Here is a 288358-nt window from a genome sequence, read left to right as displayed (position 1 = left end):
TATTATTAAAACCAATAATTTCATACATGAACAAACATATAATATATTATGATAACCAATAATGTCATACATGAACAAATATATAATACAAAACGATAACCAATAATGTCATACATTAACAAACACATAATATATTATGATAACCAATTATGTCGTACATGAACAAACATATCATATATTAACAAATAATGTCATAAGTCTAATAATGTCATGCATCAAATATATGTCATACATCAAATATAAAATATCATATATACATCAAATGTATATCAAATATGTCCACTAACATAAAATCCAACATATATGTCCATTGATGCCTATACATGTGTCTATCAACTATATCTTCTCCTTCCCATGAGGGGAAGGAAACAAATCCCTAGAGGTCTTCGGTTGTTGTGTGGAGGGAGATGATGGGGATGATGGGGTCTTCCTCACACGCTCACTTGTCCTCTTGTTTAGGCTCTTCTCTAACTCGAGCTGATACAACAAAAGTAGATATGAATCAATAATTATTATACATTGAAATCAAATATATGTACACACAAAACTAATTATTTTCTTACAACCATCAAATAGTCACTCTACACATCCACCTCAAAGGCTCGCAGATGATTAGGTGTAACAAGGCCCTACAACAATTCAATAAATATAATCACTTATAAATAACATTAAAATTTTTGCTACTAACTATTATAAACAACTACTAAATCCAAAAAAATTCTTTCATACCTTAGTCAATATCTGAACTAGCCATTGCTGCAACAACTCCATGATTGATGGATTGTCGAAGATGAGGAGGAGTCTCAGATGTCAAGAGCTACATGTCATACAATACAATTTACATGTAACATGAATTATGAAACAAATATAATCAAATGAATTAAATTAACATGAAACAAATGTACCTCTACGAAGCTCATATCATGCCTAGGCTCAGAGACCCTAGTGAATGTCGATGGTCCAGTAGAGAACTGATGCACATGCATAATTTTTTTTGTCAATCCTTCATATGATTACTTAATAAATATATGTATTAATTTAAATGATTAAATTGATACATACCTCTGGACTTGTCGACGGGACAAAAAATGGGGTCAAGGGATCTCTACCAGGGCCACCAACACTCTGACCCTGAATTTTGAACAATGTCAATACATGCTAATTAATTAGTCATTCACTATACATATGAAATGTGATCAAATTTATTTATTATAATTGTAATTTACTTATGTGTCAATGCCAAATGTTTCATTCAGGAACTTATTAGTGACTAGCCCATCATCCATACTATCTCCACCATGACTACCAAATGTGCATAAGGATCCACATGATGTGCACATATGACCATGACACACAGAAGGCTCCTGCTCAACTAATGGACTCATGCAATGAATGAGGGTTTGCATCAAAGTATTAATAGTTCCTAGAGTGATGGTCTCTACATGTTCCTTTACAATTGAAGGAATGATCACATGCTCACCCTGTGGCTTGACAACAAGTGCTCTAACTACATTAGGGTCATGACATACCCCCGACCTTTCAAATGATGACCCCCCACCTCTACCTTGAGATTCTAATATATCAAAATAACTGGGGATCTCCCCAAGGACAAATTTCACAGTACAAATTCTTTAAGAAATACATTGGGACCTTATGATTATTGTAGGGAGGGGCATCAAATACCATCCAACATCTATCCCAAAAAATATTTCTAATACCATCGTGTATGCACTAATGGATGGGGAACTATTTAGTTGTCTCTCTAATAGTATTTTTTTCGCCAGGCTTTCTAAACAATGCACAAATTCTATCTTTCGGTTTTTTTTTTTTTATACATCTTGATATGATAATTTATTTGCATAATATCTTTTTTGTTCATCCCTCTTGACACGCCAAATATCCAACTAACCACTAACACAAGCTAGATGGGTCATAATGGACTCGAGGGAGGATGCTAGTTGTGCTTTCATTGGATTGGTTTGTCCACAAGCTTTCAACTTACCAATGAGTGCTTCCAATTCATTTTTCTCTCTTTCTATTTTATTTATTATGTTGCCTTGTGTGCTAGGAAGAGGTCTTCCAATTAGTACAGGTTCTGGAATTTCTTGCTCTTGTTGTGGAGGGTTTTGATTCTCATCTTGTAAAGAGTTTTCGTTTAGATTTTGTGGAGGGTTTTGGTTTTGATCTTGTTGGGGATTTGGTGGTTCATTATCTACATTTCCTGATAAGAAACCAATTGCAATCTAAATAAATAAATAAATTTTTAAAAAAAAATTTAAAAAACCTACAAAACATATAAAATAATGCAAAAACAAGAGTAAAAAACATACAATGTGATCTCAATCTCGAACTTCAGTGACGGGGAGGCATTTTGAGGAGGCGGTGGCAAAAATCTTCAATTCTTCAACTCGCATATGCATTGTGAGCTCTAAATTTTGGAAAATGAAATAAAAATGAGATGGACTACGGGTTTGCAGCCCATTTATAATTTTTTGAAGGTTTTCAAAGCGTGTACTCGCTATAGCGCATGTGTTCTTTTTAAAACTAGAAGAAAAAAATGTGTCATCTTTTTGGCCCCACAACTTGGTGCACTTACCCACTATCAGGATCATTTCGATATAGTCGTAACCTATACCATTTGACAAAAAATAGAACTAATTTGAATTAATTAAATTCACACTCAAGTATATCATCCAAAATGTCATAGTATTGATTTTTAGATTGTTGAGGATGTATGTCATTTCTAGATGAAATATTGGTGACCTCAAAGATTGCACTTATCCAAAAATCACAAGTTTTCTTCATTTTGTCTAACATTTTTATGCAAAATTTATGGCCATGGTAGTACATAGCTTTGTGGTATTTGACTTGCAATTATTCAAACATGTCAAGATTATTTGCATCGATCTACGAGTTTATATTAAACTTATGGGTCATGATTAGTAATCTTCTATGTACCTTTCTATCTCTTAAGTCATATGCTAAATCAAGTACCATTGACATAGCATTGAGATTCTCATTATGATGAACTTCTTTAAACAACTATGCAACATCGTTCCATGTTAATGAGTGACCATTTCTTTGAGATTTTTGGATCCATACCATCATCCACTCAAGATTGTTTGCAATATACAAATGTAGTGCATCCCACTCATGACCAACTATAAAGAAAACAAGTAGACTAGTTAGAAACAACATATATTGATGATGGATAAGAATTAATTAACTACAATAACATCTTATAATTACCTCTCAATCTCCTTAATCTACCTTTCACTGTTAGCTACTCCCCTTCGAATTTGTTAATAAAGTTGATATCCCAAATGCAATCTACATGGACATTTGCTACAAACTTTTGAAGATATTCACTAATGTATACCATGGTCTAGTATATCATATATCCCTCTACCATAGAACCTTCAACACATGCTCTTTGTCAAACTGAGCCATTCATAAATTTCAAGTGCCTCTCAACCATTTATATTGACCTAGTTTTCATAGGTCCACACAATTCAATCTTCTCAACTTGATGTATGAGGTAGTATTCTTGAGAATTGAAAAAAGTTAAAGGTAGACACTTTTGCATTTCACACATAAGTTGTGAAATTTTTCTCTTCCAATATTTTATATATTTTTTTATCAATTTCTTTATATGATAACCACCTAAAAGAGATTCAACACGCAAGAACATACGAGTGAGATTTCAAATAAAAATATACAATAGATTACATAAAAAGTAAAGCAAGTCATAAATATAATATATGTAAAACAAATATACGAAATAACACTTCTAACATCATGTATTTTTTAAGATTATAGATAACTTGTTTAATACTATTGTCAAACTGGTGTGGGAGGCATAGAGGTAGGAGGTACTGTAATCATGAAAAATTGATCTTTTCAATATATTATGAAATAATGCAATAGGTAGTACATGCAATTTCACAAATATATTATAAATAGAGAACATGACTTTCCTTGATGAAGGTATGCCAATCATGTGTTTTCAACCCTAGCCCAAAATCACCTTTCTTTGATACAAGACTACTTATATTTGCAACAAATCCTATAGAAAATTTTGTTTTTTTTATGACTTCTTTTAATGCATCACTTTGTTGCTCTGTTAATAACCAAGGAAGGGCAGTCATAATGAAATCTCCATTGTTATTTGATTCAATGAAATCTTTCAATGTATGATTGGATTCATGAATATTATTACAAATTTTGACTTTTTTTTCTCTATCACACCTTCCATCCAATATTTTCCATAGTGTCTCTATTACATTCTTTTCTATATGCATAGCATCAAACAAATGCACGATTGGTAGATCCTTATAGTACGATAATCTACTAAATTGAGTAAGATGACTTTTTATTCCTTTAGGAAGTTGGTCATTGATGTCTTGACGACCTTCACGAGCATCAATTACATCATTACTAAATAAAAGACAATATCAAAATACAAATTTCAAAATTTAAACTACACAATGGACATTACTTCGACGATTTCATTGATTGTATTCCTAATTCTATAGATGAGATGTCATTCTTCATGGCCTTGATGTTGTTTCTTCTTTCTTATTAAAAAGATTTTTTTTAGTAATTTGATACTTATGATTATTGTGGAGAAAGTATCTAAACTCATCGAACACCTAATTTCCTAAACTTCTTGAACGATAATATTTCATCTTTAGACCACAAACTAAACATGTGAATTTTCTCTTTATCTAAAGACCTAAAAGATCATGTATAATTGGATCATTTACAATTATCATGCGCAACATAAGTATACAAAAATGATATGTAAGCACTATAATAGACCAAAATTATGTGACCTTAACAATACAACATATTGTAAAAACGAGTTAGCCTAGGGGCATCATGTATTATCCATACAAGTATTGCATGAAATTGAAATTGTCTTTGTCCTATTGGTCTAGAGATCTTATACATAGTGAACCCATTCCATAACTTCAACAACTCGTCAATAAGGGGTTCAATATATACGTTCATATCTTTAACTTGGTACTTACCTAGTAATTGAACGAACACAAATATTAAAAAATGATTACGACCATTTTATGTTTGTACGAACATAAATAAATATAAATAGGGACGTTCGTGCCAACATAAGTGCTATAAATATTCACGCAAACATACAAAACTTACTATTTTCATTCTAAAATTGCCATTTTTTGAAAGCATATGTTCGTGCAAACATAGTGTTCACATGAACATATGTTATATGTTCGTGTGAACACTATATTATGTGAATATATATTTTTTTAAACTTTGCTATTTTCTTTTTTAAAAAGAAAAAAATAGTGTTTTCACCCTTGAGATTGGGATCAAATGATTTGCTACTGTAAATTGATAAATGTCAAATTGTGCCTCTCAGAGCAAGCTTTCCAATGAGTATAATTTTAATAGGTATTATATTCATTAAGAATTTCAAAAATGAGTTTAACTCATTATAGGTTTATTAATGATTAAACATCAACTAACTTCGACACTTAAGAAAAAATTATGAATTAGGTTAGAAAATATTTGAAAAATATCTAGGAAATAGGTTACTAAGATAACTTTCTATTAAAAAAAGAAAATTTGATTTATGATAGATTGAGTTCATGTTATCTGTGTCAAAATGAATGTATGTCTGAATTACAATTAATATCACTTCAAATCCTCATAAACTATACAATATTCAACCAAATTGAATCAAACCAAATGCATCCTCTAGGTATTGATGTCACCAATCTAACACCAAAATAATTACCTCATTATCATTTCTAGAAAAAAGGTTATGCTATTCAAAATGAGTGTCACTCTTTTAAAATATTGATTTTTCATATGTACCACTTTTCGGGGGAGAAGAAAAATTTGACTTAAATAATTTTTATTTTTTAAAATTAAAAAATATGGTTACCAAGTAGGAACAGAGTACTAGAAATCACTAGTTTACATCATCTTTAAATTATTTATAGTTTTATAGATATAGTCACTCGAATGTGAGGTTTGTTTCAAAAATATTGATTTTAGTGTCAAAATTGGTCAGAAAGTGGCACCCACTATTGTGGGATCACCCATCTCTCGCTCGACATATACTATCTGGAAACTTATGCTCAACATACATTACTTGTTCGACATGAACTAAGAAAATAACTTAAGTATATTGGCACTCATATGTCAAAACCAATATGAGATTAACAATCTTCCCGTTTGACATGAGTGGCAAAAATACTTGTCATGCATGAATATCCTTAGCTCTCAAGAATAGCTTATATAATATCCTTTTAGTATGCTTACAAAATTTCTAAAACTTCAAAATTTTGCAAAACTTAAGACTCATTAGTCATACCTCAAAATTCTATGACTCCCTTTAAGTTGATTATTCTATTCAGATTCTGAAACTAAATTCTCCTATTGAGTAGATCTATTGTGTTGGCTCTATTTCTATTTGGCCTCCCCCAAAACTTATCTCTCCTTTCATGCATTCTCCCCCTTTCTTCATTATCTCATCCTTCATTCATTCTCCCCCTTTTGACACTTATGTCATGGGTTGTACACGAATTTTGTGTTTGTCCAAGAAAGATTTATAGACCTCCATCATTATCTTTAGTGATGCATCCCAATTGTCACATGCTACCTCCAAAGATTTTATTTGTATGTCTAACTTGGTAGCAAGGGTGACTGAGCCTTCATGTGTAGAAAGATGGGAATATTTCTTCACCAATGTCTCTACATAGGCTAGTTCATTATGTAACACCTCCATGTGAGGGGTTAACATGGATTGGATGTTGATAGATGTAGCCCTAATATTTACATCTTGAGCATGTAGAGCTACTAAATGACCTTGTAATGATAATAAATTCCTGAAATGAGACTAACCTTGACTAGGAGATTATTGTAGAATGTTACCTATTTTCTCCATATCTCCCTCTAGATGGTCAATACGTCTCTACACTTCTTGTGTGATTAGGGGAACATCACACAATTTGGTGTAAAGAGAGAAAATTTGTTCCAACATCTTCTTTACACCCTCAATCTTGGTTTCTAACTCAACTTGGTGTAGTGCAATGGCACTAGATATCTATTCATCCACTTTGGTTTGAAATTTCTTCTCAAAGCATTCCAATAATTTGGCATTGGTATCTAGGTATTCATCATTAATCTTCTCTACAATATTTTCCAACTGCTCAATGATTGGCTTAGCTTCATCAGGTGCAAGGATGTTGAATGCATCAAGAAATATGTCCTTGATGTTATGAAGTTCTTGTTTCTAGCTATGTCAAATTTTTTGAGCAGTTTTTGGTGTTTCTTCCTTTCGAGAGCATCCTGCAATATGCTCATTTTCTCTATTGTGATTATTGTAAGATCATACTTTGGTAACTCAATCACCTCATCTAAGTTGACGTCACTTCATTAAGCTTAGATGTGTTAGGACTTGGCATTGATGCTTACAATGGTGTAGCTTTAGTATTTGACCTATGAAGTGCTTGACTAGGAGTAGGAGTAGTGGTGTTTGGTAAGGTAACTAGTGCTTGTATTGCTATTACTTCCTCTAGCTTTGTATTCAAGACTAAATCTTCAGTCTTATCCTTCTCCTTCTTTTTCATTTCTACTCCACCTTGTGCTTTTGGTGTAGGTGTAGGACTAGCTTCCTAGCCCATTTGGACTTGTGTCCCTTCTTTCTCAATTATTGTAATTGTTGGTACTGAAACATTTTATATGTTAGTGTTGACATGTGAGGATAGTGTGTCCTTCCTTTGATATACTACAATAGACATTGTAGGTTGCACCTCTATAGATTGAGAGGGGGCAATGGATAATGCTTGTGTTTTCTTCATTGTAGATTCTAATTCTGCCTTCTCAATCTCATCCACACTCACCAACATAGGATGACTACATAATTGTCCCTTGGTTGTGGAATCAATCAGTATCTTTTGTATATCCTCCTCTATTAGGGGATTGATGTTTTGAATGGTGGTTTCATACACATCCTTAACCTTTACTATATCTATTTGAACACTGGCACTCGACATGTGTGTACTTCTGGTACATTTTGGTCTAGCTATTGATCTTCTTCAACTGTTGCCTTTGTAGTGCCTTCTCCATGTGCTTCCATTATAGATTCATCATTGGTTTCTTCAACTACCTCTTCCTTTGCTTTGTCTTCACCTATTTCTTAGGAGCTTGCTCAATCGCCTTTTGAGTTGTCAGCCCATAGATCACCTTCCATATTTGTGTGCTTTGTTGAATAGCAACTTCAATTTTGTTCTGTAGAATTTCAAAGGCTTGATATTTTGGAGCAAATCTTCCCTTATACTTGTTAATTGCCTTTGTCATTTTAGATTTGTGCAAGTCTGGCATCACTCTTGCAAGTGTAGTCTCTCTAATATTTCTCTCAGTTGTGAGACTATATTGCCACCTTTGCTCAACTCTAGCTTTTAGGATCTTAGTAAAGAGTTGGCAATCTCAATTGGTGTCTTCTTAAAAATTGACATCTTGGCATATATAGATTCTTCTACTTTATTCTTTTTTATCTTCCCAAGTGTATCAAAATCAACATGTGTAAATCCACTTAAATCAACATTATTCTTAATATTTTCACACAAGTTGTCCAAATTAGAAGAGGGACTATGACTCACCACTTTGAATTGGTTGTTGTCATCTGACTATGTCCTCTCCTCATCTAATTTAGCTGGGGCAATATACTTCCTTCTTTTCTTCTTCTTAGGTTCATCTCCTTGTGTAGTTGTACAAGCTCTCTTGCCTTTAGGCTTTTGAACCTCCTGAGTCTTCTTGGCAGTAGCTCTTGTGCTAGCCCTGGTAATAGGTTCTGTAGGCTTTGGTTTCACAACCCTTTTTGGTTTTCTTGTTACCTACTTCTTTTCTTTTATCTTCTTTTATTCTGTGGCAATAGGTGCTTCATTGGCTTCTTCTCCCTTGGCTCCTTCATCAACTTTTTCTTCTTCTTCTCCTTGGTCCTCACCTTGACCCTATGTGAGAGAAAGTGGTGCTTGGATAGGTGTATCTTCATCATCTTCATTATCTTCTTCTTTATCTCCTTCTACCCCTTCACCAAATTGTTCTTTGAGCTTCTTCACAAGCTTATTCTTCTTCCCCATCACATAAGTTGTCTTTAACTCCATGGGTATCTTTGACTTTGCTACATCATAGTTTCCAAAAGTAGTAGCATCCTTATCTACTTCTTCTGCCAATAAAATAGTGATGATTGCAGATTTATCAACATTAATTTCATAAGGAAATGGTTTGAGCCATCTCACCCTTACAACAACAACTTGAAAATAAGTAAAATCAACATCAACTAGAAAACAAACATCATTGAAATGCTTCTCAACTAGAGACACTAGAATCCTAAGTCTTTGTTTCATTGACTTCTTAAAGTCTTCAAAATAGCTAGTCATCAAAGTCTCAAAATTATCTCCAAGTTGCTTTATAAATTCACCAATCTACATTGCAACTAATCTATTAGTTTACCAAGATACTTTCTCAAATAAGGGAAGAGTGCTCTGCACATAGAAAAATATACAAACAAGTATTGAACCAAAATTTGCATTGTACACTTTTGGTTTTCCTTATGGCTCCCAAGTTTTCATATAACTACTAGAGATGTAAGTCCAAAAGGTCATAAGAATGGTCTTTCTCCACTATCTTGTAAACCAAATCAACAACCATATATGGTACATTGTTTAACCTATTGGATTGAAAGAACTTATGTGCAATAATTCTCACTACAAATGTAATTAGGGGATCAAAAATTGTGTATATGGTCATCCCTCTTTTGTTCCATAGTGCCCTTGTATTCTTCTCAATTACCTCTTTTGCATCACTCCTCATTGTCTTAGGTCTCTCTAGGGTTGGATACCTTGTCACTCTATGAATGATCCCTTTTGTGATTTTTATAGGGCCATCTTCCATTCATATAGAATTGTCATGACTTCTATGATGAACAATTGTAATCTATTCTATCTTAAACATGTTTGGAAAATCTAGGGCACGGGTTAACCCTTTTCTCTCTACAACCTTGTATTCTTCTTTTAATACTCTATTTTCACACAATTTTCTATAAACATCTCTTATCTCCATGTCTCCAATTCTTCCAACCTTACAAGTCTAGCAACACCTTACATCGTGTATCATCAAAACTTGTGGTTGTATCATAGATAACGCACCAGACAGATCTCCTTTATATGTAATGTTAGGAATTGCCCAAAAATGTGGTTGTTTAATCTCATTACTTATCAATTAAACATGCAAAATTTCCTTTCCTTCCTTATCTGCAACATCAGAAGAACTAGATGCCATAACAACTAACTAGGGTTTGCGAAAATTCAAACATTATAGCTCGATACATGATAAATACCTTAAAAAATTTGATGACTAGTGTTGAGTAGTAGTTGAATTCAGTTTGCAAATGCTTGAATCCTTTTCTCCAATTCTTCTTTAGCTCTTTGTGCTCTCTTCAATCTCAAATAATTGCAAATGAGTTGAAAATTGATCATATAGTCCTTAAATCTTCAAAATTAATGTTGAGTTCTTACATAGTTGTAAGCTTAGCTCCAATAGAAATTTTGACTCACTCAGCTTCCATATAATTCCTACCATGCTCAACAATAACAAGAAGCTCAGCCAACACTATCACCTTTGATAGCTCGACAACAACTAACTTTCACTCAGCAACCATAGTGAAACTTTTCATGCTAGATAGTAACATGAAAACTTATAGATATATTCTAAGTTCTAACCAATACTTTTAATCTTTCTTTATGCATATATGATCTTTTCAAAACTGATTCCTTGGAATTGATGTATAATTGAACTTTGAAAAATTAGTGATTTCCTAGTTGGGGATGGTGTGATCACCTGATCCATTGGATGAAGTGGTCTCATTTGAGCTTGATGTACTGCAATCTTTATTTTTCTTCCATGTCTTGTTCATCTGCACTTTGACTTCTTCAACATCAACCTTTCCTTTGCCTTTATTGAATTCACTTCTAGGTGTTTTTGACCTTATTAGATAATTTATGCTTATGTGACCAATCTTCAAACAACTAAAACATGTAGTTTGACTCAACCATCTTTTGTAGTCACTTCTAAAATGTGTTCTAATGCAAATTTCAACATGTCCATACTCTTGACAATAGTGATAACTATACTTTGTATTATAATCCCAATTGTAGGATTTGTCGGTATGGTTTACCTTGGCTTTCTTGTTTGATGACCAGTTAGGCTTTGATCTGCACTCATATGCGCTATGTCCATACTTACAGTTGTAGTAGTAACCTTCATATGTTTGTGTGCTTGATGTCTTGTTTTTACATTCATGTGCTTGATATCCTTGTTTTTTGCACTTGTGATAGTTACCCATGAATTTCTTTTTAGGGTTCTAATTGGCATTGTTGCTCCTGCAAACATTTGTTGTATGACCTATCTTTCCACAACTATGATAAGTAGGTTTATAGTTCTTACCATTTTTGCGTCTTTGTTCACCACTTTTTGTTGATTCTCCATCTTCAGTACTAGTATAACCCAATCCAGTAGTATTACTATTAGATCTAGGAGATCTCATCAATTGTTCAAAGTACTTGATGGCTTCACTTGGTTTGTTGAAATTTTTAGCAAATTCTTTTTCTCTCTTCAGATCATTTCTCATTTGTTCATTGTGCAACTTTAGTGTTGTGATTTCAATATCTTTTCCACTCAATTCATGATTGGCAATCATTATTTGATTTAATGTTTCTAGTTGCATGTAAGCAATCCTATTCACCTCTAATGTCTTTTCTTCCAATCTATTGGTCAGTATCCTTTTGTCATCTTCAATCATGAATTTTTCTTCTTCAATTTTATTTTTCTACTTGGTCACCTTACATAGAAATATTGATTGGACTTCTTGTTCTATCTTGAGATTCCTGACCTCTTCACTTCGGGCTCCATTCTTTTCTATCATTTCTACAACTGTTGCATCAAATTCACTTGTGATTCCATTTACAAAAAATTCAATAGTGTCAATCACTTTATAATGTGTGTCATTCTCTTCAAAATTTATCTCTTTCCTTCTCTTCAATGATCACTTTAACTCATCTCTTGCTTCATTCATCTGATGTAGGGAAAACTAGATTTCAATCTTCTGATTATCCATAATCTTTTCCAACTTGTATACTTCCATCTTTAAGATCTTTCCTCAAAGACGCAAAGCTTTCCTTTCTAGAGAACCAATTCTCTAATACCAATTGTTGAAAATACAATTTGGAAATTAAACTTTGAGAGGGAAAACATGGGTGAATCAGTCCTTCAAAACTTTAACCACAAATTCATTTATCGTACATCCATCTCACAATTTGCATGTAAATTGAAATAGCTAGCTAAACATATTCATCCATAGCATGAAAGCAAATAACATTCAACACATAAATGACACAAGATATTTGGTTACCCATAAACCCTCCAATGAGAAGGCAAAACCAAGGTGGGGATGACACCCACAAATCTCCACTACTGCAATAATAAAGTGTATCCAATGAAGGCTATAATGTTTGATCATAAACTATGATCTACCCTATGAAAGGTCCACCCTATTAAAGGTGTACAAGATTGTTAGATCTTACTCTATTAAAGAATTTCAACACCTTGTTAGAAGTGTATCTAATTAAAGCACTTTAACTTATAATGAAGTAAGCACCTTGTTAAAATATGTACAATAGCTAGTTATGACTACTTTGTTAAGGGATTTAAATTGATTCACCTGCTAGAATGTATCAGCAATGATCTTGTGGGTAGCACTCTGCTATTAGATAATAGATCACCTATTTCCTGATGTTTACTTGATCCTCACCAATCAGATGTATTACTTATGTCCTCTAATTCCTTTCCTATATTCTCCTCTAACTGATTCTATAATGTATCTCAATTCACAACTCCTTAGCCACCATAAATGCTCTATTTGTACATGCAAACTTCTCTCTTTACTCCTTCAACACACATACAGTGTTTAGGGTTTTTCCTCCTTAAGAATACCTAGGTGACTTAGGGTTAGGTATGAATCAATGATTGTGATTCACCCATTTTGTCACTTAAAACATCCCTTCAACTGATTGGTTGCATGAACTGCATAGGGATTTTCAATAAAGATTCATCTTTTTCATCTTAGAATCATAAAACAATCCATAAGTTAGCTCAAAAATGGTTTACATAGAAGTTTGTGTCATTACAAACAACTATGTCCAAAACTATTTACTCGACACTTGAAGTGTTTGATGCTTGACATCCACTGTCTCTTCAATGTTGTAACTTGACCTCTAAATGACTTGGGCATCTATTAATCACTTGACATCTAAATGATTTGACATCTACTATTTACTCAACACTTGAGTGACTTAGCACTTACTAGTTACTTGACACATACTGCATATCTCTTGCTTGACATATGGGTAAGTGCACCAAGTTGTGGTGCCAAAAGGGGGGTATAAGTGGACACCTTTTTCCTAAAATCAACAATTTTTTAACCTCAACAAGAATTTGAAGATAGTTATACTCAAAATTTTAAGATATGACAAAAACAAAAGTCATAGTCCTTTGAGTCTAGTTTCTAAACTACTAATTTTTTTTCAAAATGGTTTAGTTTTAGGTCCTCAAAAAAGGGGGCCACAGAAAGTGATACTATTTGTTCCAAAAAAACATAACATAGTACAAAGTGTGGCCCTCCTAAAATTTTAAATTTTCTTTTTGAAATTATTTAATCACTCTGGTCAAAAGTTACTTAACACTATGTAGTGTATCCTAGATTTTTCGGGTAATTTTATAATGTGTTCTTTTTTTTAATGAATTTTTTAACTAGACACATCCCAAAAATGTGAAATATCTGTGTGCTCCCCCTAAAAATAATTTAAAACTAATCTAAAATCAAAATTTTATTTTTCAAAGTGTGTAGAATGGAGTCTAGTTTCTAAAAAACTAAGTTGTTACGAAATTCGATAAATGAGCTAAAATCTACAACCCAATTAGTACATAGTGGTTTTAAACAAAAATGGACATACATTCAAAATAAATTATAGATGAAAGGCTTGAAATAGTTCAAATTAAAAATAAATTATATGGTTATATAGCTAACACAGAGACCTACAATGTTATGTAACCTAATTTTATTGATGCTCAACCACGAGGAAACTTGAAGGAGAGCACACAAGAAAAATTAATCATTTTTTGTATGTTTGTAGCAAAACATGTCTCAGACCAGTATACAAACTCCAAACCTTTGGGTTGGATACCCAAGGCAAAACAAAACCTTAGGCTTGGTAGAATGCAAAGCTTTAAATAGCATTTGCACCCTATATAGTGCACACACGCTAATTCAAACCTTTAAAATTTAATTCTAAATAGTGCGTATGCGCTTTATAAAATTATTTTTTTGAAAAGCATGTACGCACTATAGTGCATACACACTATAGCATGTATGTGTTGTTTAAATTTAATTCTTAATAGCGCATACACGCTTTATAAAAAAAAAATTTGAAAAGCACGTACGTGCTATAGTGCATACACACTATAGCGCGTGCACACTATAGCGCATATGTGCTTTTCAAAACTAGAAAAGGAAAAAAAGGTGTCATCTTTTTGGCACCACAACTTGGTGCACTTACCCATATAATATATGGTATTATGCTCGACATACATTACTTGTTTGGCATGAGCTAAGAAAATGACTTAAGTATATTGGCACTCATATGTCAAAACCAATATGAGATTAACACATTACAAGGTAGATAAATGAAATATTTTGACTTGTTGTCTTCACACATATTTCATTAGGCATGTGTGCAAAATAGAATAGCATTAAAATTTTCTATAAATGTTAATAGATTTTTTATGTACTCATGAAATTGAATGATTCCAAATGAACCAACTAAAAATCAAATATTGTTAAATGTGAAGACTTTGAACTACATAAATCTTTTGCATGATCCCTTAACATTCAAAGTGGGAGCTTTAAGAAAAATGAGTAGGTGTTATGATTTTTTTAGATAGTAATTTGATGAAAGTTGGAGAAATTAGAAGAAGCCTAAATGTAGTTGGATTGAAAGCCATAAAATGGTGCAGGCTTTTCTTTTAGGAGATGGATCACCTCAACACCCATAGACACAAGATATCTATTGGAAGATGGAGAATTGGCTTGGGAGATGAAGGTAGTTAGGTATTTCTAGATTCAATTGATACATTTCATCTAAACTCATCTCCAATTATGTGTCGAGAGAAATTGTTCTTAGAGATGTGACCTAGGTATTAGAGGTTACTAATGATGCTAAATGGACCAAATTAAAAGATAATCTTGCACTCTCATAATTACATAATTGGTGGGAAAATTAGTATTGCATGTTCCTCAACGTTGGGTGATTATGTTGTTGTTATGGGAAATCAACAATTGATCTTTATAACTAGTTATGCTATAAAAAGACTCAATGGAAGTAAAAAGATTAGAAAAGAGAAAGCACCTGAATCAATGCTTCTAGATCAGTTTATGAAACAAACACACAATTGCTTCTATAAATGCCATCTAGAAGAACTCCCAACCAAGCCTATCATTCTGTACAAGATCCCTTTCAAACCTTACCTCTAATACCTCCTACAGCACACAACACAATAAAAAATAAACACCCTTTTCACCAAATCTCAAGTTGGGGCTTTGTGTGGGAAACAAGCAAATCAAATCGCCATGAAATAACTCTCGAGAAAATTAGATAGCCATCAAATACCTCTTGCATGCACATAGAGCACTACCAAAAAAAATGCCATGAAATAAGGGATAATGAATCACGATTTTCTTTTTTTGATTATGAACCTGATTTGGTCAAAATTTTGACCAATTCGGGCATTAAAAAAAAAGGGTATTGAATAACTCTCTACCTGAGTTGGTCAAAAATTTAGGTCAAATTTTGACCTATAATGTGTTTAAGGGATGATTTTAATGTGTTTTTTGTTATTTTCAGCATTGGGAGCCTAGGAAAAGATGGGGAAGAAGAAATAGTGGAAAAATTCAATGTTCATAACATTATGTTTACTGGAACCGAAAATGGAGCAAGAATCAAGACTTGTCAGGTTGCTTAAATTTAAAACATCAAATATTATATTTATTTCACATATTCAAATAGGTTAAACTTCACAAACTAAACCTTAATTCCTAAAGCTTAATTCATTGAGTGGTAACAGATTGTAGAATTTAGAATTTGTTTATGTCCATCCTTTCATTCCTCATCATTCTCCCAATGGAATCTATATATTAAACGGTAACACCATGATTCAAATCAACATTATGTCTAGACTCTAGAGGCCAAACCTTCATGATGCTCAAGTTGCTAATATTTAGAATGGGAAAGGATCTACACTATGTTTCAATGAGGGGATTTTATCACGTGATACCTAGGTTCACCATGCTCCAAAGACTAAAGAGGCTGGAAATATTCTTATTCTCTTCAGCGATTCTAAATTTTTCATTAAATATCATAGTAACAATTAGATACCTTCTAAACTATAAAACATGATAATATTATAGATTATAGGCATTCGAAATCTACCAAAAGCATATACACAATACACTAATACAGTGAGGAAGAGCCATGCATACCTAAAGAATACAAGTTATGATGCATAAGCATGGATCTATGGCAAGTTTCAATGAAAAGATTTAATCATGCAATGCCTAAGTTCACCATGTTCCAAATAATAAAGAGTAGGGCATTTTTCTTATTCTCTTCAATAATTCTAAAATATATGTTAGATATCATAGTTACAAGTAAATACCTACTAAAATCAAAAACATGATAATATCATATATTATATGCATTCTAAATCTACCAAAAGCATATACTCAATACACTAACAAATTAGCTATGCACACCTAAAGAGCACAAGTTACTGTGCATAAGCCTGCAAAAATGGTTAGCAAGTCCAAATACATGATTGGTTACATGGACAGAACATAGCCGATATGGAGCCTCTTATGGTTGCAGCAGTTGTACCAAATATCCCAATCCTCAACAATCTCTAATTTAAATCTCATACTCACCATGGGGAAAAATAATTGCTTTAAGCCTAAATATTTTTGCATAGATTTTTTCAATGAAAATTTTATGTAGCTCTAAAAAATAAAAATGCTACATATAATTCCAACCAATAAACATTTGTAATCTTTGAGTTACATCAAGGTCTTGTTATGCTGAGAGGTGTTCCTATATAGTCCAAGCACAGACCAAACAACAAACTCTCATTGCCAAAAAAACTCGACAAATAAGAAAATGATAAATACAATTTTCTTTTTTTTCATTATGAACTCAATTTGGTCAAAATTTTGACCAACTCAAGCATAAAAATAAAAATAAAAAAAATTATAGCCCAATATGACTTTTGGTCAAAAAATTTGGTTGAAAGACAAGGGGAAATGTATTAGTGATATATGTGTATACATTTAAATATATATACATATGTACACACACACACAAACACATACACACATAGACACACAAACACACAGAGGAAACTCTCAATGATTTAGCTTAGCTAGGAGGAACAATCCCCTAATTGATTCAATAGGTTCTCCTTCATGTGGGGAGGGCTCAAACTTCAACTATGGTATCTTGATAATCCCTTTTTTCCATTAACCTTAATCTACACAAGATAGAAGTAGGTTAATTAGAATTTCAAAAAGAAGCTCAAAGTGAAATAAATGTTACATTTCATTGGCAGAGAGATCTCAAATCTATCAAAATATCCTCCCTCCTATAATATATATTATTCATTGATGTAGGAGCATCTTGGGTGTAAGAGCAATCTTGCATCACCCAAAAATATTTTCTTTTAAGTCTTTTCTATTTTAATAAGGACTAGTAGACAAGGTAGTTACTATTAATGGAAACTCGCTATTTTTAATAAGTTTGTCATATGAACTTGGAATGTTCTCATTTTCTAGATGAAGGTTCATTTTAGACTTATAAGCCTACCATAAAAATATCATTTCTCCAACTTAAGTATCAAAGAAGTTATTGAGGATTTTTGGTGGAAACATTTGTAAAAAAATCTTCAAGATCATCGTTGGAGGCCTTAGAGTGCTCAGATGAGGCCTAAAAGCTCGATAGAAGAGTGCTAGCACTATTTCGAGTCTGTAGATCAAGAGTTAGCATTTCCAAAAAGTGGTTATAATGCCAATCAGAGCAATGGTTCATGATTTATGGTCTTTCAAAGTTGGGCTACTCGAAATATCTAAAATAATTGTCAAAGATGTGTTTGGTTGACACTATATGTATTGTTAGGGTCTGTCGGCCCTATGTATTAAGTTTCAATGTCTAGGACCTTCCCAGGCGGCCTAAAATTGCCTATTTAAGAAAGAGTTGAACATTGTCTAGGGTGGTAGTTTGTAGCTTAGTCTTGTAGATTATTGTAATGAAGGTGCCCATGTGGGTTAGCATATTGTACTTGTGAATTCTATAATTCTGCACTTGCAGTACAAATAAGAAGTCCATATTTTGTTCTCATATTTGTTGTTGTTTCTTTGTTTCTGTTATGAGTTTATGGTTTTAAGGGGAGCACCCATCATCAAGTGGTATCAGAGCTAGAGTTCTTGAGTGTGTAGATAGATCATTGACTATGAGGCAATTCACACTAGGATTGTGGTTTGGGCTAAGTGTGTAGACAAATTGCTGATTGTAAGGTAGTTTGCAGTAGGGTTTTAGTGAAAGCACAAAAATGCCCCCATGAAGAGAGCATGGTGGAAGAGCTGTAGGTGTTGTTAGGATAAAACCACGAATAGAAATAAAAACTAAATGCAAATATAACCAATAATAGAAAATAATAGATCACACAGAAATGAACACAAGGCACCAAGATTTAATGTGGTTCACCCAATCCCTGGGCTACCTCCACCAAACTACAAGTCCAATATTATTACAATCTAGTGATTACAACTTGATTACAATCTGTAATCCCTTACAGCTCAATACCATCGTAAGAAGCAATTTCGCATCATAACATAATGAAAATACCTAACCCTAAACCCTTTTATACAAATATTTTATGCCATTTTAGGGTTACAACATTTCGTTCATATGTCAGCTACAATGTCGGCCATGACCCAAAAATTTTTGAAGCATGTACAATACTTTCCTTATCAGTCACCACAATCTAATGATCTCCCACTTGGGGACTAATCAGGCTCCACACTAAACAACAATCTCTCACTTGGAGACTGATCCTATAGTAATACCACTACCACATGAGGCTCCCAGTGGATCAAACCACCCTAGACTCTACTATTCTTTTAGTCATGTTTAGTCTAGAAGACCAATCGAAGCTAAAGAGGAGTTTAGCTTCTCCCTTGTTACAACTTTTGTCAACATATCTACTAGATTGTCATTTGTATGTATCTTCTCCAACTTTAACTGTCCATCCTCCAAAACTAACCGAATGAAATGGTACTGCAACCATATGTGTTTGGTCTTAGAATGCAGAGTTGAATTCTTTGCAAGATGAATGGCACTTTGACTATCTGTGAACAAATAATTATCCTTTTGAGGATGTCCCAATTCTTCCAAGAAGAACTGAAGCCATATCATCTCCTTGGTTGCCTCTGTAGCAGCAACATACTCTACCTCTATAGTGGATAGAGCATTAATCTTCTATAATCTAGAAACCCAGCTCATGGCTGCCCCACCAACAGTAAAGACATAACCTGTAGTACTCCACCTGGTATCAATATCCCCTTCCAAATCTGAGTCAACATAGCCCTGTAAATTAGTAGTAGAGCCCCCAAAGTGTAAACACTTATTGGATGTTCCTCTCAAGTATTTGAGAATCCACTTGACAACATTCCAATGCTCAAATCCTAGATGACTCATATACCTGCTCACGACTCCCACTGCATGTGCAATATCTGGCCTAGTGCATACCATAGCATACATCAAGCTTCCTACAACTGAAGCATAGGGTACCTTGGACATCTTATCCTCCTCTTCTTGTGTCTTGGGACACATCTCCTTAGTCAACTTCAAATGACCAGGTAAAGGTATGCTGACAGCTTTAGCATTCTCCATAGAGAAATGTTGCAAAACCTTCTCAACATAATCAGCTTGAGATAGCATCAATGTTCTGTTCTTCCTATCTCTACAAATCTTCATACCAAAGATTTGTTTTGCTGAACCAAAATCCTTCATAGCAAATGCATGTGCTAACTAGCATTTCAGTCCCTTAATATGATCCACGTTAGACCCAGCTACAAGCATATCATCAACATATAAACATAAAATAATGTAGCTATCATCATCCAACCTCTTAAAATAAACACAATAATTTGAATGACACCTGTTATAGCCATGCTCATGCATAAGCCTGTCAAATTTTAGATACCATTGCCGAGTTGCTTGCTTCAAGCCATATAAACTTTTTTTCAATTTGCACACTAAGTTCTCCTTACCTTTGACCTAAAATCCCTATGGTTGAGCCATATATATTTCTTCATCCAAATCACCATGAAGGAAGGATGTTTTAACATCCAGCTACTCTAAATGCTAATCTTCAGTAGCCACAAGACTTAAAACAGTACAGATAGAAGTCATTTTAACAACAAGAGAAAATATCTCATCAAAATAAATTCCCTTTTTCTATGAAAATCCTTTTACAACTAACCTTGCCTTAAATCTTTTCTTACCTCCTTCCTCTTCTTTCAATCAGTAAACCCACTTATTCTGTAAAGCCTTTTTACCTGTAGGTAACTTGCATAAATCCCATGTCTTATTCTTCAGCAAAAAGTCCATTTCATCTTTCATTGCAGACTCTCACTGAATCTTATTATCCACCTGCACAGCTTCATCATAACTTTCAGGTTCACCAGCATTAGAAAGTAAAATAGAATACAAAGAGGGAGAAAATATTTGTGGAGGTCTAATTTGCCTCATTGACCATCTAACATTCGCCGGTGTGTGTGGTATTTGTTGTTGTGGTTGTTGCACATCATGAGGAATGGCTAGAACATCATCTTTTTGAGTATCATCTAGCACTACATAATCATCTTCTTTCTTCTCATGTTGCTGCAACAGATCTTTGTACAACACTTTCTCATTGAATATGACATCCCGGCTTGTTACAATTTTATAATTTTCAAAATTCCAAAGCCTATAACCAAATTCATTAATGCCATATCCAACAAAAAAACATTTCTTTGGTTTAGCTTCTTGCTTGGTTCTATTTTCAAAGTCTATATGAGGAAAAGCTTCACAACCGAAGGTCTTGAGAAAAGAATAACTCACCTTCTTACTAGTCCATGCCTCCTCTGGAATACCACATCCCAAAGGAGTAGAGGGGCCTCTATTAATCAAATATGTAGTAGTATTGATAGCCTTCACCCACATGTGTAAGGGCAACCCAACATGAAACTGCATGCTCCTTGCGTACTCCATTATAGTCCCGTTCATGCATTCAGCCACTCCATTTTCCTGTGGAGTCCTTAGAACAGTTTTCTGTCTATGAATACCATTAGTGGAGCAATAATCTTCAAATTCATGACTACAATACTCACCACCATTATCAGATGTAAGACATTTTAATTTCTTACCAGACTCATTTTCAACCAAGCATTTCCATTTCTTAAAAGTTTGAAATACATAAGATTTTTGTCTAAGGAAATAAACCCATACTTTTCTAGTTGCATCATCAATAAATGTAACATAATAATGAGAGCCACCAAGGGAAGATACTTGAGCCGATCCCCATACATCTGTATGCATAAGCTCTAATTTCTCCTTTTTGTTTTCCTTCCAAGTCTTTACAAAACTCACTCTCTTTTATTTTCCAAACACACAACTTTCACAGAAATCCATATTAACACATTTTAGACCTGGTAAAACTTTCTTTGAATGAAGTACTTTCATACCTTTCTCACTCATGTGCCCAAGTCTATTGTGCTACAATGTTGTATTAGAATCTACAGTAGCTATTCATTCTCCCTTCTCAACTGCAACAATTGTTCCTGAACATTCATTTTTCTCTGAAACAATCAAAGTAGAAGGAACAATATGACCTATACAAAGATATAAGGTGTCTACTTTCACACCTTTTGCTACTACAAGGGAACCTTTTGAAACCTTCCAATTTTTATCATTAAAAGTAACTACACAACCTTCATCACCTAGTTTCCCTGCTGAAATTAAATTCCTACTCAGCCTTGGAACATGTCTTACCTCATGTAGTAGCCAATGATTCCCATTTTGAAACTTAATCTTAATTTTTCCCTTTCCAATAATTTGATAGGGTTCATTATTGCCCAAATAAACAAGCCCAAAATCCCCTTGGACATAATCAATGAAATAACCTCTATGAGGTGTAGCATGAAATGAAGCACCATAATCTAAAACCCATGAATCATCAACACTTTCTAAAGAAAAAAGCAAAGCATCCTCTTCGGATTTGTTACTTACCACATTTGCCTCCTTGTCTCCATTTGATTTATCTCCTTCATTTTTCTTTCGATTCTAGTAATCTTTCTTTTTATGACCTGGTTTCCCATAGTACCACCAGTCATTCAGTCCTCTTGATTGAGACCTCTTCCCCTTTGACTTTCCTCTTGATTTCCCACGATTTTTAGGGTTACTTCCTCTCTCAGTTGTTCTGCCCCTATTTTGTGCATTCAAAGCACTTCCTAATGTAGATCCACTTGAGGATTTCCAACGAGTTTTCTCACTCCAAAAAACACCAATCACATCATCATATTTTAGGTTACTAGATCTAGGAACATAATTACTCATTGCCATTACCAAGCCATTCCAGCTTTCAGGCAAAGAACACAAAATCAAGAGAGCCCTAATTTCTTCATCAAAATTGATACCCATAGAAGATAATTGACTAGTAATAGTATTAAACTCATTTAAGTGATTTACAACAGATCCACCTTCTGCCATTTTTATATTAAATAAATGCTTCATGAGAAATACCTTGTTTGAAGTGGAGGGCTTTTCATACAGTGTCGCTAGGGTTTTCATCAACTCTTCTATCGTATTCGCTTTTGTAATATTAAATGCTACTGATGGTGCTAGGCATAACCAAATGCTTCCAAGTACCTTTCTATTCAAAAGATCCCATTCATTATTTGACATAGATCCTTGATTCTTGGCTTTGCCTTCCAACGGCTTCCATAAATCCTTCTTATAAAGATAGTCTTCCATTTGCATCTTCCATAACTGGAAGTTCTGCCCATTAAATCTATCAACCCTTAGCTTACCCTCATCTGCCATTGCTCTCACTCAACTATGAGGGTACCACTTAACCATGAGACTTTCTTGTAGAGGATAACTGAAAGACAACCTCGCTCTGATACCACTTGTTAGGATAAAACCACAAACAGAAATAAAAACTACATGCAAATATAACCAATAACAAAAAATAATAGATCACATAGAAATGAACACAAGGCACCAAGATTTAACGTGGTTCACCTAATCCCTAGGCTACGTCCACCAAACTGCAAGTCCAATATTATTACAATCCAGTGATTACAACCTGATTACAATCTGTAATCGCTTACAGCTCAATACCACCGCAAGAAGCAATTTTGCATCACAACATAATGAAAATACCTAATGCTAAACCCTTTTATACAAGTTTTTATGCCATTTTAGGGTTACAACATGTCAGCCATATGTCAGCTACAACATTGGCTACAACCCAAACAATTTATGAAGCATGTACAATAATTTCTTGATGAATCACCACAATCTAACAGGTGTTACACTTGAGGGTTTTAGAACCCTCGAAAGACAAATGCAAGCATTGGAAGAAAAAGCACATAGAGGAATAAATCTTCATGTAAGAGATGAAAGCAACGATGAGGATGAAGTATAAGCTCTTGTAGTGAAGCTCTCAAGGTGTGATATCTTCTTGTATAGAAGCTTTGGAGGTGAAGGATCTTTGTGTATAAGATCTTGGGTTGGAGGCTCTTCTTGGTGAAGCTCTTTGGTTGTAAGCACTTCTTGTAGAAGCTCTTGGTGTGCAAACTAGTTGGAAGCTCTTATTTTGGAAGCTTTCTTTTTGGAATCTCTCTCTCATATTATAACTAACATAGGAGCATCCAGGGTGTAAGAGAAATCATGCATCACCCAAAAATATTTTATTTTCAGTCTTTTCTATTTTAATAAGGACCAGTAGACAGGGTGGTTACTATTTATGGGAACTTGCTATTTTAGTAAGTTTTTCATACGAGCTCTGAATGTTCTCATTTTCTATATTAAGGTTCATTTTAGACTTATAAGCCTACCATAAAAATCTCATTTCTCTAGCTTAAGTATCGAAGAAGTTATTAAGAATTTTCAGTGAAAACATTTGCAAAAAAATCTTAAGGCTCACCATTGGACGCCTTAGAGTGCTTGGATGAGGTCCAAAAAGTCGACAGAAGGGCACTAATGCGGTTCTGAGCCTTGAGATCAAGAGCTAGCATTTTTTTTTAGTAGTTATAATAGCCAGTTGGAGCAACGGTTCATGAGTTATGGTCTTCCGAAGTTGGTCTACCCAAAATATCTAAAATAATTGTCAAATATGTATTTGGCCGACTCTATATGTATTGTTAAGGTCAGTTGGCCCTAGGTATTAAGTTTCAATATCTAGAACCTTATCGTGCGGAATAAAATTACCTATTTAAGGAAGGCCTAAACATTGTCTAGGGTAGCTCTAGGTGGTAGTTCACAGCTTAGTCTTGCAGATTATTTTAATGAAGGTGCCTATGTGGGTTAGCATATTTTACTTGTGAATTCTATATTTTCGCATTTGTGGCACAAATAAGAAGTCCATATTTTGTTCTTGCATTTGTTGTATTTTCTTTTATTCTGTTATGAGTTTATGGTTTTAATGTGAGCACCCTTCATCATTCATCTATATGGATATTTTATAATTACCAATTTCATTACATCTAAAAGATTATCATAGAGATTATTTGGTTTAATAGGAATGGAATTAAGAAACATCGTGCAATCAATTAGAAAAGAGTTAATGATGTGACAATCAATCTTGCTGCTTCCCCAAGCTCTCCCTTGGGGTCTCCTTAGCCACACGCCCTATGCTCTTTAGAACTCTAACCAAGCAGATCTTAACCTTTCAATTGGTATACATCAATCAAGTAGAACAATCTTGCTACTAACTCTCCCTCGACACAAATAACCCAAAATGGCCATTAAACTCCCCAAATGGGTGGATAGTTATCTAGGAATATAGTTGGACTCCTTATAAGTTCCTCAAACAAAATCAACCAAGAAACCCTAATCGAGTTCCAACTCTGAAGCCCAAATGCATTCAAATGCTTGAAATAGGGCTACAAGGATTAGCCCTCCAAATGCAAAAAAACCCAACTATCTTGCAAAAGTTATTAACAAGGGGTCCAAAAAACCACCATTCCAAGTATCCTTTTCAAATTCCTTGAGGATTTTGGGGGTCTAGAGTTCCCAAATTAGTTGTATTGTATGGGCACAATTTTAGCCTTAAAACAGGGTTTTTAAGGGTTTATCTTATTGTATGATGGAAAAAGTGTTTTGCATTCGTTAGGACTTCCACTAAGGCTTCCCATTTGGTATAGGATTACTCCATAACACCTCCTAACATAATCCAATCTTAGGTTGAAGTATCAAAAACATTCAACCACTCCCATTCCACATGCTCTGCTTTGTGATCCCTAACCAAGTTACCAAGACTTTACTAGGGCATCACTTCAAATGTACCTCTTCAGAATTCTAGGGCCCCATCTCCACTATACACAATATACATGGAGTCATGTTCCAAATCCCAAAATACTATATAGATACTACAGTGGGAAGTGACCCTATGACCCCATTTGTCCAAGCAGCTTGATTTAAAACAACAGACTAATAGGAAACAAATATTTATTTCAAGTACTCTAAACCTTACAAAATGACACCTCCACAAGAAAAACTTCCAAATCTAATCCATCTACATGCCGAATCCACACAAAAGCTTAAAATTATTAAACAAAACTGGTTGCTCAGTCCATACAATGCAAAAACCAACTTCACCAACCCTTTGAATAGGTTGAGAATGGCCTCATATATGATTTCCACCTATGCTTATAACTATTTCATAAAATTATAACACCTTCTAGACAAGGTTTCTCGAAAATGCAAGAAAAGTTGTCAATGTTGTCATTGATAACATTGGCAACAATTGAGCAACTTTTACATCTTATGAAGTTAAGACCTCAAACTTGCTCCAAAAGTCATGAAACCTTTTATAATTTCCAAATAGGACTTCAAACACCTATATATGGCCTTAGAATCTCTATTTGACCATTCTACCCTTCTAGGCCTCAAAACACCTAGTTTGGCCCAGTATGCAATTAAGAGCAACTTTGACCTAATTAGGCTTTTCAAACCTAACACTCACATACTTAGGACTACATGAGTCCCTTTATTCACCTAGTGGTGTGGCTAACACCACCACAAGCCAAAATCCCCAAAGGGAGCCCTAGGTCTTCCTTAGCCCACATAGGTGCCCCTACACCAGTTACGCGGGCTTGGTTTGAAATATTTGAGACTTCATAGAATAACTATTAGAATATTTAGATAACTCAAAGGGGGGTGGGGGATGGGGCATGAATTAGTTGTCTAATTTCTAGATGTAACAATTGAACAAACAATCACTTAAACAACTTCAAATCTTATCATTCCATAACACAATCTCTACAGTCAACTTTTAGAAACATCAACTAGTTGTCCATTGTTTTAAGCATAAAATACTTGAAGAATGTAAACATTAATTAGTAAAAAACCATAGATAACATCCACACAAGTTTTATACTATGATTTAACATGGAAACTCAATTTGGAAAAAATCACTAGCAACATGTCACTAATTTTCACTATTATGAAGTGACCTATGTTAGGAACCAACCCTATTCAAGGTTATAAAACACACTATTAAATGTGACCTTGTAAAAGGATTTAATCAACCTATTAGGAGTGACCTTGTTAGTGGAATTTAGAATATTCTATTAGAATGACACCCTGTTAGGGGATTTACATATGACTATTAGGTCAATCTTGAACAAAATATTTCAAATACTATTGATAATGGTTAGAAAGTAACAACATGTTTTGATCTATTAATTAAAACTCACTTTGTATATATAGATCTTAGTTTGGCTCATAAATTGATTAACTATCTAGCCTTCATTTTCATCTTAGTTTTTGATTTGCTTGACAACCCTTCAAGAAATCACTCTCTTTCTCAACTCTTCTCAACCTTCTACTTAGATTCACTAGTCAATAACATCAAAAATTGCTCCAACTCTCTCAAACTCTTTCACACATGCATAAAATCTTTGCACATACAAAAATTTTATCCTTGCACCTCCTTAAATAGGTAATTATCATCTTTTATCACTTAAATATCACTGTAGATCTTAGGGTTTATGATTAGATCCATCACATACAATGTATCTGATCGCCATCATGTTTATCCTCTTCTTTTCTATAAACTTCACTTGGAATCCATTCCTTAGGTCATTTACCTAATCTTCTCCTAGAATTAAATTATTTGACTCATCGATCCTTATCTTCAACACACTTTCCATATTCCAAGAAATCAACTTAGTCGGCTGAAAATTATGATTTCTCATAAATTTTTAAAATATTGTTCCTCAACCAACATTGTGTTCTGACACTTGGTCATCACTGAGTTACTTTGTCACTACTAAATTTCTTGCTCGGTACATACACTATCACTCGGTCAACACTAATTTTGCTTGGCTTGTTCTTGTGCTCAATTGACATAGGCATCACTCAGCATATACTGTGAGTTTCTTAATCTTCTTCTCTATTATTTGGTCAAGCCTATGCATTTTCTATTTCTTTGATTTCTCCTTCAAGGATTTAGTGGAACTATCTTCTCTGCTAGCAACTTGATTTAAATAATCACTTTATCTTGTCAAAGTCCAACTAATTAAGTGTCCATTTATAGTTTCCTCTTCATTACTCAATCTATCCTCAAGATACCTTTTTTATGAACATCTTCTCAAGTCCTCTTCATCAATCAAATAGATATGACACTCAGATCAGATAGCAAACTATCTCACCTATAAGTTTGACATCAATGAAACATAACTATTGTTTCAATTGTAGTTTCCAATAGTAACTTTGGTTGTGAAATGAATTTTTATATCCCTAAAAAGTGAAGAGCCAAGGAAAGTTTTGATTGGGAATTACATGTCTTGGTCTATTGTAAGGATGGGTCCTTTCAAGAAAGATATCCCTCTTATTGACCTTATTGTAGGAAACTTTAGAATTAAGTGATGCAGGAGAATCCTAGGTTGCATTTATATCCTTCTTGTTACTTGTTTCCTAGTTGTTATCGAGCTCCTAGTTTTTGTTAAGGTCTTAGTTATTGCTGAGTTCTCTATTGTTATCGAGTTCTCTGTATGTGTCAAGTTCATAGGTTCTGTTGAGTTCATGGTTGATGTCAAGTTCATGTTGGTGTCAAGTACTTGTTGGTGCCGAGCTCATGTATGTGCCAAGCATTGCCAAGTGCCATTATTTGTTTTGGTCCTTCTTTTACCAAGTTGTCTTTGTCTAGTTCCAATTTTGGCTGACCTTGCATGTTAATTTCATGATTTGAATTTAATATTTTTTGAGAGATGATTTGTGTCTTGGTTATGAATTTAATGTAAGGGTTTATTTAGTTGGTAAATTGTAACAGGATGACTTGTGGTTGTGTATGTATTTAAAGGGGTCTTCGGTGGAGTCTTGGGGAGAGGAGTTTGAGAAGGAAGAGTAGAAGTAGAGTGAGAATGCAAAGATCATCATTGAAGATTAAATTTTGAATTGTAATGTTGGCCATAACCCAAAATGATTTACAATTGGGCATGTATGTTAATGATTCAAAAATCAATAGTGTTTTCACTATGCTTACTCTTGCAGGTGACTTTGGTAGTTGGGTGTGCCTTTGGCCCTAGTTTCCATCATCCTCCCTATGTCAAGTGGTATCAAAGCTCAAGGTTCATCCTTGTGGAGACTACATCATGTATAATCCTAAGTTGATTTAGTTGTGGGGTACTAAATATGAGGATTTCACCTGCAACTTGCACAAGGTACAATCTTGCAAGAACCTGATTGTAAAGATGGTTTGAGGTAGAGGAAATGCTGACAATGTCGTACTAGATACATTGAGACAAATTGTAGCCAAATTAGATGTTGTAGAGATATTCCAAAGGAGAGGAGCACATCTTGATGATGTGAGTGATGATGAAGTAGTAGCACCAAACCCTAATCCAGAACTTGAAGAAGATCAAGATGAGGCAAGATTATTGAGAGTATTGTCTAGGGAAAACTCAAAGCCTATTGTAGAAGTTGTTCCTTATGATGGGAAATTGGATACCAATGTTGCGTTGGATTGAATCTCCGATATGGAGAAGTTCTTTAAGTATGAAAACTCCTAATAATAGGAAGGCAAAAATTGTAGTCACTAGGTTGAAGGGACATGCCCTATTGTGGTAGGAGCATTTGCAAACTGATAGACAAAGGAGAGAAAAGGAGAAGATCAGGATTTGGGTGAAAATGGTCAAGAAGGTGAAGGAAAAGTTCCTTCCTACTGGTTACCAAGTTAGATTATTGAGAAATATGTGAAACTTGAGTCAAAGAGACATGACTATGAAGGAGTATACTGAGGAATTCTATAGATTAGACATTAGATTTGGACATGTGGAAGATGATATTGAGAAAATTTAAAGCTACATAAATGGATTGGGATCTTGGATTCAAGATGAGATAAGTTTTGTGAAATTGGAAAGTGTGGAGAAAGCATATCAATATGCCTTGAAAGCTAAGGAGATCTTGACAAAGAAGCATGAATAAAGACAAAGAGTTAGAGGTGGTAGATTTTAGAGAGGGAGACATAGATCTTATGGAGAAGGTGGCAAATCTGACAATTTTGTGCAAGATAAGGGAAAATCTGAATGGAAGAGTGATGACAAAGGCAAGATCGAGCGGAAAGGTGGTGATTCTTACTGAGGAGGTACTAGTTCTTACTAAGGAAGAGGTAATTCTTATTCTAGAGGTAGTTTTCATGGTAATTGTTTCAGATGTGGTAAAGAAGGGCATAGATCCTTTGAGTCTAGATCCTCTGAAAATAGGAAAGGTAACTTAAATTTTGTGTTTCAAGGAGACATTGAGGGTTCACCTAGTGGACCTAAGGTTGGAGAGAATTTGATGGTGAGAAGAACCTTATGTAATAAGGGAAGTGATGAGGAACCTGTCCTAAGGATAAGTCTTTTCAACACCAAATGTAAGATGGCTGGGAAATGTTGCAAGGTGATCATTGACAATGGAAGTTCTACAAATTTAGCATCAAAAGAATTGGTTATAAATTGGTAGTTGCAAAGGCTGAAGCATCCTAAACCCTATCATGTTCCATGGATCAAAGATGAGCATAAGATATTGGTAAGTGAGAAATGTATTGTGAAGTTCAAGATTAGACATTATTTTGATGAAGTTTTGTGTGATATTATGCCTATGGATTGTTGTCATATTTTGTTGGGTAGACCTTGGCAATATGATAGATATGTTGTACATGATGGAATATTGAGTCAATATACTCTTTGGGTGAATGGGACAAAGAAAATATTGTTTCTTTTGATTGAAAGTCCAAATGAGGTTAATTGTACTACTATGAGAATCTGCATGGTTAATGAAAAAAATTTAAAAAGGAAATGAAGAAGAATTAATTCTATTTTGCTATAATTCCCAGCAAGCCGAGTTGTACTAGTAGCATCCCAATGATAGAAAAGAATGGTAACTGAGTAACAATTAGTGATGATTGAGCAACATAAACTACTAGAAATTAAGCACCAGCAGAAATTAAAAATTTGCTGAATGAATATGAAGACATTGTTGTAGAAGATATTCTTGATGGTTTACCATCATTAAGAAGTATAACTCATTGTATGGATATGATTCCTGGAGCTATTTGTTACACAAATGTATAAGGATGTTCAAAAATTTGTAAAGAGTTGTGGAGTTTTTCAAGTTGCAAAAGGAGTAACTCAGAATACTGGTTTGTATGCACCTATTTTGTTCTAGAGAAACCTTGGAGTGATATCAGTATGGATTTTTTTCTTGGATTACCTAAGACAACAAATGGGTATGATTCTATTTTTGTTGTTGTGGATAGATTTTCTAAGATAGCTCATTTTATACCATGTAAGAAGACATTAGATGATGGGCATGTTGTCAGGATTTTCTTCAAAGAGATTGTTAGATTGCATGGATTACCAAGAATTATTATTTCTGACAAAGACAGTATGTTTTTTGGTTACTTTTGGAAGACTATGTGGAAGACTATGGGTACCAAGTTGAAGTTTAGCTCTACATTCCATCCACAAATAGATGGACAAACAGAGGTTGTGAATAGAAGCTTGGGTAATTTGCTAAGATGTTTAGTTGGAGATAAAGCACATAATTTAGAGTTGGTATTGATACAAGTTGAGTTTGCATATAATAATTATGTAATTAGGAGTACCAAGAAAACACCTTTTGAGATTGTTACTAGAATGCAACTTAGAGGAATATCTGAATTGAGGGATGTTGCTAGTGAAAAAAAGAAAAGTGTTGCAAGGGTACAATTTTCTAATTTTATGGATTCTTTGCATAAGGAAGTGAAGTTAAGATTGGAAGAAAGTAATCATAAATATAAGGAGAATGCTAATAAGTCTAGAATACATCATGTTAACATTTGAAGAAAGGTAGATTTCCTAGTGGAACATACAATAAGCTAAAGATGAAGAAGTTTTGATCTTGTAAGAATTTGAGGAAGTTTGATAGTGGTAATGCTTATGAAGTTGAGTTACCTGATGACATGGATATATCTCCTATATTTAATGTTGCTGATTTATATAAGTACCATAAGTGAGATGATGAAGTCAATGTATCAAACGATTATCCTAAGAAGCATATTGAAGAGGTTGTATAGGTATTCAATCAAAGATTTGATAAAAGTACAAGAGGAAAAGATTACTATGAGTATTTGGTGAAGTGAAAGAATAGACCAATTGAAGATGCTACATGGTTTTCTCAATCTGAGTTGGATTCAACTCAAGTTGTGACACTTGAATGATTTAGGAGAATCATTTTTTTCAACCCCTATTGTCTAATGCAAGAGCGTTCTAGGTAACATTGTTATCCTTCTTGTTTCTTGTTTCTTAGTTTTTTTCGAGCTTCTGGTTGCTACCAAGCTCTTAGTTGTTGATGAGTTCTCTTTATGTGTCAAGTTCATAGTTTCTGCCAAGTTTGTGGTTGATACCGAGTTCATGTTGGTGTTGAGTGCTTGTTGGTGCCAAGCTCATGTATGTGTCAAGCATTTTCGAGTGCCAATAGTTGTTGTGGTCCTTCTTTGACCGACTTGTTTGTGTCTATTTCTAGTTTGGGCCAACCTTGCACATTAATTTTGTGTTTTGTATTTAATATTTGTTGAGAGCCAACTTGTGGCTTGGTTATGCATTTAATGTAAGGGTTTATTTAGTTGTTAATTTGTAACAGGATGACTTGTGGTCATGCATGTATTTAAAGGGGTCTTGGGTATAGTCTTAGGGAGAGGAGTTCAAGAAGGAAGAGTAGAAGTGAGAATGCAAAGATTATCATTGAAGATCAAAGTTTGAATTGCAATGTCGGTCGTAACCTAGAAGGCCTTACATCTGGGCATGTATGTTGATGATTTGATGAATCAATAAAGTGTTTTTCTCTTCTATCTCCTTTGGTTGATGTTCTTTGTGTTGTGTTTCCGCTGTGTTTACTCTTGCAAGTGACTTTGGTAGTTGGGTGTTCCTTTGGCCCTAGTTTTCATCGTCCTCCTTGTGTCATTAAGCTAGTTTAGTGGTATTTAAGTCTATATAGAAAGCTTGGGATTTTTTTAGACAATTGATCACTAATAATGATATTATTGGTAATGAAGACATAATATATGGATACAAATTAGTGTAGTGGAATCATAAATAAAAAGATAAAACCTTGGTAGAGATCTGATAATCTACTAAAAACTATTGGCCCTCTAATGGTATTGGGTGTTTAAAGGATGTTTTTAAAGATGTCCACCTAGCTGCATGGATAAACTTATGTCATATAAATTTTCCATTCCTTAGACCCAATGCACAACTTATTCAATGCAAAGAGAAGTGCACTCTTCCCTTTCCCTTCCCAAACTATAATGCTTTCTCTTTTCTACAGTATAATTGGTTTCACAGTTCCTTTCTATTTGACACTAAAGATAAATTCTTGTACACATGTTTGGTTGATTATGATGTCATTCTCTCCCATTGTAATAATTGATAGAATTTAAATCTCAATTCTTCTTGTACAATATTTTTTATGCCAACCTATGGAGCAGACCTTGTGATCATAAGAAAATGTTTTGTCTATGATGTCTCATGTTTCATAGATTTCCTCTTCATAAGCCAACCCATGTACCTAACATTTTCTCCTCTCGTAGCTTTCTTGAAACTGTCAAGCATATTTTCTTTGATTACACCTTTTCTAGAGAGGTTTATTCATATTTTGGTATATTCTTTGAGTCAATTATCAACATTTGTGATGTTCTTTTTGGCTATCCCTATGGTTAAAAATAATTGTAATATTTTTTCCTCTATTCTATCTCTAGAAGTGCTTTGCATTATTTGGAACTATAGAAAAGCTAATGTGTTTAATGGAAGGAGTAGAGCACTTATAATATCTTTGATGAGGCTCATATATTATGCAATCGACTTACAAGTTATTGTGGTTCTGAGGATTTTTAATAATAAGTTTGAAATGCTACTTCAAGATGGCACAATGCATGTCTTCACATGGGAAATGTCCAATAAATTTACATGGGTAAGGTGGAATAAGAAAAGGTACTCTTTGAAACTACTTTCAAAAACTTTGTTCATGAACTAAAAGAGAAAAGAGACAAAGAAATAAAGGCATAAGCCCCAATGCTTCCTATAGCTCCAATTTTCCCTTATCTATATTTAGAACACATGCAAAATGGGGAAGAAATTAAATGGATAGAAGTCCCATTTGGGTGGGCAATTACATGGGTCAAAGAAGCTACTCTTCTAGGTGATGAACATTATACTAGTGAAATATTTATTTTTATTTTGTCTCCCCTTTGATTGATTCCAATTGTATATAGATTCATATCTATAATCCCTCTCTAGTATTTGTTATTAGTTAAGTGTCCTAGGTTCTCATAGATCTAGTTATAACTCTAGACACAAGTTCAATGATTTTTTTTGATCTACACTCTTATATTTTATATTGTGCATACATAATTTTTAATAGAAATTAATTATTTTTGATTGCTTTGAATAAGAGGCAAGACAACCTTCTCATGGTCATCAATGAAAGAAAATAAATTCTATTGTGGATGAGGCTAGTCTTTTAACTAATTCTTTCATGGTCCAACGAGCAATCATTGAAACTTTATGGTGTCTTTGGTAAGAGTGTGTACTATCATCATCCCCATTGGAGAGAGTGTGTACTATCATGATGAAGTATTTTACTTTGGAGGGAAGATTTAGGGTTTACTATTATTATTACCATATGCCTAGATGTCCTTAATTGTAAGAAGCAAGTAAGAAATACACAATTTTGCACCAAGGGCTCATGTTGAAGCTTTTCCATTTTCACCTAGCCCCATGTCATTACTGTTGAAGAGGCCCTACCTTCCCCGACCTCACCTTTGGCCAACCTTATGGACTCCCTGGAATCTTGTAAAAATAAGTGGATCAAATGACCCAAAACTCTATGAAATTCTTTAGATAAATCCTTAAAATTTGAGTCTCTTGTGAAGCTCCACGATAAAAAAGAAATGGCCCTCATTTTTTTGTATGGACAAATGGCTTATGTTTCATATGGTCACATGGTGGGAGTCATCTGATTCGTAGACTAATTGGGCGAAGGATAAGCTCTCTTCCTTTTCTAGCATTGTTACAGAGTATAAAGTATGTATATAAAGATCAATTTAAGCATTTTTGTTTTGTAGGGTATTTGAACATTACTGCATGGGATCTGGTTATTTTAGCTTAGCTAAACCATGGAATTAATTTTTGTAGTTATTGGTATCATGACAATGCATTTGCCTCATTGTTAAATTTATTGGTGAAGAATAATTCTATGGAATAGGTCATTTTCCAATATATTACACAAACACCTAGAACAGTTCATATTAGTCTTGTTCACCCCTCCAAGATGGATTTCAGAGATTAGCTGAGATTATGTACATGGGTTAAATCAGAACATGGGACTTTCCAAGAAATTGCGTACATGTCCACACCATGCCCATTCTGTAAATTTCAAATATTAGGGGAAAACAGAGCACAGAGAAATTTGTAGCAGACAAAAGAAAAACTCTGCTCATTCAGAAAGATCTATTACATCATGCCTCTATGAAGAGGTCTTTCTTTTCCTTTACACCCTTATTCAGACTATGTTTCAAACACCAAGTGGACTATCTTAAAAATACACTAACTAAATTATTCCCTCTCTTGCATTTAACATGCGAGACTAAAGTAGATAAAAACCAACTGTTTTAAAATCACACATTACAACAGGGAGTATCATGGCATGAAATTGTTCAAAGAAGCAGATTCTACCCGTCAGCCATAAAATTACACATCACAACAGAGAGACAACCAATTTCTGCCATCAGCAATTCTACCATCTACCCTTCCTCCAAATGACATGCAAAGAGACAACCGGTTTCCTATCCAACTTCATTTGGTGAATCAACGCTCATGTTAAAAACAATCATTGATGAAGAACTAGTTATGGTATTCATGTCACCCAATCATTTGATTCTTAGAATTTTCAATTGATGTTCAATAGTAATAAATGCTGCTGAAAGGCGGTAGCTCGTTTGGTTGAGAGTAGAGGATTGAGGCTGTGGGTTACCCCATGGTCCCGAGTTTGAAACTCTCTCTAGATTTAACTGGTGGGACCGTAGTGTGAGCCTATTGCCCTACCTGCAGAAGATTAGTGTCACCCCAGCTCGCCTATTCTAGGCTCCAACTTGGCAGTTTGTAAGACCAAGGTAAAGGCTGGTTGGGCACTGGGCTAGGTCATGGGGATACCTCTGTAGTTTTAAAAAAAAAATAGTAATAGATGCCAAAGAAGAAAATACCTTTTAATTCATTAGAGTGAGACACGTTCTTTGATTTCCATGAACCCAATGTGAAAGAAATGTTATTGCTAGGTTGCTACTGCTGTATTAACTATATTATTCCTAGATAGTCCTTTTTTTGTTACTTTGAGACTGTCTTCCACATTGCTTTGAACTGATACTATAAAGGATATTGTATCCTTAGATACTCTTGTAGTATCTACTGCTATTCGTAAGTGAAACACCATCTCGCAAAATCTTTCTCCTATCATGGTGTCTCTTATCCTCCTCATTGTGACACATGTAACCTCCCTACATAGTTCATGTCAAGGAAATAATCCTTTTGTCACTTTTATTCTATCATAGACTTCTTCAGACCATTACATCTCATGATATAAACAGTCACTTCGAATACAAAGTGCTTGATTGTTTTTTTTAATGATGTGATAGTCCCCTGTCTATCATTATTCTAGTATAACTTTGTCAAATCCTCTTGAATATTGAGTGCAATGCGTATTTCTACTATCCTAGCATTGAATTGCTTCTTTCTAAGCACTTTTATTATCCTGATTCACTTTCTACTATTTAGTTGCTATCTTTGTTTCTTGCTATACATTATTTCTGTTGTTCCTTACTCACTATTGGTATAACTCTTCTTTGTCCTCTCTACTAAATCTTTATGACAGTCCCCTAAAAGTTTCCAGTATGGTCTAAGTGTTCTCTAACTTCAATTAGTGAAGCCTCCTTTCAATTACCTTGTAGGAATAGGATATAGTGTTGTTTTTTTGGTATTTGCATGATGTGAATCTGGGTTTTATCTCTGTATTTTGTGTTTTGTTTGAGGTTGAGGAGCAAGGAAGGACAACATGACTTGTAGGCCCATAGCTATATTGTTGGTAAATTGAAACAAAATTTGGCGGTCTTTGCACGTAGATAACCTATTCAATTTTATGAATTCATGAGAGGATCCTATCAGAAATAAGAATAACTATAAAATTGTACACATTTTTCATTTCATGATAAGCATGTAGAGAATTGGTTCAATTTTCTGAACTAATAAGATAAATCCCACCAAAAAGGAGAATAGTCAAAAGAATTTATGAATTCTTCACACCTTGATAAGCATGTAGAAAACCAATTCAATTTGTTGAATTTATGACAATCCTATCAGAAAGGAAAATAATTAAAAGAGCATTGTAATTCTAAATAGCTTGATTAGGAAGGACAAAAGGTGTAGTTTATTCTATCATACGCTAGGACTAGGAGTAAATATGACTGATAAAAGAAGAGGAATACCATCTGCTTCGGTATCCTTTTGAGGGTAAGGTGAATGATTGAAAAGGCCGGGTGCTCAAATCTCTGGAGATTTAAATTTGTTAGTGGAATTCCTATAAATGGGAGGATGATATGCTATGATGCAACAAATACAATACTAGGCATATTTTATTCAAGAACAAAAATACACCTTTGATAGTCTTTCCATTTGCTATTATCTCCTGCCATACTTGTTTGAATTGCTTGTACTCTTGCTTTTACATTTTTAGCTGCTATTGCTAGAGTATTGAGTGATACATTATGGAATGTATTTTATAGCAAGATTTTTACATCTGTGGCTTAAAGATATCAAAAATCACATTTGGTTGTACCATCCTACGTATATTTATGGCCAACTCTTGTCGCAAGATATTCCCCTATTAGAGTTACCACCTGCGATTTTTCCTCTATTACATGTGAATCTCTGTATTCATTCTCACAGATGTAAGATATATGCACAAAATGACTTAGACCATCATCTCATATGTGTGTGTTTTAATTGACTTCTTGTGGACGCATAGTATACTGATGTGATCCAATTAGTCTTCTAAATCTTTTCTTTTGTTCTCCAAATTTTGTCTTAAGTCTTGTAGATGCTAATTTGCCTTTTGCCCTAATTCTATCCATAATTTTGTCCATTTGTATTTTTGGTCCTTTGATAGATGAGATATCAATTATTATTTATGGTCTCTTCCTATGGAAAACTAATCTCAATCTATCAACAGATGATTGGAACTATGTTGTTTTCATTTGGTGCTTGACAATTCTACAAATGTCATTTACATTACAACACCAGACGGATAAAATCCTACATACAACTAGGGGACTAATGATTTGAATTGATGCAAATTTAAAAAACATTACTTGTCCCATTTATGAGATACATTCTTTTCTTCTAACGAAGATGAATTATATTGCAAAACCCTTCCAACTAGGATAACAAGGCCAATTATATTTTTAGCAGATTGAGATTATGGACTAGAAAACAAGAACTATGATATATTGGTAGTGCTCCTATACAGAAGATCATGTAATATATATCCATGATATCTTCTGTTTACCAATATATAATGGGACAAACATGTATGATCAATCTCTCACTTATATTTGATATATCCTAGAAATATAGCAATTGCACTAGGTTTGTCTAAGAATTATACACAGTATTAACCAAGCTGATTCCACTGTATTGCTAATACACAGTATTAACCAAGCTAATTTATCCACTCTATTGCACACATCATTAGAAAGAACAAAATATTTTAGTGCCTCTCTCTTAGTAGTGACTGGTTAGCATTATCTACATTACAGAGAACTGAAAAGTGCTCACAATCTGAGATTTGCGTGTTGTGGAAATCTGACCTCCAAAAGAAGATTGAGCAATAAGATGAGGAAAAACATGCAAGAATCTTCCTAAAAAGAAATAAATATTATATTCTTTATTACTTGTAATGTCTTGATGTAACGTCTATACCTTCCATGGTAACATTTGGAGGTAAGCACTTCCATCTTAGATTAGAAGCAGTTTTGAATTCTACAGCAGAATAAGATTAGATACAAGAAAAACTTTCAAATGGAATGTGTGAACAAATAGGTTGCTTCACATGGTTCATACCTACCACAGATATCTACAACCTTTGGATAAATAAAGGAAGCCATGTTGTTACTCTTCTTGATTTTATTTATATTTGTTTCCGAATCGTCAATCTTCTTAGAAATAATCTCCACACTTGAATTTTATTTTAGAATATATGTTTGAACATTTATCACTCTATTGCTTATGATATTATGTACTTTCTACTATAGCTTTTATCTCATGTAGCATAGACAAATATTTCTTTTCATTTTCATCTAGTTTTGCTGAGTTGTGGTAGTTCTTTCCATTTGCTATTATCTCCTGTCATACTTGCATGAACTGCTTGTACTCTTGATTCTACATTTTTGGCATCTATTTTAAGAGTGTTCAGTTATACATTCTGGCATACATTTCCTTGTCAAATGGTTCTAGTTCAGAAAATTCTAACCAGAAGTTTGTTCTTCATTTACCCCTATGGCTTAGAGATGCCAAAGTTTGCATTTGGATTTACTTTCCTAGAAATATTTATGGAGATTTCCTGCCATAAGATATTCTCCTATTAGAGTAACTATTAAACATTCTTCCTTATGCCTTGGGAATCCTTCAATTCATTTTCACAGATTGAAGAGTTCTTTTTCACTAATTCAAGATATCATGTTATGAGAATCTCTTATGTTTGTTTCAATTGATTTCTTCTCGTGGATGCATACTTACTGAAATGATCTAAACAATTCATTTGGTTCTCCATTCTTCTCTTAAATCTTATAGATGTTGAATACCTCTTTTACCCAATTCTATCAGCAATTTTGTCCATTATTGCATTTCTAGTCCCTTGATAAATGAGTATCCAACCAAATGCAGTTTGGAGATGCTACAAGAACATGATCACCACCTTTAGTTCCTTCAACATATATTATAATAGATTATCAATATCTACTATCCATTGACGTTTGTACATATATTTTAATAGATTATCAATATCTGCTATCCATCGACATTTGTAAGTTTGTGTAGGAGCATTTTAAGCTTCATCATATACCTCTTCTCAACTATTACATTTGATAACAAAATGTGGTTTGGTATATTAAGATTTTAGAAAGCTTAAGGAATGTTATTCTTGACAGTTTGTATTGCTTAGATAGCAATAGATAGCAATAATATCACTAGTTGCATATTTTCTATAGATTTTGAAAAGAGGTGGCTGCATATTTTCTATGAAAATGATGGTATATTATTTTTTTAGGGGTTTAGAATTCAAGATAAAAGAATGTGCCTTTTTTTTATTGATAAAAGGCTAAAGCGCTCAATTATATTAAATAAATAATAGAATTACAAGTATTCTTGCTTAAAAGGAGCAATAAATTTAGATCTTCTAGAAAGACATTGTCTTTGCCTTATAACATTCACATCTTTTAATCCATGAGCTTTCCCTTTCTTTAGAAAGATCTTGCTATAAATTTTTGAATTCCAAATGCAAATTAGTTACTTTTCATCTAGGCTTTTCATTATTTTCTTGCAAATTTAAAGAGTGCAAAAAGCTGCAATACTATAAATTCTTGGTCAAGATCCTTGTTAGAGCATTAGTTAAAAATAAATAAAAGAGAAAAAAAAAATGATTCCTTTGTCTATCTTTAGCCATTATAAAAGGATCAAATATATTATTTGTTCAAAGCAAAAGTAGTAACTTAATTTTACTTTATCATTAGAATTATTAACATCCATTTAGTCATTAAAATTTCTATAAGTGGATTTGTTTAATAATTAATTAAGAGTTCTTAGTTCTTTTATAATAAGTATTTCCTCTCCACTTGCCCTTGCAATTGCTAGGGAGTCAGCATCTTTATTTCCTTCTCTGTATATGTGTTGAATTTGGATGGCCTCTAATTTGTCTATTAATTCTAGAGCCTATTCTAATTTGTAGTTGAGCTACCAATTAGGAGTTCCTCATTTTCTAATTGCATTTAAAATGATTTGAGAATCTCCCTCAATAATCAATTTTCTAATCCCCAATTCCAAACTCAGGTGTAACCTTCGATTAAGGCCTCCAACTTTGCAATGTTATTTGTAACCTTTCCTATAAATATAAGATGTTTGGCTAGCCATTCTTGATTAGCAACATGCATGATGCATCCTATCCCAACATTCTTGAGATTACCTCTTGATGCACCATCAAAGATCAATTTAGCCCACCCACTTGGTGGACTCCAATTACAATTTGTTCTTGTCTTCTTATCAACTTTAGTAGAGTACATCATGGGAGGGTTAATAAGATTTTGCCAAATTTTCATCATTTTTGCATACTAGTCATACAATTATCCTTCTTCTTTGATCAAGATTTTAAGATTGTTGTTGACATTTTCTATAATGCTAGCCTCTACTTTATTCAAGAAAGAAAGGATAGACAATTCCTCATTCATGAAGATTCTACGATTTTTTTCCTTCCAAATTTATCACATTAAAAATAGATAGGGATGCCTTCCAAAGATTGTTTTGACAAAGGGACAATCAAATAATAGATGATCTATTGTTTTGAAGTTGCTTCTACATAGTGAACATCTAGAGGGCCCTTCAAATCCCATTTTCATAAATCGATTTGCTATTAAAATACTATTTTGTATTGTTTCCCATAACAAATACATGCTTTTGGTAGGCAACCTGAATCCCAACACAAACCTAAATGAATTTCAATTGCTTCCCATCCTTGAGATTTAGTGATAAGCTCATTCTATTTTTTACTTTGTAATTCCCATCTTTGAAAGCTCCCTAGATTAGATTATCATTTCTCTTTTTATGATTTTTGTCATGCCCAAAATTATAGGGAAAAAACACAACTACAATTTTTTTTTTTTTTTTTTTTGAAAGATAACTTACGAGTTCACACAATACTAGCCACTATTATTTAATTTTTTAAACTACTCCTAAACAATTTATCAACATAATTTTATGTCCCTTATTACATAATAGGTTTATAGATGACAACTTAAAGAATGGATTAATTACAACATAATATGTACATTATTTAATGCATGTAATAGAATGCATTTTTTTTTAATGCACCAATCAATAATAAAAAGTTAACTTTAATGAGAATATTAATATATGATTATCACCATTCATAACCACATACCCCATTACCATAATACAAGACTACTAATTACGCTTGAATCTTACCACTTATTAAAATTACTGACCTTCCCAATACATTCATATTTCTTAACTTACGTCTGATCCCCACCAACCTTCCTCTTACGATCTACTTTTTTTTTTTTTTTTTTTTCCAAATTACTATGTCCACTCTACATATCCTACAAGGTTACTAATTATCACTGCATCCCTATTTTTATTTCTAACTATTTCCTAACAAACTCCCAAGCTCTAACCTTTATCCATATCTACAAAAAAAATCTTTTTAAATATCCTACACTATTTTCTAACACTACACCTTACTAAACCTACACCTACATCCCCTCACTAATTTCTTTCCCTTCTACATGCGCCCAATTTCTCCTCCTTAGTCTACATGCCTTCCCACTTCTCATGACTTCCCATCCTCCCTCAATAATTCCCTAACACCCATCCCAACGTGTTGTCCAGGCACTTAAATGGGTAATGGTGGAGGCTGCAGTAACATGGGCATGTACTTGCCTTGGATGTCAAATGGTTGGGTCACATATTGACCACAATCCTCACACTTGCATACTTCCTCAAGTGCTTGGGTTGGAATTTTAAGGCATGCCTTGATAAAGGCTTTACACATATCTTTAAACCTGCATTCATTTATAATCCCAAGGATGGGGTCCATGGACATGACATGGAAACAAAGCCTAATGATCTTCCCGAGGCAACTCTGAGCTATGCCTCGGAATGTACAGATGTACATACAGTGGGGACCAAGTAAGGTCACAAAAAGAAAAAGAATGAAAGGGTGGAATTCGACATGTAGTGGGATTCCAAACTGGACACTACTGCATATATGTACATTTTTTTCCTCCAAAACTATCTCTCTAAAGGGGATGGTGGACCCATCTCTTATTTAGAAGATTTTGAAGAATATTCTTTTGAATATTTTGTTGATCTATAATAGGCAGAGAGGAATCTCTTTTTTTTTTTCCCATAAAAAATCTAGAGAACTGAAGTGTATACTTCCAACTATCACTTGCCTTGTATGTCTACACCATGACTTTTTCTAGACTATTTTCTCTACTTAATGTATTTTTGACATGAGATTTAGTTATAGGATCAAGTTAAATGTCAATACTAACATTTTATTTAATGTATCAATGTGAATATTCTATTGAAGACTATTGGAATATTAAAATTTAAAACTTAAGGAAACCATGACATACTAATCTCTTGCAAAACAATCAATCTAAATCTTGTAAAACTCTTGGGCAAGATCATCTATGAACTCAACTTGGTACATTCTTACAATACTATAGTGATACTATGAATAAAATTACTAATTACATTTTGACAATCACTTACAAGAATAATTTGAATGAATACAAGTTTTCCCACAATATTTCATAAGGCCAATAAACATAAATCAACCTACTTTTAATCTTTCCAAAGAAACATTGAGTGCATTAGAATGTCCCCATGACCAACTTTCTTGCAACCCTTTCATTATTCCTACAATGATATTTCCAACCTTTCAATTCCATTACACACAAATGCATATTAATGAAACAATGATACAACTACACATGACCTTCCTTTCTACTATGCAATTATTCATTGAAACAATGTGAACAAGATGGAGAGAGATTCTTCAATACATGTACAATGCACAAAGAAAAGTTTTCTCCTTCAAGCAACATCTACAAGATGACCATTCCAAGCTTGTTTTCATTTCTCCCATGAGCAGAAAATCTGCAAATGCATCACAACAAAACAACAAGAACCATGGGTACTCTCCTCCCAACCATATGCATCGTGAGATTGGAATGAAACCCTATACATCACATTACAAAACTTGTACACTTCCATCCCAATGATATTTCACAATAGTTCACCAATGGAACCATGAAGATAGGATGAAGGTGTGCTTTTCAATTGGAGACTTGCCATATCAAATAATATTTGCAATAAAAAAATTTCATGCCCTTTTGAGGCTTTCATAATCATCCTCCAAATACACTACCATCAGCTGTAACTTCCTTGGAGCCCATACTCCATAAACTTCCTTTATACACCATTCTTCCCTTATCACCCCCAAAAAGATATGAATGATTATGGCATACAATGGAGCACATAGTCCAAGGTTCTTAATACATTTTCAAGCCCAACTAACTACTTCACCTTGGACTTCTCTTCACTTCCCAAAGGGTGAGTAAAGTCCTTACACCTATAAAACAACATACATAACAAAATGGAGAAACAAAGAGAAAATCAAATGCAACAACACATTTCATCTCAACCCCACAATACCACAATCTTCCCACAACATGGAACATTATTCAAACATTTACATAAATACTACATCACAATACAATACCATGAGAACTACTTGCAATATGAACTCACACTCCATGCTCATAAATGCAATATTATTATGCAAGTTTTGAAGAAAACTACTACATGGGCAAGAAGAGACCAACCTTGAATCCTTTTACAAAATGGTACTGAATGGTTGTAGAAGAGCTCCCTCCCAACCTTCCAAACCCTAAGAGTCTCTAAAGTTAGAGAGTGGGTAGACAACCCACTAATTCCCCCAAGCCCTCTTAAAAAACTCCAACTTCTCACTTAGCCAAAAAATAACCCAAACAAGAAGCCTCCCTTTTCTTATATCCTTGACCCTATCTAAAAATTGTAATCTTGACCAATTGGAAGGAATATGTGAACTCTCAATTTCGAAATTCTAAGAAAGTGAAATGTTGGGAGGGTTCCCAAGGTCATCTAGGCCTACTAAAGGTTAAATTTAGACCCCCAACCCATAGTACTATCATGAGAGCACTTATTTTTCACCAAAATAAGCCCCTGGGACCACTTTTTGATCCTTAAAAGTTATTAGGAAGTTGGAATCCCAATTTCCCTTACTAGAGACTTCTCTTAACACTCTACCATAAGGGGTTAACTTGGGTATTGCATTAGGTTAGGTTTAGGTTAGGTGACTTTTGCCCAAAACCCTAAATGACAAGTCATCAACACATGGACAACACAAGTGTCAAGTGACACATAAAAATAACACATTACATTTGTAGTGACATGTCTCTAATTATATATATACATTAAACTATTACACACCCATACAATTCATGTTTATGAAACAAAACACATTACAACAAGGTTTGAATCTTTTCCATTGATTCAACTGTGGCTATGTCATGTTCACATGGGCTTGAGCGTTAGTTCCCCATTAAACCCCATGGTTAAAATCCGGCACACTACACTCAAGCATCAATAGTCCAAGAAAATTATATAAGAAAAATATAAAAAAGTGCAATAAATCACTTTCACATTCAACATTAGGCTTTCATATTTCATCATTTCCAATTAACTTTCCCTTTTCTAATCATTTTCATATAAAACATTGAAAAACATTAAAATATCAAATCTACATATACACTTTCAATGACACACTTAAATCCACATTCCTAAACATAATACACCATGATCATTCTTATCTACTCCATATGTAAAATCAACTTACATACATCAATTTACGATTCAAATGAAAAATAGATAATTAAACTACTTCACATTAACAATAATGATATATGAATTTTAAAACCAAATACACAAGTATGCTAAAACATAAGTAATTAACATCACTTAGGAACCATGTCTGATAACCAAAGTATCACAGTTAATGTATCAAATTAGTACCATCATGGCCTATAGAACATAAGGTGGTTGGATAAGCATGTCTTAAATAACATCATATGGAATCATCACATAGTCTACAAGATCCAAAATATCAATGTCTATAAAATTTTCTAAACAACAACACATGATATCATCATGCCGTCCAAATGAGAAAAATATCACTACCCTCCAATAAAAAAATACAACATAAATAATTTACACTGGAATCTCACATAATGTTAAATTCCCCTCCATTTTAGAATCCTTCCATCTAGTGCACGTTCTTCTTGTCATACTCCCTTTTCAAATTAATTATTTATGATAATATTACTAAATCAACTCATTATTATCCTAAGATGGGGCATAACCCTAAATTTACTTAAGTCAACTAATCAAAATTCATACTAGTTATGTTCATCATTGATTCAGTAATTGTTCATAGCATCTGGGGTAGATGAGAACAACTTCAACAAACATGTCTAGCTTGCCTATTTATTTTAGTTAAACTCTAGTTCAATTTCTATCACAATTAAATCATCTACTCTCTCAAGCATCTATAAAAGTAACCTGAACTTATATTTGCTTTTAGTTATCATTCTCATATAGATAATCCATACTCACCATAGTATATCACTATAACATTTTACCACATGTAGCCTTATGAATTCTATGCACATTAATTTATCTTAACATCTAACATTATGTTATTGCATTATGGTGTTTTAATTCCTCAATGAAAGTTCCCATGAAGGTATATATAAGACCATTGTTACCAAAATATCATTTGGATTTGAACAACTATGGTTTTAATTAATGCATAAGAGGGGGGGTCTTACAATTTTCTATTCTTTAGTTTATGAAACGATTATTTTCTATTTTTTTCATTTTTTGAAAGGTTTTTTTGAGTGATTGATTTCCATTCACATTTAACTAAATGTTCTGAAGTAGTGATGATTTGATAATCAAAGATTGATTTACCCATATACCAGCTAAGGTGTTTTTGATATTTGGTGAAAGACTTAGGTTGTCAAGGGTTGGAAGACCATCCCAAGAATCTTCCTAAAACAAAGCATTTCACCTATCACCTATATTCCAAGCTAAGTTTTTTATATAAGGAGTCAACATTGCATCATAAAATTCCAGGTTATGGATCCCTTAGGGGGGTCAATGGTACAAAAGATAGATAATAGATCTGATGATGACAGATATTTCTTATATAGAATTTTTATCCTATTTACTTTCATTCTCTTGGAACATTCTCCAAACTAGTTTAGCTCCCAAAGCTTCATTTTTCCAACTTAAATTTTTAATACCTAAACCTCCTACTTCTTTATGTTTATAAAATTTCATAAACAACAACACATGAGATCATCCCATTGTCCAAATGAGAAAAATATCACTACCCTCCAATAAAAAAATACAACATAAATAATTTACACTGAAATCTCACATAATGTTGAATTCCTTGTCATTTTAGAATCCTTCCATCTAGTGCACATTCTTCTTGTCATACTCCCTTTTCAAATTAATTATTTATAATAATATTACTAAATCATCTCATTATGATCATAAGATGGGGCATAACCCTAAATTTACCTAAGTGAACTAATCAAAATTTATACTAGTTATGTAATCATTGATTCAATAATTGTTCATAGCATCTGGGGTAGATGAGAACAAATTCAACCAACATATCTAGCTCATCTATTTATTTTAGTTAAGCTCTAGTTCAATTTCTATCAGAACTAAATCATCTACTCTCTCAAGCATCCATGAAAGTAACCCAAACTTACATTTTCTTTTAGTTATCATTCCTATATAGATAATTCATACTCATCGTTGTATATCACTATAACATTTTACCACATGTAGCCTTATGAATTTTATGCACATTAATTTATCTTAACATCTAACATTATGTTATCGCATTACGATGTTCTAATTCCTCAATGAAAATTCCCTTGAAGGTATATGCAAGACCATTGTTACCAAAATATCCTTTGGATTTGAACAACTATGGTTCTATTTAATGCATAAGAGGAGGGCCCTTACAATTTTCTATTCTTTGGGTTATGAAATGATTATATTCTATTTTTTTCATTTTCTGAAAGGTTTGTTTGAGTGACTAATTTCCATTCACATTTAACTAAATGTTCTAAAGTAGTGATGGTTTGATAATCAAAGATTGATTTACCCATAGAATAGTTAAGGTGTTTTTGATATTTGGTGAAAGACTCAGGTTGTCAAGGCTTGGAAGACCATCCCAAGAATCTTCCTAAAAAGGAGCATTTCACATGTCACCTATATCCCAAGTTAAGTTTTTGCATATGAGGGGTCAACATTGCATCATAAAATTTCAGGTGCTAGATCCCTTAGGGGGGTCAATGGTACTAAAGATAGATAATGGATCTGATGATGATAGATATTTTTGATATAGAATTTTAGCCTATTTACTTTCCTTCTCTTGGAACATTCTCCAAACTAGTTTAGCCCCCAAAGCTTCATTTTTCCAACTTAGATTTTTAATATCTAAACCTTTGACTTCTTTAGGTCTACAAATGTTGTCCCATTTGATAAGAGCTTGTTTTTTCTTATCTTCTAACCCATTCCAAAAAATGTTTCTCATCTTTTTGTCTAAATTTTTTTGACCCCTTTAAGTAAAGGTAGAAATGACATTTGGTAGGTTGGAATAGTTGATAGAAGTGATTTAATTTTAGTTGCTCCTCCTACCTTGGTTAACCATTTACCTTTCTAACTTTTATTTTTTAATCTATTTTCTCTAATATAAGAAGCCAAGATTTAGTTTCCCTTAAACTTTTTTCAAGCTCATTGCTAAGTATTTGCAAGGCAAAGCACCTTTCTTGAATCCCATTCATATTTAAGAAAAAAAAAAGATTTTTCTTCATTAACTTTATGACCAAAAGCTTTCATATGTGTAGTAATGATTTGTTTGAAGTAGCTGATTCTTCCAAGGAATTATTCTCCTAGGAGGATAGTGTCATCCACAAATTGTTGATGTGGGACTCTTCTTGAGATTTCTTAATACTTCTCCTGAAGGCTTCTACCACAATAATAAATAGGAAGGAAGATATCAGATGTCCTTACCTTATTCCTCTTGAAATATTGAATAAATTTTTTGGATTTCCATTGATGAGTAGAGATACTTAAGGTGTAGCTATACAGTTGAAGATAAGATTGATCAATTGATGTGAAAAACCAAATGCTTCGATAGATTTACACATTGATCTCCAGTCTACTCTATCATATTCTTTATGTATGTCTAACTTCATGATCATACATGCTTCCTTATTAGATTGGGAAGAGTGGATCGCTTCCTCAATTATAATAATACCATCTAGAATCGGTCTATTAGAAATGCATCATGTTTTCTCTTTTGAAATGAGCCTAGTCTAAACTATTTTGAGTTTGTTAGCTAGGGCCTCAACTAAAATTTTATATATGGTATTACATAGTGCAATACAATGATAGTCTCTTGGTTCTACATGGTTGACTTTTTTAGGAACAAGAGCTAAGAAAGTATCATTAATTTCTACTAACAACAACCCTAAGTTCCTTGTGCCTTCTATTGCTTTCCATAAAATGTCTCATAATATGTCCCAATATTTCTAAAAGAAGAAAACTTGAAATCCATCTAGTCTTGGGGACTTATCTAGATCTAGGTTAAAAAGAGTTGTTTTAATTTCCTCTCTTGAGAAAGCCTTATTTAAGAATTTTTTGTCTTCATTTGATATAAATTTTGGAATGGTATTTAACATGGTTTTTTCTACTCTCAAGTTAGAATATTCATAATTGTTAAGAACATTAGTATAGTAGTCTACAAATATTTTTGATATCTATTTTGGATCTTTTGTAACATTTCCTTGCCCACCTTTAATTTTTGGTATTTTGTTAACATTTCTATTACTTATAGTACTATTATGAAAGAATTTTGTATTTCGATCCCCATCTGAGAGCCAAAGTTCTCCTGATTTCTTCTTCCAAAATATTTCTTTTTTTGCTAGTATAGAATCTTGTTTTGAGAGCAGTTCTCTTTCCTTCATGTATTTGCTATTGTCTAGTCCTTTTATGATTTTTTCATTAAGTTTTTTCAGTTCTTCTTTTCTAATTTTTCTCGATGTTTGTTCCACCTTAGTATGTTTTCCTTTAATATCTTTAATTTAGATATAAAACATAACATTTTGGATCCTTCAAAGTTCCCTTCTAACCACCATTATTTAATGAGTGTCATAAACTTCTCGTCTTGGAATCACACCCTTTTTCATTTGAATGTATTTCTAGATGGTTTTTATTGTTTTGATATTTTTAATTTGACTGGAAAGTGTTCCGATCCAACATTTGGGGGGATAAAGGATTGTACAAAATGGTCAAAATCTCTAAGATCCCCTCTAAATATAGATCTATCAAGTATTTCTAAAATTCGATAGAAATCTTTTCTTCTCTTATACCATGTGTAGAGACCATTACTATGAGCAAAATCAATCAGATTATCTTTATTGGTCCAATTTCTAAAATTCGTCATGACTTGAGTGGTTATTTCAGAGCCTCCATGTTTTTCTTCAAGACTTAAAATAGCATTGAAGTCCCCACTAATCCACTAATCTAGAATAATTCTGAAGGACTATTGTTTATAAAGGTACTTATTCCATACCATAGAGCTTTCTTATTGGTAATCGATGTGGGTCCATATACATTGATTAAAAAAAATGTAAATCCTCTTTATAACTTTCAATTCTTCCACTCATCTAGTTGTTGTTTGTTGTCCATCTACTGTATTAAATTTTCCACGGATCTCAAATAATACCAATGCCTCCTGATGCACCCTCAAACTCTATCAAAACAATTTTCCAAACCATAAGTTACCTACAAAGTTTGTCTCCTTCTGACATTCTTAGTTTTGTTTCTTGAATGAATATTATTTATGATTCAAATAAGGTTAGGTTATGTTATTTAAACAATTTTTGTTAGGGGAATCTAATCCCCTAACGTTCCATGTAGTTAATTTCATTTCTCTATGGGAAGGTGCTTCCCCTTCCCAACTTTAAGAATTTCTTAAATCATCTTTTGATTCTTTGTTTTACCAATCATTGTTCTTAACTTAGCAAGCATTTTCCTTCCTCTTTTCTTATTTTTTTAACCATGTTGAGGATCTTTTATGCCTTCTAGGTTTCATGCTAGTTCAAGTCAATCAATATTATCCTTTGTATTATTTATACTATGTTCTACTAGATCATTTTCAATTTCTTCCTCCTCTTCTCTTATTTCCTTGAAGATTTTATTGCTTAAGTTAGATTTGGTTTGGCTTTTTGTTTCATACTAATTTGGATCCAATTTTTATTGCATCCAGAATTCCTTATAATTTTCCTTTTTCCTTTTGTTGGAAGATTGGCAAGATTGTTGGAAGATTAGTTTGATGATATGTTACATTCATGACTAAGTTTGTCATTGATGTCAACATAGCATGTTTGATGTATTCTATGGTATCTGACAGAAGAACATCGAAAAGATTAAGTTGGTACCGATGACTAGTTGAGCATGATAACCACCTAAGTGTAATGATCCCATCTTTTAGCTCTCATGTTCTCCAAAGTCTAAGTAGAGGATAAGAAGAAATTAAATTAGTTTCTTATAAAGTCATTCAATTAAGATTAAAAGGTGACTTTGTATTTAGTTAATTTAATTATTAATTACAAGCGAGTAGCTTCTAGGGTATGTATTAATTATTGGAAGGACGGAAGCCTCTCATGATTTAATTAATTATTGCCAGGGAGGAATTTCTAGAGAAAGCATTAATTATTGGAAGAAGGAAGCTTCTAGCTCTTGCAATTAATTAATGTTTTAGTTCCTTCCAAAAGGATGAAGAAAAGGATAAATAGGGCTGAAAGTTTCATTGCTGATCATCAGATGATTGTGAATTGCATTGATAAGAGCTTGGATGTGTGAACCACACTCCCTTCTTTTGGCAATAGAGGATGTTCATTCTCTGTTGTAACATTCTAGACATCATTCCCTTAGGGTTTGGCCTTTGGAATACATCTCTTTGTAATTGATTGCAGCATTCTCAGCATTAATATAATTTCAGCCTTGGTCAAGGGACGAAAGAGTTGGGCATTCCTGGGTGTCCATTACAGTGGTATCAGAGCTATTTGTAGGGTATCCATTACAGTGGTATTAGAGCTATTAGTCCTGCCATCCTGTGGAGTTCTTATAGGGAATTTGGAACAACTAGATAAAGTGAAAAGAGTTTGACAAAATGTATACAAGTCCAGATCAAGAAAGTGTAATGTTCAGGATACTGAATACATTACAGGAGGGGCAGCAGATGCAACAAGAGTAGAATAGATGAATGGATATGATGTTGTAGCTTATGGCTAGATAGACGGGCATCAATATTGACAATCTGTATGCTCTGGATGTTTCTCCAGAGCAGAAGGTAGTTGATTCCTCAGGTGGGATCGAGACACGTATAGAGCCACCTAGCTATGATGTTGGTGATATGGAGTCCATCGATGTGGGCCACTTCTGTGTCAATTGAACCATCCAAAAAGGAGTTTAGCAATATACATGCAGTTATAGATGCGTGCTTTGATGATAGTACACATGTTATTGCTACTGAGGTGAGTGAGATAGTGACAGAGTCGTATTATACTATCGATCAACAAAGTGTTGATGTTCACTTCAGCGATAGTACTATGTTCAACATGGATGCCACATTGTCTTATGACAATTTGATGTTTGCAGTTGATATTGATCACTCTCCTGAGTGGAGTTGGGCTTTGTTTTCACCATCTACAAAGATTCAGTTTTGTGTTGCAGCAGTTGGGAAGAAGAGATTTCATAGATCTTCTATGGAGCCGCCTTCTGGTGACATCCAGACTTATACTTCATCAACACAAGTTTTGGGAGCTAACTTGCAGGACATGTGGTTGGTCTTAATGATGAACATTTGCAGTTTGTTTAATGTCCATATGGATATTACATATTACTTCAATTGGGATCCAGGTGGAGGTTGGAGTTCATTATGTTACTTAATTGCTTGAGGACAAGCAATTTCAAGGAGGGCGGATTTGTAATGATCCCATCTTTTAGCTCTCATGTTCTCCAAAGTCTAAGTGGAGGATAAGAAGAAATTAAATTAATTTCTTATAAAGTCATTCAATTAAAGATTAAAAGGTGACTTTGTATTTAATTAATTAAATTATTAATTACAAGGGAGTAGCTTCTAGGGTATGTATTAATTATTGGAAGGATGGAAGCCTCTCGTGATTTAATTAATTATTGCCAGGAAGGAATTTTTGGGGTATGCATTAATTATTGGAAGGAGGAAGTTTCTAGCTCTTGCAATTAATTAATGTTTTAGTTCGTTGTAGAAGGATGAAGAAAAGGATAAATAGGGCTGAAAGTCTCATTGTTGATCATCGGATGATTATGACTTGCATTTGATAAGAGCTTGGATGTGTGAATCACACTTCTTTCTTTTGGCAATAGAGGACGTTCATTCTCTGTTGTAACATTCTAGACGTCATTCCCTTAGGGATTGGCCTTTGGAATACATCTCTTTGTAATTGATTGCAGCATTCTCAGCATTAATATAATTTCAGCCTTGGTTCAGCTTTTGGGCATTCCAGGGTGCCCATTACACTGAGGTTATGGGAGATACTTTGGAGTATCTGGTACATGCAGTTAATGTTGGAAGCAGAAAGGAGAAGTCTAGAAGAAGCTACGTAAGTATTGGTGATGTTTGTTCTTAGATAGAGTTTAGAGAGGCATGTTTTGGTAAACTTGTTATGTCTCTTAGCAGAGTTGATATCTTGAGGATCAAGGTTGAAGACATGAGGAAGACATGTTGAGAATGATGTGGCTAAGCTCACTCATCATAATACTGCATGTACGAAAAGTTATTCAAGTTGAAAGGAAAAAGATTTGGGTTATCACTAAGTGTAATGTGTTCTTACTAAGGTCCTATAATAATTAATTGAGAAGAACGAACAACCGACTCAAGAATTGTTTTATAGACTTGGTATAAAGGAAGGAATTTTTCCTTTATCATAATATATGTGGATATCAAAGATGCAAATTGTGAATATTTAGAAAGCAGTAGAGGTGTGGAATGCAAAGTTGAATAGAGCAGTGTGGAAGTAAAGGAAACTTCATTGCCAAGGTTTTGCTGAGTGATTCGAGGTTTGGTATTTGGATCCGAGGTTCATGACTTGGTCTACAAGGTTTGACAGTGATTGATCTTGTTGACAAGACAAAGGAAAGAAGAAGATACCAGTAAATTACTTGTTTGAGTAGTGAGCTCTTCTTGTAGTTGAAATTGCATGTTTGGGCAGTGGGCTCTTCTTGCATACAGTGTATCACAACTCCTAACAGGGTTGGCACAACTCCTCATAGAGTTGGAATCTCCTAATAGGGATTCAATGTCTCCTAACAGGGACTCATTGTACTAAATGTTGTAATAAACTCCTAACATGGTCTATCCTCTAACAAGGAATATTTATATTAGTACATCATCTTGTGGGCATTATTCTCACCAAGGTTTTCCCTTTGATCAAGGGTTTCCCTAGTCAACATATCTGGTGTAATTGTTTATGTGCATCTTTGTATGGTTACTATTTAATTTGGTTGGCTAGTTAAGTTTTTTTAAAGAAGATAAATGTTTTAATTGTTGGATAACCGATTCACTCCCCCCCTCCCCAGTTATCTTGGCGGACTATTGTTTACAACAATTGGTATTAGAGCATCAGGTCTTTAAAGAAAAATTTTAATAGCTTTGGGAGATCCATGGTGAACATATTCAGAGAAGATAGTCCTACATATGATAAAAGAAATTTTGACACTGGAGTTATAGAAACTCTTGGTGAGTTATCCGAAGAAGACATGAAGATCAAGGAAGGTATTAATCTCATTATGAAAAGAGAAAAAGAAGGTATGGAATTTTTTTCTTGTTGGATATGTAATGAGATTCATCATTATGCATCTACATACCCTAAGAGAATAAGAAAATCTAGAAAGAATTTGGTGTCTAATGAAGATGAAAAATTTTAAGCAAGTACGAAAAGATTCTTGAAAGATTGTGATAATGAACTTCAATTGGTTAAGGAAAAGGAAGTAGTAGAAGAGATAGCTTTGGTAACTTTTGTTGATCTAGATGCTAACCATGAAAATATGGAAGTCATCATTAATGACTTGAAAAATGGGAATTAGATTGAAGAACTAGGATCTGATCCTAGAGTAGAAGAAAGAATTGAGTTGAGAACCCCTGAATAGAATGACATTGCAGAGAGAAGGAATAAGTCTATTACAGGAGTTGCAAGAGCTATGTTAGTAGAGAATGATTTATCCAAGACATTTTGGAGAGAAGCTATGAATACAACAGTCTACACTATGAATAGATTTCAAGTCGGGAAGGATACAAACAAGACACCTTATGAACTGTGGGTTGGTCACTCACCTACAGTTAAGTATTTCAGAATATTTGGGAGTAAGTGTTACATAAAGAGAGATGATGACATTGGTAAGTTTGATACTAGAAGTGATGAAGGTATGTTTCTTGGTTAATTATTGAAAAGAAAGGCTTATAGATGTTATAATAAGAGAACTAAGACTATTATGGAAAGTAAAAATGTGAGAATTGATGAGAAATTCAGAGTACAAGAGAGAATAGTAGATTATAATTCTAATGATGATGTTGTTACTAAGCCAAGGAATGATGAGGTATTTATTGAGACTAACAATGATTTGTAGAATGAAGGAGAGCAAAGGCAAGAACAAAGCTTGGAACCTTCAGTAGAGCCAAGTGTTGAGATAACAACTCCTACTTCAAGGAAGAACATGATAAAGAATCACCCATCTGAACAGATCATTGGAAGCGAAAACAAAGGTGTGATGACAAGAAGTAGAGTGAATGAAGAGCTATGCTTGATATCTCAAGTTGAGCCAAAGAATGCAGAAGAAGCATGTAAAGATGATTACTCGAAGCAAGCTATGAAAGAGGAATTGGATCAAATAGTAAAGAATGAGACATGGGAATTGGTCCCCAGACCAATAGATAAGAATGTGATAGGAACTAAATGGGTATTCAGGAACAAGATGAATGAGCAAGGAGAAGTTGTAAGAAACAAAACAAGCTTGGTATGTAAAGGTTACTCACAGCAAGAAGGAATAGATTATGAGGAGACTTATGCTCTAGTGGCTAGAATAGAAGTTGTAAGGTTATTCTTAGCCTATGAAACACAGAAGAAATTCAAAGTATATTAGATGGATGTTAAGTCATCATTTTTGAATGAACTTGAAGAAGAGGTATACATTGAGCAGCCTGAAGGATTTCCTTTGACAGATGATAAGAACATAGTAAGCAAACTAAGGAAAGCATTGTATGGATTGAAGCAAGCACCCAGAACTTGGTATGCAAGTTTGGACAAGCATTTGACAAAGCTTGGATTTAGCAAAGGTATGATAGATATTAATCTATATTAGAAAGAGTATATTAGAAAGAGATTGATGATGGTTTGATGATTTTGGTAATATTTGTTAATGATATCATATTTGGAGGAAATGATGAAGAAAGTAAAAAGTTTGCAGAAGAAATGAAGAAAGAATTTGAAATGAGTATGATAGGAGAGATGAAATATTTCCTAGGATTGCATATAGTACAAAATAAAGAAGAAATCTTTATTTTTTAGACTAACTACTTGAAGGATTTTTTGAAAAGGTTTGGTTTGGAAACATGTAAACTTGTGGTAACTAGACAAAAATTATCTACTAAGGATGAGACACCTACTGTTGAATAGAAGAACTACAGATCTATGATTGGAGGATTGCAATATCTGACTCACACAAGGCTAGATATAGAAAATATAGTTAGAATTGTTGAAAGATTCCAAGCTAATCCTAGAGAAGCACATTATGTAATAGTGAAAAGGATATTTAGATATCTGAAAGGAACACCTAAGTTTGGATTGTGGTATGACAAGTCTAAGATTTTACTCTAAGTTCTTATACTGATGCAGATTGGGAAAGTAGTATGGATGATAGAAAAAGCACCAATAAAGGAGCTTTCTTTCTTGGAGGAAGATTGGTTCTTGGTTAAGCAAGAAGCGAGATTGTACATCTCAAAGTATAGTAGAAGCAGAGTATGTTGTAGCAACAAATAATTGCAATCAAGTAATTTGGATGAAGCAGATGCTGAAGGATATAAGGATAGAAATCAATGAACCTATTATTATACATTGTGACAACACAAGCACAATAAATATGTCTAAGAATCTAGTGTTGCATTCGAGGACCAAGCACATTTCTATTAAGTATCATATGTTGAGAGAAAAATTTGCAGAAAAGCAAATCAGATTGGAGTATGTGAGCACTAAAGAGTAGATTGAAGATATATTCACTAAGCCTCTTCCTAAAGAGACTTTTGAGTATTTGTGAGGTATGCTTGGGGTTATGCCCCTTCCTACATTAGAGTAAGAAGATGCAAGAGTGCATCAATCTAGGGTAACAGAGCACCATTGTTTGTCTGGACTAGATATTGATGCTTCCTATATGGGGGAGTATCTATGATGGACAAAGTCATCTAGGACTCTTGTTGATGTTGTTTGAACAGTGCTTTTTGACACTTGAGCTGAGAAAGAATAAGTTTTTGCAGAGTTTGATGCAGAAACCTTTGACATTGATGTCAATGGGGGAGAGATTGGCATGAAAAACATTATGCTAAGAAGATGTTTGACATGAGTATGGGGAGAGTTTGGCATGAATTGGAAATAATAGTTTTGTATAGAGTACATTGAGGTATATCAATGGGGGAGTATGATTGATGAAGAGGATTTGAAGACTGTCTATCTTTTGTTGGTATTCTTGGAACTAGATGATTTTCATCTATGTTGCCATTGATGCCAAAGGGGGAGATTATTGGAAGATTGGCAAGATTGTTGGAAAATTGGTTTGATAATATCCTACATTCATGACTGAGTTTGTCATTGATGTCAACATAGCATGTTTGATATATTCTATGGTATCTGACAGAAGAACAATGAAATGATTAAGTTGGTATGGATGGCTAGTTGAGCATGATAACCACCCAATGTTATGGGAGATACTTTGGAGCATCTGGTATATGTAGTTAACGTCGGAAGTAGAAAGGAGAAGTCTAGAAGAATTTGTGTAAGTTTTGGTGATGATTGTTCTAAGATAGAGTTTACATAGGCATGTTCTGGTAAACTTGTTATATCTCTTAGCAGAGTTGATATCTTGAGGATCAAGATTGAAGACATGAAGAAGACATGTTGAGGATGACATGCCTAAGCTCACTTGTCATAATATTGCTTGTAGGGAAAGTTATTCAAGTTGAAAGGTAGAAGATTTGGGTTATCGCTAAGTGTAATGTGTTCTTAGTGAGGTCCTATAATAATTAATTGAGAAGGACTAACAACCAACTTAGGAATTGTTTTATGGACTCAATATAAAGGAAGGACATTTTCCTTTATCATAATATATGTGGATATCGAAGATGCGAATTGTGAATGTTCAGAAAGCAACAGAGAGTGTGAAATGCACAGTTGAATAGAGTAGTGTAGAAGTGAAGGAAACTTTATTGCCGAGGTTTTGCTGAGTGATTCAAGGTTTGGTGTTTGGATCTAAGGTTTGTGACCTAGTCTACAAGGTCTAAAAGTGATTGGTCTAGTTGACAAGACGAAGGAAAGAATAGAGGAAAGAAGAAGATACCAGTAAATTACTTGTTTGAGCAGTGAGCTCGTCTTGTAGTTGAAATTGCATGTTTGGGTAGTGGGCTTTTCTTGTATACATTGTACCACAACTCCTAACAGGGTTGGCACAACTCCTAATAGAGTTAGAATCTCCTAACAGGGATTCAAAGTCTCCTAATAGGGACTCCTTGTACTAAATGTTGTAACAAAATCCTAACAAGGTCTATCCTCTAACAAGGAATATTTATATTAGTACATCATCTTGCGGGCATCATTCCTACTGGGGTTTTCCCTATGATCAAGGGTTTCTCTAGTCAACATATTTGGTGTAATTGTTTATGTGCATCTTTGTATGGTTTTTGTTTACTTTCGTTTAATGTTTAAGTCTGTTTAATGAAGATAAAATGTTTTAATTGTTGGATAACTGATTCACCCCCCACCCTCTCAGTTATCTTGGTGGACTATTGTTTCTAACAATTTTCTATACCAAAAAGGTCTTTTCCTGAAATTATTTTTATTCTATTTGTTGAAATATATGATTCCACTTCCATGTGGATTCTATTCAATTCCTTCTCTTCCTTATCCTCTTGACCTTTTCTAGATTTATTTAATTCAAAGGGATCCTCCCACCTTGAGAAGTTTGCCAAAATTTGTAGGATTTCTTCTTTGTTTCTTTGTGTCTTTTCCTAAAAGTTATATGTCCTATTTGTGTGAGATTCTTTGTATGCCATGTAGTATGTACCATAATTATGGAAGGGGATCTGAATAAATTTCCCTCCTTGTCAAAAGATGCTTGATTTCTATTTTGTTTCATCTATCTTTGCTCTTGATTTATTATAGCTTCATTTAATACTTTCCCCTCCCTTGTTTACAAATTATTCTCTTTACAAGCATCTATCTTTGGAATTTATGTTTGATCTGGATGATCAAGAATTGGATTTTTAATTTTTGATACTAATTTATGAGACTCTTTTGTGTTTTTAGTAACTTCAACTTCTTCTTTTTTGTTCTAGCTGATCTATTTAGAGTTTGTGTTGTGATTATTATGGGCTTCTTCCCAAAGAGTTATTTGATCACTAGTGTCATTTTGAATTAACACAATGTCATGAGTGAGCCTTTTTTATTATATCAAATTCTTTTTTATATCCTTGATGAATAAATTATGCTTTATACATTGCTCACATTGTTGCATTATATCTAAATTTTCTTCAATGTTGATGAAATGTTTAGGGTCCTTATCAACATATTCATGACCTATGTGTGATCTAATAGTTGGAATATTTGTTGATGAAAATTCTTTAATGTAAGGTTTTTTTATAACCCAAGGGACTATCCATGAGTTCTCCTTCTTCAATTTCCTTGTCAGTATCTTCTTCCTCTGGACTTTCTTAGGATCTTCTATTTCTTATTTCTACCTTTGATTGATCCTTAAAATCTGAATTTTTCTTGCTATCATAATTAATATTTCTTATATGTATCATTGGAAAGGTTTCTCTCAAAGATGAATTTTCAGCTAAGTATCTCATATTATGATTTCGATCATTATCTACTTTAATGATGTCTTTTATATGACCTTCATATCTTGAAACTTGTAATTTGTAAATAGATATATTAGTTATTAGTTTAATAGAATTAAGATTAAATAGTTCTAACTTAAAATTGATAAACATTTTGATATTATTACTCTTATTAAAATTTGATTCTATCCTTATGAATTGATCGATTGATGTTCCAATATGCTTGATTGTGTCTATATGATTAATTTATGGAGAGACTGATCACACTTCTACCTGTGTTGGGGATAAATAATTAAGAGCTACTGATTCACTAAAATTTGGTTCCCATCTCATGAATTTAATAGAATATTCTTTGAAAAACAAAATGAAACTGAAAGGAAATCCTCCCTAATAGACCCATTTGTGTAATGAATGTAAAATAATCAATTAGAGACAAAGGACATACTTACCTAGGCACAAAAAAAATATTCCAACCATCTGATTATACTAAGATTTTTGGAGTATGCAAAAAATACTTGATTTTGACAATCTAACCAAAGTTCTTCAGTAGCTTGGTTGCTAATAATGAGAACATCTTTGGATCTATGTTCTTTGAGTTTAGCCTCTTGGATGTTAGGGTTGATAATTGAATTTCTCTTGGGGGGGGTGGGGGGGGTGGGTGGTGGGGTGGGAGGATTGTAGAAGGCAGAGGCATTCCTTATGGTGGGATAAGATATAGAATCATTGAGGATCATCAATCTTTGATGAGGAGGAATATAGGGTTTATGGTATTGACAGGGCTATTCTAAGAGGAATATTGTTAGGATCAAAAATATTTCGTGGTCTCATGGAGCTAAGTGATCGTTTACTTCTCCCATTTGCTATCATCCATCCACTCTGATATTTGCGTGTTGTTAGAATTGGTTTTAAGTATTTTGCTTTAGAAAATACCTTTTCATGTTGCTTCAATTTGAGAGATTGATCTACTTTGGATTTGTCTAGACAGCTTTTCTAGGCTTTTCATTTGAAGATCGACCATCTTCGTCTGTCATTTGTAGAATGGAGAACCGGTTTGAGATTTTCAAAAATTCCTAGTCTACATACCTAGTTTTGAAGAAGTAGGGTTTCAATATGTTATGTGCATTCACCATATATTTTTAAAATGCAGAGTTTGCACCGGATAAGAGACTAGGGCATTCTTGATTGAAGCCTTGCTGAGTATTTTTTGCAACTTTTTCTTTGTATGTGTGTCCATTATCTATTGATGTATCCAAAGTGTCGAGAAAGATACTACAAATGTGGATCTACCAATGTTACTGGACTCCATATATTTGGTAGATCAAAGAATTTGGTGCAAATTGTAGGCTTACTGTGCAAAGTGAAGTACATGCATGGAACCCACGTTGAGATAGATCATTGAGGAATTCATTGAGGATAGACAAAGCTGAATGTTGTTGGAGGTCACTGTAAGGATGTTTTTCTTATAATGGAGATTGGGTTGATTAACATGATGTTTGGATCTCTATGCCCCTGAGATCATAAGAGGGTGCAATGCTTGGGTTATTCTTCGTTCTCTAGATTTTGAAAAGAGCTCTGCACTACTTGCTAAATAAAAAATAAAGTAACTTTTTTATTGTATAATTTTTTATTTAAGATATTATTTTATATGTAGATTTTAATTTTAAAAGTGTAGATATGCTTTACTACTCTTTATATTTTATTTAAGGGTTACAAAATTACAAAATAAGATAATGCAATTATTTTTTGAATAGATTTATTTATTCAATATACCATGTTATATAGAGATTTTGATTTTTCTATTTTAGTTATGTTTTACTAATCTTTTTGTTATTTTTAAATGTAGTCCTAGATGAAGATTGTAATGTATGCATAGTGTCCACTGATACATAAAAGGTTTATTTCTTTTGACGTGAGTTGGAGGAGTTATACCTTTTGACAATGAGCTACAAATTTAATTGGGAAGGTTATTAATACCCAATAGATAAAGTTTGAGATTGTTGAAATAGTTGACTATTTATTGTGTAGCTTTCCTGAGGATTGGAAGAATGTTATAGTTAAAAAGATGGAAATAGCTTAGGGAAGGTTGTATAATGGTGAAATATTGAAAGAAAGTCTCATGACAAATTACTTGTACATATTGCTTAACAATTACATTTAATAAAAAACATTTTTTAAGGAGTGATATTCCCACCCCTTCATAAACTCTTAAGTATGGCCTTGGACATCCTTAAGAGGTATTTTTTTGTTCATTTTTTTGCTACTTTTCTTTATGAATATATGCTTTAGGAGTTAATTATGATTTATTTTTTGTTAATTAAACAAGTGCATATTATTTAGATGTGGTAAATGCAAATGTTAAAAAAAGAACTATGTTATTTGTACACAAAATATATGTCTTTTAATGGCATGTGTGTCATTAATATTTATGATGACTTTTAGTGTCCACGTGTGTTATGGTTAAATAACATCTTACAATTTGTATGGCTTCTAAGTCAAGTTTACTTTTTTATTGGTGCTCATCAAATTCTATGGCACATGCATATCAGGATGCTTTTCATTTGTAATAATTGTGTAGTTTTATGAGTAAAGGTTGTATTGACAAATATACAAGTTGTAGGTAGTATGTTTTAAGATCTAATAGTTTTGCATGGATTCTTTTTGGAAGCTAATTAAAGTTGAATGGTATTGATGCTTCTATATCATTCATGACAAATGACTTGTCAATATTCCTTAACTTTTCATTTTCTATGTTTTTAAAGATGATAAGAAATATATGTTGATGCAGGAGGATCCGAGGGTCATAACTTTTGACTCGGATGTGGATTTTGGCTGAAATTGTATAGGTAGTTGTGTGAGTAGTTTTTTGGATTGCTGATAAAGCTCAGCTTGATAGGTGACCATTTCAATATTTTTTTGGGAGCCTAAAATTTCATCTTGGCCTCCAAAATTGGTTTTTTGTGTTTTTTTCTAGTTTTTCTAGAAAGCTATTTTGTAATAAATTTAAAATCATATTTTTTGATTTCATTGATTAGTTGGCAATTCACCTTGCCTTAGTTGGGGATTTTCTTAGGAAAAAATCGAGATTTGTAGGATGAGTTTTGAAAATTACCAAAAATGGAAAAAATCTATTTTTCCCAGAAAAAATTGCCAAATATGGTAATTTTTGAAATTGTAATAAGTAGGCATTTTCTTTCATTGTAGAGGTAGAGTAGATCTAGAAAAGTTTAATGAAGAATTCTGGTATTCCGAAACTTTTGTATTTTGTCATCTTCTAATTTATTGTTTGAAGGGTTTGAGTTATATCATATGCTTGAGGAGTTAATTAAAATAATTTATTTGTTAATTTAAAAAGTGCATATATATTTATGGTATAGACAAATATAAAACAAGAACTATTTTAATTGTACTCAAATTAAATATTCTTTAATAGTATTCATTATTAAGTTTGATGACATATAGTGTCAATATGTATTAGGGTTAAATTTAGCATCTTACAATTGTTTTAGCTTTTAAGTCAAGTGTACTTTTTGATTGGTGCTCATAAAATTCTATGGAACATGCACAAGGCACTTATTTATGTGTGATAATTACACAACTTCTAGAGTGAAGTTTCTATTGACATGTATACTAATAAATTCTATGTATTATGATTGAAGATATAAAAAATTGCATGGACATTGAATGATATGGATGCTTCTACATCATGATTGTATGACTTTATGTTAAGGCTCTAGTGATGCCATTTAGTTGCATGGCAGGTTTTTCTTACAAGTAATAATGATACATTCAATTGAGTTATACAATTTTTATTTGAAGCTTGCATGGTGTGTTTGTTTATGCATCATTGTACTTCTACATCATGTTTATAGTGTCATCATTGAGTTGTATGATAAGTTTTGTTTGCAAGTAATAATCACGTGTTCAATAGATTTATACAAGTTTTATTTGAAGATTTCTTTGTGTGCTTGTTTATACATAAACATTCCTAGATATTGAATCTTATATGAATTTGAAACAAATTACTAGGTGATGTATATCATAGATGTTTCATATTGAGATTTAGTTTGTATGGGTTTCAATTGGAGGTATTTTCAAATTCATATTACATGCTTGGTACGTTTGTTCGTGCATCATAATTGTAGATGGTGTGGGAATATCTTGAATAATGTATATGAAATTATATTCCACTAATATCATTCATTTTCTAGAAAGCATGCATTGCAACCAATGCGTGAATGTATGCATTCATGTGTGTGTATTGATGGTTGTACACATGCAAGCGCACACACACACACACACACACACACACACACACACACACACACACACACATATCGATGTATATGAATGTATCAATGTTTAATATATGCCAGATAGGTAGGTAGGTATGTATGTGTAAGGAAACTTTCAACAAAAATATGATTGTTTTCACATTACCCATGATTGATCTAGAATATATATGTATTTAAGATCCACATGCAAGAGAATAGAAAAAAACTCACAAAAATGTGACACAAGATATACCTTGAGAAACTCTCATGAAAACCCCATACTCTAAAAGCATCTATCACCATGTATTATTCAACAAAAACACACATTGCAAAACAACCACGAAATGCTTCAAAGCTACAACCATCCAATCCATGTGAACAAGCATGAATCCACACATCTCATGCCATGCTTCAAACTTTCACAAATGCTTCCTTGGCTAACCTATCAAGTATCGTCTTACTTGACTTTCCTTTTCACCTTTTGCCCTTTTTTCTTGTCTCTACAACTACCCTTGTGGTTGCTTATATAGTAGCAAGTCCCACAAAACTACCAAGTGGTATTGCATAAATCATATGTTAAAACCATGTGCTACTAAACCCCTATTGAACCACATTTACTATTGGACATTTAATTATTTTTTCCAATAAACAATTACATCAAATATTATAACAATATTTTGATTAACTAAAAATAGGTTTTAAAGAACTCGAAACCTTATAAAAATATAAAATATTAAAACAATGTTATAATACAACTCATCAAGTATATCTCATGGGAATCTCTGCATGTTGCACATCCATCTACGTGCTCCTTGGTGCAACATTACATAATAGAATAAACTAATACAATATAAAAATATTATGCAATGTGTGTAACACCCATAATCTCAACAATCTCTCACTTGTATACATTGATTTAGGTCAATTCATAGCCACATAAATAAATAAGAAACAATCCCTCTTGGCACATCCACCATCATGGGTACACCAAGTGCTCCATCCTAGTACCTATAACAAAATCGAAGTATCCATCATCTCAAACATGAATGATCTCATCTCCTATTATGCCACTACCATCAAACATATATAGAAGCCATCCAAAAAGAGAGCCACTCAACCTATCACATAGGAAAATCGTAAAATCATATACTAACTAAAATGCCAAACACAAACTCCTAATCCAAAGGTAATCACATGTATTTGTAGTAGTCAGAATCCATAGCTGAAATGGCACCCACAGTAAGTGTCAACTTGTCCAACTATCTATACCATCGAAGGTATACCAAGTGAACCTCACATCATCAACATATCCAATCTCTAACTTGAAATCACAAACCTCAAGTGAAATACTTGCCACATATACATCAAGAAGGTCTAATTGCAATAGTTATTGTCAAAACTATGACCAATTCACTCACAACATCTCAAAGAAGTGAATTCATGTAGTATCAAAGACATCCACAACACAAACCAATAACCCGAAAGAACAACACTCATAACAAGTTTCCAATTCTCTCCCAACCTATCCACAAGTAACAAAGGAAAGAGATAAAGGAACAACCATACCATCTGCCACATGATATACATGAATAAAAACTAGTGATCACAAGCTCTAACCAATCCCAAGTCCAATGTACGTGAAACCAAACATCTAGGAAGATAACCAAGACTAAAGAGAAACCATGCAAATTATAACCTATATCATGTCCTTCTACACACAAATCTAGATAAAACCTCAAACAAGAAACCACAACAACACCTGAACCATGACATCTTGGTGGTTGGGGATTTCAGATGATAACTATATGGTTTAGAAAATATCTACGAAGGTGGATGGATTAGATAGCTCTTCTCATATTGATCTCACTTTGGTTGAGGATTCAGTTTTCATTTCTACGGATTCAAATATTGCCCCTATGATAGATTTGAATCATAATGTTGTTTCTCACTCGTCGCCTACTAATGTCTCTATCGACTATTGCCCCTTTGACGGCTTTGGTCATAATGTTGATGTTGTCCCTTTTTTCTACTGCTAACTCTATCTAGAACGTTGTTGCTAGTGCTTCTCCTATTGTGGGGGTTTTGGGGGTTAGAGGGGATTGGCAGAAGGCTGCTGGGAAGGTGGAGGATGGTTGAACATCAATTAAAGGAATAAAAGGAAAATCCTCCAAACCTTCATTTGATATGTCTTTACATTCTCAAAAGATTGGACCAAATGTAAATCTTGATGGTTTGTGGCTTCTTGGGTTATTTACCCTTTTGTTGGGAACTTTGGTGTGTCCCTCTTTTTTTTCTTGTGATTTTCCACAGTTGTTTTAAGATCGTCATTGATATATCTTTCTTGTCCTTTGTAAAAGGTTTTGGGTCCTTTCAAAAATTGTTTGTACTTAATCAAAACACCCAAACCATTGATATATAACTAATCATGGATATAAGCCTCTCACAAAAAGATCAAACTCATAAACCATTCCTAAACCAATGAATAACCATTCCTAATCCAATGAATATGCCCAATATAAAACCATCCCCAAACTCAACTAGCATAACAACATATGCATAAGGATATAACCAATACTAAATTATCTCTCAAATGAACCCTCTAGAACTAACTCATCATAGCTCAAGATCCATATCCATGAAAGGCACACATAAACATAATGCACTCAAGATAAATAATGAGATATACCTCTCAAGTAGTAAACCTCCAAGTAGACCAAGACTAGAAAATGAGAATTCTTATCAAGATATCCAAGTCTCCAACAAAGACTCATCTAAGAATAATCTCCTTTCAAGTCAAATCAGGTGAATGCCCTTCAGATTTCCTACTAAAACTATAAACCATCTCAATAAATACATCTCTAATCCAAGAGAAATCAACATCATCACTATCTCGAATTATCCATGAGCACTTGTAACCAATCAATCCATGCCAACTCCAAATGAAACACAACAATATAATGAAGTATCAAACAAATGGTCAATGTACTCAATACCAAGAAACTAAACCAAGATCAATGTCAAAGTTCCAACCATGACCTCAAGAACATAAACATGACAACATGATATAAACCATCTCAACCAAAGAGATAACTTGCTCCATATGAATATACCATAACATGTCAAAACTCTAAACATGTATAAAAAGTATACTATGACATAACAATAAAATCATTTGAACACTAAGGATAACATAAACAAAACCTTTACCAAGAACCACATGAGTCCTCAAGATGCAACCATCCCCACACAACATGAAGATAACCAAAAGCCCCATGATTCCTCAAGATCCAACCATCTCCACTCACCATGAAGAACCAAGTGCACCATGCAAATATCCAAGACACTTCTATAGCAACATGATCTAAGACATCTTCCAACATCTACAAATGCTAAATAAATATATCAATGTCAACAACTCTTACTAAACCATGATATTGAGTCAGCTATGACATCATAATATCCATCTCCTACATGGAGATCCTCCAGTTCTACACTCACACAACCAAAGTGTTATCATAACATCCATCTCTTACATGAAGATCCTCCAGTTCTACACTCATACAACCAAAGTGTTAGTACCAAGTGAAACCATGAAGTTGATACAAATCAAACTAAGAACTAATCATGTACTATCACCTCATTACTATCACAAGTGTTGGAAACTACAATTGGAGCAATTGTTATGTTGTCATTGATGTCAAACCATATTGGTGAGATAGTTTCTACCTAAGTAGAGTGTCATATCAAGATGACTGATGAAGAAGATTTGAGACAATGAGATAACAAGAGGACCTAGTGGAAAGGTTTAGTTATGTGAAATTATAATGGGCACTTCATCAATTAGACCTTGACAAGATAATGTATTGTTCAATCATAACACTAAGTGAAGAAGATAGTTAAGTTAAAGCCTAGAAGAGATTATTAATGAAGGACCAAATACATAAGCTAAACTAAGCTTCCAAGAAGAGAATTAAAGAACTTATAGTTGAAGTTGTGTTGTACTAGTGTTAATTGAGTGAATAGGAGAAGCCGGTAAAATATAGTGTCAACCAAGCACTAGTAAAGATAGAATACCAATAAAATTTGACTAAGAAAATTTAGTGTAAGTCGAGCACTACAATTAGTGATGACTGAGTTATCTAGTGATAACCAAGGCTGCAGAACATAGTTTTGGTCGAGTATCATCATTTGTTATTTTGTGAAGGAATTGAGACTCCTGACTAACATAGTTGAATTCTTGAAATATGTAAAGCATGTCGAAGATAAGGATTGATGAGCTAGAGCATTTAATGCAAGCGAAATCATGTTTAAGTGTTTCTAGGCATGGATTCAAGGAGAAGTTTCTAGAAGGGAAAAGAAGAAATGAAGTGATGGAAGGATTCGATGAATATGACCTAAACCTAAGATCAACAATGGTGTTTAAGTGAAAAAAGATCAAGCTATCTATTTAAGGAGGCATAAGGATTAATCTATTAGAGGTTAGAAATTGTTAATTTGTTGACTAGTGAACTTGAGCAGAAGCTTGTGAAGAAGGAGAGAAGCTGAGGTGAAAAGTGATTGCTTAAAGGATTTCCCAGTAGATCAGAGTTAGTGATGGATACATGAATGGAGTCTAGTCAATGACTTAGCAGATGAGCTACATTGTAATCTGTATTTGCAAAGTGAGTTGTATTTATCAAATCAACTTGTTACTTTCTAACCATTGTATTAGTTGAGATCCTTTAACCAAGGTTGACCTAATAGTCATTTGTAAATCCTTTAATCAAGGTGACATTCTAATGGAATGTTCTTAAGTCCTCTAACAAGGCTACTTTTAATAGGTTGGAAAAGACAACCCATATCCAAGCTATCAATGCAACATGTAATTATAAACCTCTTACAATTCTACACAACTTATAGACCCAACAACTCATTATACATATTGAAACCAGACACTGATAACCATATCATCATGAGACCAAGTTGAAATATGAACTGAGTATACAATGACATCAAACTCCAAATCTCTGAACATACAATGTCATAAATTCATAATGTTACCATAGTCAATATATATCACAAAACATTCAAATTATGCACAAGTTATGCCCTAATCTGTTGACTATTCCAAGAGTTTTTTGTTGACTATTGAAAATCGAAAATCTGACTTCATATGCTCAAAATAAAGAACATCTAACTTTTGGACTCTTAAGACTTGACAAAATGACAAAAGCACATAATCAAACATGCACCAAGTTGTAGTGCATTGAATTTGCTTTCCAACAACTCTAAGAAGTCCAAAATTCGATATCTTAAAGTGAAAGTTATGGACATCTTACCAAGACAACATTTTTACCATTTCCACTACAAATTTTTTTTGTGATAAAAATTCCAATGAAATTAATTTTGATGGTCATCACGGGATAAAACTAAATATCTTTTGCATTTTCTATTAACATAGACAAACTAGGGCATATTATCTATCAAAATTAATAGAAAACCAATTCGGATCTATTGGTGAGGTCTATTTTTCCCCATAAGGGCATTTCTGCAAACTCCCCCATAAAACTCATTTAAAAGAAACATTCAAAAAACCCTTTTGACCCACAATTTTATATGCACAAAATCTATTAACATTTCATCATAAAAATAAACCCAAAACCCTCAAATTTGTAATAAACAATCTACAAATTCTATATATTTTCCTTTCTTTCATTCTCTCAAACATTTCCATGGATTGAATCTAGGGTTACAACAACAAAACCATAACTTTGATAAAAAAATTTATACAAAAATATAGTCATTTCCATATAACCCATTATAGATCTACAATAAATATGTAATTAAAATTCACATGCCAGAGAATAGACAACATACTCACAACAATGTGACAAAAGATGTACCCTAAGAAATTCTCATTGAAGGAAAAACCTTGCCTCCAAAAACATCCATCATTGTGTATTATTTAGCAAAAATGGTGAAGGGTGCTCCCCTTAATACCATAAACCATAACAGAAAACAAAGAAACAACATCAAATGCAAGAACAATCCACAAATGCGGAATTACAAAATTCACAAGTACAATATGCTAACCCACATGGGTGGCTTCATTACAATAATATGCAAGACAAACTGCGAACTATCACTCAGAGTTGTCTTAGACAATGTTTGAGTCTTTCTTAAATAGGCAATTTTATGCCGTCCAGGAAGGTTCTAGACAATGAAACTTAATACCTAGGGCTGACAAACCTTAACAATACATATAGAGTTGGCTAAATACATCATTGGCAATTATTTTAGATTTCGAGTAGCCCAACTTCAGAAGGCCATAACTCTTGAATCGTTGCTCTGATTGGCTATTATAACCACTTTTTAGAAATGCCAGCTTCTAATCTATAGGCTTGAAATTGTGCACATGCCCTTTTATTGAGTTTCTGGACCTCATCTGAACACTCGAAGGCCTCCAACGGTGAGTTTGAAGATTTTTTTGCAAATTTTTCCACCAAAAATCCACAATAACTTCTCTAATACTTAAGCTAGAGCAATGAGATTTTTAGGGTAGGCTTATAACTCTAAAATGAACCGCATGTAGAAAATGAGAACATTTCGAGCTCGTATGACAAACTTACTAAAAATAGCAAGTTCCTATAAATAGTAACCACTCTATCTACTAGTCCTTATTAAAATAGAAAATATTGAAATGCAAATATTTTTGGGTGATGCAAAATTGTTGTTACACCTAGGATGCTTGTACATCAAAAAACATCATTGCAATGCAACCATAAAAGTCTTCAATTCCACAACCAAACAATCTATGTGAACAAGCATGAATCCACACATCCAATGTCATGCATCCAACCTCCACAAATTCCCCCTTAACTAATCTGTCAAGCCTTGTCTTGCTCAATTTTTCCTTGTCTTTTGCCTCTTTTATCTTGTCTGTACAACTACCCTTGTGGTTGCTTATATAGTAGCAAGTCCCACAAAACTACCAAGTGGTATGACATAAACCATGTGCTAAAACCATGTGTTACCGAACCCCTATTGAATCATATTTAATATTAGACATTTAATTATTTTACTAAATATTAAATAATTACATCAAATATTATCACAATATTACAATACAATTCATCAAGTATATCTCATATGAATTACTACATGTTGCACATCCATCTAGGTGCTCCTAAGGGCAACATTACATAATAAAATAAAATAATATAACAATATTATGCAATGTGTGCAACACCCATAATGTCAATAGTATATGTGTGTTAGGTAGGTATTGAGAAATGCATAGGTATGCATGTATGTATGTATGCATGCATGCGTATGTATGTATGCATGCATGCATATGTATATTTGTGTGTATGCATGAGGTATACATAGTTGGATTAATGCATATATATGTGAATGCACGTGTCTGGAACTAATGTGTGCATGCATCAATTTATGCATGCACGAGGTATGTATGGTTGGATTAAAGCATGTGTGTGTGTGTGTGTGCACGCGCGGAAATGTGTATGAAACTAATGCTTGCATGCATGCATTTATGTTTGGTATTTGCATACATAGGTAGGTAGGTAGGTAAGGGTGTATATTTATGTATGCATATATATGCATGTGTGATAAAATGTATGTATGAAGAAATGTGTATTGATGCATCATAGATTTATGCATGAATGCATGTCAATGTATATAAATGTATACATGTATGGATGAATGGATTGATGCATGGACATTTTTATGCAATGCATTGTAGATTCATGCATGGATGTATGTTAATGTATGTAGTCATACATTTAGTAATGGAAGGATGGATGTATGCATGTATCCATTACATTATGGATTTATGCATGAATGTATGTCAATGTATGTGGTATACATGTATAAATGGATGGATGGATTAATGCATGCATCCATTACATTATGGATTTATGCATGAATGTATGTCAATGTATGTGGTATACATGTATAAGTGGATGGATGGATTCATGCATGGACATAGTATTTATGCAATGCATTGTGGACTTATGCATGCATGTATGTCAATGTATATCGGTATACATCTATGAATAGATGGGCAAATTAATGCATCTATATATTACACTAGCTTATATATATACTTATATATATAATATGTCGAGAGTCATCCTTCTTGAGGCGACTATTTTAATTTAAATCTTATGGTTTTTTTTGTGTGGGTTAGATTTGAATTAAAATAGGTGCCTCGAGAAGGATGACTCTCAGCATATTATATATATAAGCTAGTAGCAGTCGTCGTGCACCATGGAAGACATTTTTGAAAAACTTTAATCTAAGTATATATTATATTAATATTAGCCTATCCATTATATGAATAATTATATTATTAATAATAAAGTGAAAATTACTATTTTTTTTTAATAATTATAATTAAATATTATTTAGGTTAGGGTTATAATTATAATATACCATATAAATAAACCCATTTCCCTCTATTTGTCTATCCCCTACTGCTAGTCTCCCTCTCTATAAAATAAAATAAAATAAAAGATGAACGTCTCTCACTCTCTCTCTCTCTCTCTCTCTCTCACACACACACACACACACACCCCTCTTTGTACTCTCCCTAGATATGTTATCCAATCACTCACTTTCCCTTTCAACCCTCCCTCATCTCACCATACACTTTTCTAACTTGTAGAATATAAAATCTAGAAAAAAAAAAAATTTAAGAAAATTGAAAAATCAAATCTGAAAAAGCAAAATGCCACTTGGCATATTTAATATTGATTTTTATCTATTTTATATTTGAGAATCTTATTTGACAATTTATCTTTTTATTTTAAAGTTTTTTGAATAAAGACATTTTCTATTTTAAATTGATTTTTTTTTAAATATTGTAACTCACATCAAATTTGTTTTCTATTTTGTCGCATTACATATTTAAATATAATTTTTATAGTTTTTGTGAATGCCAAATGGTATTTACTTTTTGTAATTGATTTTTAAAAACACCTTTAGTTTGCAACTCCCATTAAATTTCTTTTATTTTTCTATATATTAATAATTGTGATTGCCAAATGGCATTACACATTTTATTAAAAACAAATTTCATTTATAACTCCCATTAAATTTCTTTTCTATTTCTATTTGTTAACAATTATGAGTGCCAAATGGCATTACACATCTTAATTTGTTTTTAAACTGTTTTATGAATGCCAAATGGAATTTGTTATTTTAAATTGATTTTTAAAATTAAATTTGTCTTGTAACTCCCATCAAATTTTTTTTCCTTACACAAATTATTCCTTGGAATATTCCCGTGCTGGGATTTGCTTCTTCCATTGTATATGCCTCTCGGCATAATTATTGATTTATGCACGAATGTATGTCAATGTATGTTGTGTACATGTATAAATGGATGGATGGATGGATATATGTAATATATGTGTGCATGCATATGTATGGATGGATGTATCTATATATGTATGCATTACATGAATGCTTGCTTTTGTATGTGAATGTATGCCAATGTTGGTATGCATGTATGAATGGATGGATGGATGTATATGAATGTATGCATACATGCATATTATATATGTGTGAATGTATGTCAATATATGTTGTGCACATATATGAATGGGTGGATGGATTGATATATGTAATACATGTGTATGCATGCATGCATATGGATGGATGGATGTACCTCTATTTGTATGTATGATGCATTTAGTATTTGTATGCATACAAGGATGTATGCTTGTATGTATGTATTGTATGAATGAATGCATGTGTAGAATCTAAATTTGTATGCATGTATATGTGAGTATGTATATGTACGCATGGATGTACCTATGGATGTATGCATGTATGTATGAATGTTTTATGCATATATGGATGTGTATATATGCATGAGGTATGTATTGGTTGGATTAATGCATATATGTATGTATGAAACTAATGTTTGGATGCATGCATTTATGTTTGGTATGCATACATAGGTAGGTAGGTAGGTAAGCATGTACGTGTGTATCTTAGGTAGGTATAGATGCCTATATGTATGTATGTATATGTATGCATTATATGAATGCATGCATGTATAAAGATGCCTAAAGAAGAGGGGAAAGATAGAACATAAAAGATGTTTCTATTGCACTCAAGAAGAGCTAGAGACAAAATGACATTAGATCATGGAATGTTCAGCTTGGAAGGATATTCAGATCAACTGCATTGAGATGCTGAACGTGAGCACCTTCAATGACATGTATGAAGAAGAAACAATACCAAAAGTAAATAAGTTCCTAATCAAGATACACAACAGAAGATCCAAGATACAATGGAAAAACGTGTCACAGATTTTTGTTTGTGGGATTCTCATGCTTCTTTGCTTTGATAGCTATCTAGGGCAGGGGGTGTCTTATAGGGTGTTTGGCCTCATGGAGATTATTAAAAGCAATCATTCATTCAAGCTCACAGATAGGTGAAACAAATTTTCCATTCAAAAAGTCTTTAAACATACAAAACTCCAAGTGTTTGGGTTTCCTTAAATCTGCTAGTTTGTTAATTTGTCTCATTGAAAGGCTCAACTAGGCATGAAGACATTCATATGTATTGTCCCATGGTTCAATTTCATCTTAGGTAAACCTGTTTGCCTTATGGAGAGTGGGTAATCTTTTGTTATTTATGCCTTCAAGTGTTCAGATGATTTTAGAACCACTTGAAATCTTCTTTACTTGTGTTATCTGTGGCCCAAAGGCATTTGCATCACCTTAGAACCACTCTGCCTCCTCTTACTATCCTAGCACTACCCTACATATGTATGTTCCTGCGCAAATGGTATCTTCGGAGTAGGTACACAATGGACCAAGGAAAACTACATGACCGAAAGGATATATGTACACAAACTCAACAATCACCTTAAATTATATGTGCAATAGAATTTTGGTGGTATTTCACTTTGTTAAATAACAGATTAATTAAAAAAACATGGCATCAAACTTTAAACTTGCATTGATCCAACCTGGCAACCACCCCTACTTGCAAATGCACAAGTGTCTTGGTGTCCTGAAAATGAAATGGGGCTTTGACGACCCTGATGTGTACTCCTAAAGCATGTAAAAGAGTGTCAGAATCTGCATGGTTTAGCTTTTTTAAGTTGCCAATAACCGATTCTATATTGGTATCTCTTGTCCTTGCCTTCAGCTAGAAGCTAGTTTTGATGGCCAATGATTGTTTGTTAATAGTAAACTAGTCATGATATTGTTTCCATGAAATATTACCCACCCTATTGACAATTCTCACTGCTTGCTTTAAATATTGATTGGATCCAAACTGTATGCAAAAGGATAATGGAATTCAATCGTTTTGCAATGATTGTGGCAATCATTCACATTGAATGATACAGTCCATAACATGCAAGCAATTGGAATCATCAGGCAGAGGATAAATTATAAGTATTTGAGAATTGACTATAATATTGTTAAATTAAAATAGCATACATGAGGAATATATTCCGAACAACATGCATTCAGACTGATCTTAAAACATATGAATAATTTGTAAGCATGCCTTAACGAAAGCTTGAATTTGAAACAAATAGGAGCATGATGAGAGGACAGCAATGATTAATGTAATTTATTGAAGAATGTTGACATAATGAAAGAGAAACATGTTGACATGACCGCTTAGTAATTTCTCAGGTAGGCATCTTTTTGCTGGTGCCTGAAGAACAAAATTTCTGGTGCACTTATAAACAGTGAATACATAATAGTGTGTAAGCCCAGATAAGGATAAGCCTTTACCTCAAAAGTGCAGCAATTGTAGACAACAATAGATATCAGCAGTAATTGTCTTTACTTTTAGACTATGCCCATTACAACAACTTATCTCATGGAAATCATAAGCGATTTGATTATAACTGTCATTTGAATTTAGGCACAGTGGTAAAGATTTTCCTTTAGATAATTTTGGTATGGCTGAAAGTCTTGCTGCCACTTTTGATACTTTTGTTTCAATCGTGTCAAGCCTTTCATTTCTTCTGGTTTGAGATCAGGTTCTGCATGCATGCATACAAAGAAATATAATATGAAACAATGCCTGAACAAATTGAATTGTGAAAATAACATCTACCTGAATAAAAACAGCAATATCATTAAATACTAAAAAATGAGTATCAATCGTTTTTTAATATCAAACCATGTATAGCTAGCAAAAAAAACAAATGCCATGATAAAGATAAGCAATAGAATCCTGCATCACAATTTTATACATGATAGCAGATTATGATAACATTTATTTTATGCGTAGCTTAATACTCTTTAATGGTCTTCTATAATATTCAATAATACATACGGATTTGGTATCCTCTTCTTATGACTCAAACACCGATATGATATTCCCAACTAAGGTAACGTGGAGTTCACTAACATTGGGTTTCTGTTTTTCATTTGCTGCCTTATTTCCCTTCCAATGGGTATTTTATTTAATGTTTATATTCCCTTTTATAATAGCTTGTCCTTTACAATTTAATTCTCCTTTGTTCTCTACGTTATGATTCAAATATGAAAATAGGTATTTGATGCTTTTCAAAATCCCTTGCTTGGCGTTAATAATATGTGTTCTCCCAAAGAAACTGTCTTTGATGTTACCGCTTCTTATCTTTATGACTCTTGCTTTTTTTTTTGGTTTGCCAAATATATCATTTTCATTTCCTTTCCCTCCAATCTCCGTCCTTCCTCTTATCTCCTCTCATCCCAAGGATGTGGTACATATAATGGGGTCAAGTGTTGTTAGTGCTTCCCCACTCACGTGGGCCCTTGACCAAAAGGGTGGCACCCCGTCCATCGGCAATTTTAATTAAAAAATGATTGATATTTATATACATGTTAACTATATGATAGCGTTAGTGACATAATTGATTCTGATTCGCATAAATGTGATACTTGGACCCTAGTGAGTATGACCAATATTATAATTAATGATTATCTCCTTCGGCAATCTTATATATTTTGTGATAATATTTTGTTCATAATTATATTGTAATTTTTACATATTTTTTAACGTATTATCATTATTATATAATGATATTATTCAGTGTCAGAGTGGTACTGGGGTATGTCGAGATGGCAAGACGTTGGGACAAGTTTTCGGGACAAGGAAAAATGGGCCTCATTTTCAAGATGAGGGGGCGATGACAAGGGGAGGACAAGGCAGGCAGGGGTATTGTATAGTATCCATATAGAACATGAAATGCTAGTTATGAAATGATTGTTTAGTAAAACATACCAATTTAAAATACTTGAACATAGCAAAATTGCAACATGAACTAGATGTTGGAATCATTGTTGCCATTACACCAAAAGCTCAAGCTATCAATGAACATCACAATAGTCAGAGACAAGGATCCACGAGAGGCCGTCAAGCACATGTAACAAATCCATCAATCTATGCTGAAAGGTACCAACCTCCCAATAATCCCCCCCTCAGCATGACTCGAGGGATTCGAACCTGTAACCCAATGCTCTGATACCACTTGTTGGAATCACTATTGCCATTACACCAAAAGCTCAAGTTGTCAATGATGTTGGTTTCTAGGATCGCTGCAAATGTACTAACAATTGCCATTATATTGATTGTTCTCTAGATGCAGATACAAATCTCTTATAAATACAAGAGACATGTCTCTTTGATTAATCACTATTAGTTGATATATTAACAATATAAATCACAATATAATATTATATCTATAGTATAATTATAATATTATATATAATATATTATATCAATATTGTATGTTAAGATTAAATCAATCCAACTGTGGCCATAATCTTAACTCTCTCTCTTAGTTAGGGAGGATTGATATAGAATAGAGTATGCTCTTAAGTATATGAAGAGATATCATCTCAGTATGATATTGTTGGAGTGGTATATTTAAGGATATCAATACACGCATATATATATATATATATATATATATATATATATATATATATATATATATATATATATATATATAGATATATACATACATACATATATAATATACATATATACATATATATATGTATATATATTAACATATATTACATATGGAATCTACTTCAATTCACTATGAGGCTAAATTTCTCAACACTCCCTCTTTAGCAAAAAGAGAATTAAAGCAATTTTAATAAAAGATTTGAACACCACCTTAAGTGTGATCTATGATAGATTTAAGTTATGGTGTCCGATAAGATCCCACCTAAAGAACCATAACAGATTCATTTTCATGGTGTCCGTCAAAATTTGGCCCGAAAAACCATGATGAGTTGGTTATCAAGGTGTCCGAAAAAATCTGGTCCGAAGAACCATGATAACACTTGCTCCAACACATTTTGGTGTTAGGACATAGATCAACTATTGATTAGGTCGTCACCTTACAATGGTCATCTTCTGGTTGATATGTTAGTTATCATGACTTCCAAAACTCTAGGACAACTTAATGAAGTTTGTCATGATAACAAGTCTACCATTTATAAGATCGTCACCTTACAATAGTTACTTTTTATTTATATATATCAATGAAAGATCATCACCTTTCATTACATATCATATTTGAAATAGTAACCACCATGAACCCAGTCAAAGGGTGGTAAAAAGGCTTTCACCTTAATTTTCTCTCACAGAGAAGAATGCATTGCAAGCAGTTTCACTTACAACTTCTCCTCATAGAGAATATATCATTCACAAAGGATTGCACCTTAAAAATTCTTCCTCTGAACAATGATCCTAGAAAGTTAGTTCTAGTAGTTACTTCCGTAGAGGCTCTCTTCCCCCAAGGATTCTTGTCCGACTCACTCTGAATCTGATATCAATTTTATGATTTTCTGGTGATAAGTCATCACTTCCTCATGATATACATAGAAATAGGCCCATCAAAATCATGCAGTCATACACATATAATTCTAGACTTCGAGTACCAATCTTATAAGCTCCTATGTTGCTTTAGAAAAAGTGTCATACTCCCTCTTAATGTAGAAGGATACTCATAATCTCAATCATCCAAGATATTTTCTTCAAGAGCCTCACTTTATCCAGCCTGATCACAACTTCTTTTAAGCTACTCTCATAAGAGAGAGACTACAATCAGCAAATATAATGCTCAAGGATAATAAATACTTATCCTCGTAATGTAAAATTCCCACTCATTATTCCATTAACATTGTTAGTGATACTTAGTTCTCATGAGCGATAATTTTGTTCTATGCAATTCGTATCTTAAGGAATGTATTGAAGTTCTTCTTCCATGAATGATCCATCATTGCTAATAGTCCTCATATCATCATCTCCTTGGTGTGAGTATGTAAAGTTCCTTGTATACAATTGCTTCGATTCTATTTGATTTTCCAATTTCAAGAGGGTCTTTGTAGTTTCCTTGTAGAATATTTCTCATCTTTCACTTTGATATGTAGTAGGGTCTACCTTGGTTTTAAGGAGATTGTATATGTTTTATTTTTCAGAATACATCTTTCTTCTATTTGCTTCCTCTCTTTCAAGGTTGCCTCTAATGAAATGTCAGTTTCCCTCTGAATCTCAATCTCCCTCTTTTTCCTTTGCTTTATAGGTGAGGTGGGTCCTATTCAATAATTAGAATTGAACCCCTTATTAATTATTCCTTCTTACACATGGCTAGAACAGAGGTGTGTTGGGGTCACCAACTACACAATAGTAGAATTACATAGTTTGAGGGTGATATTTGGTTTCTTTTCCAGATTTGATAGTATTCTCCACGTGGAGGGTCACTTGGGAATGCTTAGGTTTGGGTGCCAATTTCATTTAGAGTGTCTTATATGGATGATCACAACCAATATTATGTACTTGATCACAAGCGGTTAAATAATGTCTCTGCAATGTCGTTGGCTCTAGGAGCCTATGTGGTTTTTAGCTGTTTTAATCGGTATGGAGTGCATGGGTTGGGATGTGATATATTGGAAAAATTCTGACACAAGTCATCCCACAATATTTCTTAATACACAATGGTGTCGTCGATAAATACTGTGTAGCCAATAGGGTATGTGTCAGGATGTATGTCGTCGGTATCGGGAAGGTTCTCATCGGTATCAGGAAGGTTGTCGCCAGTATCGAGAAGGTTCTCGTTAGTATCGGGAAGGTTCTTATTATGTAGCCGACATGTATGTGGCCGACAGACCCCTTCGGGAAGGTTCCTTGAGATGTATATATACACCCTCCGAATAATCATTGTAATCATCAAAATCATCATAAGCATAATGTAATATCTTTGGCATATGCGAATAATATAAGAAGTTCTACTATTCTGATCCATTATCTGTATACATTTTTTTTTTTACCCAGTACGGTAAACATTTGGCGCCGTTGCCCGATGAACCTGGAAGGAGGGAGGAATGAAGATTAATGCCAAATCAATTTAACAAGGATCGAAATAAGGTAAAGGGAAAATATGGAATATGTACCGCGCAAGAAAATTTAATCTTGGCACAACAAGCCGAACACAGAAGGAGGTTCTAGAGGAATTGTTGGAGGAGACTCGACAACGGGTGGAGTTGGTGGAAGAAGCAAGGGAGGAGTTTTTGAATTTGTATTCACCGACGGAAGAGAATTCAGATGGAAGAGAATCGACTTGCACGGCTTAGAGTGCCGAGAGAGCAAGAGCGTGGAGTGAACTCTTCGTCCGCGATACACTTCCAAAATGGACAGATTTGCTTAACGGAGACCCTTCTTCACCAAAAAGCACAACTGCTGGGATACAAACCATTGGTACCGGAGTGCAAACCGTTGGTATCAGGATACCAAGCGTCGGTGTCGGGATAACAAGCGTTGTTGTCGAGATACAAAGCGTTGGTGCCGGAATGGCAGGACCAAAGGAGAAGGTGCCTAAATTTGATGGTGATGGAGCAGCCGATCCTATCTGACATTGTAAAACTTGCGAAATGATTTGGAGGGCGAATGGCATAACGGATACAAACAAATGGGTTCGGCAGTTTCCGGCCACCCTACAAGGTGTTGTAATTGATTGGTTCGCCAATGCTGATCCCCAGAAATTAACCACTTGGGACAACCTTAAGGAGTTTACTGCTGAATTTCAACTGCTTCGCAATGACAATGAAATCGTAGCCGAAATATACAACACAAAACAGGGGAAAAATGAAATAGTCCAAGTCTATGCCAGGAAGTTGAAGGACTTGATCAACAAAATGGAGAACAAGCCGGCTGATGGGTTACAGAAAAGATGGTTCATTGAAGGTCTACACCCGAAGTTGCGAAAGAAGATGAAGATCGAGCCGCCATCGTCATACATTGAAGCGTACAACCGAGCAATGAACCTGGAAAGTGAGCAAAAGACGAAGAAGAAGAAGAGTAGTTCATTTGATTCAGATGGCAATGCATCTTTAGAAGAGGAGAGCAATGATGACGAAAAGGATAGCAAGAAGGTCCGCACCCTCCAAAAGGATATGATTCGGATGATGAAAGAATTCAAGAACATGCACAAGGAGACTAAGGGAAATGAGCTATGGTGCACCGAATGCAAGAAAGAAGGCCATACAAGGGATACTATCCGAAGGACCAATTTTGTAAAATTTGCCAGATTATGGGATATTCCACAAAGGAATGCCTTTTTAATCTGAAAACACGAGCTCCTCAACAAGTGTTCTTGACGCAAGAGGCTTCCGCATCAAGAGAAGCGGGAACACCAGTACGGAGGGTGCCACGTCAGGAGGATAGAGAAACAACCGACGAGGTCAAAACAACAGCAACAATAATGGCAACAGGAGTTGAATTCAGTACGATGCCAATGGGCGACCGATAGTACAATGCCGAGCATGTAATTTGTGGGGCCACTTTGCCCATGACTATACAACAGTGAACACACCAAAATTGTTATGCAGATGGTGCGGACCCAACGATCATGAAGATGCTAAGTGCCTGAAGTTAGGAGTAAATTTGATCACCGTCAAGATGAACGAAGAGGTTCTCGCCATCACATGGAAGCAAGCGAGAGTATATCTTAACCCGACGGAGGAAAACAAGAGACTAGAGGAAGAGCAGGCAGAGATCTAGAAAGCAACGTAGGCAGAGAAGGCACACCTGAAGGACACTACTAGTACCTCCACACGACACTGCGCAGAACAGAACATTGTACGGAAAATATTACAAACCGAGGTACCCATCAACATAAATAATCTGTTGCTCACTATGCCTCAACTCCGTACGACACTCACGAACACAGCTCCTGCTAAGTTACCAGCAGAGCAAGGAAGGGAGAAAGAAGGTGGCACAAGTGCAAAAGATCCGATGTTGTTAGCCCTCTCATCCGGACGCCATCCAGCAGTCGTTGAAATGGGAATTCTCGGGACTGTGTTGACGGACACGATTGCGGACGGAGGGTCCAGTGTCAATGTGTTACCAAAGGATACCTGGAAAAGGTTGGGACAACCAACATTGTGGCCACCTACATTCCAGTTGTTAACTGCCGACCAACATAGAATCAAACCATTGGGAGTCCTGACAGCACAACCAGTAACAATTGGAACACAGTCGTTCCTGTTGGACTTCGTCCTGATCCCGCTGAAGCGGAAATGATATGATGCCATTTTGGGTCGGGGGTGGCTGATACAAGCCAAAGTTAAACACGACTGAAGAAAAATACTCTATCACTTGAAAGAAAAGGGCGGAAATGCGTCATTGATCTACACACTCAAATGGTCGAGGAAGAAGCCCTGTCATTAGATTCCGAAGAAGAGGATGAAGGAAGGCAGTGTATAACTAGAGCAGGAGGGAGTCTTGCGGTTGGAAGGAGACGACGATTTGGATTCGATGAACGGTCTTTAACACTGGTAGATAGAGGACTACGAATTGTTTCAGGGTTGCAACGTGTTGACGATAGAGGAAGGACACAGCAAGGATGGATTTCCAAGGGAATTCACGGAAGTTAAAGAGGGGGATGTGCCACTCAATGAAACAGCTGCCCATGCATTCACTAAAGGGGAGCCCATAAAATACAACGAAGCCACACTGCAAACAATGAATTTGGGGGATGAAGCAGAACCAAAGAACACACTGGTGGGAGATAACTGGGATCCAATACTCAAAGCAACTATATTCAAGATATTTTTGAAATACAAAGATGTGTTTGCATGGACATATAAAGATCTGAAAGGAGTACCGCCGGAGTTGTGTACACTGCATTCCATTGGTCGAAGGTGTAGTTCTCGTATGGAAGCGACCATATTGGATGAACAAGAACTATGCAGCACGGGTTACAGAATAGATCAATCGGATGTTGGGAGCTAGTATTTTTTTCAAGATGCAGACTAGTGAATGGGTGTCGCCCATAGTAATCTCACTGAAGGACACCACCCAGATCCAAATATGCGTTGATTTCAAATGCCTTAATACAGTCATGATCAAGGATCCGTTTTCGATTCCATTTACAGATAGCATCTTGGAGGAGGTAGCCGGACTTGAGATCTACTCATTCATGGATGGATTTTCCAGATACAACCAAATTTCAATCGTAGAGGACAAACTGAAGACAACATTTGTTGTAGAAGATGGAGTGTACGCATATAACCGGATGCCGTTCGGCCTGTGCAATGTGCCCGCTACATTCCAACGGATCATATTGCACATCTTTGACAAAATGTCCATCGGAAACTTCATGGCATTCCTGGATGATTGGTCGGTATTCAACGCCAAGGACAAACATCTTGTAGCATTGGGCGAATGTATGGAGAGATGTCGACGGGCGCGCATAGCCCTAAATCTGAAGAAGTGCAGGTTTATGGTTCTGTAGTGAAGGTTGCTCGGACACATAGTCTGTAAGGAAGGATTGAAGACGGATCCGGACAAAGTAAGAGTCATATTGGATATACAGCCATCCACCAACATAACGGAGGTAAAATCTTTCCTGGGACATATAGGTTACTATAGAAGGTTCATCGAAATTTTTGCCAAGGTAGCATACCCGCTGGACAGGTTAACGTGCAAAGGAGAATTGTTCAGATGGGAGAAGGAACAGGATGAAGCATTTGAAGGGCTCAAAGTATGATTGGCTATGGCACCCATCTTGGCGTATCCGGATTGGAGCAAAGAGTTTCATGTTCATGTTGACGCGTTCAACTATGCAATTGGAGGAACCTTGGCACAGACAGGTAGCCATGGGTTGGATCACCCAATCTACTTTGCCAGTTGATTGCTATCAAAGGCCGAATAGAATTACAGTACGACCGAACGGGAAGCTTTGGGGATGGTCTACGCTATCCAGAAATTCTGTCATTACTTGCTGGCAACACTGTTTGTGTTCTATGTCAACCATCAGGTCCTGTTATATATGGTCAATAAGCCTATCATTCAGGGAAGAATCAGCCGTTGGTTACTTCTGTTGCAGGAGTTTACCTTCAAGATCATTGTACGGCCTAGGAAGAAACATGTAAGCACAGATCATCTGTCATGCCTCAAAACAAGAGAACCGGCAGACGGTGTGAATGCCGACTTCCTGATGCACAGTTGTTCCAGATTGTTGTACTGCCAAAATGGTACACAAGCATCGGGGAGTACCTGTTGACGGGACAGTTTCCAAGTAGCATGCCACCAAATGAAAGACGAAAGTTGATGTTGCGGAGCCGAACGTTTCAACTGATCAATGGGCTGTTATATAAAAAGGGACTCAACGAGATCCTACGGCGATGCGTCCTGGAGGAAGAGATCCCAAGGGTATTGAAGGAAGCACATGAAGGACCGACAAGAGGACACATAGGGCCAGACACAACCGCGCGGAAGATACTCCTAGCAGGACTATGGTGGCCAACTGTACACGACACCAGGGAGTGGGTCGTTGCATGCAATACATGTCAGCGAGCCGAGAAACCTTTGAAGAGAGACTTCATGCCTCTGAATCCCTCTCATGCCCAGGAACTCTTTGAACAATGGGGATTGGACTTCATCGGACCCCTGAAAGCGAGTAGAACCAGAAGATGTCGATACATCATCATAGCAATGGAGTACCTGACCAAATGGGTGGAGGCACGAGCACTGCCAGATAACTCGGCGATAAGCACAGCAAAATTTATTTATGAGCAAATTATTACTAGGTACGGAATTCCATTGCAATTAACAAGTGATAGGGGTGGACATTTTGTAAACCATGTTATCCAACTGCTCACCACTGAGTTCAAAATCAATCATTCATTATCGAGCCCGTACTACCCAAGGGCAAACAGATAGGCCGAGGCTACTAACAAAGTCTTGGTATCAATTATCTAAAAATCCTGCATAGTTGAAGGTGAAGATTGGGAGGAAAAATTACCCTTCGCTCTTTGGGCTTACCGCACGGCATATAAGGTGACAATGGGGCACACGCCATTTCAATTAATGTTCGGGCAGGAGGTAGTAGTACCAGCGGAATTCATGATACTGAGCCTGAGGATAGCACTAGAAAACAAGTTATGCGACATGGAAAGCTTAAGGGAGCGGTTGTATAAATTGAACAAGCTGGAGGAGAAGTGATTATTGGTGCAGTGGGCGACCGAGGTAACACAAAACAGGCATAAGGCATGGCATGATAAGCACTTGAAACTGAACAAGTTTCAACCTGGACAGTGGGTGCTGAATTACAATGGCCGGAATGAGATCAAGCTAGGCAAGTTCAAGGTTAAGTGGGTCAGACCACATCAGATCCGGGAAGTGGGCGACAATAGAGCAATCAAGTTATGGATGCTGGATGGACAAGAAGTTCTGGAAACAGTGAATGGGTGTAAGTTGAAAATTTATCGTGCGCCAGCGGAGTCGCCATTAGGAAATATCAAGGAGCAGTAGTATGAGGATATCAAACAAAAAATGAAAAAAAAAAAAGCACCATACGGTCAAGTGACCGTACGGCTTTATGAGCAGGTGACACACACTGTACGGTCTTCTCAAGTTCGACACCGCACGCCATTGAAGGTTGTATTACCGTACGATGCCCCAAGTTCTATCACCGTACGGCTCCAAGCAATGTTCATATTGTCGCATCACCATATGGCTCCAACTGTATCATCGTATGAAAGACCTTGCCATTTGTAAGTATGATTGCACAGTGAGCCGTACGGCTTCCTTCCTCATGGCAGCATTCAAGTTGAACACAGTACGACATTATTAGTGACACCATCGTATGACAGTTTATAAAATGAATAGGGCATCCACCGTACGGCATCCCCAGATGATGCACCATACGGCATGATTACTTCGTTCAAGCACCAACTATTTCAGCATACGTTGATTGAGTTGTTTTAAAAACATAATGAATAGCAGCAAAGGTACAATTGCCATACGGTGGAAGATATAATCGGCAGGGGCATTTTTATGATTGTACGGATAGGAGTTCGAAGGCAAGGCAAATACGAATCAAGTGTAAAGCCATAGCAGGGAGTTTAGCGTCTAGTAAATCTTGTGTAGAGGATTGTTGAGAGCATAAGCCAAGCAATGCATTAGGCAGGCGCCCAGTTGGATTAAGTACTAGTAGCCTGCAAATTGGAGGGGTGTACGGCATTCAAGGGTTTGTTATCACATCCAACATAGAAGGAGATTGACCAGCCGTACGACGTCCAAGGGCAACATGGATTTTGGTAGCGTTCCTTCAGCACCTATACTAAAACCGTAGTAGTAGATGAATTGAATCTCTGTCCAAGGCATCCATTCTAGGAACTGCCTGGTGGAAGGGCTGTATTCGTACGGTGTTTGCTAGTCAAGGAGCAGAGAAGCCGTATGGCATACAGGAAAGAGGGCAAAATGTTAAGTGGCTCCGGAGGGAATTTTTTTGCAGCCATATGAACAAGTAACTAACCTAACGACATTATATTCAGCAAACTGATAAAGGCATATTAGGTATGCAATCAGCCAGGAAGCAGGCTTGGAGGAAGCAACTGGATCAGGATTCAGCCATGAGCCAAGATGTGCAGGCAAGACCTTCTCAAGCACGGCCACACGGAAAGGACAAGGGCAAGCAAAGTGCCAAAGTGCAGAATCAGCCGGATGTGCAGACAACGCCACAGAATGTAGTTTTCAAAGGGTTGAATGGATTGGACTGCAGGAAATGGTGGAGTGAATTCGAATACTCACCTAGTGAAAGCAAGCATCCAAAAGGCGTAGGTGGAGTGGGCAATTCGGATGCTACTTTTCTATATCTGCGATTTTGTGGTGTGTCTTGCGTCCTATGATTGAGGCTTATGATAGGCATTCCCGGAAGAGTTCAGTTTCGTATCTAGGATATGACATAGTGGTATCATTTCAGCCAGCTGACTTTACTAGAGTATTCGGTATACTAGGAATAGTGCAAGGAGGAAAGAAGATTGATAGTAAGCCCAAAAAGATGGACAGGGAAAGGAAGTTACAGTTGGTACAGTTGGTGTGTAACGACCAGGTACAACAATAGGTGGATACCCTTATTGGCACTTCGAAGGGAAGAGGGTTGCCGAAGTCTAATATTAGAGAAGGCCATTGGAAGTGTCTTACGGATGTGGTAAAAAGTAGGCTTACAGGGTCTAGCAGGGCGTCCGACATTTCCTTTTCATTGGTCAGCATGATGAACGGACTCATGAACGGGAAAGTGTACAACTAGGCTTCTCTTTTGGCCACACGCATGGATGAGTTCATGACTTTGCAACATAAAACATTTTATATGCCGCACTAGGCCATCGGACTCTTTCTGGAGGCAACTACGAGGACGATACCCCACGAAAAGCTAGAATTCAAGCCAAGTCCAGTGGTGCCTAGCAAGCCTCCGGTAATGCAATGGAGGCATTTAGACTCACGTACAGGACAGAAGGGCGTTGGCCAGAAGAGGGCATAGCAGGAGATGGAGGAATCAGGCAACACAGATAGTAGCCGCCAGGACACATCTTGTGAGGAGGACGATTATGAGGATATGGAGGTGGAGCAGGATGAGGAAGATGATGAGGAAGTCGGGGTAATTTCAGCAACTCCACTTCGCTTTCTACGATAGTTGACAACTGTGCCAGTGACTACTACGCCATTAGTCCCGTCATTTTCAGCTCCGCATATGCACACCATGGCGGATGTTCACATTCTGGGGTTCGAATAGTTTCGGCATCCAGTGGTGATGACCCCAGTCACTCTTAATCCCAGATCGCGGATAGCAGTAGCAGGATTAGTTCCACACTAAGTTCTGGTCCAGACTTCAGTAAGCCGAAGGATAGTATCACTAGCAGGTACGCCTATGAGTACGCAACCTGCGGGATCACAACCTCAGCCAGCGATTCAGGAACCGACTATTGTACCTATAGCAGAGAGTTCGCCCCAGCCATCTCTTATAGCAAAGACGGCAACAGAGGGAGGAGTCAGTTAGGGAGGCACGCAGGAGCAAGTTTGTCTAGAGATGATTGGGACGGATGCAGTAGTCACCATAGCCAACACTTTGTTGGATGAGACGATGGATCAGGATGTTGATTTCAGTATTCCAGAAGTGGAACCCCAAGTGCCAACAATGGAAAGGATGAGCTCAGCAAGTCGAGCGAGTGAGTACTTGAGGTGACAGCTGCTTGCCCCTGTTGCCAGAGGTTCTTCCATTCAATCCCCTATGAGAGAGCACACGCAGTTGGAAGCCATTTGGTCGAGCAGCGAGGTAATCGAAGTACCGGCATCACCAGGGGTGGAGGATCAAGCAGAGAGAGTAGATGAAGGGGTGCAGGTGTCAGACCCTCTACCAGTAGCGGAGGAGAAGGATAAGGATGTTTGTTCTCGCCTTGCTGTCATCACAAAGTAGAGCAAGTCCCTAGCAGAGTTAGTGCTTACAGAGAGAAGAAGGGCAGAGGTTGGGCAAGAAGCTCGAGAGACAGCAGAGAAGGCTCGGGAGGAGATGGCAGACCGACTTCCCACCCAGTAGATTGCATGGGAAGCAGAGCGGACAGCCCTGTTAGCACAACTCGAGGGAAGTGCACGAGGGAAGCAGCAGGTAGAACAACAACTAGCAGCAATGGAGCAGCATTTAGTAGCAACACTTTAGGAGGACTCAGCGAAGAGGGCTTATGATCAGAAAGAAGCCGAGTGCCAAGAGGTTGCACTGATGCTGAAAGAAGTTGTGGAGGAGAACTCTCAGATCAGAGCTGATTTGAAGGTCTGGACAGAACAAGTGTATCAGCTTCGACGTAGCCAGTGTTCACAATCTGAGACACAGCCTTCGGGTTCATGATGTCTATGTCTATATTGTTATTATGAATAAATGTAGTTAGTTGTTTGAGTTTTTTTGTGTGGTCATCCGAAGACGACTTTTCTTTTTGGGGGGATGATGTCGTCGATAAATACTGTGTAGCCGACAGAGTATGTGTTAGGATGTATGTCGTCGGTATCGGAAAGTTTCTTATTATGTAGCTGACATGTTGTATGTGACCGACAAACCCCTTCGGGAAGGTTCCTTGAGATGTTTTTATACACCCTCTGGGTAATCATTGTAATCATCAGAATCATCATAAGCATAATGTAATATCTTTGGCGTATGCGAATAATATAAGAAGTTCTGCTATTCTGATCGTCTATTTGCATTGATTTCTTTATCCAGTACAGTAAACAAATGGCACATGTCATCCCATGATATTTCAAGTTTTGCTACTCGAAGCAATTTATGAATTTCCATCGTTTGTTGATGAGGCACTTATATCTCTATGAGCTTGAGAATAGAAATAAAAATCACACATGAAACATGGGTCAATGAGTGCTAAGTGTTCCATTTATTCTCATGAGAGATGGATTCATGTTAAATCACTACTCATGAAACATGGGTCAATGAGTTTCTCAAAATCACACAGTTAAATCCTAATAGCACTATCACAATTTGACTTGCTATGGAAATTGTCTCCTACTTATCAATTGATGAGCTTAAGGGGCTTTCTAATGAATGGTTCATAAGGCATAACACTTGGTGAAGGTTTTGCAAATGGGGTTGCAAGCTTTGGGTTTCACCATGGAGGAAACTCTGTAGTTAAGCGCACTCAAGCTAGAGTAGTACTGGGATGGGTGACCTCCCGGAAAGTCCCGGTGCTTCACCCTTGTGAGCATCACCTAGATCCAATGAGGGCTAAGTGTTCCATTTATTCTCATGAGAGATGGATTCATGTTGAATCACTACCCATGAAACATGGGTCAATAAGTTTGACTCAAAATCACACAGTTAAATCCTGATAGCACTATCACAATTTGACTTGCTGTGGAAATTATCTCCCACTTATCAAGTAATAATGTTACCTAAAAAACTTCCTGAAGGTAATTGTCCATTTCAAAGGATGCCAAGATAGTTTATATTGTATTTTCTCATGTTCATTATTTTCTTACATTTGCAGCTTGGCTCTGATACCATGTTGTTTCTAGGATCGCTGCAAATGTACTAACAATTGCCATTATATTGATTGTTCTCTAAATGTAGATCCCAATCTCTTATAAATATAAGAGTACGAGACGTGTCTCTATGATTAATCATTATTAGTTGATATATTAGCAATATAAATCACAATTAAATATATATAGTGTATATGTATAATATAATATATATCTAAAATATAATATATTTATAATATTATATATATATATATATATATAGTATAATTATGATATTGTATATATAATATATTATATCAATATTTTATGTTAAGATTAAATCACTATAGCTATAATCTTAACAAATGAATGTCACAACTGCCAGAGACAAGGATCCCCGAGAGGCCGTTAAGCACATGTCACAAATCCATCGGTCTATGTTGAATGGTACCTTCACCTAGAGGGGAAAGAGGCACCAACCTCCCAACACTAGAACCATTGAACACTCAACATAGTAACACATACCCGGTGTGGGGATGTCTCGCGGATGGGTACTTCAAGGTTTGAGAGGGGGGTGCAAGTCCCCTTGTTACACTAATATTTTTATAAAATAATATTATTATTTATTATTGAATTCTTCTTTAGGAAGGGGACATTACATCCAAGCCTGATTACTCAACCTTTTGGGCACTTTTTGAATGTGAAGCCTCCCATACACCTCATTGGTTGCAAATATTTGATTATTTATAAGGTTAATATAGATTCACTTGGGACAAAAATGAAAAATAATTAAAAATTGTCACTTTGCAGAGTAATTAGGACTATTATTTTTGAGAAGGTGATCTAAAATATTAAATTCCAAAAAGCTAGCAAAGAGAATATAAAATGGGATTGAGGCATCTCATTTGATTAATTTTGGATATTTGATATTTCTTTACAAATAGAGTTGTGAAGATTTAACAAGTTTGTTCAAGTACAACCCTAGGACAAAATCTGTAAGATAAATATTGGATTTGGTGGTTAAAAGATCCTCCTTAGCCGATACAGTAAAATCAATTCAAGGTTTCAATTGTGCACAACAGTTTGCAAGTATGATTAATGCAGGCAAGACGAATTCCTAATGTTTTGCAAAAGGTTGCCAGAAAGATAATACTATTAGTTGAATGAAGTTCTCCATTTGTTGGGCAATATACTTTGGTTGGTGTTGGCTTGAGATTGTACTGATGCCTATTATAACACTATTAGCTTGGGGATGGGATTTTCAGTATTATGAACAGCTTAATTCAGTCTATAATAGTCACCAACCATTGAAGGTCTGGATATGAAAGTTTGAGTGAATCCTGGTTGCAGCTGCTACTTCTTGAGATGCCCTAGACTTCAGCACAGAAGATGTCCTTTTGAAACACCTAGGTTCCAAGACAATTTGTGGGTCCAAAACTGCAATATAGCCAATCATTTAGTCCCAGCAGGGAATGTGAGTGCTTTACCAGTGCCAATGTATGTCATGATGAACTCATGGGCCTCATTTGAAGCTTTCAAATTTCTGGTGCCAGCTGTTCACTATCTCCAGTGATGTGGCCCGTGGGTGATAGCATACATCTGTTGAAAGGATTTATTTGCTTAAAAATTGTTAGAAATAAGATCTGTGTTATCCCTACTATAAAAACAGCATACTGTGTAAATGATTATTCTTATTTCAATTTTATTTATCGAATGATCATGATGCATTGTGAATGAAACATGAGCAAATTATTCCATTCCAAACAAAAGCTGAATCAATTGCAGCTGGAAATCCTTTCCTAAGAAACTGCAGACGAAGTGTTAAATAAGCTAACTATGTGTTATAGGTGGAAACAAGAGCAAAAATTGGATCAGCTTAGGCAAGGATCGCAATGCAACATGATCTTACAACTCTCTCGAATAATGCAACAGGAGTTAAAGAACAAAGGCACACACAAATGTTGAAGGACAATTGGGATAGTAAATATTGGACAGGAAAATATCCCTGGTATCTCAGTAAGCATATTTGTTTAGATCTTGGAACAAAGGTCACAAATGTAGTAGATTTTATTGAAAAGGAAAATTGATGATGGCAGAATTTATAACATAAACTCAGAGAATATGCTTATTAAAATAAGTATCCCCTTTGGATTAATTTTTCAACAAGTTTGCACAAATCCGTGCTTGTAATTAAAAAAAGTGGCTAGATAGTTTGACGCATGTTTGTCGTATAGGGTAAACGGATACTTATTGTACTAATAGACTAGAATGTAACACAGAACAAAGACTTTATTCATATAAGCAGAGATGCAATTCCAATTACAATGATGATTCATAAGTCATTCGGATGATGTACATATAATTCCCAAAGGAATGACTCAACCGTCATACAACCTTTCGGATACTAACTCAACCCGTCGACTACAATATAGTTTTTACTAACATAATCCCCTCCCAAAAGTAAAGTCGTCTTTAGACGACAAAAATAGAGACAACTTATACATCAAAATTCAAAATATGACACAAACTACTAATTACGTCAAGACTCGCAACAACTAAGAAGAAGAGGGATGCGTCCCTAGTGTGGTAGACGTCCCTGGTAGTGCTAGTGTGGTAGACATCCCTAGTAGTGCTGGTGTTGTAGACGTCTTTTGTGCCCTAAGCTTGTTCAGTTGTGCCCACAACTCGTGCACCTACTGCGTCTGAGCGTCCAAATTCAGTTTGGCCTGCATCTGTAGTTCTAGTGCCCTCTTCATCATGTCGGCTATTTTTCGGAGCTCTACCTCCTTTGTATCTGATTCTTTCTTCGCATCTCCCAACTAAGATACAATTGCTGCCTTCTCAACAATGAGTGTTGCGTGCTCCTTTTCCTGAGCCGCCTACTGGGTGGCCAAACTCGCTTGTATTGAGGCTAGTCTAGTACTTGTCTCCTCTTGAGCCCTTATTGCTACTACCTAATCCACCTCACTCCTATGCATAGCATAGTGCGCCTCCCGATATACCTACACTATCCCTCGCATGAGCTACTCGACTTTGTTCTCCACCACAGGCTCCTGAGTATTCCACTCTCGCCGCATTTCTGAGGTCTCTATGTTCAGCCATCCAAATGATAGTCCCATTGCAAAGGTTTGCATCAAGATGGTTTATACACATTAATCACCACATAAATCTGAATATATAATGAAAATTCAATTGAAACTTAAAAATCAATTTACTGAACAGCCCTGTTTGTTATTTGTCAAAAGATTTCATGTTTCTCCAACAGTAAAAGGAACTACTTAGAGATCCTAGACCCAAATAAGAAAAAAGAAAATAACCAAAACAATTGGCAGCTCACTCAATATAACATGTACAGATGAAGAAAAAAGGGTGGCTCAAAAGGATATCACCCATTCAAGGAAAACAGATAGCGGGTGTGTTATCTTGCATTTTGTCACCAAAAAATGTAGGTAACAGTACGAAACTTTTTCAACTTAGTTTCTCATTTCTCTGAGAAAGTTCATTATTTAATTGGCCAACATTGATCAACCAATCGACCCCAATTTGTATAATGAATCATTTTACTGAAGCTTTCCTCAAGTTTTTTTCGTTTTTCACTTTATTAAGCTTATGCTTGATTTTTTAAGCCTTCTATTGGTTCCCAAAACCGCAGATTGGAAACCCAAGAGCCTACCACTTCTCTGATAGGACTTCTCAATCAGTTCTGGCCAACGAACGGGAATACCTCTTGATTCCCCTACACTTCGGGCTCCGCTACACCCAAGTGGGTAAACCTCCACTTTAACACTAACTGTCTGGTTCAAGGCTTTTCTAGAGCGAATTTAAGCTTTTGGAGTTCTTCGGCTGGCAAGGTCCTTGAACTCAATGAAACTGAAACTAGATGTTGGATGATAGTTGAATGTTTTGTATATAGTTTGTTAATAATGAATTTGATGCTTGTAGAAAGAATATCTAGATTTTCTGACTTCAATAATAAAAAGACCAATGCCTCTGCTCATTCGAGCGATAGAGTCAACTTCAGTGAATTATCACGTACAGCTTTATAAAGTTCTTAAGCACTTATACTGCCACCAATCAAATAATCAAAATGCGATAGATCAATTATTACGCAATCTTAAATTAATCCAGATTGAATTTTAACTCCTCTAGGAGACAAACTGGACACAAATATGGAAACAATCAAATATTTCACAGTATCTATGATGATCGAATTTAAATGCTAAATGATCTTGTCCACTTATCCAATATTTAATTTGTATACAGAAATTCCAAAAAATAATTACAAAGGACAATTCGCCTGTAGTTTAAATCTCCATGCCTTTAATAATAAACAAAGACCATTTTATTTTATTAAAATAAAATAATGAAATTTTTATTACAAAATCATAATGAACCCCTTATTCCTCCATACAACAATAAAATATAAAATAATTCTCCTAAGAGAATATGGATGCTCGGATATTACAATGATGTTTTTTTTTATTCAATGATACAATCGGTATTTATATTTGATTATATAAAATGACATCTCTTTTCAACAATAAAACTCATGTCCCTTTTACTAAACAAACTAAAGATTTTGTAATTTAATTAGCAATAGACGTAGTTATATTCTCCCCCGGTTATAAATATTATTTTTAAGTTTTTCTTAATGGATGATCTTCACATGCTTCTCCATGGCTTTGCACAGGATAACACTCATGTTCTCCTATTTCATGTTGACCTGTACGACACTTCATCATCTGTATGAAATAGAGTAATATTATCTCCATGAAAGATCCCTAATGGATCTCTTCTGCTGATCTGCTGTAATTTTATTATTTTTAAATGTTTTCCCTGTTTAATAATATTTTCTTGCAGAGCTAGACAGAAGTTGCAAAAGGGTTTGAGTGTTTTATGTTTTTGATGATTTTGCAATGAGTAATAACAGAAGTACAATAACTTGAACCAGTTTTGAAAACATATTTCAAATACAGCCAAAGTAATTTCACTTCAAGCAGATTTTTAAATATAAAACCTAGTTTGTAACCGGATGAAGATTTACAATAATATCCAGATGATTACAACCAAGGATAGACCCAACCTAGAGGCGTGAAGAAGAAATATGAACCCAGAAAGAAGATACGGCTAGATTCTAGCTCTCCAATGCTGCATGTGGGAAAGAATATGGCTGCCAGGTGTTGCCGTATAGCTGCAAAGTGCCTAGACGTGGATAGAATGCCCAAATCCCAGCTGAAACTCTAATTCAATACTACGTTCCCAAGAAGAAACAATGTACAATCTCCAAGACACCTCTAACTACAACAAATCCAAACCACTATTTTGGGGGCTACATCCCAAATCGGCAAAGCAAGTGGGGTTGGCGTCCCAAGTGCTGAAAGCTCAATCAAAGGCAAATCCAAGATGTAATATGTCAATAATGAATTAGAACTTTCTCTTTACCTCCTTATAACCCACCATACTTAGCTCAAACCCTAATTATGCCTCCATGTGGCGTTGGGTTATAAAATAATATATTTCTAATTTTTAAAGTGGTCAAGTATCCAGAAATTGACCTTTTTCCCAATAGAAAGAAATCCATTCACCGAAATGCTCTGAGTCAAAAGAGAAATATTTAGAAAAGTTCAAGACCTTTCCAACTAGCTATTACACCAAGGGATACTCATCTAGATGAAGCCAAGAAACCACTTATTACTCCAAAATGGCTATAACTTAGCCTTATTTAAATTATTAAAATGCTAACTTAGGAGAATATTTAAATATATTAAAATATTTCCCAAATAGTGAACTGATAGCCCAAAACACCTCTACAAGGTGAAACTGATCTCATCACCTCCTGTGACTGATGCCAGATAATCTGAAATAACTAACAGTCTCATCCCTCAAAAATAGGGATACTACTAAAAAATAGGAATGTCTCCGAATCTCCTAAAACTGAAACCATAGAATGATCTCGTAGAGACTCAAGAATGTAACCCATCTCCACCTCCTAAAATGTAGGAAACTCCTACAATTAAGGAACTGCTCTCCTATTGCCTGAAACTCCAAATCCGAACACTGTGTATCCTGACTGAGTCCCTAAACACCACTGCCAGCATACGAGACGCTAATGATAGGCCAACTCTATTGTCTTTGATGTCCACTCTAGAAAGGGGACATGACACTCTATCGTGACGTGAATCTAGAAAATAGGCATTCTCCGGTCCTTGGCATGTTGAAGATTAAGTATTGCAAAGGCTCAAACCTCCCATCTCTGTAGAGCGTTGCCATTCTGGTGCACCAGGCACTTTAACTTCGATTTACTCTTGACTATGTCATGGAAGACACGTGACCAGGTGGTGATGAATCCTTTTGCAAAGGAGTTCAATTTCTTAATTGTATTTCTTTCTGACCTGTAATTTCCAATCTCCCGTTCAAGCAACTTGGTTCTTCATCTGTATATCTTCTTGTTCTTTTCAATGACTATTCACGATATCAAAGTTTTCATTAATGAGTACTTCACAGGAATTGGACATATTTATTTATGCCGTAAACATTTCTCCTAACCATGCCATCATCAACGTTAGGATCAAAACTGCCCGTCTAACTAATGTCTCTGATTTTGTTTGTGTCTATCTCATAACTCTGAAAAGAGTCAGCAGCATATGATTCATTGCAATTCTTATTCTCTGAAACCAACAATAGACCTCGATGTTGATGCACGCATACTAGACAATCCCTATCCAAGTCCTTTAATTATTGCAAGCTCCCGTTCACTAGTTACTCTTGAAGGTGTATGCATTCATCAAAAATAGGATGGAGAAAGAATCGTGTTGTGGATGAGAGACAAATTATACACAATCTTTCTTGGAAAGTCACTTTCCGGCACCTAATACACTTATGACTGAGGCTAATAGGCAATGCAGATCAGTATATTAACATTATCATTCTCTTTACTGAAACATAACGTGTGGAATATGTAATTATTCTTTTAATGTTATTATCATTGTATGCTTCAACATGAATTTCTGAATTCATTGTGTGTCTTTATGAGCTATCGTACACATCATATGGAACTTAGACACTGTACAATCACTAAATACCCAGTAATTTATTATCGTTGTTGTATGTCAATGGGATCTTCTTGCTATTGCTTTTACTTTCATCATATTGTATTATCTTTGGTTTATAATCATCTTCAGCAATATACTCAGAACTTGAGATGTTGATTTCTCCAACCAAGTTCATGATATGGACTTCTGATATTTTCAGCGATGACAAATGAGACTTGTATATCTGTATTAAACTTGATGGCATACCTTATTTAACTGTAGCATTATTTTTCTTTAATGAAGGCCCTAAACTTAGGGCTCCATCACCTTCAATGGCCTTTCTTGTGTTTTTTGAGTATGTGTTTAGCTGCTTTTAGTCTTTTTGTTTCGTCCACTCTCTTGCATTCGGTTTTCCCTTCAATTTGGTATGTATTAGGGCTTAATCGGACTTAGCAGTCAAAAGATATGATAATTTAAGTGCCCAAAAGGCAGACTCTCCATATGCAATTGCTTATTTAAAATATCTTGTTATATTTTGATGTTGACATTCACTTTTTTTTTTAAATATAACATAAATTGACTTTATGTTGTGTTTTTAGGTTACTTTATCACTTAAATTTATCACTTAAGTGACTATAATGCACATTATGTTATATTTTCATGTTCAGTTGCTTTTAAATTTTTCACTTAAGTGACTTTATCAACTATATAGTTTTAATCTATTTTTGAGTAATACTTTATGTTTTATTTTAAAAATCTAAGTTCACTATTATTTTTTCAATAATATATTAACTATATAGTGTAAATATTATTTTTGACCCAATTAAGTGATATTAATTCAAAAATCAATCAAACATGTGCTTAGTTGGTCATTTAAGTTGTGCAAGCTCAATAACATATCTTTTACATGTTTGATTGCAAATGCATTCTTAGAGCCGATTTTGGCTTAGAAATACATGTAATGGACTTCCTAGAGTCCACTTTACATGAAAAACTCCCCTCTACATGCAAATCACTTTACATGTAATTGCATCTTGAGAGTCCAATTTGCACTAAGAAAGCAATTTATGGACTTAGGCAAACAGATAGTTTTTTAAAGATGCAATGGGCTTCCTAGAGTTCGATTTGCATGTAAATGAACTTTTTAGCCAAAACATGTTACATGTAATGCCCTATGGAGAGAGTGATTTGGCACTTTCATACATGTAAATGCATCCTAAGTCCACGTTTTTTCCTTTCAAGGCCAAAAGTGTCCAACGCATGGCCTGCATTATATGTTTTAATTATGTAATAAAGCCTTGAGAGCCCGATTTGCACCAAATACATGTTTTTCCCTCCAAATGCTTCATTTAACCACTATTGGAGAGTGGAATTTGCACTTCCAGTCATTATGTGGATACATTTTAAACATGTAAAACCTTCTAGAGAATGTGTTTGGGCATAAAAATGCATGTAAACGCTTTTGATTCCACGTTTTTGCATCTTGAAGACAAAAACGTCTCATGTATTTGCATAGAAAGGGCACGTTTTTGGCAAAAATGCCCAGAAATCTTCATTTCTAAGCCACAAAACCATCAACAAGGACATGTTTTGGTATTTGAATGCATACACATGCATTGAGAATGCAAGTTTTTGAACTTTTCAACCAAAAACATTTCATGTTATTGCATAGGAAGAGCACGTTTTTATCCAAAAACATCCCAAGAACATGAGTTTTTCAAAAAATGTTTTGCATTTGGAGATATTGAAGATCACGTTTTTGACATCTACATGTAAAAATGCCTTATGTATTTGATATTGGAGGATCATATTTGCAAGCTTTGAAATAGTCAAAAGTTGTTTAGAGAGTTCAAATTTGGAGAAAAGTCTTTCATTTCAACTTCTCTCTCTTTCACATTTGGCTCTTTGAGCTCCAAGTATGTGAAAGATTTCAACTTTTCTCGTCTTTCTTGCTTGCTTTGTTATTTAAATGCATTATTTTTTGCTCATCTTTTTCCACTTGTTCAAAGGCTTGCCATATCTTTTGCATTTTTCCTTTAAATAAGATGAAAGCTTCTCATTTCAAATACTTGAAAATCCTCCAATTTCCAAAAACGAATTTGCATGTCCAAAAAGATCTTGAAGTTTGTCATGTTTGAGTCAATAGAAAGAGGTATGTTTTTGTTTTCTTGTTTGCTTGTTTTGTTTTCCTCTTTTGGAAGAAAGATGTGAATTCCTACCCAAGAATGCAAGTACATCTACATTCTTTCACTTTTTATGTCAACACATATTCCATCCATTTTTCTACACATGTAAGTGCATCCTCTGAACCTGATTACATGTGTACCTCAAGTAATTACTACATGAAATTACCTCTAGAGAACTCGATTTTTATAAAAGGTCACTATTTTAATACCAAAGTCGTCATTTGCACTCATCCCTATACACATAGCTTGCATTCTTGGTCATCCCAACAAAAACCCATCATTGCCCACAAGCAATCCATCCTTCTTAGTCCAACTTTAGCCCTTTTCGTCCAAATACATATGCTTCCAATTTCATTTCCAGTCATCACATGTGTTCCATGAGTATCTAATCAATACTCTGAAATCCAAACACCTTGTTCATTCATAGACCTGTCATCCATCCACACTCAAAATCTCAAAGATTTCATGGATTCAATCCCATTGAAACTTTCATGTTGCAGCAAGTCAAGATTTGCCAGAATTTCTACAAAGAATGAAGACATCTAGTAATGAGGGCATGCTTCGAATCAAAAGTAGTAATTCATTCCGTCTCCATTTTCCCAATTGTTGTCCGAGAACCTAAGTTCAAGTGGGAATGCGCCAAGCACTTCGCTTCAAAAACAAAAGAGTTAAAGTTGTTCATGGAAAGTTCTTTCAAGTTTACATCCGGACACCATCAAGAAGGTTTCCAAAGTGTCAAAGACTCTAGAATGTGCCAATCTACAAAGGAGAATTTGCGACAACTCAAACGAGAAAAAGCTTGATCACATCAAGTTTTCAAATAACAACTAGACCTTCACTAAAGAGAATGTAGCAGTGCAAAATATAGGAATCCCTGATCCCGTGATCATCACGAAGTACAAGGCTTTTGTTGTCTACAAGATTGATTCATTAAAAAATCAATTGTTTCAACATCTTCTTCATCTTTTCTTCAAGTGCAGTTTTTTCCTTTGTAGTTACAGAAGATAGATTGCATGTAATCCAATCGCATGGAAATCAAATGCATGTAATCCAATAATTCTTCTTTCCTAGTTAGATCAAGTCGAGGTTGAGTTGCTCCCACTTTTTCTTCCTTTTTCTCACTTCTTTTCCTATATATGAAGTGCCCCCTCATTGTAAAAATGATCTTTTATTGTATGCAAGAAAGCTCTAAAGGATTGTGAAAACATAACTTTGATTGTGTAGTACTATTTTGAAGAAAAGTGAATACAAAGAAACAATTGGAGCTGAAACTTTGATTGAGTACAATTCTGATAGTGCAAATAGTAAGCTTTGACTGTAATTTGCGTTTGTCTTCTTTGATTCATGTTATTGTTGTATGGTTTAAATAATTAAGCATGAAGAGTTAAAAAACAATTGGAGCTAAAGCTTTGACTAGGATTGATTGTGGGATAATAAAGACTACAAGCTTTGACTGTAGCTTATACTACCTTCTCAATTCACAAAAAATAGTTAGAATTCCCTACTTTTGGAAGTCTTTGCACCACAATAGTAGAGGTTATTCTCATAGAATAGGATTAAATAGGACTTAGAGTCAAACTAGTATGCTTTCAATCAGCCTTTGAGTTGGTGTCAATTTATCGGTATCACCATTTCTAGTAATTAGATAGAAGTGTAGTTTGAGATTTCATCTTGCCCATTACTCGCTCTGCAGGTAAGAGGATTCTTTCTTAAAAGATAAAAGGAAAGAATATTGGTAACACCCTTTCAAAATCTCTCAACTTCTTTCTTACCTTGAGTTGATCCAAGGAATAGTGAGAAGGGGGAGTCTTCCCTTAGAAGTAGGAGAGACTCTGTCTCATATGTTGTAGCTGTTCTACCTATTTTGCAATTGAATTTTAACAAACTGTCGGTTGCAAAATATCCACCCAACAAGGTGATAAGGACAAAAAGAGGGTGATGAATTTGCTACACAGAAATAAGCACAAAACAACTGCAAAAAGATAATATAAAAAAAAAATGGAACAAAGAAAATGTAGAGAAATGATATGTCAAGCCCAAAAGGCCATACTAGTTACCCTTCTAAAAGAGAAGTGCGACATGCCAATTGATTCTAGGAAAAAATAACATAAGGAATTGGCAAGAGGACCTTAAGATTTGGTAAAACTCTTAGAGGATCCAAAGGAAAATAAATTGACAAGATCTAGAACTAGGAATTTAAACATAACAATAAAGGTTGTCTTATTGGTTCTTGAGAGGAAACTCAATGAGCGGTGCCCATATAGATTATGCTGAGAAATTTAGCTTCCTAGTGAATTGAAGCCAATTCCATATGTAATATATGTTAATATATATATGTGTGTGTTGATGGATTTATGTTAATGTCATTCCAGGAATATCACATTGAGATGATCTATCTCCATATGCTTGAGAGCATAATGTGTTCCATAACAAATCCTCCCTAGCTAAGAAGAAGTGTTAAGATTATAGCTACAATCAGATTGATTTAATCGTAAGATACAATGTTGATATAATATATCATTCATATTATATTATATTATATATATATATATATATATATATATATATTACAGGCATGCAAGAGAAGGAAGAAGACAAGGCACGTAGTTAAGTAAGGCATACAAAGAAAGGGGTATATTGAAGGAAATAACATGAGTTTGATTCGATAACAACATGCAGTTAACTTCTAACAAGAAACACATCTCAAATCAATAGAAGTGACCAATTAAACCATGTAAAATAGAGAAGAGAGGAAAATCGAAACTAATCCCTTATATTGACCAATAAAGTCTAATAAATTATAGGCACTAAGTGAATCAATAATGAAACACGAACATGGGGTAAGACAGGTTGGCAGTAATAACCATGGGAGCAAAAACAAGTGGGTTGCCCAATTAAACATGTAACTGGGATTGAAGAAATTGTCACCTAGATTTAGGTGAGAGCAAGATCCTTTCAGTGATAAAATCAAAGAAGGGTATGCCGAAGCACAAGCCCATCCACATGGGACCCCGACCACAATACACAATTGCAAAATAATACACCTATAGCAATTGAATATGATGCATTAATTCTAGTTGACTTAATCATGATATTTATATATATGATAAGGCATATTATTTTGCAAACAAGGAGGATGATGTTATTATATAGAGGGAGCCTGACATGTTATTAGTGGCAACCTTGAAAGAGACGGAGAAGACTGAGGATGTTATTTAGTTAACCTTCATTGAACTCAGTCTTATTGATTGAGAGGGAGTAAACAATGTTGAGATGGATTCTCTAGTGTTCAATAAATTGTCGCAGTCAAGAGGACCATGATTCATATATCATGACCATGTGATTTTAATGGGCCTACCCCAAAAAAATCCAAACTGATCCAAATCAACACAAGGTACTATTAAAGACTGCAATTGTATCAACCCAATCTATGATAAGTCAATAACCAAGATCAAACTAGACAACAATCACATTTGAGGACTAATTGATTATTATGAAGAAAATGGTTTGGAAGTGTCATCATAACAAAAGTATGGTCTCTAGTTGTATAAGCAATTGATAGCATAATTTTAGTGATAACGAAGTATGAATTGGGAATGTTGATTCAATCAGTAAGAGTGTAAGAGTGTATGTCTACTGTTAAAATAAGATACTTATATTAACTACCACCCTAAACAAATGGAGAGAAAACAAAAGGTGCTAGGCACCGCGGGCCCATCTTTGAAAGAAAACTTACTAAAGGGAAGGGGTCATCACACTGTTAGCTCAGCTAGGAAATATGTTATCCAACTAAACAATCTTTTGTTAATAGGGATGGAAACAATCATGTTCATGCAAACATACATTTACAGATAGCTTCAGAAGAAAAAATATCGTTAAATACTTCTAGAATATATCTGACATAAATTCAAATTTGGAGGAATCTACATAGTTGGAACAATGTTCACTATCACAACATATGATAGAGGGGCTACATCAATATTATCGGGGGGATATGACCATTCAGCATAATACTTGTATCATGCATTAAGGCTATGATAGAGTTGGGGATGTTTACTATCAATCTTGAATGGCAGTTAAAGATTTTCTAGACCTATCAATCTGAAATGACTTGAACACCTCATACTGTTACTAGAACTTTTCATGTGATAAAAAGTTGTTCAATCATATAAGAGTGAGAACTCTACATTGTGGGGGGAATAATAACCAATGTTTCATTCCCACTATTTAACAAATGCTTAGACCATTTGATGGTTCAAATTGATTAAGTATGTGGGAATTTTACATTGTGGGGGGTGAGTAATTACCTTAACCAATGTTTCATTCCCATTGGAGGCATTTTTGATTTAATGTAGATATGGGCTGTCATGTATAGATAAGTACTCTTAATTTTTACATTTATCTACTCATTGTAGTCTAACTCACTATTTATAATTCTATACATATGATAAGTGTTATTTTCCTTGATCTTTTCCTTTATCTTGAAGGATGTTCTTGTAGGAAAAGAAGGCTGGTACTTTACACATGCTATCAAAATATTATGTAGACTCAATCTTATCATAGTAGCTCACAAGAAGCTGTGATATAAAATTCATTAGTTATTTGATGATCAAACTGGATAAAATAAGGCTCTTAAAGACAATATTCTTGATGATGATTAAGAGGGATTCTGACACTTCTTCAAAGCCAATATAAGAGTTTAGAAGGTTGATAATCAAAGGTAGTCTAAAAAAATACATGGTGTGATTGTATAATTTTAAATGGGCCTACCCATGTATACATCATGAGGAAGTAATAACTTGTCACCAGAAAGTCGGAAGATTGATATCAAATTCAGAGGGAGTTCGACAAACATCCTTAGACAAAGAGAGCTCTAAGGGAATAACTAAAGGACCTAACTTCCTAGGATCATTGTTCAAAGGCAGAATTTTGAGGTGCGATCCTTTGTAAGTGATATCTTCTCTATGGGGAGAAGTTCTAAGTCAAATTCCTTGTAACGCCTTCTTCTGTGTGAGAGAGAATTGAGGTGAGATGAAAGCCTTTGTACCACCCTCTGACTTGGTTCATGGTGATTACTATTTCACATATGATATGTAATGAAAGGTGACGATCTTTCATTGACATATATAAACAGAAGGTAACCATTGTAAGGTGACAATCTTATAAATTGTAGACTTGTTATCATGATAGACTTCATTAAGTTGTCCCAGAGTGCAAGAAGAAATGATAACGAATGTATCAACTAGAAGGTAACTATTGTAAGGTGACGACCTTATCAATAGTTCCTAGATACGCTACATTAACTTGTAGCACCTGAATGTGTTGGATGTCTACGAGCAAGTGTTATCAAGGTTCTTTGGGCTGGATTTTGTTGGACGCCATGATAACCAACTCATGGTTATTCGGGTTGGATTTTGCCAGACACCATGGAAATTAATTTGTTATGGTTCTTCGAACCGGATCTTGTCGACACCATAACTTAAATCTTTCATAGATCACACTTAAGGTGGTATTCGAATCTTGTACTGTAATTGCTTCAATTCTCTCTCTTGCTAAAGGAGTGTTGAGAAATTTAGCCTCACAGTGAACTGAAACCAATTCCATATGTTATATATGTTAATATATATATGTGTGTGTGTGTGTGTTGATTGATTTATGTTAATGTCATTCCAGGAATATCACATTGAGATGATATATCTCCATATGCTTGAAAGCATAATGTGTTCCATAACAAATCATCCCTAGCTAAGAGGTAGTGTTAAGATTATAGCTATAGTCAGATTGATTTAATTGTAAGATACAATGTTGATATAATATATCATATATATAATATTATAAATATATAATATATATATATATATATATATATATATATATATAATAGTTCAAGCGTGCAAGAGATCGAAGTAGACAAGCCACGTGGTAAAGTAAGGTATATGAAGAAAGGGGTATATCGAAGGAAATAACATGAGTTTGATTGGATAAAAACATGCGGTTAACTTTTGACAAGAAACACCACATCTCAAATCAACAAAACTGACCAATTAAACCATGTAAAATATAGAAGAGAGGAAAATCGAAACTAATTCCTTATCTTGACCGTTGAAGTCTAGTAAATTATAGGCACCAAGTGAATCAAGAATGAAACACGGGACCAGTTAGTAGTAATAACCATGGAAGCAAAAACAGGTGGGTCGCCTGATTAAACATGTAAGTGGGATTGAAGAAATTGTCACATGGATTTAGGTGAGAGCAAGATCTTTCAGGTGATACAATCAATGAAGGGTATGTTGAAGCACAAACCCATTTACATGGGACCCCGACCACAATACGCAATTGTAAAATAACAAACCTATAGCAATTAAATATGATGCATTAATTCCAGTTGACTTAATCATGATATTTATAAATATGAGAAGGCATATTATTTTACAAACAAGGTTGACGATGTTATATAGAGGGAACCTGACATGTTATTAGTGGAAACCTTGAAAGAGAGGGAGAAGACTAGGGATGTTATTTAGTTAACCTTTAGTGAACTCAATCTTATTGATTAAGAGGGAGTAAACAATGTTGAGATGGATTCTCTAGTGTTCAATAAATTGTCGCAATTAAGAGGATTGTGATTCATATATCGTGACCATGTGATTTTAATGGGCCTACCCCAAAAAAATCCAAACTGATCCAAATCAACACAAGGCACTATTAAAGACTGCAATTGTATCAACCCAACCTATGATAAGTCAATAACCAAGATCAAACTGGACAACAATCATATTTGAGGACTAACTGATTATTATGAAGAAAATGGTTTGGAAGTGTCATCATAAAAAAAAATATGGTCTCTAGGTTGTATAAACAATTGATAGCATAATTTTAGTGATACGGTAGTATGAATTGGGAATGTTGATTCAATCAGTAAGAGTGTAAGAGACTACGTCTACTGTCAAAATAAGATAATTATATTAACTACCACCCTAAACAAATTGAGAGGAAACAAAAGGTTTTAGGCACCGTGGGCCCATCTTTGAATGAAAATGTACTAAAGGAAAGGGGTCATCACAGTGGTAGCTCAAATAGGAAATATGTGATCCAATTGAACAATGTTTTGTTAATAGGGATGGAAACAATCATGTTCATGCATACATTTACGGATAGCCTCAGAAGAAAAAATATCGTTAAACACTTGTAGAATATATCTAACATAAATTCAAATTTGGAGGAATCTACATAGTTGGAACAATGTTCACTATACACCATATGATAGAGGGGCTGCATCAATATTATGGGGGGTATATGACCATTCACCATAATACTTGTATCATGCATGGAGGATATGATGGAGCTAGGGATGTTTGCTGTGAATCTTGAATGGCAATTACACATTTTCTAGACCTATCAATCTGAAATGACTTGAACACCTCATAGTGTTAAGAGAACTTTTCATGTGACACAAAGTTGTTCAATGATATAAGAGTGAGAACTCTACATTGTGGGGGAAATAATAACCAATGTTTCATTCCCACTATTTAACAAATGCTTAGACCATTTGATGGTTCAAATTGATTAAGTATGTGAGAATTTTATGTCGTGGGGGGTTAATAATTACCTTAACCAATGTTTCATTCCCATTGAAGGCATTTCTGATTTAATTTAGATATGGACCGTCGTGTGCAGATAAGTACTCTTAATTTTTACTTTTATCTACTCATTGTAGTCTAACTCACTATTTATACTTCTATACATACAATAAGAGTTATTTACCATGATCTTTTCGTTTATGTCTGAGGATGTTCTTGCAGGAAAAAAAGGTTGTTACTTTACACATGCTATCAAAATATTATATAGACTCAATCTTATGATAGTAGCTCGAAAGAAGTTGTGATCTAAAATTCATTACTCATCTGATGATCAGACTAGATAAAGCAATGTTCTTAAAGCAAATATTCTTGATGATGATTAAGAGGGAGTCTGACACTTCTTCAAAGGCAATATAAGAGTTTAGAAGGTTGATAATCAAAGGAAGTCTAAAAAAATACATGGTGTGACTACATGATTTTAAACAGGCTTACCCATATATACATCATGAGGAAGTAACAACTTGTCACCTGAAAGTTGGAAGATTTATATCAAATTCAGAGGGAGTTCGACAGACATCCTTAGGCCAAGAGAGCTCTAAGGGAGTAACTAAAGGACCTGACTTCCCAAGATCATTGTTCAGAGGGAGAATTTTGAGGTGCAATCCTTTGTAAATTGTATCTTCCCTATGAGGAGAAGTTCTAAGTGAAATTCCTTGTAATGCATTCTTCCCTGTGAGGGAAAATTGAGGTGATGTGAAAGCCTTTGTACCACCCTCTGACTTGGTTCATGGTGATTACTATTTCACATATGATATGTAATGAAATGCGACAAACTTTCATTGACATATATAAATAGAAGGTAACCATTGTAAGGTGGCGATCTTATAAATGGTAGACCTGTTATCATGACAGACTTCATTAAGTTGTTGTCCCAGAGTGCAGGAAGTCATGATAAGGAATGTATCAACTAGAAGGTAACCATTGTAAGGTGACGACCTTATCAATAGTTTGACCTACCTCCTAAATACGCTACATTAACTTGTAGCACCTAAATGTATTCGATGTCTAGGAGCAAGTGTTATCATGGTTCTTTGAGCCAGATTTTGCAGGACACCTTGATAACTAGCTTATCATGGTTCTTTGGGCCATATTTTGCCACACACCATGAAAATCAATTTGTTATGGTTCTTTGGACCAGATCTTGTTGGACACCATAACTGAAATCTATCATAGACCACACTTAAGGTGGTGTTCAAATCTTGTACTATAATTGCTTCAATTCTCTCTTTTGCTAAAGAGGGAGTGTTGAGAAATTTAGCCTCGTAGTGAACTTCCATATGTTATATATGTTAATGTGTGTGTGTGTGTGTGTGTGTGTGTGTGTGTGGATGGATTTATGCTAATGCCATTCCAAGAATATCACATTGAGATGATAATGTGTTAATCAGATTGATTTCATCATATGATACAATGTTGATATAATATATATAATATATATTAACTAATAATGATTAATCATTGAGAATCTCAATGATTAGCAATATAAATCACAATATAATGTATGTATTATATATAAAATATATGTATAATATATATATGATATATTATATTTATAATATTATATATATAATATATTATATCAGCATTGTATCTTACAATTAAATCAATCCAACTGTAGCTATAATCTTAACAGATTAACCTCTTATATTGAGATTCTACAATGCACAATGTATTAGACAGAAGCAATTATTAGGTCAATAGTTTCAGCCCTTTGCTCCTGATTTTAAAATTCCAGAGTGAAAATTTCAGTGTTCTGCTGCAGATATTAGTCACTAAGGATCGACATGAAGAGACATGAAGGGGTGATGTTCATTGTAATATTTTGGTTATACCTATTTATCTTGGCCAAAATTGAATAAGCAATAGCACTCCATTGTTACATTAACACTTGCAAGACTGTCCAAGGAAAAACCCAAATCACCTAATGATCACATGTGAATCTGTGAATGGATGTCAAATTTAGCATCGGCATTTTGAATGAGTTATGCATCCTAAGTACAACACTTTGGAATATGATAGTGGAAGGATAGGGTAACATGCATCTCTCATTGGTTATGAAAGCAAGGCGAAACCAATTGTAAGATTGCTCATGTAATCAGAGATATAGCATGGGGAACAACAAACATTGTAAACTGTGTGAAAAGTATACAAGTATGAGTTAAAGACATAATTGTTCAGATCGACATAATGAAGGCAGACAAGTTTGCATATTATATTCTAGACAATGCAGGTCAGTAAAAATGAATATTCAGTTGAGAGTGTGTCTGTGAATTATCTTTTCACATACAAAACCTGTATTCCACATGACAATCATAAGGTAAGTTTCCTACAAGTTGATAGCTTAGTCATCGCAGTCTGCGCTGCGTATAAGGGCTATCGATAGAATTGGGAATCTAGTTCTTCAGTCATCTAGTGATCATGAATACCATGATGAAGGCTACTAAAAGTAATTCTGTTTTCTTTTAGCTGAAGTGTCGATCCCAAGTGAGAACAATTAGATGTCACATAAAAACATGCATCCATTTACATAGACAATTACAATTATACAGCTCTCCACAACACAATTATATTTTATTTTTTTCCAATTCTACTGAAAATAAAATTATTGAAATCAAAAAAGAAAATCAAAGGAACTAGTAAATGCACCTAATACAAAGCTCAAATTTGTTGCACAGATGTCATGATCCAACTCGGACATCACTGGTCTTCTTTCACTATCTCCAGAAAGGAAATTGTTACTGAGTCTTCCAATAAACTTGTCATGTACACTGATATCATGTAACTGCTTCAAACCTGCCTCTTTGGAAGAAGAGTGGAATCCATAATTACTAAAAATTTGATGCTCAAGCTTAATAGAATTTTCTGAAGGATCGTGAAGAAGCAAATAATTTTCTTTCCGGAAATCCTTTTCATCAGGCCAGACATCTGTATCATCTTCAAGAGAGACAGTAGCAGAAGCACCAACTCGAGGCATCAGACGAGCTCTTTTAAGGTTATCAAGTTCATCTAGAAGGTATTGGCACTGATCCATTATTTTTGCTTGGCCTGAATTGGGAGTGGATTCCAAAATCATCTCCTTACTCAGCTGTACATCTAGTAAGAAAGGAAGAGGGAGCAGAGGAACTGATATAAATTGACCATCATTTTTTTCATTAGTTCTATGCTTCTTTTTCTTTTTTGAGTTCCTCAAAGAAAAATGTGGGATCCAATCAGGGGAGAGAATCTGAAGAAAATCAGGTAACTTTCTTTCCAATGAACCAAAATCTGAATATGCTCCAAAAGCCAACTTCAAAAGATCCAACGGCAAGCTCATCCACAGCCTCTTACATGAAATTTCATATCTTCATGTGTAAAGGTCAGTAGCAAAACAGAGAAGAAAAACCTAAGATTATTGATTGTTGAAAGATGCTGAAAATTTAACTAAACAGGAATTAACCCTATACAGTTGTATGTCATAATTCATGAGGCAAGAAGGACTATTTTCTAGTATGATGCAAATGCTTCTACTTTATCTCATGATGTCTAAAATTTTGGCCAAACAATAATTTCATGTACTGTTGCAAATGAAATGTTTTCAGTTAGTTTGTACTGGCACTGACCTGAGCTAGAAAGGCCATGTTAATCATAAAACTTGGTCTTATTCCTGTACTATGGTTTGCAAATGTTGGGATGATAGAGTAACATTATGAAAACATGGACAATTTGGAAAAAAGAAGGCAACATTGAGCAGAACGAGAATATTAACTATGATCAGTGAGTTTACCCCAACTTTTTAGAACAGGGGATGTGCTTCTAGGACACTGACTGCCATTTTGGAGGGACAGCTTGTGGACGACTACATAAATATAGGGAAATTTTCAAATTTATAGGGATATTTGAAATGTTCAAATGAAAACATAGATAAAGCATGCATATGTGAATTATAGAACCTTAACACATAATATTTGTCTTCAAAAATCAAAATTCATTGTCAATTCTAAATATGCATTCAGATTTCAGAACTCAACATTATTAGTCAATCATAAGCAATCCCGCTAAACTATAAGGAAATGTGTCTAATTAGTTAGTAGTTATTGGATGGATGGGAAATTTCGAAAAAAATTGCCTACAATTTTCTAACATTAATTTAAAAATGAATATAAGTATTCAACGCAACTGCAATATATTAGCAATAATATTGGTTTTAAACACAGATGATAACAACATATTTTTTTACAGCAGAATAAAACCCTGTTGCTACATACATCACACAATGTCAACACCTGGAAAACAATAATTATGCACTAAAATAGAAAGGATACATGCTACAAAGAGTTGCAAGTTGATGAACATCATCTAATGGAGAATGCGATCCAAATCCATTAGCAGGCAAGCTCGCACAATCTGTATACACAAGAAGTCATTCATCAAAAACATAAACACATTAGATTGATGTCTTAAAAGCTTGGCATAAGTATTGTCCTCCTGCTGCCACTGTTGAAGAAATACATGATACATCCTACCAGCATTGTGGTATAATTACCTAAAGACTTCAATCCACTCTGATGGCACATTTTAAGCCTATTTGCACAATTTGATGAAAATTCTCCATTAAAAGTAGAACCGGTCTTTAAATCTTGAAAAGCAGGTTAAGAATGAAATATGATCAAACTAGTATGATCTTGCCTAAACAAACAAAAACACTTCACTCAGCCAGTCGAAAGTTTAAAATATATAATGTTAAACAAGTAAGATATGAATCCACTGCTGAAGGATACAATGAAGAAAACACGGTAGCCTTCTGTGGAAGTATTTTCCCTTCTTTTGAAGTTCCACTGCCAAGTATTGCAATGTAGTTTAGAGGTTTTAAGACAATTAAAATACAGCATTCCTTTTGCACTAGAGAAGTAAAATGTGACTAATTGCCAAAGAAAAGCTACTCACAATTTTCATACAATAATGTTTCAGACTTCATAGAGTTTCCTGATTTGTTCCGTACAAGCCTTTTTGAAGCCTGATATCGTTGGGACAGGAGTTTACCTGCTCCGGTTAACTGTACAAGACTAAAACCTAAGGTAGTATCAAGTGCAGACTCTTTCGAGCAAATAGCCAATGAGGTATGTGAAGAATGATCTGTGATAATATAGAGGCCATGCATGCTGTCCTGCCATGTACTCGAGTAGGATTTCTGAAATTTTGGATATAAGAAATCTTCAGAGTGCAAATCACCTTGAATTTTCAGATCAATTGAAGTATCTTCAGAGGAAAGTTCGTTCACTGAGAACAGCTTTGAAGGAAGTTCCCATGAATATAATATCTCCGGCATATCTGTATTACATGAATCTGAAAACATATGAAGCCTAGTTTTACAAGCATTCATCTCATTTGAGGGCTTGGGCCCATAACAGAACACTCGTATATCACCTGATCTGCAAGAGGCAGCTAAAATAGCACAACCTGAAATAAGAAACATTCAGCTTAATAGGTGCCTGTTCAAAGAATTTTCTTTACGAAAGGCTTGAACAAACAATTTCAAAGAACACCTTTCCAGATTGAAATTGATAACATTACCATAAATATGAGAACATCAGATGAATAATATGTATATATCTTATTAAAATTCAATATGTTTACAAACATTTATTTGAATAGGAGTCACTTTGTACATGTGAAATCAGTGTGACTTACCAGAAAATTTAATAGTGACCCAAATTAGTACTGCTCAAAATATAATTTAAATAAGTGTAATACCTGCACCCTAACTTCTTGGGGCATCTTGAAAAAGCAAAGCAATCTTCATATGCTTACCTCAAAATTGGGACATAACAATAACCGAAGTGTGGATTTATGCCATACCTAAGCAGTGAAATTGTGTGTTTTTAATATTTATGTATAGTTGGCTTATTGTTGTTGAGCCCAACAAGTAATATTTAAGATGGTTGCTTTGGATCAAAAACATCTTTTTACAACTTCCTCCGCCTCTGGGATTTGACAGGTTCTCATTCTCTCTGCAAAGTGAACAAAAGGCATTTGCACATTTTTAATTGTAAATTTACCAATGCTATGGTGTGCGAGATTTATGCTGGCAAGGAACATATTTATGCTCAATGTTGTTATGTTAAATATTATACCCGACAATGTACTATTAATTGCTCATCTTAAGTTGTCTGTCACTCTCAGGTAGTTAATAAGTATCAGTTTGTTGACAATTGTGTTCGTATTGGCAACCATCAGGTCTTTTAGATGTATTGTGTCTCTTCAAGGATGGTGGTATGGTGTAGTAAAACTATAATCCTTGGCCTACCGTCTTTGATCTTCTCCTCTAAAACACCATACCATGGACGCCAAGAAGACAACACATCTAGCCTCCAAAGGATGCAAGATTTTGTATTTTCTTAACTAACATGATATGCATCATTACATTACTTTATATCAATTCACAAGATTAACATTCTACATTACATTGTATGAAACATGATTGCACAATTCACTAACAAGCCTACATCCTCATTGGGCTCCCTAACATCACTACTGATAGCAACATCATCTAAGCTATGCATTTACTAAATACTCTAATGATGATCATTATATTATGAACCTATTTAGTCTATGTTCATTTTAATATACTGAAGCAACTGTTCCTAGTTCATTCTTTTCCCTTAATAACAATAGATCAATATCTAACATCACTAATCACATTATAAAATTCCATAACTGTATCCATTAGCTAAACCACTGATTATAATCAATGACCATTACATGATTAAGTACTAAGCCATCATTCATAGCAATTATATTCAATCATTGAAGGAAGTAATCTAAATTTCTTTCCTTTCTAGCCATTCAATAAGAATCATTAAACAGCTAAACACATTTTCTTCCTAGATTCATGTCTTTTTCATCAACTAGTAAAACATAAGGAAACAACTTAACTTTTACAAACAACAAGATAATGAACTTTCTTTCTTCAACACTCATAGTTAAATCTGAATTACAACATATTATTTTTCCCATTTTTTCCACCTAAATCTACCCCCCTTTTACATAGCTTTGAGTCTCAATGAGATCCATGATCCCTTATTAAATCAATATGGCAGATACATCAGACTCCCTTCAAAAGCATGTGTTTACATTATTACATTTCAACATGATGCAAAGTACAAGATGGAATCCTCACGTTGCAATCTGAAAGGATCAAATGCAAAGTCTATGTATATGAACACGAGCAATATACCCAATCACATGGAACTCATAGACCCACTCCCATAAGCTAGGAGATAGATGCCAAGGGCCACACAAACACAATCAACCAAGGACATAACCAAGGGAATAAAAACCTTCTGAAAACAAGACATGAAAACAAAAATAAACAAAAAGCCAAGATAGGACTGCCAAAGGCAAAAGCAACCAAAGGTGTAAAGACTCTCGGCAATAGGGGAGGGTCCCATCTTAATGTAGATGGCTTCAAATAATACCTAACTGAAATTAACTAAGGGTGGTTCTTATTAATCAATTCCTCTTTTTTCAAGAATGATTCATACACAATAACTCCCCAATGTAACAGAAGGTATCTACTCCTACGATAATATTGGTGATTTGGAGGTAGACGTAAGAGCAACTCCAAAGACAAAGGTCTACTTTTATATTCTGTGGAATAAGTTCAAGAACCCAAAGTCTCCTACAATTATCACAAATTAGGATTCAATTAGAATAACCAGTAAGGCACAAAGTCTCTTACTAGATACCCTCAAACTTAATAAAAATACTTAAAGCTTAAGCCCAAAGTCTTCAGCTCTAAGTAACCGCAGCCACTAGTAACTATAATATTCCTTCCTCCTAAAGCACGAAGCCTTCAAGAACCTAAATCAAATGCTCAATGAATTACACAAGAGAAACTATAAACGAAATGGAAAGATCAACCAATGCAACGAAAAAAATACACCAATAAAATTGAAGATTTATAGCATAAAGTTTGAGACTCTTGCTTCTATTCAATTTCGAAAATTTGCACCAAGAAACACAAAGATTTCAAGACAACAAAAGACCTTAACATAGATTTCTTGCCAAAACAAAGGATGAAAATATACAATGGGTTCACTCCTTTCATAAGTGAAGAGTAAAGGAAATGGTGGAGAAAAAAGGGAACATGCTTAACCACATTTGACTAATTCAATGTTACAAGGCCCAAAGCACTTGCACCCTGATTTCATGAAACTACTATTGACGTAGTACAAGGCAAAAGAATTCCCAATGGAGATGTCCTAGCCCCCAGCAATAACCACACAACAGAATATAAACAATAACACAGAGATTTAGATCCAAAATAACACCAAATTCATAATAGAATCATAAGATTTTCATTCAACATGCCTGGCTATAAGGCCTTCTAGGTTACGGCCAGATACATCACCAATTACATTAACAGTTCTGCAAGACCTCGTAAAATATTAACTCCTAGCTAGCCTAGATCCACAATCTAGTAGAGAACTCCAAGAAGAATCTAAACATGTTCTCGCAAGCCACAAAGCAATCTTCTTGTTCTCCTAGCCCACACTTAGGTACTAGCTCTTCTCAACTTCACTTCTCTTAACTACTCCATCTTCTCCATGCTGCAATGAAGAATAATGACTCAAGACATCCCAAGACCCTCTACTTATACTAAACCAAGCCACAAGCCGGCATAGAAAATTACATTAAATAAACACTCATATATAAAATAAGCCCTCAAGCCACAAGTCAGCTTGGCAAAAAACATTAAATACATGAAACAACTAAATACTTAGGACAAACCCCAAGTTTGCAATGCATAAGTAGCTCATATGACAAAATAAGAACACACGCACTTCGGCATAGGTCCATGTACCATCTAGCAATCCAAATCCAATAGCACACACGCCAACTCCCTCGGATCAAAGCTTGCGGATACAATCTCCAAGTCTGCCTAGGAAAACAGGAACACACTACCAACAATCACTAAAATGGCTCTAACTCCAAACTCTATGACACACTCTCAACAAAATCCAAGCTCGATGCTCCTGCATCAGACTCCCTTTGTAGATAGAAAAGTATGTCCCATACTTTGATGCCAAAGAAGTTTTTGCAACCAACTTCATCTTCACGAAAGGCTTCCAATTCATCTCAAACAGGAGAACAAATATGCACATCAACCATCTTTGCTTCATCCATTCAAACATTAGAAATAAAAGAATCTCAACAACCCAATCAGCAGGCTCACTACCAAGGAACAAGCCGAACATAATGCTTCACCAACAATCCCTGCAACTAATCATAACCACCAATAGTGACATCCTCAAACATGAGATCCATGTCGAAAACATCATGTAACTCTAAAACCAAATCAGCAACATTTAAGCTCAAATCCACAATAAGAGAAACATGTAAATCCTCAACCATGTCAACCACAAGCAACTCCACATAAGAAACATGTGAATCAAATTAGTAGTAACATATAGATCCTCAACCACATCAGCAACAAGTGAATCCACATTAGCAACATCCATGTCATCAACAATAGAATCTCCAGCCATAGAAGCAACAATATGTGAGTCCAAAACCATATTCACATCAGCAGCAATATGGAAATCCAAATCAGCTATATTAGTAGTAACTGGTACATCTTCCATCATCTCAAAAGCAACATATGAATTCAGATCTATATCAGCAACTATATGTAAATCCTCATCCATATGTAAATTCTCATAATCAGCAATCTCATCATCCATAGTAAGATACTCTACAATTTCCATGTCAAATTTCATCCATGTTCTCATGAAAACAAACCACCTTTCCAATCTCAACAAGGTTAGTAACCTCTTCGTTAAGCTCAAGTATCTCAGCAACAACCACAAGTTGCTCTACATGTTTCATATCAGACTCCACAACTAATCAACAAAACCAACCACACATACCTCTTCAGCTTCAGTGAAGTCATCCTTTACCTCTTCGTCAATAGAAAAGTGTCTTCTTCTCTAAACAATCCTTTTAATATGCCATACAACTTTCTTTCTGATTTGTAGAGTCCAACTCTGGTAATCTCTGCAAAACTCAACTATCCTTTCCTTTATTTGATCAGCTAAATCAGCTTTCAACTGAGCAAACTTCTCTTTTATCTTCATCTCCACAACATCACAGACATTTGCAATCATCCTAGGATCCAATCTTCTCAAAGATATCTTCCAAGATCTTCACAAATCCTCTACAACAAATCTCTAATAATCAACAAACAGATCAAACCTTAGATCACCAAGATCAACCTTCCATCTTTGCAACCATTGATCCATCTTCGAGCCCTTTGCAATTGTAAGTTATAACCACATTCTTCTACCTCACAACAAAGATATCTAGGACTCCAAAAAGAACAATCCACCACAAGATTGAACTCAGCTCTGATACCACTTAATGCAATAAAAGGTAGATGAATATACATTGGAGATGTCCTAGCCCCTAGCAATAACCACACAGCAAAATATAAACAATAACACAAAGATTTAGATCCAGTATAACACCAATTTCAGAATAGAATCATAAGGTTTTCATTCAAAGGTCTGGTTACAAGGCCTTCTAGGTTACGGCCAAATACATCAGCAATTACATTAACAGTTATGCAAGACCTTGCAAGATCCAATTCCTAGCTAGCCTAGATCCACAATCTAGTAGAGAACTCTAAGAAGAATCTAAATTTGTGCTCGCAAGCCATCAAGCAACCTTCTTGTTTCCCTAGCCCACACTTAACTACTAGCTCTACTCAACTTCACTCCTCTCAACTACTCCCCATGCTACAATGAAGAATAATGACTCAAGACATCCCAAGACCCTCTACTAATACTAAACAAAGCCACAGGTTGGCCTAGCAAATTACATTAAATAAACACTCGTATATTAAATAAACCCTCAAGCCATAAGTCAGCTTGGCAACAAACATTAAATACATGAACTAACTAAATACTTAAGACAAGCCCAAAGTTTACAATGCATAACTAACTCATATAACAAAATAAGAATATGTGCCCTTTGGCATAGGTCCACGTGCCATCCAACAATCCAAATCCAAGAGCGCACACGCCAACTCCCTCAAAATGAAGCTCGTGAATAATACAATCACCAAAATGGCTCTAACTCCACGATAACTCCAAACTTTGTGCGAAGATAGGACAAGATTCTCAAATATGCCTCGACTACATCCCCAACTGCACAAACCATAGGTCAACAAAATCCGAGCTCGATACTCTTGCATTAACTATCATGTGCATATTCCCCTATATGTACAACTTGTTCAAGCTCAACATCTAATCTTCCAAAAAAGAAACACCTATATATCGAAAAGATAAGTGTCCATGAAACTTTGGAGCTATCTTCAAAGAGCATTCATAAAAGTCTCGAATTTGCAAAGAGACTTCTATACAACTGCAAGATCTGGTGCACCTATAGTCTATGCAATGACAATTGTTTTGTGAACTGTACTTGCACTTTTGGAAATTAGTTTGTTGTCTCAACAAAACTTTGTAGTTTATTAAATTGTCAATCATGTTGAAATCAAAGTCACGTCAAGTTGTAGGCAAATCAATTTTGCAAACTCTATGATAGAAACTTCTTCCTCAATCAATTCATCATCTTCAACAATTAGTCTACATGTCAGTTCCTGAAATGTTCCCTTGTTTTTTGGCTTAGAAATTTGGGAAAATTACTTTGAATTCTCTCTTCTTACAGCAATCTACAATCTCATAGTATAATTAACAATGAATAGATATTGATAACATTTCCAAGAACAGTATATAATAGTTGTTCTTTACTAATATGGCTATCTCAATATTAATCTGTCATATGTGATGTTGTCAATTCAATACTAGGGAGTGTTGTCGGTAAAAACTATATTGTAGCTGACAGGTTGACTTAGTATCCAAAAGGTTGCATAACGGTTGAGTCACCCCTTCGAGAAGTATATGTACATTGTCTGAATGAATTTATGGATCATCATTGTAATTGAAATTGCATATCTTCTTATATGAATAAAGTCTCCGTTATTTGTTACATTCCAATCTATTAATGCGACAAGTATCCATTTACCCTGTAAGGTAAACATTTGGCATCATTGCCAATCGAACTTGGTATAAAAGAGGTGTTATGAAGATTAATGGTGAATCTGCTCAATAAAGATAGAAATAAAATAAAAGACAAGGATGATATATGCACAGATAATTTTAACACAACAGGTGGAGCAAAGATAGAAGTTTCAGCTTGCTGATGGGCACCGAGGAGGTGAAGGAGCACTAACGGACAGAGTGCATTCACCTAGCAGACCGAAGATTGCCAAGGACTTGCATGAGGAAATGCGATAGAGATCATCACAAGGTACGGAATCCCAATACAATTGACAAGCGATTGTGGGGGACATTTTGTCAATCACGTCATCCGACTACTAACCATGAAATTCAAAATATACCATTCTCTATCAAGCCCATAATATCCTAGATCAAACTTACAAGCAAAAGCCACAAATAAAATCTTGGTTGCAATAATCTACAAATCTTGCGCAACTGAAGGACAAGATTGGGAGGAAAAGCTACCATCGGCATTATGGGCATACCATACCTCTTACAAAGTCACCACATGACACACTTTGTTCCAGCAGACGTATGGTCAGGAAGCCTTAGTACCAATAGAGTTCATGGTACTAAGCTTGCAAATAGCGATCGAAAACAAGTTATGAGATATGGAAGTCTTAGGGAAAGATTGTACAACCTAAATAAACTCAACGAACTGCGATTACAAGTCCAATGGGCCACCAAAGTTTCACAGTGCAGACACAAGGTATGGCACGACAACCACTTGAAACTAAATAGGTTCCAACCAAGTCAACTAGTATTAAAATACAATAGGTGTAATGAGATCAAACCAACCAAATTTAAGGTGAACTAGATCAAGCCATACAAAATTCGTGAAGTGGGAGATAACGGAGCAATAAAACTATGGACGTTGGACGGGAAGGAGGTAACAGAGGCAATAAATGGGTCGAAATTAAAAATCTACCATGAAAGAAATAAGGTACTGGAAGAGGACTCCCCGGATGAACAACTCAAAGACAGTATAAAAATATAATTAGTAGTAATATATATAAAATAAATAAATATAGTTAATTATAATAAGTATGTGCAAAAGAGAACAAGACGAAAGAGTATATTACGACACTGTATGGTTGAGAGGACACAACATTAAGATACTATACGGTCAAGTGATCATGTGAATTGACTATTATAGACATTGTAAGGTATAAGAATAGCATCCGAGAACAGAAACACCATACAGTACTATGGCATAGTGAGAAACACCATATGGTACTAGGGCATAGTGAAAACCAGGAGGAGATCGCCGTATGGAAAGACCTAAAGGGACCATCTCACCGTACATTGTACGATCCATGAGGAAGGAATACAGACTACTGTATGGCCAGTGGAAGAAAGTAATTAGAATCAAGTCCGACCACTGAAAACAACTTTTAAAACTCATTTTACCATTAATCTGCAAGCTGTAAAATTGGTGCCAAGAGGTCCTTCAACTACCCTTAAAAAATGACCAGAACACCTGATCGAGCTGTGAAAATAGGCACATTGATTCTTTGTTCTACATACTCCTACCCTGTCGAAGCTCGTCTCATGATGAATTTAGGGTCAAAAGATATTGACCATCAAAGTTGCTTACTTAGAATCACCTGCAAGAAAACATGTCAGAAAACACTAAATTGGGTTTGGAATTGGCTTTGAAAACTGGGCAAACTGACACTTGGGAGAACGAAAATTGGGGCGTCAGTTCACTGTCATGAGGAGAGTATGGATCTACGATTTGGGCTCATGAAGAATAACAGGATGCAAATGGCAATCAGTCAAAGTGGACTACTTAGAATTTACAAACTGGAAACACTGACAGAAAACATTTTTTGTAAATGGAATGGACTTGGAAAAGTGTGCAGTTGGATTTGTTAAAGCTTGCAAACTGCCACACTTTAAGTATTTTCAGAGGACAACACAGTGGTACAATCCATTCAATCTCACCTATCACGGATTAGGAGTTATAACATCACGAACAGGGGCACTGACAAATCTGCAAATGCTAATGCCAGTAAAAAGATAGAAATTCCATTTGGAATCGCATTCAAAAACATATCAAACGGATTCGTCATAAGCTGAAACTTGAAACATAACAATTCTTTGACCTCAACAATGCAACGCAAAAGGAATTTTAGCATTTCAGTGAAATGGTCAAAAGTTATAACTCATCAAATAGGGCTTCCCAGAATTCTGAACATTTCATATCAGCATGACATTGATAACTAACCAACTTTGAGGGATTCAAAACCTAGGCAAATGGACTCGAAACGACTCAAAATCTGAAACATAGGTTCTCTGGTATGGACACTAGACACTCCCAAAGCGGCAAATTATGAAACATTTCTGGGTGTGAGATATTCAGATGCAAACATGGCCTCCTGTCACTGTTTGACACTAAGGTGAAAAAACAGAATTAAGTGTTCAAAACAAAACTTCACGAACTAGCTCAAAATGACAATTTAACTTCATGGAACACTTAGACGCACTGAATTCAAGGTGTTAGAAGCATTGAACAACTCTTGGGGCTCAAAAGTATAGCCGGGTACAATCTCATCAAAAGCGTTCATGGGGCTCAATTTCTCAATGGCACTCAAAATCGGGAAGGCAATTTTGAGTCCCAACACACCGCATGGCTGTGCAGAGTGGAAATGAAAGTAGAATGACCTATCACAATGGAATAATACAAGGCCACATTTTTTAGATACACCACCGTATGACAACAGGCTAGAATTATCACTATACGACTTTGACCACAGACTGAACGGCCACAACAAATAGCAAGTCACCAAAAGAATATGCCATCACCATACAGCCTAGACAAGGGAGAGAGTTGGAAGTTGCATACGGACATTCGGCTTGTTGGACAGGATAAAGCAAATGTCATACAGTCAAAAGAAGGCAAAGGCACAAGTACAGTCAGTTGAAACTACACACCTCACACCTCAAAATGTGACATTCGAGGGTTTGAATGGGTTGGAGTGTAAGAAGTGGTGGCAGGAGACCCCAAATGACCATTTTGCGAAGGAAAGCTTACTAAGGCTACAAGTGGAATGGGCATTTGCGGATGCCAATGTTCGACATTCGTGACATCGAGGGTTTTCTCCGCACCATGCTAGAAACCTATGACCAATTTTTGCAAACAAGTTCAATTCCATATATGGGACAAAACCTCGTGATATCTTTTAAAGCAACAGATTTTGCAAGGGTGTTCGGCATACCAAGTCATGTACAAGGAGGGAGAAAAATTAACAAGCCAAAGAAATTAAGTCGAGAAGTAAAGGTGCAACTCGTAGAACTGGTATGTGGTAAACGACCTCAGCTAGAAAATGAAGCCCTAATGGATACTTCAAAGAGAAGAGGATTGAAGAAGTTCGATATACATGAAGGACATTGGCATTGCCTTATGGACATGGTAAAAAGTAGACTCACTGGATCGAGTAGGGCATCGGATATCTCATTTTTATAGGTGAGCATGATGAACAACATCATGATTGGCAGCATATATGACTGGGCATCTTTATTAGCTGAGCCCATGAATGAATTCATGACACTGCAGCACAAAATATTCTATATGCCACACTACGTCATCGGTCTATTTCTCGATGCCACAACACAGACAATATCTGTTGATAGACTAGAGATCAAGCCAGGTCCGATAGAACCAGGGGAACCTTCAATCATGCAATTGAAGCACCTTGATACTGCAAGAGGGCAAAAGGCCATCAGACAAAAGAGGCTGCAACAGGAGGTAGAGAGCTTAGAGCATGGGAACACTGATAGAGGGAGGCAGGACACATCCTCCGAAGACACTGACGACTAGGAGGTGGAGGACGAGGAGGATGATGAGGACATTGAGGTCATCACAGCACCACCACTATTATTTTTGAAGCCCCTTGCAACTACATCTCACTTTCACTTAGTCCCAATAGGCGTGCACATTCTGGGATTTGGACAGTTTAGGCAGCCTGTGGTTATGACTCCAGTCATTGTAGCAGCCAAACCAGCAGCGCGGCCAGCACCCCATCCATCACCCCGACCAGCATTAGCACCACCAAGGGTTGCTAAGCCTCTAGTCAACCGAGAGGATTTGCCAGCTATAGTCGTAGTTTTACCAAAGATAGGGGCTGAGACACATACAGCCCTAGTTATACCCGATGATGAGGTAGAAACATAGGAGGGAGTGATAGAGGTACCCATACAAGCAGAGGCAATTGAGGGTTCAAGGACACCCGAAGTTCACTTAGATGTAGTGGGATTTGATGTAGTGGTCACAATAGAGGATGCATTATTCGAAGTGAGGATGCTGCAATTGAGGACTTAAGTGAGCAGGACCTGAGTGGGTATTTAGGTAGGAGATTTAGTATCAAATCAGTAGTGCTGACACTTGTCACTATCTCACCCATAAGAGAAGTACCTGAAGTGACAGATCCTCCAACACCAGCAGAGTCATCTTACCATCGCAATAGAGCCACCGCCACCCTTACCTTTGACATGGAGTACTGCGAAGAGTATGTTTGAAGCAATAGAGGCAATGATGGCCATGGAGCACACCACACCATCGAGCCCTTCAGCAACTATAAAGGAGGATATTGAGACGTACTTAGCTAATGTGCTCGCTCGAGGTCACCGAGTAGTAGTCTCAACATAGAGACGTGCTTTGGAGGTGGTGGTATGGGAGTTAGAGCAAGTCTTGGCATTTACATGGGTTGGTTGTCCAACAGCCTTCTCAATATGTTTTGAGGTGAGAGGATGGCCAAACATAGAGACCCCAAAGATGCAACAAGAGTGGAATACTCAGGAGCCTATGGTGGAGAGCAGAGTTGGGCAACTCATGTGAGGGATAGTACATGTGTATTAGGAGGCGTACTATGCTATGCGCAGGAGTGAGGCGGACCATGTAGCAAAACTAAGGGCTTAGAAGGAGAGAACTACCAGACTGGCCTCAATAGAAGCGAGTTTGACCACCCAGCAAGCGGCTTGTGAAAAGGAGTGTGCAATACTCATTGTTGAAAAGGCAACAGTTGTATCTCTGTTGGAGGATGCAAAGAAAGAGTCAAATACAAAGGAGGTAGAGCTCCAAAAGATAGCCTACATGATGAAGAGGGCACTAGAACTACAGATGCAAGCCAAACTGAATTTGAATGCTCAGACGCAGCAGGTGCATGAGTTGCAAGCAGAACTGAACGACAGTAGGGCACAGAAGACGTCTACCACGCCAAGGACGCATCCCTCTTCTTAGTTTGTAGTAAGTATTGATGTAATTAGTAATTAGTTGTCTCTATTTTGTCGTTTGGAGATGATTTTTCTTTTTGGGGGGGATGATGTTGGTAAAAACTATATTGTAGCCGACGGGTTAAGTTAGTATCCGGAAGGTTGCATGACGGTTGAGTCACCCCTTCAAGAATTATATGTACATTGTCAGAATGGAATTATGGATCATCATTGTAATTGGAATTGCATATCTTCTTATATGAATAAAGTCTCTATCATCTGTGACATTCTAATCTATAAATACGATAAGTATTTGTTTACCCTACACGATAAATAGAGAGTTTTCTTGTTCAATTATGAATTATTCGATCAATCTCTTTCGTGCTTATTAGATATAATCTTATGGGATGCTATAAAATGAGTGTACACAGTAAATGATTCACTAGGCCAAATTGATTGCTTCTCTAATTTCTTGTGGAATGACAATATATTATTGGTTGGATGATCCCTATTTTTCAGTGTCTGATATATCTTTATCAGCATATACAAAGGCAATATGTCTAGGCCTACTTAAACCCTCTGATCTATAGGAGTCCTTTATTGATATGTTTGGTGATAATGGTGTTTCTAATGACCTTTCTTCATGCTGTTTGACTCTACTCATTTGCAGCGGCAACAATCATATGCTACCGATTACCTATTGATCTTCAATAGGAGAATCGAGAGTGCAGAACTACTCCCGTTGATTCTCGGATATCCAAGTCTTATTGCTTCCTTGGATAGTATGTTGACTACTGATGGTAACGGTGGAAGGTTGTACCAAGTATATAGGTGATGCGTTTGAGAGATATTGTTTCCTTTATATGTGTGTGTGTGTGTGTGTGTGCGTGGCTATCTTACTAAAATTGTATTCCTTTTTTAATGCAGTTAGCTTCATTCCTATTCGACGGTATGATATCTGTCGGATCTCCTGTTATGTTCCTCGTTTTTGTTTTTTCTTATATTCTTCCTTATTATTGTTCTCTAATATATCCTTTGAATAATTAATGACTGTATTCTTATACCTTATGCTGTGAATGATGTTCAGACGCACCTCTCCTTTGGTAATCGTCTTTCTAAAAGTTGCCCATGATTATCTTAATCAACGTTGGAAGCTAAATAATTTCTTCCTTTGGAGTTGTCAATATATGTTCATACCCTTTGCTTGTGCCATCATAATAATTACTAACGATATATATTTGCAAGGTTTCTTTCAATTGTTCTTCTTATTACTTAATGAATTGAGTAATGTTATATTCATTTACATCTACACATAATTCATGAGTTGTATATTTGTGCCATTTGTACTTACAATTACTCTTTGTAATCCTCAACCATGTTTTTTGTATGATCAACTACTTATTTTAATTTTATTATAATTGCACTATCACTATATTATATTCTTATATTAATAGAGTAAATTGTATTATTATATAGATCAATTTATATTTAATATATTATTGCGTAGTTAGAAAATATTATTTTTATGTTATCAATATATTAATTGATATAATATTATATTATATTATATCAATTTGAGACTAATATATTGAATGATAGTATTTTATAATGAATTAGTTTTATAATATTTATTTATTACTATTTTTATTTAATATTATTTGTTGAATTCAACTTAAATATGGGGAAAATTACAGTCCACGCTTCCTCAAATTGCTTGACCTCAAGCAATTGCTTGTTTTTTCTTTACATTTGTCTTGAAACAACAATTTCTATTTGGAATTAGAGTTGCAATATAGTTATAATATCAAATAGAAAATTATAATACTCAATTGAAAATACTAAAAATGATTCAAAAGATAGGACTTATCTTGATGTGTATTAGTACTTGCTTTCTCCTGGCTATGTATTTTCCCTATCAATGATGAGTCCTTATTAGAATCCTAATTATCCTAGGAGAGACTTTATCTCTTCCATATCTAATAGATATCCCTTTTCAGTATGCATTTGTCAGCCTTAGGGGAGACTTTATCTCACCCTAGGCCTCTATGAATACCCTTTAGGCCAATCCATTTTTTATAATCCTTAGGAGAGACTTTATCTTGTCCTAGGTCTCTACGGATATCCCTCTCTATTTAATCCTTAGGAGAGACTTTATCTCATCCTAAGGCCTCTATGAGTATCCCTTTAGGACGCACTAATCTTTGTGATCCTCAAGAGAGAATTTATCTCATCCCAGGTCACTAGGGATATCCCTTTAGGAGTATCCATCTCTTTGATCCTTAGGAGAGACTATATCTTGCCCTAAGGCCTCTATGGCTATCCCTTTAGGACTATCCATCTCTATAACCCTTGGGAGAGACTTTATCTTGCCCTAAGGCCTCTCTAGATATCCTTTTAGGACTACCCATCTCTATAATCCTTAGGAGAGACTTTATCCCTTCGTAGGCCTCTCCAAGTGTATGGTCTCTGTAGTTTCATACAAGGAAATTTTTCTGAGAAGATTTTGAGTGTAAAATATAACTGATCATCATTGATCATACAGTCTTGCGTGTTACACAGGTGCAAGGCTCCATTTACTTCCGTCATCAACCCTTGAATGGCTTGCTCCTTGTTGATCATCAAGTGTATAGAATCGATATACATTTCCGAAGAGGAAATGATTGTGTATTGACATAGCACATCTAGAAAAACCTCAGCCAAACGCTTCTAAATGCCAAAATCTCCATCTAAGACCTTAAGTTGTTGGTTGAAAGTTGTAAGGAGTTCTTTCAAACTATTAACAATTTCCCTGGTACGTCACACATCTTAAATGCATCTTGAATCACATGTACACCCTATGATTCCAAGTTATTGTCCCTATCATCAATAGTCTCGACCTTGTGCTTGAGTTGCTCAGTTTATCTGTTAGAGTCATTTGGGATCAACTCGTTGTGAGTTGTTCATCTTCTCAATTGTTTTTAGAAGTTGTTTGTTTTTCTTCTCCCATAGTTTGCCATTCCTTTTAGTAAGTAGAGTAGTTGCATCCTATGCATCATACTGATATCCCAAGCCTATTTTTTTCCCAAGTCCAACTCTAGTTAACTTGTAGTCATCAGCCTTAAGTTCTTTAGTTGGTTTATCAATAAGTACCTTAGCAATTGCATCATATTTGATCTCATGCTCATCAATCACAACTCTAGAATTTGTTTTTGCTTTCTTGTTCTTCAGAGTCTTAGCCCTGTTGAGTTACCTGAAATAAAATTCTTCAAGAGAAACTTCTTGTTACTTCCTCTTTTGAGTGATGGAACTATCTAAGATGCCAATGCAGTTGTCATGTAGTAGTCACTATCTTGAATGAAGTCTCAGATGTTGATGTAGAAGCCATAATAGTCACTGTCTCCAACTGTGCAATAGTAATGACTATAGTAGTCTAGATTGCTATTGGTACCAATCTTCTCTATGGTTTTTTGATGTATGCTAGAGCAACTGATTTGATGGGCATGGCAGGCATAATCATAGAAGGGTCCATAGGAGGAACATTTGTATCAGGCAAAGAATCAAGAGACTCCTGACAATGGTGCAAAATCTGGAAGTGCACACATCATGGAGATGTCTATGGAGCGAAATAACTCAGGGATAGGCTCCTTGTACAACTCATCCTTGCTAGATACTAGATTTATCCTCTCCAATTTTGTGACAATTACCTCAAGAGCTTTGATAGTAGAATTTCCTCCCTTAATAGTAAGCTTTGGGATAGCTTCAAACTCTTATATAGAAGCTCCATCTTTCCCTTTACCTTTGATTTCTTCTCTTTATCCAACTGGACCAATCGGATCAAAACCCTTTCCCAACTTGATTTTGATGCATTTCAAGCCTCTCCTCTTTAACCAGATGTTGGAACTAGCTACAATTGGTTAAAACTTGTCCTAGATAGACATGCTTGTCTTGACTGACCATGAAGTTGGAAAAATAGGAAAACTCTCTACATGATCTCTTTCATAGTTAAAATCTAGAACATCTCCACAATCTTCTACTCCATCAAAAATTTGTCCTAAGTTCAAGTCCACAATTTGCTTCACAGTCGACCTGTAGTAGACCATTTCCCTAAAATCAACCTCGGTGTATAGGTTGATCCAAAGATCCTCAAGGCAATGTGTAATGACCCCTATTAGGATTTGTCTTAATTTTTTACAAACTACAAAATTACTCCCTCTATATATGTACATAGGTAATTATAAAAACCTATTTATCATATTAATTATTTAAATTCATGTTATTATCCCAAATATATATATATATATATATAGATAGATAGATAGATAGATAGATAGATAGATAGATAGATAGATATACGATAGCCTTGATGTATAGATTAATTAACTTTCAATATCACCATTTAACTAACTTAAGCCACTTCCCTCATATGTGGACCCCCTATGATTTTGTCCTTCCCATAAATCTGGCCTTTCCTAAAACTTCAGGCATATGTGAGTTAGTTATGATTTTTGGTATTTAACTGCATGTCCAATATATCCTTTGTAATTATCCCATTTACCTTTTATCATCACTTTTTCCTTTCCTTCTTGGCTTTAATGCCTTTATACCCTTTTAAGGTTGCTCCCTGTAATGTCCTTACACATCTATTGCTTTTTCATAAATTCCTTCATATAATAATACTAATAATGAACTATCAAGAATGACTTGCACATTTGGTTTCATAGCAATGTTGTAATCAAGATCATGAGGATTATTCAACTATTCCATTTATTGTTGATTTTCTTCACTAATTTCAATTAGGTATGTATATTTAGTTGTAATGGTATTAATAAATATCTCATATATCTATATGAGATAATAATACTTGATTGTATATTATTTAATTGTATCTCAATCATATTAATAAGCCTTATATTATTATTACATTTTATTATTTAATATTTTTTAATCATTTTGAATCATTGGGTCCGATTTCAGGAGGGGTCATGACACAATGAACATGCACAAATTGCCTTTTCATTTTATCGTTCATGCCACAATGGTCAAATGTAATGTCCCCATTTTTGTCACTATCAAAGTTTCAGGGATTAGCCTATTATTGTGATCCTCGTAGGCTAATTATTGTTGATAGAGGCTCTTTTGAGGCAGTGGCTTGGCTTAGGAGGGCCTTATCTTCTCCACAATTCAGTAAGCTACATGTTGGTCTTCGTTTGGTTCAGATTGGACTTCGTTTGGGCTTAGCTTTGTGTACTTACTATTTGTGGTAAGTTGGGTGTTGTTAGAGATGGACCCTTTCTATTTTTGGAAAGTGCATTTGGTCACATGGAGAAATAATAGGTATGACTCTTACTTCAGACGGCACATTTAAATGACGAGTATTTTGAGAGTTATTATAATTTTAGTGGCCAGATTATAATTAATTTATTAAATGACTTATTATAAAGTTATAATTTAACTTTATAATTTCACTTAAGTTGAGAGTTATCATTGGAAAGAGCTATTTATTAATTAGTTAAGCCAAGTCAAGCGAAAGAATCTAATGCAAGCTTCTAATTAATGTTGTGTGGTGAAGCTTCTTGAGTGATGTTACATTTTGGCAACAAAAAGGGCATATGAAGGTTATAAATGCAAGCCCATTTGTTGAGAAAAACATGCTTGGATATTTTATTTTATTTTGATGCCTTTGTGGCTTTTTCTGAGTTCTGATTTTTGTGCCCTTGCTAAAGTATAAGAGTCTGAATTCTAAGTTGTTCCATTGGATCTACAGCTGAAGTATTGTAGATTCAAATCTAAGAGTTATTTTGGAATTGCTTTGCAAATAGATGCTGAGATAAAACTATTTGCTAATATCTCCTACTGTTCATACTATATCTAGGGAGAACAATAATTTTGGGAATTTGTTTGGCATTTCTATTAAAAGAAGTCAGTGATTTGCTTGAAGGCTTATGTTTCATACTATAACAGCAGTGGTCTTATTTGGGACTGTATTTTATACTGCAAGGTGGTGTGTCCATTCATATACCCACGTTACTAGCAGGAGGCTCGAATTCTTCATGACAAGTGGTTGTGTATTTAAATCTGGCCGGATATTAGGCTCTTCGTAATTATATTTGCATTTGTAATTCCAATTGCCATCACTCATGATAGCAATCAATTTTGAATTCAATAAAGGTGGATGTTAGTGAAAACAATAGTCAAGTTTCAGCATTGAAGTTCAACATAATTGGTTGCATCATGAATTATGATTTTTGTGTTCAAACTATTTTAGAATTCCATATATGTGTATTCTGAATGCATCTAGAACAAAGACTTTTCATAATATTGAGTTAGTTTGCAAAGTGTTTGTCAAAATGCCAAATTTCTTGAATTTGTCAAAGTTAGAACCAGCTGAGGGTTATTACATCAAAGAAGCTACTGGAAGTTCAAACTCCATGTTATTTGGCATTTGGAATTGTATCCAAAGAGTATTCTCCAATCTTGAGGGGGTTACGTGAAGAGATCCCCACCCCAGGCATGAGCAATGTTGGTTGATATGCCTACACAACTATGAGTTGTCTTGCTAATTCGATCAAGATGATCTTATTGGTGGGGTAGCATAGCAAGGTCTAGAGATCACCCCAAAAGTAACCAACTTTGATATATGTAAGGTTGGGGAACTATAAAAAGAGGCAACCATACTCATTCACCTTATTCCAGGCCTCATCTACCTTATTCCAGGCCTCATCTATACATGCTTCTTACAAAGCTCTTTGTCAAACAAACACATGTAGTGTCCATAGACAGCATCTTGCATCCTCTAACAATGAATGTGGTTGGGCCTCAAAGTTAGTTGTTAATAATAGTCCCACACAGGCACCAATGATCTAAACCTTTGATTGAGAGTTTGATTGAGAGGTCAGAAAAGGACCCAAGAGCAACAACCATGTACACTAGGTAAGGTTTCATGTAGAATGTGAATGTGCAAGTGCTAGTAACCGTGGATAGCTTCTCACAAAGAATGTCACTTGTCATCTCTCCCCAATATTGTGTGCTTTGATCTAATTATCAAGGAGATAGAATTGTACATCCATGGCTCAAAAGTGTTGGATTCCTTGAGGCCCCCAATTCTGCTAAGCAATGTGATGAGATCATTAATCTCTTCCTTGAAATTTGACAAGTGAACCCCCTTAGGCCATCTTGACAAGTTGGACCTTTACCTTTGTCATGTCCTTGACCACAAAAATAGGAGGTACTTTATTGATTTGGTTCATGGTCTCAAGATCCAAATTGATGGTGGTGTTCCCATCTTGATCTCTGAAAAATCTGGACAAATAATCAATGTTATTTGCACATGCCATGACAAATTTTGGCTCTACGGCAACCACATGAGTTCCTCTAATTAGAGAATTTATACCAACCTTGACTTCAATTTTCTAGACTTTGTCAATTTTTAGTTCCAGACACGAGGATATATATTTGTATAAATATTGTCAGAATGTTTCAGATGGGTTCCAGCTTCATAAGAGTTGTAATAAAGAATATAGATTTTGGGAGTTTTCAAAAAAATTCACACTTGGTCAAATTTCAGGATGCAACACTCCTATTTTGGCTTCCTAAGATCAAATTAAAGATAAAACATGGAGTCTTGAAAAGTTTCAACCCTAAAATCATGACCGACTTAACTTCATGCTTGGTCACACTCTAGAAAAACACGACTTCCCAACAAGTCAAAATTGCTCAAACTCACATCCTCAACTTGGAGACTTGAAAATTGCTACCAACTAAAACCACCTAAGACAACAACTCCTACTACTAAAGCAAAAGGAGGGGATCCCCATTTGCAATGGAGCGATGGTGTGAAAACCTCACAATGATACCCTAGTCTATGTATGATGCTCCTAACAAAAAACATGAATATGATATTTTAGGCATTTTTATTCATAATATTATTGGCAATTATGAATTTATGAGTTTCACTCTTCATTTTATATATACAAGTTTGATGTTTGAACATTAATACAAATTTGTAATGTGTGTGTGTGAGTGTGTGTATCCCATATCTGAACACATACCCATACGAGAATTGACAACTTAGCAAATATTCAAACTTTTCCTTTTGTCACAATGTAAAAGCCCCATCTCACCTTGTCCCCGTGTCCCCAAAGGCCAGGATATTTCAGGGACAGGACAACCCCATTCTGACCAGGAACACATCCTCAAATTAAAATAGACAATACAAGACAATGTAGTCTATCATGTAAAAAACCATTCTACGATGACAAAGTAGTTTTGTGTGATATTGAGGTGTATAATTTGGCGCCTCATTTTTTTTTGTCCATAATAATATGGTTATAATTATACAGTGACAATAGAGCTAGGCCATCTAGGAGTTTGGCCCAAAGTAGGCTTGATCACTCCACTAGTAATTGCCAGACATGTACACCTAAAGAAACTATATATCATCTTATAATGTAATTATTTCTCCAAATGTTCCTTGTGTGATGAAACTGTGTAATTTACTGAATGTGTAATTGTATTGCTGATGAAAAGTCGTTATGATAAGAATGCCAAAATTCCTCGTCATCAAAACCATAAGCTTGAAAATTGGAAGCAAGAAAACATCTAGAAAGAGTTGTCATATTACCTTAACCAATGAGAAAAATATAATATTATAAATATTATATTTCGCTAAAAAGAATCCACCACCTGAAATATTAACAAAATACTGTAAGCAAAATGTGGTCACCTTATTTAAAATAAAGCCTTCCTAAATTTTTGGGAAAAAGATTGTAATGGGAATAAGGCAGTAGCTCTAGATGCCACTACTCTAGAAAGATTATATTTAAGCAAGTGAAGCTAGCGAAAACAGTCATTATGTCCATCTATCACTTTCAAAACCTTCATTTTGAGCATTAGTGCTCACTCAATCCAAGAGATGAAAGCCCTCAGGACTACTTGAGATATAAGGATGGAAAATTTTGGGAATGTCAAACATAGACTGAGGGCAAAAATCTGTAGTCTTCAAGTTGGTAAGTTCAATTTATGAATCTCACATGGCCTAATGATTTCAATATAGCAGTTTGAGCTAGCAGTAGACTTTGGCACATTCCTAGTTTTAGCACAATAGTCCAATTTATCAGTCTGTTTTACCCCTTCTTTCATTCAGGACAGCAGTTGAGCTTGACAGCCAAATCCAATACCCTTCTGCTTCAAACACAACTGCAATAAAGCTTTTCCTTGGAGTGAATTAACGAGCTGCAGATCACAACACAGATCAGTACCAATTCAAGCAGTTCCAAAACATACAATGCATGCAAGGTGGTGTAACTGTAAACAAAGAGAACACTATAGCAGTATGTGACACATGAGCTTCGTGGCAGAAACTGAGGTTGAACTGTCATGTTTTAATTGCAAGAATCGCATAAGCTGTTAGTCTCCTGTTATATATGTTTCCTATAGTGTGTATAGTGTTACGAATAGTTGTATCGCACCTAACTTAACTCTTAAACAAGCTACGCAATCATAATCACACACACACACACACATATAGAGAGAGAGAGCAGAGGGGTGGTCATACTAGGTAGTAGGAGGTATATCTAAGTATCTAAATTGGCCCAGTCGATATTGTAATGAGCTCAAGCTGGCTCTCACTGACAATGCTGAATGATATGGTGATGTTCTTTGTAGTTTTATATTTCTTGCTTGTTTTTCGTATTTTGAATATAAACGTGTGTGAGAAGAAAATGCCGCTGCTATCTAAAACAATCACAATGCTTTAAATCAATGCTGCAAATTATTTTGCTATTCAATTGCTAAGATACTCAAAGAATTTACAATATATGATATATTAATTAGGAACCTGTACGTGCATTGGTGTACCCCTGGACCCAATAATGACTTGGGCTAATTAAGCTCCCCCTGAGATACCACATGACTTGACTAGGAATGATCACTGCCCAAACAAAACTGCAGAGTATCCTCCAAAAAATCCACCACTGCTGTTGGGAATGTTGTCACACTCAACAGCAGAAAACTCACATCCCTCAACGTGAGAGGTCTCTCAGCACAGATGCCGATGCTGGTGTGTAATGCCTTCAGCAAGGAATCGCCTGGGTTGGCAATTAAAACTAGGCCCGAACAGGATTCTGGCAGCCAGTAAATCGATGCCCAGCACAAGGTAAACAACACTTAGATGAAGAGATATCCAACAGTTGTATTTCATAATATGAGATGCCAACTTGCAGGAAACCATGCTTGAAAACAGAGACTTGAAAGGCAGAAGTGGCAAGAAATATATATGCCAAATTGCAGATTATCTGGGCACTTTACAACAGTAATATATAATGCCCAATAGCAGAGACCAGATTGCTAAGTAGCATCAATTATAAACTCCAAACCTCAGAACCATAATTGCCCTCCAAGAAACAACAATCACAATAAAGAAGGCTCCCAAATTCAGAATAATTAATTCAATAACTAAGAGATCAATACCAACTTACAGCCCTTAAGGTCACAGATAAAACACTATAGAAGGCGCCCAAAGCAGATATTGTAAACCCACTCAATTTGGTATACTCAGCACTGGATTGAAGGGAGTATCAATTCCAATTTGCTATACAATGACAACAAATTGGATCTCAGATCAAGAGGAATCAGTCCTCCAGATAAAAACAACTCAAAACCCTCACAAGCAATTATCAAAAATCAATAGCCAAGAGATGATTCTAATTGCTTCATGAATCTTCCTTTTATAAAGCATTGGCTTCTCCCACACACCTTTCATTAAGCTTGCGTCATCAACACCATTCAATTAGAAGCTTCCAACTAATTCTTTTAAATAAATTACTTCTAAGCACATAGCTTCACGTAGACACTTTTCACTTAAGAGACTGTACAATTACACTTCCAAATTATATCATGTAATAACATAAACGCCTTTAATAATTAAAGCCTCATAAATAACTTAATAAATATGAACTCCATGAATAACATGCTCAACCATATGCAAATGGCGACCAACTGCCAATGCCACCACTGCCAATATAGTAATCATCCAAAATAAGACTTACTATAAATAGCAAGTCCACCTAAGAGACCCTCAAAACTCACTGTCAACTCACGAGGGTCGCCATGATGAACTAACTTAGACAACTGTAGGAACCTACTAAAAAAGGGGACATCACAGTCCTCCCTCCCCAAGATTGTTTATCCTCAAGCAGTTTGGTAATAGGCCTAACTCCAACCTCCACCCAGGGCCATAGAAAAAAGCACATGACATCCTTGTCATCATCGAACCATCTCCATACCAACCACACCATTAGAACAAACAACATAATCTATAGAACAACACTCAATACTTGGACTAATGATATAGAAACCAAAGCATCATAATAAGACAACTCCGAAGGAAGTCTCACTATAACCTCTTTTACTACGCCAACCCAACCAACCTACTAAACATCAGACTTAGGTATAGACAAACTCTGCACCCAATTTATATCCTATACATGGGGATCGAATGTGAAGTTGTATGCACTCATCGCGTTATATATTGTACTAGCATTTTGAACATCCCCATCTAAATCATTAGGCTGTTGTAAAAATTCAGCCTCAATCTCATCATTATAAATCCACATGATTCAATTTGTTGTGCCCTTAGGCCTCAATGCACAAGTGTGAGCTTTAGAGCACCTTGCACCAAAAACAAGTTGTCTCCTCCTCAGATCCTCACGTGAAGCCTCATCAATCTTCGCAACTGATTTCCCCTTGTCTTTAATAGCTGGTGGGTACTCCTTGTCAATAGGTGGAGGGCTAGAAGGCTTCAAAGCCAACTTTCCTCGAGAAGATGACTCAAGATCTCTCACTTTCCTCGTAGCCTCATGTAAGGTAGCTGGGTCTAATGACTTAACCCGCCATCAAAGTTGCTCAACCAAACCCTCCATAAATAGCATCACTAGTGCAAGAGCACTAGGAGGTCAAGGTACACTAGGTTCACATGGAAGATCTTAGAAAATGGAAGACTTGAATAAAGACCATTTATGGTTACTTTGCATTGTAATAAGACCATTATAGGTCATTATTGATGCTTTTCATGGCCAATAGAGCCATTTGATGTAATAAGTCTAAAATTGTGTCGAGTCTATGAAGGCTAATTATAGGGGTTTGATGGTTTAATATATATAAGAGGATGATATGGTCATTAAAAGACCATCTTAAGGTAACAAGACCAAGTATAAAAAAACAAAGAATATTTAATTTCCATTGGCAACACAAGATAAACATAAACTAGTTAAAACATGTTGGGTGTAATGTCCCCTACTGAATGTGACCATCAGGGTCAATAGATTAGCCTATGACAAGAGCTTATGTAGGCTAATGAAGTGATTAGGGAGCTCATTTGGCAATATTTTCAGGAGTTACTATTTCTAGCAAGTCGGTGGGAATCAAGTGATATGGAAATTTCCAATGTTCGGCTTGGTGAATTTGGTTGAGCACTTTCCAATGAGCTATCATACATAGTATTCTAAGTTCAACTCTTATATGATTTTAATGCCGAAATTAATTTACTTTATTATAAAGTGATAATTAAATAAAAGACTTATCAATTAAGTCACTTTATTATAAAGTTGTTTTAAAAAGGTGTTTCCCATTTATCCCACATTGCTTATGCAAATGAAGTTGACTTCTTAGAGGACTTTATATTCTCTTGGCCGGAATAAGTTGGGGTATGCTTGGATGATATTGCTATTATGCTATTGGATTTCTAGGAAATCTAATTGTTGACCTTGGAGGACGAAATCCCTCTTTGCTAGCATTCTCTTCGCTGTTGAAAGACATAGTCAGGAGGATTACCAAATGTTTTCATTCAGGAAACACAATGGGATTTATTGGTGATTTCACACATAATTTAAGATCTTTGAAGTTCAGGTCATGCACCCATGAATAGTGTTTTCTACAGTGTGCGTAAATAGTGTTCTTGCTACAATACGCATGAAGCGTTTTTTCTAAAGTACCATGAATAGTATTTTTTGTTACAGTGCGCATGAATAGTGTTTTTGCTACAATATCGTGAACAGTGTTTTTGCTACAGGGCTGTGAATAGTGAAATTGCAACAGTGTCATGAAGTAGTTGTCATATGAATGTTGATATGCAAGTTTAGATGCTAATTGGTGAGTGGGTCTTGAAACTTGTGGAACAAGGTGGAACTACTGTAATGGGGAGTGATCCTTTCTATTGGAGGTTGGAGTTAGAAGAGGGGTGGTGGAAGCAAGAGTGTTGTCCACTCTTATGAGGAAGTTGTTTAGTGTCTTGAAATGACACTTTTGATGTGAGAAGTTGTATCTCACAGATGACTTGGAAGATTGTTGTCCTAATTGATTGGATTTTGGAGTGATCCACCTTGCTCTGCATCAATCATCCTCCTCTGCTTAGATATATCATACACCATCACTGAAAGCCTCAAGAACTCATTGATGTAAGCCTCTAAGCCAACAGTTTGCCTCAGCTGAGCTAGCTCGCTGAAATATATCTCAGGATCCTTCTTATCAAATCTCTCTATTAATAGGTCCACAAGCTCGTGATAGGAAGTAATCTGATCATATTGCAAGGGGACCAACCCATGGTAACACCAATCAAGAGCTACTCCATCAAGGTGCAGCATACAAAATATATTAGTGCCCTCAATCATAGGATGCAAAGCCAAATACAAATCCATCTTATGGACCCAAGCTCGAGCTATCACTTTACCACTACCATCAAAGTGCTCTAAAGTCGTCCTACTGACCACTTCTCGTAAATCAGTTTGCCTAGGCCTCTATCTCTCAAGTGCAGGCCTACCACGAGAATGCTCTTGATTCCGAATCAAGAATTTGTCAAAATTAAGGTTCTTCTTGATTGCTTGCGGCAAAGCATCCTACTCAGCAAAGTGTGCTACCACATCATCTACGAAGGATGCTGCCTCAGTTTCAGCACTGACAGCATCTACTTCAAATCTTAGAAAACTAGGCCTCTGTGGCCTATCATATGTACCGACCTAGCCAGTCCTGTCAATCCTATCATCAATCTTGACCAGGTCCTCTGCACTAATCCTGTCACCAGTTCTAGACATGTCATCTACCCAGGACCTGTGCAAATTGACAGAATCATCTCGAGCACCCCTCTCGCTACTCTGACCTCTAGGGAGTGCAATACACTGCATCATGTCAGAAAGTTGTTACAGCACCTCAGCAGCATGGTGTTGACCAAGCGAAAGATCCCTCAGTGTCTCCCTAGCCTCTCCATCAAAGTCAAAACCAGTGCCAGCATCTCTATAACCTGTATCGGCTCAACCTCCTGAATTACCAGGAACCCTGTCACTTTAACAACCAAACCAAATATCAGGCCGCCCATCACTCAGTGGGGATGTGCAACCTCTGCTGGTATAATGACCACCCAGAATAAATCTCTGAGCCATAATGCACTAAATAATAAATTTTTGAATCCAATTCCCTGCAGGCTAGTAGGAAACTGTTCTGATACCATTGTAATGAGCCCAAGCTGGCTCTCACTGACTATGCTGAATGATATGGTGATGTTCTTTGTAGTTTTATGTTTCTTGCTCTTTTTTAATATTTTGAATATAAATATATATGTGAAAATAAAATGCCATCACTATTTAAAACAATCACAATGCTGGAAATTAACGCTGCAAACTATTTTTCTATTCAATTGCTAAGACACTCAAAGAATTTATAATATGTGATATAATTATGCGGAACCTGTATGTGTGTCGATGAATCCCTGTTCCAGAAGACCCAATAATGACTTGGACAAATTCAACTCCCCCTGAGTTGCCATGTGACTTCACTGGGAATGATTGCTACCCAGACCAGACTGCAGTGTATCCTCCAAAAACTCTAGTATGGTTGTTGGAAATGTTGTCGCACTCAACAGAAGAAAACTCACATCCCTCAGCGTGAGAAGTCTCTCAGCACAAATGCCAATGCTGGCATGTAATGCATTCAGCAAGGAATCGCCTAGGTTGGTGATTTAAACTACGCCTGAATAGGGTTTTGACGACCAGCAAATGGATACCCAGTCATAGGGTAAACACTGCTTAAATGCAGAGATATCTGACATTTGTATTTCATAATATCAAATGCCAACTTGCAAGAAACCATGCCTCAAAACAGAGACTTAAATACACACAGTGGCAAGAAATATAATTGCAGATTATCTGGGCACTCTAAAACATTGATTTGTAATGCTCAATAACACAGATCAGATTGCTGAATAGAATCAATTATAAACTCCAAAGCCTTGAACCAAAATTGCCCTCAGAGAAACAATAATCAAAGTTAAGAAGGCTCCCAAATTCAGAATAATTAATTCAATAACTATGAGATCAATACCAACTTACAACCATTCAAGTCACAAAGAAAACAATATAGAAGGCACCCAAAGAAGATGTTGTAAACCCACTCGATTCAGTATAATTCAGCACTGGATTGAATGTACACTCAGCTTCAGCAGTATCAATTCCAATTTTCTATATAACAGCAACAGATTGGATCTCAGACCAAGAGGAATCAGTCCCCAAGAGAAAAAATGCAGCTCAAAACCCTCTCAAGCAATTATCAAAAAGCAATACACAAGAGGTGATTCTAATTGCTTCATGAAGCTTCTTTTTATAAAGCACTTGGCTTCTCCCATACACTTTTGATTAAACTCGCCTCATCAACACACCATTCAATCAGAAGCTTCCAACTAATTCTTTTAAATAAATTACTTTTGAGCGCATAGCTTCATGTAGACACTTTTTACTTAAGAGGCTTCACAATTACACTTTCTAATTTCATAAAACAGAAAAACATATGTTTGTCAGTGAGCTGCAGGGATTCAATGCCACAAATCAACTATGTAAGATCACTAGTAAGGAAAATAACATATCATATCATATACATCATCCATGTGATATCAAGTTGTAGCACCTGCTTCAGAAGCCCACTGATACTTATTACCAGTTAAAGGTCGCAATTCTGACAGCCTAAGAATCTGCAAATAAACTGGATACTGCACCATCCCATGCTCCCACTGCAAAACAAATGGAGTCATTGATTAAATAGAGAAAATGCAACACTCCACATAAAATAATTGTAAAAGGAGCAAGAAAAAAAATCATAATACTTTGAAATAGAATTTGATTACGGTAAAAGATATAAATACTATCTACCAGAATATCTGTATCTCTACAGAATTTAAGTCTCAATAAATGACAATGGCAATTATAATATGATCTCCTACTTATCAATTATAATATGATCAAAATGTTGACGCACAAATTTCTAGAAGGTAAAATGCATTTCTCATCTGTCATAATACATCATGGAATGCATCAACTGTGACTAAGAAGTCAAGGGGAAAAACAATAAGACAACCACATCAAGTTGAATTTGAACAGCTTCTTATGGCATACACACCAGAAAAAACATTAACTATCCCATTTTTAATAGAAGCTCACTTTTCCCAGAGAGATTCAAAAATACAATTTATGTGCGTAAAAACAAATTCAAACGATTTCTTATAACATAAATACTAGAGAAAATGTCATATATATCATTTTAACATAGAAGTTTACTTTTTCAAAAGCCACAAAAAAAGTTTCTTTCCTCAATTTTTTTTTTAATTATTTTAATTTTTGGGAATTACCTGTAGAATTGGTGTCAAAGGTTGACGTGAATCAAAAAGTAATAGATGTCGTTGTGTAGCAGCCGCAAATTTAAATATGTCATAGTCTGCCCTTGCGAAAGCAACAAATCTATCTTTTCTCTGGGAAAGACTGCAGTAAGAAGCTGCAGGAAAGTTCACCTTTGCTAATATAGCAGAATAATCTGAACTTTTTTCCTTTTTGAACCTGAAATCAACCAATTGAACTTCATTGCATGAAGCAACAAGTAAAATCCGTGGATGCCAACCATATTCACAACACCACCACCTTCCTTTTGGATCTTTTCTATTCTTAACACCATGTTCTGCAGTAGTCTTTCGCAGGTATTTCTTAGGTAGCTTTTCGTCAGGAAAATTATTGTTACTGCCTCCGACTTTTGTCATTTCTACTGGAAGTGACTTTCCTTTCAGCTTGACTGGACCATCAGGATCTCCTGGGCAAGAACTTAAGTCAAACAAACGCAACTCACCATTCTCTAAAATAACTGCACTCTCTTCAGGTATGTGTGGATTCCAGCAAACCTGTTTCAGAAAATAGAGAAAGATCAATTGCATTAATTTATTATCTCCAGTGACAAGACCAACAAAACTTTAATTTACCAAATTATAAGATGATTGTACAGGGTAAGAATATACAGCTCAGATTTTTAAGGCTGCCCTTTCAAACAATAAGATACCAGAAAAGGTATTAAACTTATTCCCCAAATGTCCTAATTTTCCTCATGAAATTGGCAAAAATTAAGATTACATGAAGTAGAGGTCATGACCATGTTGTGAGTTGAGAAAGATTACAGATCATAAATTTTTATCTATGAATGGGAAGGGACAAAACAAAAACAGCATAGCCTACAGGAAAAAAACGTTAAGATCAGTTGGTTTAACCATAGAGCTCTCACTGTGGAGATCTGTGTTCAAATCCCCAAAGTGAGACCAAAGTTTGAATAATTTTGAAATAAGTTGTTAGTGGTAATACTGGAGGGCTGAGGTCCCTGTCTGGCGCCTCCACCACTGGGTTAGCCAAAACAAAAACAAAGAAACAAGTAAAAGCAATCATGTCCGTTATATGAGTGGAGTACCAGAAAATAGAAAAACTTAGAATTCAATAAGTGAGATAATCCTCCAGACTGCAGCGATCGAAAGAATGGATGCAACTGCAACAGAAGAAGAGAATATAACATGATAGGAAAGTGTAACATTCATTATCAGAAATGCAGGTCTCATGGCATCAGATTCATTAATGTAAATATAAATATCTAAATTCAGCAAATAGAGCAAAGATTTTGCATAAATTCATGAATTATCTGATCTTGTTGAGTGAGCTAACTAGCTCTACCATATAGTTCTTACATATTGAAGAGTTCTAACTTCTTACTAGCCCGCCATTCATATATAATTCTTTTTCTCAGTCATCATATTACCCATCACATTTGAACACAATTTCTTCCAATGGAGAAGCATAATTAGATTTATCCATCTCAAAGACCAGAGTTTTAGCAAAAAGAAAAAGTCAACTTTCAGAACAAAATGTGTACACTAAAGTCTAAGCCAGTCAAAGTGGACATTTAATACACATATTAAGAACTGTAGAACCACAAACTAGTTGATCTATGGCCCACAATGGCACCCAGTGTATGGACATGCCTATTGAGCTAAATGTTGTATGGCACAACTGAAAACATGAATGGCAAAAGCCAAGAACTGTATCATGATAGAACTTTCTAGGGGAAGGAAATTAACAGAACATATTAAACACTTCAATGAGAACAGTTGTGCTGGATTATATTCATGATAATTATATCTATGATTCAAGAGCTTGGATATATTAAATGCCTAAGCAATCATATCGTCAATTAAACTCTGTATTCCTTCTCCTCTCTGTGTTGTGGCATGTATTGTTACAAAGAATGGTAGTATACAGCATCTTACATGAGGAGAATGAAGGAGTGATTAAGCGGTTACAAGCCTCGCTGGAGCTCTAATGAAACATTGCTTCACTGATGAGATTGTTAAATATCACTATTACCAATGATTTACCAGTGATTAACATTGTGATTGTTTATTTGTACAAAACATAATATGTTAGTCAAGATTGTTGATGTTTTGTATCTTCACTCGGATAATATATATATATATATATATATATATATATATATATATATATATATATATATATATATATATATATATATATATATATATATATATATAATATTGTAATTATATTAACGAACAGACATGTCCCATTAAGGGACATGTCTATTCTTTACTCACTTTCTTATATATATAAGAGGTCACTGCCATTTGGAAAACATATACCAAAAATATGGCAATGCAAATACATTTGTAGTAGACCTAAAACTAACATGGTATCGGAGCAAGTTCGAATCAAGGGAAAATAAGTTGATCTTATTTGCACCTGATAATCATCAATAAGATATTTTTGAATCATAAAGATAAGCAACTCCAAGAGAATGAAAACGTATGTACAGCTGCACCAATAGACGGAGAGATGGTGGATCCAAATTCTTCATTTAAATGATTTAGAAGTTTGAGAGTATCAGATTTTCATGCAAAAGGAAAGATATGGAAAATGTTGGAAGCAAATTCAATAAAGAAATGATACAGAGTTTGAAAGCTAGCAAGTTCAAATTCACAACATAGACATAAAATGACAATTATATATAGATAGATAGATAGATTGATAGATATCACCAAAGACATACAAAGACAAGAATAAAATATATAATTTATTCTGCATCCAGGCATTGAAGGCCATCATTAGTCTTGGCAAAGACTTTCCAAGCAAAGCAGGCATGATAATAAATTCCATCCTTCCAAATAGTGAATACTAAAGACCAAATGTTTTACAGGAGACAGAGGATAAATGTTCACAAGAATGAATATAATAATAATAAAAATATGTTTAAGTGCTGGAAATTTACAAAGGCCACGTCAAATGAGTCTTGCTACATCACTACTTGTGGAGGAAAACATATGTAGGAATTGACAGCAATAGGGAGTTTGGTCCACACAAATAAGGCATGCTTTACAAATGAGGTTCGAGGCATATAATCATCAGAGATGCTACTGTAACTACAACTGTTTCACACGGTGAAAGCCTAGTCTTTGAACGATAGTCTACCTAACTATAATAGTGATTGCACAAACCATTACTAGTGCAAACTATGGTTATCGTGAACAACAACGACATAAAAAAGGCATGTACTTATAATGTTGAACAGGGAACAAGGGCATTTGGCAAGACATGGGCCCCATCATGGTAAAGTATGTAAGTATATTATTGTTATAAATATGGTTATTATTATTAAATGTTATTATTGTTATATGTGTGTGTGTGTGTGTATCATAATTATTTCGTAGTTATACTGTATGAGATAGTATAATCCAAACTATATGGTGATTATATATATGTATATAAAGTAAAATATATTCTCTAAACAAAATTGTTATATAAGAGAAATTGGTTACCTTAGATTTCATATGTGCTAATAATAAGGAAATAATGTTTAAAATATAGATATATATAGAAGTTTGAATATATGCATATGTGGTCAAAATATATTTAATCTATATTTTATTGTAATGGTCTTATATATTCATTATGCAAACTATTTATTATTCTTGAGTACTATTGTAGTCTCTTTTTTAAGAGTTATGTACATAGATCTTTTCCTCCGAGAATGTTATTGCAGGAAAAAAAGGGAGATTGCAAGGGAGACTAATATTTCAGGCAACCTTGAAAGAGAGGGAGCACATAGATGATATGATTCAGTCAACCTTTGGTAATCTCAATCATATTGATTAAGAGGGAGTAAATCAAGTTGTGATGATTCTTCGTGATCAATAAATTCTAGCAAACAAGAGGGCAATGATTCATTAATATACCTCCTATGTGATTTTAATGGGCCTACCCCCTGTGTACATCATGAGGAAGTGACGACTTCCAAATGATGTCACTTGTATTTGCAGAAGTTATTGTAAGGTGACAATCTTACAATAGCTTGTATTATGAGATCAAATAAACTGAGTAAATGGTGAATGTCTTGCATCTCAACATTCTGAGAGACCATTACTCAGAGTATTTGGTGAATATCTTTGATATTCTGGGAGGCCAATACTCTTGATATCAAACCTTATTTTGAGTAATTGGTGAATATCTTATGATATTCTGGCAAGCCAATACTCGTGATGTCAAATATGATATCACACCTTATTTGAGTACTTGGTGAATATCGGATGTCGATATTCTGGGTGGCCAATACTCTTGATATCAAATGTGATATCAAAACCTTTTGAGTACTTGGTGAATATCATTGATATTCTGGGAGGCCAATACTCGTAATATCAAAATGATAGATATCATCCATGGTTACCAGGAGACCCGTCTCCCCCCTAAAAGTGGCGTCTCGGAGACCGAGACGCGTCTCGGAGACTTTTCGCGTCTCCGGAAACCTCAAAAAAGGCTGGAGACTTCATGACGAAGTCTCCTGAAGTCTCCCCGTCTCCTAATCCAAAAAGTGAAGTCTCCCCGAAGTCTCCTAATAAAATATAAATGTAAAATATAATATTAAATAATTTTATATATTTTAGCCCTCATTTAAATGTTTTTAATGCAAAAATCTAAGGTACTATATGAATTCCGTAACAACTGCTTGGTGATGTACGTCACCTACAGGAACACGATAGAAGTCTAAGACAACATATTGGAAGCTGTACAGGATTGCAGTAAAGATCCCAAATCACATAAATTTATGTGGCTGAGGAATTAGGGTGCAAAAACTGTTGTTAGTGCATTAGAAGATAGTATTACGTATGTTACAGAAATCTGATATGCAAATGCTTGATAATAGTATTATTCCTCATGAAAACCAAGCATCTATTTGCTGATAAAGACTCAGCGATAACAGTGATAGACTAGAGGTTTTATGTATGTTAACATGAATGTATTTGGTCCCATATTTCTGTTTTTTCAAGAGGATATCATGTTTCAGTTTGATGTATAAGTCGTATTTGTTATTCGTACCTGTTTATCTGCTGTTGGCAATATCCTAGTACCAATATAGGAATCTTTGTTAGTTGAATCTGTGTAACTGGAAAAAAAACACTATTACAAAATGATTTACTCCCTTTTAAACTAAGCAATCCTAACTCTTAGTTAGAAAATAGAAATCCTAAGTGTGTCTCTATGCATGCATCAATGTTGAATAATTCAATAATTTTCACAAATTTTTTGTAGCAATGCCAATTTGTCAGGTTTTAAAATCTATTTCAGTAATATACTTCTGTATTTGACCGCTTATTATTATTATAATCTTTGACAGTTTGACTCTATGAATCTATTTTAATTTTTAATGTGACAACACTAGTATTATTAATTTATTATTTACTTTAGTCTTTTAGTCTTACGGTATTACTATTTTGAAATTTTCTATTTACTTTTAGTATTAGACTCTATAAGTTTAAACTATTAAAAATTTATTTAAAAATTTAAAAATAAAAAAAAAAAATTGCCGTCTCCAAGTACCCCCGTCTCCTATTTGAAAAATTGCCGTACCGGTACCAGTACCAGTACCGGAGACCTCAAAGTCTCCCCGTCTCCCGGTGACCTTGATATCATCTAATCAAAGATATAATTTTTTGCCAAACCTAATATTACCAATGGTGTAATACATGTACTGTGTTTATCCTCCCTAGTTAAGAGGGAGTGTTGATGTTTTGTACCTTCACTCAGATAAATTGTAGCATATATATAATTAATTAATTATAATATTGTAATTATGTTAACGAACAGACATGTCCCATTACGGGACATGTCTATTCTTTACTCGCTATCTTATCCATTACGGGACATGTCTATTCTTTACTCGCTTTCTTATATATATAAGAGTTCGCTGCCATTTGGAAAACATATACCAAAAATATGGCAATGTAAATACATTTGTAGCAGACCTCTAAAACTAACAAAGATGCCTCAACATGTGTGTAGCAAGACTAAAGAGGAGTAAGCTTGTCATGTTACTACCACATGTTCTACAAGCCATAGAAGCATAAATCATTTTGGGATAAAATTGGAAAACCAAAGGACTAGAATTTTTTGAAAAAAATAAGATTTACATAAAAATGTAAAAACCTGAAAAAAAAACAGTAAAAGAAATACTTTATTTTTTAATTAAGGGGCATTTCCACATTATAGATATAATGAGAACAAAGAAAATATAAAGTTCAACTAATAGATCATACAGAATAGAATTTCATCATTTATATATTAAGAAATAATTAGAAAATATTTGCCTGTTATTAACAGTGATCAAGAGATCAATTTATACAAGAGACTGAACGATGTTTCCTTAAGAAATAATCGTAAAGAATAGAAACATTCTATTCTAAAAACATAAAACTAAATATTAGAAACATTCTAATATTTATAGAAGATTACAATAGATAACCATTATAGATACTCCACGAAGATAATAGAAATTATCTATTATCGTAATACCCTCCCTTAATAGTTAATCTATCCAGAGCACGAAGCTGTCAAAAAGTGTAAAAGGCAGATTCTGTCTGCTTAGAGTGCTTCGAACTATTCGTTATGGGCTGCAAACCAAATTGCTTAGATACGGTAGCTAAGCACTTCTGACATTCAACCTTCATGTGCCCAAACTTGTAGCAATAGTTGGATTGAATGTTTTTTTTCTCGGAGCCTTTTGAATCAGAAGCAAAGGATGTCTACTAAGAAGATTGCTGATGGTACTTTGGATAATGCTCCAAAATTTTGCAGATGAGCATAATGCTCCAAAACACACCACAAAAAAGCCATGATTTTTAGGAGAAAATCAAAAAAACCGAACACAATTTTTGCGGTGAAAAATCAATCAAAACTCAACATGATTTTTGAGGTGATAAATCAATCAAAACACAACATGATTTTTTTATGTGAAAAAACAATCAAAACCTTACATGATTTTTGAGGTGAAAAATCGATCAAAACCTGACACGATTTTTGAGGTGAAAAATCAATCAAAACCCAACATCATTTTTGAGGTGAAAAACCAATCAAAACCTAACAAACATTACAAAGCTTCATTTTTTAGGGAAAACTGTAAAACCCAACAAATAATTTTTGAGGAAAGAATTACAAATCCAAAAAGAAATCCCACACAACTTTGCAAATTACAGAGTCAAAAATTTTTTAGGGAAAATTTATAGAAACCCCAAAAAAAAATTAGGGAAACAATATGAAAACCCATCAAAAAAAAAAATTGTGCGGAAAACAATTATGGAAACCAATGTTACGGGACTCGCCGAGTCATGCCAGGACTCTGCGAGTCCGAGGCAGAGTCCATGTTTCCGAGGCAATCTGCCTCTGGACTCGGACTCGGCTGAGTCCTGGCAGAGTCCACGTGGACTCGCCGAGTCCTGGGCAAGTCCAGAGCCTAGGACTCTGATTTTTTAAATTTTTTTAAAATTTTAAATAAAAAAATTTAATTTTTTATAATTTTATTTTTTTTAAAAGATAGAGATTTCCGGAAGATGTTTTTTACAATGTATATGAATTTTGAAAATGATGTGGCATGTCAAGAATCTATTAAGGATTGAATCTTAAATCTTAAATCTTCAACTTTATATTATGTTATTCAATTTTTTCCTTCAAAAGTTTGTTATTATACTTGTATGATTTTCCGAGTCCTTGCCAAGTCCTGGCCAAGTCCGGTCGCCGAGTCCGAGTCCAAGTCGGATTTTGACTTTCCAAGTCAGAGGCGAGTCCGAGTCCCGTAACACGGATGGAAACCCACTAGAATTTTTAAGGGAGGCAAAACACAAGACTTTGCATAGTAAAGCAGCACATGCAAACAACATGCAAGTACGTGCAATCCTCAAAAAGTAGAGACCCAAAAAATTTGAAGGATGACCCAAAAGAGAGCTTGAAAAACGTAGAAAGAATATGTTGTCGATTTCTGGATTGATTGGCTCAAAATTTGAGGAACAAAAATTGAGGTACCCAGAAAAATAGATGGCAACCTAGTTGAGATTTTAGAAAACCCAGCAAGAATCAGAAGTCAATGTATTCAAATCTCTCAAAACAGAAACCCTAGTTGGATTATAGAGAGTTGGAAGCAAATATGCATGTAAGTAATTTCGAAAATAAAAGGCAAATAATTTCAACCAAGAAAGTATAATTATTTTCGAAAAAAATTCAAGTATTGGCTCTAAAACCATATTACGAAGCAATTGGAGAATATTTGCTTGTTATTAATAGTGATCAAGCGATCAATTTACACAAGAGACTAAACGATGTTTTCTTAAGAAATAATCTTAAAGAATAGAAACATTCTATTCTAGAAACATAAAACTAAATATTAGAAACATTTTAATATTTATAGAAGATTACAAAAGATAACCATTAGATACTAAACGGATATAATAGAAACTATCTATTATCGTAAAACTATATGCATATCACCTATGTTCCCCCAAGTTTCCGGTACGGGGACGGCAGGGGACGGTAGGACGGGTTTCCGGGACGGCAAATTTTTTTGGCAATTTTGGGGACGGGGGGAACAGCAAATAGGGACAGCTATATATATAGGGAAATTTTAAAATATATATTGAAATTTGCAAATATACATATCATTCATATGAGCATGTCATTTAAACATTATAGAACCATAAAATACAACATTTGAATGCCATCTAGGAAATAATATCCGATTTTAGTACCCAATTGTCAAAATGCATATCAATATCAGTGAACACTGAACAATGAACATTAACAATTGTCAATATCATAATGTATAGGCCCAAAGCTATAGGCCCAAATCAAAATCAAAATATGCCCAAAGCTATAGGCCCAATGGGTAGAGGGCTGCCATAAAGTCATAAGTACCAATGTATCATAATCATGTTCATGTTCAACATAAAAAAAACACACAGAAAAATGAAGCAGCCTGCTGCTCCTATTCTACCTCTAATGCCTTTTAGGGCATTTGGAGGGGTGGGGACAACTTGGCCGACCAAGTTGGAGGCTTTAAAAAAAAACAATTATGTTCAACTTTTTAAATTTTATGCAAACAAAAAAGAGGGACGGCCAGAAGTACCCGGTACGGAAAGGGGACATCTGGACGTCCCCTTTCCGTACCGGGTACTTCTGGCCGTCCCCCTTTTTCCCCTCAGCCGTCCCCAAGTTTCCGAGACGTCCCCTGCATTTTTTCACTTTTTGGGGACGGCTAGGGGACGTCCCATACCCATCCCCCCATCCCCAAAACGTCGGGTTTTAGGCCGGGTACGCATCCCTGGGGAACTGATTACATTGCACAAAACATACCACAGTAGCATTAAAAACAACTAGATAAAGACAATTCTCAAAATGTTAATTACAACATAGTTTATGACTATGTACAAAGTCAACCTACAAACCAAGTACAATGTTCCAAAAACTCAAATGTAGTCACTTGTCAAAATGCTAGGGGCCAATAGGCCCTACGAATGCTTCTCCTTGGAAAGTCCATGACCCTAAGTCCATCAAGAACACTACTAGAAAAGTTGGTCTCCTCGTGATTTCAAAATCTTCAAACTCAAAAACATGATGATCAGCAACATCATCAGTTTCAAGTCCAACAATCCACTCAGACTCGGGATCTATCTTGTCAAGGTCAATTGGGGAGTCATCCTCAATAAGTCTTGCCTTTTTCCATGTAGAAATGATTATCTGCCTACAAGTGAAAAACACAATAAATACAACTTCAATCAAGTGCAAGAAAATAAAATTGCAACATCCCCTTTCTAGCCAATGAAGACATAATTGGTCATTGGCCCATTTCTTAATGGTCCCGAGGGCTAACTAGGGACTGTGAGGGATCGTGAGATTATTTGGCCTACTCAAATTCACTTTTGGGACAAATAGAATTTATTTTTTTAGTAAAAGGATGTGATTTGCTTTGTCAAGCTCTTGCCAATGAGTTATTTATACATGGGGTTTTGAGCTCGATTGCAATATTATTTTAATGCTCAAAGTTAGAGTCATAAAGTGGCTAAAAAAATATTAGCACTTCATAGAGTCACTTTATTATGAATGATGAAAAATTAAATCAACTCGTTTAAGAGAAGTAATATGGACACCCTCTACAAGAAATAATATTAAAATAATGTATTTCATTTATCCTACATTGGATAGCACAGGGGATCGACTATGGGAATGACAAGCCCTACAAGCTTGTAATGTACCCATTTTTTTCAGCATCAAAGTTTCAAGATTAACCTATTATTGTGAGCCTTGTAAGCTAATTATTGTGGATAGAGGGTCTTTAGAGGAAATGGTTTGACTTGGGAAGGTCTTAGCTTGGCTTGGGAAGGTCCATATACCAATTGAGATAGAATCAAATTGGTGTTGATAAATTCAGATTGATAAAAATGAATGCATATACCAGAAAATCCCCAAAGATGCACCCAAGACCAGTAGAGTCAAACATAAATGGGTGAAGAGGAGAGGTATCCCTACAAGAACAAATTGAATGTCAATAACAAACGTAAATGAACAATTAAAACTACTAAGACCAAGTCAGCTCATGGTTGCCCAAAGTATACTCAATAGTTGAGTCAAGCAGTGGTGATCGGGCTATTCATTTGCCCACCTAAATCCTTGGCCAAGGTAGGTTAGAGGCATGCTTGCCACAAATGATCACTAGAGATCAAGGTGCTAGCTGACAGAGGGGAGGTTGATAAAGGAATTCCACAACCTTGTCTGCTGCTTAGCCGACACTAACACCAAAATGCTCAGGTGGCAGGACTATGGTGCCCCAAGCCTAACCCCAGGTTAGGGAGGGCCTTTCTCATATGAGATTGTGTGGGGATATGTTAAGGTCCTCAGTTGGGAGGTTGAGCCTAAGTCACCTGTTTACCAAATTATGAAGCTTGCACAACACGTTGATAGTTATTTTGATACATGTATGATTCCTAATCTTTGCTTGTACTTACTTTTCATGTACTTCTGAAATGCATGATCGTTTATATAGTTATTTATTAAGTTGCTATTAAGTGTAACTGTGGAAGTTAGTTACGGGAGTTGAATTAGTTTCCTCCATGTGAATTTGAAATTTACTAGTTGTTTTATCTTGTGAAATGAAATCAGTTAATAGTTTTGTTTTTCTTGAAAGAAGCAACGCATATAACTGTTTTATGTCATTCTGTTATGAAAATCAATTATTCTTAGACTATGATCTCTAAATTTCCAGCCTATGAAAAATGGTATGTTACAATGGCACACTTTTAATTGTTTTTGTACTTGGTATTATATAGCATCACAATATGTCAGTATCCCTGTTATTTCATCGACATTATCTTCAGTTCATCTCTGAATTTTTTTAATAAAATGTTGATTATGGCATTGTCAGTTGACGCGTACTATTTCAATTTTCATAACATCTTCACAAAGCATGTAGTTGCACTTGGCATTTTTTCCTTTTACAGTATATCCTGTAATTATTCCCATTAAGTATTATCTTAGTTTCGCATTTCCTGGTGTGGAGATGTACTCTGAATACATCATATTCTTATTTCATATCTTATGATATTGAGCCTTTGATCGCCAAAACTGTTATTTTGTCTTGAAACCACTGCATACCAGGTCAAAGTGTGATCATCTTTAATTCATTGCATATGAGGTCATAGCACTAATAATCTGCATGGTGCATATTTCTTGAAACCACTCCATACCAGCTCAAAGTGTGGTCATCTTTAATTCACTGCATAAGGTCATAGCACTAAATTTGCATGGTCATCTTTATATAGTGTCACAATATATTAGTATCCCTGTTATTTCATTGACATTATCTTCAGTTCATCTCTAAATTTTGTTTAAAATATTCATTATGGCATTGTCAGTTGACTCATGCTATTTCAATTTTCATAACATCTTCACAAAGCATGTAGTTGCGCTTGGCACTTTTTTCTTTTACAGTATATCCTGTAATTATTTCCATGAAATATTATCTTACTTCCCCATTTCCTGATGCAGGGATGTACACTGAATACATCATATTCTTGTTTCATATCTTATGATATTGGGCCTTCGATCGCCAAAACTGTTTCTTTTGTCTTGAAACCACTGCATACCAGGTCAAAGTGTGGTCATCTTTAATTCACTGCATACGAGATCATAGCACTAATAATTTGCATGGTGAAGTTCATAATCCAGGCGCACAGAAGATGAATTGAAGAAGTGCATACACATGTCCAAAATGTCACCCAACACATAATTCTTTACTGTGATTATCAATACAATATATTTTATAGATGTGTCATTGCATATTATTTCACTGCTTTAGAATGATATTAGTATCATGTCTGGTTTTCTATAATAAATCATCTCATAATGTCTTCATACGACCAAATTGCTTGAACCAGATATTATTGATGTATGTATTCCATCAGTCTTTGAAAAGCACTCTTTGTTGCCTTGTATTGTTTCTTTCCTTCATACTCTTTCAGCATATTTCATATTCCTTCTATTATAGTTCCTTCATTTATCTAAGACTCTTTCTCAAGCTCATTTTCTTGCAGGGGGCGTTCCCTTCCTTGGCATTCACTTCTCAGTTCATTTATATCACCAAACAATTCATGATCTAATGTCTTAGGGCCTACGTCAAATCTCTTACTTCTTTCCTTCAATTCTGCTATTCTTCTTAGCAGATTTTTTCTCTCAGACAATGAATTTAGGATCTCTACCTCACCTTCCATCTCAAGCCACCTGTTTATGGCTTCTTGCTCTAGACATTGTATTGAGCTTGCCAAAAAGCTCATCAAAAAGCCTCAATGTATTGAGCTTGCCAAAAAGCTCATCAGGATCTGGCAGAGCAACCTCAGAACCACAAGTATCCGCAAGATAAATTAAATCCACAATATGTTGGTCAATTAGCCTACTGTAAGGAAACTTTATATGATGAGATGCAAAGGGCCACAAATTGGACACACTTCCATACTCTCCCTCTACCGTCACCTTCGTTTTTAGCCTTTTCTGCATATTTCACAGCAGTTACACCCTTATCCTGTTGGGAAGCTTCTCCTTGTGTAGGGATATCAAATAAACCATCGAACCTCATACTATCAGATCTTGATCTTTTAGAGGAAGAATCATTCTCCTCAGGCACAAGATGCAATGTGTTACTCATATCAATGTGCTTCTGTCTCTAGACAGCAACACTATTATTGGACTCACCACCTTTCTTCATCAAACTTTTCTTATTTCATTTAGAGAGTTCACTCTCCAAAGTGATTTAGGGTGTTGTCTTACAAAGAATCTCATATTCTACTTTTTATCCATCTTTGCTCTCAAACTGATAGTGGAAACTCCGGTATAACCATTGAGTCGCCACCCAAAATGACTTGGGATAATTATCCTTTTTAGACAAACCTTAAGAATCTAAAATAGGGCTTTAACAAGAGTGACAGGGCACAAATCCCAATTTAAACGCAGACAGGAGCACACCTAGAAGCCCCACTCCCAACATGGAGACAGAATATTTCTTTGCAAATACCCAAATAAGGATTGATTGGGCTAATACCTCATACCACTTCCCACGTGTGAAATAAACTCTTAGTAAAGGTGGAAAAAGTAATTCAAAGTACAAGTCCCCAGTGGAGTCGCCATTTTGTTGGAATTTGATTTGACAGGATTGAACATATGAAGTTTACCACATTACTTATCTAAGGATTACCTAATTTCTATGATCAACAATTAAGATGAGTTTTTGCCAGCTGACAAGGCTACTCTGACATACCTTCTACACTTCAAGCTCTACAAGACTTGGGTAGGTTTACCCTACAGACTAGTAACAATATTTTACCATCTCTCACAAAACTAGTAAAATAAATCAGATGACATCTTATTTCTTCTATACCTATCAAAAGAAGAGGGAAGGTAGCTAGTTACCACCCTATCACAGTTTGAGAAGAAAAGCCTGAGATCTCTTTAAATTCCTTCACAAGGTAAAACATAGAGAGTTGATTATTTGAATTTTATTTGTTAATGTTTGGTAGCCTCTATCGGATAACTCTATGGATATACATGTAATTATATATAAGACATAATTCTATGTGAGATATAAACTTATTATATGTGAGAAACATATATATATATATACATACATACATACATACATACATACATACATACATATCACAATAATTAAGTTTATATAAACTAATCATTTAATAATTGAATAGACATGTCTATTCAATAACCTATGCTCAATATAAATATGAGAGGATGTTGCATATGGAAAACATATACCTCAACAAGCAATGCTTAGTACATTTGCAGCAATGATCTGAAAAACATCAACATGGTATTAGAGCCAAGTTAAGACTGCAAATGTAAATCGATAGAGAGAAAATGATGATGCAGAGAGAAGGAAATTAAGTTGCAACAATGGCCAAAGCAACGCCGATATCCTGCCTCTAACGAAGAAACGCCAAATGTAGGGCCACTGAAGGGGCAAATGTGTGTTTAGCAATTTGAGAGTTTCTCCGAGCAAAAGAGGTTATGATTAAAGGTTCATCAGAAGGGTAATCAGAGCATTACTTTTATACAATGAACTATTTTTCCTTGAAGAGATAGTCTTCTTTGGAGAAAATACCATTACATTTGCAGCCATCTACACAATATGTCCAAAGTCTGATAATTGCTTTTGAAGCCACTCGGCTAAGAACATTGCATAATCTAGAACTAAAGAAATTTGCATGTGGTTGGCTCAAAAGAGGGAATCTTCAATCATTGGATGTTACGGTTCTATACTCTTCTTGTGTTGATAGTTTTCCATCAATGGTGGGTTTGCGAAATTTATGCCGATCAAGGAAATCAAATATGTGCGAGAAATGTAAGTCACCACTAGCTAGCATATGTAACAGAAGGATCCAACGCAAAAAGCAGAAAACCTTGAATCCCATGCACAAATTAATAATAAAATAATGGGAGCCCTTTGTGATGGAGGGAATTATGCACTATATTAATAAGGTTATAGAAAGTGACTAGGGTGAGAGATTGTACCGAAGGAAAAAGACATGTGAAAGACTTGGTCGAAGGGTATTAGGGAAGGAATATAAATTATCTCCAATAAACAAGGTTTTGATTGATCACCCACCCACATAGAAGAACTATATCAATTGGCAATGATAGTCTTGAAGAAAAACTAAATAGGAGGGAGAAAGACAAGTTGCAAGTTGCATGTGGTATTTGATAGAACCAAAGGGGCAAATTCTCACTAGCAACTACTTAAGGAATTAACATGTTATTATATGCAAGTTTAAGATTTAACTTCACAAGAGCTTTGATATATATTAAAGGCAAGAAGAAAGGGAATTTACAAAGGTATTTTGAGGATTCCTGGCATCGAGTAATAAGGGTAATGTCCATTTCATATTCCTTCTTATGTTTAATACATATTCTAGAGAATAGATGTGGCAATAAATTATATAAATGTATTCAGATTATATACATTGATTCATTATGATCTTTAATAATTTGATATAATGTTTGTTAAATATGAAGAGAATCATTATGGAAGTAGGAATGGTAAAGTTTGAGTATTTTATTATCTTACTTCCTTTATTGAAAATATAAAATGAAGAGTTATATTAGAATTGTTTATGCTATTGTTAGTAATAAATGTGAGTTAAACTACTAACATTTTTATTAATGTTAACATTCTTCTTTATATTTTTATATGAGTTATTTGCCTTGATCTTTTCCTTCGAGAATGTTCTTGTAGGAAAAAGAGGGAGATTAAGATTCAGAGAGAGAAGACTGAGGATGCTATTTGATCAACTTTCAGTGAACCCAATTTTATTGATTAAGAGGGAGTAAATCATGCTGAGATGGTTTCTATAATGATCAATAAGTTGCCAAGGTCAAGAGGACTATGACCATGTGACTTTTATATGGGCCTATCCCCTGTGTACATCATGAGGAAGTGACAACTTCGAAATGATCATCACTTGTATTTGAAGAAGTTATTGTAAGGTGACGATCTTACAATAAACTTGTATTATGAGATTAAATAAATTGAGTAAATGGTGAATGTCTTGTATCTCAACATTTTGGGAGGTCATTACTCTTAGAGTACTTGGTGAATATCATTGATATTCTAGGAGGCCAATACTCTTGATATCAAATGTGATATGTAAACGTTTTGAGTAAGTGTTGAATATCATTGATATTCTAGAAGGCCAATACTCTTGATATCAAATGTGATCTCTAAACGTTTTGAGTAAGTGGCGAATATCATTAATATTTTGGGAGGCCAATACTCTTGATATCAAATGTGGTATCTAAATGATTTTGGAGTACTTGGTGAATATCGGATGTCAATATTCTGGGAGACCAATACTCTTGATATTAAATGTAATATCAAATCTTGTTTTGGAGTACTTGATGAATATCGGATGTCAATATTCTGAGAGATCAAGACTCTTGATATCAAATGTGATATCTTACCCTAAGTTTGAGTAATTGATGAATATCGTATGTTGATATTCTGGAGATCAATACTCTTGATATTGTATGCAATATTAAATTGTGGAAAACTTTTAAGATATCCTTATATTACCAATGGTGTAATATTTGTCTTGTGTTTATCCTCCCTTGCTAAGAGGGAGTGTTAATGTTTGGTAGCTTCTGTCGGATAACTCCATGGATATACATGTAATTATATATGAGACATAATTCTATGTGAGAAATAAACTTATTATATGTGAGAAATATATATATAAAACAATAATTAAGTTTATATAAACTAATGATTTAATAATTGAATAGATATGTCTATTCAATAACCTATGCTCAATATAAATATGAGAGGATGTTGCATATGGAAAACATATACCTCAATAGGCAATGCTTAGTACATTTGCAGCAACAATCTGAAAAACATCAACATTATTAAGTAAACCATGACATATCTCAATGACACACCATTTCCGACCAGTGCCTAATCCAAATTGAGAATAGAGTTAATATCATACTTCAAACATACTAACATAAAGAACAGATTTATTCTTCCACTTTGTAGACAGAATGTATCAGACAATTCCTGAATTTCTCCTAATTGTCAGATCCACTCCCATACCAGATATATTTATCAAGTAAAGCAATTACCCAACACCTTGAATTGAAAACAATGAATCAGCTAACATACATTCTAACAAATGCAACAAGATAGCTCAAAACTTGCTCAAACTATCTAGAAATATTTAGCACAAAAATGGAGAAGAAATAATTCAGTAACAGTGCTTCTGCAATTTTTTTGATATATGAAAATGTCAATACAATTGAGACATACAAATTTGATCCAAAACCTACAAAATGAACAACACTGACAACTTTTGTAAACCCTGGTTTATGACATCAATATTCAGAAAACATCAAAAATTCTATACAGGACCAACAATACTTATAGAGAAATATATTCAATTCTTCAAAATTCGGACCCTCAACTCATGGCTTGAAAATCCTTTCATAAAGAACGATTACAACAAACCTCGGGCAATGAGGTGATACACTTGTCATTCTTTGATTTGACAATAACATGATCAAGACAAGTCACAGCAAAAACCAAAATCAAATGCGTTCAGTTAGTCACATTCACTTTGTTGATGTTGACATGTTCTAACCCATGACTCTTTGCTTGGAGGAATTGGCATGATCCTGAGAAGATTTGATTCTATTTTCCTGGTTGTTAGGTTCATTATGATGACTCTTCCACAAGAGTATACAGTTGTACACACTCAGCATATTATTCTTCACTAGGCCAATCAAAACTCATGTCTTGACTTGTCATCTGTGTCTAGGGAATGTACTTGATTGCACACTGGTTAACTTCTCTCTCGAAGTTTTCATAGCATAACCATGAAGATATTAACTTGTCAATACAAGTCCTCAAGTAATCTGTATCAAGTCTCTGACAGATGTTATCCACTGCTGCATTTATTCTTGTTAATGCTACCTCCTTCCATAACTGAAAAGCTTTCACTTTCTTGTACTCACCTTGAATAGGTGGCAACAAAGTATTCTCCATTTCCTCAAAACCCTTCTGCAGCTCCAAGATTCGTGCCTCTACGTGATCTGGCAACATCTGGAAATCAGCTAGTGACTTCAAAATCAAGGCAGTAGGTTGAATCTTCTTTGGTCTCTCGTTGTGGAATCTTGAAGACAAAAATATGAAGTCCATCTTGGCAACCCTCTGGATCCACGTGTCATAGATTGGCCTGGCAATCTGCCAATCATTATCAAACTTGTTGATTGCCTCATGAAGAAGAGTATAACAACCATGTGTCCCAAGCAACCACAAACTTATATTTTCATGTAAGTAAAACAAGGTTGATTGCACAGTATTTATTTTAACCTTCTTAGATTCACTTTTATCTTGTTGGCATCCTTTTCCAGCTCATATATCCTATGATGTAGCAATCCCTTAGAATCTCCACTATCATCTTCTTCATCATTGAATCCAACATGGAAAAGAGGAGATGTAGCCACATCGCACATAGTAGGCCTCATCATCAATGGTCCTGTAGAACCAGCTGAGGTACATGACACATTTGCTCCACTTGGCAAAGAGGATTCCAATTCAACAACCTTTTCCCTGAGCAACTTCACTTGTGTTTCCAAATTGACATGCAATTTGGATTTTGCTTCATACTCCTTGAACAAGTGTTGATACCTTAATCTCACGTCATCTTTCTCCTTGGTTGCCTTCTTTGCAACACCTCGAATGAAGTTCATTTTCTCAACACTCTGGTTTGTAGCTTCATTTATAGAAGTGTCACCAACTCTTTGTAGGATGCCATTCGCCTTTCGACCACTATCTACATCAGTAATTTCCCTGGCTCTGTTTGCAAGGGTGAGAGACCATAATGACAAGGTAGCATACTCTTTACTATAGTGTGCTCCCTTCAAGACCATACTTGCCTCTGACTTGGGTCCATGTAGTCTCATGCTTTTCCTTATGGCATCAAAGGCAACAGCATCTGATAAATCCCAATCAGGTAACACTAAAACACCTGCATTGAATCAGGTAACACTAAAACACCGGCATCAAGACCATACTTGCCTCTGACTTGGGTCCATGTAGTCTCATGCTTTTCCTTATGGCATCAAAGGCAACAGCATCTGATAAATCCCAATCAGGTAACACTAAAACACCTGCATCGAATCAGGTAACACTAAAACACCAGCATCATGCATCAGTTTTATGCTTTCTTCTGGTGTGTAATTGACTAAAATCTTTGGTGCATCTCTATTTGCACCTCTCTGATAATATTCTCTTCAAAGGCATCTGGTTTCCGCAATCTCCTTTCCTCTAGCTTCTACTAATATTCTTCAATATGCCTCTGCCAAAGGAATTGTTAGAAAGGAATAAGGAATAGTTTTGATGAAATTCTCATCTCTAATAAACTCCTGGCAGGCCTCCATTCTTAGATCTCTATGTGACTTTCCTTGTATTTCTTGTTAAGTGAAATCATGCAAGGGGGCAATTGGCATAGGAGTAATCCCCTCTCATATTATGTCCTCTGGGATGACAATAAGCTCCTCCTCTTCCTTAGTCTCATAATCAGGCACCAAGGGAATTGGTGAACTATCTTTGGCCTTGTCCTTACACTTCTTTGTCATTTCCTCATTTCATGTTCCATTTCTTGCTCATTCTACGTAGGCATTGGGATTGGTGGTGGTTGTGGAGATGGTGGAGATGGTGGAGATGGTGACCTTCTACATGAATCATGAACCTCTCTAATCACTACTCTAGTTAGGGGTCTAGGAGCAGGAGCTCTCTTTTGGTGAACCATGGACTTTTCCCTTTCTTCCTTCTCCTAGCTTCTTCATCCTCTCCAGGTTCATCCTCCTCTATTTGCCTCTTGTATACATGATCCATTGGAGAGGGAGGCCTCTCTTCAAGTGGCCTAGATTCATCAACATGTTCCACAGGCTTGGCAAAAACAACCTTCACATCCATGACTTTCCTAGTTTCTCCCTCAAGGTGGCATAGACAACGTCAAATAGGTCAAATTGGAGAGCACACAATTATACTAAGAGGGGGTGCTAATCCTAAATAACTTTGATAACATAATTATCTAGACTGTTGACCGTACGAATCCAGCAAAGCATTGATATCCTTAGTAAAGGATTTAACCTATTAAATACCTTATTGTATTTACCTAATTGGCGTCCTTCTTGGAGCATTTGTTAATGTTCTAAATGACATATTTATCATTAGCACATTTACTAACTCAATTGTTTATTCATGACACGCCAATCTGGGCAACATACTCTTTGGTTTGTGTAGGGCCGACCTAGGAAGAGTCATGTCCTTTCTTAGGACATGTCTCTAGGGTGCCTTATATGTATGAGATAGGAATGTGGATAAAGGACACACGAGTACAAAGAAGTTTGTTCCTTTAGCATTCTCTAACTCATTCAAATTAGTAGCAGAATATATTATTGCAGAACTATTATCTCAGCAAGAAGGACTAGTATTCCATCTGTAATTGATCAAGACCATCTCCATCACTATAAAGGTTTTATATCAGTTTGATTTAGTAGCAGAATTTGCAAAAACTTTACATGGTATCAGAGCTGTGGTAGTCGAACCTAGGCTCTACAAATTGTCAATCAGACTTTATATATCTAGCAACATCCTTCTACCTTCAATGGCAAGAACAATTAGACCCGAGGACAGGTTTGATGGGAAAGAACACTTTGTTGCTTGGAAATTCAGAATTATGATGATTCTTGAAGACAATGATATAAAACAGTTTGTTGACTCAACATCCAAGCAACCTATTGTTAAATAAAACTATTCGGAGTAAAGGAAACAGGAAAGCCATGTAGATCATATTAGATGGGGTGAAAAATGAAATAGTACCTATGCTAATGAAACATTAGATAGCATTTCATATGATGAATGAATTATTAAATGCATATGAGGTTAACAATGCAACTAGAACCCTCACGCTAAAAAAGCAACTAAATCATATACAGATAAAGAAGGGAGAATCTATGAACTCTTACTTCCTAAGGGTGGCTAGTCTAAGAGACGAACTTGCAAGTATAGGGACCATAATTGAAGACAAGGAACTAAAATTTATGGCTATAGATGGGTTACCAAATTCATGGGAAACAATCTCACAAGGAGTAAGTGCTAAAGATAATCTTCCAGACTATAATAGACTTAAAGGAGATTGTCTGTAAGAAGAATCTAGGAAACTTAAGAAAGGAGGAACATTAAAAATTGAAGATGAAGAACTTCATGTTCTCAATATAAATTCCTATAAAGGTAAGAAGAAGCACTTCAAGAAGAAGGGTAATCGAAGAAATGACAAACCTAAGAAAAATCTATCCAAAATAAAATGCTTCAAATGTGTAAGATTTGGAGACTACAGATCTAATTGCCTTGAGAATACAAAGCAGCAAGTAAACTATACAAACATTACTAGGAAAGAAGATAACTATGATCCTAAGAATTGTGCATTGTATTCTACACTATCAAATGAAGTATGAAGCAAAGCATGGGTAATGATAGTGGATCATCTCGACACATTACAAGGTACAAAGAAACACTAGACTCTATAACTGAAGAAGTTGATGGCGAAGTTACCATCGGTGATAATTCTACTCATTCAGTCAAAAGAATTGGGAATTGCACCTTGAAATTGAAGTCAGGTAATTCTCTACATCTCAAAGGAGTACTCTATGTACATGGAATAAAAAGGAATCTAATCTTTGTTACAACACTTGAAGATGATGGACATAATGTTGCATTCATGGACCGTAAAGTAATGACCTAGTCTACGAACTCTTCATTTAAGAAATCAAAGTTGATTGGTCAAAGAAAGGGATACTTGTATGAATTAAATACAAAACTTTGTCAACCTATTCAATCCTTAATTCATGAAGCTACTAATATAAATGAACAAAACCTTATCAACTATGGAGAAGATTGAAACTGGTTTACCTAAGTTGAATAAAGATCACTCAAGCATATGCAAAGGATGTGCTTTGGATAAGAACACCAAAAGTCCATTTCATGATAGCACTAGTAAAACTAAGAATGTTTTGGAATTAATCCACTCAAATTTATGTGGACCTATGTCTATTCCATCTCTTTAAGGATTCTGGTACTATATACATTTTATAGATGACATTCTCTAGGAAAACTTGGATTTACTTCTTAAAATGTAAAGAATCAAAAGAAATCCTTAAGAGATTTAAAGAATTTAAAACCTTAACTGAAAACTTATCAGGACACAATTAAAACTCTTAGGACTGATAATGGAGTGGAATATACTTCAGATGTGTTTAATGAGTTTTGTAAAGAAATAGAAATTAAGAGGGAGTATACCGTTCCTTATAACCCACAACAAAACAGGGTAGTAGAAAGGAAGAATAGAACAATTATAGAAGCAGTAAGATCTATGATATTTGATCAAAATTAGAATATTATCTTTGAGCGAAAGCCTCTTGTACTGCTATCTATATTCAAAACAAAAGTTCTCACTCCTACCTTAGAGATAAACTCCTAAAGAAGTCTTTACTAAGGTTAAACCTAATATAAGTCATCTTAGGATTTTTGGGTGCCCAATATATATACATGTTCCAAAAGAAAAGAGAACTAAGCTAAAACCCTCTAGGAGAAAAGGTATTTTTGTTAGGTATAGTTTAACATCTAATGCATATAAGATTTTCATACCTGGTCAGAAAAACATTGAACTTAGTAGGGAGATAATATTTGAAGAAGATTTAGCATTCAAAAGAGCCCCAAGTTCTGGAGAACCCTCTCCCTTACTTAGTTCTAAAAAAAATATTGAATGTAAGTTTCAGAGGGAGAACATTGAAGAAATTGAAGATAAAATTCAAAATCTTAATCTTGACAAAACTCAAAATCCAAAGAAAAGACATCTTTGGACCATTGAGACAGTAGACGAAGCACAAGACTTCACTGCACCATCTGAAACCTTCAAAAAAAGCAAAAGACCTAAAAGATTTTCTAATTATGCAGCAAACATGAGTGATTTATCTAAATCAGAACCTACCAATGTTTCAAATGCTATTAAACATATAGCTTAGAAGGATGCTATGATGAAAGAAAACCAATCCATTATTAAGAATGATGTTTGGAAAATTGTTCCAAGACCTAAAGGAAAATCAGTTGTTTCTTCTAAGTGGATATTTAAAATTAAGCATGTTGTTGATAGTAGCACTGAAAAATATAAAGTCAGATTCATAGCCAAAGGCTTCTCTCAAAAGGAGGGAATTGATTATGAAGAAATTGTTAACCAAAATGCCTTCCCACTAAATATTTTAATTCAAATAATAACAGCCCACCAAATGGTCACATCCCATATTTAAATATTAAATATGCCGAATGGAAAATATGAAATAAGCAAAATAAAACCTTATTATATTTCTTTATTTTCCTAAGTTTATTTCCCGGCCCCGCAACTTTCTCTACCGTCAGATCTTGCACAGATCTACGGTTATCGCTTTCCCGCATTCTAACACTGCTCAAGCTTTAAACAATGCAAGGACGCAACAACATACCACATGTCCGGGGTGGGTCATTTCTCTTTTGCAACTGGTGGTTGTTGGAACTAGGTACAATTGGCAGGTTTTCATTCGCTCTTTGTTTGTGGGCTAGTTTCTTAGTGTGTTTTCCGTCCACCATCAGATCTTGCAACATCAACAATCATCGCTTTCCCGCTTTATGAAGATGCTCAAGTGTTGGACAATGCGGGAAAACGACGTGCCGACACGTGGAGGTTGGTGGGTCCTTTCTCAATCTTCACACCACAAAAGAAGCTGCCAAGATGAGTTGGCGTAGGACAAGTACCTAATTGGCTAGGGTACTAGCATGTAAATTAAAGTTGGTTGCATGTTTCAAGCCATCAGATGTAAGAGGATCTGTTGTTGGCACTTCTCTGCTTTATGAAATTGCAAGGATTTTAGAAAATGCGAGGAAGCAACGTGAGGACACATCCCGGCAGGCCCAATTGGAAGTATGCAATCATAGCTACATTGTAGTTAAGTCCACGGTTTCATAGAGTAGTTATAGTTAAGATGAAAGGGTGGTGTGGTTAAGGTAATAAGGCGGTCAACACTCAAAGACTTTATGAGGTGGCAAAAGGATAAAAGACTATTGGTCCACGTAGCTCATTCCTGTTGCTTGGCCCAGTTGACTGCTGATTCTGCTGATTTGTCGAGCCAGGAACGGGATAAGTAATGGTTTTTTTTTTTGCACAATTCGATCTCCATGATCGATCCCAACCACTCCCAAGTTATGGCCAAGCTAAAAGGTAGTCAAAGACATGTTGCCTGCCTCCTGGTTATCCATTTGAGGGGTTTTTGCATTAATAGCGTCAAATCTATCACTTCAGGGTTTCTTCCAATCAAGGTTTTAATGACTTTCGTGCCTCTGAGGATGTACCAGATCAGATCTATCATCCAGACCTCACCTAATCATCTCCTAACAATCTTAAATGCATGGATGAAGTTCTAAAACAATCTCTGAGTTATGCGTAAGCTATAAAAGCACATTTTGTAATCTTTTGAAGGGTTGATCTTTTTTCTGATTCTTTAGTATTGTATTCTATACTTGCTACTATAATTTTCTATGCTTCTGAGCCATTGTAATCCTCTGTTGTATCTCTTTTAGCCATTAATACGTTGTACAAGACTTCTTTGCCTCTGGTTAATGTTTTGTCTACATTCTGCAACTATATGATTGTATCTATTTTGGCATTTGAATGATATTGAGTGAAGTTTCTTCATATAGCTTTTTTTTGTTGTCTGATCTACATGTGGTTGTTGGATTAAGCAAGGTTTGAATCTATAATCTTTGAGATCATAATTGGTTTACTGTGCATCTATAGGCAGAGATAAAATCAAACACTCTATTTTGGTGCATCACCTTCGTAGAATAGATTAGGCAGTTTTCTTTTGTGCATTCCTTCTCCCTTTTTCTCTCCAAGTGTAGTTTAGGTGCACCCTAATAACAAAAGAAGCCGGCCTTCTCTGTAGACTCAACCTCACAGTTCAAGTCCCACAGCTTGGAGGTTGTTTCCATGTTTCACAAGGTTGTGTTTAAGTAAAAACTTCAGGCAAGGATGCAAACTTTTGTGACAATAGAAACCTTTGCTCCAATTGCCAGATACACCTCTGTAAGAGAAATCCTAGCTATTGCAACATCAAAGGAATGGAAAGTACATCCAAATGGATGTAAAAACAACATTTTTGAATGGAAAGATTACAAAAGAGGTATATTTGGAACAACCTGAAGGATTTGAAACTCATAACCCTAAAGTTGTTGTTTGCAGGCTCAAGAAAGCTCTCTATGGGCTTAAATAGGCTCCACAGGCATAGCATGAAAGAATTGATAAGTATCTCACCAGTTTAGGAATCTCAAAGAATGAAGCTGATCCAAATCTCTATTATGAAAAGGATAAAGATGATATGATAATACTAATACTATATGTTGATGATTTACTAATAATAGGTGATGATCTTATAGATCAATGCAAGAAAAATCTAATCAAAGAATTTGAAATGAAATAGTTAAGACTCCTTCATTCCTTCCTAGGACTAGAAGTATGGCAAAATTCTGACAACATCATACTTAATCAAGGAAAGTATACATTAGACATTTTGAAGAGATTTGGAATGTGGAACTGCAAGCCTATGTCTTCTCCAATGGAGGCCAATCTTCATAAACTTAAGCAAGCAGTAGTAGAATCGCCCTCCATAGATTCTACTCTTTACAGACAGATAATTGGGTCTCTTATGTACTTGGTAAGAGACTAATCTTCATAAACTTAAGAAAGCAGCAGCAGAATCATCCTCTATAGATTCTACTATTTGCAGACAAATGATTAGGTCTCTTATGTACTTGGTAAATACAAGACTTGATATTTGCTATGCTATTAATGCTTTAAGTCAGTTTATGTTTTAGCTAAAGGAGATTCACCTAGTTGCAGTCAAACACATTATGAGATACTTACAAGGCACTCTTAACCTTGGGCTCAAGTATGAGAAAGTTGAATTGGACCCACATGGGTACACAGACTCAGATTGGGCTAGAAGTGTTACTAATAGGAAAAACACTTTAGAATATTGTTTCAGTTTAGGTTCAACAATGATATCTTGGATATGTAGAAAGCCGGCATCAGTAGCACAAAGTTCCACAGAAGTTGAATACATTGCGGCAGCAATGGCCTCTTGAGAAGCAATTTGGCTTAGAAAGTTACTTGTGGGATTAATTGGTCAAGCCATGAATCCTACAATTATTCATTGTGATAATCAAAGTTTCATCAAGCTTTCTATGAATCCAGCTATTCATGACAGGTCCAAGCATATTGAAATTCCTTACCATTATGTAAGAGATATGGTAGACAAGAATACTATAAAATTAGAATACATTTGCACTGCAGATCAGACAGCAGATATTCTTACCAAACCGCTCTCACGAGTGAAGATAGATCACTTCATGAAAAGACTTGGTATGCTTGAATTATACTACATTTGTATTCTTTAAATTATTTTATTGTCAAGCTATTGATTGTTATGGGCTCCACCATTTCTATTTATTATTTATGAGGTGACAATCTTTGAGATAATGAACACTTGTATAAAAGACATTATGAGAGATGACGATCTTTGAGATAATGTGCTGAACAGTAGAGATCTACTGTCAGATTTAGATTAGTTCAAGATCACATTGTGATGTAGACATTTTCTATGCCTATGAGTCACAACTTGGATAAAGGAAGAATTTTATTATTCTTCAAAGTTTATCCTATAAACTGGTAGATCTTAACTCAGGATCATATTGTGATATAAGCCTGCCAGTACCTATAAGTCACAACTTGGATAAAGGAAGAATTTAATCATTTTCCAAATCTTATCTTGTATATTGCATTCTATGCAATCCTATTATCACAAGTAAAGTGATAAGTCATATCACAGGTATGGTAACATGACATAGTATCATGTGTTCAATGATACCACATGCTTAGAGGATTCAAATAGATATCAATCTATGCTTATTCATCGTAATTGATGTTGCTAAGATATGATTATCTCTCAATATGATTATCAAGTTAAGAGGGAGCGTTAATCCTAAATAACTCTAATAACATGATTATCTAGACTGCTGATCGTATGGATCCAACAAAGCATTAATATCCTTAGTAAAGGATTTAATCTATTAAATACTTTATTGTATTTACCTAATCGGCGTTCGGCGTCCTTCTTGGAGCATTTGTTAATGTTCTAAATGACATATTTATTGTTAGCACATTTACTAACTAAATTTTTTATTCATGAGATGCTGATCTGGGCAACATACTCTTTGGTTTGTGTAGGGCCAACCTAGAAAGAGTCATGTCCTTTCTTACGACATGTCTCTTGGGCGCCTTATATGTATGAGATAGGAATGTGGATAAAGGACACACAAGTACAAAGAAGTATGTTCCTTTAGCATTCTCTGCCTCATTCGAATTAGTAGAATACATATTATTGCAGAACTTTTATCTCAGCAAGGACTAATATTCCATCTGTAAATTGATCAAGACCATCTCTAGCACTATAAAGGTTTTATATCAGTTTGATTTAGTAGCAGAATTTGCAGAAATTTTACAGGGGAGGACGGGTGAATCAGTATGATACCAACTTTTACAATTTCAAATTTTTATCCCAACAATTGCATTAATAACATTAAATAATGAAATCAAACAATTATGCACATGAACACAATAATACAATATTTATGTGCAAACCCAATGCAGGAGAAAACCACAACAAATAATTGTTTTTATATAAACTTTGTTCTTTTACAATGTTTGGTAGGCTACGACCTACTAGAGGCTCCAACACCTAAGTTTATGAGCACCAAATCACTGAAAGCTCCAACTCCCACACTTCACAGGCTTCGACCTACTGGAAGCACCAACCCCCACTGCTTGTCTTCATGAACACCAACTCACTACACACAAACCGTTCTTCCACCTTGACAATGTTGCTAACTCAACTCATGAAGGCCACTTTCTTAGCACAACTTCTTTTCTTTAATCTGATTTTTATATCTGCTTTAGCCTTTCATATCTCAAAAATATCTTCTTTTATATCCTTATTAAAAAGAGCAGTAACTCTCCTTACTATTTTGTCTTGCACTTATAATATATATATTTGAAAATATATATGCCTGAATTACAAATCTGAATATCTTATTCACTTATTTTTAATATTTTGATATAAATATTTCTTTATTACTTCACACCTTTTTACTGCTCTTCCATTCACCTTCTACGCTTCTTTTTGCTTCATATAATCTGCCCTTTTTCTTTTACTGCATCTGTTCGCATTCATCTCTTAATTTTATAGATATTCTGAACTCATTCAGTTTTTCTCAATCTCCTCATAGGGAACTCTTTATTTATATCTTCTATTTTTGAAAATCATATCTTTTAAGATGAAAAGACTTGCCTCTTCCTTAAAATCTGATTTATTATTTTAAATAATCCTTCTTGAATTTTAATCGCACCTTTATTAAAATACTTTGCTTCTTTTTTATATCTTTACATGAACCGCTGTTAGATGTGGGTCCAACTGATGGCATCTCTGGCATATCCGAACTGTGTTTTACATTCCTGCCACGTATTCAATTTCATTCGAGCCTTGGTGGTTTTTCATGAAATGATGTTTGCTCAGAATATTATTTCCACATATTCCGATGTTCATTGACATGTTGACTGCAACGTTGAATGCTTCCTCGACTTATTCCTCAAACGCTGACCTGTCTATTAGCCTTCAGATGATCGTGTTTGTGCTTTCTTACGTATATCGATGTATTCAATCTATACCATTTCATTGTCATCTTAATTCATAATATTTGCTTTGATCGAACCTCCTCAATTTTATGGCCCTTTTTCTATTAACAAATATGATCGCAGCCGCCAAACTATAATACTGACTTATTATTATTATGATAAGTCACGATGACTTTGGTTTCTTATTATTATTTTTAATCATTGATTATCCTTCGAAGTATGAAGACTCCCATCGGTAGCGTTGTTGATGCCTATCGGTCGCGTTGTTGATGCTTATTCCCTTATCTTATTTTATCGGGCTTTCTCCAAACTATATCGAGCTGCCGTATGTATACTGTGTTGTGTTCCGTATATTGTGACGGCACATGACATACACACACACACACATATATATAGTGTTTAATATCCAAAGCCATTGCATTTGTGGTCTTTTCTGTTAAAGTCTCTTACTGCGGCAATTTCCAATAATGATGTGGTTAGACTGCATAATACCGGCTTCAATGTACTGATGCTCTCACACATCATGAAATTTATGGAACTTCTGGTTGCTATGTATCAGAGATATTATTACATCATACTGCTTCCTGCTGTTTAATCACTGGATGCATATACGAGATTACCCTGTGAAATGAGACCATTTCAATACTGTTTCTAATATCAAACTTTTCATGTTTTTAATTGTTGTCTTCATATCACCGTCTTAGAGCATCGATGACATAACTGAATATATGTGTTCCTCTTTACATCTGTATAGCTGTATGTGTCCTTTTCAAGTTAATGCCTCTGTTCTATATAGTCACTGTTGGTTATGATTGCTATTCCTGTATTCGTGTCTTTTAAATAGGTTTCCATGTATGTTTTGCTTCTGAATGTTTAATAATCAGTGTTTTAACATCTTTCGCCTTAACCATGCATTTTCTTCTTTCAATTCAATACAAGTATTTTATATATATATATATATTCTCCATGCTGCTGCAATGAATCAAAACTTTGTTTTGTCTTACTTATACTCTGACATGGCTGAAGTAGATGTTATTAATATATCGTGATTTTATATTGCTGTTGAATATTCCAGTATCACCATTGTTTATAAATCATTGCTTCTTTGTATTAGCTTACCATTTCTTTATTGATTGTCTTCTTTAAACCAAAACCTTTAAGCTTTGCTATTCTTGATGATGATGTTTGGAAACTTTCTTCATCCTCCTTTTGACATTGGTGATACAATCACTTATAATCTTGCTCATGCTTTTGATGTCAATGATAAGACTTCCAATAATCTCATTGAACCTTTGACATCAATGACAATATTTTCATCACAAATATGGTTCTCATTTTCACTGTCACCCACAGTGGCAAGTGGATCATAATTTGTATCCAATTTCTGAATCTCATCAATTAATTGTTTGTAGGCCAACCACTTGCTCCTGTTCTCATCCTGCACATCTTCATCAAATTCATTTCTGGTTATGTCCTCAAGGTAGTGAAAAAGATGAGGACAGGTCCTCAGCTTTACTCGTCATCATCATGCTTTCAACCAAGACACTGTAATTATTATAATTTCACTTAGGCAATTAGAAACAAGTAGTCTTACCACCTTACCTGGGTGTCTCTGCAATCTATGTTCCACCAAAGAGTTCACTATAGGAGCAAGTGCTGTTTGTATCCACTGAGAGCTGGACTGTTTCACCTGTTGCAAACACTGCCACTTCTTCCAAAAAGCTGAGAAGATCATCTTTTGATAGAGAAGTGTCCCAACTTTTCTCCTGCAATAGGCACCTTTTTGCCTAAGTACATCTGTCATCATGTCTTTTCTCCTTTCTTCATTCTAGCTAGCTTTCATGATTTGGTCACCGTTGAAGACATTTTCATATGTTTCAGATTTATTTTTAAAGATGGATCCAAACCAACCAAGATGCTCATGCAAGTAATGAAGATCTTCTAGTAATTCTTCATAAGACTTCATTTTTTGGATTACCCCTTCAGGATGGCAAGATACACCTGCTCGGATCTGTCCTATAGTATTATTATTATTAGCCTCTTTCAACTCATGAGACATTTAACAATCAGTTTGCTCACAGCCCTCACTCTGATGTATTCAAACCCCTTGCAGAGGCTTACTGAATCTTGTTTGCTTCTCAAAGAACATAACAATGGTGGTCCGATTTTCAATGTTGAGAATTTCAATAAACAGTTCCAATTTAAGCACACAGGCACAGAGGCCAAGGTTGCCTCCACTGAACAATACAACTCATAAAGATCAAATATTTTATTCTCAGTACTCATGTAACAGTACTAACAATGTCATTTGTAGACCTGGTAGAGGTTGGAAGAACACAATTTTCAGATTGGTAATGACAGTTCGCATACCAGGAGTATTGGAATAAACGCAGGCAGCAAAGTGAGTTGTAAGTAGGCCTGGAGGTGTCCAAGCACCCACGTTTTCAACCCAGCTAGCTCCCTTGACTATGGCATCTTAACTTGGAACTCCAGCTCTCTCCTTCCTAACTGGACGTCTCTCTTTTTACTGAAATAATGTACAGACCTGTACGTTATCCATGTTTTGGAATCTACAGATTTTTGGTGTCCACCTGAAAGCACTTTCCTTGCAAATCTTCAAATGTCCAGCTGGGTAATGAATGGTCATTCAACACAAGACAATCTTCAATGCAAATTGAGCTTCTTCTTGCTTAAGCAACATCATACAGGAATTGAAGCCAGCAGCATAAACCAGTACTGCAGATAAAGGTAAAAATAAACTCTATCACATAAATATCAGACTTCCTTCTAAATCTTCTTGACTGTATAGTTACAACAACGAAAAAGATGTTAGCCAGGAGGAGAAACGTCCTCAAAGCCCTCAATATTAAAGCCTCCAGCAATTTCTAAGTATTTAAAGCTAAGTTACTAGATTCTCTCCAGCAACACTCAAAGTCTGGTTCAATTCTGTCCAAAGTCTGGTCCTAGTCAAATTCTCCCCAAATTCTCCTAGAGAGCCACAGATTCACTGCAAATTCTGTCAGAGGAACCTGGGCAGAATTCAGAGCGAATTTTGAAGAATTTGCTGCCCAGCAGCTGAACCCGAGCTGAATTTGGTCTCCAAACAAATTGTTTTTACTTTTTTTAAGTGATTTTTTGCCTAATTTGGTTTATTCAATCCTCCGAACCCTAAAAGTGACCACTAAAAAGGCCAAAAACCACAGTTTATACGTCACTTATGCATTTGTGAGTGAAAATGAAAACTTGCTTATAAAGGAAATCCAAATTGACAATTGGTGAAGTCCAAATTGACGAAATTGAGGAATTTCTTTAAAAAACTATGATATATTCTTTGAATCCAGGGCTTAAAATCTGACTCTCAACTTTTGATCTAGCTTGGTTAGAAATCCTCTAACCAATATAAAAAAAGAATCAGATAACTGCACTTATCTTTTGATGATTCCTTTCATTCTGAAACTGTCCCTTGATATGGAAATATGTCCCATGCAAGTGTATGATGTTGTATGTATGGCTAAATGATGCAATTAATATCCTATTATATCGAAACATAGATACAGTGGTGTTTTTTCCTAGGTTGCTTTACTATTAGCAGAGTGGTGTATGGACTTATTTGTTGTTGCATACACACACACACACACACACACACACACACACATATATATATATATATATATATATTTATAAAAAAATATGTTTTGGTATGGACAAATCCAAACCCAACCCAACAAATATTTGGATGAATTTCAAACCTGAATCGTGAACCCACATCCATACCAGAATCTGAACCAGCAACTTAGATTTAAACTAAAGCAATCTTCAGCATTTTTTATTGACTATCAACAGTTCTAACAGTAGATTAATCTGTCCAAATGATTTCTTCAGTCACAGCCCCTTTCACTCCAAACCCAATCTGTCTAGCAACTAGAAGTAGAAATTAAAAATAATGAACTCACATGATCTTCAGATTTTACCTTGAAGCTCAAGAACAAATCTCAAGAACATACCTTTCAATGGCATCAAGAATGATAGCATAGAGGGTTTGCGTCCTCAATGCCCTGAAAATAATCTCCATAGCTTCTCAAATTTCATATGATATCCAAGCATGCTGAAAGAGAGCATTTCCATCTCTTTTTTTTGGTGATTTGAAGCTTCAATTGGATAAATATAGTATGTAGATATGTATGAGTGTAATGACCCTTTCCAATAGGCCACTAAACAAAACCCTAAATTTAATACACTGCTGAAGTATATTGCTGAAATAAGGAAATAATAGTGCCAATGTATTCATTCAATGAAAACCAAATGTTTTTACAAATGATAAGGCAATTTTCAGCACTGAAACATTATGACATGGCACATTACAGACAACCCTAACTGGCTGTATACAATTGAGAACTTATTACAACTACAAACTAAAATGAAGAACCTGGATTGATTAGATATTGGAGACTGACTGCTGAAGATGATATGATGAAAGTGCAACTCCACTTGAAACTCCAAACCAACAATTAAGCACAAGTGAAAGGACTGAAATATCCTTCCCACAGCTGCAATAATTCAGATGATCTTTCACACCCTCAAAATTGCGTACCAATTGAGAGTTTTCGTTCTCAATGGCCAATTGTGACTACTTGCAAAAACCCTAGGCTCCACAACGCACATAAGCAAAAATTAATAATAAATCTCGATGATAAGCAATGAGCCCTCAATGTCTATTTATTCTTTTTTCCTCGATAGGTCGGCCTCCTTTTTAATTTTTTCTCTGCTTCTTCCAGCAACCTCTAGAAGATTTTTTATTTAATATATAAAGTTACCTTGTAATATTTTTTTTTTTTAATTGATAACTTCATAATTAACTCCTCCAAAAAAATGGGACATTACAGGTCCGCCCCTCCTAAAATTGCTTGGCCTCAAGCAATCTTAATGCTGGATGCTGCAAAATCACTTCTCCCTCCCAAGTAGCATCTTCAACAGGTAAATCTTTCCACTTAACTAGATACTCTCTGATTACTCTCCTACGAAACTGCTTCTCTCTACTATCCAGGATGGATTCTGGCACTAAAATCAATTTCCCCTCATCATCCAAGGGAGGTAATACTACAGAAGGCATCACATTCTAACCCAATGCCTTTTTGAGGCATGATACGTGAAACACATTGTGCACTCTACTGTCTGTGGGAAGCTCCAACTCATAAGCCACCTCACCGACTCATTTGATGATTCTGAATGGTCCATAATAGCGTGGCTTGAGTTTCTCTGCACCACTCTTCTTGAGAGTGGACTACTTATATGGCTGTAACATGAGGTAAACCATATCATTTACCTCAAAACTATGCTCAGTCCTCTTCTTGTCTACATACTGCTTTTTCTGGTTCTGAGCTCTAGCAATGTTGTCTCTGAGAGTAGCAACTATATCCTTACTTTCCTGTAATAGTTCACTTGCACAGGGTACTTGATTGTCTCCCAACAACAAATCTAAGAAACTAGGTGCCTCATAACCGTAAAGTGCCATGAAGGGTGTCATTTGTATAGTCATATGATATGTAGTATTGTAACCATACTCACAGAGATATATCCATCTGACCCAAGCTCGCTGTTGATTTGCCACGTAATTCCTCAAATACCCTTCCACCCATTTGTTTACAATCTCTGTTTGACCATCAGTCTATGGGTGATAACTGGTACTAGGTGTAAGCTCAGTGCCACACAACCAAAATATCTCCTGCCAAAAGTGACTTATGAAGCGGCTGTCCCTGTCACTCACTACTCCGAGGCAAACCGTGTAATCTAAAAATCTCCCTGAAGAAGACCTCAACCACCTAAGTTGCTGAGTATGTAGTAGCGATAGGGAAGAAGTGAGCATATTTTGTCAGCCTATCCACCACCACATAGATACAATCGTGCCCCTGGGCCCTGGGCAAGCCCGTAATAAAATCCATAGAGATGCACTCAGGAATAGGAAGTGGCTGTAGGAGCCCTGTTGGATAAGTGTGCTCTTGTTTGTTCTGCTGGCAAACATGACACTCTCGCACATACTACAAAACATCAACCTCAAGTCCCTTCCAAGTGAACCGTTCCCGTACTAACCTATAAGTCTTGAAATACACAGGATGGCCTGCTGTAGGTGAATTATGGAATGCTCTCAAAATCAACTGCTTCACTTTCGATCTTGGGACTAAGTAAATCCTGTTCTTAAATGATCAAATTATCTATGAGAGTGTATTTGGTGTCAATTGTTGTTCCCTCCATTATAGCAGAGGCCCACGTGTCTTTGGCATATTCTGCTACAATCAAGTGTCGCCAATCCTTTGATATCTGAATCATAGAAGTGAGGTGTGGCCTACGGGATAAAGCATTTGCAACAATATTTTGTGTCCCCTTAACATATGTGATATCAAAATCATATGCCTATAACTTACTCACCCACTTCTACTGACGATCATTCAAGTCCCGCTGTCCCAAAAAGTGCCTCAAACTATTATGATCAATTTTAATACAAAATTTTCTGCCCACAAGATACTGTCTGAATTTGGCCAAGGCATGCATGATGGCCAACATCTCCTTGTCATATATACTGAATGATCTCTCAGCCCCTTTGAGTTTCCTACTCTCATAAGCTATAGGATACTTGGCCTGCATGAGTACAGCACCAACTCCCTCTCCAAAAGCATCACATTGACGCTCAAATGGCTTCGTGAAATCAGACAATGCTAATATTGGGCATGTAGTCATTATTTCCTTGAACCGCATAAAACACTCTTGTGCCTCCCGAGTCCACACAAATGCCCCTTTCTTCAGCAAATCTGTCATGGGCACTACATGTCGTGAGTAGCCACTAACAAACCTACGATAGAATCCACATAGACTAAGGAACCCTCTTAACTGTGTAAGGTTCTCTGGTGGTGGCCAATCAACAATAGCACAGATCTTGTCAGGATCCATTCGCACTCCTGCACTAATGATGTGTCCAAGATACAACAATTCTGTCATCCCCAAATCACATTTGGACTCCTTGGCATACAAGGACTCACTCTGTAAAATGCTCAATATTGTCTCCAAGTGCTCTAAATGTTCATGCCATGTCCTGCCATAGATCAAAATATCATCAAAGAACACTAGCACAAATTTCCTCAACTGATGGTGGAAGACCTTGTTCATAGTGGACTGAAAAGTGGCAGGTGCATTAGTCAAACCAAAAGGCATGACTACAAACTCGAAATGCCCATAATGACATCTGAAAGTAGTTTTTTCAATATCCTGCTCTCGAACCCTAATCTGGTGATAGCCTGATCTCAAATCAATTTTTGTGAAATAACAAGCCCCATGCAATTCGTCTATCAGCTCATCGATGCATGGGATGGGATACTTGTTCTTTATAGTTCTCTTATTCAACACCCTGTAATCAATACACATTCGTAGAGTTCCATCCTTCTTTTTTACCAAAACAACAGAAGATGCAAAAGGTGACTTACTTGGTCTGATGTGTCCCATCGCTAGCAACTCCTTGATGGTCCTCTCGATCTCATCTTTGAGTCGTTTTGGGTGCTGGTATGGTGTGATCATGACAGGCTTAGCACCTTCCTCCAGCTCAATAATGTGCTCAATACCTCTGTTTGGTGGCCTGCCTAGTGGAATCTCACTGAATACCTTCCCATACTTGATTCTCAATTTCTGAATATCTGGATGATATTCAGTCTTATGTTGCTCCCCCTAGGTAGGCATCAAGGCGCATATTGCCGCCCACTCTATATTATTATGCTTGGCTAATCTCTCCAACCGCCTAAATGAGATAGTCCTGACATCACCATTACAGATAGCCTTCAACACATGAGTCCTGCCATCCACCACGAATCGTATCTCCATATCCTCCAATCTCAAGTTAACCTACTTCAAAGAATGTAGCCATTGCATCCCAAGTACTATGTCCATGTCACCCATGTTGACCACATGATAGTTCACCTTAAACTCATAGTTGTTCAAGCACAAAGGTAGATCTCGTACCATCCTATCACAACGAAGAGTATATCCATCGACTACCTTAACTCTCAGTCCCTCGAACTCCTCAGTAATGAGTTCACGCCTCTCCACAAATCGTACATCAATGAAATTATGCGTGGCACCTGTATCCAATAGAGTAATAACCTTCTGTCCTGCCAAGACTCCCCAAAATCTAAAAGATCCCTCTCTTTGAATACTAGACAGACATGCCTCCTATAAATGTATCTCTGGAGCCTCTTTTTTCTCAACACTATCTACCTCTTGTTCACCCTTTGCCCCATCAGGATCCTTATCATGGTGCTCTGAGATGTCTGAATCTGAACCTTCGTAATAAGCCCACATCACCCGGTTAGCCTTCCCCTTAGGCCTCATAGGACAATCATGACCAAACTCATAGGGACCTTTGCAAAAGAAGCATAGCTTCTTCCTACGTAGGTCATTAAGTGTTTCCTTATCCCAAGGTGTAGCTAGCTTGCCTTTTGAGTCACTATCCTTCTCTTTACCCTTGTTGAATTCCCCTTTGTTATCTCTAAATGATGAAGAACCCTTTGAACTAAACCAATTTGATGGAGCTGCAAGTTTCATACTGCGGGCTTTCTTCATGGCTTCCTGTAATGTAGGAGGATCAAAAGCCTTTACCCACCCCTTGAGTGGTTCAGTTAATTCCTCTGTGAATAAAATGACTAGCCTCCTTTTCGAAATGTCAGGCACCATCACTGCAAGCTTCTGGAAGTCGTTGATAAATTGTTCTAAGCCTCCTGATTGTCTCAACTGGGCTAACTCCCGGAAATAAACTTCAGGATTTTTTTTATCAAACCTTTCTCTCAATCTATCCACAAACTCCTGATAAGTGGTTACCTAATTGTGTTGCAATGTGATCATGCCATGTGTCCACCAATCATGTGTTGTCCCATCTAAGTGTAAAGTGGCATACTTGAGTGCTTCAAATTCTGTCATAGTCTTCAGAGATAGGAAAGTGTCCACCTTATGAATCCAAGTATGAGCAATCATTTTTCCACTGCCATCAAATGTGGGTAATACCAACTTGTTGGTGACTTGTTGCAACTCATTGTGTTTATCTGCCTACTTCTACCTGGCAACTCTATAGTTCAGGTACCTGTCAAATGTCCATCCATCCTGTACATATTCTAGTAATGAATCCCACTCATTCCTTGCTTGTCGGAGTTCATCTACAATATCTGTTACCATAGCATCAGGTGTGCGTGCTGGAGTTTCTTCTCTGAATGTAGGAAGTGTGGGTCTGTCAGCTGTTCCAGACCATGTCCTATGTTGTGATCCTGCTATGCTCCTGTCATCCTGGTCATTATTATGATTATTTCTCATATTTTCCCCAATCAAATGTTGCATCATAACCATCATTGCCTGTGTACTTGCCTCTATTGACTATAGAAGCCTCTCCTGTTGCTGTAAAGTCTCATCATCTCGCACACTTCTAGATGGGCTTTGAGAATGTCTCTCAGCCATATTCTCAGTTATGTTGGTTCTTTTGTAAACTAAATTAAATGGTGGCTGGGTAACCCTATTAGGCTGCCAGGAAACCGCTCTGATACCACTGTAATGACCCTTTTCAATAGGCCACTAAACAAAACCCTAAATTTAATACACTGCTGAAGTATATTGCTGAAATAAGGAAATAATAGTGCCAATGTATTCATTCAATGAAAACCAAATGTTTTTACAAATGATAAGGCAATTTTCAGCACTGAAACATTATGACATGGCACATTACAGACAACCCTAACTGGCTGTATACAATTGAGAACTTATTACAACTACAAACTGAAATGAAGAATCTAGATTGATCAGATATTGGAGACTGATTACTGAAGATGATATGGTGAAAGTGCAACTCCACTTGAAACTCCAAACTAGCAATTAAGCACAAGTGAAAGGACTAAAATATCCTTCCCACAGCTGCAATAATTCAGGTGATCTTTCACACCCTCAAAATTGCATACCAATTGAGAGTTTTCATTCCCAATGGCCAATTGTGACTACTTGCAAAAAACCTAGGCTCCAAAACGCACATAAGTAAAAATCAATAATAAATCTCAATGATAGGCAATGAGCCCTCAATGTCTATTTATTCTTTTTTCCTCGATAGGTCGGCCTCCTTTTTAATTTTTTCTCCGCTTCTTCCAGCAACCTCTAGAAGATTTTTTATTTAATATATAAAGTTACCTTGTAATATATATTTTTTTAATTGATAACTTTATAATTAACTCCTCCAAAAAAAATGGGACATTACAATGAGATATGATAAAGAATATTTCTTTCACACACACACACACACACACACACACACACACATATAATAGAAAAAGTTAATATTAATAATAATAATACTGGAAATTAGATATACATATAAATATTATTATTAATACCGATCAGAAAAAATATTATTATTAACTATATTGACCAAATTGCAAATATGATACAATAAAAATATTCAAAGTTGACTGTTTGAAACAGTGGAAGGTCACAGTTATACTGCGAAGGCATTAAGGTTATAAGTGGAGACACCTCCACAAATTAAAGTGTCTCCTCATGGAGATATGTATTCTCAACCTAGTGGGACTATTCAGCCTCTGAAATCTCAATGCTTCACTAGTATTTATTGCCATGTTTGGGTCCACACCTCCACCCTCAATGCCCCTCACACCTTAGTTACCTTCCTCTCCATTCCTAGAATCCCTCCTCCTCGTATTCATTGGCATAGTGCCCCTAATCATCAGTTGCTCAAATACAAATTACTGTTCATTCTGCATATGTTGCTTTCAAGCATCACCTCAAACTGGGTTCTCTTTGTTTGATATGGATTGTACCACTGGGCTGCCTACTTAGTCGTTGAGATCTCTATACACTTTGTTTAAGAGTGATAGGTGTCTGGCAAGTTCTACACACTCGCTCTTTATTTGTTCACCTTCACTATCAATGAGAGCCCTCTCATCTGGCTACGACTATGACTGACACTTTGACTTACACTCCTCAACAGACTTGGGTTTTCCACTTGGCAATTCTTCTAGTCATTAGCATTGCTCACTTTGTTCTCTTTAACAGAAGAGATCCTTTTATTGAGCCTATTGTGACTTCTTAACCTGTTGGTATTCATATTTTGTCCTTGTTCAGCAGCAGTATCATTAATTCCTACAGGTGCATCTTCTTGTAATGTCATGTTCTTCCTCCTGATTTTGTTCTTCATATCACTCCAGTGTTTGTTGCCTTTGTTGCTCGCGGCCCTTTTCCTCTGGAAGGTCACAAAGACTGATGAAGTTATGTGTGAGTAACCTTGGAAGCCTTCCAACAAAATTATCAACTTCCTCATTCACTGTTGACATGTCTCAGATTATGCTCTCGGTGACCTCTCACTGGAGAGCCTCCTTTCAAACATGAGTATATAGGCACCTCCCACAGGTGTGCCAAGTCATGAGTCAGACCACCTTTTGTTGTCTATTCCTCTTCAGTTTCACACTCTTCTGATTCCTTTATGGGACAGTCCATAACACCACCTATCTGTGACTTATATTGCTAGGTTCGATACTAGCAACAGTCCCAGGTGTTTACTCCTGTAGGGCAATATTATCTAGCATTTAGAGTAAAGGGAAATGTTATTTATAGAACATGGAATATTAGAACATGATGATACAATTACAATGTAGTTACATAAAGATAGATCATTCATTCCGATATGTAATTTGTGTTAGTATTTCTCATTGATGATTGAGCTTATTGTGTGGTGATCATTTGTTGACTGATCCTGTTTCTGTGACAAGTGAGAGTATACTGAAAATCTACATGTGTAACCAATTCCTTGCCGAGAATGTTAATGATTCCTTGCAGAGTTAACCAACTCCTCCAGCTGCTTGTAATGAGCGTCAGATCTCTGGCTATGAGAATCATATAGCAGGGTAACTGTTGTAATGCATCAGATCTCTGGCTGAAATAATCAAACAGAGGTGTAACTATTGTAATGCAATCACTGCATTCAGAAGTATAGAATACTGCTGCAATATATCAGAGGTAACTGTTGTAACATAACTGATGTTGGAAATATATCAGATACACACCCAGTCAAATTGAATCAATCATGGAATTGCCACTTTTTTGGCACACTTGTAAACTGCAGAAAATGATTACCTCTGCATAAATGTCACTGTTATTCTGGAGCTGGTGTTTTTTTCTGGGCACTACAGTGTAAGATGCAACTGAAAATGAATGTCTAAAAAGGTGAGTATGTGACAGAACAAGGTGTTGATTAGGACTTATTTTTGTGCGAGACAAAAAGGGACTGTTTTTGGTGGTGGGTGGTGCATGAGAGAAGACAAACCATTTTTTTTCTTTTTGCATACTAGGTTTCGAACTAAGATATTGAAGTCTGTATGTGGCATCTAGCAGTTTGAAGGATTTGAAGTTTAAAAAGGAAAATTATTAAAGCAGCTTTTGATGGTGCTTTCACATGAGTTTTGCATCAAAAACAGAGATGACGTTGCATGTAGAGATTGTATGAAAAGTCAGTCTTAACCTTCCTGGTTGTGTGTGAAGGAATTTGGCGCTGTAGAAGTATGAGTGAAATAATACAAAGTAAGGCAGCATAAAGAGTTCTTGCTGTTGTATACTTGGTGCAGCTGGTTTGAGTTAAACAAATTGGAATTCTGTATTTCTGTGATCATCATGAGAATTTTAACATCTATATGCAAAACAAGAGCTAATGCTGGTGATTAATCTTTGTCTTGTGTCTGCTGTACTGGGTCGGTGCCCCTTTGAGGTTGTAGGCTCTGAAGGTCCAGGTTGGAGCCTGTGTTGTGCATTGGAGTGTAAAAGCGTTGCAGCTATTCATTGTACTGGATTGCACCTTTTTGGAGATTAGTGATACTGTGGTTTTTTACCCTGTTGGGTTTTCCACAAGATAACTTTGGTGTCCTTGTTTTGCTGTGTGACATATTTGTTGTTACTTGGGCTACTTTTTGTTTTAAAGTTTTATAATACTGATTCACCCCCTCCCCCTCTCATTATTTTTTGTTTTTCGATTTATACAATAATGAACCAAGTCCCAACGTCAACAAAATGACTACATAAAAAACAATCCTAGAATTAGTGGAGATTACCAACCACCAAGAACTACCAAACATAACGACTTCTCCAGAACAACTTATCAACATTACATAACAAGTCTACTAATACTTAATAATTACTTTGGCTAACAATATTTTTTTTAATTAGCAAAAACTGCCAACTGTAGTTGGGGTCTTAATTTATAGGTTTTTGTTAGCTTTGTTCTATAAATATTTCAAAAAATAAGTGATTACAATGTCATATTTAAAACGCAGACATCTTACCAAATAATAAAATTATTAATGCCCCAAAAGCAAGATTAGCCACTTCAGGTGCCAATATATCGATTCATTATTCAAAACCTTTTAAATTGCCTTTATGAACAAAAGCTCAAGAAATGGACAGATAAAATCTCTTCAGACCAACAGAAAAAAAACAATGTGAATTCATTAATGTCCAAAAATGACCAGAATTATGTCAATGGCATTTGAAAATTACATTTGGCTTCAACAAAGAAATACTAGGACTAGAGGACCCTAGATTACAAAAATGAGCACTGTAGATTAGTCTTACATGTGAAACTCCCAATCTGAATTTTGCAAGTGCTATATGCTCTAGTTTATGACCTCCTTCCTGTAAAGTTTGAAAAAGAACAATAAATCAAATCTATCAGATTTCCACAATTCATAAAATGTGAAGCAAGTTTCTGCATTAGATTGTGTGAATAATTTTTACATCAATGTCTCGAACCACACTATGTGATCCATCATCAGGATGCAAGAACACAAAAGGAGAAACAAATGGTGGTTAGAAGACCTAGAGCTCTAAAAAAAGACGGGGGTGGGGCGGACAACTTGGCTTAGATCACACCCAAGTTGTTTATAAGGAGGACAACTTCTTCAAAAGAAAGCTAAAGGAGGCCATTTGAAATCGATAATAATCCATCCAATCTCAATCGAGATGATGGTTGGAGTTTAAGCAATTCTTGGGAACCTTTACTTTCTTCTCTCGGAAACCTCCATTCCCAGTCTTCCCCCTTCTAGTTTTGTTGTATCCCTTGGCCTCCCGCCTTTCCTTCCGGTCCTTTGGTCTTCCTATCCTAATGGTGGCCTTCCTTTCCTTCTTTCATCCTATCTTTCTCCAATCTTACTTCGCCTTGCCCCCTTCTTGCTCTCCTTTGTGTGTCTCTAGTTTTCCTCGTTTGTGCTTTTAACACATATTCTTACATATAAGTGTAGGTTCTTCTATTCTTATGTTTCTTTATTTGTGTGCTAGTTGTTTAGTGTATTTATTCTTTGTTTATTTAAGTAGGTATTCTTTTGTTTATTTGAGTGCTAGTTTAGTTTATTGTGTTGAATTTTGCTATTTTTTATCCACACACACAAATATACATATACATGCATGCACACACACACAAGTTCTTATATATATAGTTTCTTTTTCTTGGCCCTTCTTGATTGCTAGTTTCATGCATTCTTTTATTTATATATATTTTTTGTGTATATATAATTATATATATAGATAGATAGATAGATATGTGTGTGTGTGTGTACTCTTTTTCATTTTTATTTCTAAGTTTGTTAGTTTTTATGCATTTTTATTATCTCTTTTCATATATATGTGCCGTTGTTTTCTCATTTTTTTCAAGTTCCTTATTTTTTTTATCTTTATATTCTCTCTTGTCATCCTGAGATTTATTTAATTTTGTAGCTCTCTTTTGCTTTTACTTTCCGTCTTAGTTTCCAATGTTTTTTTCTTGTTGTGATTTTGTATTATTTATATATATATATATATATATATATATCCTCTTTTTGTTTTTACTTTTTATTTCTTACTAGTTTGTTTAGGTTGTTCCTTTGTTCTTTCTTTTTATTTCTAAGATTTATTTGTTTTTCTTCTTCATCTTCTATTTTTATTTTATTTTACTTTCTTCTTATTTTTCTTTTCTTTTCTTTCCTTTATTTTTCTTTTATTTTCTTATTAGTTTGATATTATATTCCTTTCTTATTTGTTTAATTTATTTTGTTATCTTGTAGCTGAGTGGTATTATCTTGTTTTGCATGTTGACTCCCCCCTGCCCTCCTTTCATCCCCCTTCTTTTTAAAGAGCTCTAGGTCTGCTAACCACCATTTGTTTCTCTTTTTGTGTTCTGGCATCCTGATGATGGATCACGTAGTGTGATTTGAAACGTTGATGTAAAAATTACTCACACAATCTAATCCAGAAACTTGTTTCAAAAAGAACAATAAATTGGGAAGTTGCTTTATTGGACAACAGTTTCTGCTAATTCCAATGAATATACTATTGAAAAGTCATTCATAAACAACAGAATATAAATAAAATGATCTAAAGGCAGATGCAGAAACATGGAAAAACTAGAAGAAAAGTAGACTTACTTTTGTCTCTGCCCTAAACCAGTGAACAGCATAAGCTGTACGAGCTAACAACCACCCTTCTATTGAATCATCAAATGCCAGCACACTCCTTCCGATTGTGGCAAGCTAAAGAAATTGAATATCAAATCAATATCCTAAATATAGCATTTAAAAAGGACTAATATGTGATTGTAAAATTTAAAACTGAGTTGCAAAACCTTATAAATGTTCACATTGAAAGTTGAGCGATTATTCCAAGTAAAATGTTTCTCTTCTAATTATTAAAATCAGTTTAGCTGTAGAAATATTTTGAAGTTGTCTTCAAAATATTTTTCTTCACAAGGTATGTAATAAGATCTCATCTTACTTACATAGATCTAACAAGTATTTTAGAAAAGGAATACTTTGCGAAATCAATCTTATAATAAGCATGAAGTTTTTACCATCCATAAAAATGAGTGAATTGCTCCTGGAAATAATCATATTTGTTTTTTTTTTTGTAAAATATGTGGGTTGCAGGTTTAGCACAATAAAAAAGGCTATTAGATGTTACAAACGCGGGTGGGCTTAGGAGGCACAACAATTAAGAAACCTAGATTTTGAAAGAGAGAACTGGAGAAATTTCAAAAGAAATGGAAAGAGTAAGTTAAAATAAAAAAAACAGAGATAATTAAAATGAAGATGATGGTCATAACAATAATAATATAATTTTATGCATAATACAATAAATAATTAAATCTAAAACAATATGTATTATAATGAAAAATGTAAACTTAAGAAGAGGATATGAACAATGAGATGAGTGATGACAAAAAACACCCAATAAAAGGGTAAAGAAAAGACATGGGCGGGAGAAATTGACCAATAATAAAAAATAATAAGAGACCCCACAAATCAGAAACAAAAGTAAAAGGAAGATCAAGAATAAGAAAGAGAGAACTGGCAGTAAAAATGCCTCAAGAAAAAAAGCTAGGAGGAGCAGGGATAAAGAAAGCACCATTAAAAGATGGAAACAAAACAATAAGGAAGTGAAAGGCATAAAATGTCAACTGAAAATGAGAAAGTACTCAAAGTTTGGATCTCTTTGAGATTATACCTAGTTCCCAAGCAAAACTCAAGATTTGTTATCATGGAATTTTCAATCTCTCATATTTATATTTCATTATTTCAAATTTTGTAAATCAGTCCATTATTATTGGAGTTCAAAAGTCATATCAAAGTCATAGTTTAATTGTTGAAGTGAAGAATGCCTAAACATATCTTAGGTATAGCTTCACTCATGAAAGCAAGTTGTTATCCAAAAGTGAAGATTATGTTTTTCTTCACACAAGTACACATAAACTGTTCTATTGTTGAATGAAAGAAAGTTATCAAGCCAAAAGTGAAGATTATGTTTTTCTTCTCACAAGTGCGCATAAATTGTTCTATTGTTGAATTAAAGCAAGTTGTTAAGCCAAAAGTGAAGATTATGTTTTTCTTCACACACTACCACATAAATTGTTCTATGTTTTCTAAATCCCAAAGCATTGGCTTCTATGTTATCTTTAGGTTTCAAGAACGTGATCACACATTGCAAGTTGAAGGTAAACCGCAAAGTCCCATGAAATTAATACTTCAACAAGTAGGTAATTATTGCATAACTACATAGATGATTTGGAAATCTCATGTCAAGTATAAGAACCACAAAGGTTAAGTCATTAACTAAGCATTTATTTCACAAGTACAAATCGACCAACCTGGACTTATAGATTAGATAAATTACATGCCTCGACCACAAATCTGGAAATCTAGTGCACACCACTCTGTTAAACAGCACTAGAAAGAAGGAGCCCAAAACCGAAATATAGATCTTAAAGAGCTCCGCATGAAACCCTTCCCCATATGTTGCTTTGTTGCACCTCATGGATTTGACTGCCTCAAGAATAATAAAGGGAGTAAAAAGGTGGCAGTGAGGATGAGGGGTGGGGTGAAGAGACAGTTGGCCAGCAATGTCATAAAGGGTGGTGGTATGGGAAGCGAGCGAGCGCAAGTCAAGGGTAGAGTAGGTGGGGGAGGAACAAGGTATGCCACAAAAGCTTTGGGTTGTGCACAAGCATGTCGCAAAGAGATTTGCACTATCAAGCCACGAACAACTGATTCTTGTAGTGAAGAAAGCAGTGGTAAGCGAGTCAGAACTAGGTGCAGAAGGGGGAGTGAGTTGTGAAGGTCGAGCACAAGGAGTGGTGTAAAGACTTGCAATTGTCATCATACCACAGGTTCGTGGGACAAGTATTCTGGCATTTGAGGCTGAGGGGGGAGGGAGAATTGCGGTGGGGGGTGGAGAGGAGGGCTGATTCCCAGATCCCGATGGCCAAAAGGTCAAACATAAAGGAAGCTTGGCAAGAATCACAAAAGTGATCAAGGGGGAGGATTCATCTAAGATTGAGGGTGAAGAGGTCATGGTCGCTCTCAGAAAAGTGAAAGGAGGTACGGGGGCTGGCAAGCACAAACAATAGATGGAGAGAAGGGGGAGAGGGTTGTGGGCGAAGCGGACAACAAGGCTGAGGAAAGCATAATCGGCCGAAAGGAGGTGGGTAATGGTGAAGCAGCTGACAGAGGAGATGGAGGCACAAGCGAGAGTGTAGTCAACCGCACTCGCACCCACACAATGAAGCTAGCAAGTGAAGAGCTCAAAACCAAGGAAGTAGGAGAGACCATTCAAGATCACCAAGTCGGAAGACTCACAAAGCTAGAGGAGATGGCAACCATAGCAAGTGAGAGGACCATGACAGTCCTATGAGTGGCATTGAAGGCCCATGCTGGCGGTATTAGTCTCGCAAGTACAAGTCAAGTCAAACTATGGTCATAAAGGAGTTTGAATATCTCTAGTCTGTGCATTAAAGTCTCCTAGAATGATGATATCACCTAAGCTCAAAAACTTGGAGATGCATTCGCACAAGTCGAAAAAGAGGTCCCCGCCCTCTGAATTGTTAATGACATAATGAGAGGCGGCTCTGAAAAATAGAGGAAAATTGCCATAAAGATGTCTTTGTCACGGTGACCAACATGACCAATATGGATCCACAAGAATCTAGCAAAGGTGTCAGAGTGAACCACAACAGTAGTACTATAAAGGTCATCTTTGATCAAACAAGCGAGACCCCTTGAACCACGAACACTGCCCATGACCCAAGCATACTCTCCATAGACAGACAACCACTAATAATCGGTAAACCCAAGGAGAGGCCAGATCGGACTCTTGTGAATCTTCGTAAGAACCAAAATACCTAAAAAACCAATAGCATCCCGAAAGAGATCAAGTAGTGACCAAAGGCTGCCATTACCATTCAAATAGTTAACAAGAAGAGAACTAAAGGAGGGTTCTCTCTTATCCAACTGTTGCCAAGACCATTATTTGGCTATAAAAGTCAGTCTTTGTTCCCAACTGCTAGAAGGGGAATAACATATAATTATACTGCCCACTTCCCAACCTGTGTAGCCTTTGCAACCAGACCCCTAGAATGTCTCAATTCTACTAGTTGTGATTTCATGAGGTCCTCATCTAGGAAAATCTCAATGGGAAGAGGGAATAATTTCCTCTTTGCCCTAAGAACTCGTAGCCTGTGTGATGGAGAAAGGAACCGAAGGAAAAGGGTATCATTCAGTCCTAGCCAACACTTGTCCATAATGACATCTAAAATCCCAAGTTGGTCACTGAGGAAGGACTGCTCAGCTGATAAAGGATCAACAAAGAAGTGACAGAGGCCCTGGACCCTTAGGTTAAGTTCACGAGCATGTCTCCAATTTTCTTCAATAATCTGCCCCCGAACAATCTTTTCCACACCTGCAAGAGGTACAGAACCAAGATTGTTGCAAATGGAGGCTCATGATTTAGCTTGTTGGTCAGTCTCAGATTGCAAAGAAGTATGCTTAACTACGAGTTCATTATGTTTTACTTTGATGGTGTCTAATTCCCCAAGCTATTCTATGACCAAGTCAAATTGGGTTTTAAAACCCGCAATTTTAGAGGTAAAAGTGGTAGAGAAAGTGTCAATAATAGACGAATCTGAATAAGCTTGCAATTTGATAACAGCGATGGTCTCAAAGAGTGTTTGAACAGTGTCCTTTGGGCATTGATCCTCTATCTCCAAATTGAGAAGTCCGTCAAACAGCCTCTAGTAGGTCAAAGACGGCTCTTGAGCTGAAGACAAAGTAGTCTCCATGGAAAAAAACTAGTATCAACACGGGATAGAGAGATAACCATACCTCCAAGCAAAACAGAGGAGTGCACAAAGAGTGAACCGATTCAACCAGAGCACGGAAGTTGCTAGGAGACAACAAGAATGCATAGAGAAGGGAAGCCTGCACACCGTCCAAAGAGTGTTAGAGCAAACAAGCATGCATAGCAGCCAAGAAAAATGAAATGGAGAGAATCTACCTAAACGACAATTTGAATCAAACCAAGAACACATAAGAGAAGCCCAGGCGAGGGCGGAATAGGTCCAAAGCACAAACTCAAGACACAAAGTAGAAGTCCTGCATTGTCCACACACAAAGACAAGAGAAGCCAAAACACCTGTGGCAGAACACGACACCAAAACTAATCCCAACAAGAAGCCAAGAAGACAGTCATCACAAGGAGCCGAGACAAACCAAAGTTGGAGCCAAGCACCAACAAAAACGACCAAAGAGATGGGATGCGAAGTAGGCAAACAAAGAACCTCACAAGAAAAAAGCCAAAAAGCTAGAGACCCGTGCAACCAAAAGCTCGCAAAAATTTGAATGAGAGGCAGCTAGGAACACACCAAACCTGACACTAAACACCCCACACCAAGCCATGGGGGACAACAAACGGTAGGTGTAGAGGCAAAACAAATGCACACAACTGAGGAAATAACACGAAGGATGCAAAAGGAAAAGAAAACTAAGCAGCCCACACACAAATCACTTGAGCAAAATAGACGAGAGCGACATCACATGAGCAGCTTCACAGGAACAACATCGACATCACTCATAGAATTTAGAGTAGCTTTATCCTCCCTTCTTACTCATCATACAATTGTTTTGTTACAAACGTAAATGGAAGAATACTTCACTTATTAATTAGAGATCAAAAGATCAATATATACAAAGAGGAGAGTCAAATAGAACAGAAACATTCTATTCTAGACTACACCTAAATATTAGAAACATTCTAATATTTATAGAGATACAATAGTGAGCATTAAAAAGAACATAAAGATTAGTCTAATACCCCCCCTTAATGCTCAATCTATTTACTACACCAATAGATCCCCTGAATTTAACAAAATTATCAGGACCAAGGGATTTTGCGAAAATATCTGTTGGTTGCTCTGAGGTAGGGATATAGAGTAACTGAATAGATCCATCTTCTACTAACTATCAAATGTAATGGCAATGAAGCTCTATGTGCTTGGTTCGTTCATGAAACACTGGGTTCTTGGCAAGTTTGAGTACTCCCTGATTGTCTAAAAACAAAGAAGTTGGACCTACTTGAGGAATATGCATATCTACAAGCATCTGACGGAGCCAAACTGCTTCACAAGCTGCCTTGGTAGCTCCTCTATATTTTTTTTCTGCAGAGGAGAGTGCCTATGCCTGTTGCTTCTTATTGGTTTAGGTAACTGCTACAGATCCAATACTGAACACATAGCCAAAAGTAGATTTCCTGTCATCAACTGAGTCAGCCCAATTGGAATCGGTGAATCCACTGAGCTGAGGAGTAGCACTCCTTGTGTAAAGAAGACCATAATATGAAGTACCATGTACATAGCACAACACACATTTCGCTGCAATCCAATGATAAGTCTTGGGGTTCGTCATGAATTGTGAGATGTAGTTGACTGCAAAACTAAGATCAAGTCTAGTAGTAGTAAGATAGATGAGACTACCTACTAGTTGCCTGAAGAGTGTTTCATCTATAGGAGGAGAATCAGATTGTGCAGACAATTTTAGACCAATCTCCATAGGAGTGGAGGCAGGTTTGCAATCTTGCATTCGAAACTTGTCAAGCAAATTTCTGGCATACTTGGACTGAGACAAAAAAATACTATTGTCAGTCTGCCAAACCTCAATACCTAAACAATAATGAAGCAATCCGAGATCTGTCATATCAAAAGTTTTGCATAGATCCTGACTGATTTTTGAAATCAAATGTTCTGAACTCCCACTAATGATCAAATCATCCACATAGACAACAAGAAAAAGAATATCATTACCAGAGTGTTTAATATACAGATTACTGTCTAACGGGCTACGCTAAAATCCCTGAGCAACCAAGTATTGATCAATCTTTATGTACCAAGCCCAAGGAGCCTGTTTAAGACCATAGAGGGCCTTTTGGAGTCTACATACTTTTGGTTCTGAACCGGCAACCTTGAAACCTGGGGGCTGCGTCATGTAGACTTCTCCCTGTAATTCACCATTGAGAAAAGCACTCTTCACATCCATCTGATGAACTTTCCAACCATACTGAGTTGCAATGGAAAGAAGGCAAATAGTGCTCATCTTGGTTGTCGAGGCAAAAGTCTCCTCATAGTCAATGCCTTCGAACTGGGTGAATCCTCGAGCAACAAGTTTGGCTTTGTATTTGTCCAAGGTACCATCTGCATGGTACTTGACCTTATAGACCCGTTTACAGCTAATGGGTTTCTTCCAAGGAGGGAGATCTGAAAGAACCCAAGTGTGATTCTTTTGAAGACTCTGAAGCTCAGCATCCATTGCATGTTCCCATTCTAAAATTCCTTAGGCCTCTACATATGTCTGGGGCTCAGTGATACTATGGATGTTGGCCATAAGAGCAACATTAACTGTGTTGTGCTGAATGCTCTTATTTCTAGAGGTTCTACCCTCAATGAGTTCATCGAGACAAAGATCACTAATCGTTTGAGCCCACCATTTTGGCCGAAGAGTAGAGGAGCCAATATCAGATGCTGTTGGAATAGCTGGATGAGGAGTAGAAGCAGGGGTTGTATTATCTGAAGGTGGCTGAGGTAGTGTATCAGTAGCATCAAATGACTCATATAAAATAGAAGGACTGAAGTCAAAGATTGTTGAAGTCTGAATCTCGATGTCGGGAGGCAACAAAATCTATGTACCAGGCAGAAGATTTCACATGATCTGCAGGTATGCTGGCCATAAAGGCATGGTAGATAGATTCTTTCAGCTCTGAGTGTTGGGCAGCATTGGCTTGCTTTTTTATAGAGTCTGACTTCTAATGCTGCTGATACAAATGCTCATAATATGTGAATATCTCAAATGGCACAAACTTCGAGGTAAGAAAATGAAAGACCCATAAAAATCGAAGAAGTACCTAGAAGAGAGCTCGAACAACCCAAATATAATATGCTATCGAAATCTGGATCCGTTGACTCGAAAATAGAGGCACAAAAATTGAGGCACCCAAAAAAATTTGACAACCCATTCAAGATCTCGAAAAACCCATCAAGAATCTACAATCGAAAAAAAATTCCAAACCCAAAAATTAGGGTTTCGAGCAAAAAAACAGATCGGCAACAATGGAGGTTTTGAGTGTAGAAAAAAAAGGCAATTTTGTGGATAAAATGGATTAAAAGCGCAGAGTCGTCAAACAAGAATTGTAGTTGGAATCCGAGCCGTCTGAAAAACGCAGAGCCAAGGTGGTTGTAAAAAAAATGCAGTCATCTGAAAACGGCAAACAAAAAAATGACTCAGCCGAAATCCGTGATTTTTCAAGGGATTTGCTGCGATTTCCAAAAAAAAGAACACCGAGAAAATCATGATACCAAAAAATCGTGAAGACCGAATGCAAAAGTCGTGATTGGTCACAAAGTCGAGCCCCTCAGCCAGAAAAGGAGCAGTAGAAAAACACATTTTGAATTCATGGTTGGACAAAAACCTAGTTGAAAATCTCAAGGTTTTGAGATTAGAAAGCAAGGATTAGAGAATAATTTCGAAAATTGGCTCTGATAATTTCAGAAAAGAAATTATAATTTTCAAAAAAATTAAGAAATAAGCTCTGATACCATGTTACAAACATAAATGGCAGAATACTTCACTTATTAATCAGAGATCAAAAGATCTATATATACAAAGAGAAGAGTCGAATAGAATAGAAACATTCTATTCTAGACTACACCTAAATATTAGAAACATTGTAATATTTACAAAGATACAATACGATACAATAGTGAGCATTAAAAAGAAACATAAAGATTATTCTAATATGTTTTGATAGCCCTTGAGCTTTTTGTGAGGGTGTTGGAGTTTGGAGGTAGCTGGTTTCGATTCGAAGGTGGATTATTTTCCGTTTACAAGTGCATAGACTTGCATTTGGATAAGATATTCAAACATAGAAGATGAACACCTTTCGAAAGTGTGGCATCCAAATCTAGGGCATCCATTTTTGCTGGTTATTGTTCCTAAATCAATATTTTGTAACTCAAATTTTCTAGATATATTTAATATCTGTTTTAAATGTAATTTAATTCTTTGGTTATTTAAAGACTCTGAAGTAAAATTGTGTTAAACTTCAGATACAAATACCTAGAAAGAAAAGCTTAGAAACACAATAATAATGACATATATATTATCCTAGGGAAACACTCCTACTCGAGGGAACACCCAAAAATGGATCCTTTTATTGAGAGCTTAAACTCTCAGTACAATGATCTTCAGCTTGTGATTGGTAACACTTACTGCCAATCACAATGTTATACAAATACAGAATATAAAATTCTTTAAGTATCTCACAGATACTTTTGGTAATCAGAATGTTTCACTCACACAAATAGATCATACGCTAATCAATTACAGAATAACTTTGTAATATGTACTGCACTAATTACACAGAATATGAATAATTCTTCACACATTAGAATCACAAATACTTCACATCCACAGGTCTCCTTCAAATCTCAGAAAATAATCATGCACCTAAAAAATATACACCACACAGTACATACATCCTATACTCAATAAGAACCAAACAGACCATTTCTGGTAGACTACAGATGGACACACATTACATTATAATGAATCACTACTAATAAACATGTCACCACTCATTATAAACACAAGTCATATCACTTTAAAGCCCTAATTTGTTCCTAACTGTAAGGGCAAGAACTACAAGTAACCCCTAATGGATATGCACAAACTTCTCAAGAATTGGAGCAGTGTTGAGACATCCCAACAAATCTAGATAGTCCATTTCTAGGCTTCGATCCAATTACAAAATCATGTTCCAATCAATTCTATTGTTGATCGTGCGTTGCTCGAATAGAGATGCCCGGCTAAGACTGGCTATTAAAAATAGTAGAACAAGTTTTCCTACAAAAACCTTTAAAAGTTCTTAAAGTACATTGCCCCTATTTGGATTTCACCAAGCTTTGATGAGTTCCAATGGTGGAAATTCAAATTAGAAGAATTTGAATTAAAAACCCTGGCCAAAGTGAGGGTTTCAGCACAGTTTTCACAAAATGGCCAATAACTTATGCAAAACTCCACCAAATTGAATTAAACAAAAGCCAAATCTTTCCTAATTTATTCTTCTAACTATTCCAATCAATGAAATGAAAAGATCAACACTTACACCACAATGGAAAAGGTTTGAACACGGGAGCTTGCAGATAAACCAGTTATTTTATTGTTTCTTTCCAACCAAAACTTCTTCATACATGAATCCCTTCATTTGGATTCAATTTTAAATAGACCCGTCCCTTCTCAAACAACCAAAATTTGAACCTTCTAGCCATTGAGAGGGGTGGCTATTAGTTAATTTACATAGTTACACCACCCTGGGGGACGGGGGGACGGCGAAACGGGGGGACAAGTTTCCGGGACGGGGGGACAGAGGGGCCTTAATTTGGGGATGGTGGGGGGACGGTGGGGGGACGGCGGTAGGGGACAAGAGGGGTGTATATATCTATGCATATGGTATTTAAAAATGTTAGTTATGAAAATATGTATTGCAATATAGGATGTAAAGATGTAAAAGAGTGAATACTTGAAACATTGCATTGAATTGGAACATCGAACATTAAACATAAATAGTTGAATTTGCAAATAGTGAATAGTAGGATGTCCCCCATCCTCGGTGGAGGTGGTGGAATCTAGTGGCACCGCTGGGGACGGGGAGACGGAGTCCCCAAGTCTCCGGTGCGTTGAAGTCTCCGAGACGTCGGGCAAAAAGGGGGGGGACGCGTCCCCGTGTTACTATGTTAATTTATGTAAATAAAACTTGAATGTTAACAATATTGTCAAGCAACATTGTCAACATTGATACCTTCTTATAGATGTTGAATTCTAAGAGAAAATTGTTTCAAAAATTGTTCAAACCAAGTCAGGTGACTCAAAAGCACCTAAGGATTCTATATTCTACTTCATTGAAGACCCTTTGACCATTTAACCATGAGGGTTTATATATGGAACCCGTTGTAAAGGCCATATAGATTGGGTCTTTATACATGCCTATGGATCCAATAATCCTCAAAACATCTAGGACCTACCAAGACCTATTTGTTTGCATCTTCAGAGGGGTGCTCCTGCACCAATTTGTTTGACTAAAGCTGCACCCAACAACTGCTCAAGAAATCACAATTTTCACTAAGTCATGATACCTACATGACTTGCAGTTTGCACTGTGAACGAAAAGAGTTGGAAGCTGAAGAGACATTGATGGCAGTTACAAAAAGAACCAGCTAGCATCCTCCAGCAATGCCACATCCATGCAAGCATGAAAAGAAACCATATGTCATTAACACCTCAGCTCAATGCATAATGACACTTGTTGATAGACTTCATAAATGTTGGGCCATAACAGTTGCAAGGAAATACAATACTACTGCAGGACAAAAAGCCAACATACATTGCAATAACTCAAGGGAACCATAAGCATAATTTTTCAACTCTAATGAAGTGAATAGAGAGAATGAATTTTGGCAGCATACAAAATCATGAAGAGATCTCAGCTAACCAGCTCCCGATTATGCATGAAAGGAAACAAGAAACCTAGATAAAATCAACACAGTTATGATATCTCACACAGCTACCAAAACATTAAAATATTGTACCTTCAAGTTTATAATATAAACCTGAAAATCAACCATCGTTGTGGGTATTTCTGCAACATTATATTTGAAAGTGTGTTATTTTTTGCTGCAAATAAGTGTACTGTGAGATCATTTTCAGCATCTTCATCTTTTTCTTTAAACAAGTCAAAACAGAAAACAATAAACAAAAACTGGGGTGTATACAGCAGTGCTACATTCTTGTGGTTGTTTCCTGTGATAATCTACAAGCAGCTTGTAGAGGCAACAAACAGGTTACGGCAATTTGCATGAAGAAGAAACTGAGAACGATCATCCCAGTCATCAGGGTACTTTTATATCCGGATTGAGTAACAGAAAAGTTTACGAGTTATGTTTGTACTGCCCTATTGCTAGGTTGCATTTCTGAAACAAAATGTGATGTGATCTTTTATATAGATTCCAGAGTTGTAAATAACTGTCCTTGACCTTGCTGCATCTTTTAGGACTAATCGTTTTTCACTGGTCTCCCTATCCTTGTCTCTATTTCTCGTCCTCCACATTATATTCTACATCTTTATTTCACACCTCACTTGCCATTGTTTTAGCTTGGTTTTGGTAGTATACTTATCTTTTCTCCTGGTAGACTGGTTGAAAAAAGAGCTGCTTTAAATAAGTAATAAATACACCACTGAGCATACTCAAAAATGTTGATGTTATTAAATTTGGTTCAAAGGCTTATATAGAAGCTTTTTGAAAAATATTAAGTAAATTTTACTTTTATACTGACTCTAAATCATAAAACTGTTTAATTTCTTTGACATTGTAATAAATAAGAAATGGCAAAAAAGAAATCTGAAAGTTGTTCAAGGCTTCGAGCTACAAGATGATTTTTTTTCAATTTAGCGATAGATTTTGGCCTGCTGAAATAAATAGATAAACAAAAAAAACTTAACAACAAATACAAGCTCATACAAACCAAATCAGACATGTTGAAACAACTTAGAAAACCTCTTTTCAATACTTATCAACTTTGTTAGAAAATAACCCAGTGTTAATACCTTACTGAAAATTGGCAAGAAAATTGATGGTCCAAAAATTAATTTAATACAATTTGACTGTTGATTTGTTAATCACTCACTTCGAGGAGTTGCAAGAAAAAAAATCAGATCATGATATAAAGAGCCTCATAAACACAAAGATGAATTCTTCAAGAAGATATTCACGACAAATCAGAAGAAACATTAAAAATGAAGACAGAAAAAACATATACACCTGTAAAATTGGATGGTAGCTGTAAAAAATTGGATAGATGTGTCTACTATGACGTAGCTCCTCCCAATTTAAACATTTCATTTCTTTGTCATAACAAATGGATCCAATCCCACTCATATTTGCGCCAACAGGAAAGAAGAGTTGCAATGTGCCATCTCTGCACTGCCATGGAGAATTAAATATTAAATACCAAAACAAGCACATAATGTTAGAAGAGTAGGACAATAGTCTAAGCATTCCTAACACAGAAGTGATGTACACATTACCAAAAGAAATAACTTTACAGTTTGCACATTATGGAAAGCAAAATGATAGCTAAAAGACACATCACAATTTCTTATTGGAATGCCCATGAAATTTACCTTCAAACCCTGAAGAAGATTCCCACAGACAAAATTTGAATTGACAGAGACCAATTGCTGATCATTCATGTCTTCAGCGACACATTCATCAAGAGCTTCATAGGGGAAAAAGGATTCCACATTTTGACCCTGAATTCGATCCGCCTCCTAGGACATACGGAAAAAGGAATCAATTGCATTGTTCACATATTGAACATAAAGAGCTACAATTAAGAATCAACTAACAAAAGTAAAACTCCCAGTATTGCATAGAAAAATAGAAAACCGTCCAAGCTCAAAGATGATAATGGAAACTACAGCTCTCATCAAGCCCTGTGCATAATTCCATCCCATAGATAATGGTGGGAAAAACAGAAGCATGACTTTGATTGTGCTCTATTAAGCAATGACAGGAAAAATTGCTTCTCAGGGAAGGAAATTAAAACTCCTTTCTAATGGGTTTGTTCAATCATTTTTAATCCTATATCTTTAACATCTTCTAATTTGGGAGGGAAACAGCTCAGATTTTTTTGCAAATATCTGAAGATGATATACAGATGTCATTTAGAAGATATACTACAATGGGGAACTGACCCTTTCAGCCATTGTGTCATTGGTGAAAATAATTTACAAAAAAATTAAAATAGAAGTGAGTACTGAGAATAGAAAAAGAAAATACTTACATCATGATTCAAAGACGCCTTTACTTTAAGATCTGGTCTATAACCTGTAGTCAATAATTGCAAAGGTTCTCCTGCATTTTCAAATAGAAGAGGACCCACTGCAAAAGACAATCAAGAAAAGGAAACATTAAAGTAACTAAACAAATCCATCGATGAAGCGATTATACACTAAATAACATATGCCATATGTAACTAATTCTCTGAAGCATAGTTTAAAAATTTGGTATTGGCAATATCTAAGCCAGCCCAAAAAAATTTAAAATCTCGGAATCGGCGAAACTCAGCAAAAAATTCGGCAATAAATCAGCACTTTTATCAAACATTTGAAAAAAGACAATTTCCTAAAATATTCTTAAAAATGCATACATACACACCAAATTTGTAGAATATATAATGATTTGAGATATCCACCATATATTAAACAAAGTTTTTAGTGAAACAGTAATTCATAGCAACTAAAACTTAGTAGATTAACATAGTGCTAGAAGCATATGCCACAAAACAAGTACAACATCTGAATATAAATAAGTTCAATACATATAGAAGTCAAACTCCATGAAACTACAACTTCAAAATACACATTAAGTTCGAGTATCAATGAAAACTAAAAGTAGCAATCATAAATTGCATCTACGAGTAAAACTCAAAGAGACCATTGCTACTGGGTAGGTGGTGTTGAAGTAGTTGGTGTGGCAACATCCTCAACAGGTGCCCTAATAGGTGCCTCACGCTGGACAGAAGCCTCTGATGGATGATTAAGCATATGTTCCTCTTCACGTGCTGCCAAATCTACATCCCAGTCATTTGCCTCTGTCTCAAAATCAGCCAGTTGCTCATCTGTCAATAAAGGTTCAGCCACATATGCTTTTGCATCCTCACCATCAAGAGGAGCAATCCAATCTACTAAATATGGATCAATGCCATCCAAATCTAGTGTTTCATATGTAGCTTGCCCTTTCACCTTCTCATGCAAGAGAAGATTGTACCTCACATAAACCAAGTCATTCAGGCACTTTTGAGTCAACCTATTATGTTTCTTTGTGTGTATGTTCTAAAAAGTACTCCAATTTCTCTTGCAATTAGAAGCACTGCAAGGCTGCAATAAAATTTAGATGGCAAGCTATTGAAGGTTAGGCATTGTGGCACTGTAATCTTCCTGCCACAAATCTGCAAGGATTGCAAAAACCATTTCTGATGTAGTAAAACTTCCTATAAACTTCATGAGCGAAATAAATGGTATGATAAAACAAAACACATGTTCTTTTTTACCTGGCTACAAGGTGTATCTCCTATGTTTGCAATCAAGAAAAGAAAACAAAGGCCCCTCTTCCATCTTGTAGCTCTGCATCACATCAAGTATGAGGTCTCAGAGGTCCATATCAACAACCAATCTTCAAATACATGTGTCCAAGCCAATTTGAACCACTGGATCTGCTCTAAAAGTGTTGGAGAAATAAAACTTGGAGTTCAAGTAGTAGGCAACTGCATGAATATGTTGGTTGAGTTGTTGGTTCCACCTCTGATCTATGATGTTCCATATGGGTCTATATTTGGTCTCATTTGACCTATACAAGTGTTGAATGGCCTCTTTGGCCCTATACATGGCCTCATATAGAAACCCCATGAGGTTTTTATCCCCATCCACAATTTGTAAAACCTTCACCAACGGTTCTGACACCTGGACATAACAAATATACAAAAAATAGCCAATGAATATATTTCAAAATTAAATACTAAATCATCTACGAAGACTTGAAAGCATACTTAGAGGATCTCCTCCGTTGGTTTTTCAAAGCTCGCATCAAACACAATTCTCACAATCTTCTCTGCTTCAAGCTTCCCGGCATAAGGACTCTCTAACCATTTCTTATCTAGAAACATGTGCTTTAGGTCTAACAATGTCTCATATATGCTTTGCAAGTTTAGAAAATTAGTAGCAAAGCGTGTCACCCCTGCTTGTACAAGATCCTTACCACTATTGTGCTCTCTCATAAGACTCAAGACCCATGTATGATTGTAAATGTACTTCACAATATTCCTTTCATCTTCAACCACCTTTTCCACCCAGATCAGTTTCCCTAGATCCTCAAGTAGCAAAGTCAAGACAATGGGCAGCACAAGGGATCCAAAATAATGTGGGATGTCTCTCCATCAAAAGCTTATCGGTTGCCACATACGCAGCTGCATTATCAGTCACAATTTGGATGACATTAGCCAGTCCCACTTCTATTACCACCTCATCCAATATGTTGCACAAATATTCTGCATTTTTTACTTGACCAGAAGCATCAACTGGTTTTAGAAATACCGTCCCCTTGAAGCAACTATTAAGTTGATGAGTATCCTATTCTTGATATTTGTCCACCCATCAAATATAATAGTGCAGTCTTTCGATTCCCAAACTTTTCTTTGCTCTTCCACAAGTTGATGAATGTTTCTTACCTCACCATCCAACAACGGCTGACTCACCTCATAAGGAGTTGGGGGCTTGAACCCCTTACAAGACAAGGAAATCAAAGTTACCACTTGATCTCAATACGGACTACATAAAGCATTTAGGGGAATATCATTGCAGATCCAAAATCTTGTAATTGCCACCTTTATCTTCTCATGCATCTCTTTGTTCCATGCAATGCCAAGCAAGCCAGGTTTAGCACCAAGAGTGTTACGTGGAACCCAAAAATCTGACAAAGACCCAACCCCACTTCCCGATCCTCATGGCTGAGGCCAAATAGAAGAAGAAGCCTCTCCACCTATTTGTGATCCTGCAAAACTCAAAGTCCCCATTGGGGCTGCCATGGCTTCAAATGTCCTCTTTTTTGCTGCCTTATTTTGTGCATAATTTTGAAGGCTTGTCAAAGCCTCTCTTGTAGCCTCTTCCAGACATGTCTCACACGATATAATATCATTGCATGAAACCTTTACAAGATGGTATTTCAATCGGTTTATTTCTGAAGTCATATGCTTATGACAAAAGATACAATTAAGATGTCCTTTGACTTCTCCAGGGATCACATATTTCCATAATGGGTCCTCTCTGTCACTGGCCATCTTGTGAAGAAATAGGTAGACTTTGAGAGCCAAACAAAACAATAAACCAATTATAATTAGAAAGCATCTAATATTTTATAGATTTCTTCAAATATGATTATTAATCTATTAAACTATTATAAATCTATTTAGTAATATTAAATCTACTAATATATCTTATAAATCTACAAAAATTAAATTAATTATTAATTATTAATAATAAATCTATTAAAAAAAATATTGTTATTATAATCTATCAGTTTCTAAAAATGAAAATAAAATAGTATTACTTTATATTTAAAATACAGTAAATTTTGTTGTCCTGCATTTTGTCACCACAAAATGTAGGTAACAATACGAAAAAATTTCAACTTAGTTTCGCATTTCTCTGAGTTAGTTCATTAATTAATTGGATAAAATTGATCAAGCAATCAAGCCCAATTTGTTTAATGAAATCTTTTACTAAAGGTTTTCGTCAGGTCTTTTTAGTTTGTCTGTTTGTTGAGCCTATGCTTGATTTTTAAAGCTTTTATTGTCCTTTTCTTCATTTTTTAGTGTGTGTTAGATTTTGGCCTTTTGGCTTCGCTCAAATCATTGCTTTCGGCTTTGCGTTCGATTTGAACTATCTTAAGTCTTAATTGGAGTTGGCAATCAAAATATATGATCATTTTAGTGCCAAAAAGGTGGACTCTCTAGGTGCAACTACACGATTTAAAATATCATGTTATATTTTAAAGTTGACATTTACTTTTTGAAAAATATGACATAAATTCACTTTATGTTATGTTTTTTAGTTACTTTATCACTTAATGTTATATTTTTTAGTTGAGTTGCTTTTTAATTTTTTACTTAAGTGATTATTAACTATATAGTTTGATTTAATTTTTGCATTTTAATTCAAAACATCTTAGTAAATATTACTTTTTGAATGATATTTGTACATTATATATTTTTATATATAGTATAAATATTATTTATGACCCATTAAGGTAATATTTCTTCAAAAATTAAATTAACATGTGTTTACTTCATTACTTAATAAGTTGTGCATAGCATGTCTATTAACCCATTTACATAGAGATCACAATTTTGAGCTAAAAGGCATTTTTAAACACATACAACATGTCATTACATGTGTTTTAAAATGTGCAAAGAATCCCCAAGAGTGAGACTTGCATATTCAAATTTAAAATATGCAATGCCACCTAGAGAGTGTGACTGACCATTTTATAACATGTTAAAATGTGTAATGCACTCCCTAGAGTGTGATTTGCATTTGGACTCCAATAACATGTTTTTAAAATGTGTAACGCACTCCCAAGAGTGCAATTTGCATGAGAAGACTACATTACATGTTTTTAAAACATGCAATCTCTGCTCAAGAGTACGATTTTCTTTTAATACATGCATATGTCCTCATAGAACCCGATTTTGAAGATTGAAGGGAAAACTTCATGCATTTGCTCCTCAAGAACACGTTTTTGGTTGAAATCTCCAAATCCACCCATTCCAAATCAAGGAAATCTTCTACCTAGGGTCATTTTTTCATTTAAATGCATTCCCATGCATTTGGCATCCAAATCCATGAAGAAATCGTTGCATTTTATGAAGATTTGAAGCCACGTTTTTACCTAAAAACATCCATTTGAAGTTTTAAAAAATATCACGTTTTGGACCCAAGAAGAATCGTTTGGGCCTTTTGATCCATGTTGTTGCATGTTAAGATCACGTTTTTGCCCTCAAATGACAAAAATGTCTCATCTCCATCTATTCAAAGAACATGTTTTTTTCTTCAAAAATGTCCAAGAACACATTTTGGGGCAAAAACAATTTGTTATTTGATGGTTTTTTAGGACATTTTTGGCATCCATATTCTTCATTGCTCATTTCAAATTCATCATTGCAAGATTGAAGAAGTCAAAGTTTGTTTTGAGAATCTTTCAAAGTTGGAGCTTCTTTCTCCATTTTTGACTCATTAATCTTCAAGTAAACATTTTCTATCTTGTTCATTAATTTGTGCTTATCTTGCTTTTCTATTGCATATTTTAGCTTGATGTTGTACGCTTGTCTATAGAGATGCGATGAATGGTGTATTTTTCCTTTAAATATGATGAAAATTCTCATTTTCATACTTTTGGATTTTTCTCAAATTCCAAATTTGAATTTGCACTTTAAAGTAACTTGCCTCTTGGCATGTTTGCATCTAAGACCAAAGGTATGTGTTTCTTTTGTGTTTGTTTTCGTTGTTTGTTTGCTTTCTTTCTTGTTTTTCTTCTTTTGGAAGAAGTTGCAAGTTCTTTCCCAAGAACATGAGCATATTTCACTTCGCTCCAATTTCCACCATCTCGTGCAAGTGCATCATTTCATTCCATATTCACCATTACATGCCAAGGCACATTACATCCATTCCTTTTATATGCAATAACACTTCGAGAGAAATTATATGTAATTCCACTTTCCATGTCATGAAAAACTGCATCTCATTCTCCACATATAATCTCACCCTCCATCCGCATTTACACGCAATCTCATCCTTCGTTCCAAATTGCATGTTACATTTATGTGTAATTCACTTTTCATGCAACGACATCTTGAGAACCCGTTTTTAATTTTAATTAAAGGTCACTCTTTTAAAGTCAAAAAACATAATTTACACGCATTGCTATGTGTCCAACATTCTCTCCTCAAACCATTATATAAGGACTCATCCTTTACACATGTTTCCATCCTCCCAAGCTATATTTCAACCTTGCATATGTGTGCTATCTGTTTTCAAGATCATCACACTAGATCTTTGAAGTATTCTATTCATACTCCAGTCCATATTGCAGCACAAGAAATGCCCTCATTTGCAAAGTCTAAAGGAATATAAAGTAACAATTCAACAAAGAGTTAGCTCATGCGACCACATCTTAGGTTTCATCACCTCTTGATAATGTTTGTGACACAGAGATTGAACATGTTGACATGGTTGATTTCTTGCAAAGGGTTGAATCTCCTTCAACACATGAAATGAGGTGCATCAAGAAAAGTAATATTCATTTGGTATCTACTTTTCCTATGGCTGCCTTGGAATTGGAATTCGTTTTGGGTTGTGCACGGAATTTCAGTCCAAAAACCAAGACAATAAAGAATCAAGATGGAAAGGTCATCATTAGCCTTGATCTAGAGGTTATTGAACAAATCTTTAGAGTTCCTCAAAATCCGAAGTGTGTGGATTTGTCTAAAGATATGTCTTTAGAGTTGTGGAATGAAAAGAGGGTGGATTATGAAAAGTATGTAAGTACATATTGGTTAAAGGTTAGAAGAAGCAATTTTTTAAGATGGCCTAAAACCATTCATCGGTCAAATTTCAATCCAGAATGCAAGGACTTGATAGCTCTTCTCAATAGAAGATGTGACCTCAAAGATTCCAATGACTTTGAGCCTTGGATGTATAAATTCATTTTCCAAATCTTTGATAATGAAGAACCTATCTTCTACAAAGAACTTATTAGCATTGTTATTTGTGAGCAATTTCTTAATGTAGGAACCTCAACACCATTTTATATGAATTCCTATTTAGTCTACATAGCTGCATCCATGGGATCTTTCTCAAGACTTTCCACCAAAGGGGACCGTTTACAAGTTCCTATATGGGACTATTATGATCAAATCACCTTATCACAAAACAAATATCATTTCACAAGAGTCCAAGATGCCTTTGGTAATCAAGTGAGTGTCAGATGAAGCTTGGAATCGAGTTAATTAGTTTGGTGCTATCTTTCTACAATTTCCAACTTTCACTTATTTGAGGGTTGGTTATTTCAAAGGAGAACCATATACTCTGCAAGATATGCTACAGATAAGATCATATTGATGGAATTGAACAGATAGCTTATAGGAGTACAGTCTTATCAGAATTCTCAGCATAGGCCAGGTTTTGGTATCACGACAGCCAAACCCTCGATAATTGGTCAATATATGATCAATTCAATTTATAAGGCAAAGAATATGGAAGCAAAATTTCAACTTATCACATTAAAAAGGTTCAAGGCTAGGTTTTGATTTTGATTATAGTGGGATGCATTCAATGATTAAGAGGGCGTTCACTTATTTTCATCGCATGGAGGATGTGTGGATTGACCTACGCACAGAACTAAATATTATGAGAATGGATTACTATAGGCTCACTCTACAGCAAATCATCTTGGCAATATGGTTAGATAGATGTATTAATGGTTGTCATTTATGGCAACCTATATTCGGCATTTTATTTATGCACTTAGAGATAGAAAATTGTCCAAGTGTTAGACAATTTGCAGCAGCACACAGAGAAGATATAATATGTACGGTCAACTCGTTGAGAGTTAAATCATGCGCAATTAAGGAAAAATCTATGGTAGTGTCATGATGACATATGCCAATTCGCAGATGTGTACAGGTTATGATTAAAATACCAGTGCGGGTATACAAAAGTGCAAAACTGGGCATAGTAGAGAATTGGATTGTAAGGCATTAGGAATTATTTTGGTTACGAAATAATTATTAAGTTATGATGAGCCGACTATGTGAATATTATGTCAAGCGTGTGAACACATGAAGGCCAATTGAGCAGAGTTTTGTAAATATACAAGGTATAAGTAAAGATCTTAGCTTGCGAAGATAAGTGTGCTATTTGATGATAGACGAGCAAGTGTTACATGATGCGAACTATTGTACAAAGAACTTGAAAGATTTGTGAGCCTTATGTAATGTGAAATATGATGTATGATCAAAGCAAGTGCAAGTTACAGCAGTAGGCAAGTATTGTATGTATACCTATCTTGTAAAGAACTAAATTGCATAATTGCATGTTAGGGCAGTGGGCCCTTCTTGCATACATTGTATTTGCTCTACCAACTCCTAACAGGGTTGAGGCTTCTAACAAGGTCTAGTCCTCTAACAAGGACTTGAGACACTATATGTACTTCAGAGACTCCTAACAAGGTCAATATCCTTAATAGGATCCTATTGTTTAGTGAATCATCTAGTAGGTATCATCCCCACTAGGGTTTTCCCTTGGCCAGGGTTTCTCTAGTTAACAAATAATGGTGCTATGAGTTCTCTATGTGCATGGTTATATTTATTGTTCAACATTGTTGGTTTACTTTCATATGCAAGTTATAAAGTAATTAACATTATTCAGTTGTGGGCAAAAGTTTGTAGAATATAGATTCACCCCCGCAACTCCAGTATTATCTATTTCTAACAATTGGTATCAAAGCACAATTACTTTGAAGAGGCTTAACAACTTAAGTAAGATCCCAATGAATATGAAGCAGTTGAAGAAAATCCTAGAAGAAGCTCTTGAGCAGATTGACCTTCTTACTGAAGAAAGACATAACTTGAAAGATAGATATGAAGATGCAAAAGTCTACATTGGTAAACTGAAAGACAAGATTGATGATTTGAAATCTGGCAAGGAATCATTTGCGCAGACTAGTGACAATGATGAAGTAGATCTTCAGAAAGAAAATGAGATCTTGAAACATGAACTAAAAATCGTTGAACTTAAGTTGAGTCTTAAGAAAAATGGTGGTAAGAATGAACTAGAACTAAAAACTGAGAATGCAAATTTTAGATCCCAGTTAAGTCAAGTTACATCTGAACTAGATACTATCAAGATTGAACATGCTAAGTTAGAAAAGAGCAACATTATTGTGAAAGGAGAATTGACACAAGCTAAGCAACAGTTAGAGAAACTTTATTCCAATAGTGAGAAGATAGATCAACAAACATTTCACGAAAGACCTTATGACAAGATGGGACTTGAATATCTGATTGGACATTGTATTTGATCTACCAACTCCTAACAAGGTTGAAGCAACTCCTAAAAGGGTTTAGTCCTCTAACAAGGACTCGAGACACTATATGTACTTCATAGACTCCTAACAGAGTCAATATCCTTAACAAAATCCTATTGTTTAGTGAATCATCCAGTGGGTATCATCACCACCGGGGTTTTCCCCTGGCCAGGGTTTCCCTAGTAACAAATAATGGTGTTATGAGTTCTCTATGTGCATGGTTATATTTTTTGTTCAGCATTGCTGGTTTACTTTCACAAGCAAGTTATAAAGTAATTAACAATATTTAGTTGTGGACAAAAGTTTGTAGAATACTGATTCACCCCCCCCACTCAGTATTATCTATTTCTAAAAAATCATTGATCTTAACATGCTTGAGATTCCATCTAATCTTCAGATAGAGGAGGATGGTGATATTTTTGATTTTATAAGCATTGTCCTTTTCCTATTCAGTGGCGGCAGAAAGAAGGTATATCCATTTTGATAGGTTTCAATCTATCCTTGTGAATACCAACAAATGGTTGAAGATCAAAGGTCACAAGAGAGTGAATCCCAAACTTGGATTAGATTGTGGAAGTTTTGGACCGTCAGGAAGGAAATCTCAGCTGGAAATCTCAAACAAAGATGGTGCATCTTCTTCCATTGCAACGTAATTCTCAAGTTCAATTTAAAAGGTGGAAAGGGGTCTAAGTCATCTCAAGAACCCTCACAAGCACCTACGCAAGCTCAAGAATCTGACGAGGAGGAAGCTGAAGAAGAAACTAATCAAGAGAAAGGAAAGGTTATGATCATATCTCCACAACCAATAAATCAGAAAGGTCCATCTATTCAAAAAACACCTTTTCTTGATGTCGTGGATTATGACGTGGATTCATTCTAAACTATTTTCACATCTACCATCGCTACTTCAGAGGTGAATACATTGGCACTTCCTATCTCCTTAGCGGTAACTCTTATTCTCACAGCTGAACAATGTGAGAACCTCGGACATATGTTTGAGGATTTTCTGACATTCACAGAAGCTCAAGTTCCCCAACTTAATACTTCAATAACCAATTTTGAAGCATTCATGATAGAGTCTTCTCAACAAACACCTCTTGGTACAACAATACAAACTGAAGCCTGTCCAATTACTACAACAATAAAATCAGGGTCAATGCTGATTCAGATTCTGAAGATTTTGGTTCTCATACAATGAACAAGTTTGCTTTGTACAAATCCCTAGCAAAGCACTTGCAGGATTCTCTCGCCGCAAATTCCAAGGTTGTGAAATCAGCATATATCGATACAGTGAGAATAGAAGTTATATCGAAGACAATGGTGATTTCAAATCTTCCTACAATGTGTAATGCCATCATCAGATTCAAGGCACTAAAGCACAATCTTTAAGATTGTTATTTGCTTACTTTTTCATGTTTGTAGATTGAAAAGGATGTATTACATGAAAATGTGTAGTTACATGTAATACAATTTACATGTGTAATGACATGTACTCCAATAATTTCTCTTGTTAGCTAGACTAGGACAAAGTTGATTGAGTTGCTCCCACTTTTTCCTCCTCTTTCTCAACTCCTTTGTCTATATAAAGGAGTGCTCCTTCATTGTAAAATCATCTTTTATTGTATGCAAGAGAGCTTTGGAGAAATTGTGCAAGCATAACTTTGATTGTGTAGTGTTATTTTGAAAGAAAAGTGAATACAAAAAACAATTGAAGCTGAACTTTGATTAAGTGCAATTGTTACTTGTGCAAGTTGGAAGTTTTGACTGTGATTTGCATTTGTTATCTCTGATTCATATATTTTTGCATTCTTGATAATTGAGTATAAAGAATTAGGAAGCAATCAGAGCCGAAGCTTTGACTGGGAGTGGTTGTGGAGATATATAGACTAGGAGCTTTGACTGTAGCTTGTATCTCTCTCTTTATTCACAAAATAGTTAGAATTATTTACTTATGAAAGTCTTTGTGCCCCAATACTAAAGATTATTCTTGTAGCGTAGATTAAGACCGGACTTAGAGCCCAACTAGTACGCTTTCAGCTAGCCTTTGAGTTAGTGTTAGTTTATCGGTATCACTGTTTACTAATCTAGATAGAAGTGTAGTTCAAGATTTCATTTTGCCCATTACTCGCTCCGCAGGTAAGTGGATTCTTTCCTAAAAGCTAAGAGGAAAGAATATTGGTAACACCCTTTCAGATCTCTCAACTTCTTGCTTACCTTGAGTTGATCCAAAGAACAGTGAGAAGGGGGAGCTTTCCCTTTAAGGTAGGAGAAACTATGTCTCACACGCTTTGGCTGGTGTACCTATTTTGCAACTGGTTTTTACCCAAAACTGTCAATTGCAAAATCTCTACCCAACAAATTTAAATTTAAATTACTTCAAATTTAGTGTTTACTGTAGTTTAAATTCACAGTAAATACTTCAAATTTATTATATTTAAAACTTAAAGTCTTAAACAACATTACATTTAATGTAATTTAAATACTTCTTTTTTTTTAGTATTACAGTATTTTAGATGTTAATTTTTCCCATAATAGAAGAAATTAAATTTTGAACAAATGTAAAAATCTAATAATCACATTAAATCATATTCAATTTTGCATAAACTTTTACAAACAAAAAAAAAAACTTACTAGCAAGTTGGAACTAGAAGTCGTGCGTGTAGATAGTCGACTATTGAATCAAAATCCAAACGCAAAAACAAGGACCCAAAACTGGAAGTCTCACCGTCACAAGATGAAGAGGCAAGGTCATCGTCATACAAAGAATGCAGAAGCAAAGTTCATCACATGACGCAAAAGTTTGTCATCATCCAAGAATGCAGTGGTCGTCGATGGAAGAGGGCAAAAACAAAATGCAGCCATTCCAGTTGTAATGAGGGAGAAAAGTTGACACAAAAAGCATATAATAAAATGTTTCAAACTTTAACCTAATTAATTTTCATGTTGACCACGCAATCAATGAAATTTGTTGTCGGTGTTTTGTTTTTTGCATGATTTCAACCCCCAAAAATCGCGGCAAGTTTTTTGCAGTTATCGGCACCAATATATGGTGTGTTTATTTCGTTTGCAAGGTGAGCTTGCAATATATCGCGATTTTTGTGATATTTCGCAATTTTTTTAAACTGTGCTCTAAAGGGCTTACTAGAACAGATGCATGAATTTGTCCCCCAGTTCATACAGTCTCCCATTCATAAGTAAATGAAAAGCATGAGGGTGGACATTTCTAAAATTATGTCAAGAACAGTGCCAACTTATGTGTATTCTTAATTCAGCTTAAGTGTGCTTCTGAATCTGCTTTTGTGAATCCCAAGACAAATTATGAACATTTCCAAGGACAATTATTGTATGCTACAAGTCAATGCTGAAAATGTTCTTTTGAATTGCTTTTAAAATTTTCTTACTTGTGAATAATCATTTCAAAGCAAACGACTATAAACAGCAATCTCAGTTGATAAGTAGGAGATAATTTCCACGGTAAGTCAAATTATGATATTGCTATCAGGATTTAACTGTGTAATTTTGAATCAAACTCATTGACCCATGTTTCATGAGTAGTGATTCAACATGAATCCATCTCTCATGAGAATAAATGGAACACTTAGCTTTGGGTTTAACCATGGAGGAAACTTCGTAGTTAACCATGTTCAGGCTAGAGTAGTACTGGGATGCGTGACCTCCCGGAAAGTCCTGTGCTTCATCCTTGTGAGCATCACCTAGATCCAATGAGTGCTAAGTGTTCCATTTATTCTCATGAGAGATGGATTCATGTTGAATCACTACTCATGAAACATGGGTCAATGAGTTTGACTCAAAATCACACAGTTAAATCCTGATAGCAATATCATAAAGCAATCTCAGTTGTTTAAAATATATACAACGTATTATAATAGAAATAATGTGCTTTTCTATTCATTGTACAAAAGGCCTAATATGTATTAAATCCAAGCAAGACCAAATTCATAAGAAAAATATGAGATAAATGGTTCACCAAACAAAATACTCAAACGTAATCATTGCAATATAATTGTATAAAAGAAAGAATCATTACACAAGTAGAATTGGCATTTTTCATTATTTGACTATATAGCATATAGAGCAATTATGCCAGTTTTGTCTAAAACTAAGCAAGGAAATGGAGTCCAAATATCATCCAATAATAAAATCCATATTCCAAATTTCAAAATTACATTACTCGACATTCCACAAAGGCAAGAATGACAAAGAATGAAGTGGTTTATTAGACCAATGGTTTATAGCACCATTGTTCATTATATTTGTTGCTAGGTACATACTTAATATGACTACAATGAACATAGGAAAATATTCATTAGTTTGGAAGCGCTAAAAGCAAAATGAGTGTTAGTTTTCCTCATCCCTAATAAACTACAAGATGCTAGTTCTTCCACCTCAAGTTCAGGTTTGACGGTCTGTGGTTTCAAGGGCCCGGTGTTGGCTTACCCCATGTTCTAATAAAACCTAAGTTGTTGCTTCCATCTCAAGTTCAGGTTTGAGGGTTTAATTTGTGTATTCAAGGGCTTAAGCAAAATAAAAATTGGGGTTTTGGGTTCATTTGTGCAAAAACATATAAAAATAAAAAAGTATATGGATATATGCAGCAATAATCAAGTTCAAAGTACACAACACTAATAGTCAAAAAACATAGCAAAATACACCACCATAATAATGTTGTAGTTGAAGAATCAAATATAATAATGTCAAGTGTCAACAATCAGCCATCACTAATCAGATAGCATATGGGTCATCAAAAATATCACCATCCTCCATATGATGTAGTAAATGAGAACAACAAATAGTGCCGCATTGGTAGCGATACTAGCATTCTCAGTCTCATGATCACTTGGCTCATACTAACCATCAACTCCAAGTGCAGCAAGGTGGGAAACTAAATCATCCATGCTTCGCATCAATATCCCACTAACTTGTCTCCCCTTGTTTGTAAGAATTTCTTTGTGCATGAACAGCCACAAGTCTGAATGCATATAGACCAAGCCCTCCATCTTTTTGGATTTTAGTCTATTGTGCTTTGGTGAGTGGATGGAGTATGTGCTACAATTCCTCTCAGATGAAGATGAACTAGCAACCCATCAAGATATTGAAACTGTAGAATTAAAGATTTATAAACAAAATTGATATTTACATTTACCAATAAAATTCAAAGCCTATTCTAATTATAAAAAATTTAGATGAAGCAGCCAAGCAGGAAAGGAAGCAGGGGGATAAATTCAAACGACATTGCAGATGGGGATGTACAAGATGAAAAAGATGATGATGATAGATTTGTTTGATCATGTGAGAATAAAGAGTTTTTCCATGGTGGGTTGTGAAGGATTTTCTTTTGTTCAGGGTGTGGCTCCCTGTGGATACAATTCCTTCTGTGTTGGTCACATTTCATTGGTGCGACTCTACTATTCTATTTTTTTCTATGGCATGAAATGACTATGTTGAACTATGTCTAAGATAGTTATTCGCATTTTCGTTTCGTTGGACAACTAACTCTTCTAACAACCATGATTTGATGAATACTATGGTTTTTGGCTGCATGTGTTTGGTGGCATTGGGGCTCTTGGCCCCAAGATCTTCCTTTGATTTTCTTTTTGTCATGATGGTGACTTTGGTGTTTGTTTAAGGCGCTTAGATCAAGTCATTTGCAATGTTAGGGCCCCCTTCCCTATTTTTGTTATTTGCAAGCTTTCACTGCTTTCACAGCTTGGGGACAATGATTCCTTTTGACTGAATCTGATTTATGCCTTGTTTTATAGGCCTTGGCATTCAAAAACTATTATGCTCCTAGTATAAGTTTGATTTGTGCCAACTTTGGCGTCTTGGATTTGAGTGTTTGAAGGCAAGATGCTTTTCATTTGCTCATTTGGCCAGCTTCCCCTATCTAGACAAAAATCTTTTAACATCATTGATATATGGAAGAGTTTTTTCTGGGTGTGTTCAAACAGGGCCTTCTGCTTCAACACCATGGTTTTGATTATATACACCCTCATCGTTGTTTGTGGGATGTATTTTGTCTAGGAGTCTTTGTGTGGGTGTAGAGGTTGCAGTTTTTTGCTTTATTCAAGATAATGGCAGATTTATTTCTTCTTTTGCTGTGGTTGTGCATGGACGTAGGGTTGTCGTTCCATCTCCCTCAAACCCCTCAAGGACCCTTTTTGGTGGTTCATTCATAATAGAGGTGTTCTATGTTGAAAGTAGCTTTAGTAAAAGTGAAGTTCATATTACATTAAATATATGTATTGGAGAAACTCTCATACACACACACACACACACACACACACACACACACACACACATATTCGTACATATATCTAGTCCTTAGTTTATATTTCTGATATAAATCTAGTCAAATTCAGATTTAAATCTAATGAATCATCTTCAATCGGAAACTATGGTGAGTCATGTAAGATTAGAAGACAGACTTGAAGGGACCTCCAACTTTGCACCATGGAAAATACGAGTAATGATCATTCTTCGAGAAATGGAATTAGAAGGATACATAGAAGAAAACAAATCTGTACCTGAAAATGATCCGGACAAAACAACATAGAAAAGGCATAATAATAAAGCCATGAAAATCATCATAGACTCTATCAAAGATCATATACTTCCTTTGATATCAACTTATCAAGTCTCCAAACTGCCTATGAGATGTTCTCCACCATCAAAAAGACATTTGAAATTAGAAAAACAAGTACATTGCTGACATTGAAGCAACTACTATACATCAAAATGAACAATGGAGAGTCTATCACATCTTATTTTTTTAGAATCTTAGAGTTAAAAGATCAACTTGCGACTATCGGAAATCAAGTGGATGACAAAGAACTTTGTATCATAGCAATAAAAGGATTACCCTTTCCTTGGGAAACTTTTATTCATGGACTAAGCTCTCAACCTAAACAACCAAAATCTGAGCAACTCAAAGAACAAATGTACTCAAGAAAATTCAAGATTAATTTCAAGAGATATTTGCCCAAATCAAGGGGCAAGTAATTCAAGCCTTCAAGCCAATATCAACAATAAGGGAAAGAAAGGTAAATTCAAACGAAAAAGAAAAGAATTTGACAAAACGTCCGTGAAAAAAGATTGGTCAAAAGTACAATGCTTCAAATGTGACAAATTTGGCCACACTCATAAAGTTTGTCTAGAGTGAAAGAAAATTCAAGCAGCTCTAGCAGAAGTCAAAGTTGAAAAGGACGAAAAAATTGCATTTTATTTAGCCCTCTCAAGTGAACTCGGCTCCAACAAAATTATATGGATGATAGATAGTAGAGCATCTCGCCATATCACAGGTTTTAAAGACAAATTTGAAAGTTTTGAAGGATACTCCTCTAAAAAAGTAACTATTGGGGATAATCCTACATATCCGATAAAAGGAATTGGATCATGTTCTATACAACTAAAAAACGAGTATCACTCTTCAACTAAAGAATGTTTTGTATGTACCTGGCATAAAAAGAAACTTGGTCTCTATCTCTGGCCTTGGAGACAAAGGGTATGGAATCACATTCCAAGAGGATAAAGTACTATCGTGGCCCAAGAAATCCAACATTAAGAATGCAATAACCATTGGCTTCAAAAACAGAAGTTTGTACAAACTCTGTAACTTTCAAAACCTAGCTCTAAATCATGAAATCTCAAAAACTAATGAAATCTAGCATAGAAGACTTGGACATCTTCAAACTCAAAGAACCTCCCCATATCAGAGATCCAATCCAATTAGCATTGGTGTCCAATTTTCCATCATAAGAAACAACTTCTACAGCAGGCTTTGAATGTGCCCTAGACAATACTCTTAACAATCTTTCCTCATCTTGATCTTTTTCAGGTTTTAGATTAGGGTTTGATGCTATTGCTTCATCATCACTAACATCATCAAGATGTGCTCCTCTCGCCTGGGTTGTCTCCACAGCTTCTAATCTGGTTGGAATTTGTCTCAATGTATCCAATATGGAATTGTCAACATTTCCTCTGCCTCAAACTATCTTTACCATCAGGTTTCCGCAAGATCGTAACCTTCTGCAAGTTATAGGTCAAATTCTCAGATCTGCCACCCTACAACCAAATTCAAATCAAGGTTCTACACGATCCAATCTCCACAAGGATAAACCTCCAGCTCTAATACCACCTAGTGCAAGGAGGGATATGAACAGCTAGGGCCAAAGGCACACCCAACTATCCAACCACCTTGCTAAGTAATAAAACGGAAGCAAACAATGTAGAGAACAACACCAAGAAGAGAGAGAACAAAACACTTCTATTGATTCATCAAATTATCAGCATACATGCCCAACTGTAAGACCTTCTAGGTTACGGCCAGATACAAAATACAACTTCAAGATCCACAATCCAACTTGAAATTCGCACTTCCAAACACATTTTCTCTGAACTCTCTAAGCCCTCTAAGTTCTACCTCTAACCTAATAGAAAGGTCAACCTCAAAATGGTCAACTCTCATCCCTAGACAAGATCCTATCAATAAATTCACAATCCAAATTAAATACGAAATTCAACTCCAACTAAGAACCAAAACATAGACAACTCAGTCAACGAAGGACCCAAGCATCAACAAATATCATGTTCACTCGGCACATGAAGGAACACTCGGCCAACAATGGACAACTCGGCCAACACAAGACAACTCGGCCAACACTATATAACTCGACAGCAACTGGAACTCGACAGTAACTAGAACTCGGTAGTAACTACTAGAACTCGGCAGTAACTGGCAGAATGAACAAAAATGAGTAGGATTACAAGGCAACCCAGGATGCTCCTACATCACACAATGTCTTTCACTGCCCGAATTTTAATTTCAAGCTTTATTAGACATTCAAAAAGCCTTAGATAAGTCAGGGAAGGGGAAGGCTGAGAAGAGGGAGCCTCAACAGAAATCTACATGCTGGGTGAAGTAGAGACTCAACCACAGAGTCCTTCCAGGAAATATAAAGTTGGTAAAGTCACGTTGTAAGGAGAGCCCCACATAGCAAGGGTGTACAAAAAAGTCTAGGTCACCACAACACCAAAGAGCAGAGCAAAAAGACCCCTTAGAGAGCAAGCAAAAATGAAGGGAGCAGGAGCAACAAACACCAATCAACCTCCCCAATGCAAAGCACACACACGCTCATTGAGAAAGACCAAGAGGCACACACACACACACACACCCTTTCGAGGAACAGACAAACATTAACACAAGAAAAACAGCAACGCAAAGAAATTTGTGTCCACCTAAAGGAACAATCGCGTAGGAAGAAGAAATCAACGATCAAACACACAAGAAGAAGAAATAAAATTATCTATCCGCTTGAAAGAGCAACCACGTGGGAAAGCAATCATGAGCCAGCAAAACACGAGCGCACCAGACAAGATGACATGTTAGGAAACATAGAACATGGGAGGTAAAACAAATCAGTCACGTTGTATTAACACAAATCATGAAGATCGTCAAGTGAGGTATCATGCAAAAATCGTCATGTGTAGGAAATCGTTAACAATTTTTTTCATCACGTGAAGAGATATTGTATAATGGATGTCAAAATGAGGAGAGATATGGTGTTTATTAGCCGATAGGCTTTTCCATTGAGGTTGCTTGCAACCAGAATTCAACTCACGCCACTAAACCATTGCTGATAAATTATTTCAACTTCCCACTCAAAGGTTTACAGTCATGGTTTTGCCCATAGATGGTTTTGTAGCATATACCACACGACCTATCACTTCACACGTTAATTATGTGCAATCCCCAATAATAAATGGATGGATAGTGTCAGACCAGAGGTGACCATGATTTCAAGCGATATTTAGAGGACAAAGTTACTTTCAAATTGCATGATGAGTAGGGAAATCCAAGTGATTATTAAACAAGATTTTTGCTAGCTATTTGCTTTAAATACTCCAACGAATTTGAAGAAACCACAGTGTGAAGAAATTGCATTCCAATTATAAGCACAACCATACGTCCTTCCTTTTTTAATCAGCTATCCACTTTTCACGCTGACAATACAATTTCCCTTAACTACTGATATGTGTCAAACTTATTAAAAGTATCCTCTGTGATTTTGTTTACCTACACAGGTTTCCAGCAAGTAGCAGTTATATTCCCTTCACTAACCGCCCCTCAAACACAACCACCAAGCTCCTCTTCAGCACCAGACAATTCTCTGTCTATTCGGTGGAATATGACTCTTACTGTGCCCTCTATAGATCTCATGTTAGCAATGGGTAGCATGTCATGGTCTCTAGAGTACCTACTACTTGTGTATTCACTTTTAATAGACATCCCATTACGTATACGCATACACAACCAGAATTCCTATCATGAATATTGTTGTGTCTTTCTCCATTAACCAGAGGCCTGTCATAGAGATGAGTTTCGGATGCATCTAGGCACATTTAATGTTTACCAATAATATGTATTTCTATATATTTAATAGTTTGTGCAAGTTTATACATTCCACCAAACATATAGCTACTGCAATATCAGAGATTTGCTGAAGGCGGTCTGCATATAGAATACATTCAGGTAATGTTAGTATTATGTATTCATAGCCATAGATAAGTGCATGCCTTGACTATGTTATTGGGTAGCACCAATTTAATGATTTTTCCATGTCTTTCACAGATTTCTGTGTTGTATTTGGCGGGGTTGGTTTGAAAATTGCGGATATTGGAGAGGTTGGTTAGCTCTAAACCAATCTTCTTTCCATCTACCTCTGTACATGCATTCCTAAAGTTTTATTTTTTCAGCAAACAAGTAAATTAGAGTTCTTTGATAATTGTTTACCACAAACATGCTGAAAGTAGATAATATTGTTTACCACAAACAGGCTGAAAGTAGATAATATCGCAAATGTTCTGTACAATTTACATTTAAATATATATTCAATAAAATAATTGTTAATTGCATTTCATAATTTTTTTCTGTTTCTGTATTAAATATTAAATAAGACAAGATGCATCAAAATAAATGAAACATTAGAATGAAGGTGAGAACAACAGGTCATTTGTTTTTATCACTTTAAGTGTATTTGTATCACTACAATATCTTTGTAAGTTTTTTTTTTTAATATATATTGAAGAAAGCTAATAAATTACATTACATATAAAATGATTATAAGGACTAACTCAATTCTAGAAGACTATAACAGCCAGCTTGCAGACTGGAAAACCAAAATACAATCTAGGAACAATGCACAACAGCCAGCTCGTAGGCTGGAAAACCAAATCACAAACTCTAAACAGCAGCAGTACATAAAGAACATTAGGGCTGCACTTGAAACTTAATGAGTTGTTGGAGCTTTCTGGAACATTTCATCTCACTAGCATGGAGCTGTAGAAACTGATTTTTAATTTCATCCAACTATCTTTGGTACCTAGCTTGACTCTGTTGCTTAGTTTTCAACTGAGAACAAAGAAAAACCAATTCATACAAGATATCTGATTAAAATAGTAGAGTATCTATTTCCTACTATAAACATTAGAAAATGTTGCTCCACATCTACTTTTCCACATATGTAGCAGGATGCATTGTCTCATAGAGTTTGAGACCACATTCTTACAAAGACCAAGCCCAAAAATTGTTTCCCTTTAGCTTAAAACATGATAAAAGACAAAACAAAAACGATCAAATATAATATTCCATTTAACTTTAGCTCGAGGACAACTCCAAAAGATGTTTTTTCTTTTTATCTTTGCAACTGCCTTATATCTTTATAAGTTATATGAGGTTCATTTTTCCAACCACATAATTTGGTAGACAGTTAACAATATAATGTACAGTCGGTCCCCGTATGTCATTTTAGAAGACTTCAGAAATAAATATTTTTAAAATTATTACCAAAACAAAACATCTACTGCTTGCCAATATTCCAGCGTATATGCAACTCATTTACATTACTCTCCTCCCTTACATATACAACTCATTTACTTTACTCTCCTCCTTTACTTATTATTATCTTGTAATGTAAACTCTCCTATATTAGTGCCCGTTTTGTTTATCTGTTTTACTTGTTTATTGAGAGCCACACTATTTAACTCTTCTTCTTGCTTATTAAATGAGATATTAACTTCAGATAATTATTTTCCCACTTCAGTTTTTGACTAGGTGCAGTGCTTAAAGAGCTCTCATAGGTGGATGCTGGGCCTCTGATTGCATACATTTCCGAACATTTATGCTTCTCTGTTATTTGATCTTTGCTCCTCCCATTCTGAATACTCGGCAATGACATCCACCACACTTCTTCAACTCCAGCCACATAAATGTTGACCATTTTGACCCTTCTTTGTTTAACTTAGGTAATGCAGTCTGTTTTCAGATTGACATTTTTTTACTTTTTGACAATTGCAGCCAAGGCTACTGCATCTAAATGTTAATTAATTAGGAAAAAGTACACATCCCAACATATTATAAAGTAAGCATTCTCTGTAATCATAACTGTAATTTTTTTTAGTATTCTAATTTTTTTATTAATTATATAGAAAGTAGTTTAATTGTGAGAATAATATCATCTACAAACTACAATTTGATTTTCATTTGGAAGAAAATAGGAACATTAATTATTTTAATTTATTGTTCTGTTTAAAAAAATAAAAAATAATTTCTATATTTTAATCATTTTTAATTTGCCTTGTGAATTGATTAAATTAAAAAAACATACTACTTTATAGACATTATAAGTGTTTTTTTTGGTAAAAATATAAATCAAGTTTCTTTTAGATTACTTCTTCAAATAGTTAGTAGGAGAAACTATAATATTATATATTATAAGTTTTATAAGTTTCATATAATAAAAATATAAAGAAATATTATTTTACTTTATTTTATAAAATAGTTAGTATGGAAAACTAGCATAATATAAATTAAGTTTCTTTTAGATCACTTCATAAAATAGTTAGTAGGGAAAACTATAATATTAGACATTATAGTAAAAATATAAAGAAAGAATATTTTAGTTTACTTCCTAATATAGTTAGTATGGAAAACTAAAATAGCTAACATCAAAAAATCATTCTTCCTTTTCTATTTTCCCTTCTATACAAATGGAGATGGAAGTTTATTCTTTCTTTCCTATTTTGCCTCCTATTAAAGTGGAGATGACAAACATTCAACGAATATATAGAAGTGGACATATGTTTATTTTACTGCTTGAAGTATTGAAATGTACAAAAAAATATTTAATTTAAGATTTTAAATATAGAAATTTTCACCCTCCACTTGTTTCATTTAAATTTATGGAGACTTGTGTTGTAATTTTTTTTTAATGGACAATCCAATGTTCTTATACACTTACCTCTTTAATCATAGTTTTCTAGCATAAAATGACTCAACATTGCCAAAAGATAAAAAAGTGGAAATATGATTGTATTCGAATTATGTCAACACATGCAATGTAGATATAAAGCTCCTTGGAAAGAATGTGAATAATCATCATTACATCGTGACGAGTCAAGACACACATCCTTTGAACCAGCTCGAAATGATGAGAGGTTGAACATCCATAACCCAAGATGCTATCTATATGGAGAGGAAATATAGACTGCCAACCTATTACATCTCGAGCTTTGGTTCTCAATACATTGCCAAGTATGCATCCAAAGCTGAAAAAAACTGAAAGTTGTGTTCTGATGTTTTTTAGGATTTGCTTGGATTCAAATCTGGAAGACAATGTCGTCAAAGCATACCAAAAGTTCACAGTCAAAATTGTTGCTTAAAGAGACATTAGTGCACAAGAAACATGTCATATGCTACAAAAATTGCCTCTTGTTAGTTGTGATCGCCAGTTTATGTCACTGAATGTAGGGAAAGATGTTTTACACCACCTTACACAAACAATTCATGGAAGCAAGATAAAATCTAGCTACATACAATCCTACATGGAACGTCCAACTAACCTAGAACACCTTACGCTAATTGAATCAGCAAGATCCTACACATATGCTTCATTTCGCAAACAAAACAAAAGGAGAATAAGAAAAGAAATGACAATAGTACAAGTATTTCTGAAATTTTATACAATCCCAGAAAAAGACTCTGAACATTTTGAAACATTTTGTTGGAGTGAATTGCTCCTCTACAAACCCTTTCATGAGATCTGTGTGGATATAGGCGCCATTATTAGACATTGGAACCAATTGAATACAAAAACCTATAATGTTTGGCATGTTGACTGCACTAATCAGGTAAAAAATGTCCTAGAAGAGGATAGTGAGATAGATGTAAACGACTCATTGCAAATGAATAAGCCAGAATTTTTCTCCCAATTAGGGCTTGCTAATAGTTCTAACTTAAATGATCTTGACATGTTGGGAAAATGAGAATTTGACAACAACCATCCATGGGAAGACTACAATGTTCCTTTGAATTTGCACGAACATGTGATTCAATTTATACATAGAAACAAGATGGTTGGATCACTTCTTCACTTGTCCACCTCAAACTCCACCAGTAGCTACAATTTATCACATCATCAACAAATTTCACTTTCTATCATTACAAACCACTCCTCATCTAATTTCTTTGTGCAACCTTTATACATGGTCATACAAGGAACTATTGGAACCAAAAAATCACACGTTATTAGTTGCATAAGAAATGCACTACAACACTAAATGCTCAACACAATCAACCCACTCCTCATTCTTGCACCAACAGGAATTGCAGCTTTCAATATCCATGCATCAACCATACATGCAGCCCTCAAAATTCCACTTAGAGAAATGAAATCACTACAGGGACAAACATTGACAAAATTCCAAGAAGACATGAAAAATATTGAATATATTTGAATAGATGAAATGATCTTCATAGGTCCCAAACTAATACTGAAAATTGATTCCAGACTATGTGAAGGTATACCCCAAAAACAACACCTTTGCTTTGGTGGCATGTCAATGATTCTTGTAGGCGACCTTGCCCAACTTCCACCTATTATGGATAAAACTATCATGCATCACACACAAAAGCAAAAAAACTCTGACACAATTTTAATACAGTTGTAACATTGCAAACCATATTTAGACAAGAAGGTGATGATCCAATTCAAATACAATTTCGCCAAGCACTAAAAAACATGTGCAACGCAAAACCACTGCTAAATGATTGGGAGTTGTTAACGACTCACAAACAAGAGCCTCACACCAAATGAACAACTTCAATTTGACAAAGCAACACATTTGTTTGCTACAAATGAACAAGTATCACTCCACAAAAAAAAATGCTAAAAGAACTCAATGTCCCTATTGCACTTTGTATTGCAATAAATATGCATCGTAGGCTTGAGGAATCTGTAGACAATGACCAACTACCGAGAGAGGTTTTATTATATAAAGAGAGGTTTTATTATGTAAACTTCAACATGTTAAGCTTACAACAAACCTCTAGATCACAGCTAGTCTTGTTAATGGATCTGTTGGGGAGGTGAAAGATACAATGTATCCAATAGGCTCAAAACTTCCTTTGTTACCTTCATATGTTATATTAGAGCTCAATAGCTACATTGGTCCACCTTGGGATCCCAACAACCCAAAAACCATTCCAATCCAACCCATTTCCTGAGGCAACTGTACACAACTACCCCTCACCACAGCCTGGGCTATCACTATACACAAATCACAAGGCCTTACCCTAGATAGAGCTACAATTGATATAGGTAGAACTGAAAGACAAAGCCTTATCTTCACAACAATCTCCAGAGTTAAACCCATCAAAGGACTTCGTATAGAGCCTTCCTTCTCTTTTGAATGCTTTTGTAAGATGCAAAAAAAAAACATAGAATATTATTAGAAATAAAGAAGAAGCACGTCTTCACTTGATCTCGCATACCAACCCCATCTACACTGCTACATCTGCAAAAAATGGTAATGTTTAGCATTCTAATACTATTCTTGTTTCATTAATTGGTTTCTTTTCTTGTAATCCATTACTCTTTTCTACAGATTGACATTTGTTGAATTCAAAAAGATGTTCACACACAACAATAAAATAGAATAGTACAAATTCAAGTATGTCAATTAACCTTTTCAAAGCTTTTAAAAATGAAACTATTTCATAATTTTACACCATTTAATCATATGCACTTCCTCTCATCAATTAACGTCGTTTTCCTTTTAATTGCAGGTGTTTTTTCTCATTGGCGGCTCAGATTTTGTTTGTATTTACATACAAAAGAATATATTTCAAAAACTATATAGTTCAAACCAACTCTTGAATTGGGATGTCATGCATTAAATAAAACATTTCAGTTGTATAATTTTCTGAACATCCAAAGATGTTACCCATATGCATTTGCCTCAATTCTATATAACAAATAAATTGTATGCTACCAATTTTAAATCCTCCATTTGATTTTACATCTCTTTTATTTAGATTTTAGAAAGAAAAAAAATCTATTGGCGTATCCCTTGCACCTCTTTCTGGTGCAAGTGCTAGTATATTCTATGTATCATTTCAGGATTCAAAAATAAATGAGACCGATCACTGGATCTAGTTTCCCACTAACATTCTGACATGGGGCTCAAGGCCAAATTTGGGCCAAAAAATGTGAGAACAAAATGTTTCAAGCATTTTGTGCTTGGGAGAATTAACCCAAATTTGAAATGTGTATCAGGATGGTGAAAAAGATGGAGGAAAAGAGGAATTGGGTTGCTAGGATCAAGCATAACGAACATTAGATCCCGAGATCACCTGAATGGGGCCTATTAGAGCATCCAATTTACGTGTGTCTACTTTTTAGAAGGTACAATATGTATGTATGTATGCATAATTATACATGTACACTCATTAATTAAAGTATGATTTAGTTCTAAATCCAAACTATATGGCTATAAGCGAAAATGCTTAACTCTTCCATCTTGTTTGGAAAATTTACAAGAAGATACAATGTTTTGTGACAGGAAAAATTAAAAAATCATGGTAAGGAATTTTGTTTGCCACTCTTTTATTTGTCATAGCTTCTTATTTCATCGTATGTTAAGCTTCTACATATTATGAATTTCATTCTTCAAAGAATGGTTGCTATTTTCATCTTTGCAACCACCTACTATTGATCATATTATAAAATATGTTTTTGTTTCAAGATTCCATTGTGTAGAGAAAATTTTGCATCAACATTTTGGATTACACTCCATTATTTCTACTTCAGCTCTCTCATCTAGGTTATGGATCATGACCACTAAGCATATTCGAAATGCTGACATGAAAATTTCTCCACATAGTAGAATAGTGATACAAAAGCATATTGATTATGGACTAAGGAAACCTATTCTCCTGGTGCTCAAACTAGTAATTTGTGTATTTACCAACTAGCTCTTTCTTAATCAAAGGTAGTAGAGATCCTCAAAGATCATCTCTCCTTTGATTGACTTATAAATCTTTGATTTAAAAACATCATATGGAAACAAAATTGAGATCATTGGTTGATCCATCATAGTTACAACATCAAGCAAAGGGAATCATACTCAAATTATTGATTAGAAATGTTGATCCTTGCTTGATTTTAAGTTTGCTATTACCACTTAGAAATATAAATGATTCATCATGGATCAAAATATAATGGGAGATATGGATAAGAGATTGAAGGTAGCAGATACTATAAGAAATATAGAGGATAGAAATTGTACTTGGAAAACTCGTCAATATAAATGAAGAAAAAATGATGAGGATGTGATGGGAACTGTCTCGGACGATTCAAAAAAAAATTTAAAAAGAGGGTAAAGACAAGCACACTCAAGCAAAAAGCAACCACAACAAGGAGGTTAGGCACAGGAAATTGAATGATGCTTGTGAGGAGACCCTTGCTTCTAGCTCTTTGGAGTTGTTTTCTATTTTTTTAGTTGCTTTTGGGTTATGTGATGTTACTTGTTTTGTTGGGTTAAGTGCAAGCCCACCTACCTCTTTTCTGCATTTTATCTTTGAATGTTTTGCCCTAGAATATATGTTCTAAACATGTGGGATCAAGGTCCCTTCCCTACTAATCTAAGCAAAAACATTAGGCCTTTTTATTATGTATTAATGAATAGAAAGGAAAAAATTATTCCCTACTCTCTATTTTTTTCAAAGAAAATGTTCCCTCTCCTTCAGCAATCCTATGTGCTTGAGAAAAAAGAAAGCCACCTTTATATGATAAGAACTTAGAAGTAATTTGTCAAATTGTCCCTTGTTATTGAATCTACCACTAAAATAGATATAAACAATTATACAAGTATTCTTCATCGCTATAATCTCTATCTTTATTACTTGTTAAGTTGAAAGGGTTAACACAGATCAATCTTGTGGGAGATTTTGATCATGGAAAGAATAGGAAATAACTAGCTCTATGTTATTTATCTATCATGCTTAGCAAGTTAGATACTGATTTTCTGGTTGGAGATGCTATAAAGCTTAGTGATTATCTTCATTTGGATTACTAAATCGGAAGAGTGTAGCCCTTTCTCTTCCAAACAGAGTACCTTGGAGAAATGGGCATCTTGGATGTTGAAGTTAACCTACATCAAGAATGCCCTAGACACAAGCACATCTACAAATAATTTTTATAGATCAACCCTTGTTTTTCAAAGAATGTAAAAATCAGCTTGTTTGTGCTATTGTGTCCTAATTGCCTGTAATGTCTCGTATTCTATCTGACAACCCAATTTACTCCTATTACACCCATAAACTTGTGCGACGACCAACTTGCTTGTAATTGTATTAAATGAAGCCAAGGATGATGTCGTATGGTGGAAAGAGGATGGTCGTACATGGAAGGAACTGGATGGTCATTTCTGGAAGGAACTGGATGGTTGTACGTGGAAGGAACTAAACAGTCGTGTGTAGAAGGAACTAAACGGCCGTGTGTGGAAGGAACTGGATGGTCATACATGGAAGTTAATGATGAAGATATTGGACTTGGAGTGTGTAGTCGTTAATGATGTCAAGCCCTAGTACACATGGAAGTAATAGTATAAATAAGACATATGCCACTCGCACAGACGTACAAATAATTGGCAATACAAATAATTGCAATCAAGTTCAAAAATATATATTCTCAGACTAAGATGGTGCTCCAGATGTGCCAAATCCGAAGCAAAGTAATCTGGAGACGAAATAGGGTGAGGATTGACTCCCACCAAAATCGGAATAGCCAAGTAGGGAAGATCTTCCACTTTCAAAATGGAAAACAAATTAGAACTCCAACAGGAATGCGCAGTACAAAGAAATAATCCAAATTACATACTAACAAGTTCCTAAATGTCAGTCATAAATAACCCTTAGGAGAAAACTCCCAAGGGTTTACAAAATAATGCCGACACGACAAACACCTACAAATAATTAATAAAAGTTGGGCCCGTACCTTAGTAATTAAAGGTCCATTTATAATATTATTTAAATTTTGGGACCATGAACTATTAAAAGCATTTTATTAAAATTGGGGACATTACAAATCCTCACCACCAAAACTCCAAGATCCCAAACCATGCACGAACATAGATAGCTATATCTGTTGGAAACTCCATGCTTCTTCAGGATCACATGAGTGTAATTGAATTCAATTGAGATGAGTAGACCACCACCAGGCTTCCACTACACCACTCTAGTATAAAGAATGCTATGTCCAAAACCACCAAGATCCCATAGAAGGCATTCAAAAAACACATCAGTGCTCCAATCCAAAAGCTAATGGGATCATGCACGCCAATCTCCTCTAGAGTCTCATCAATCAGGTGAATCTTGGCACTTCCATGAGGATGGTCTTGGATCAGCACAAATACAATGCCTTCACTAGATGCATTGCACTCCAACCCAGTTGGCACTACCACAATACCCATGCCAGATGGCATTTCCACTATGTTATTTGGCATTGCCATGATGTCATCCACTCTGGTATAAACAATGTTATGTCCAAAACCACCGAGATCCCATGGAAGGCATTCAAAAAACACATCAGGGCTCCAATCCAAAAGCTAATGAGATCATGCACGCCAATCTCCTCTAGAGTCTCATCAGTTAGGTGAATCTTGGCACTTCCATAAGGATGGTCTTGGATCAGCACAAATACAATGCCTTCTCTAAATGCATTGCACTCCAACCCAGTTGGCACTACCACAATACCCATACCAACCAATGTTGGCACCATGCCAGATGGCATTTCCACTGTGTTATTTGGCATTGCCATGATGTCATCCAACACTTCCATCACACCCATACTATTCATCCCATGTAGGTTGATAATTCTGTCATACCAAATGGCACTACCTTTGCACCTAAACTAGTTGGTACTATGGCAGTCGATAATTCCGCCATTCCAATCAGTGTTGTACAGTTGAAGAGAAACTTTCCATAAAGATTTTGTTGCTTCACTCTAATATAAACTTTGTCGTGTCCGTAGTCACCAGGATCCCAAAGAAGTCAGTCATAAACTACATCGATGTCTAGATCCACAAGCTTCATTTAATCATCAATCTCCTTAGGAAGCTCACAGCTCATATAGATCCTATTGTTTTTATGAGGAAGCCCTTCACATGGAAAATTTGCAGTCATGCACGACTTAGGCACAACTAAAGGATAAATTCCATATTCAACCAACTGTGGTTGCTCCTGCAAGGAATCTTCCGTAGCATCTCTATGAACTTGAACAATTGCTGGTAGAGCTTGCTCATTCGGAGGATCACTAATAGGACCCGAGGTTTCATCGAATTGATCAACGAGTATTGGTTTGATGAAACTAGTGCAAGCATCTTCTTCACCTTTTTCTTCTTGAAGTTTCAAGTGCTCTCCATTTGTAGGCATAGAAACTAACTCTTGCAAACATTCATGAGACTTCATTTTCCTCGTTACTCTGACTGCTATCACCAACCTCCTTAACCTTGTGCAATTGAGATGTCATTTTTTCTTCACAGTGCTTGAATACATTATCCTTTACCTTTTTCTTCTTTAAGTTTCAGGTGCTCTCCATTTGTAGGCATAGAAACCAACTCTTGCAAACATTCATGAGTCTTTATTTTCCTTGTCACTCTGACTACTATCACCAACCTCCTTAACCTTGTGCAATTGAGATGTCATTTTTTCTTCACAGTGCTTGAATACATTATTGACCAATCTACATGTTGCCATAGAAGAGACACATTCTAGATTACAAACAGCCCATGACATAGATATGATAGGTCGGGATATTTCATCCATCTCTTCAATGCACGAAATCATAAGTTTCTCCATAGCAACTGAAACCCTGGCATCGTGACACTCCTTGATTATGACCAAGAAATAATGAAACATATCATGAATCAAGTCTTGCAACTCTAGATCTAACAGGAGGTTACCTACTTGGACACTTGCAGAATTCTCCATTATTGTAAATCTCTTACCAAGTGGATCACCACTGAAGTCATCAAGGCTCTGAAAGTTGTTAATGATCAAATGCAATATCTCTATCATGGTGTTATTATCATAGGGTGCTCTAGAAGCCAAAATCCCCAAGATCTCACTAAGACATGTTGCAACTCCCAACCTTATTTCCTTCTCATGGGGTCTCAAAAGCTTGGGTTGACTTAAGACATCCTTAATCAAAGAAAGGATCCTCAGTATAAATCTTGAAGGTAATTGGTCCACCTTACACAAAAATACTTCCAATATATCTACTGCAAAATCAACACCCTCGTTGAGCTCTTCATCAATCTTTTGTCATGCCTTTATCCACCACTTTCCATCACTGTTGGGCGCCATACATTGATCCCAATCCCAAAATCTCTCAATCATCCCAACAGGTTGGCAAGATCACTAGCTCTGATACCACTATAATGTCTTATATTCTATCCAACAACCCAATTTATTCCTATTACACCCAAAAACTTGTGCAACAACCAATTTGCTTGTAAATATATTGAATGGAGGTAAGGACGATGTTGTATGGTGGGATCTAGATGGTCGTATGGGGAAGGAACTGGATGGATGGCCGTACATGGAAGGAATTGGATGAAGATACTAGATTTGGAGTGCATCATCATTAATGATGTCAAGCCCTATTATAGATGGAAGTAATAATATAAATAAGACATTCACCACTCACAGATAATTGCCAATCGCACAAATAATTGCCAATACCAATAATTGCAATCAAGTTAAGAAATGCATATTCTCAAACAAAGATGGCGCTCCAGATGTGCCAAATCCGAAGCAAAGTAATCCAGAGACGGAATAGGGTGAGGATTGAATCCCACTGAAACTGGAATAGCCAAGTAGGGAAGATCTTCCACCTCCGAAAAGACGAACAAGTTAGAACTCCAACAGGAATTCGCAGAACAAAGAAATAATCCAAATTGCATACTTCCTATATACCAATTACAGATACACCTTCGAAGAAAACTCACAAGGGTTTACAAAATAACATCGACACAGCAAACACCTATGGATAATTAATAAATATTGCCCCCCCCCCCCCCACCCCCCCGCCCGCCAATAATTAAAGGTCCATTTATAATATTATTTAGATTTTGGGACCATGAACTATTAAAAGTATTTTAATAAAATTGGGGACATTACATTTGCTGCCCTTGATAAAACAAGGGTCAATCCCAGATGTATCTGTAAAAGAAGATTTTACCCTACAAATGAAAGGGAAGTTATCAGCCTGTACTCAGATTGAAATAGTCTTGCAGCAGATCACCTTCAAAACACACAATTGTCTCTTTTTCTACCCAAAAAAGAAAGAAGAATCTAAAATATCAACACTATGCAATCATATCTTGGCTTGCAACCACCAAAGAAGTATTAACCATTGTCACCTTTGAGTGTGCAAGACCTTCGCTTTCCAATTGGCCAGGTGGAGATTTGCCACCATATTTAGTATCAATGATACCTCATCTATTATTCACACAATCAAAAGATGAAAACTGTCTCACTCAGGCAAGCAAAACTCTACTTAAAAAATATTAAAGCCACTTCCCATTACTCTCCTTCCAAACCCTAGAACAAGACTACAAAAATCTTACCCATCATCCATTTACTATGTGCTTCCTCATAAAAGATAAAAAAGCTAATGAAGTGTGTTAAAGTTTTCATGAGCATGCATAGGTTATACATTAACCAAAACACACAATGTTCACCTAACCCAATAAGCCATGAGCTTTTAAATGATCTTTTTGTGAAGTGACTTCAAAAACGAACATATCTTTAATTGTAACAAGATTCTTGAATAAAATCATTTTCACAAGCAGACTCTAATGGAAAGCTGCTGAATCATATTTTGCAATACTGGTAAAAAAACATTATGTCTATATTTCACTAAAATTCTGACAAATATACACTCTCAAGCTTAAACAATAGACTGAATAAATTCAACTCTTACACTGAAGAGTTCTTGACAAAGTATTCACCAAAAAACTTAGACGAAACAGATATAAAAGTTAGAACCTATGAAGGAAGATATAAAATCTCACAGATTTCAGCAGAAGGGCCTGTTATGAGTTGAGGAGTAGAAAAGATAGAACCAATGCACCAAGCAGTCTTCCATTGATCAGATAATTCCATATTGCTCCTAATTGTTAAGCCAAACATGGTCAATATAATCCAATAAGAATTCTCAAACAATGAAAATAAAACACAAGCTGCAAATAGTTCCAACCAAATAAGTAATTTAAATATGTGAAAATCTATTCAGCCAGATGATGAGCCATTTTTAAGTCAACTATTCTGCAATTACAATACTCCATATTGAGTAAACAACACAATGGAAATATCACACTTAATTAGAGCATTACATAAAAATGCTGCTGTGTTATGAACAAAAATATTAAACTTAGATAGCATGTGGCATTTAAAAGTTGTTGGCTTACATGAATCACTTTCATAAATCTTTTACTCATATGTGGAACACTACTTGTCACTGAGAGGCAGGGGTGAATCAGCATAACTAAAAGCTTAACAATTCTACCACAAAACTAAGTGATTGTTTATAATTCAACTAATCATCAGTTAAAGATAAAGCAACGACAATACACACAAACATGAACACCAAAATTAGCTGGAATTTCCAAGCTGAGAAAAACCACAATGCCACATGTACTCACTAAACATGTACTCGCTGTATCCAAATATCTGATTACAAAGATTTAGGCAAGAAGCCAAGGAACTCATTGTCCCTACCATTTTAGACACACTTCCAAGGATCTTATTAATCCTCAAGAAAACAACAAAAGTGGATCTTCACAAATCAGCAATGGACACTCACTGCTTCCCAGTAATCATAACAAAAAATGGGAAAAGAATCACCTGATCTGTTTTGGTGATGTTTCTGTCTGACTCAGAAGTATTCACCTTAATTTTGCTTGTTCACACAATCTTGCCTTCACAATTTGTTTTCAAAATCTTAACGATAACCTCACATACACATACACATATCATCCTTTTCCATTCAAATATATAGAGACTTTTCCATCGGAAACATCAACAAGATCATATGTAAAAAGATAAGCATTTGTATTACAAAGTCAGCCACCTTGGGTGAAAATATTCAATGTGGCCCATGCAAAGAGATAAAGGGGACCCAAACCCATCATAAAAGATCTTCAAATAATATAATTCATCCACATGCATTGCAACTTCTTCCAAAGTCGCTCTCAAAGGCAATGTGCAGAAATGCATTAAAAACAAGTAAATAGTCGACCCCAAAACACTTCTCGAAGCATATTGGAGTAACAAGTGAATTTCAAGTTTTTGGAAGCGTATTGCTAGTTCTCTATTTGATATAATTAAAAGTCTTTAACAAGTCATATCATCACAGTACTAAAGAGTCTACGAATAAAACAGCATGTTTACGATCTGTGGTCCGTTCAGATCAACATTAAAACATCAGACCAATCAAAATTAAGTGTCTATTGCTCAAAAAAAGAATATCATGTAGTAATATTATCAATAAAAAACTCATCCCTCCATCTAGGCTGTCCATGGAAGAGGCCCTTCAGCCCATCTGAGCCTCTTGGCTCCGTCTCTGATGACAGTCTTCGGATCCTTCATCAAGCTCTGTCATGTTAATGCTGGGGCATGAGGGACAGCGCTGATCATTATGCATGGGGGTCTTCCTTCATTAAATTCAGAGACATTCTTTGTAATCACAGTTACATTTGCCATGTCCATATTGTCTGCCAGCCAGTTCACAAACCTCCTCATCCTGGTCTTGCTGACGTTAGCATTTGTGCTGGTACCTGGCTGATTCACTGTTTCCATCTGTTTGTTCAGGTCTTCAAGTTCCCTTCTTAACTTGATTTGGTCCAGCATGTCTTTAAGGGTACCCTCGAAGGTGAATGGTTCGTTGTCTTTTGCTTTAACCTCAAACTGAATGTTCTCATCCTTGAGTACCTTAGAACAGGCACTAGTAATCCTTATTTCCTGCCTCTCCTTTATAGCTATTTGTGACTTGCATACAAATTTTATGCATAATGAGTCTCCGCAGAGACTCGGTAAGGATCCTAATCCTATCTTTAAATACATCATCATTCCTAATTAACCAAATAGACCAAAGTAAGACGAAAAAATGGCCCAAAATTTGTTTAGGTGTTTTGAGAGACCATGGATACAATCAATAACAGCATGGAAGATGAGGATGTCAGGGTTCAAATGAATGCCAAACCAATTCCAGACCCCTTTAGCAAAGTCACATTCAGAGAACAAGTGAGAAATAGTTTCAAGGTTCGAGCACAAGGTACATGGGAAAGGGTCACTATTAGTGTTGTTCAAAGGTAAACGATGGAGCAGGGCTTGTCAAAAAATGCATGTAATGGACTTATAGCTCTGATACCACTGTAACGGACACCCAGGAATGCCCAAAAGCTAAACCAAGGCTGAAATTATATTAATGCTGAAAATGTTGCAATCAATTACAAAGAGATGTATTCCAAAGGCCAAACCCTAAGGGAATGACGTCTAGAATGTTACAACAGAGAATGAACGTCCTCTATTGCCAAAAAAAGGAGTGTGATTCACACATCTAAGCTCTTATCAAATGCAAGTCATAATCCTCCGATACAATAATCCAATGATCAACAATGAGACTTTCACCCCTATTTATCCTTTTCTTCATCCTTCTGGAAGGAACTAAAACATTAATTAATTGCACGAGTTAGAAGCTTCTTCCTTCCAATAATTAATGCATACCCTAGAAATTCCTCCCTGACAATAATTAATTAAATCACGAGAGGCTTCCGTCCTTCCAATAATTAATACATACCCTAGAAGCTTTTAATACAAAGTCACCTTTTAATTTTTAATTGAATGACTTTAATTTTTCTTATCCTCCACTTAGATTTTGGAGAACGTGAAGGCTAAAAGATGGGATCATTACAAATCCGCCCTCCTTGAAATTGCTTGTCCTCAAGCAATTAACTAACATAATGGACTCCTACCTCCACCTGGATCCCAATATGTGATATCCATATGGAAAAACCAATTGCAAACCTGCATCATCAAGACCAACCCCTGTAGCCTAACATTCAAAACTTGTGCTAATGAAGTTAGAATGTCACCATAAGGCAACTCCATAAAAGATTTATGAAATGTCTTCTTCCTTGTATCCATCCACATAATATATATTGGACTAGAATGCATATTATCACCATCATGCATTGAAAAAGATGTAGCTATAGGTGAACCATATGTACTCATGCTAACTATATCAACAATAAGTGTTGCCGCATCAAAATATATAGACATAGGAACAACATTAACTGCTGCAACAGAAAACTGAACTGAATTTGTAGTTGATGAAAACTCATAATCATTAACATGTGTGGCTTCATTAGAAAATACATCAACCACTACATTTATACCATTAAACTCCTCATTGGATGCTTCAACTGACATAGAAGTGGCTGCTGATATGATAATATCCTCGCATTCTCCTAATTCCACTATTGCTACGTCATCATCCCCTGACAAGGCTTCATATGTGGTCTCCTGAACCAACTACTGAAATTATATTAATTCTAAAAATGTTGCAATCAAGTACAAAGAGATGTATTCCAAAGGCCAAACCCTAAGGGAATGACATCTAGAATGTTACAACAGAGAATGAACGTCCTCTATTGCCAAAAAAGAGTGTGATTCACACATCCAAGCTCTTATCAAATGCAAGTTATAATCATCTGATACAATAATCCGATGATCAACAATGAGACTTTCACCCCTATTTATCCTTTTGTTCATCCTTTTGGAAGGAACTAAAACATTAATTAATTGCAAGGGCTAGAAGCTTCCTCCTTCCAATAATTAATGTATACCCTAAAAACTCCTCCCTGGAAATAATTAATTAAATCGAGAGGCTTTCGTCCTTCCAATACTTAATACATACCCTAGAAGCTATTAATACAAAGTCACCTTTTAATTTTAATTGAATGACTTTAATTTTTTCTTATGCTCCACTTAGGCTTTGGAGAACGTGAAGGCCAAAAGATGAGATCATTACAAATCCGCCCTCCTTGAAATTGCTTGTCCTCAAGCAATTAAGTAACATAATGGACTCTAACCTCCACCTGGATCCCAATATGTAATATCCATATGGAAGTTAAACCAACTACAAACCCGCATCATCAGGACCAACCCCTGTAGCCTAACATTCAAAACTTGTGCTGATGAAGTCAGAGTGTCACCATAAGGAAACTCCATAGAAGATTTATGAAACGTCTTCTTCCCTATATCCATCCACATAATATATATTGGACTGGAATGCATATCATCACCATCATGCATTGAAAAAGATGTAGCTGCAGGTGAATCATATGTACTCATGCTAACTGTATCAACAATAGGTGTTGCTGCATAGAAATATATGGACATAGGAACAACAGTAACTGCTGCAATAGAAAATTGAACCGAATTTGTAGTTGATGAAAGCTCATAATCATCAACATGTGTGGCTTCATTAGAAAATACATCAACCACTACATTTATACCATTAAACTCCTCATTGGATGGTTCAACTGACACAGAAGTGGCTGCTGATATGACAGTATCCTCATGTTCTCCTAGTCCCACTATTACTTCAGCACCATCTCCCGACAAAGCTTCATATGTGGTCTCCTGACTTTGCACACATGTTTCTACTGATTCCACTGAAACACCCATATCACCAACATCATAGATGGGTGGCTCTATACGTGTCTCGATCCCACCTAAGGAAGCAACTACCTCCTGCACTGGAGCAACATACAAATCTTCAATATTGATGCCCATCTGTCTAGCCATGAGCTGCAACATCATGTCCATTCGCCTATTCTGCTCCTGCTGCATACGCTGCCCCTGCTCTAATGTATCCAGTAATTGTCTGAACATTACGTCCCCCTGATCTGGACCGACATTCCCGCCTCCGCCTTATCCTGTATACCTGTCATCTCGATCACCCATATTGTTGTCCTGATCAAAGAATATCTCCTCTGTGTCTGTATGGTTGGATTCAATGTCCCCCTGCACGGATGTACTAGATTGTTTGCTTTGCAAGTCTGAAATCCTATTTTGTCTTGCTCTGGTATCGCGAAAATTATAAGGCCCCTTGTCGCATGCTCAAACATAAATGCTTAGCTTGTGTTTTTTTTTTTTTTTTTTTTAGCGTTTTGACATTTCGTCAAACACTTTTCCCTCTATCCGACTGTTCCAAATTTCCTATAAGACCTCCACAAGATGGCAGGACTTATAGCTCTGATACCACTGTAATGGTTACCCTAGAAATAGCTCTGATACCACTGTAACAGACACCCAGGAATGCCCAAAAGCTAAACCAAGGCTGAAATTATATTAATGCTGAGAATGTTGTAATCAATTACAAAGAGATGTATTCCAAAGGCCAAACCCTAAGGGAATGACATCTAGAATGTTACAACAGAGAATGAACGTCCTCTATTGCCCAAAAAAAGAGTGTGATTCACACATCCAAGCTCTTATCAAATAAAAGTCATAATCATCCCATGATCAGCAATATGACTTTCAACCCTATTTATCCTTTTCTTCATCCTTCTGGAAGGAACTAAAACATTAATTAATTGCAAGAGCTAGAAGCTTCCTCCTTCCAATAATTAATGCATTATCTAGAAATTCCTCCCTGGCAATAATTAATTAAATCACGAGAGGCTTCCGTCCTTCCAATAATTAATACATACCCTAGAAGCTACTCCCTTGTAATTAATAATTAAATTAATTAAATACAAAGTCACCTTTTAATTTTTAATTGAATGACTTTATAAGAAATTAATTTGATTTCTTCTTATCATCAATGCTAATGCCCATCTGTCTAGCCATAAGCTGCAACATCATATCCATTCGCCTATTCTGCTCCTGTTGCATACGTTGCCCCTTCTCTAATGTACCCAATAACTGTCTGAACATCACATCTTGATCTGGACTAATATACATCTTTATCTAGCTATCAATATGATCTCCACAGGATGGCAGGACTTATAGCTCTGATACCACTGTAATGGACTTATAGCTCTGATACCACTGTAACGGACACCCAAGAATGCCCAAAAGCTAAACCAAGGCTGAAATTATATTAATGTTGGAAATGTTGCAATCAATTACAAAGAGATGTATTCCAAAGGCCAAACCCTAAGGGAATGACGTCTAGAATGTTACAACAGAGAATGAACGTCCTCTATTGCCAAAAAAAGGATTGTGATTCACACATCCAAGCTCTTATCAAATGCAAGTCATAATCCTCCGATACAATAATCCGATGATCAACAATGAGACTTTCACCCCTATTTATCCTTTTCTTCATCCTTCTGAAAGGAACTAAAACATTAATTAATTGCAAGAGCTAGAAGCTTCTTCCTTCCAATAATTAATGCATACCCTAGAAATTCCTCCCTGTCAATAATTAATTAAATCGCGAGAGGCTTCCGTCCTTCCAATAATTAATACATACCCTAGAAGCTTTTAATACAAAGTCACCTTTTAATTTTTAATTGAATGACTTTAATTTTTCTTATCCTCCACTTAGATTTTGGAGAACGTGAAGGCTAAAAGATGGGATCATTACAATGCATTGGATCTTAAGCTCAATATTACGGTGCCAAATTAAGGAGAGTTGTTTAAACCAGCATTTAGATTCCAGATTACGTGTCCACTTGGCATTATGTAATAACCCCAACCGGTTATGACTTCGTCAAACACCAATTTCTTCTCTAGTTCAGTTGTTTGACATTTTGTCGAACACTTTGCAAGCAAGCTCTAATACCACTCTAATATCCCTTGCCCAAATTGACTAGTTTTTGCTCAAAGAATATTGTCAAATTGTCAAACACTTATATGTTGCCTTTCTCTTTTCTAATTTTTTTGTATTTCAGATTGTTTGATATAGTTTGAATGATGCTAAGAAATTTAGAATGTCCGCGAATGATATTACAATACCTCTTGCAATGAACTAATATGCAAGTGCAGTTATTTTGGTATTTTCAATGCATATACATGGAAACTAGATATGGAATGCATACCTGCAACGAACTAACATTTTGACAAACAATTGGCATACAACTATTATGCTGATCATATATGCTATTAGATGGACATTTCGTCAAACAAATGGTAGCAACATATATCTCCTTTATTGAATTCATTCCCATGTATGATGTTGCTATGAATTTGCCAAGACAAATGGGCTTACAATAATGACTACAGCAATGTCAAATCTGATTCTGAGTTATCACTTACAATAGCAAAATTATATGCCTAAGATTACAATGCTAACTACTAATAGTTGCAAGAGGAACCTGATAATGGTGATGCCCAATGGATGGAGATGAAAGTTGCAATCAAAATCAAGCATAAATATTGTAGCGTGGGTGTTGTAGCGCGGCACCGTTCACGCGTATTGTAGCAGTAAGGAAAAAAAAACGATTACTAATGGATGCCAAAGCTGAATCTTCAGGTCTGCACTCGTTAGTCCTTCAATATTCTTCAATCCCTTCGGTTATTACTTAACTTTAAGCACAAATAGAACTTCAAAATTAAGCTCTCTCGAATGCCAAATTCAGTAGATATTTCACCACCTCAAATGGTTGTAACACTAAAGAATTGACGCTCTTCAATGGCTAACTGAAATCATAAATGCTTAGTTTCTTCTCCCAAGTTCATATCAAATGCAATTGACAATGATCAGATGCCTAACAATGAATCTCTCACCTTTATTTATTCTTTTCCTTCACCCTTCTAGAAGGAAATAAAATATTATTTAATTGCACTCTCTAAAAGCTTCCCCCTTTCCAATACAATAATTAGTTGTCCTTCTAGAAAATGCACTCTCTAGAAGCTTCCCCTTTCCAATACAATAATTAGTTGTGCTTTTAGAAAATTAAATTAATTAAATATAAAGTCACCTTTAGATTTATTTATTTATTGAGTTTAATTTTATTTATTTCTCCACTTAGCCTTCGGAGAATGAAAAGCTAAGAACTCCATTGAGGGTCTAAAAGATGGGGAATATTATAGGTTATTAGAATGGTATCAGAGCTTGCTTGCAATGTGTTTGACGAAATGTCAAACAACTGAACTAGAGAAGAAATTGGTGTTTGACAAAGTTATAACCAGTTGGGGTTATTACAGTGGTATCAAAGCGGTTTCTTGCCATCCCATGGGGTAGGAAATTTATATTATTGACAGATTTGTTGTTGCATTTAGAGTGACCAGCACTATAGCATTTTCTAGCCATGGACAGACATAGGAGGATTGGCAGTTCTAAAAGTGAGTGGAGTAATGAGGAAGTTAGCACGAAGATGAATGCTTTGCAGGAGGGTATGAAAAAACTTAAGCTTCATCAACAGAGATTGATAGAGAGCTTGTCGGATCCAGAGGCAATTGAAAGGGTAGCAAGGTATATAGTTTCCGTCTTTAGAAGGCTGGCATCGAGGTTGCAAGAGAGGAAGCTTGAGTTTTCTCCGACAGGAGTCCCTAATGTAGATGTATCTATATTTAGTACGGCACCTACTAGTCCTATCTGCAATGTTGACAATGGACTTAGCCACACCAAGCTTCAGCAGGTTAAGGCTCCTAGAGTTGTTACAGTTGGTGCAGAGACGGTTGATGCAGTTGTTACCGCTGCTACTTTCGGCTCTCGAGGACAAGATTATTATTGGAGATTTCTATGTGAGATCTCATGGTGTTGCTATAGTGCAAGAGGCAATTGCTTCTTCAGGTGGAACCACGACACATATAGAGTCACCTAGCTATGATGTTGATGATGTAGGTGTTTCAGCGGAGTCAATAAATGTGGGTTTATGCTCTAGTATTACTAATTCATAGCCTAGCGTTGAGTCATGTGTGCAAAGTCAGAAGTCCACAATTGAAGCTTTGTCAAGAGATGTCGATGCAGATAGTATGGATCTGATGATCCATTTGATGATGCTATGAGATGTACTGGGTATGACACCCCTTGTCAAATATTGGGTGCACTCTGAGGAGATTTTGGATGGGTCCCAGGATCAATGCTTACAAGATCTTACTATTGAGGTGGAAGCTGAGACATGCGAGGAGATTGATATAGCAAGGGCTTCCATTCTTCGGATGAGGAGTTGGTTGAGGTACATAGTAGTTGTATCTCGGATGCAGAGTTGAGCAAGGATGATAGCACACATATGAGTTATCTTGTGGTGGATAGTTCTAATTCAGTTTCCTATCTTAGTGTAGTTAGTGAGACAGAGAGCTTGCATAGGAGTCATGGATTGCAGAGGCATCATGTAACTTGTCAACTGAAGGTGAGTGATAGTAACATTTCTTTAGCTCTTAAGCATTATGATGCTATCCTTCAGATGTTAGCTGCATCTGGTTGGGGTGCTCCTATGTTTGATGAGCATGGGGATAGTACTCTTTCTCTAGCAGAGGTTCATGCACTTTGAGACACTGTTAGGATCTTGAAGCATAGTTACTCTCAATTAGTTGCTGACAGGGATTACCTTCTAGAGTGGGGTAGCACCTACTATGAGATGTTGTTAGAGAAAGAGGAGATGGATGAGCTCACCTGGGAGCTTGACGTGACTGTGGACTCGATTCTTTAGGAGTCACAGTCACAGTTGGATAAGGTTACCATGGAGTTAGAACGGGTACAGTCGACACCAGCCCCAGACCCTATTTTGTTACATATTGTGGTTGGTGGTGATTTTGCTTCTACAGTTGAGGATGAGGGATGTGATGGTGCAGTGAACCCATTCGTCCAGGATATCAGTGTAGTATGTACAGAGGAGGTGAGAGCGTCAATGGAGACAGGTTCTCATGGTGATTTGCTTCCTTCTACTGAAAGTGAATCTATTTCTTCTTTTCATATGGTTGGTAGCATTGGACAGTTGGCATTGTCACATTTTCACAGGGATCAGCGGTGGATTGTGGGGGAGCAGATTGATGCTTCCACATATAATTTCTACTATACTGAGTCATTCATTGAGTATTTGTTTAAGAGCATGGATTTGCGGGAGGTTTCATACAATATATTTGAGGTTACTCTCGTTCGAGGCTTTCGTGCTATACGACGATTGGTGAGGAAGATTGTAGAGACCTTGGCTACAATGCTTCCCAATAGGGATTTTGTGGTTGGGTTTGATAAGAGGGATGCCTAGGATCTTGCCCAACCAATAGTTTGGAGTCAGAGATTGGAGCCATCTTTTGATTCCCAGTTTGATGATGATGAGCCCTTGACAAAGATTGGGAGTTTTTATCGGCATTACATTTTGAGGAGTGCTCATCACTTTTCTTTCAACCCATGGGTAGAGGGCTTGGTTTTCAACGTTATGGATGGTGATAGAAGGTTTAAAATTCATTATACCCGGAGAGGGCGTACTTCTCCACCAAGGGATGGAGATTCAGAGATACAAGGTATTGGGAAACAACTGGATGTGCTAGTGAATGAGATGAATCAAAATCACAAACAAATGACCCAACTGATTTCGAATCTGAGATTTGAGCAGAGCATGATATCACTTTTTCAAAGAGCGAAATGTGATGATACAATTGCGACTTCAGATTTGTTGGACATTTCTTATGAAACACTGCATGAGTTGGGCACAATTGAGGTGGAATGTGATGAGAATTCATGTTAGGTAAAGTCAGATGATACAAATATTGGCATGAGTTCCCCAAATCATGTATTTGATGGCAATGCAACAATAGTAGTAGGAGCATGCGAGGATACTGTCATATCAGTAGCCACTTGTGTGCCAGTTGAACCATCCAACAAAGAGTTTAGCAGTATGCATGCGGTTGTAGATGTGAGCTTTGATGATGGTACACTTGTTATTGCTGATGAGGTGAGTGATATAGTGACAGAGTCATGTTATTCTATGGATCAACAAAGTGTTGTTGTTCACTTCATGGATAGTACTATGTTCGACATGGATGCAACATTGTCTTATGACAATCTGATGTTTGAGGTTGATGTTGATCACTCACCTGAGTGGAGTTGGGCTCAATTTTCACCATCTGTAAAGATTCAGTTTTGTGTTGCAGCAGTTAATAATGTTCCTGTGTCCATAGATTTTGATGTGGCTACACCTATTGTTGATACAGTTGGCATGAGTGCATACGGTTCTCCTGTAGCTACGTCTCTTCAAGGGGTTGTTGATCAGGATTCCAATCCAGTATATATTATATGGGTGGGAACCAGGATGAAGATATTTCTTGTGCAATTTTCTTCCGGTGATATCCTAACTCCTACATATTAGCATAGGTTTTGAGTTCTATACTGCAGGTTATGTTGTTGGTCCTGATGATGTTAGTGGTATGCAGTTGGTTCAATGTTGACAAGGGTGTCACATACTACTTCATTTGGTATCTAGGTGGAGGTTGGAGTTCATTGTGTTGCTGGATTGCCTAAGAAACACACTCTACAGCTTCTTGATACAACATTAGAAGATCTTGCCAAATCCAATCTAAGTAAGTTTTATAGAATTCCACAGGAATTCCATCCAGCCCAGTATCTTTGCTAAGATCTTGTAAGAGACATTGAGGAGTGTGTAATAGGCCACTAATTTTTTATTGAGGTCTTACCCTCCTCCTTGGGCATGAGCTTGATCAATCCAGAGTTAAACTCAACCCCCAAAGAACCACACTCTATAGCTTTTTGATAAAACATCAGAAGATCTTGCCAAATCCAATCTAAGTGAGTTTTGTGAAATTCCATAGGAATTCCATCTGGCCCAGGAGCCTTGACGTTACTCATCAAGGATATAGCCAAAACAATCTCTTCTTTAGAAATGGGCTTTTCAAGCATCACTTTATCCTTTTCTATAACCCTTCCTAGAATCAATTTCCTTATTCTGCTTCTTTCACTTTCCATATCAGAGTTATGCTCTTCTAATGTGAATAATTTCTTGTAGTGGAATTCCATCTGGCCCAGGCGCCTTGACATTACTCATCAAGGATATGGCCAAAGCAATCTCTTCTTTAGAAATGGGCTTTTCAAGCATCACTTTATCCTATTCTATAACCCTTCCTAGAATCAATTTCCTTATTCTGCTTCTTTTACTTTACATATCAAAGTTATGCTCTTCTAATGTGAATAAATTGTTGTAGTAAGTTGCAAAAGGCTCCAAAATTTCCTTATTTTCATTAATCAATCTGTCTTCGTCTCTAAGTACCTCAATCTTATCTCTAGCTTCCTTATTCTTAAGTATTTGAAAAAAATATTTAGAGCCTTTATCCCCATTTTCAATCCAATTGATTCCTGCTCTTGTCTTACCTCCCTGAATTTTAACTTGTTGAATCCTTCTCAAACCATCTCTGGCTTCAGCTAGGGCATTTTGTAAGGAACTATCATTTGGATTAGATTGCAAGGTTGTTTCTACCACTACTAGTGTTTTGTGCAAAGAGACCTCTTCTCTTCTCATGTCCTTGGCTTTCTTCCTACCAATTGTCTAAAAAGCCTTTCTCCATCTTTCCATCATAGTTGTCCATCTATTAGTTGCATTAGGATGATGAACTACACAGTGGTTAAACCACCTCACCATCATTGTAGCAGCATTAAGATCAACATCCTTAAGTAAGGAGGTATTGAGGGCAAACCCTGTGGCCTCAAGAATATCCAAAGATTGTTTATCAATCTAGAAGATGGAAGCAATAATAGGGTGATGATCAGACAATGCTAGAACCTTCATTTGAGAACTAAAAGCTAAAGGTGTTTCTATTAACATAGAATCTGTCCAATCTACAATAAATCCTTTTGTTACCTTTCAGGTAGTTAGTCCAAGTATACCACATGCCTTTGTGCTCTTCTCTTCTTCCAGCAAGGGGATCAAATAAAAAGTGTTTATCATCATTCTAGACCAAAAGAACCTCTATTCTCCTTTCCACTCGAACTTGCATCCTCCCACCTTGTCCTGTTGATTCTTTACCATATTGAAGTCCCCGGCTAACATCCAAGTGACGTCTTGCCATTGGGATATACAATTCCATAAGGAGATCCTATTCAGATGCTCATTAGGGGCATAAACTGAACAGACTCCAATAACAATCCCTTGGTGATTAAGCATAACCCATATTGCCCTATTGCAAGGTGAGGATCTCCATTCAACTACTGAATTCTTCCATTTAAGGCTAATAAGGATGGCAGCCCCTACCCTGCCTCTATTATGATTGGTATAAAAAGGCTCATCATCCTTCCATATACACTTAAAGGCTATGTCTAGTTGGAATCCAAAAGCTTTGATTTCTTGAAGTAACAGAAAATCAGTGTCTTTATGAGCTCTAAGCAGTCTCTAAGCGTATTGCTAGTTGAAAAAATCATCAGTATTTTATTTGCAAATGGGAAGGTATTGTTGCACTTTAAATAAAACTAGAGGTGAGTCAACTTGTACTTGTAATTGGATCTCAGAGACCTGATTTTAAGGGATTTTTTTTATGTATTTAGGATTGCATTCAAGTTTTAGAAGGTCAATTGCAAGTTTCTGAAAGGCACAATACAAGTTTGGGAACATCATATTTGTGTTATAACAACTTGTAATGAGGCTCTGAAAACCCAAAAACAATAAACAATGCATAATTCAAGTTTTGGAAAACATTTTACAAATTTAAGAAAAAGCATTATTTGTATTCTCAACTTGTAATTGAAATTTGAAACATGGCCCAAATGACCTAATTTCAACTTTGAGAGGAAAAACAAGTTTAATACACATGAGAATTTGGAAAATATAGTCTAAAGAGTATAAATAAGCATTTTGCATTTTGCAGATCTTGTACTTGTTGTAAGTCTCCAAGAACTCAAAATGAGCTTTAATGAGCATTTTATGATTATAGAGAAACACAAATGGAAATTTCTGAGCTGATTGCAAGTGTATGTATATTTCCTTGCAAATAAAGCTTGGAATATAGCTCTAAAAACCCATAATAAACATTTGTTCTTGCAGAATGACACAAATGAAGAAAACTAGCACACGAAGAGGCGTATACTTAATTAAAACAAAGAAAAACACAAAAATGCCTAAAACAAAAAGAGAAGTTAAGATTTTTCAACTAGATGCTATGAAAACAAAGAAAGCCATCATCAAAATCCTACCTATGACTTAAATACGACTATCAAAAATGTGACTATAGCATATAATGTGACATCGAATGCAACAAACAAAATAAAAAGAACCTAACAAAAACAATAATCCTCTCTAGAGAAAAATGCAAGGAAAATGCCCTAAAAAGCAATTACAAAGTGCCATACACAACTCACAGATTCCTTCAGGTGTTAAAACAACAAGCACTTGCCTTAAAATGCCAAAAAAGAGGACTCTTCAAGCTAATTGGGAAGAACAGTCTGTTTAAAATGAATTTCACCAGACATAAATGTATTTTTCTAGTTAAACTGGGCTTTGTAAGACATATGGCAAATCTCCAGCTTGAAAAAGCCACAAGACTTATTATTTCAGGTTCAGAAATACAAAATGCAAGTTAAAACGCGTTCCAAACTTGCAATACCAAGCATAAAGCCTGTAAAAATACAGAAAATGTATATCTGTGGGTTTAAAAATACACTCAAAGACTACACTTTGAGCTTTAAAAGTTGATTCCCAAGTTAAAAGTCGAAAACAATGAAGTTAGGAATTATAAGCATTTTTACATGTTTAAAAAAACAATAAATCTTGCCTTACAAGCCTAAAAAGTCGATTTCTAAAGGCTTAACAAGACAAAGTCAAGTGCTTTTCAGATTCTGTATTACTGATGGCATTTGTTTTCTAGCTTTTAAGAGTTGTATACATGTCTTTATGACTTTAAAATAAAAATAATGCTCATTTCAGTTTTTTAAAAACAAGTTTCAAGCTTTGCAAATTACATCTTATTAAACAACACTTGCATTTTAAGTTTTCATAACCGATTTGCAAGTTTCTTTTTTGATACGCAACAAAAATTTGCAATTACTTCACTTGCAAAGGGTGACCCAAAACCCCAAATTGAACCAAATGACTAGAAGAACTTAAACAAAAACTTGAAAATTGATAAAACAAAAGTGGGGAAATACAATCAATGATAAACACAACCTTACACTTATGAGTTTAAACCTCGTAAAGCATACCTTGGAAAATAGATCCACGATTTTATTTCAATTCGTAAGGGTTGCTCTATTTTTGTGAATTCAAAATCAAAGACAACAGTTAGCTCTAACTAGGGAACTACACTAGATTGTGGAAATGAGCAAGGTAGTAGAACTCAAAATCTCCAAGTGCCTTAGTGTCCATTACGTTACTAGGTCGAGCATCAAAAACATAGAATGACAAAAAAAGATATTGTGAGTGATACAAAAGAAAAACTACCTAAAACAAAATGCAAACTTGTGCAAATGCACTTATTAAAAGAGAAAACCTACCTGATCAAACCTAGCTAACAATGAAACCTTTGAAATGAAATCATTCACCAGCTTGGCAAAATAGCTGCTTTTTTCAATGGCCTAGAGTATCTGGCATGATTATTGATAACCATGTGCAAATGAAGCATGAGAAATGGCAATAAAACTTGAGAGAACACAACTTGGAAAATATGAACAAATTCATCTTCTTCAGATTTATCATATGTATTTCTGCCCCAAAATGGGTCCATGTATTCAAATTGTTCTTGTTGAACTGCACATGCATGTTTAGCCTCTTCCTCAAATGCATAACCAAGCAAGACGTCATATGGGACATCCCCTTGATTCTATAAAGACTGAATTATTCTTGACAACTACAACTTGAATGACTTGTTCATCAACCACCATCACCTTAAGCTGATTAGAGACTTTGCTCATATGGTTGCGATGAAGATAAAACTCCATTGCATACCTTGATATACTGTCCACAAACTTTTGGCTTGGGAAAAACTAAATTTATTATTGAAAGACCTTTGTCAAGCTTGACCATAATTCTTTCATGCATAATGTATTCAAGTTCATGACCTCGAAATTCACTGATGCATTATTTTCGGCTTGACTTGAACTTTCATGCAAGTTCACTTTTCATGTCTAAATACATGGTTATCTTTTATAACATGAATGTCAGTAGAATGAATTTCATTTTTCTACTTTTTGAGAATGCAAAACTAGAATTGGGAGTGGCCATCTATGTCTGCTTCCTTTTCCTAGAAAATAATGGCAAGATCACTAATTTCAGATTTCGGATGCTTTGTTGCTGCTTTGACTAATGGTGCATCAAGAGTAAGCTTCTTCTATGATGAAGCTAACTTATTCTAATTCTCAATAGCAAGATTACAAGAAGCATGTGGATATGGCCTCCCTGCAACTTTCATTCAACAAACAAGGGATATACCTTGAGCTATCTGCTTTTTTAGGGCAAGCAGCTCATTAGCCAACATTTGCACCACAGGATCAAATCTTGTGATAGAAGAATATGAATCCAAAGAACAAGGACCTTCTTCGGACCCAATTGCCTCTATTCTTATTTGCCCGACAAGAATGAGATCATCTTCAATTCCCATTACCATGGTCTATGCAACTACATGTAATAACCCCTCAAATACTCTTATATTTGTAATTTATTCAAAGAATATATAAATTAAATATATAATATTTTTTAAGAAAACATTAGATAAATTAATCATAAGATATAAAACTATTTTAAATGTTGAATAAAACAAATAACTAACAAAATATATGGAATTAGTATTGTTGAACATTAATATTTTAATATTAATGTTCAAACACTAAATACAATTATTGCCAAACATATCTATGTTACCCAACGCATCAAACACTAACTAATGTTATTAATAAATGAAACTACACCTACCAATCGACAATTCCAAGGGTGGTGTCCGCGCAAGCAATGCATATAATTATATCGAACAAAGAAGAAATGGGGGAGTATCAGCACATATCCCTTTCCACCTATGCACAAATCCACGTAGACCAGTTGATAGGAAGTTTACCAACATGAAAAATAGTGAAGGAAGCTACCATCGAAGGAAAGAAGATAGTATAACCGTTACCACCGGGACCACTCAAGCCATCACCATCCATTACATCAGTACATGTACGCATTTTAGAGTGGAGGAAGTTGTACAGTCTACGGCATAGGTAAGTACATGGTTATGTAAGCATGCAACTCAAGCCACAACCCCATTGAGAAGATAGAGGTTTCGAGGAGGTCCACATTGCCTAAGGCTAAGGTAAGTTGATAAGTATGTAATGGGAGTGTAGGAATATTTAGTTTACATAGTAATATTTATTAGTTATGTGAGTTGTTTTTAGTTATTTTATAATAGTACTATTACTAGTATATAGTAATAGTATTATTATTAATCTATTTTATATAATTTAAATATGAGGATTATTAAGAATTATGACTAGGATTCACAATATAAATAATAATAATAAATGTAAATCATTATAAATGTAGGAAGAGTATTGATTTACATTAAACATTTAATATGAATCTATTGAAGAGAAATGTAGTACATGTGTTAAGATAGTCTCGTAGGTCTTTGAAGGATGATGGCTAACTAATCGAGGATCATTCTAAGGAACCCAAAGGGTCTTCCCAGAGGAATATGAAGCCAGACTTGAAAGGTAGTTTCAGGGAAGAAGGCCAAATAATCGAAGATTGTTCCTCATGAACACAGGGGATCCTCCCAAAGGGTTAGGAAGCTAGATTAAGGGATCCTCAAAGATGTGTAGAAAAAGTAACATTCTTAGATATCAATCATTAGAATTATATTTAATAGACTATGTTGCTAATAATTTCTATAGGTAAACATGTCCTAAGAAGTGGGGACATTACACTGCAAGAGTAGTTGGAGGCTCTTCTTAAAAGAAAACTAACTTCAAGCACTTGTTCATTGACAAAGAAACACTTGATTTATAGTTATAGGTTGAGCGATAGCTAGAATTCTTCATGTCAACTTGTTGATATGAGGGATAAATTCACACATGGGTATGTGAGACTCCTTCAATTGGGTATGTTGGGCATTAAGTGCATGAGCTTCTTTAGGATGCTTGAACCTTTCTTCAAACATGGCTCTTAGAATAGTCCAATGTGTGGTAGTTTGGGATCCAATCTACAGCCACAACTTGTGACAGTTTGGAGTCCAATCTACAGCCACACTTTGGAGAGCCTCAAGGAACAATGTTACAAATACCTATTCGTGTTAAACAACATAAAAATCGCATACAATGTAGAAAGAAGTTATGTGCTCATCACTGAAAAACTTGGGAATGTTCTTCTGTGAGCCATCACAAAGAGCAATTAGGGGTAGAATGATACAAAGGTAAGATAAATGAGACCGAAACACTCTAAATTAACCAATACTTCAATAACCAAAACACACAAAAGGGTAACTTTATCTTACAAGCCTTCAACTAGCTAGTCCCCTTTGAAATGATGATTTACCTTAACTTTCAAGTCCAACATGATAACAAAAATGTAATATAGTTTTAGATACCCATGTGGGTTTTATCTAACATAACTCACAACTAAGGTAGGTTGTTTTGGATAGAACCCCTAAAAAAACTATTCTCTTTCTGCCAATTAGGCCTAAATTTTTGCAAAACATGAAGGAATCAGACAAGCAGTCACTCATAACTTTGCAAATCAAACAATTAAGAAAATCACTTTGGTTAGATGAAGGAAACCTAGCTACAGACATTTCCTCCAATTCTTAGCGAGATCTAATAGTGGAAAACAAAGTTATCATTTTGTTTCCAAAATCAGTAACCCTAAGGCAGATTCAGACCTACACTTACAAAAATGATCATAACTTCTGCAAATCTTCATAGAATCAAAGAAAAACAAAAAGCAAATTGAAGGAAATTCATTTTACTTTTAAACCATTTAAGTTTTATATCTATATCATTTTCTGACAAGCTGTATCGAACAATAATAGCAGACTATGTGCTGGAAAAAACAACACAGAACACTAGTATGAATGGCTTTAAAATAAGTTTTCTTTCACTCCCAAACTTCCTATACCCATGAGTTTGAATCAAAACATACAACTTTCACAATATACCCCATAATGACCTATCATGAATCAGAAAATACAAAAATGGTCTTTGAATGACCTTATTACAAGATCAAAACTTATAACTCAACCCGAAATAACAAGATGGCATCATGCAGGCATATAGTATATCAAAAGCAACAAAGGTTAGCTTGGAAAAAATAGTCAGGACCTTGCCCAAGCTCAACAAGGTTAGGCTGTAATTCACAGCATATGGAGATTATCTTTTGAAGAAATCCAAGCACTCAAAAAGCTCAGTGGTTGGTAAAAGGTCCCAGGATCGGGTTTGAGATGGACAAGCAGCTACCTTGGAAGAAGTGTGTGAAGATATCGTCATATCGACAACTTCTACCGTAACAATTGAGCCATCCATTGAGGTTCACTTTCTGGATAATCCTTTGTTCGAGATTAATATGACATTGTCATATGATAATCCTCTTTTTGAGGTTGATGTTGATCCAAATTCTATTAAAAAAAGAATTTTAAGATGGTTAGAGATCAAATTTTAGCAATTAAAATTTTTTTTACAAGATAATTCTCAATTTAGGTCCTCTAACACCAAAAAGGGAAACAAAAGCACAAACATATATTTATAGATGAAATGTGTTGTTAAACCAATATAATCTATCTTCTACATTTATAAAGAGGGTTCCAATCCATAACATGTAATGGTCAGTATTAAAGGTGGATGGAAACATTACAGAAAGGGTGTCCTAGCCCAAGCCTAGGCCCAAGAATGGAACCATGTCCCCCTTGGCCCCACACAACCTGGGGTTGGCATACCTAGAGGGCATACCTAGAGGGCCTCGACATTTCCCCTCATTGTAACTTCCTCCACCAATGTGGATTTTCCCACACAAGACAGTGCCCATGTATGATAAACTCATGCCCCATTCCACTGCAGGCTTTACCTAGCACCTTTGCATAATGTAACCTATGCCTATTCCACTGCAAGCCTTGACTAGTGCCTTTGTATGATGTAGCACAGTCTATTCTACCACAAGTCTTACCTTATCTATCGACATATTAATCTGATGCAATTAAAGCTATAGATATACATTGTATTTTATCTAAGTCATATATGCCATATGGTTAATAATTGCCAGTTGATGACCAAACATATATTGCAAATAAAATATACATGTAAAGTTTACTTACAGATTTCCTTTTCGCTGCTGAATTATGTATATTCCTTGCACGTACAATTAATGCCAATGAAGTATACAAGTGTTGCACAATATATATAAAGATGCAAATGATGATAAATATTTATTCAAGATCGACATCAATATTGTCTTCGATCTACACACATTAATCAATTTCTATGTTGCAATATTGGGTGGCATATACTATATATATAATTGTGGACAGGTACATGGGTGAATGGGCATGTCTCCAAATGGAGACATATCCATTCACCGATGTACCTATTCGGTGGAATGGTCACACCCGATGATTAGTCATAACAAGAACTAATACCATTAAGACTTTAACTAAGTCTTTTGCAATCGATAACAATCAATATAAATACGATTGTTTACTGAATTCAAATCTGAGATATTACTTCAATAATATTATGCATTGGCAGTTCTAAATGCTGCGATCTCCATTAAGAATATTCAGACTATATTCATGTACATGTACATATACATATTGATATTCTACATATCGACATGTATATATACATGAGTATGGTCTCATGTGATCAGTGCAATTTTCTGAATCAAAGCTATTTGTCTCAACACTCCCTCTTAGCTAGGGAAGACAAAGTGCATATGAATTTTCTCATTATAAGAAGTAATATCCTCAAGATATATATATATATATATATATATATATATATATATATATATATATATATATATATATATATATATATATATATATATATATATATATATATATATATATAAGAAAATCAAGTCTCGTGATATTCTTTTCAGTTATGGTGAGTATAAAGATATCAAGTCACATGATATACACCATACCAATTCATGGTACATCCATAGATATTAAGTCACATAATATCCACCATGAATTTGAACATATTGATCTTCAACAAATATCAAGTCACATGATATACATCAACATGCTCTTTTAACTAACATGATCTTTCCTTGAATATCAAATCGCATAATATTCATCATGATAGTAATCTAATAATAATAAAGTCGTCACCTTATATTATCAAAATCAATATTTCATTATAAAAGATTATCTCCTTAAATAATGAACATAGGGTAGGCCCATGAGTCATAGAGTCACACATATGACAAAAGAGTTTACACTTTAAACATCTTTATTTAATTAACACAAATTTTACAAAGTTGAGACTCATTCTCATAAACTTACATTTCAATCAAGCCAAGTTTCTTTCTAAAATGTTCAACTTTCACTTTAGGGAGAGCCTTGGTGAGAATGTCAACAATTTGATCACCTATATTAATATATTCTAATTGAATAGCTCTTCTTTCCACCATGTCTCTCACGTAGTGGTAAGGAATCTCTATATGCTTGGATCTATCATGAAATATCGGATTCACAGATAACTTGATACAACTTTGATTATCACAATGAATCGTAGTAGGTTTCAAAGGTTCACCAAACAAGTTGGAAAGCAACTTTTGAAACCACACTGCTTCTCGAGCTCCAATAGCTGTTGTAATATACTCTGCCTTAGTAGAACTTTGAGCAAGAGAAGTTTGCTCTCTGCATATCCAGGAGATCATAGCTGATCCTAAACTGAAGCAGCATCCTAATGTGCTTTTCCAGTCTTTTACACTTTTGGCCCAATCAAAATCAGTATATCCATGTAATTCCGAGCTGGTATTCTCATATTTAAGTTCATACGCAATAGTACCTTGAAGATACCTCAATATGTGCTTCAAAACAACAAGATGAATCTCACGAGGTTCACACATGAACTAACTTAATGCATCACTACATAGCAGATATCAGGTCGAGTATTTACAAGATACATCAAGGACCCAATTATCTGTCTATATAAGGTGGGATCAACTACTCTGGATTCAGCACTTGCTTCCTTTAGCTTGTGAAGATTGGTTTCCATAGGTGTAGACATGGGTCAACAATCCCACATTCCAAATCTTTTCAAAATAACAATAGTGTACTTCTTTTGATGTAGAAAAATATTACCAGACTGCTGATGTACTTCCAAACCAAGAAAGTAATGGAGAATTCCTAAATCCTTCATTTCAAATTTAGAAGCCAAATCTTTCTTACATTGATTAATAAGGTGTTCTTCCCCTGTAATCAGAAGATCATCAACATAAAGAATTAGAATTAACATATCACCTTTAGTTACTTTGAAGTAGAGATTTGGATCAGCCACGTTCTTGGTGAATCCAAGACTTAAAAGGTATTTATCAATCCTTTCATACCAGGCTTGGGGAGCCTGTTTAAGTCCATATAGAGCCTTCTTCAATTTACACACATAAGAAGCAGCATCATGAGTTACAAATCCTTCTGGCTGTTCCAGGTATACTTCTTCCTCTATCTTTCCATTAAGAAAAGCAATTTTTACATCCATTTGATGGATTTTCCAACCTTTGGCTGCTACAATGGCTATTATAGCTCTAACAGAAGTGTACTTGGCAATTAGTGCAAAAGTTTCTTCAAAATCAATTCCTTCCTTTTTAGAAAAACCTCTAGCCACAAAACAAGCTTTATGTTTTTCAATGCTGCCATCTACCACATACTTAACTTTGAAGAGCCATTTTGAAGACACAACAGATTTTTCCTTAGGTCTTGGAACAATGTCCCAAACATCATTTTTTAGTATAGACTGGTATTCTTCCACCATGGCATCTTTCCAAGCTTGATGTTTAAGTGCTTCAGAAGTGCAAGAAGGTTCAGGATTCAAGCTCTCACATACGAAAGCATTATATGTCAATTTTCTAGGTCTCTTGCTTTCTCAGAAGGTTCCTGAAGGGGCTGCAAATCCATTTCCTTCCTATATTATTTTCCTTGCCCAAAGTGGGCTTTTAGAGTGATCAAGTCTCTCTTCTTGAGTCTGTGGAAGGATATCAGTTTCAGTTGTAGTCTCTTCAAGAAACTCCCTCTGAAACTCAGGGCAGGAGTCTCTTCTAGAGATACATCAAATGTATCTAGTTCATCGGTGGTTTTGGCTCTTCTAAAAGCAATGTCTTCCTCAAAGATGACATCTCTGCTTAGTTCTATTTGTTTATGTCCAGGAATGTAGACTCTGTATCCTTTTACTATTTCACTAAAACCAATGAGAATACCCTTTCTCCCAAAAGGTTCTAACTTAATCCTTTTCTCCTTAGGTACATGAACATATACAGGACATCCAAATATCCTTAGGTGACTAATGTCAGGTTTCTTTCTAGAAAATGCTTCTTCAGGAGTCTTATTATCCAAATGTGAGTGAGGACATCTATTCTAAATATAGAATGTTGTGTTGGATGCTTCAACCCAGAAAGACATACTCAAGTTTTGATCAAAAATCATGGCCCAGACAGCTTCTACAATAGTTCTATTCTTCCTTTCAGCAACCCCATTTTGTTGAGGATTGTAAGGGACTGTGAACTCCCTCTTAATCCCAGTGAGTTTGTAGAACTCTTTAAATATTTCAGAAGTATACTCCTTCCCATTATCTGTTCTCAAAATTTTAATGTTCTTACGAGAGGAGTTCTTAGTGATAGTTTTGAATTCTTTAAATTTAGAGAGAATCTCTTCAGATTCTTTGCATTTAAGGAAGTATATCCATGTCTTCCTTGAAAAATCATCAACAAATATCAAACAGTACAAGAATCCTCCTATAGATGGTATAGACATGGGCCCACATAGATCAGAATGTACTAGTTCCAACACTTCTTTAGTTTTGCTCAAACTATGGGGAAATGGCTTTATAGTGTTTTTTCCCCTAAGGAACAACCTTTACATGATTCATTGTGAATATGTTTTAACTTGGGCATTCCAGTTACTATCTTCTCCATTGATGTACAGAAGTTGATATGACCTAGTCTTTTGTGTCATTTCATTTGAATTAGAGGTCTCATGTACAAGTGCAAGGTTTGTCTTAGCACATAGCTCATATAAGAGTCCTTGTCGTACTCCTATTGTTAGAGCCCTTTTAATGGTTGAATTTTTAGGCCATGCTAATACTTTCCTTTCCATGAAAGCAATTTTATAACCATCATCTTCAAGAGCAGATATAGATATTAAATTCCTCTTAATACCTGGTACATAGAGAACTCCAAAAAGTTGAATAGAATTTCCAAATTTCAATTTTATGGTGCAGGTCCCAATTCTTTTCACTGTGTACAAAGTCATCACAATTGTAACTTCTTCATCTGTTTCTATTTTCATGCTTTCTAGGTTATCCTGATATCCAATGATGTGTCTAAAAGACCCGCTGTCAACTATCCATGTATTCCTTTTAGTTGATATTTGGCTAGATAATGTAGAATAGAAAGCATATTTCTCATGTTCATTTCCTTCATTTGACTTCTCAAATTTTGCAAAAGATGCTTGAGGTTTAGATCTATCGAGACAATTTATTGCATAATGTCCATATAGATCACATCTGAAGCATTGGATTTTGGACAAATCTTTCTTCTGTTTGGATTGTCCTTTTCCATGAAAATTTCTTTTCCTTTTGTTGTTTTTCTTCTTTCCTTTCTTATGAGCATTTGTATTAAGAACTTGAACATCTTCATCTAGGGTTTTGTGGTTTCCCTTAATCATTAATCTCGATTCTTCTTGAAGACAATCTGATCATAAACGATCCATTTTAGGGATTTTGGACCTAGCATTTATGCCTTATACAAAGGATTCCCATGAGTTTAGAAGTCCTCCTAATGCTATTAAGGATAACTCTTGATTTTCAATCTCATAACCAAGTGTAGATAATTGATCTCTTAAGTCCGTGATTCTCATAAAGAAAGCATTTATAGTTTCTCCTTTATTCATGCTTATACTATTCATCTGCCTTTTCAGAGCAAGTTTTTTGTCAGTATTATTGATTATAAATGCATTTTCAAGAGCTCGAAACATACAATAAGCTGAGGTATGTTTTGCCACAATAGGTACTATGTGGTCTCGAACAGTATCTACAATTATCTTCATTGCCTTTTCATTTTTCTCAATCCATTCTGATTTTTCAGGATCATCTTTAGGTTCCTCTTTGTCCTCTTTTATAAATGACTCCAATTTGTTTTCTTTTAAAAACATCATTACTCGAAGTTTTCAGGATTCAAAGTTATCAGCACTTCCAAGTTGATGTTCGAATCTCATTGTGTTTGTCATTTTGTAGAGAGAGAGGATTTTTTGTCTTAAAGTAAAAATCTAATTCAATAAACTTAGTGTGATCTTTCCTTAGCCAAGCTCTAATACCATATAAAGTTTACTTATAGATTTCTTTTTCGCTGCTGAATTATGTATATTCCCTACAAGTACAGTTAATGCCAATGAAGTATACAAGTGTTGCACAATATATATGAAACTCAATGCAAATGATGATAAATATTTATTCAAGATCGGTGTCAGTATTGCTTTCGATCTGCATGCATTAATCAATTTCTATGTTGCAATATCAGGTGGCATATACCATGTATATGATTGTGGACGGGTACATGGGTGAATGGGCATGTCTCCAAATGGAGACATGTCCATTCACCCACGTACCTGTTTGGTGGAATGGTCACACCCGATGATTAGTCATAACAAGAACTAATGCCATTGAGACTTTAACTAAATCTTTTACAATCAATAACAATCAGTATAAATACGATTGTATACTGAATTCAAATCTAAGATATTACTTCAATAATATTATGCATCGGCAGTTATGAATGCTGCAATCTCCATTAAGTATATTCAGACTATATCCATGTACATATACATATCAGTATTCTGCATATTGACATGTATATATACATGAGTATGGTGTCATGCGATCAGTGCAATTTTCTGAATCAAAGCTATTTGTCTCAATAATACAGAGCTTGATTTCATATGTATATATTATAGATCACATACAGTTATTTGTATAGACATAATGATGCATAAACCATTTAACATAGTCGATAAACCAATTTCTATATCAGTAGTATTTGTATACTGATTAATGTATTTCTTGTTACTTCTGAGAATCATAAATACGCAGCCAGATAGTTATACCCACTAGTACAGAAGGTAGGGGTGTGCATGTGTATTGCATTGTCAGTTTGTCGAGCCAATTCAACAAGTTTTGTTTGCGACATAGTAACACGGAGACGCATCCCCCCCTTTTTGCCCCACGTCTTGGAGACAAGGACATTGGGACTTCGGGACTATTTATGTTCAATGTTTGATATTCCAATTCAATGCAATGTTCAAATATTTACTCTTTTACATCTTTATACCTTATATTGTAGTACATCTTTTCACAACTAGCATTTTAAGTACCATATGAATAGTATATACAACACCCCCCATCCCCCACCACCGTCCCCCTATCGTCCCCAAATTAAGGCCCCTCTGTCCCTTCATCCCACAAACTTGTCCCCTCGTTCCGTCATCCACCTGTCCCCCAAGGCAGTGTTACTATGGAACTTTGCACATACCTCAATTACATACTTATTGATATGCTATTGAATTAATTTTTCAAACTGTCCAAATGGAGGAGGGACATCCAGCACGTAGCAAATTCCTAATGCTTCGATGGTCTCCAAATCTTCACAACAAAATATTTTCTATGCCCACATTGCCATCAAGGCATTCTTGCAAACAGTTGGCAACCTTGTCTATTCCTCCGCATTTTGCATGCATGTCAACAAGCCAGCAAATTGAAAGTTTTTGAAGCTTCTACTATTATCATGACGGAGATAATGTTGTCAGAGGTAGTCACTAACACATCAATTTGTGCATATCCCATAACCAAGACATTCTTTCAGACATGTATCGTGACTAACCTGGGACTCCATGTGTGTGTGTGCGTGTGTATAGAGAGAGAGAGAGAGGGAAAGAGACCTCTAATCATTAACAGTCAATAATCTAGGGACAAGCAGATATGTGCAGACCAGGTGAGATTTTTCTATTAATAAATTATTAATGAATTGGGCAGAATGCAGATGTTCTACAGGAAATACACATGGAAACTTATACCTCAGTTTTTGATCTCCAATGGACAAGTATGTCTACATTTTTCAAATGCTTTAGCCTTCCTCCTTGGTTTCGTGCCTGTTGCTGCTGGATGACCGAGGACACCTTCATTGTTTATTCAATAAATATTATGGATACACTGATCCTTTTGCATCCCTATTTATTGCTGACTGGGATTCAGTACAGTTCTCTGTTGGGGTGGTGCTTCTCTATTATCTGCAGTAAGCCCAATTTGGTTCTGTCCTCCTGTTCGTTCTTATCCCCTGAAGCCCGGTGTCAGCAATGAACAAATGTTTCAAATGTTTCAATATATCACATGCAAGAGACCTCCTCTGCATTTTATATGAGACAATTTGTGTATCTATCCTGCTCATTTTTCCCCCAACTGCCCCTGTTATCCTCAGAAAATGTTGTTATGGGGAAGTGAGGAGCTGAGGGTTGGAAATACTCACCAAGCCACCACCGATTATATTTATTGTGCATACTACTAGCACTTGCACCAGTGGGATACAATGGTTATGCCAATTGCAAAGTATGCTTTGTCTATTTCTAATCCTTGACTTCTGTAACTTCTGTCTACAAAGCATGAATTGGTAGCAAAAACTAATTTTCCAGTTAGTGTATTCTCTCCTGACATAACATCTGCCCCCGCTGAAATTCCAACTGCTTTGTTTGCAACTGAGTTACCCTGTAAATTTGGGGTGTCCTATGTAGATAATGCCATTTTTTAGTGAGAAGCTTCAGCTGACAATGCCATTGATTAACCAGAAGAAGAATAGTCGATTTAATCCCACTGTCCCTTCCTTGACAAAGAGGCATTTTAGCTAAGCTGAGATAACCCACAAGACAAAATACCCCAAAGAAAGACTAACACATTCTTCATCTGTAAAACATTTCCTGCACTGGTAGGCTCAGGGGTCAACAAGATTGGCGGGAGAAGGGGAAGGAACAACAGGATTGGTGGGGCAGACTGTAACTGTCGGTTTCATACCTTTGGGGCAGTTACCGGGCACTCCACAGATGAAATACTTTGTCCCCACACTGATAAGAGATATGTTTGTTCTTCCCCCTCTGTGCTCCTTCAATGGGTTACTTGCCAGACAAGTACTGTAAGCCGACAGGTTCACCCCTAACACATTGTCAAATTTAGCAGAATAGATAAATACTGGTGTACCACACAGAAGCCACTAACACATCAGAATCCAATAAAGGGTACAATTTTACATTGAAGAAAGTTTCTAACTTCAAATCCATTTTTCTTGAATTAAACTATGTATAATTTTCAGTTGAAGTTTCACCATGTCAACTGATAATCAATATTTATAATCACATCATTTAGTCACATCCAGTGATTCAAAACTATTCGTCTTAATACAATCTATCATTTCCTAAATAACATTACAAATTACACTCAATGATTTATCATGTAATTTCAATTCACACCTACAATTCATCCAGCGATTCCAAAAGTTGATGATTTGCTTAAAAAATATGTTCCTACATGACATTTCGAGTTACACCTAGTGATTCATCATCTAATTTTGAATTACACCCAACGATTTTAAAAGTTGATTAAAACATCTTACATGGTTTCATAAAAAATATCGAATGAACTGTAGAAAAATCTCATATTTACCCAAGATGTCGCCCACATGAAATATTTTCTCAGAGGCCCAGGCCTTATAGTTTACTTCCAGAGTCCAATGCTATGTGTTTGCTACTGTGTACTCTGTTTTTCTAACAGAGAAATCTATGACAGAGGTAGTTGAAAGTAAATCAAGGAAGACAAAGGGGTGATTATATATATAGCATTTGTGTTGGCAGTAAGCCAAGCCGACTGTGAGAAACGCGGGGAGAAACTGGGAGCGAAAAAATAGGAGAAAAATCATAGTCACATTACACGTAATTTGAATTTTAAGGAAATGTCTGACATGAGCCTGGATCATTGATTGTAGTCCATGGTGGGTTCTAGATGAAATGCTCTATTGTCTGCGCAGGGGACTGTTGAATTTAAGGGAAAACGTTTTTATGATGCATTTCTTTTGAAATTTTTTAGTAGGGCACGTCGTCCGATTTTCAACTATTAAAAAACTACTTCGATGCAGAATCTTGAGTCTTAGATTTTAAAGGCAGAATCTGTAGCTATCGATTTTGCTAACCTCAAATGTGAAGAGTAAATCTCCAAGCTGATAGTAGGATGTCAGGTACTCCCCCGAGCTCTAATATGCGGTTTTCAATTTTGCTTTCGGATTGTGAATAGAGATTAAAGGGGAAAGACCAGAGTGAGGCCTTCCACCGCCACACTGTTTGCCCTTTTCCCAGCACCAGCCTTACTCGATATCCCGGAACTACTTTTGGCAAATTCCGTGCGTCGGGCATTGAAATCCGGCCATTGTCTTCACACGCAAAAGCCTATCGGCTAATTAAATTTGAATTGTTTATTATTATTATTATTTATTTGGTATTCTATTAATAATTATTATATTCATAAATAAATAATATACGCAAAAGCCTATCGGCTAATTAAATTTGAATTGTTTATTATTATGTATTTGGTATTTTATTAATAATTATTATATTAATAAATAAATAAGGGAATATTATTATATACTGTTAAAAAATTATTATTATTAGTTCCTATTTTGTATAAGGTAGGGTACTAATGTTTTTTGGTGGCTATAATTAATTTTTATAACTAAAGTTAATGTTAATGTATGTGGAAAGTTAAAAACATAGTTTACTTTTTAATTAATTTTGTGTTAGAAATTTCTTTTTTTTTTATTGGATTGGGACAATTATAATAGGGGTTTAAATGATTTTTGACACTAAAAATTAGAGAAAATAGTTTCAACAATCTTCTTTAGATTTTCAAAAGAACTCTAGAATTTTCATTCCTCCAAAGGTAACATGATTTGAGATCAACACCCCTACCTACCTGCCGAGCCAATCTTCAGTAGCATTGCTTACAAAGCACAAAGCAATCTTCATAAAGTTAAATTCAAAGTGTTGCAGTGTGGGCAAAGCTTTCTCATTCTCTTATATTCCTAAGAAAAACAATGTCAAAGTTGGGCATAACCAGCAAGTATATGTTACATAATCAAAAGAATTTTTAAACACACAAAATTTGGGGGAAAAATAGCATGGTTCCACCCACAAGCTCGAAAAAACATTTGTGCACATGCCCTGCAACGCTCTACGTGCAGTTTGGTTTTATGTATGTAAAATCTTTATTCGAAAGCACACACAACAACTTAAAGTATTGCTTAAAGAAAAATGATAATATCCACTCACATTTAAATTCTGGAAACTTCTTCTGCGGGAATGGAATTCATAGCACAACATTCACGTAGTGAGTATGCTAATCAAAGAAAATATTTAAATTTCATTGTGAGATAGAATCACAATCTTAACACATGAAAACAAAGATTCATCTCAAGAGTTTCAAAAGAACTCAAAAACAATGAAAGCTTTGTATTGTGCATCCTACAATGATCACTAGAACATTTGATATAATGACAACAATATATAGTATTTAAACATCCATCTTAAAACTATGTCAACGAGATTTCTATGTGAAAAAAAAAGGCAAAAAAATCAAAATGTCCGTGGTAGATGTTTCTAGAACGTGAACTACAAACATTGAGTTGAGTTCAAAATTAGTAGGTGCTTTTTTAAAAATCCTATAAAAATGAGAGATATTTTTGGAGACGGTAGTGGTATTGATCCATTGCTTAAATTTGTTTTTTTTTTTTATTTGTGAATAGGCTAATTTTTGTCCATTCATTGGGTTTAATTATGTGAGAGTACATCCATAATTTTAATTTTTGAGGGCAAAATTGATAGTTAAATTTGTATTTGTCATTGTTTTATATTTATAATTTTAAATTTGTTCAAAAAAATTAAATGGCAAGTTTTTTTAAAAATTGTGCATAAATTTTAAAAATATGGATTAATATGGAATGTCAACATTTAAGTAATGACAAACACTATAATTGAATTTTTTAACTCATATTTTTATAATATATAAAAAAAAATTATTAAAATTTTGATAAAGCAAAAATTTTCACCAATTGCATAGGCAAGGGACTCAAGCTCCGTGCACAAAGCTCTTGTTTTTTTCATTTTCGTGGATGTTTCAAATCTTCATTCAAGGAATTTTTTGAATGAATGGCTACATAAGATCTTGGAGTAAAAATTAGGGTTTCACTTTGCATACTATTGTATGCTCAAAAAAGAGATTTTAAAAAAAATTGTAACCCATCCCAAAAAGAAGTTATTGATAGACTGAAAGGTAGGCTCATATGATTTCCATGCTATGGTCCATGAATTTGGAGCATAATAAAGTGTTGGCTTTATCTTACCCTAAGTGGCTTATAGTGGGAAACCTACCTCCCTTTATGTGGAAACTCCTCCCATGAGTGCTCATACCCATTGGAAAATTTCTTGGGATTGGTATATCTAATACTCTTATCTCTAATATGAATGTGAGGGTTCTTGTTTCAATTAACCTAGGCCTCGAACTCGTTGAGAATATTTGGTCTGATCTCAAATACCACCCTATTTGTTGTCCTATTACCTTCCAGGGAGGTATCAATGTGTATTATTTGTGTTGAAGGGAGGGTCATAAGAGACACAATAGCCCCTAGTTACAGAAAAGGCTTCGTGTGCTACCCAAAATAAAGGGTCCCTCTCATAGTGCCCTTGGCAAACATCCTCTTGTGTTTGAATATAGTGCTTCCCCTAAGGTGACAGATAATTTATCCATCCCTCATTTTCCTCCATTGCAGTTGGAAAACTTGGATTAAATTTGTGCATCTCTAAATGCTCTAAAATTAATATTTGAACTCCCTTATGTTCCTCCCCCCTCTAGTGATTCTATTCTTGCAAAACTTAAAGAACTTCCCCAAGTAGTCACTTGACTCCAATTTGGAGACTAACTCTTTGTGGCCAAAAAATGGGACTATGAATGCTAAAAAAATTGTCTTCGAAAGAATAAAAATAGAGTTGAAAAGGTTAAGAAAATCAATCATTCATATATTCCCTCTTTACTACAAGCTTATTTCCTCCATCCAATGTTGCACTCTTGAGTTCATCATCCCTTCCCCTTGTCATAAGAGGATTCTTTGTCTGGTCCTTTTGACTTGATTGTTCACTTGGTGGGTCCACCCATTGCAAAGATTGAGTTGGGGAAGGGAAGCAAAGATCCCTAAGATGTTATCTCTAGTCCCAAAGAATTTGATAAAGATAAATTGTGTGGGTATACTCTAGTTGTTCTTCCAAGTCCCCCCACTTTTGCCTCCCCCCTAATTGTTGGAAATGTAAGAGAGTAAATAAAAGAGGAGGGGTGAATCAGTTACAACAAAAACAAATCCTTGTCCCTTACATGTCAATACAAACTTCCATTGATCATGTAATACATAATTGTTTGGTTAACACTAGAATATTATTGATGTTTGGTTAACAAAGCAATCTTAAGATTATTTAATCTATTTTATCCTTTAGGAACTTAGTTGCAGAAATATAAAGCATAAGAAAATAACGTGAACACAGATGACACCAAGATTTTAACATGGAAACCCTATAATGCCCCACTTGGAGATCCTTGGAAACAAGGATAAATATAAGTCAACATACATACATACATACATACATATATATATATATATATATAGACAAGTATGAATGCACACGACATACAACATACAAGGATCACAACTAACCAAACATCTTGACACCAACGAATCTCCAAATGTCACTACTGACCAAACGACTAACAACGAAAGATGCCAAAAATTGAATTCAAATCAAAATATTCCAAATTCAAAATGCGACACCAAAGGATTGAAGAGAACCTAAGAGGGTAGCCAAAACACTTCTCGAAAAGTTTGGGTCTTACGAAAAGTGCCCACTATCTCCCCAGACAAGTTTTTGCAAATACCAGGCGATACTTTAAAACAAACCTGTACAATACTTTCTAGCATTGTACGACCTTCCTCAACAAGGAGGGCAACACTTTCAAGGATTGGGTGACACTCCTCAAAAGGGTGTACAATACTATACCAGTATTGTACGACACTTCTTCAATGGGGGTGCGATACTTTCCAGTATTGCATGACTTTTCTTCCTAAGAGGTGCGATACTTTCTAGTATCATATGACAGAACTCTATTGGGCATGTGACACTATATTGTATTGCCCCATGCTAACACATGGTCGCCCAAGAATGTAAGAAACAAACTTTAAGGATGAACTAAAGGGTAAAAAAGAGTTTAGAACCTCTACACGTGGAGTATTGGATACACAATTTGAGGTGTAAACAATCAAACACAATACTAAGAGACATAACACAATCTAACCATCTAACAATCAGTGAAGGAAAAGTATAGAAGGAAACATCATAGTATACGAGAACAACATCGTAATAAACATAAATAACATCGCAATGAACAATACAGCCAAACTGAGTACACGATTCCTTCCAACCATAATAGCATCATTAAACCATCATAGACCCTAGCCATCCCCCACGCATAACATCCCAAGCTACTGATCAAATTGTTAATACTATCATATAGGGACATCACTACTAAAACTAGCTACATCATAAGCATAAGGAAATCTAACATGTTAGAAAGTAAAGCATAAGATACTCCTACAAAAACAGATAACATCATCTATCATATGCTAATCATCATTATAAAGAAATGTGTCAGTAACTAACATCATCTAAACATGATATACAAGCATTCTAATGAAAGCATAAATCACAAGAAAGCATACTCCAAAACTCAAAGTACCAATTAAAAACATCCAACAATGATCACACTAGGATTATAGATCATCTTTGTACACCGGTCCCTAGCATTGGTATAGGTAGTTACACCTCCCAACCACATGGAATCCACAAGCCCACTCCTACCATGTTGATAGAGATAATGATCCAACCACAAACACACGCAAAGAAAATGTCCATGGCTAACACACACGCTAGATAGTATGATGATTGAAACCAAGACATAGACAATGCATAAACTATAGGTCCTAGTCAGACACTTAATGGGCTACTAAGTAGGGGCTAACATCATGGAGAGTCACTTGGCATTGACAAGCCCAAGTTGGTACTAGTAGCTCTGCACTTCCCAATGGAAGGAGCACATCCTGAATCTTTTTATTATCTTAAGTTTTATTACCACCCAAATGTTTTATTTAAATATCACTTGTTTACAAAGCTTCTACACGCCAACCCTCAAGAAATAGACATTGAGCTACAAAGAGAGAAGCCCCTCCATTACTACCCTACCCTACCCATGCTCATCCAACGATGTGTGCCAGTAGGCATGCGAATTCCCAACCCAACCCCAATGATCATAACTTCTAGAAGTACCACAGAAGATTAGGCCTTGTAAGTCACTTGACAAATGTACGTGCACATACTCATGTGTGGCGCACCACCATCACAAAGATCATAACACAAGGACTGGATGAGAACACAAAGGAAAAAGTCACTTAACCAAAAATAGACTCGCATCAAGAGGATGTGTGTGACACGCATCCCAATGCAACATAAAAGTGCAACAAAGGTTCGACCAACATCGAAACAAATAATCTAGGTCCACGATCAAACTCATGCCAAGAAAACTTGAGAAAATAGTGTGGCACATAAAACAAGGTAAAAATCCCCAAAACTAGAAAACTTCAAAATTAAAACCCATTTGGCCTTTAGGTACAAACCTCCCCCCCCCCCCCCCCCCAAAAAAAAAAAATCCAATAATATTTGAGTTCAGACATCATATGCAAAAATGACCAGCATAACGACACAAAACCCCAAACCCCCATCCCAAAAATAGAGAAAATGTTCATACTTAACCAACCGAGCAAAACCAACAAATAGAAATAGAGGGGAACACTAGTTCTTAGCCTCTAGACAAACAACTAACAAAAACAGAAGCTGAAACAAGAAAACTAGAAAGCCCTACCTAACAACAAAAGGGGCAAAAACTGAAATGAGGCTGATAAAATAAATAACCCACCGAAACTACTGAAAGAGATGACAAAGCAAGGTCTCCCTAAGTCATATCCAATGAGATTGATCTCGCAAAAATCCCATGCTTACAGCTCTCAGAACGAACAAAAATCCAATCCTTCATAAAGAGGATTTCGAAAAAGCTCTCCAATTTCCAAATTGTAAAATTGAAAAGTGAGAATACAAATCCCTTTTTCAATACTTATTCACTTTTTGAGTGAATAGTCAATTAGGGAAAATAGCTAGTTAGACTAGCTAGACTCTTAATCGACCCAAACGAAAATAGGTTATTCCTCATAATGGGAATTTACCTAAGGAAAAATTGCCAGAAATTAAATTCAATAAGATTTAAATCTCGAAAACCCAAAATCACTTAACAACTTCTGTGACAATGCTAACCTCTAAATGCATAGACACACTTATTGGTCTAATCACATAATGTAGATGAGTTTGAATTTGATAATCACTGAAAGGTTTTAATTAAATAATTAAAATAAGGATAGATCAACCATACAGGGATGGCATTGGTAAAAATGAATAGTTGAATCACTAACTCCATGTGCCACTATTAGGGATATAAATCCTGCACATTGAAACACATGATCAAATGCAGTTGCATAATAATATCACAGCCAAAGCAATAAATGCATTAAATAACTAATTTAACCATTTATTCCATTATGCCTAAAATCCATTTACATCACTCACATTTGCATAAAGTATAAAGAGACAAGAATGAAGTAAATAACCATAGCATAAAATCCATCACATAACATAATCAGAAACCATGTCCAAATACCAGATAATCAAATATCATCATAGATCTATTGTCATCTCAAAATGGCATCAACATGCAATTATGATAAACTAAACAACATAGCAGTATAGCATCTATGGTACTGAATCAAAGTATAACATTCAACCCTCAGGTCATCTCAAAGTACATATAATAAAAGTATCAAGTATTTCTCAAATCAAAATAACAACAAGGTATAGTTTGCAAATATGAGAGGCACTACAAACTCAATTTGGGAAAAACCACCTTGCAACTATTCACAATAATTTTCACTCTTTTGAAGTGAGCCCTATTAGGAGCCAACCATGTTAAAGGTTTTAAAGGTTACAAAACATACTATTAAGTATGACCATGTTAGAGGATTTCGATCACCCTATTAGGAATTACCTAGTTAGAGGTCTCCAAACACTTCAATCTTGAAATGACACGTTGTTAAAGGATTTACAAAATGGTGGTTAAGTCAACTCTAGTAAGAGATTTCTTAATTGCTACAATGGTTAGAAAGCAACGACAATTTGACCTAATTTATGAAGCAATTTCCTTTGCAGATTCAAATCTTTGTTTTAGCTTGACCTCTAGATCCTTCTTTGTCAAATGTTTCTTTACAACTTATCTTTCACACTTTTCTACTCTGTCTTTTTCCTTCGCTCTCATATCCATCTTATTTCATATTCCACTTGTTACATTTGTCCTCACAACTTGACCTTACTTATATATCATAAGCTAGGAAAAGTTGGCTTGAGTACCCTTCTAAAATATCAACAAACATCCAAATAGTTGGCCTCAATTAATAAAATGTTTGTCAGTTACATTTTGTTGTCACTTGGTGAACACTAGGACTAAACACTTAGTTGACACTATGACTTAGTCAATGCCTGATCACTCAGTCAATACTACATGTCTTGGATGCCTGACCACTCAGTCAATATTGTAAGCCTTTGAAAAAAAGTCAAAGGACAATTTTTTTTCCCAATTCTTGAAGGAAATTACAATACTCAACCAAACCCGAAGAGAAATTTGTTGAAAACTGGAAACTTGAAGTGAGGAAATGACAAAAAACTACCTTTGAACCTACGAAAGTAATTCTTCTAAACCTTGTGAATCCCCTATCCTATGTATGTCCATAACTAATATTAAAAATGAAAATAAATTCACCTTTAAGGATGACTTTTTTAAAGGATGCGAATAATTAATAAATTCAAAGGTTGGTACAATCTACTTGTTTGGCAATTTGGTATGACAAGATTCTTTGCAATAATTTCACTAATAAACATCATTTCATCTTTATAACTTTTTACCCCATCATGATTACCCTACTATGTGTTATCCACGTCATTTTCTTAATCCTTATTTTGTTGGAGTTTTCCATTTAATGATTTTAAATAAACCAAATTGCATCATGATCACCTTTTTATCGTTAAAACATGTGTCATCTTTCCTTTGCTTACATCATTAGGAGGTATGTGGGATCCACTTTCACATTCACTATGTTCAGTCTTCTATAGCCTTGATGCTTGTTAGCCAAGTGATGATAGTGTCAACTAAGTGCCAAAACAAGTTGAGAAGAATTAGTGTTGACCAAGCATCAATATCAACTAAGTCATAGTGTATGTGCCAAGCAAGAAATTTATTAGTGACTAAGTAACCCAGTGGTGACCAAGTGTCTAAACACAGTGTTGGCCGAGAAACAACATTTTAATAGTATGTAAGAAATTGTAATTTTTAGTCAACTAAGTTGATTTCTTGAAATATGGAAAGAATGTTGAAGATAAGGATCAATGAGTTGGATCATTTAATACCGGAAGAGCATTAGGTAAATAGACTAACAATTGGATTTCAAGAGAAGTTTCTAGAAAAGAAGAGGATAAAAAAGATGATGATCAAATACATTGTATGTGATGGATCTAATTGTAAAACCTAATATCTACAGTGATGTTTAAGGGGAAAAAGATCACAATTACCAATTTAAGGAGGTATAAAGGAAAACTTTCTAGAAGTTCTAGAGAGAGTATTGTTAAAAATTGGAGCAGTTGATGTTATTGACTAGCGAATCTAAGCAAAAGGCTAAGATGAGTTGAGAAGAAGTGAAGAGTGATTACTTGAAGGTTTTCCGAGTGAATCAAAACTAAGATGACAATGGAGGCCAAATAGTGAGTTGGTGCATGAGAGCCAAATTGAGATCTGTACATGCAAAGTGAGTTGTACTTAATAGATCAAAACCTATTGTTACTTTCTAACTATTGTAAACAATATTTGAAATCTTTTAATCAAGGTTGACCTAATAGTCATATGTAAATCCTTTAGTAGGGTGACATTCTAATGGAATTTTCTAAAGTCCTCTAACAAGGCCACTCCTAACAGGGTGATTAAATCCTTTAACAAGGTCACATTTAACAATTTATTTTGTAACCTTTAACATGGTTGGCTCCTAACAGAGCTCACTTCAGAAGAGTGAAAATTAGTGACATGTTGCTATGATTTTTCCTAAATTGGGTTTCCACATTAAATCCTAGTGTGAAACTTGTGTGGATTTTATTTATGGTGTTTTATTTATTAATGTTTACATTTTTTAAGTCTATTATATTTAGGAAAGTGGATAGCTAGTTGATGTTACTAAAAGTTGACTATAGAGGCTGAGTTATGGAATGATAAGATCTAAAGTTGATTATGTGTTTTTTTGTTCAATCGGTACATCTTGACCTTGGATAACCGATTCACCCCCCTCTTGGCTATTCTAAATATTTTAGCTTACAGAGAGAAGTTTGAAGGTACTCAAAGCTAAAGATCATGATGTACAAAAAGGAGGTACCAAAGTTGAACAATGAGAATTTTTATGCATGACAAATGTGGATGAGGATACATATAGATGGTATTGGTGATGTTGTACTAGAGTTTCTGGACAATGCATATGTGAATACAACAACTTTCCCACTGACTGCACAACAACTAAAAGAAAAACAAGAACACAATCATACAATGTTCAAAATTTCTTCAACCCTAAGCTATGTTGCATTTGATGACATAAAAGAGTTCAAGAATGCAAAGGAAATGTGGGATCAATTGAAGACCATAGATGGAGGAGATGATAATGACTTGAGATCCAAATTAGAAAGTTTGAGAGGAAAGTTTGATGAAATGAGATTGATAGAAGGTGAGAACATAGTTCAGTACTATACAAGAATCAAAGAGGTTGTTAATTCTATTCTAGGTGTCAATGGAAATATTGAGGATGGAATAGTAATCAGTAAGGTATTGAGAACTCTACTTCCTATCTATGCTATTAGAGTTTCTGCAATACAAGAACTAATTTGTACACCAGATAATGACCTAACTCTGGAAGGTGTAATTGGTAGGCTTACTAATTTTGAGATGTCTAATTTTGATAATTACAATCTTTCTAATATTGAATTTACTTTTGAATCACAATTATTTCTTAGCAATAAAGGAAAAGGAAAACATGTGAAAAGTGATAGTGATACTTGTTATGATAAACTTGAGGCATTGATGCCTATAAGACTTGGAAGAGGCAAAGGAAAATAAAAGGTAAACTTCCTGTAATCTATTTTTCATGTAACAAAGTTGGTTATATTGCTGCAAGATGTCCCGACAGAGAAGACAAGGATGAGAGAAAGGAAAGAAAATACAAAGGAAGAAGAGATGATCGAGACAAAAAGAAGAACAAGGACTATAGAGACAAAGGTAAGAAATCTTGCTATATTGCTAAAGAAGAGACTGATACTGAATCTAAAAGTAATGATGAAGAAGTAGTCTATGTTGCTATGAAAGAAGATTCTGATGAAGATGAGAAAACCACCTTAATCTCTTATGTGAATAAAAGTGATAGATGGATAATTGATAATGGTTGTTCTAATCACATGACTAGTGATAAAAGTAAATTTGAGAACATTGGACTATGCAAGGGCAACTATGTTAAATTTGGAAATGATGTTTCATGTCTTGTAAAAGGTAAAGCATCAATACAACTATATGATAAGATCAAATGTGACAATGTTTATTGGGTTGAAGGACTTAACTATAATCTGTTGAGTGTTTCATAGTTTAAAAAATCAAGTTATAGAGTTGAATTCCATCCCAAAAAGGCCAAAATATTTGATGTGGATGGTAAACTAATTGGAAGTGGTGATCAAACAAGAGGTTATTTGTTTTATCTAGATTTATCTAATGAGACATCTTTGTTTACACAACATGAAGATATTCGGTTATGGCACAAGAGGTTATGTCATGTAAATTTTGACAATTTTGTTAGCATTAGTAAAATGAAAAGAGTAAGAGGCTTGTCAAAACTGAAGAAACTTGATAATGTTATTTGTAAACAATGTCAATTGGTAAAAATGGAAAAGTTTAGTTTCAAGAGAAAAACATATTCATCTGATGATATTTTGGAATTTGTTCATATGACTTATGTGGACCTATTGGTGTTCAAAACTATTATGGAGAAAAACATTTCATTCTATTTGTTGATGAATACTCTAGAATGATGGTTGTGATGTTTCTTAAAGAAAAATCTGATGCTTTTCAATTATTTAAGTGGTGTTTGGCTAGAGTTGAAAAGGAGACAGGGAAGATTCTGAAATGCTTGAGTTATGATAGAGGCAGTGAATTCATTTACAATGAGTTCAACATATTCTACAATGACAGGGGAATCAAAATATAGATGTTAGCACCTAGGATCCCTCCTTTAAATGAAATAGCTGAAAGGAAAAATAGATCAATCATGGATTGTGCTAGAACATTGATGATGGAGAAAAATGTGTCACAAATATACTAGAGAGAAGTTGTAAGTACAACTATTTATACCCTAAACAAAGTGCAAGTCAAGAAAGGTATAAATACTACACCTTTGAATTATAGTATGGTTATGCACCTAATGTAATGTATTTCAAAGTTTTTAGAAGAAAGTGTTACATACTTAAAGATTATAGAATTGGAAAAACTTGATGCTAAAAGTGATGAAGGCATATTCCTAGGTTATTCCACTAAGAGAAAAGCTCATAAGTATTAAAACTCTAACAATAATAAAGTTATGGAAAGTGTAAATGTGAAAGTTGATGAGTATACAGAAAATAATGAAGTTGAATACAAGAAAAAACTTGAAGACTACAATTCATTCATATATATGTGAATGACAGTTCTCCTAGCACCTCACCTAAACAAAAGTACAAATTTGCATATATGTACAACAATTTGGGAATGTTGAATTGCAACAGTTAGTTGTCGACCAGTAGACTATGGGTGCCAAGATATAGGGAAATGATGTCAATACACAGATGGAGGAAGTTGAACATTAGAAAGACAATCCCGAGCATGTAAAATTTGAACCAGAACTTGAACAAGAGAGAACGAATGAAATTGAAATCATTTTTCAAGATGAAGCTACTAAAGAAAAAAGTAGAAAAGAGATTGTATTAGCAAAATATGTGAGAATACATCATGCACCAAAGAAAATCATTGGAGACAAATAATCTGGTGTTATGACAAGAAAAGTACTCAAAGGTGATATATGCTTACTTTGTGAATTTGAGCCCAAATCTATGAAAGATACTTTGGAGAATGATGATTGGATACAAGAAATGAATGAAGAAATTGAGTAGATTGAAAAGAACAAAACATGGGCACTAATACCTAGACCTAAAGACAAAAATGTTATTAAAACAAAGTCGGTATTCAAGAACAAGCTGGATGCAAAAGATGAAGTCACAAGAAACAAGGCTAGATTGGTATGTAAAGAATGTGCACAAGAAGAAGGTGTTGATTATGGGGAAACATTTTCCCCTGTAGTGAGACTAGAAGGAGTTAGAACACTGCTTGCATATTCTACTTATAAATAATTTAAGGTATATTAAATGGATGTCAAATCTGCATTTCTGAATGGACACTTGAAGAAGAAGTATACATAGAGAAGCCTGAAGGATTTGTGGATCCTAGCAAGATAAATATGGTTAAAAAGTTGAAAAAAGCTTTATATGGTTTGAAACAAGCCCCTCGAGAATGGTATGAAAGACTACATAACTATTTGGTGAAGATTGGTTTTGCAAGAAAAAATGATAATAGTAATCTATACTTGAAAATTGACAAAAATAATGAGGTATTCCTATTTGAATTTTTTTTGATGACATCATATTTGGAGGCAAGGAAAAATTATGAAAATCATTTACTAATGAACTGAAGAAGGAATTTGAAATGTCAATGTTTGGTGAGTCAAATTCTTTGTTTTCTTACAAGTATATCAAATGAAGCAAGGTATCTTCATTACTCAATCCAAATATATCAAGGAGATATTGATTTTTTTTGGAATGGAAGATTCAAGACTAGTGAGTACACCTATGTCTATTGGACATAAGTTATCTAAGAATGATGATTCTATTGATATGAACTAGACATTATACAAACCAATGATTAGAAAACTACAATATGTTGTTTATAACAGACCTGATATTGCACTAACAATTGGGACAGTTGCAAGATTTTCTACAAGTCCTAAGGAAAACCACATGATGGCAGTAAAAAGAGATTAGGATATCTAAAAAGAATAGAAGACTATGGATTGTTTTACAAGAAGAATGACAAATTTAAACTGAAGGTATTTACTGATTCTGATTGGGCAGGAAATGTTGATGATAGAAAGAGCACACTTGGAGGTGCATTCTTTCTAAGAAAGAGATAGATTTCATGGACAAGTAAGAAGCATAACTACATTTCCCAATCAATAGCTGAAGCTAAGTATGTAGCAACAACAATTAATTGTTCAAATATCATATGGATCATGCAATCTTTGAAAGGTATGAAGGAAGAAATTACTAATCCAATGGTAATTTATTGTGATAACACTAGTGCTATTAACATTTCAAAGAATCTTGTAATGCACTCAAAGACAGAGCAGATTGGTATCAAGTATCATTACTCAAGAGAGCTATTTTAAGACAAAGAAGCGAGATTGGAGCATGTGAACACTAAAGAACAAATAGTTGACATATTCACTAAAGCTTTACCTAAAGATGCTCATGAATATATCAGAGGTAAACTAGGGGTGATTCCTCTAGAAAAGGTAACTTAAGTAAATATGGTGCTTTGCATCAAATTTGCATATTAGAGTATCTTACAAATTGATGCAAACAGTTCTACTTTAGGTGTTGCCTAAGGTAGTAGTGAAGAAGAACAACATGATAGATCAGTCATACAAAAGATGAAGAATTCATAACTAAAATGAAGGTATCTATGTGAAAAGATGCATGGGTTGAAGATGCCTTTAACATTGTTGTCAAAGAGGGAGAGATTATCAAAGAGTTACTATAAGGAAGAAAGAGAGGCTATCCAATAGAGAAAATATTCTTCATAAAATATCAAAATGTAAGAGGTAGATAAGAAAGTTGGCAGAGATATCAAGAGGGAGTTCATAAGACTTACTAGAGGTGTTTCTTATCAGAGTTACAAAGATGTGAGTCTAAATGAAACTAAGGATATTAATGAAGGTTTGATACATTAAAGGTGTTGCTCAAGACAATAAATATTTTGCATTGCATGGTAGCTTGAGGTATTTCCATCAATACCAAAGAGGGAGACTATTGGAAACTACAATTAGAACAATTGTTATGTTGTCATTGATGTCAAACCTATTGGGGAGACAATTTCCTATCTGATCTAAGTGTCATATCTAATTGATTAATGAAGAGGATTTAAGAAGTTGTTCATAACAAAAGTATCTAGAGGAAAGGTTGAGTTATGAAGAAGAAAATACAATGGATATTTGATTAGTTGTGCTTTGACAAGATAAAGTAATTGTTTAAATCATGTTACAAGTGGAGAAGATGTAATGCTCAAGTCTTGAAGGTGTGATCATAGACAAATCAAATGCATAGGTGTGACTAAGTAACATGGTAGAAGATTAAAGAATTTGAAGTAGATGTCCAGTGATGCTAGTGTCGACTGATGATCTAAACTTAAGAAATGGGATGCAAACATGATATCTGGTGAATCAAATACTTGCAATACTAATGTTCAAGTTTAGGAAAATCTTCCAAACTCAAAAGAGTTGTATGCAAACCAAAAGTCATCTTATTAAACAAAATTGAAAGAATATATACAATGATGGAATATTAATAGTCACCATTGCCATGAATTATAAATGTTTATGTGGCTATAATTTTTTTTTTTAAAAATTAAACTAAAACTATTCAAAACTAGGTGTTTAATTACCCCAACTTGTTAGGATCATAACTTTTGACCTAGAGCTCATATTTTGAAACCACTTACACCTTTGGAAAGAAGAAATAAAAATCTAATTTTAGTCCTTAAAATAGCAAGCCTATGATTGCCCAATTTTAGGGTTTGGTAAAATTTTTGGCTTGAAATTTTGAGCAGAAGACCTCCAAAAAGGCCAAATAAAAAGACATAGAAAAACTTATTTTTTAATATGAAAAAATACTTTCAAACATTTGATCTTCTATTTAATTTGGATCATTTCTCCCCCCTTAAGAGTCAAGGGTCCCCATTGCATCAATATTCTACAATAGATGAGGGAATTGTGCTCCAATTTGTTCCTTGGTTAACCATTTTCCTTGATGAGAGAATTGACTAGCTCAAACCACCCTATATAGCAAAATTTTCTGATTTCTCAAAGATTTCAGCATGACTTTAGTGACATGATCACACTATAATGGAGTAGTAGTGGATGGATTCAATTCAGTAGCATGAATATGTTCAGTGGCTTGAGAGATGTCCAATGATGGAGGAAAATAGGGTTGTAATAGTTCTACAATAACAACTAGATGTAATCCCAAAAAACGGTGGCAGATCAAGTTCAAAAGCATTCTCACCAACTTGTTTCTTAATGGTATATGGTCCGCACTGAATTGGATGAAGCTTTCTATAAGATCCTTGGAGGCACTCCTTCTGAAGATGTAGCCATACCTTGTCACCAATCTGGAAATGATGGGGAATTTTATGTTGATCATGTCATTCCTTATACTTCTTATCTCTCTGCTCTAAAATATCATGAACTTGTTGTTGTAACTATTTGGTCTTTTCAATAAATTTGTCTACTTTATCTACCTCCTTTTTAGTATTTAGTAGCTAACTAGATTGCAATATGGGTAACACTACATTTATAGGTGCAAATGATTGATACCCAAGACAAACCTCAAATGGACTATGTCCTATAGTACTGTGGAGTGCACGGTTGTAGCTTTGCTACACATAAGACAAGCTCTCATCCCATGTATGTGGGTGTTTGGAGTGGTACATTCAAAGGATATTAATAATCATTCTATTGACTATATTTGTTTGGCCATCTCTTTGAGGATGGAATGTTGTGGACTTTGTCAGCTCTGTGTCCATTCTAGCCCATAATGAAGACCAAATATTGATGAGGAACCTGATATCCCTATCCAAAACATTGCTTTTTGGCAACCCAAAGTGAACCCAAACATGTTTAAAAAATAGCTTGGTGGTCTCCTCTTTTGAAATCATTTTTTTACAGGCCACCATGATAGCCATTTTAGAAAATGTATCTACTACCACATATATACAATCATTTCCCCTTTGCCTACTTGGGAGCCCAGACATAAAATCCATTGAAACATAATGCCATGGTTTATCAGGGATAGGTAATGGTATATAGAAGCCCAATTTATGGTTTGAAGGCTTTGTAATTGCACATGCAACACAAGATTTTGTATATAAAATAATATCATGTTTCATTTTTGGCCAATAGAAATACTTTTGGAGAGCAGTAGTCTTACCAATACCAAAATGTCCCGCCACCAGGCTATAGTGTGCTTCCCATCAGTTTCTTTCTTTTTTCATAGGGGACACATATGTGACTAAGATGACAAAGTAATCCATCATGTATATAAAATTTAGGAACATGCTTCCCTTTTAAGACTACATTGTAAATGTTACAAAAATCAGGAACGTTACCATATAGTTGAGCCCAAGTTTCTATTTGATGGCCACGTGAATCCAACACCATTGTAAAACCTATGATTAGAGGCCCACTCAAACAGTCTGCTACTTTATAAGTACTTCCCTTTTTATGATGAATGTTGAGGTGAAATTGTTGCAAATAAGCTTACCACCTCTTATGCCTATCATTCTACAACTTCCCTTGTGTTTGCAAGAATTGAAGAGGTTTATGATCTGTATGTATCACAGTTTCCTTTCCCAAAATATAATGCTTCCATTGTTTACAAGCCTAAATAATAGCATATAACTCCTTGTCATAGGTGGGGTACCTTTGAACTGTTTCAGAAAATGTCTCACTATGATATGCAATGGGATGCCCATGTTGCATGATTATAATGCAAAGAGTATAATCTGATGCATCTATTTCTATTTCAAATGATTGTACAAATTTGGAATGACCAATACTACAGTTGAACATAATCTAAGTTTTAATTCCTTAAATGCTTTTTTATTTTCCTTTGTCCACCAAATTTTTTCTTGTGTTCCACTTTTGAGTGACTGATTAAGAGGCCATAATAAATGTGAAAAACCAAATACAAATTTGCAATAGAAGTTGGCTAGACCCAAGAAACTATGAAGTTCTGTGAAATTTTTAGGAGGTGGCCAATCTTTGATTATTTTTATCTTTATAGGGTCGACATGAACACCCTCACAATTAATGATGTACCCTAAGTACTGGATGCTTTGCATACCAAAAGAGCACTTGTCTGTGTTTTCTTAGAGTTTATCTTTTTGCAAACTCAAGAGTACCTGTTCAACATGTTGCAAATGTTTACACCAAATTTTACTAAAGATGAGGATATTATCCAAATAAACAACTACAAAAGAATTAATGAATGGTCAAAGCACATCATTCATCAACCTCATAAATGTAGCGGGAGCATTTGTAAGGCCAAAAGGCATAACCAAACATTTAAACAAAACTTCCTTGGAGTTGAATGTAGTCCTCCATACATCTATTGGGTCAATTGGTACTTGGTGATATCCATATTTCAAGTCAATTTTTCTAAAGAACTAAGCCCCCTTAAGTTGATCCAAAAGCTCATCAATTCGAGGAATTGGATATCTATTTTTTGTAGTAATTTTGTTAAGTGCCCTATAATCAATACAAAGTCTTCATGTCCCATCTTTATTTCTTAGCAAAATAATAGGGTTTCCACAAGGTGAAACACTTGGCATGATATGTCCCTTTTCAATCAATTATTGAATATGTCTCTTAATTTCATCATTTTCCAAAACTGACCTCCTATATATTGGCTCATGTGGTAATGGTGTTCCTAGAACTAGATCAATATAATGCTTGACTTGACAATGTGTTGGGACCCCTACTAGTGATTTAAACACACTATGGTATTTTGTCAATATTTTATCCATCTTGTTTTGCTGGTCTACTGTTGTGGCCACCTTAGTGTGTGTGTTAAGGACAACTAACTTTGTTTTCTTAAAATGAATCATGAAGAGTACAAAAGTTCTATTTTGAGCATTTAAACCTTTACATTGTTTAGCACTAATTAAAGAAGCAACTTGATTTAGGCATACCTCTGGTATTCAATATTTCTTTTCACTAAGCTTGATTGTGACACTATGTGGCCTAGATTCATACACCCCATCCCTTTGATACATGTATGGATACCCCACCAAAACATCACATACATCTAGAGGTGCTACATCACAAATTACTTCATCCTTGAATGGTTTGATTGAGAATGATAGGTGACACTTTTGATTTACCTGAATGTCTTTTCCTTCATTAACCTGTCCCATAGAGTATTGTTGTGGGTGTCTTGTCATTTTTAAACTTAATCTCTTGTTTTTCTACATAGAAATTTTGTTCTTTAGGATACCACTATCAACAATAAAATGTAGAGGCTTTCCATCAACCCACATATGTGAATAGAACAATCTCTCTTCATCTTCACGTGGAGCTCCTTTCGTTGTTGCAACTATGGTATATGAGTATGCTTCCATCACTAAATCATTGTCAAGAGTTTCTATTGGTGTGGATTGAGCCCCAACTTCATCTCCTCGGATTTTTGCCATCAAGTTTTTAATTCTTCAACACTCCTTTGTGTTATGAGTTGGACTCTTATGTATCTCACACCACATGCCCGTATATGTTTGTGTTTTCTAGTAGCCCATCAAGTATTCTTGGGTGGATTTGAGGGAGGGTCCTTCTCTGCCATTTTTCCTTTGAATTTATTATGGCATTCACCCCTTGGCTTATTATTTGAAAAGTAATATCTTTCCTTTCTATTTTAATTCAATTTTTGTAGCATATTTGTAAGCAATTGCCAATGTTTCAATATTCAAGAATTCCATTTCACTTTGAATGTGTCCATGAAGCCCACTACGATATTTCAAAATTCAATGCTTCTCTGAATCTTCTATACCAAGTTTTATAGAGAGTGCATGAAATGTATTGGTGTAATCTTGTATAGTTTGGTCCCTATTTTTTCAAAGCAATTGTCATTCTAAATATCTATATTCATATACATCTTTAGGCAAATATGCTTCTTTTATGTATTCCACAAACTCTCCCCAAGTGGATTTTTTATCAAAGAGTATTTCCAAATCTTGTCTAACTTTGTTTTCCTTATTCAATACTCTTGTTTCCCATGCTAGTTTGACATGGACTTCAGCTTGCAACAGGGAAAATGTTATTTTTTCTACATCAAAAAAATTATTTACAGAGAAGTATCATTCTAACTTGGATAACCAATTATCAACAACAACAACATCAAATTTTCCTTCAAAATTTGGGATATCAAAATTCACCTGTACTTTAAAAGGGGTATTCCCATGTAATGGTGCTACTGGATTGGGCACTTGTTGGGTCTTCAAAATTTATGAAAACTTACTCATCATATCTTCACATTGCCTAGCCAAAGCCTCTTCTTGTTGATCTCAGATTGGTTTTCACAATTGAGTGTCAACACACTTAACCAATTCTCAAGATGATGCTGAGTATAATACAGATGTTGAGCTATAGTATGTGTCGACCCAAAGATTCAATAGGTATTGAGTGAACTTTAGGTGTCGAGTGAAGTTCAAGTGTTGAGTGATAAGTGATGCTGAGTCACTATAGGTGCCGAGAAAACTATAGGTGCCAAGAAAAGTATAGATGTCGAGCAAAATATAAATGTCGAGTGAAACAAAATTACTATAAGAGGCGAGTGAGACATAATTCCTATATGTGTCGGGCATTAGCAATTAGTAAGTGCCAAGTAACACAGAATCAACATATGAGTTAGTGTTTTCACAAACTTAGATGTAAACCATTTTTGAGCCGACTCAAGATGAATCTCGAAGGATCTTGAAGATAAGATCGAATCTTTTGCATTACCTATGTAATCAACATGCAACCAATAGGAAAAGTGAAAGAATTGAGCGAGAAATGAAGAATGAATATTGATCGTAGATTCATACCTAACACTAAGTCTTCAAAGCCTTTAAAAGGAGGATGAAACCCCATTATTCATGCATATGTGAGAAGAGTTTATGGGAGAATGCTAGCAAAGAGCAAAGGGGTGTAAATACTTAGAAAGAGAAGAACACCATTGTAGAATTTAGTTGATTAGAATAGAGTATCAAAATTTCAAGAAGAGATATATTAGATCAATCAAAGATTATAACAGACAGAGTAGAATAAGGATCTGGAATCAACAATTGAATATTGCAAGTCATCAGGTTAAGGCTTTCTAATACTCTCTAGCCATTGCATTAGGAATGAAAATCCTATGATGATAGGTTGGTTTAATAGCCATGTTGTAAGCCTTTCAACAAGGTGTTAAATCCTTTAATAGGGTAACATTCCAAGTGAGTGTTTGTAAATTTTTTAACTAGGTCACTTTTAATAGGGTGTAAAGTCTTTAACAGGATAGGCCTTTCATAGGGTAGACCACTAGAAGTGGTCAAACTTTGTAACCTTAAATAGTTAATATTGCTGCAATGATACTTTGTGGGTGTCATCCCCACCCTAGTGTTACCTTCTCATTTTGGAGGGTTTCTGGGTTACCAAATCTTGTGTTATCTATTTTCATGCATGTTTTTATTTTTATGTTTGTTGGATGAATTAGATGCATGTGAATGATTTTAGCTAAAAGGTTTTGAGAAGATTAAAGTTAGTTACTTCTGATTCACCTCCCCCCCTACTCTCAGAAGTAAATTTTCCCACTTGTAAATTCCAACAATTGGTATCAGAGCCAAGTTCTCACAAGGAGGAGCCTTATAGCTTGGAGAAAAGATTTTGAAATGGAAGTCTACAAACTTGGGAAGATCATAGAGAATCAGGCAATTGATGTACAACTTGCTCTACATACTTTGGAAGAAGCAAGAGAAGAACTGAGAAAATCCTTAAAGAGAAGAAGAGAGATTTCCATAGTTGAGAATGATATACAATACAAGGAGATTGACACCTCAAAATTGTTTGCAAATGGAGATTCTAAAGAATTTGATATAGCAATAGCAGACCTAATGGAGAAGAATAGAGCCCAAGCAGAAGAAATTAGAACTCTCAAGATTGAACATGAATCACAAGCCATGATGATTTGTGAAGTAACTGAACAGAAGAAAAGAGCTATTGAAGACAGGGCTATGTTAGAAGAAGACAAGAGAAACCTTACCAAAAAACAGGAAGAAAAGTAAATTGAGCTTGCAAGAATTTCAAACATGCAGCTAGACACCCTAAGTCAGATGATGAATGCACATCATGATCTGAATGTCAATGATATTGAGGTCTCTACACTGAAGATGCAAAATGAACAACTACAAAAGACCTAAAAAGAATGAAGGAAATTGCAGAGAGCTTCAATAAACCAAACGAGGCCATTAAGTACTTTGAATAGCTATTGAAATCACCAAGGGCTAGCAATGATACTTCAGGATTAGGATACATGAGCACTGAAAAAGGAGAGTCATCTAAGATTGCAAAAGAAAGGAGTAACAAAGGTAAGAACACTAAATCTATTTGGCATTTTTGTGGTAAAAAAGGACATACCTCTAATGTATGTAGGAACAAGAATGCCTATCAACATGAAAAACCTAAGAATATGGGTCACTGTCATAAGTGTAACAAGCAAGGACATCAAGCACATGACTGTGGGACTAGGACTATCGGAACACCAAGATTTGAAGGTCATTGCTACAATTGCAAGAATTATGAACATAGAGCTTTTGAGTGCAAATCAAAGCCTATGTGGACACCTAATCAGCTACCAGGGGGAAATAACCATGGACATCACTGCAATTGGGACTACAACACCAGGTATAGCTATCATTAATATTAGGAATATGGACACATCCCTGAAAATTGCATAAAAACACATTTCAGTGGAAACTACAACAAATGGTTAAGCCAAACCACATGTTTCAGTTGTTTGAAGACTAGTCATATCAGTAGGAATTTCCCAACAAGGTCAAAGGCACCCAACTCAGAGATCAACAAAGGAAAAGAGAAGATAGATGTTGAACACATCAGAGGAGAAATGAATAAGACATGGAAAAAGAAAGATGGGAGTAGCACATTAAATTAAGGGATCACTTCACCTTAAATGTCAAGTGATCACACTTCATCAAACTAAGAAAAGAGAAGGCATGAGGGATTGATTTACAAATCTTTATCATACGTAAATTCCTAAACAAGCAAGTACTCAAAAGAAGAGATCAGCATGAATATAGATGCAAAGTTAAAACTTCAAGATTTCATAGGTGTTGCCAAGTTGATTGCCAAAATCTATAGAAGCCAAATGATTAGTTGCAGTCGAGTTGGTAATGAAAGTCGAGTAAAGAAGGAAATTCAATTGAAGCCAAGTAAGGGAAACTTCTATGGATGTTGAGTGGTGGAAAGACAATGGAAGCTAAGTAATGCAAAAAAGCTTAAGAAGCTGAGTGGACAATTGTAAATGCACTAAGCATTAAATGTTATTAAATATGGTATATTATCACATTTTGAATCATTTTTTCTTCATCGCGAATGAAGAGCAAAGACAAAGAAGAGTGCATAATGACTTCAAAGTAGAGAATCCAACATTTGAGCCAATTTCAACAGTGATTCAACATAGTTTTATTGAATTCAAGGTATTTACATTTTTGCCGAGCTACACAGTTTTAAGTTTCTTTGGGTTCAAACCCTAGATCACACAAATGGCTTTTAGCTCTAGGAAAATATAGGAGAATGAGTTGTTTGAGGTTCAATTAGTGTCAAAAAAAGTAAATCAACCATATTTATGGCCAATCCCTAAAGTGATATATAAAAATAACCCAATTGGAGCCCTATCCGTTATACCCCCTAAGGTAGTTATGGTTTAGGATGTTAGGAGATGTTACAATTGCAAAATTGAGCCATAGGAGATATGGAGATGAGGGAAGCCTATGACAAATTATGTGAAAATAGAGTCTTGAAAGATGAATACCAAATCACTAAGAATAGGGTTTGATGTGTGCCCTAGAATTCCCCATAGTTTCCAAAACTGAATGGATCAAGATAGTGCTTAGTAGGATACATGATGGAAGTTTATGGTTGGAGGATGGCCAAGTAAAAATAACAAAAAGGATTGTACATATAGTGATAGAGTACCCAACCCTAAATTGGCCAAAGACCCTTAGGAGTGATTCTAAGGAAGCAATTGAAAAGAACACTGGTGCTAAATGGAACAAGAGAGGAATGACAATAGAAACCATCCAAAACCCTCTTGTTGACTTTGCTATTAGGGTTATTGCACATAAATTCTATCAATCCAACATACTTAATAGTGTACCATGCATTGTAGTGGATGTGGGTTACAAACTAGTGAAAACGGATCATACTTATGATCTTGCAGAATTGCAATTGCAACAAATCAATGAAAATTTAACAACAATAAGGGGAACTGAGGGAGCACAATGCAAGTTTAGTGCTATTTTGATTTTTATATTCTTCTATGTATAGAATGAATTTCCATCTTTTGGTAAAGTTGTGTGGAAAGAAAATAGGTCTATAATAGCTCAAGTAAATGAATATATAGAACAAATGGGAGCTAATTTTGAGACCCTTATGACTAGCTATTTTGAAGACTTCAAGAAGACCATGGAGCAAAGGCTAAGAATACTAGTTTCATTGGTAGAAAAACATATAAATGATGTATGCTTTCTTGTAGATATTGATTATACATACAAGTAGCCATACCAAGAGTTAGATGGTTAAGAGCTCTTGGATATGAAATAAACATAGATGAAGCATCTGCGGCTATAACTACATTATTAGCAGAGGAAGTGGACAAGAGTGCACCACATTTTGGTATGTATGATGTGGTAATGCTAAAGGTGGATATGGAGTTGAAGACTGCCTCCACACTAAAGAAGAAGGACAAACTTGTGAAGAAACTTAAAGCCATATTTGGTGAGGGCACAACTGGAGAAGAAGAAGAAGAAGAAGCTAAAGATGAAGAAGAAGAACAAGGACATGAGACACTTGCATTGACCCAAGGCATTGGGGAGGATGTAAAAGGAGAAGAAGATGCTGAGCAAGAAGCACCCAAGGCTAAACGTAAAAAGAGAAAGGCACAGAAACAATCAGCTACTCAACCTAAAGGGAAGAAGAAAGCAACAAAGCCAAGCCCAGCCAAGCCAACTACAAGGGAAACAACACAAGTGGCAAAGGAATAGGGGAAGAAAAAAGCCAAAGAGCAAGGAGGGCCTACAGAACAAAAGAAAAGAAAAAAATATGTTGCACCCCTAGAGTCAGATGAAGAAAAGATAGAATCTGACAATGAACAATTTAGATTGGTAAGACATTCCACCAAATCTAACTTGGAAAATGTTTGTGATAACATTAGAGATAATGCAAATTTAATTGGTTTAAAGACCATTGATTTTAATAAATTTTCAAGAGAAGAAAAAAACATGGTGGAAGAGTTTATCTACACTATGATGGCCAAGTTCAAGACCGCCCCACTTGAATTGGACAATTCTATGCTTAAGGAGCCAAGCTCCATTGTAGAAAGTAAATGGCATTACTGCCTTAATATGGAAAAGGAAATAAGGGAGTCAACATTGGCTCGTGTGATGCCTGACCTAACTAAAGTTCAAATAAGTAAGGCTAGTAAGAAACATGGGAGAAAATTTGCACCCAAATATAGAGCCTTCAGTATTTTACAAAATAAAATAGAGGATGTTGTAAAGAAATCCATACAAATGTGGAAATTAATTTATGGATTGACTACTGTCAAGGAAGGACAAGAAGATCCCTTTGAGGGAAGAAATGATGAAGAGGAAGAAGAGAATGAAAAAGATGAAGAATGACAGAAAGAGAAAGAAGAGGTAATATTGGAGAAGACATAGCAAGGTGAAGAGGCAACAGTTAAGGAGCAGCAGCCAGAACAGAGTGTCCAAGACACCCAATTGTCACCACCAAGTCCTCCACATACAACACCAACAACTACAAAAACTATAATTGTCAAGGATGTTCTTGACACCTCAGGTTAGAACATCAATCAACTAACTATAGAGGATCTCAAAAAGATCCTCCACCAAACAACATTGCAATCACAGTTGTGCACAAATCCTATTTTGGTGAGTGTAGGGCAGAAATTACCAAGGAGAAGGTGAACACACAAGAACCACCTTCAAAACCTCTCATAGCTATAGATGATCAACCAAAAGAGCAAGTATCACAAGACATAATTGCTAAGGTTGATCCCACAATAACAACTGTTGAGGAGTCAACAAAGGAGCAAACAAGACAAGATGTTCCTATAGCACAAAGCCAAGGTGCACCTCCTCAAATCATTTTCATTGATCAAGGCAAAAGAGAAGAAGACCAGGAAGAAGAGAAAACCCCCAAGGAAAGAGAGAAAGAGGCAATACAAACACCAATAAATTTTCCTACTATGGGGACTCCTACCAAGCAGCTGAGCACTGATGTAGTACCATTGCAAATTTTAGCACCGGGCTTGAGCTCCACCAAGGTAGCAAGGGTACTTCACAATGGAGACCTTTCACTTGATGAGGAGATAGTTATACCTAGTTATGACTACAAGACAATAAACCTAGCACAGATAAATGAAGTGCAAGAGGCACTTGTGAGAAAGAAGAAGCAAGATATACTTAGAAATGAGTATAGATAGAAGCAAGCATTAGTAGAAATCAAAGACATATTCCTTGATGAATTTAGCTTTCCTATACCTAATGAAACAAAGCCCATCGTGGAGCAATTGTCCACAATAGTGGACCAGGTATAAAACAAAGACCTTGATACTAATGTCAAATTATTGGAATGGTCTAAAAAGAAATTTCAAATGAAAGTTAATGAGAAAATATCTAATGAGATAGCACTATCACAAGTTGAATTGGCTAAGAAAGTAGAAAAAGTGAAAATAGAACTTGAGAATATATTCTCATTGTACTCCAAATTGTGTGACTCATCAATTTTCACACAAGAAACTAGCGAGAGAGTACTAAGCTTGGAACAAAATCTTAAGATATCCAACACACAACTACTTAAAGATCCAGCTCAAAGTGAGAAGCATTTTGCCACAACGCTTCACACTCAGAAGGAGTTAGCTATATTGACAACAGAAGAGGCCAATATTAAGGCCAAATTAATACAAATTCAATTTTCTACTACCCCCCATCTGGAAGTACTACACAAGGAAGTGGCCTATGCAGAAAATGTTTTAAAGAGAGACCCCAAACTTTCTACATTAGAAGGTCTTGTACATCTTGCAGCAGAGATATCCATCTAGCACAAAGCACTGGAAATTGCCTTAGATAACTTGGATGCTTCTCAGAAGATAATAATGGAGGTAAATAAAACATTTTTGGCTAAATATTCTATTCATTCTTAGGACCCTTTGGCATAAGTGTCAAAAAGGGGGAGCAATTCCATTTTTGAAGAAATATATGGAGATAATACTTTTTTTTATGGAAGTAATAAAGAATATCCAAAGGGGGAGATATTCATGAAAGGGGGAGACATAATAAAAATAGGAGATAATAAGAATGGATGTGTAGATAAAGGGAGAGATAAGGAAATAAAAGTCAAAAGGACAATAAAAAATTGCAAGAAGATGTGAAAGGGGGAGTAGAAACAAAGGGGGAGTAAAAACAAAGCAAATACATAGTACAAACAAAGTAGATACAGAGTACAGACAAGGAAAAGAGTATTAGACACATCAGCATGAGACAAATTTAGCTTAAGGGAAATTTGGTTACATAAATGGCACATCAGCTTAGGGGGAGTTACAAGTTTTTGAGGTATATAGTCTTCTACAAAATTTTGAACAAGTTTTGCACATATGCTAAACAAATGTGTATTATACTCATAGAGACCAGACTCATAATTCTTAGTTAAGTGTTTTTACCACTCACGTCAAAGGAGGAGATTGTTGGTCTCAGATTGGTTTTGACAATTGAGTGTCAACACACTTAACCAATTCTCAAGATGATGCCAAGTATAATATAGATGTCAAGCTATAGTATGTGCTGAGCTAGAGATTCAATAGGTTCCAAGTGAACTTCAAGTGCTGAGTGAAGTTCAAATGCTAAGTTATAAGTGATGCCAAGTCATTATAGGTGCTGAGAAAAGTATATATGCTAAGCGAAACAAAATTACTATAGGAGCTGAGTGAGATAGAATTCCTATATGTGCCAAGAATCAGCAATTAGTAAGTGTTGATTAACACAAAATCAACATATGAGTTAGTGTCTTCACAAAAAGTCAACTCAGGATGAATCTCGAAGGATCTTGAAGATAAGATCAAATCTTTTGCATTACCTATGTAATCAACATGCAGCCAATAAGAAAAATGGAGAAGGCATGCAACCAATAGAAAAGTGAAATAATTGAGCAAGAAATGAAGACTGAATATTGATCATAGATTCATACCTAACCCTAAGTCTTTGAAACCTTTAAAAGGAGAACAAAACCCCATTATTCGTGTGTATGTGAGAGAAGAGTTTATGGGAGAATGCTAGTGAAGTGCAGAGGGTTGTAAAGACTTAGAAAGAGCAAAACAACATTGCAAAATTTAGTTGATCAGA

At 35.3% G+C, this 288358-nt stretch overlaps 1 protein-coding gene and 1 long non-coding RNA gene across 2 annotated transcripts; one reads left to right on the top strand and one right to left on the bottom strand.

Moving 5' to 3' along the window:
* The first annotated feature begins 34849 nt into the window (after positions 1-34849).
* Positions 34850-39173, top strand: LOC149561642 (uncharacterized). The gene is made up of 2 exons (XR_016363459.1): positions 34850-35017; positions 38800-39173. It is a non-coding gene; the product is annotated as an uncharacterized LOC149561642 (long non-coding RNA).
* Positions 39174-75957: 36784 nt separating this feature from the next.
* LOC149561641 (TATA box-binding protein associated factor RNA polymerase I subunit C) lies at positions 75958-260200 on the bottom strand. Its single transcript, XM_089825222.1, has 15 exons — positions 260180-260200; positions 231417-231514; positions 199129-199226; positions 198467-198613; positions 198105-198266; positions 185845-185949; positions 184022-184081; positions 141476-142015; positions 140758-140860; positions 112445-112957; positions 112279-112335; positions 112044-112136; positions 111823-111904; positions 110168-110862; positions 75958-76400 (listed from the first exon to the last, which is right to left on the bottom strand). The coding sequence occupies exons 2-15, from the start codon at positions 231505-231507 to the stop codon at positions 76276-76278; spliced, it is 2871 nt and encodes a 956-aa protein (XP_089681348.1). The 5' UTR covers positions 231508-231514; positions 260180-260200; the 3' UTR covers positions 75958-76275.
* Positions 260201-288358: the final 28158 nt, after the last annotated feature.

This window comes from Cupressus sempervirens, chromosome 4, assembly GCF_028749045.1.
Source record: "Cupressus sempervirens isolate cs-2001-9-10 chromosome 4, ASM2874904v1, whole genome shotgun sequence".
NCBI classification, from domain to species: domain Eukaryota; kingdom Viridiplantae; phylum Streptophyta; class Pinopsida; order Cupressales; family Cupressaceae; genus Cupressus; species Cupressus sempervirens.
The sequence above is the reverse complement of the archived record's forward strand: the minus strand, read 5'-3'. Positions and strand labels throughout refer to the sequence as shown.

Excerpts from the sequence above, each read along its gene's own strand:
- LOC149561641 (XM_089825222.1), bottom strand. The coding sequence starts at position 231,507 with ATGGAATTATCTGATCAATGGAAGACTGCTTGGTGCATTGGTTCTATC. Across the intron at positions 112,958-140,757 it reads TCAGTGGGCTTCTGAAGCAG|GTTGTGCTATTTTAGCTGCC; the intron begins GTGCTACAACTT and ends TTCTTATTTCAG. Across the intron at positions 111,905-112,043 it reads GAGTGGATTGAAGTCTTTAG|ATTGTGCGAGCTTGCCTGCT; the intron begins GTAATTATACCA and ends TTGTGTATACAG.